The sequence below is a fragment of the Rhamphochromis longiceps genome, linkage group LG17 (assembly GCF_057381845.1).
Source record: "Rhamphochromis longiceps isolate RC_006_pf linkage group LG17, R_longiceps_female_GT1.1, whole genome shotgun sequence".
Taxonomy (NCBI): domain Eukaryota; kingdom Metazoa; phylum Chordata; class Actinopteri; order Cichliformes; family Cichlidae; genus Rhamphochromis; species Rhamphochromis longiceps.
In genome coordinates this window covers 40,385,916-40,674,273 of record NC_140573.1, presented here as the reverse complement: position 1 = coordinate 40,674,273, position 288,358 = coordinate 40,385,916, and the positions used below count along the sequence as shown (strand labels likewise).

At 41.6% G+C, this 288,358-nt stretch overlaps 11 protein-coding genes across 29 annotated transcripts in view; 4 read left to right on the top strand and 7 right to left on the bottom strand.

The window, feature by feature from the left end:
- pde4ba (phosphodiesterase 4B, cAMP-specific a) overlaps positions 1-83,980 on the top strand; it is a 182,940-nt gene extending 98,960 nt beyond the window's left edge. For 4 of the 6 annotated variants that reach the window (XM_085387601.1, XM_085387600.1, XM_085387603.1 and 1 more), the window contains 13 exons: positions 25,384-25,578; positions 27,842-27,878; positions 28,151-28,221; positions 30,542-30,594; positions 64,140-64,252; positions 75,273-75,366; positions 78,188-78,471; positions 78,555-78,719; positions 79,419-79,518; positions 79,616-79,770; positions 79,882-80,004; positions 80,132-80,314; positions 80,405-83,980. In XM_085387601.1, the coding sequence (XP_085243727.1) occupies positions 25,384-25,578; positions 27,842-27,878; positions 28,151-28,221; positions 30,542-30,594; positions 64,140-64,252; positions 75,273-75,366; positions 78,188-78,471; positions 78,555-78,719; positions 79,419-79,518; positions 79,616-79,770; positions 79,882-80,004; positions 80,132-80,314; positions 80,405-80,806 (1,975 nt within the window). In that variant the 3' untranslated portion in view covers positions 80,807-83,980. Of the gene's footprint in view, positions 1-8,502; positions 9,226-22,899; positions 23,025-25,383; positions 25,579-27,841; positions 27,879-28,150; positions 28,222-30,541; positions 30,595-64,139; positions 64,253-75,272; positions 75,367-78,187; positions 78,472-78,554; positions 78,720-79,418; positions 79,519-79,615; positions 79,771-79,881; positions 80,005-80,131; positions 80,315-80,404 lie in introns of those variants that run through there. The other 2 variants (XM_085387605.1, XM_085387606.1) reach the window with 2 other exon arrangements.
- Positions 83,981-96,672: 12,692 nt separating this feature from the next.
- Positions 96,673-180,373, top strand: sgip1a (SH3GL interacting endocytic adaptor 1a). 10 transcript variants are annotated; one of them, XM_085387592.1, is made up of 25 exons: positions 96,673-96,810; positions 109,139-109,214; positions 116,055-116,099; positions 151,254-151,317; positions 151,977-151,998; positions 152,617-152,673; positions 152,948-153,011; positions 153,524-153,699; positions 157,414-157,425; positions 158,876-158,897; positions 159,003-159,087; positions 159,996-160,081; positions 161,744-161,824; positions 162,358-162,432; positions 162,653-163,450; positions 164,356-164,477; positions 164,758-164,911; positions 168,432-168,491; positions 169,438-169,549; positions 173,673-173,828; positions 174,965-175,100; positions 175,229-175,431; positions 175,681-175,745; positions 176,308-176,472; positions 176,908-180,373. In XM_085387592.1, the coding sequence occupies exons 2-25, from the start codon at positions 109,172-109,174 to the stop codon at positions 176,928-176,930; spliced, it is 2,826 nt and encodes a 941-aa protein (XP_085243718.1). In that variant the 5' UTR covers positions 96,673-96,810; positions 109,139-109,171; the 3' UTR covers positions 176,931-180,373. The 10 variants fall into 10 exon arrangements, with proteins under 10 accessions (XP_085243718.1, XP_085243717.1, XP_085243716.1 ...); XM_085387591.1 differs by having other exon boundaries at positions 109,139-109,223; positions 152,620-152,673; XM_085387590.1 differs by having other exon boundaries at positions 109,139-109,223.
- Positions 180,374-184,803: 4,430 nt separating this feature from the next.
- insl5a (insulin-like 5a) lies at positions 184,804-186,444 on the bottom strand. The gene is made up of 2 exons (XM_085387063.1): positions 186,157-186,444; positions 184,804-185,234 (listed from the first exon to the last, which is right to left on the bottom strand). The coding sequence occupies exons 1-2, from the start codon at positions 186,326-186,328 to the stop codon at positions 185,104-185,106; spliced, it is 303 nt and encodes a 100-aa protein (XP_085243189.1). The 5' UTR covers positions 186,329-186,444; the 3' UTR covers positions 184,804-185,103.
- Positions 186,445-194,775: 8,331 nt separating this feature from the next.
- Positions 194,776-198,179, top strand: pars2 (prolyl-tRNA synthetase 2, mitochondrial). Of its 2 annotated transcripts, none has more exons than XM_085386338.1 (4): positions 194,776-194,917; positions 195,575-195,914; positions 196,581-196,826; positions 196,931-198,179. In XM_085386338.1, the coding sequence occupies exons 2-4, from the start codon at positions 195,591-195,593 to the stop codon at positions 197,810-197,812; spliced, it is 1,452 nt and encodes a 483-aa protein (XP_085242464.1). In that variant the 5' UTR covers positions 194,776-194,917; positions 195,575-195,590; the 3' UTR covers positions 197,813-198,179. The 2 variants fall into 2 exon arrangements, with proteins under 2 accessions (XP_085242464.1, XP_085242463.1); XM_085386337.1 differs by having other exon boundaries at positions 195,572-195,914; positions 196,931-198,170.
- A 398-nt stretch (positions 198,180-198,577) lies between these two features.
- Positions 198,578-230,237, top strand: ttc4 (tetratricopeptide repeat domain 4). Of its 3 annotated transcripts, XR_014908109.1 has the most exons (12): positions 198,578-198,826; positions 199,374-199,491; positions 199,581-199,742; positions 199,842-199,919; positions 200,072-200,196; positions 200,301-200,387; positions 200,798-201,039; positions 201,379-201,460; positions 201,676-201,758; positions 202,045-202,140; positions 203,762-203,871; positions 203,979-204,164. XR_014908109.1 is itself a non-coding variant. In XM_085386339.1 (11 exons), exons 1-11 carry the CDS (start codon positions 198,719-198,721, stop codon positions 230,196-230,198), a joined length of 1,206 nt encoding a protein of 401 aa, XP_085242465.1. In that variant the 5' UTR covers positions 198,578-198,718; the 3' UTR covers positions 230,199-230,237. The 3 variants fall into 3 exon arrangements, 2 of the variants coding, with proteins under 2 accessions (XP_085242465.1, XP_085242466.1); XM_085386339.1 differs by lacking the exons at positions 203,762-203,871; positions 203,979-204,164 and adding an exon at positions 230,174-230,237; XM_085386340.1 differs by lacking the exons at positions 203,762-203,871; positions 203,979-204,164 and having other exon boundaries at positions 198,579-198,826; positions 202,045-202,248.
- LOC146650222 (placenta-specific gene 8 protein-like) lies at positions 229,786-230,715 on the bottom strand. Its single transcript, XM_085386341.1, has 3 exons — positions 230,631-230,715; positions 230,349-230,536; positions 229,786-230,270 (listed from the first exon to the last, which is right to left on the bottom strand). The coding sequence occupies exons 1-3, from the start codon at positions 230,695-230,697 to the stop codon at positions 230,037-230,039; spliced, it is 489 nt and encodes a 162-aa protein (XP_085242467.1). The 5' UTR covers positions 230,698-230,715; the 3' UTR covers positions 229,786-230,036.
- Positions 230,716-235,924: 5,209 nt separating this feature from the next.
- Positions 235,925-237,021, bottom strand: LOC146650221 (cornifelin homolog A-like). Its single transcript, XM_085386141.1, has 3 exons — positions 236,961-237,021; positions 236,636-236,823; positions 235,925-236,357 (listed from the first exon to the last, which is right to left on the bottom strand). The coding sequence occupies exons 1-3, from the start codon at positions 237,019-237,021 to the stop codon at positions 236,127-236,129; spliced, it is 480 nt and encodes a 159-aa protein (XP_085242267.1). The 3' UTR covers positions 235,925-236,126.
- A 15,848-nt stretch (positions 237,022-252,869) lies between these two features.
- LOC146650220 (cornifelin-like) lies at positions 252,870-253,791 on the bottom strand. Its single transcript, XM_085386140.1, has 3 exons — positions 253,698-253,791; positions 253,379-253,566; positions 252,870-253,100 (listed from the first exon to the last, which is right to left on the bottom strand). Exons 1-3 carry the CDS (start codon positions 253,762-253,764, stop codon positions 252,870-252,872), a joined length of 486 nt encoding a protein of 161 aa, XP_085242266.1. The 5' UTR covers positions 253,765-253,791.
- Positions 253,792-260,508: 6,717 nt separating this feature from the next.
- Positions 260,509-262,242, bottom strand: LOC146650219 (placenta-specific gene 8 protein-like). The gene is made up of 3 exons (XM_085387520.1): positions 262,149-262,242; positions 261,827-262,014; positions 260,509-260,959 (listed from the first exon to the last, which is right to left on the bottom strand). Exons 1-3 carry the CDS (start codon positions 262,213-262,215, stop codon positions 260,723-260,725), a joined length of 492 nt encoding a protein of 163 aa, XP_085243646.1. The 5' UTR covers positions 262,216-262,242; the 3' UTR covers positions 260,509-260,722.
- A 10,420-nt stretch (positions 262,243-272,662) lies between these two features.
- On the bottom strand, positions 272,663-274,227 carry LOC146650218 (cornifelin-like). Of its 2 annotated transcripts, XM_085387619.1 has the most exons (4): positions 274,108-274,227; positions 273,295-273,388; positions 272,971-273,158; positions 272,663-272,888 (listed from the first exon to the last, which is right to left on the bottom strand). In XM_085387619.1, the coding sequence occupies exons 2-4, from the start codon at positions 273,359-273,361 to the stop codon at positions 272,679-272,681; spliced, it is 465 nt and encodes a 154-aa protein (XP_085243745.1). In that variant the 5' UTR covers positions 273,362-273,388; positions 274,108-274,227; the 3' UTR covers positions 272,663-272,678. The 2 variants fall into 2 exon arrangements, with proteins under 2 accessions (XP_085243745.1, XP_085243743.1); XM_085387617.1 differs by lacking the exon at positions 274,108-274,227 and having other exon boundaries at positions 273,295-273,452.
- Positions 274,228-278,247: 4,020 nt separating this feature from the next.
- LOC146650217 (cornifelin homolog B-like) lies at positions 278,248-281,645 on the bottom strand. The gene is made up of 4 exons (XM_085386663.1): positions 281,565-281,645; positions 279,147-279,223; positions 278,856-279,043; positions 278,248-278,719 (listed from the first exon to the last, which is right to left on the bottom strand). The coding sequence occupies exons 2-4, from the start codon at positions 279,199-279,201 to the stop codon at positions 278,582-278,584; spliced, it is 381 nt and encodes a 126-aa protein (XP_085242789.1). The 5' UTR covers positions 279,202-279,223; positions 281,565-281,645; the 3' UTR covers positions 278,248-278,581.
- Positions 281,646-288,358: the final 6,713 nt, after the last annotated feature.

Sequence of the window (288,358 nt, the reverse complement as noted above, 5' to 3'; positions counted from 1 at the left end):
AGAGATTTAGCGAACATTACCTCATTTATTCTCCTTGATCCGTGAACCTGAAGTGAATCATTGTTTTGAACCACTCTGTGGATCATCACTCCTACGGATTCGGTCGCCCGTAGACAGCTGGAGATGGACTGCATGAAAAGCAAAAAGCAAACGATAGAAGAAGTGACATGTGTGGGGTTTGTTACTGAAGTTCAAGCTCTCTAATCCCAAACACAAACCACCACGTCCTTAGCTTTAAATATTCTCACACACAGAGAAGCTTCTCAAACACGAGACTTCCAAGAAAAAAAGTCTACTACAATTAGACTGTAATTAATACGTTTCGTGTGTTTGAGAAATAGCTGCGATGTATGTGAAGGTTTCCTTTGCAGCTTTCTGAATAATTAAGTGTGAGCACTGAGGGAGGTGAACTCCTTTGTGTCTGCGAATCGTATTTTATTGTGATAAGCACGGCTGCCTGTCACATGCGTGACCTGATATCATCGTCCCCGAGGTAGCACGACCGTCAGATATCGACACAACAAAGCATGAAATATCACATGAAAACACACTCGCCACCGTTGAGCAAGTTTCTAGGAAGAAACGATCGATTTCTCATTAAAGTAATGAAATCATGCAGAAGTAGTAAACAAAGTTACGTTTCCACAAGCGACCTGCGTACAGAGGAGAAGAGAAAAAACCAGGTGAAGCAGTTCACCTCACAAACAATAGTTACAATGTTACTTTGTTACTAAATGTTACTTTACAGCAGGGGTGTCCAACTCCAGGCCTCGAGGGCCGGTGTCCTGCAGGTTTTAGATCTCACCCTGGGTCAGCACACCTGAATCACATGATTAGTTCATTACCAGGCCTCTGGAGAACTTCAGGACACGTTGAGGAGGTCAATTAGCATTTAAATCAGCTGTGTTGGATCAAGGACACATCTAAAACCTGCAGGACACCGGCCCTCGAGGCCTGGAGTTGGACACTCCTGCTTTACAGAGTGAAAAAGCGTAACTTGGGATTGATAGTGTTGATAAAAGTTAACATGTTTTTGGGGGTAATTACTTTGGACCACAAAGGTTCCTCATCAGCGAAAGGGAGATGGCCAAAGGGTGCTCTGATGGAGGTCTGGTGATTGGGAACACGCCAGTGAATGTGGTGAGCTCACCCTCATGTTCAGAAAACCAGTTTGAAATGATTTGAGCTTTCATACCTGCAGTGTTATCCTGCTGGGAGCAGCCGTTAGAAGACGGGAGCACTGTGTTCACAAAGGGATGAACAATCCTTAGGTATGATCAAAATGATGCTCATTGGGTAAAAATGGCAGACGGTGTGCCAAAAATCTACCCCCCACGCTATTACATCACCGGCAACAGCCTGAACCATTGCTGTTTACATCAAATTCTGACCCGACCATCCAAATGTCACGGCAGAGATCGAGACTCATCAGACCAGACGACGTTTTCCAATCTTGTAATGTCCAAGTTTGGTGACTATGTGAACTGTAGTCTCAGTTTCCTGTTCTTCGCTGACAGGAGCGGCACCCGGGGTGGTCTTCTGCTGAGAAATGCTTTCTGCATATCTTGTTTGTAGTGAGTGGTTGAGCTACTGTTGCCTTCCCGTCAGCTCAAAGCAGTCTGTCCGTTCTCCTCTGAACTCTGGCATCAGTGACGTTTGTTCTCCCTGAAACTGGGATAGGTTCTCCTTTTCTGAAGAAATGGTTGCGTGGGAAAATCCCAGCAGATCACGCTCCGCTTGAAATTTCCGTCTGATGGAAAATCAGATATTCGTGTTAACGAGCAGCTTAACAGATATACCTAATAAAGTGGCCAGAGAGTGTAGCTGAAAGCTCAAAAACAGCTCGCAGTGCTTTATAGTGAAGCTTTGCTACGCTGTAGGTCTCTGAGCTCCTTTCAGTGACATTTGTGCCCCGTGCTGCTTCAAATTCACACGTTTTCAGAGTACGCTCGCTGGTTATCGCGGCGTGAATGCAGTCTACGTCAAATACGTAATGGTGGTGTCACTGAGAGGACAACCACTCTGCCAACGGATTAGGTTAATCACAGGGGGAATGACTGCAGTGGCCTCTTTTCAGAGCAGGGAATTCGATTTATACAGAGAGCGAGGTGGGGGAGTGGACGGGGGTTCAGAACGCTATGTTGTGGTAAGGCGGCGGACACCAGGGCGGAGCTTTAAATTCTCCCTCTATCTGGCAATCGAACGTGTCAGCTTGTAGACTGGAAGGATTCATTATCTCCTGTCTGACCGTATCTGCCTCTTTGCTTCTCTGGTCTTTTTGGATGCTGCTGGAAGCTATAAGTGATGTGTCAGTAGATGAATGAAGCATTCAGAGTGACCTCAGAGCCGTGTGGTGGTGGGGCGGGTTTGCGCCCCCCTCTGTTCGCACATCAAGGCGAGCTTTCCGTGAAAAATCAATACCTGCCTTACCTGTGACGTAGGTGAGGAGCAGTAATACTAAAGTCCCACTACGCTGCTAAAGTGTCGTCTACGTGAGGTACATTTGAAAGGTCACATGTGTTTAAAAGCGGGCTGCCCGGCGACTCTTAACCAGACGCAGTTGTTATCAAACAGACTAATCTGTGCTGCTCAGTGCTGTTTTATTACTTAATGCACTTGATTGGCAGATGTTGACCTTTTAACTCAAGAAGCGACCAATTAAAGGACGACTGTTCAAAGCAGCGCACGCGCGATCCTACAGCGTGTTAAGCTTATAACCTCATTAACAATTTACAGTACTGATAGTTTATCACAGTTTCAAGGTCCACAGGTCTGAAAAAGAAATTCTTACAGGTGTTTTATTTATATAGCACCAAATCACAGCAGCAGCAGCTCGAGGCCCTGCAATAGTACAGAGAAAACCTCAACAATCAGATGACTCCCTGTGAGCAAGCACTTTGGCAACAGTGGGAAGGAAAAACTCTCTTTTAACAGGAAGAAACCTCCCGAAGAACCAGGCTCGGGGAGGGGCGGGGCCATCTGCTGCGACCGGTTGGTGGCGAGAGAGGAAGGCAGGACAAATGCACGCCGTGGAAGAGAGCCATGAATAATACTGATTAAATACAGAGTGTTAATTTTATGTATTTTACGTAAGTAAGATAAAATAAGGGGATAAATGACCTGTATCCTACTGGGCTTTTTCACTGTTTTAGAGTTTTGAATAAATACTTTAATACTCGATGCTGCTTGAAAAGAAGTGACACTCTGTTTTAATCCCTCAGTGAAATTAGTCAAATTTGGAATAAACACCAAGTGTGAATTTTTCTTAATGACCACCGTCCAAGAAATGTACCAACTCTCCCCGAGCTTGTTACCCATGTTTGCAGACAGAGGAGAGAACTAGACCTCCACATGCTGTGGATCGCTCGTGCTACGACGAGTCAGATCACAGGGAATTCACATGACAGAAATCAGAGTGCACTTTCCCCCACTTTTACTGAAACAGCGTACTCATTGAAGACGGTCGTAATATTGTCAGCGCACAAGAAGTCTCTTCTCGGACTCGGTGCAGAAACCTTGCGAGATAACATTTTATTCATTGCCCTGCAGATCAAATTTTTTTACCCTGGAAATGACTCCTGCTCTTTTCTTCGTCCGCCTTTGTCTTCATCTCAGTCCTATTAAGTCCTGAGTTTCTTCATCTTTTCTCAGAGTTTATTTTTAAAGTGCTTTCAGGGATCGTGTCTGTTCTCTGATCCTGATTTAATACGATTGGGAGTGTTTGTATTAGCACGATAGCTTTCATGTCAAAGGTGATGCTGTGCCTGTCAGATACGTCTGTGATTCTATTTGCAGCTTTTCTTTGTTGTTCCCAGAGATAAAAGACATTTTGTTAAAACTTTTTCTTTCTTTTTTTTCTACTTTTTTTTTTTTTTACAAGTTTCCTCATCTCCAAAGTGATATGGATTCAAAACATAAGGTGACGATTTGACAGGCTACTTTTTTTAAGCTGTCAAATAAGAGCCTGCTCAGTTTTAAATTATGGCTCTCTGCATTTGATGGGGAAAATGTGTTTTTTCATGGAACTTTTCCAAATTCCAAATGTGCACGATCTCTGCACCTTCATTAACAGATTTCTGTAAGGATTTGCACACGCGTATTGATTTCTCCCTTTGACATTCAGAGCACACCTCATTCATAATTATGGCTGAAGGTTGACTGTTAGTCACAGTATAGCCTGCTCAGAACCACAATGAGCGCTGTTTTTAAGTCAGTGTGAATTAATATTTTATGGAAGAGTCTTCACACGCTCTCCATAGGGCATCTGGTAGCACATGCCAAACCATGTAAAAATATGTTGCATGGCTTATCTAGAGCCATAATGCAGATATCGTACTGCCACCTCATGGATGTAAACGTGGCCACAGAAACCTGTTTCTGTGAAGCTAAATGGCGCCCTCTTGTGTTCACAGAAGGTTCCTGCATGTTGTTAGTTCTAGAAAACGAAATCATCTATTTTAAAATGTGATGAGAGTCACAGAACAGGTAAGAAAACATCTGGTATGCAGTTTATCAACAGGTTTTACAATACTGCTTGCTTCCTGATGCGCTATAATTAGACCTGTGGAAAAAGAATTAGTGGCGTGTGTTGTGTTGCCAAGACTTTGGTATGATAATGAGACTGTGGCCTAATGTTTTTTTTTCTGGCTCATTTTAAAGGATTGACAAAGGAAACAAAGCAGAGCCGTAGCTTCTGAACACAATCCCTGTTTTTGTTTTTGCCAAGACACTGAGCTGGTCTCTTGTGTTTTCACTACAGGAAGCTTCCTAACCAGGTGTAAACTCAGACATGCTGACTTGCTGGTGTTTATATGTTCAGTGTCTTCCACCAAAGCCCTGGATGTAGAAGTAAGCAGCAAACCTGCTCAGAGGTGCTCAGAAGCACTTGTGAGTCATGCACTTATGAATGATTTATTTATTTAATTTTTTTTAATTCGATTTTAGGTTCAGTCATAGTTGAGTTAACCAGCTGACGTCATAAGCTGAAGGCAGGGGAGTCTCTAATTTTAGAAGGATTTGACCGTGTGATGTCACTGAATTATGTAAGACCACTTAAATAGGGTGAGTTTCTCTCTGAACGAGCAATATTCAGGTCTTTGAGTGAGCACCAATGTAAGACACTTATATCTCAGTTTTCTTATATGAATAAAAAAATAAAAAACATACACGATCCACTTACAGCGGCTTGTTTTCGTGTCCGGCAGCTAACATTGACTCTGTGTGTTTTTCTCCCATAGTTACCTCCAGAGGAATGCTGTTGCTTTTGTTGTGCAGGATACATGCAGCCCGCTGGCTATGCACATGTCCCGCTTCTTCCGTCTTTGTGTTTATTGAGAAACGCTTGTGCGAGCTGCAGTGTGGGAACGTACTGTAGCACCAATTCAGTTTTGGTCTCTGCGATCCTGCTCCTCCCCTCGTGTGTTTTTCTAAGTGCCTCGATTATGTGTCATGGCCATGAATCATATTCAGCAAGATGACAAGCGAGCTTACGTGTCCCGTCATGACAAGGCTTATTAGAAACTCCTCCAGCTGTCATTCAGCGAGATTTTCCTGAGTTTCATAAGAAGAACCGAAACTCATAGTGTGTGTGTGTGTGTGTGTGTGTTGGTGTGTTGGGGGTTTTCGTGAAACTTCGTAAACCATAACAAGAGACATATATTTAAAAAGTAGCATTTGTTGGTTTTTTTCTTGTAATTTAAATTTTATTTAACCAGGAAGTCTCTTCACATTAAAAGTTTCTTTTTCACTCGCCAAGAAGTCGCATGATTATAAAGTTACAAAAACGGGAAACATGAAAATGTAACCTGAATGAACGTTGAAATAAAAAAGAGAAGGTCAGCCTTTGGGTAGCAGGACATATCCATGCAGTTTTAGCCTATATGAGAGCTTTTAACTCTCCCGGGGTGACAAATACATCCAGCTTTAATGCGCTCTGACCAATAGAAAGCCGTTTTACCAATTTTAGAAAAAAGTCGTGGGGAAGCCATCGAGAGGAGTGCAAATCATAGCAGTTCTTTGTAAGCGTTAAGATTGGACGCAGATAAGAAGAGTCTGGCTTTGTAAAATACACCAGTGATCCTTAGGCTTAACAAAGGCCAAGACACCAGATTATAGACATGTACGCCACAAAACATGTGATGCATCATCGTCTGTAGACAGGTCTGTAGACGACGCCATCAACATGGCCCTACACTTCATCCTGCAGCATCTGGACTCCCCAGGAACCTACGCCAGGATCCTGTTTGTGGACTTCAGCTCTGCCTTCAACACCATCCTTCCAGACCATCTCCGAGGCAAGCTTTCCCAGATGAATGTGCCTGATCCCATCTGCCGGTGGATCACTGACTTCCTGACGGACAGGAAGCAGCACGTGAGGCTGGGAAAGAATGTCTCGGACTCCCGGACCATCAGCACCGGCTCCCCTCAGGGCTGTGTTCTTTCTCCTCTGCTCTTCTCCCTGTACACCAACTGCTGCACCTCCACCCACCAGTCTGTCAAGCTAATCAAGTTTGCAGATGACACCACCGTTATTGGACTCATCTCGGACGGGGATGAGTCTGCCTACAGGAGGGAGGTTGAACGTCTGGTGTCCTGGTGCAGCCACAACAACCTGGTGCTGAATGCCCAGAAGACAGTGGAGATTATTGTGGACTTCAGGAAGCACACAGCCCCACTCCCCCCCATCATCCTGACTGACACCCCCATCACCTCTGTGGACTCATTCCGCTTCCTGGGTACCACCATCACCCAGGACCTGAAGTGGGAGCCCACCATCACCTCCGTCATCAAGAAAGCCCAGCAGAGGATGTACTTCCTGAGGCAGCTGAAGAAATTCAACCTGCCAACACGGACGATGATGCAGTTCTACACTGCAATAATCGAGTCCATCCTCACCTCCTCCATCACCGTGTGGTACGCTGGAGCCACTATCAGGGACAAACAGAGACTGCAGCGTGTTGTGCGCTCTGCTGAGAAGGTGATTGGCTGCAGACTCCCATCTTTGCAGGACCTGTACACCTCCAGGACATTGCGGCGTGCAGCCCGGATCTCAGCTGACCCTTCTCACCCTGGACACAGTCTGTTTGACCTGCTCCCCTCAGGCAGGAGGCTCCGGTCCATTCGCACCAGAACCTCTCGCCATAAGAACAGTTTCTTCCCCTCTGCTGTTGGACACATGAACAATAACCGTATGACTGTTCCCACCACTAACACATGACCCTACGCTGTGTCACTGCATCATTCCATGTTTGGCACTGATCACCACCTGCACTCATGTATATATCTTTCTACGTAGCACTCATAATTCTTATTCTCATGTATATATCTCATGTATAGCTCATGCACATATCTTTCTACGTAGCACTTTTAATTCTTATCCCTACTTTTATTTTTTCATGTCTATTTAAGTGCTATTTATGACACTATGTTTGCACTGAAGCACCGCAGCAATTTCCTAATGTTGTAAACCTGCTCAACATTTGGCAATAAAACCCTTTCTGATTCTGATTCTGATTCTGATGTGAAATGTAAACCTGTGTTACAGAGTCTACATGAACAAATGAGCTTTTTCTGCAGTTTCAAATGAAGCTCGTGGCTTAAATCTAAGACTGATACCCCCAAAATGAAGCTAAGTCTTCACGTTTATTCCCTTTCTACAAAACACACACACACACAAAACCAGTACTCACTGCTCTTTCTGATGACTTTGCACATTTTGTACGTGCTGCTATCCATCGCAAGCCTGTCATCAGTTGTCATGAAATGAGGGCTTAGCGATCAGTATAGCGCACAGTGTCAACGGGCACTGTGGCCCCCTGCAATGATGCCAGATGCCCCCTCTTTCTCACACAGAGATGCGCTGACAGTTAAGGTGGACCAGGTTTCAAATAGTGAATCGAAGCAGAAAAGAGCTTAAATATGTTGCTTAAAGGTCTTTATAATGTAGCCGCACAAGATCTTAGCATAGCTATACCTTACTCTATGACGCCATCACTGACTCGTCCTCAAAGATGTTCTCCAGTCTTTATATTTTGCTCGTAAATGCAGAAGAGACGTCGTTAAAGGGAAGTGTAATAATCTTTTATTGCGCTGTGCGTTCAAAAATGTGCAGCCGGTTCACAAGATACCATAAAAAGGAAAGAACGCTGAACCAATAAAATCTTTAAGCCTAAAACTTTTACCCAAATATGCAAACTTATTTCATATATTTTAAAATAAGTGAAACTAAAGCTCGAACCTTTGTGTACAGAGGGTTATTTCAGAGGCTTTTCAAGAAAAATGACATAAATCACAGTTTGTTTGCATGTAGTTATTTTTGAGTAGCTGAGTGTGTGAGTCCTCGTGCTTCTGGATGTTTTCTGTAGATACAAAAAGCTGGCAAAGGTTGTGAATAATTACTCCACTCCAGTTATTCCAGTCCGCAACTTTGATGTTCCTCCTTACTCTGCTGGGCTGCACCGAAGGGAACAGAGCTCCATACACACACATGTTAAACACACAGCCGCTCAGATTCGCACACACACACACACACAGCATGGGGAGGAAGTATAGTCTGTGACGAGGAGAAGAGTCCGGCAGAGAGGGGGCAGTGACAGAGTCAGACAGTGATCAGGGGCTGAAAGAGTTCAGTGATGTGACGTGCAGGCTGCTGCTTATACTGTTGTGACATGAGATCAAGTGTGGCGAGAGGGTGACTGGAGACGTGCTTGCTGCTTGTCTTGTACCTCGGAGAGAGTGGCTGATGGATAATGTGCTGAGTAACTTTTGTTTTAACAGAAGCTTTATAGGAAACAGTCGTTTCGATGTACTGTCATATATCGATATACAGGTTGGCTGGTTGTGTGTTGAAATGTGGTGAATGTGTGAGGAATGTCAGTTGTCAGTCTTTTGTAGTCGCATGCTTTTGTGACAAGGTGTGTGTGAGATTTGTTGTTGAATGCTGAGTGTCTGAGGTGTGTGTGCATGCTGCTTAGGTTTTAATAATGCTACAGTGTATGAGACATTTGTGCGCTTTGTGTGTGTGCGTGCTGAGTTTTTGAGGCTCTAACAGCAGGTTGTGCTTGTAGTTACATATGTGATAGTATGAGTCAGATAGCGTGTGCATGAGTTCATGTGTGTCGGGGAAATGTACCGGCGTTCACCCTGTGCCAGAGGAAGGGTTCATTTTGACTTCAGTGAGGAAGTCATCAGGAAGCTCCACGCTACAAACCACGGCCACACTCACAGGTTAGACGGTACACATACGGCCACACGCAATTCATGTTGTCATGCTGTGTTTTCACTCTGTCCAACTGTCAAACTAACTTTCCGATTTACTGTAACAAAGTCTCCTCTTGGGTGTTCACTCCTTCTAATCTCTGAGTGCCTCCCTTTGCTGTGTGTTTATCACTTTGCAGCACGAGCAGGCTCGCTTGCATTTTCTCATTCATTAGCCCCTCCCATGTGAGCACTCGTGTGTTTCTTATCATTACATGAATACTTAGCTTCGAAAGCGAATGCACTGTCACATGTTTGGGTGGAGAAAAAAAAAGAAATCTTTAAACACAGCTGCGTGCTGTGTTTAAAGATAGTCGAGTATTTTGCCATGCAAATCAGTCTGGAAGTGCTGCAATGAATTTGTTTATTATCCAGACTTTTTTCTGGGCTTTTTTTAAGCCACGGTGTAAATATAGTCCAGTTTTGACTATCAGGCATAATAATAAGCAGCTGAGCCCGGGGACGTAACCAAAGAATGAAAAATAAATAAAAAAATATTGTGACATTGAAGGGTCTGTGATCCTCGCAGCCTAGAGCAATGGTGGTAAATTTGACTTTGTCTGCCCGTATCAGCGTTTAGTTCCAGCCCTCATCAACAGACCTATCTATATCACCAGTCATTCATGGCAAGTGGTAAATATCTGCTACTTTAGAACAGAAAGTGTTAAAGGAAGGTGATTTTGTATCAATTTACTTTCTTGCAGCATATTTGTTACAAAGTTTTCATTTGATTCAAAATGTAACAAATATTTGAATATAGTACTTGCCCTACAAGTATTATATTTGTTTTATAGAACATGTCTATAAGCTTAAATTGGGTGTAATGAAGGATGGCTGCATTAGTATTTGCTCTATAAATGTAATCATTTATTACGATGTTATTACTATGTTAGGAATTTGCTTTGATGAACAGCAAAACCTTAAAGCATGTTAAGTATTCATCAGTCATGTAGGCTGTTTCAGGGAGAAACTACACCAGTGTAAAAACTAGGCTGGGTCTCGCCCCAAGAGGGCTGACGGTATTTTGGCTTAGCAGGAGACTGATCAGGCTGCCGGGTGGGACTTTTTCAGTGTTTAGAGAGCGTGCAGATAAAAGAGAAACAACTAAATACAACCAAATTAGGCCTAGATGGCCTTAATGAATTAAATAAAATATCCCGAATTACACGCGAGAAGTAATTTTCTCTTGTATGCATTAAAGAATCACAATCTGTTTATTTCTGTAGACATTTAAGCAAAAATAGAAGGGGAAATGGGAAATGTAGTGTGTAATTGTGGATGTCTGGAGACGTTGGGCATCAACCTCTCGTTGGTTGGGTGGGTTCCACCTCTGTGACTGAGGGTTTCCTGTGGAAAGTACTGGACTACAGTGAAGAAAGGAGAAGTACACAAATGGTGCACTGTACTGAATCATTAGACAGGTAGACATGTGAGCACTGGGGAGTAATTGCCTTATGACTGCTTCCTCACATTGCTCTGTGTGTTGTGAGTGTATGTGCTTTTGTTAGTAGATCGTTGGATTACATAGTTACAGGCATGCAGCTGCCCTGTGGTGGTGGGTGTGGATGAGTTAACCTATATACTGTATGTCCCAGGGACTGTGTGTAGCATAACCAGCTGGTGCAGAAGATGGGCTTAACCAAATATTTGGCCGGTGACCTGGATTTCTATGGCATAATAACAAAGAGCAAAGCTCCTTGTATCTATAACAGAATGTTTTCTTGGGTGCTGGATCCCTTTTTTAAAATTCTTTTTATTATTTTAAGCCTATACCGATACAGGCTGAAAATACATCAGACCATGGGAGTTTCAGTTTCAAGCTTTGACTGTTGTGGAACATGCTGTTTATGCAGTTACAATAAGATCTGACTTTTGAAACCACATTTAAGTTCTCAATGACAAAGCCTCATTTGTGTGACCGTGACAAGAGACAAAGATGTGTGATTGAACCATTTACCCTCATCTTCTATTTGCTGCGTGTTAAACAGCTGTAGGCATTTGAAGCCAGATTCCTTTTTTATTTTGCTGACCCATTTTTCTCTGCAGCAAAGGATTTTGAATTACAGTGTTTTGTGCTGCTTGTCCATGGGTGGAGTGCAGCTCTGTGTTGTAGAGTTTGTGGTTTCCCAGAGTTTTATTTGCAGTGCACTTCACGACTCCCAAGTCTGCCGTGGTCAAGAACTTTGATTTCTGAGTGACTTGTAAAAGCTAAAATTTAGCCGCTGCTGCAATAAAGTTTGTATGATGATGATGATGGTGACTAATGTCAGTTGAAGTAATCAAAGGGCTGATGACAATAAGGGCTGATGGCTGAGCAGATTAAGACAATGGTGTTGAGGTGTTTGCTTTGGTACGTGCCATTATTCTGATCTGTAGTTAAAGAAATTTACTCTAACTGGCTACTTAATTTGTTACAACTAGTACAGGGTTGGATCGTCTTTTGTCTTAATTCTTGCTGACATGGATTCAAGACTATATATCAAGTGGTTTCTAGAGATTTGTCAGCTGCACATCCCAAAGGTCCTCTATGGGATTGAGATCTGATGACGGGTGAGGCAGCGCAGCAAACTCACTGTCATGTTCAACAAACCATTTTAAGGTGACATGGTGCATTACAACAGCTAGAAGTAGTCATTAGAAAATGGGTACACTGTGGAGAAAGACAATTAATACACAGTTGGTACTCATAGGCCCAAAGTGTATGTGACGGCCACCAGCCTGAAACTTTGATACAAGGCAGGATGGAGCCACGCTTTCACGTTATGTACGCCAAATGTGAACCTACAGCATCCAGAAGTTGCCAGAAATCCAGACTCATCACACAGGGCAACGCTGTCCAATGTTCCGTTGTACAGTTTTGGTGAGTCCGTCCAAACTGTAGCCTCGGTTTCCTGTTCCTATTCAAAGTCATTTGAATAATTTGAAACACTTCTTGTTAAATTACTTTCACGTTAATCTACATGGGCTGAAATCTATCGTCGCACCAGTTAACAAAATTCATTTTAATCCACGATCCGCCCACACGCTGGCATAAATCCCTGTCCTAATAATGACACAGCCGAGGTCTATTTACATAAAATGCTGCAAGTCTGACTGCTCAGCGCTGTTTTTGTCACCTGCTAAAGATCAGGCTTTGTCTGCTCGGCTGGTATCGGCACAGTCAGCCTTGTTATCGTTCTCGGTTCACCTGCTTTGTGTTATCTTGTTGCCTTTGCATACAGTCAACGTTGTTGTTAGCAGTAGAGCAGGGGTGGCCAACTCCGGGCCTTGAGAGCCCGTGTCCTACAGGTTTTAGATGTGTCTTGATCCAACACAGCTGATTAAAACGGCTAAATGACCTCCTCAACATGTCTTGAAGTTCTCCAGAGGCCTGGTAATGAACTGATCATTTGATTCAGGTGTGTTGACCCAGGGTGAGATCTAAAACCTGCAGGACACCGGCCCTCGAGGCCTGGAGTTGGCCAAGCCTGCAGTAGAGGATAGTCGTTTCTGGACTGGTTGCACTTTACTATAAACCACTTGTCCTTTGGTGCAAGAAAAATAAAACTACGGACATATCAGAAGGTTGGTGGTTTGAAATCCCTCCAGCATCCTTGGGGAACATAGTTAAGCGATTAATCCCTTGATGCATCCATCAGCATGTGAGTCTGTGTGTGATGGGTAAAAAGCACTTAAAGTGCATAGAATACAGCATTGATGTGTGTTAAACTAAATGTGGTTTATAACAAATGGATTCAGCCTCAAGCCATCCTCAGTGCAATTTGAGAAAAATTGTAATGACAAATTTAAATACCAGCTGAGGTCTAAACACTGATCAACAACGAGGAGTCTTTGTTATATGACAGAAAGCATCTGCAAGTCATAACAAAACGAAAGGAATCGTGAAAAACAAGCAGAATAAGTCATCAATTGAAGCCAAGATATTAACAAAAAATGCAAAAGAAAAATAACAAATGCATTTACACAAAACTTTCAGCACAACGTGGCTGTAGCGTGAAGTGTTTCGACTGCCCGGTAGGAGCAGAAAAACACTATATTAATACCAGATCATTTACTATTATTTCTCTTTGTCTAGATTTTTAGTACAAATATATTTCTCTTTTAGTTCAGATGTGCCATTTCTTCAGTGGTTCTCTGCTCTAAATAACATCACAATTCAATTACACCACCTTTAGCTCCTGATTCTTTATCATCACCGCCATCATCACACCTTTGGCCTGTCTCACTGACACGAAGGCCAGCATATATAGGCTGCAAAATGACTTGGAACGAGAGCGTCTGCTGCACGACTCCGTGCCTAAATGAGCATGTATAATGACTTGGTGCAAATCACGATTATGTTACTGACCTCGTTTCTAATAATAAATCCTGTTTCTAGTTGGATTCTAGTATCTAGTTTCATTGTTGCTTTTCTACTTTTTTTTTTACAGTTTTTGAAAAAAAGCCACGTGATACTTTTTAATTCTCATCGTGGTTTTATATAGATTTATTTTTCTTCCATAAAGTGGTTTCATAGCTATAATTCTGGATGTGCTTGTTTTTTGTTTGGGTGCTTTGCAGGGAGACTAGATTGTTGATGTAATAAGGAGGGCTTTGACGAAATTTGACCTAAGTTAATTAATATAAATACTTTTGCTAATGCTTGTTTTGGGTCAGTGGGAAAAAATGCAATGTGGGCTGGTGCCAGCATAGTTTTACACAGAAGTGATATTAAAAAGCTCTATTTCTAGCTCCTAAAATGTAACTGTGCATGAGGGCTACAGGACACCACATGGGAATTTCAAGCACTGTGACTCCCGTGTTCCCTCCAAGAAGTTTGCAATGCCAGCAAACATTGCTGATAATGAAGAAAACATGAATTCAGTTTTATTTATACAGCGCCAAATCACAACAACATTCACCTCAAGGCACTTTATATTGTGAGGTAGATCCTACAATAATACATACAGAGAAAAACCCAACAGTCATATGACCCCCTATGAGCAAGCACTTTGGCAACAGTGGGAAGGAAAAACTCCCTTTTAACAGGAAGAAACCTTCGACAGAACCAGGCTCAGGGAGGGGTTCTGCTGCGATACCAGTCCAACTACATAAAAAATATAGACGTGTATAAGCCTTATCAATCTGTGGCTAGACAAATGTAGTCCAGTTTAGTGTCCTCCTTAAATAAACAGATGATTTAAACAAAAAAACTATAATTCTTATAATTCACATAGTGGGGTAGAGTAGGTCTGTGCTATTGTGACACTGTTGAAGACAGTTTGGAGCTAATATAAGTCAAACAAATAGAAGGACAATTGCAGTGTTTTGCATTTTAAATTGCTCTTTGAATGTTTTGCCAAATACTGACAGAGTATCATCTGACTGCTTCTTTTACTGAAAATGAGATGTGTATACATGTATATCGTAGGTGAAGGTGGCATATCAATAAAAGTCTAAGGTGCTCGGAAAGAAAAGCATCTGGACTAATTTAGGTTTCTTGAAGACGTTTCATCCGAGAAGCTTCTTCAGTTCAAAGAGCAATTGGTGGAGAGTTCCAGATTTAAGCCCTGTGGGAGTGTCCCCCCAAGAGGGTCATGGACCCCCTGTTGATCCTCTACCTAATCACACGAGCCAAGATGTGAAAACAGGTGTACTTCACAATCAGCCAAGGTTTCAGGTGACTCCATTGTGAAACCTAGCCCTACCTTATCATGTGATTTACTGAGGTGATAGGGGGTCCATGACCTCTTGGGGACACCCCCATAGGGCTTAAAATCTGGGACTCTCCACCAGTTGCTCTTAGAACTGAAGAAGCAGATGAAACGTCTTCAAGAAACCTAAAGAAGTCCAGATGGTTTTCTTTCCAAACTCCTTAGACTACCATGACCTGGATGACTGAGATCCTTCACAGACATATCAACAAACTTTAGCTGAGTGTCGAGTTCGCTCTTTGGTGGTCATGAGATAATGACCTTGCATAGTTTGTTTTCATGATCTCCAGATTGTTAAAGGCGAACACTTTGTGCCTGAGGAATTGTACAGTATAAGCTTATGGGTTGGGAACTGTCTGCTTTAGCATGTCCTGGCTAGCTCGGGTAATTAACCTATTTTTAGGTTTATCTGCTCGTGTAAGGAAATTTGTCTGAGATCGCTGGAACATGAAACTTAGCTGCTATTTTTGCTTGCTCTGATGGGATCATTCAATCAGCCCATCAGTTCTTCTGGGGTATTGCAAAACTCTGGCATATTACCCTGAGCCAGCTGGTTAGACAGAAAGGATTTTTTAGGATATGTTGCCTGGCCCACGCTTCTCTCCCCTCCTGTAGTCACAAACGTTTGCAAGGAGTGGAGAGATTTTTTTTTCTCCTTCTTTGGAGCTGACGACTGTTAACATTAGTAGTGCTGGTAATTTAATAACATAATAAAAGCCTTTTTCAGTGTGACTTGAAGAAAAATTATTTGAGCCATTGCCAACGGTGTGAGAAACAAGAGGTGTTGCCATAGCATGACTGTTTTCACAGCCCAACAAACACATGGTCACCGGTTTCCCCTTACCATAACACACAGGAAGGAAGTGATCACATTAACGTATAAGAATGCTTTTTTTCTTTCTGTCACACACTCTGGCTCTCTGTTATTTGCTGCTTTTCTATTTATAACAGAAAATTTCATGTACAGATGAAAGTGAAAAAGAAATTAGACTGAAGTCTGTGATCCTTGTTTCAATACTACTTTAATTATTATGCATGAACTTTTAGTTTTGATCCAAACATTTACTGTAAATCCAAAAGTCGATGCAAACTGGGCCTTGTTCGGAATCTTTTCTCCTGAGACTAACTGTGGTTTCTTTGTGGTTTTATTATAAATAATCTCTCTGTTCTGTCTTGAGATTGACACCCAAGTAACAAGTAAGTGCTAAACAACAATGTGAAAATAAGGTGAGATCGATGAGGCATTATAATCCAAAGCTTTATAGTCTGTTTCAGCTCTTTGTTCCATTCTGCAGCATTAATGTTTTAGTTCAACCTTGTTCACCTTTACAGCAGCAGCAGCAGGGTGCTCATGAAAAAAATGCTGCGCTTCACCTGCCCACCACTACGGGCATGCTGGAACATGCAAAAGTCTAACTGTGACCGACAGTGTTGCTGAAAGTGTAAATGAGAAGCTGCTGTGATAGTGAGTGTGCTACAACAACAAGTGAAATGTCTCATTACGTGCTTCTCACCTGGTAGAAAGTTTCTATCTGGCTATTCAGCAGTTTCATTACTAGTTTTGATTATTAAATCGTTGGTACAAATAGAGTATTACACTTGAAACTTTGACTCATATCAGAGGTACACACCTGAAAAACTTTGCCGAATTAGCAATACTTGGTTTGGGGAGAGCTACGAAGTACAGCTGTCTGTTCACAGCAAAGAAGTTGTGCCTGTGTGTGTCAGCCCGGTGCTTAAGCTTCCTCTTCCAGTCCAGAGACATCCATGTTGTTAACTGATGAGCCTAAACTGTCTGTAGGTGTGCATCTCTCTAGATCAGGCTTGGCCAACTCCAGGCCTCGAGGGCCGGTGTCCTGCAGGTTTAGATCTCACCCTGGGTCAGCACACCTGAATCAAATGATTAGCTCATTACTGGGCCTCTGGAGAACTTCAGGACATGTTGAGGAGGTCATTTAGCCGTTTAAATCTGCTGTGATGTATCAAGGACACATCTAAAACCTGCAGCACACCGGCCCTCGAGGCCTGGAGTTGGACACCCCTGCTCTAGATGAACCGGGCGCTTGTCATGTTCCATTAATACGTGAATTGACGTGAGCTCTAATTGAAAGCTGGACTGTTTTAGATCTTTGGCTGTGGATTGGTTTCTGTCAGTCCCCATGTGCCTTACCTCACCAGACAGGATACTGAGCAGTCCAGCTCTACCAGTAAATGCGAGTCAATCAAATTGTGAGTGTCTCTACTGTCAACCTGAAACAACACCATTGTTTCACAGCTGGGAAGTGGAGTCATTTCCTTGGAAAAAGACTTACAATTTTTGTCACAAATATTCCATTCGTCCTCACTATCTCCACTTTGTTTTGCTTCTGTTTACCACAGGGACTTGTTGTGACAACAGAATTTCAAATAAACACGTTCCACTTAAAGTGTTGGAGGGGTTTAGCTTCTCATGCTAAATTTGGGCCAAACGCAACAAGCTTTTTACTGCATGTCCCTGGTAATCATTGATGGGGTTTACATAAAGTGGACTTTGTTTGCTGCTCTAGTGAGACTTTATTTATATTTTGTTCAAATAAATTAATGGTTTGATTTCCCAGGATAGTCCTGAATCCAGTGGTAATGTTTTTTTATTTCTTTTTTGACTAAATGAAATGGCTCATTTGAGATATTATTCATATTGAGAGTTATGCATATTATTTGACTGAGTTGCGATGTGTTAGGATCAGCTCCAAGATAATCTGCTTTTGAATTTGAAGTTATTTCGATGTTTGTCTTCACTCTGTTTGATTGGAAAATTGCAGTCATTATTGCGACCATGTTTTATTTGGACATTTTTTTGTGTCTGGCTGCAGGAAGATTAGCATCAGAGGCCAAGGACGATCCAACAAAATGAAGCCACGATTAAATAAACATTGAGGAAATTTCTCTGCTTCTGTTATTATGTCAGCTTAGTCCATCACTCTGCTCATCACCCAGACAGATGCAGCTACATTATGGGAAAGGAATGTCGTCTTTATAGTAAATTACTTGGGGGTCAGAAGGGCCATTTCCTGATTGTGGTATAAAAGAAATACACCCTGAAACTTGAATGACTTACCCAGTATCTTAAACATCACAATTACTGGGAAAACCTATTTCTAGGGAACTGCTATTAGTCTGTGCCACCACCACAGTTCCCTGAAAGTTTACAGATAACATATCTAACCCTATCATACCCTAACCCACAGTTGTGCGTCATGGAACCTGGCGACACTTTGATTCATTTAGTTTCTGTTCACACATTGTCAGATTCAAAGACATGCTACTTTGCCTCTTTACCTTGAAAGATCATTATTAAAATGACAGGACTGTGGCTGTCCTTGCTCTCATCATGCCTAACCCACAGGCCTGCCTGTGGTTGATAGAGTAAGGACTGAAACGTGCTAATGTCGACCTTTCTCTATACATAAACTTCAAAGACAAACATGGGTGAATGATATGAGAGTGGATTCCCAGACCAGTTCACTAATCCACTAAATCACCAGGATGCCCCATTCAGTAGGAAATCGTCTTTGTTCCCAAGGTCTCCCTTTGTATTGTTTTTGAGGATAAATGATTGGATATCCCTTCTTTGTCCTGTTAACAAGACCGGTGGAAAACACAGCCATAAGAAAAATGGGGTTATTTTTCTTCACTAATTACTTGAGACAACAATCACAGAGAAGTTACAGACAGACCCCCAGAAAATAGTGGAAAATCTTGAACCATTCACCACAACATTGAGTTGATTGGTGGCTCTGTTGTGCTGGGCAAGGGCATTTTGTTGGCATGGGTCTACTTCCTCTAGATCAGTGGTTCTTAACCTTGTTGGAGGTACCGAGCCCCACCAGTTTCATATGTGCTTTCACTGAACCCCTCTTTAGTGAAAAATAAAATGTGATTTTTTCCAATTGAAGACATAGATATGTTTTTAACTGGTGCACAAAATGAGCCATGCATGTCACGGTGGAGGCTCTGCCGAACCCCTGAGACCGACTCACCGAACCCCTAAGGGTTCGATTGAACCCAGGTTAAGAACCACTGCTCTAGATGAAAGATCACTGAAGTTCAGTTTGAGAAATACGGGGAGCAAAAGGAGAGTTGGGATTTGGATCTGCCATTAACTATAATTCTGATTAGTTTGTAATAATAGGTCATTTAATATATCATCTAGGTTTAAAATGTTTGATATATGAGATTTCAAACTGCTACACAACAGCAAAACAGCTATGTGCTATGTACAGGTAGTGGGGCTATCCTTAGCATTAGCTGAAATTGAAGTTGCGCTATATCCTACTGTGTACTGCTGCTACATGTGCAGCAGTTAATTTCGTGTCAAGCTGTTGGCAGCCACCACATGAAAAAACAGATTAAACATGACCTTTGCACAAAGAGAACAAACTTTCACTTTATTTTTAAACATGCTAGTTAGCCTGCTAGCTAGTTAGCCTGCTAGCTTGACCACTTGATAGCTTGAAGTAGTTGACTTTCTAGACTGAAGAAATAAATAACAAGTTCTCACTAAGCTAACATTACCTACATAACTCCATAAACATAATAGCAAAGGTGGAAAACCTTTTCCTTCCACTATCACCTCACTTGACATATACTTCACATTTACCAAGGATAACTTCACTCCACTACTTATCTTGTGTATTCAGTGGCTGCTTTCTTTGTTTTATCCTCCCTGTGTAGATAACACTAAGGAAACAGGCTTTCAGCATTTCCATTCTGCAAGTGGAGTTGCACAAAGAGTGTAAAGAGATACACGTTAAGCTATTAGCCGGAGCTTCGAAAGGTTACCTCCATGTAGTAACTTTAACTTGGAATATATTTAACTTGGAGGAACTTATAAGTTCACTCTTAAGTTTTTCCAAGTTAAATATATTTGGCATTCCCTATATGGTCGTGTGGGTTGAAATAAGTGCTACCTAGGGACAAGAAAGCTATAAACACTCAGATAGCCACAAGAGAGTCATTAGTTTTTGATAATATGCAGTTTTTATGAGAAAATAAGGCTGAATGTTGGCATATGAAGGTCAGTTCAGGTTTGAATTGCTTTGTAGTCCGAATTAACTGACAGATTGGTTGCTGAAAATCTTATCTTTGTTTTCTTAGAAGAGATAATGATACAATAGTTTTAAAGTGTTTTTGTCGATATGTTATTGACTCCATTTACATATAGAGTATTTAAACATACTTCACTGAAGAGGTATGTGCCACCCTGCATGGACCTCTTGCTACTCCTTTGAAGCTGGGCAACATGTTGGCGTCACTGGACAAAATCCACAATAACCTTTCAGCACATTTTTAATCAAATAACCCGGGAGAGATCTACACTCCTGCACCTTCAGGCTTTAGAAATAAAGTTTTTGGGGATTCAGCTTGAGCCAATCACAGGTGTTTGACAGAGAAAGGCTTTCAGTTCGGGATGTACTGCAATCCACAGTGTTGGAAAGAGCTTTCATCCTGGAAAGTGGCCATAGACATTGGAAGCACCACTGCACTTTGGCCAGTTTGGGGGGTTAAATAGAAAGAAAAGAGCTGCAGGACGTGGTTTTTGTAAATTTAAATCACATTCTGGTGATTTTTCTTAACTGACTATTTTCCCTCTTATAGGTCTGTGAAGGTTCTCAGTCATCCAGCTCATCGTAGTCTAAGGAGCTTGGAAAGAAAAGCGTCTGCACTTCTTTATCAAAATTCTAATTCAAATTTTATTTGTCACGTACACAGTCATACACAGTACGATATGTAGTGAAATGCTTGGACAACTGCTCGTGACCTAAAGAAAACAAAAAAGGAAAAGGCTATGAATAAGATAGGAAATAAATATGAAAAATTAAAAAGGGTAAATTTAACTAGGAAGGAATAGAATATAAATTAAGGTTAAAAATGAAATAACTGTACAACACAAATTAGAATGAAGGGTAAATTTAACTGGGAGAATAAGATAAAATATATAAATTAAAGTTGAAAATAAAATAACTGTACAACAAAATACACAATATAGAACTATATAAGAATGTATGAAGAAATATAAATAAATATATACACAATAACAGCAGCGTGATTTAAGTAATGAAGTGAAAACAATGTCCAGAATGTCCAGTGTGTGTAAGAACTGTATGTGTGGGTCAGTACTGTGTGGTGGTGTGATTGAGAGACCGTATCGCCTGCGGGAAGAAGCTCCTCCTCAGTCTCTCTGTGTTGGTCTTCAGGGAGCGGAATCGCTTTCCTGACCTCAACAGAGAGAACAGTCTGTTGTTGGGATGGCTGAGGTCCTTCACCATCTTCCTGGCCTTGGTCCAGCACCGCCTGCTGTAGATTGAGTGCAGGTCAGGGAGCTCGGAGCGGATGGTGCGCTCAGCTGACCGCACAACCCTCTGTAGAGCTCGTCTGTCCTGCATGGTGCTGTTCCCGAACCAGGTTAAGATGTTTCCCGTCAGGATGCTCTCTATGGTGCACGAGTAAAAGTTCCTGAGCACCTTGGAGGGCAGTTGGAAGTCTCTCAAGCGTCTGAGGTGGTAGAGACGCTGTCGGGCCTTTTTCACCACGGTGTTGATGTGACAGGACCATGACAGGTCCTGCGTGATGTGAACTCCGAGGTATTTGAAGCTGTCCACTCTCTCCACTGGGCACTCGTTGATGACAGGGGTCTGGTAGTTCCTCTCCTGCTTAGTGCTGAAGTCCACTATCAGCTCCTTTGTCTTACTGACGTTTAGAAGGAGGTTGTTCCTCTGGCACCAGTTCTCCAGATTCCTAATCTCCTTCAGGTAGGCCGTCTCGTTGTTATCAGAGATCAGGCCCACCACGACGGTGTCGTCAGCAAACTTGATGATGGTGGTGGAGCTGGTAGTGGCCACACAGTCATATGTGTACAAAGAGTACAGCAGGGGGCTCAGAACACACCCCTGGGGGGCTCCAGTGCTGAGAGTGGTGGAGGCTGAGACATGTCCACCCATCCTTACTGCCTGTGGTCTGCCAGTTAGGAAGTTGGAGATCCACTGACACATAGATGAGCTGAGTCCCAGATGCTCCAGCTTGGTGGTGAGTGTGGAGGGAATTATGGTGTTAAATGCAGAGCTGTAGTCTATGAAGAGCATTTTAACATAATTCCACCTTCTAGTGTCCAAGTGAGTGAGTGATGTGTGGAGGAGATGAGAGATGGCATCGTCTGTGGAACGATTTGGATGGTAAGCAAACTGTAGTGGGTCCAGTGTGTCTGGTAGTGAAGAAATGATGAAGTCTCTGACCAGGCGTTCAAAGCACTTCATCACTACTGAGGTGAGGGCTACAGGGCGATAGTCATTGAGAGAAGCAGGGTGGGGTTTCTTCGGGACAGGAACAATGATGGACTCTTTGAAGCATGTGGGGATCACCGACTGAGATAAAGAGATGTTGAATATCTCAGTGAACACAGGAGCTAGCTGGTATGCGCAGTCTCTTAGGATACGACCTGGGATGCCGTCTGGTCCTGCTGCTTTCCTGGTGTTCACTCTCTTGAAGGCTCTCCTTACTTCATGCTCGGAGATGACGAGCACGTTTCCGGTGCTGGCAGTATCTTCCTGTCTGCAGCCGTTAGCGCCGCTAACACTAGCATTGTTGGAGACCTTAGCTGCAGCCTCGAAGCGAGCATAGAAAGTGTTCAGCTCGTCTGCCAGAGTCACGGCCGCGTTCGTCATACCGGTTGTTGGTGCTTTATAGTCCGTTATTGTCCTTTGTCCCCGCCACAGGCTCCTAGAGTCACTCTGTTGGAGTTGTGACTCTAGTTTCCTCCCGTAGCGCTGCTTCGCCTCTTTCACCGCCCTCCGCACGTTATATGACGCGGCTTTGTACGGGTCCATGTCCCCCGTCATGAGTCCCGTGTTGTAGGCAGCGGTGCGGGATCTCAGAGCGTCGCGGATGGTTTTATCCACCCACGGCTTCTGGTTGGGAAACGTTGTGATAGTCTTTGTCTCCACGGTAACACTTGAAGACGTTTCACCTCTCATCCTAGACCTGAAGAAGCTTCTCGGATGACAAAGACACTTTTCCTTCCAAGCTCCTTAGACTTTCCTGGTATGACTTTTCCACAGGTCTAAGCATACTATGCTGTCTATACACTTTAAATTGCTTTTAGGACATCCAATCGTGTGGTATTGCTAACAAAAGACAAAGGCTGTCATGACTGTGTGTTGACTGTTTGTGTTTTCCTGTTGTGTAACGGTACCACCACAACACCTTCTTCCATGACTCACATTAGCATAACATCCCTCTGATGGGATATGACTCAACGTGAGGTTTAAGTGTTCTCAAATTGAGTCCACGTTTTCCACTCTAGAGGTTTTGTGCCTCCACTCCAACTTTTGCTTTCGTTACATTTACCTGACAGCATGTGTTAACAGACAGATTTAGATGTTGTTGCCTACAACAAATGAGCTTATTAAATATTATGAGATAAATCCCGAACATCCACACCAAATGGGTGTGGATGCAGGTGCATGTCGCCATAAATAAGAAAACAGCTCACACCACAGAGTTACGTACTTTTTGGTGTTACTTGTGTATTTTTGTACCATTTCCCTTTCACCTCTCACATTATGCCACTATCTTCCCAGTACCAGTGGAATTATGGGATTTTATGTAAACTATTATTGCTCCTGTATCTCCGTAGCAGCTTGTTTTACACTCTGTCGTAGCTTTGAATGCCTTGAATTGAGCAGATGTGTTAAAGCTGTTTAATTTCCCCACATATGTGCTTTTAATCAGTCACATCCTTCTAATTATCATGAAATTGTCATTATTTTAATCTTACAGTCATTTTAAAATGAGTTTTTCTTTTTTCAATAACTTTAACATAAACACAGCTTACATTGATATGTAATTCTACATTTTGGCCTGCTGGCTGGCAGTAAGGATGCTATTGCACCCTCACAGCAGCTGCGTCTCTGCATGTCTGCGACTCCTTGAACCGCCCATGACATGAAGTCGACGGTCCATCGATGGGAGGAGCCGAGAAGCAGAAAGTGTATGCTGCGGCTTGTTTGTGTTTGCCCGTGATTGTGATGCAGTTAAACGGAGCTCGTGCTCGTTGAGGTTTTTATTGTCTCATTTACTTCCTGTTTTTCTTAATACTCTTATATGAGCTTGAAAAACTGCAACCATATAAACTTCCTCACGCTGCACCAAATTGCCGCTGCTTTTTATTTTCATCGCAGAGCTTTTTGCTCACGTCACATGTGTTCTCATTTTGGGTCTGGACCCAGATGGCCATTATTTGCCTTTTTGCATCTGACTTTCCCTGGGGATAGGAAGAGAAGGAAAGAAAGGGGGGAGAAAAACCCAGAACGCCTCCTCATTCATTCCCAAATGCTTTACAGATAGTCACAGGAGTATAAAGCCTGTTTCGGTGCCTTTTGTTCACTTAGTCACTTACCACTTTGAGCTTTTCTTATGATAAAAAGAAGAGTGGCCGCTTTGGAGAAGAGATACAGGGGAAAAATCACAATATAGGAAATCCAATAAACTAATTTTAGTTAATATTATTCTTTATGGCTTGTTTGTTTGTAGCGCAACCGTCGGCACACTTCCTGCAGGTGTGTGTTTACTATAAAGACGGAAAAGAAAAGAAGCTGACAAGCGTAAAGTACAGAGAAAAATACAAGAAAGTAAATGTCACATGCGGATTGTTTCTTTGGAAAAATGTCTGGGAGGATAAACCACAGCCAAAAAACCCCAAAAAAACCTACAGTCTCTAGAGTCTCAAGGTCCTCCTTCTCAGTGGGTGTCGTAAGGAGGTCAACCTCCCCTTCCTCCATTCCTCCACGTTCTTCTTTCCATGAATTTAGCAGCATCATTCTCACTAACTGTCATCAGTGAAGGAACACAGTGCGCCCCGGTGTGTGTCACTCTGCCCTTTCTTGTCCGGTTTATTCATGATTTATTTTGTGTGTGTGTGTAAGCGTGTATTCATATCTTTGTGGGGACCAACGGCCCTTATGGGGACCAAAATCCCCACAAGTTTGAACGGTGGGAACAGGGGTTACAATTAGGTTAAGGTTAGGAATTCATTTTTCATGGTTAGGTTTAGGGTGACGAGCTAGGGAAAGCATTATGTCAATTAGATGTCCCCACAAGATATGAATATACGTGTGTGTGTGGGAGCGCGATCTGTTCATAGGATGTTGACATGTGGAAGAATTCATCTTGCCCTTTTTTCACGCTCCACCATTAAAATTAGGTCAAGGTCAGGCTGCCTGATAGTGAAAACAAAAGGAAATCAAAGAGAGACGCGATGAAATTAGAGGAAAGCCAGAAGCAAAAGATGCTGGTGGAGTCTTTTGTTGCTTTGACCCTTAAAGCTAGCCCCTATATTCTCAGCAATGAAACAGTGAAACAGCGAAGAATTCGCTTTTTAACTGTGCGTTTATGTTTTCAGCTTCGATGTGGAGAATGGACCCTCTTCTAGCTGCAGCCCCTTGGACCCTCAGGCCTCCCCTGGCTCCGGTCTGGTCCTCCACACCAACTTCCCAGGTCACAACCAGCGCCGAGAGTCCTTCCTCTATCGCTCAGACAGCGACTATGAACTGTCCCCCAAGTCCATGTCACGAAACTCCTCCATCGCCTCTGAACTGTGAGTAGAAATAAATTGCATTTAGTTTGAAATTAGTTCAGTAAGTATGTTTTTTAGGGTCAGGTGTTGAGGTGCTCTCACCTCAAGTGAACTTGATTCTGCAGCTTTTTAACGGTGCAAAATGCCACAGGTTGTTAGACGCAGTCAGTCCTGGTTTGTGTTCATGCATTCCAGGTTTTGCATATGTGGCCTCCACCACAAACACTACTGCTCTCTTCTCGAAAATTATTCTCACTGTGCTGACTGCTTTGCATGTCATAGATCGGAGGAGTCAATTCAGCACAATCATCACTTTACATGTGAGGAAATGTTTTTCGTAATCTGCACTTCCAGTAAATGAAGATGTTTCACTATGCTTGACCTTAGTACATTAAAAGTATTATTTAACTAATACGTGCAGTATGTTGTCATACTGTGCACGTAGCTCAGTGGACATCAACTGACTGACTGAATACACTCCATAGTTACTTAATTAGGTACACTTTGCTATTACCAGGTTCTGTTACTCAGATTCAACAAGGTGCTGCAAACATTCCTCTGAGATTTTGGTCCATATGGACATGATAGCTTCACACACCTACTGCAGATCTGTCAGCTGCACATCCATGATGCGACTCTCCCGCTCCAGCATGTCCCAGAGGCGCTCTGTTGGATTGAAGTCTGGTGACTGTGAAGGCCATTTATGTGTCGTGATCAAGTAATCAGATAATTTGAGATGATCTGACCTATGATGGATGGTAAAGGGATGAACTTGGTCAGGAACAATACTCAAGTAGGATGTGGTGTTTAAATGATGCTCTATGCACCACACCCTTTCATCAGCAGCAGGAGAAAGGACAGATTCTCACCCTGCCACCTAAATGTGGCAGCAGAAATCAAGACTCATCAGATCAGGCACCATCCCATCGTCTGTTATCAGATTTTGGTGAGTTTGTTCAACCTGTTCTTGGCTGACAGGAGCGGCACCTGCTGTGGTCTTCTGCTTCTCATCTCCTTCAGCGTTCAGAGATGCTCTTCCTCATATTTTGGTTGCAGCGATTGGTTATTTGAGTTGCTGTTACCATCCTGTCTCTTCGACGCAGTCTATCCATTCTCCTCTGACCTCTGGCATCGACGGGGCATTTTTGCCCAGAGAACTGCCGCTCGCTGGATTTTTTCTGTTTATTCCAGAACATTCTCTGTAAACCCAAGAGATGTTTGTGTGGGAAAATTCCCAGCACATCAACAGCTTCTGAAATATTCAGACCAGCCAGTCTGGCACCAACATGATAGACAGGCTGGCTGGGTATTTTATGTTAATGAGCAGTTGAACAGGTGGCCACTGAGTGTTCACCGTAAGTAGTGACGATCACAATGAAATTACTGCAAGAATATTGACAACATTTCCTGAAAATAGTGTATTGTTAGTCTTGGCTTCATCAAGCCAAAGTGTTTTTTCTGGAAACATCTCTCTTAGATGTTCTCTTCCTGGTCTTGAATGTTATCTGTAGTTGGCACCTTCACTGTTTCTGTCCATGAAGGAGTCTCTCTCATCTGTAAACTTTGACCACTTCCTTGGGAGCGACTTCTTGACTTGGCTAGTTGTTGTGACATTGAACCTTTTAACTAAGGAAAGAATCCCTCATCCTCCTGGCCTACAGAGGAATATTTTGAGCTGCCTTCCTTATAAGAACAGACCAAATTGTTCATTTGGTCAGTCCTGGAATCTCTTTTCCTACAATGGGTTTATTCAGTTTTTTCGGCCTAACGATGGGCTCCTTCACTGCACTGATTTCATATTTTACCTCGTATCAAGGGTTTCAGTGAACAGCTGCCAAAAACAAATTCTAGAAACTTTTGTCCAGTTACTTCTGAGTCTGTAATTCCTAAGCAGTTCGTGCCATCTATTTGTTCACCTTCTTGTATTAAAGCTGAAAGGCTGCTGAAAGGTTTAACATTACAAAGGTTGTGCCTTTATCCAAAAAACATATGGACCTAACTATATAAGGATCTCCTCACTGACCACATTATCACAATATTTTTGGACCCACAGAAGAGTCACTTTCTGTCCCCACCTCAGCTAACAAAAATAGGTTAATCTCAATATCGAGGCCTCCTTGACCCAGGTACGCGTTCTCCCACGATACTTTCCTTCCCATTTATTAGGTTGTTGCACAAAGCTGCTTGGGTCATTTCTTTTTGCTCTTTTTCTTAACAGTTCTCTCATTTTCTTGATATATTTTGTATCCAAGCATTTTGCTGACGATGGTTTGTTTCTTTTTAGACATGGTGATGACCTGATCGTAACACCTTTTGCTCAGGTAAATATCCCGTTATCTAGTTGTATGTACACATTTATGTTTTTATCTTCAAACTAAGCCTATTTTAAGTAAATCTTTCAATAAATACCACGGTTATCAGCATACATGTAAGTAGTTGCAAAACTGAAATCTAAAATGCAGGCTTGAAATGTGCATGCGGTGCAAAAAGGGCTCAGTTTGAACAGGACTAGCAACATTCGTCCTAATGTTTAAATTGAAGTAAATAAGTAAAAGTGCGAAGAATGCTACTGATTCGCTCTCTGCTTGTTCAGGTTCTTGCAAGCCTTCGAAGTGTAAGGAATAACTTCACTGTACTGACCAATGTCCAGTGTGCCTCCAACAAGTAAGTACCTCTAGTGGCTTCTAGCATATTTTAAATAATGAGCTGGCATAATTCATGCATACACATCAATCAAGCTGAAATCTACATAACTTACCACATATTTTGTGGTAAGTGTAAATGCTTTTTTCCCAGAATAATATTAGATTTTAGAAAGTAATCAGAATAACGCTTGCCGTCTGCAGTTCCACCAGTTTGTCACAAGGGGGAGGCATTGTCTTGCAGTGGGACTGAAGTGGGATGCTTGACATCAGTGCAGCAGAACAGTTAAACCAGTCCAGTGAAGACCCTACATACTTCAGACAGACAAAAATGAGTACAAGCTAGATTTGAAAAGTTAACTCAACACGATGCTACAGCCGAAGGAATCTTTAATTCTTCTCCTCTCTGGTTTCCAGAGCAATAGGAATAGTTCTCTGCTGTGCACGGCACGGTTCAAATGCTCTATAAGGAATTCCTCTGTTGTCATGAAGCACATGAAGCACAAACAGAAAAACACTCCTGCAGCTACACACGCATGAAGTGACTCATTGGCATTCACCGTGCACCACTTCAGAGGCCGCTGCAGCATATATGCGTTTGGCATACGATAACGCAGGAGACTAGTTACAATCTCTCTTCAGATGCCAAAAAGAAGAAGAAAATGTGTCGTTATTTAGTTTTTCAATTTTTTCATGTCTCTCTCTTTCAAAAGGCTAGCTTTTTTTTTTTTCAACAATATACGTGTCGTTTATAGTTATAGTTAAGTAAGAGTGCTCCGTTTTTCAACAGTGTTGCTTTAAGCTGCAGCAGCACACTGAGCATCATCTCTCCCAGTGGAGTGCGACTGCAGATTTAGATGTACTAGAAATATGTATGTAGGCCACCTTTCTTTCTGTTCGTCACTGTGAAGGTTTAAGTATGAATATGTGTTTCTAAAGACACTAAAAGCTCTCTGCTCTGCCTCAGGCTGAATTAACGCTCAGTTTTCTGTATTGACTACCTGAAGCCCGTCTGACCTACATTTAGCTCTGATAGCTCCACACAGACAAGAGCAAAGACTGAGAAGCACACACGGCGCACAAACGTGGATCGTTCACGTATACTGAATTAAACACACACATAAGCTGGAGCTCGCCATTCCAGCACACATGCACAGTTTTCACTTAACCCGATTTCTTATTTGGGTTATTTTTATACTAATCAAGCTCAGTTAAACTTTTAAAAAAATAGGGACGGTGGGTTCATTGTACAGCATAAAACAAAACAAAAAAAGTGTAAAATATTTAGCTGAATAGAGAATAATGAGCAGAAAAGCCAAAATGCAACATCCCCATATGAGGACACGGGGCCTCAGGAGGTTAAAACTGATGTGTTTAGCAACATGTTGCAGAACACTGACCAGCTCCACCTAAAAGTATTCAGTCTATTTATACACTGCAACCCCTGCCTTGACTGTTCGAAACTTTTCACACAGTTCAACCAGGAAATGCAACATGTAAACACGCAACTAAATGCTTAAAAAACGTACACTTTTTCAGTTTGCTGCTCTAGAGCATTCAGGTGTGTGTTTCCCAGGTGTGGACGCACATGCAGCAACTTCAGCCCAAAGTCAGACTGTGCAATGTTCAGAGGAATTGCAGAAAACCCAAGAGCTAGCCACAGTTAGCATTTTAAATGTTTTAAGTTCACAAAAGTATAATTAGAAACAAATGTATGGCAACACAGCTTAAGTTTGCAAAGCTGCATCTGAGCAAACTGCACGACTTCTGGACAGACGAAACCAAAGTGAAGATGTTCAGCTGTCGTGCACAGCACCACTGTGGAGAAAACCAAACACAGCATATTAGCATCATACCTACTGTCAAGCAGGTCTATGGAGGGCTCTCTCAAGCATAGCAGCGATGGTCCAAGTCCAGACCTCGACCTGTTTGAAATGCTGTAGCAGGACCTTAACAGGCTGTGCATAAACCAACCCCACAAACATCAATGAGTTAAAGCAGCGTTGTAAAGAAGAGTAGGCCAAAATTCCCACACAATGTGTGAGACAGTCATACAGAAAACAGTTACTTTAAGTTATCGCAGCTAAAGGTGGGGTACAGCTGATGAATCATGGGGTACTTCGTTTTTCCACAGGACTGCCCGGAGTCCACGCAACGTCCACATATCTATATATTATTGCCAGAGCCTCTAAAATCTGTTTATTTTGTTTGTTTGTTTTGTGTTTGGTTTTTAAATTTTCAAGTAAGATTTGCTAGTGTTTCTATATAAATATATATCTGTGGTAGTCTTTGTTTTATAGCATCTTTCTTTCCCCCTTTCTGTGTTGTTTTCGTCCTTCCAGGCGCTCTCCTGCAGCAACAACTCAGCCTCCAGTCACCAGAGTTTGTCTCCCGGGTAAGCAGCTCAGAGAAATGTCCCCCTACATGTTTGACCTGTGCCAAGCTACCAGATACAAAGTTATCTTGTTTTATATCTGGTGCACACATTCAACCTCTCTATTCTCCTTGTTTTCATCATCATCTCCTCCTCCCTCCCTTCCTCGCTCTATCTCCTGTCTTCTCCTTGTCCCGTGAATTCGCCTACGTGACCACTTACATTTTCTTTTTTCTTTCTTTTTTCCCCCCCACCATCTGTCTCCATCTCCAGCGTTGTAACCCGGACTATTTTGTCATCAAGCTCATTAACTTTGTTCTATTGCAATTAGACTGGCGGTTGAGACTCACACTTGCACACACAGTTTTTCCTATTAAACCAGCTCGCTTTAAAGAAAACAGCAGACCTCCCTTTTCATCTTTCATCGCACTTGATTTTAAGCAGCCGTGTGACTTTCTGTACTGTACTCGTACATGTCCAGGCCAGTAAGAGGCAGTGTGTGAGTACATGTACGGGCGAAGATAACTTTATTTGTGTCTTTGGAAAGTGAAAAGTCCTTTCAGTCCTCTGTGTAGTGCTAAGATTTGTTCTTGTGCACTTGCTCAGCCGAGGTCATTCGTTTCACAGAGGCGCGAGCAGTAATTACGGTTAAAAGTGTACACATCGGACATGTGCGCAGGTCTCCTTCAAGTGTCGTTATAAAGCCGTCATGTCACGGCAACCAGCTAAACCAGACAGGAGCTGCACGAGATTAAAAGGAAATGCAGTCTTTGCACACAGTTATATGTCACGTTTGCCATAGGCGATAACTGAATGTGCACTAAAAATGATGTTTTCCCCAAAATATTCATTTTAAGATGCATCAACATTTGTCTTTCATTCTTTTATTAAAAGAGTGAACTATGAGACCTCGCATCTGTAGGCAGATGTTCCCACACTGTCTGCAAAGGGTATTAAAAACAGTCCCAGACAATGTGTTGTTGTATAAAGAGAGACCGAGATGAGCAACAGTGAAACTGAGAATGGCGAGGCAGTTAACCATCAAATAACCAAGATGTTTGACATGAAACCCATTCAGGCCAGATAAGGTATCACGGTTAACCCAGTGAAAATGAAGCCTCGCACAGTTTCTTTAGTCTCCTTTGTTTGGGGCAGCTTCCATATTGAGCTCTTCAGGAGGATCAGACAGCTTCTAATCTTCTTTCATTTTTGAGTCCAAATAAGTCATAATTCAGCACATTGTTGTTGAATTAGTCCTTACTGGTCTGTTTGTGTTATTGCTCAAATACATGACTTCATGTCGTTGAAAGGGAAGTAACGCATTATGCTGTTTATACAATGTCTGTGTGTGTGTGTGTGTGTGTGTGTGTGTGTGTGTGTGTGTGTGTGTGTGTGTGTGTGTGTGTGTGTGTGCGCGCGCGCGCTGCTGTGTGCACAGTTAACTCAGCGACATGTGTTAGTGAGCGTTTCGTGCAATTGTATCCAAACTCTGTACAATGTTGCAGTGGATGCGGATTGATAAGATGCTCACTTTATATCATATAATCATCAAGTATTGTGAGTAATGTTGGCATGTGTGTGTGTGTGTGTGTGTGTGTGTGAGTGTGTGTGTGTGTGTGTGTGTGTGTGTGTGTGTGTGAGTGTGTGTGTGTGTGTGTGTGTGTGTGTGTGTGTGTGTGTGTGTGTGTGTGTGTGTGTGTGTGTGTGCGCGCGCGCGCTGTAGGGAGGTGTTCCTGTGGCTCTGATTGACGTCAGCAAGCCTGTATGTGGCTTCTGTTGACTTCCTGTCAAAGCAGATGGACTGAGTTTTCACTTCCTTCTTCAGAACCGCAGTTCATCAGGTGCTCTAAGTTAGTGTGTGTGTGTGTGTGTGTGTGTGTGTCATAACCAAGCTGCATAACGTGCATTGTGACCTTTCTTTGTATGGGTGTCGCAAAATTACTGGTGCGTATTACGTTCAAGTTCAGTCGTTTGAGAGTCACAAAGTTTAAGAATTACTGAGTGGAGTTGACAGTTTAATCCTCCAATTCATGGAAACATTTATTTACACTTGCGGCCCACATGCATGTCTCAACAGCACTACGCTGGGCCACCTTAACAGGCTGCACAACAAATTCAAGCATAACCAACCTTCTTTAAATTGAATCATTAATCTGTTTACATATTTAGCACCACACGCAGATGCTCAGAGAAACAGTAAAAGTTATAAAAAAAAAGAGGAGAGGTGTTTTAGTGAGGAGCAGAAGTCTGAATGAACTTGACACAACAGCACCGCAGGCTTCTTCACATTTCCATTTGCTTTGTAATTTTTCATGTGAGATCATGCTTTTAAGCTAGCCTCACGAGCTGATGAATGACCTCGTTTTAGTTCCAAAGAGACCCATGAGGGGTATTTCCCAAAGTCTGACTTGACCCGTGCATTCTAAAGTCCTCCGCAGTCATGCCGCCAGCACTGCTGCAGATGCGCCGAGCTGCAATTGACCGAATACCTCACTGGAGTCTGCTTGTTACTGCAAAAGCTTGTCAGCAATGTCGATGGTTAGCCTTCTAATTACCAAACTACGTGACTTCATTTTGCTCATAGGTGTAAGAGTATGTCAGTAGTGTGGGAAACTTTCAAGCGATCATAAGATAAGTAAGGAAACCTTTAAAATGCATCAACGCACTTTAAAACTTTTAATCAAGTATTCCAGTGTCGTCACTTCGTGTAGTAAACTTGTTATAAGTCATCGCCTGCCCACCGCAGAATCACTTCTGAACTCAGTCCCACCTTTTTCTCATGACTCTCTTGGCCCCGTCCTCACTTCACACTACCTGTATTCACATATGCACATGCAACCGCATCTCTCTCTCCCACCATCGCCATCTTTTCGCTCTTTTATTCATTGCCATTATTTTGAGGAGGTGTGGGGGGTTGATGGGGCAGGAAACGTGAGGCAGGAAGCGAAGATCAGATTGTTCCTGTTTTGCTGTCTCTAAACTCTTGTAACTTGACGGAAGCCAGGAGGAACTGTGTGTGTGTGTGTGTGTGTGTGTGTGTGTGTGTGTGTGTGTGTGTGTGTGTGTGTGTGTGTGTGTGTGTGTGTGTGTGTGTGTGTGTCAGCCCACTGCAGAAAAATAGGATACGAAGAGACAAAGGCCTATTGTCTGTGCCCACACACTGCACAAACATGCACATGCTGACACAATGATATAATACGTAAATACCTACAGTAGTGCAAACCGCGTCGCTCTCAGGTGCCGAATCCATTTCACCTTCTCTAAGGACACGAGTTGAATCTCTTAAAGAGAAAAATAATATTAAAAATGGAAGAAGCGCCATGTTTTGAATAGAATTCCTGAAAGAAGTCAAACGGATGTTAACAGCTGCTCTCAATTTTAATAAAACGTGTTCTCTGCTAACAATAACACGAAAGGCAAATGAAAAAAATCTGAAAATCATCTTCAAAAAAGTAACAATAAACTCAATGACCTAGTAATTTTCTAATAGATTTCTAATCTACAAATATATAGAGATCATATTAGACTATGCATTAGGATAAAGTGGTTGTTAAATGAGAACCTCAACAATCATTGGCAGGTTTTGCTCTTTGCTTAAACTGGAGGAATTGAAGGTTTCGTATCATCAGTGCTGCCATAAATATCGTCACCGTAGAAATCCTATGAGAGCAGAGAGCTGAAAGAAATATCACTCTGGTTTTTGCCTCCAAAGCAACTTAGGCTACAGCATGTTGCTGAGGGAAACTTTGACACGGAGACATTTTGTTGCTGAAACTCTGCAGCCTGCATTGAAACGTAATGCCACAGACAGCTGCTGGATGATGCTCTTGGTTGTATTGTTTCTTTATTTGTATGTTTCAAATGTGAATCTGACAAAAGGTGGATGTGGGGAAAGTCTCTAGGTTCATTGGTACCAGTGTGTGGTGAGGGATTGTTATGCGTCCATCACTTCTACTCAGCAGTAAGTGGAAATGTCCACAGATTTCTGTTATCGTATTAATCCACACCCTGTGGTCTAAAGTGTTACAGTTCAAAAGCACACTTAGAAGTTGTACTTTTGAACACCTGACAACTTCTGAGTGTCAGGTGTGGTTAGTGCCTTTGTCATCACACGGTACCCAACAGTTAGGAAAAGTACGGTACGCTTTTTTTCTCACACAACAAAGATGAACATGCCGTAGATGAACTACTGGAGATAGATCAGATTGGTTTCTAGATAACTGTTAAGTGATTTATGCAATAAGTCGGACAACTAGGTGAAAAGAGTATGTGTTGGAATCATAAAGTAATGTGAATTTAACTCAAGGCAATGGTGGGACAATCAAGTCGAGACAATCAAAGGTAGTCTTTCACATGTGTACATATATCAGATTAGTGCAGATAGTCTGCTCAGATGTATTTTCACTTCTGGAAAGTGAAGATGCTGCCACGCAGGTAGAAGGACGCGTGACGTCAACTTGCAAATACCTGGGCTGTTCTCACACAGGAGCATCAGATATGTTACGCAGCTTACAGCAGGTAGCAGGTTAAAAATAATTTAATGTCCCCATTCTCACTTGAACAAGAAGATAAAGTGAGTACATTGAAAGATGTTGTAAATATATTGGGGTTTAAATCAGTTTTTATGCACACAGTGTTTAAAAGCTGTGCTACTGTCCACTCTTAAGGCTTCGGAGTCTTTTGGCGTTACAGTTATTGAGCTCAGTGACGAAAACGCATTGTTTTCACAGAGCCATTATCACGTCACAGTCACCAATGGGTTGTTTGAGATCCGCATTCACATGTGCTGAGAAATTCCAAATAATAGCGAGCCACTGACCCAAAGCAGCTGTCGTGTGTTATGGTGTCATAACAGAGTCAGGAAATATTATATCCCATTAGTAACGCACTTAGCTGGGAGAACCTCGCGGAGGTATGACCTGATTTCCTCGTCAAGCCGACCTCTGTGATGAAATGCTGTCATACAGGATATATGTGAGGCAAAGGGCTCGTGAACTCTCCAGACCTTAGTCGCATACACACCGCTTGTGTCTCAGTTTGGCCGATTAGCAGTGTGGAAAGGTGTCATTGAGATGACTTTTAAATCGTAATGTGCTTTTCCATTGTGTAAGTGCTTTCTTATAAAGCGGACAGGGGCCTCCCATGACTTTTCCCCAAAAGCAGCTGTTTGGTGAACTTTGTACACCAAGTATGAGTGACGATAGCGAACGCGCTTGCGTGGCCCGAATCAGGATGGGCGGAAAAAAGTAAACAACAATTTTGCAAATAGAAACCAGTGCGCAGATATTTGTTGTGTATGGCACTGTCCATATTTGGAGAACTTTCTCTTTGTTTATAACCAGGAAATTCTTAGCTGTGTCTTAAGGAAAAGCTTGTTATAAAAACACAATGGTGGATCAAGATAATGCTGCTGCTATATTTGGTCATCAAAGCTTTGTTTGTACGCAGGATTCATAATGGAGACAAGCACTCCTGAGAGGTTTACATAAATTCATTTGCTGCTCAGATTTAAAACCTTTAAATGTGCCAGATCGTACATGTTTGTAAATACAATCTGCCTCAACAAGCAGGATCAGCCGTAGAACGGATAATTATTGTGGATTTTTACAGTTGCAATCAGAAGTTTAAATACACCGTCATGGGCATGACTGGCATTGCTTTTAATGTTTCGTTGAACTGTTCTTTTTCCAGGCTGGAATGATTGTACAGCATACACCTTTAGCGACTTTAAAAACAGAGTTCACAAGTTGGTTTCACAAGTTTGAATTTATTTTGGATTGTGTTTAATCTGCACAGGTTCAAAATTATACAAACGTGGTCAAATGTACATAGAGCCCCACAAACATTTGGCAAAATGACCCTTAGCAAGAACTAGACACTTCTGATAACAGTCAACAAGTGTTTGGTATAATTCTGGCTGAGTATTTGATCACTCTTTTTGGCAGAATTGGTAGAGCTCCTGGCAAAGTCAACACATTTTCATTAGGGTTGAGGTTAGGGCTTTGGAAAGACAATTCCAAAATCGGAATGTTAACCTGCTTCCCTCCCAAAACCAGTTTTTATGTGTTTGGGATCACTCCCCTCTTGGAATACCCAGTTGTGTCCGATTTTCAACCATCTACCTGTTGATTTCAGAATCAGAATCAGAATCAGAAAGGGGTTTATTGCCAAATGTTGAGCAGGTTTACAACATTAGGAAATTGCTGCGGTGCTTCAGTGCAAACATAGTGTCATAAATAGCACTTAAATAGACATGAAAAAATAAAAGAATAAGAATTAAAAGTGCTACGTAGGTGTAATTGCAGGTGTAATTGCAGAATTTGGAGGTCAGCATCCTTCATTATTCCATCCAATTTGCATAATGTAGCAGTAACACTGGCAGCAAAGCAGACCAGGGCATGGTGCTGCCACCACCGTGCTTGTCTGTTTGTACACTGTTCTTAGATTTCAAAGCCCAGTTGTACTTACATTTCTCCAGGAGGCATTTGGCTCGTCCATGTGGGCAGCTGCAAATATCTGCCAAGCTTGAAAGTCCCAAAAGGTTGATTCTGTTCATCTGGACGTTTTCAGTGGGAGAAACAATTCGTCACTCATCCAAGTGACTTCTTCAGTCTCAGCTCGGGTTCAGCTGCCTAAGCGAAAACCTTGGTGATCCTGTACGTGTCAGGAGTATCGGAGCAGTTGAGACGCATTATTTCTAAACACCTGGTCTCTGTGGCTTTTAAACGCCAAAAACTGGTCCACCCTAAGGATTGGGTCCCCCGACACAAACAGAGTAACATAGTGTACGCTGTTAAGTGCCAGGATTTATACATCGGGGAAACCAAACAACCTCTAGCGAAGCGGATGGCACAACACAGAAGAGTCACCTCGTCAGGCCAGGACTCTGCAGTCTATCTACACCTACAGGCCAGTGGACACTCTTTCAGTGATGAGGATGTCCACATCCTGGACAGGGAGGAACGCTGGTTTGAGCGCAGAGTCAAGGAGGCCATTTACGTGAAAAGGGAAAGACCATCTCTGAATCGAGGAGGGGGCCTAAGGGTACATCTGTCACCATCTTACAATGCTGTGATTGCAGCCATTCCCCAACTCTCTGTGAATGGGACTCAGGGTTATTGATCAGTAGTTGTTGATCAATGGTCACGACAATATGCATATTAATGATGAAGGAACTGAGCTCACAGTCCCATTGTTCATTCAGTGGGTGGTTTCAGTCATTGTCCAAATGTCCTGTTTATAAGATTGGAGAAACCTGCAATCAGCTGAGACTGAAGACGTCACCTGATGATGAAAACGTCCCGATGAACAGAATCAACCTTTTGGGATTTACTTACCTGCATGATTGAGCATGCATCAAGACCAGCTTAAAGGAGCAGGGACTCCAACACCTTTAAGGTCAACACCCTCTCAGTCTATGGCAATGCCAAACAGTCAAACTGTGAACAGTGACGCTGGTGTTCTGAGTATTGGTCAATCCAAAAAGTGCTATCAAAGTCCTTTTTATACTGGCAAACAGAAACTACCAATCATGATGACTAACAGAACCATACATGAAATTATTTATTTAAGCCTCTCTGTGTGCAGCAGAAAGTAGAGCAAAGGGCCTTGAAGTAGGACTACCATATCAGTCTCTTTATAAATGTTATTTAATGCAGGCTTTCAACAACCATGCACTCCCTGATTCAGACAGTGGCCCGGTGTGTGTGGGAATGCACAGAGGAGGTCACAGAGAGGAGGACAGGAGAGACAGGACAGGAGGAGGAGTGATGAGGAGTGATGAGGACAGGAGAGATAAGGGTTGTCTTGAAAAGGGAGGAAGAATAAGCAAGAAGGACCCTGAGAAAATATGAGACAAGAAAGAAGAAACCCAACACAGAAACAACATGAATTCTTTCTGAGTCAAGCTGTCTTATTTATTACTTGTATTGACATCTATGTGAAAAGGAATCTAAAGGAATTTAAACTGGGCCACTGCAGCTATAGTAACAAACAGGAGTCGATGGAGCCATAGCAAACCAGACAGACACACCACTCGCTGAAAATCACACACAATTATCTATCAGACTTTAAGTAAAAGAATATTTTTATGTGTGGAATTGCTTTCTCAGCTAAAAATAAAAAGCATAGTCTATGTACTTAACTCATAAATGACAGTTTTGATTGATGATGGCAAAGGTAATTATGGTGCTAATGACTGTTTACATGGAAACATGCTTGGATGTCTCGTAGATGTTTCACTTCTTCCTCAGATATGTACAGACACTCGTGAGCATGGCACAAATAATCACACATACACATAAACCTCAGCTGATATTAATTTAGAGTGGTAGCATGTGACCAAAGACAGCCTAGACCCTGTCCAAACTTTAGACTAAAGAAGTATCCTGGTATAAGAGCCATTTATCAAGAAAACCTTTGAACTTGGTTCTGCAGTATGGGCAATTTTTGTGAAGAACTGCGTCAAAACTGCGTCAAAAACTGGTTAACAAAGATATACTTTACAAAAATATAGGTTTCATCTGGTCCCTCCTTCAGTAACTTCCATCAAAAGAGCAGTTTTCCTTGAGGGACTACATGCTGTCAGTTTGTTGTTGGTAGAAACATGCATGACATCATATGGTGATCACTTTTGTTTTGTGCATATATTTGCATCTTCTTGCAGCTGCTGTGTGTGCAGTAGTACTGTTTTGTGAGCACTTTTCATTTACTGTACACACAAACACACATAGGTCGTCATGTTAACAGGCCCAGTTAAAACTAGAGTCTCTAGTAGGAACGAGTGCAGCTGTCTTGACCTTCTCACCGATGCAGGCCTACAGCACAAATGAAGATCTGCTAGTGTGACAAGTGTGCTTATCTCACGAACCTACATGCGTACGCAAAAATGATACAAAACCCTGTGTTTACCAGAAAGATTAGCCAGATTAGGCCGTGTTGGGCTGCATTGCCTGCTGCTCTTCTAATACTGGGGCTTTTTTGAAATATATCAAAAAGTTGCTGGTTTCGGGCGATGAAATAAGTCTCTAAGACAGGGGTGGGGAACTCCAGGCATCAAGAGCCTACAGGTTTTAGATCTCACCCTGGGTCAACACACCTGAATTAAATGATGAGTTCATCATCAGGCCTCTGGAGAACTTCAAGACATGTTGACAAGGTCATTTAAATCAGCTGTGTTGGGTTAAGGACACATCTAAAACCTGCAGGACACCGGCCCTCGAGGCCTAGAGTTCCCCCACCCCTGCTCCAAGAACTACAAACCATCTTTTAGTTTGTGCAGTAATGCTGGAAAAGTGTCACGGTCCAGATATGTAGTTCACTGAGGGATATTATGGCTGAGCAAGCATGCCTAAGTGCTGCAGATACAGTATCCACCAGCCTATCAACTGTTTCTCAGCTCACACTCTGCTGCGCACGTCCACAACACCGACCGTTGCTGTGGTAGTGACGTCTTTTACAACCATGGCCTCTGCCTCACTCTTCCCTGCTTTCTCCAAGAAGTATCCAAGCATTGAGCAACACATACTCTCGGTCGCATTTCCCTGCTTGATAGAGGCTAATGGCTGTTTATACTTTTGCCCCTTGTTTCACCTGCCCTCTTTACTACTTCCCAACTGCTCCCAAAACAAATCATACCCAAACACTGTTATACAAGAGTCTGGCTGGTCTGCTGTGTGTCAAACTCTGAAGCAACAATATTGGAATTTTAATTGTTTAAGTGCTTCATGTGTCCAGGCAGAGTTGTTTCATTCCTAGGAAGGCTCTTCTGCAAAAGACCTATGCAGGCAGTGTGTGTATTTGCTGGTGTGTGTTGCGGCACATCTCCACCAGCATGCAGGCAACTGCCACTGACAATATCTGAACGAACTATTGCAACGGCTTTTAAAGTTCAACACAGATTATGTAAATCATGGCTCATATTCATTCTGCAAGTCCTGTGGTTCATGCAATAAAGATAGGGTGCTGTTTTTCAATTATATTCATAATCATATCGATTTCTTTTTAAGCCCTTCACATGACTCAGAAAACAGCAACAGCTTTCCAGCATAACAAAGTAATAATATAGTATTGATAAGTAGTTTCACTGTTAATAACAAGGGGAAACTGTAGCCAACAGTTGTATGGAAACCGTTTTAATACAGTTTTCACACCACTCATAACTTAGTCATAATTAAACTACTTTATATAAAGTTATCTTCAACTTCAATGTTCCCAAACTTCTTAGACACTCTGATAGTAAAAGCACACACACACACACACACACACACACACACACACACACACACACACACACACACACACACACACACACACACACACTGTGTTGGATGAGAGGCAGGGTAAGGACTTCAGTGGATGCATTTGAATTGCATCAAAGTTGGCAGGTGCAGACAGTCTGCTTGGATGTATGTGCACGGATGACATAATAGAAACTGTAAATGCATGCAAAACAAAGGTATGACTATTATATGAGTGACTGTGAATCAAGTGAGTGTGTCTGTGTGTGTTTGTCATGCAGACAACTTTCTATCCGTGGAAGGAAGTCTACACCCGTCAGGATTATGACATTAATGAGGAAACAGGCCCGTAGGACGACAGCAACTTCCTTAGACACACAGCAGGAAACAAACACACGCTCACCCCCAGGTGTTCAGACGCCACCCACAAGCTCTTTTTCTTTAACACTTCATTCATCTTTCTGCGGGGACAAATGAGTTCCTTTGGCGTGACAATGAGACAAAGAGCAGACAGGGCTTGACCTGCGTCACGGTCCTCAGGATGAAAACACTTATAACACATTGCCCCAGTCACAGCTCATTCAGGGCTTTACTAACTGGTTTCACAGGTGAGCCTTTAAGGCTGGGTCTCCACAACAGGTTTTGATATTGAAGAGAATCTTTTGAAATTAGGATTTTTATTGTTTGTTTGTTTCAGATTATCACCATTGCAATGCCCTAAATTGATATGCAAAACACAGTAAAAGCATTAGCATGTAGCACTTCTTTCAGGGATTTTTGACATGCATACTTTAGGGTTGGTGCTTCTAAGCAGCACTGAAAACTGCTGCTAGGGTTGAATGTTGCTTATTTAAATTCAGAAAAGACAATCTCACAACTCTTTTTATAAAGCCTGCTACCTAGCTAGCTGCTTAGATAGCTGCCAGCTAGTTAGCTTAGCGAGCTAGTCCCTAAAATCTGCTAAGTTACTAGTTTGAATAATGTTCACTATACTGGTAACTTTGACAAACAACAGTCTGAAGCAACGATTCATCTCCCTGAAAATGGTTTAGGAGAGAAAAAGGTCTGAGTACTGCATTAGCCTTACAGCGCAAGTAGCATCTTAAAAAAACTTTAAAAAAAAAAAAAAAAGTATTCTGATTATGTTACTCCGATCAAGTTACTTCTGTAGCACTTTAACAATTGTCCTGAGGGAAATTTATCTTATTTTAGTCAAAGGGGAAAACCACTGCTGTATTTTTTCTTTTGCTTTAGGCCTACTTAATTGCCACAAAGAAATCATTCTACTGTCTCTAGTGTTTCTTTTTGTGGACTTACTGTGTAGTTCTTAAGTTTACCTTTATACAATTCAGCGTTTGTCAAAAGTTTCTTGTGCAAGTTTCACCTCTCAAAGAAAAACATATTTAACTCTCAATAGGGTGTACATATTAGCACTTCTGCATAGTACGCATGCTCAAATATTGCTTCATTGTGTAGAGAGCAATTAACGTCACAAACGGCATAATGAGTGTTCAGATATGACATCACGTTAAATTACACTGAATAATGAATGAGGAAAAAAAGGTGCACTCTGGGTTCTCTTTTATGACTAACTGACCATCAGACGTACAAATCAGCACATGCAGTATTGTACAAAATGTGTACGATGTGGCCAAGCAAACATTAACAGTGATTTTTTTTTTTTGGTACCTGTGTAAACACTTAAGAGCCCCAGTTTAAACAGCTTAAATGTTAAGTGGGGCATGTTGTGTTGGGTTGTACAAGGTGTTCTGCTGGTCACAGAAACTGCTTTTTTATATTGAGAGAAGGAATTATAGAGAGAAGAGTCTGTTCTTAGCTATGGCAGATAACACTGTTTGCCCTCAGTCTCTCTCTCGCTCTGAGAAAAATACAGACATGCGATGTTTGCTTTACTCTGGAATGTGTATTTTACCCGTGAACTAGTTCTTAATGTCTGGCAGTATGTTTGTATGTGTGCGTGTACAATATGTGTCTCTATTGACACTTATCGTGTCTAATGCTCTTAATGCTAGCCATGGCTGAAATCAGGACTCAAAAATATTTATTGACTTAGATTTTCTTTGACGCCGTAACGGATCCGACTTTGCAAACAGTAAAATGAAAATGTCCCAGCAATGTCCGTTTGAAGAAGCAAGAAGTAACAATACAGTAAACTTATCTACTACCTCTTGCAAAAATGGTACCATCATTATATACCTGTTATATTGAGTTAAGGGTGTTATTGTAGAGCTTTTAATAACAGCTCAGTCTGATTATTACAATTGATGACCTGTGTCAGTGCCAGCTCCAGCAGTTAAGCAGGTTGTTTCCCCATCAATATTCCTCCTTATTCCACATCATTCCTTTTAAGGTTCATTTTGACCTTGGGTGCTAACAATCAAGGTCAAGGTCAAATACCTACCCAGCCTAGGTACTCATGTAACCGAGGTCTAGTATGTTGTGAAGTTTAAAGACAAACCATATACCGTATCTTTCGGACCATAAGGCGCATTAAGCAAAACAAGACAGATAAATCAAAACTTTACTCAACTCATTCTTCTTGCTTCCTCCACTTCCATACCATCGATTCATTAATGTTGAATTCTCTGGCAGCTGCTCTATTCCCATGTTGTTGCACTATATTAATGACTAACCTCGTATTGTGGATGGATTATCTCAGTTGTTCTCCTGACTGAAGTTTGGTCCGTTTACAGCATCCTGCCATGCGATTGCATTTGTCCCTAACCATCGGGAACCCTCATGTTAACTTTTATCAAGTGGAAAAAAGTTAGCGTTCATCCTCCAGCTTCACTGTGTTTATGCTATGCTAACATAGCTGTGTCGCTAGCAATCACGTAGCACATCATTATATAGCAGCTAGCCCAACTTCAGTAACCCTACAAATGTCACTGCTGTTTAGTTTTCTGTCTTCATTTATGTTGGAAGTGATAGCAGAGCTGTACGTTTGAATTTGTTAGAAATCTCTCAGTCAGAACATGCTATATCATGTTTAGGCGGAAACTAGCGAGCTAACTTCCTGCTAACTTCTAACTCCGTTAAATTTAATAAATTCTGTTTTCATGGATGCCTGGATATTAAACTTAATTGTTACACCTGGTAAAGCAGCCACGCTGATCATTTTATTAAAGATGAAAGAATTTAGACAGTTTTTAACTCTCAGTGATGCTGCAGTGTTCGTTTGACTTTGGGACCTGAAGCGGAGTTTGGACCCGGATTCCTCCACGAGGCTCTTGACTACGGCAGCGTAATGCTCCAACAATCCGGTGCGGCTTCGTAGCTACCAAAGTCGTACTAAAACATTTTTTGACAGATTTTTGAGCGTGTAGCACATAAAATCAGTTCGAGACAGGTAAGCACAACCAGAATTCATACATAAGGTGCACCGGATTATAACGCACACTGACGATTTTTGTGAACATTTAAAGATTTTAAGTGCTCCTTATAGTGCAGAAAATATGGTAAGCTTTTTTTGATTTTCACATTTGGTGTGACCTTGACCTGATTTTCACCTAAATGAAATCAGCTCTACCTATTATTGGCCTCTACCACTAAATTTGTGGTACTTTTTTGTGGTAATTTTTAGACTGCTAACAAAAACACAAGCTGAACTGATTTCCCTCCCTTTGGTGGGAGAAAAATAATAGTTTATATGGTTTGAAACACATATTGAAACACATATTATGTAAGAAGAAAAAATAAAGTTTCTTTATTTTGTAACTCTTTGCTGTTATTATTGTTCAACCCAGAACAAATAAAGTGGGAGGGTTAAATGTGACAAATAAGATTTCAATTACATTCCGTTCTGATGAAAATCAGACCACTTGAGTTTTGGGTTACATAACATAGTTTCCCTTTTAATATACTGTCAAAGTATATTGTGGATTCTGTAGTGATGACACTATACTAAAGATATTTTACTTGGCTTAAAGTCTATTTGATATTTATTTTTAGATGGCCCAAAAACAAACAAACAAACAAGCAAAATGAATATTCAGCTGCAACACACAGCAGGTAGGATCCCTGCAACAGCTTTACATTTTTCAAATTGCAAGTTTGATCATTTTGCAAAAGAATCACATACATTGTGCAAAATCAGTCTCTCAAATCCTAATAAAATATATAACATCTGCACAGACGTCATCCACTGATTCATGTTACTCAAGTTCATGTTACTCAAGAATTGCTACTTTGCTTTTCTAAGCCAGTAGTGACAGTGGCTCAAGTGGACACATTTCATTGGTTTTAGCACTCAGATTTACTTCGGCTCTTTTTACTTTATAACTTCACTCTTGTCTGCAGCTGGCTGATGGGCCAACAACAGCACAACGAAGAGTAACCCACAGACCGGCTGCACTGTGCTCTGCAGGTAGACAGGCTGTCCATGGACTGCCAACATGCTACCACCAGGGAACCATAATTTTCCCTTTAAACTGTTTTCATTGACAGTGGAGCATGCAGAGTAACCTGTGCAGACTTTGTGGAGAAAAAAAATGGTTGCTGTAGATTCAAATGAAATCTTTCATGTAATTTTTACAAACAGATGTCCCTGAGCAAGGGGCAAAATACCATCTAACTGCTACATGAGATGTCTTTTCTTGCATTTTAAATGTGTATGCGTGACACATGGCAGCGAGGCTTGCGTCATTTTTTGGATCTAACCAAAAAATTCTCCCAAACCGATGATGAATGCCTCCTCCAAACAGTCACGTTTATTTACCCCGAATATCATTCGATTAAAAGCAGGTGTGTTTATTGTGGTGAAAACTGCACCTCGTGTGGAAAGGGGACAGTGTGATGCTCATTAAGGGCTTTGTGTTTTCGGGGGCGCTTGACCCAGGGTCATGTATTATCCTCTTCAGCTGTCCATTAAATGAAGACACCCTTGTATGTTTATACCCAAATGGACGCTTGCGTGTGGTGTGTTCCCTCTCACGAATTAGAGTTTTAAATCAAGACAATGATCCACTCGCAGCTGTGTCCTCAGTTAACGTCTCCAAGGGACATTGCTGCAAAGAGCAGGACTAATGCGACTGCAGCAGATTGCACTAAACAGTGAGTAAGAGTAACAGCACATCCCATGCTTGAAGAACTGACCTCTGAAAATCAGTTTTTTAGTTCACTAAATGCATATGACTAACATAACTGATGCTTGACTTAATTCTGTTAACTTTATGCTTTAAAGGCAGATTTAAAAAGAGCAAAAGTTAAAGAGTGCAGGTCTTTGTAACGTCAATTATGCAAAGAAGGGATTTTACATTGCTGCTTTTAACTGTGGTTAATAAAACTGGACCATCTTGTGCCACAGCGTCATGGACACACTGTTCTTTTGTTGCAAGTTCCCGTCACTTCACTTTGAGATAAAAGCTGGCTGTTGTCATGCCAAATTCTGATGTGGTACACACCCGAGCAGTACTTGATGGATTTATTCCTCAGTAATATGAAATAGTCATTGCACTAAATTGCATGTCGCATTTTGGGATCTTCAATAAATCTGATTTGAATAATCCTGAAAAAAAAAAAAAGACTGACTTTGAGTATGTTTTCTGGTCAAAAAATTACTTTGGTGATGTCCAACTACTGTGTGCTAAAAGCAAAAGCTGAGCTGACATGTTCATACAGCTGCAAAAGTAAAATGGTGGTGTTTAAGGTGTCGACATAGATTGTATCTACAAGATAAAGCTACCATAATTCAGTTGAATTCAGTTTTATTTATATAACATCAAATACACCAAGGCCCTTTGTGTTGTAAGGTAAAGACCCTTCAATGTTTGATAGAAAACCCCAACAGTCAAACACTCCCCTATGAGCAATCACTCGGTGACTGTGGGAAGGAAAAACTCCCTTGTGACAGGAAGAAACCTCTGGCAGAACCAGGCTCAGTGAGGGGCGGGGCCATCTGCTGTGACCAGTTGTCAAACCAGTGTCAACCATTGTAGATTTTGAAGCCTTGAATTTCGCATTTAGCAATTTAGCTGTTAGCTTCTTTTGATCTTAGGCGCATCCTTAGTTCACTGTGATTACGTGGGATGCTAGTTTTAGCACTTTACTGAAAGATGAACAAGATGACTGAGTTTGCATTCAAAGTTTGGGAGGGTCTATACAAAGTATTCTAATGGCTGTAAAAGCACATGTTTAATGATGTAGACTGAGGTGTCAAAACTGTCATGACTCGTGTTGTTGGTCACTGAGTCCGCCGCGCAGGAGAACGAGATTAAAAAACTCTGTACAAAGATGAAGTGAAAACGAGTGCGACCACTTTCTGTGCTTTTCGTGATTTATTTCTTCGTCTATGAATTTTTTTGCGGTTCTCCCGTTCCCGGCGAACTCAGCTATCACTTTAGGCCCATTCATCTACCGATCAACCTTCGGCAGTCGCTTACATCATCCGCTTGCAGCGACGTGCGGTCAGGGCTGTAATTTTTTTTTAAACCCAAATGCAAAGATTGCATTTGGGTTTAGTTGTGGTCAAGAGAAGATTACTACAGTCTTTTATTTGATATTCAGAACTTCTGTGTAGCAGTAAATGGCAGACACAAATGTTCATGCAAACTTGGACTCTATGTAAAGCCTGTTTGTGCAAATATATGTTTGCATCTCTGCAGGTTTCAGAGTTGACTTTCTTTTCATGTAAGATTTGATTTTGACATTTCATAATGTTAATAAAGTTGTTTTTTTTTAATCCAAAAATGTACTTTACTAAGAAACTTCTGTACTTAAAACTAATAAAACTAAGTGCATTTGTCTGAGACTTTTGATGAAATTACAGCGTTATCTTGCCAATCAAGGCTGTTCCAGAAGGCAGTGAAAGACAGCCTTACAGTATTACATTGTTTTGCCTTTTAATAGGAGGATGTTTTTCATTAGTCTTGAACCGGCAAAATGAATGCGCAGTGGACTGCAGCGCATGCCGGAGAGAGAAAAAGAGATGGCAAGAGTCTTGGCGACTTTCCCTTTATTTCCATCTATCATAATCCTTCGGGTCAGCCACACAGCCTGTCCAAACATTTCTATCATCCTCTCCACTATGTGTCACACACAGACCCTGGAAACATGACTGGCATTCAGAAGAAGAGCGGGAACCCCAGCCCACTGTGAAACCACAACAGCCATCAAACTGTCCTCCTGATGCTGTTCTCTGCCAATAACACTGGCTCACTACTTTGAAATGTAATGTGTACACAAACCTTGGCTGCACTGAAAAAGGCACATCCCACCGTGTGTGTGTTTACTGTTGCACCTTGATCAATAGTTGGTTAACGACCCTCTTAAGGGACAAATACCTGGGACTCGGCAACATTTGGTCTTAGAACTGAAGAAGCTTCTTAGATAAGAGTTGAAACGTCTTTGGGAAACTTGAAGAAGTCCAGTCGCTCCTTAGTTTATCATAACCTGGATGACTGAGAACCCACACAGGCATATTACTGAACCCTTGTTTGCCTCACCAGGTGAATTTGTGTGTGTACCTGTGTTTATGCTTTAGATGAGCCTGCCAACGCTGTGTGTGTATGTGCGACTGTGTGCACACCTTGTGACTGATGTGGGTAGCTGTACGTTTACTCTCAGAGAGGAGATGCGGAATATCACGACCCTCCGCCAAACCGCCCGCTCTCCTGCTCAGCTCAGATCTTACCGTTGTTTATGCGATCTGACTCTTGGAGACAAGGTGACGTCATCAATAATATTTTCTGCCAGGGCCTCTCATGTATCGTGCAGGCTACAGTAAGCGTTTGTCTGTGAATGCGTAAGGTTGCTGTAATACGAGTCCTCTTACTCACAACTTAGACCGTATCACCAGTATGCCAGTCGAGATAAAAGAAACTTGTTTGTACTTGTTATGGAGACCAACCTGAAGTGGTGCTTTTTTCTTCTGAGGAGGTTTTTGTATGCGTGTCCACACCAGGTTTATTTCACTTTTTTGTGTAATTTCCCCGTACGTACTTGTAAGCACAGCAATAAAAGAAAAAAATTTATTTAAGAAAAACCAGAGGTGAATCCTTGAGGCGATAATCATAAAAGGTTTGTTGGCTGTGTTTCTGCATCGCATCTGTGTCAGTGTTTTCAAGAAAATGTTTGTTTAGGGAGGGATAATAATCCGCCCACCAGACTGGTTTAAAATCATTAACCAGCTCTGTAAATGGATTTAATCCATACTGTACTATTTTTTTTTTTAAACCAATGTACTACATGTAAACATCTCATAGAAATCTATAGTAAATAAAGAACCTGAAACACAGGCGCAAGATGTTTGTCAGCTCGATTTGTGTGGCCAGAAAAAAAACTGGTTTTGACAATACTGTGATTGGTCGATAGAACTCAAGAAGACTTCAACCAAATACCAGAAACTTGGCACCAAAAATGTCACTACTGCTTCATGGGCGATTGGTAGAGGTTGTTGGCTGGCTGTGAAATCAGTTTCCAAAGCTCCAGTCACCCAAGCCTAGAGACCAAAGATCAGGAACCCCCTAAAAAATAAAACTTTTGAAAGCTGTCCAACTCTCTGACCACTCTCTAAGTTTGTGTGAGTGAGGCCTAACTTGTTTAAATTACCAAAATCACTCATTAAAGCAAACAGACTAACTAAGACTGAGACATTTAACCTGCAGCACCCGTGCTCTGTTGGGTAAAGTTGCATTTTTGTCATTAGAGTCTGGTGGTTTTGTTAAAAGCAACATAATGGGAAAATGCTGCACAATGGCAGTTGTACACTTCAGGTGGCCTCTGATTAACACCAGAGGCCACCTCTCATTGTTTGTGCATCTGTTATGTCACCTTGCCTGCCTCTGCAGCAAACAGGAATCTGGATGTTTACATGCCGAGGTGCCCTTTGGGAATACTCGGGCTAATATGTAAGATGAACATGTTATTTTTCCCCTCGAGTCATAGAGTTGGAAGTTAACTACAGCTCGCCGTGCTTGATTGATTTTCTGTTTACATACTTACAAGCTTTCAGTTGTTATTAACAGTCAATTTCGATCACATTATGGTCTTAAAGTATAATTCCAATTATACTTTCAGCTGAGAGGAGTCTCCGCGCAGCTTTCCAGGAAACCACATTTCGATATTTTAGAATCTTCCCCAAAGTAAACAAATGATCTGCCTGAAACAGCTGTTTCACTAACTGCATTAGAGGTCTCCATCCAGACAGACTCTTCAGCTGATCTTATCGCCATGCTGACCCATTGCATGGTGATTCTTCACATCGAAGAGCTGGCAGTCACATTTTATTTGGATATTTTTCGCTGATTAACAAATGTCGTACTCGTCCAACCTCGATGCCCTACAGGAAATTGTCCGTTAAATTCCTTCCAAAAATAATTTGTGGACTGTAGCCTAACAGAAGATCTTCTGTTTGGTAGAAGGTGTGCCACTGCAAACACGAAGGAATGATAACCACTCCCAGACAGAAAAAGTAATTGAGGGAATTTTTAGTGTTTCTGTCTGCAGATGTACGTCGACTGAGATCACTCGTATACCGATTTCTTCCTTTGTAGTTGCAGGACAGTTGCATTAATTCTTCCGTATCCTGACAGCCCAGCTCTGATTTTCACCTTAAAATGAAGTGCTTTTCTGTCGTCTGCGCCCTTCCAGGAATTTGGTTCTCTGTGTTTTCTTTGTAGTGGGTGATTGATGGGTTGGCTGTTGCTGAGACTGTCAGAGATACGTAAATGGGGAAAGAGAAAGAAAGGTAGGGTGGGATGTTTTCTACACTGGAATTTTGTTGCATAACAGCTTAATTCGTTACCTCAGTTCGATGGAAAGAGTCTTTTATGACTCTGACGCTGCTGTACTTTGTGTGGCTTTGACCTCTAGGATGATGTTGCTGTTTGTCTGGGAGACTTTTATCAGTGGCGACAGACTTTTGCTGTCACTGTTTTTCCTGCATAGAGAAAATTTCTTTAACTTCTCAGTTAATTTTAAACCAACGCCAAAAGCCAATTTCAATCTTTTAATCACTGCCTTTTTTGTCCTTTTTAAACCAGTACCGCTAAGTGGGCCTTTATCGACTCAGTATGCATTTTTGTTGCTGAAATGGACATAAAACCCAAAGGTTTTTGAAAAATGGCTGGCTGACCCCTGAGGACCAGAGCTTGCCTCTCATTGTGAGATAAGGAAGTAAATAAAATGCTCTGTTGTGCTTTGTTCAGTGAGGTTGCTCCACTAAAACTGTCCTGGCGTGCAGCGACTTCCCCAGTGTGTAAATTGTTTACTAGGAAAAGCTTGTATTGTAGCACCATCCACTCTAAAGCATCCACTCTGAGCTAGCCAGTTTGTTTATGTCTGCACAAATAGAGAAGTGGGTTTTAGAGTTGTGTGGAGAACTAGTTCAAGTTACTGGTTTCAGTTTCTTCCAGGTGCGCTCAAACGATAAACTTTTGTTCTTTTTCTTTTTTGAAAGGAAAAGCCCTTCCATCCATCCATTTACGTCTTATCCAGTTCAGGGTAGTGGGAGCCTATCCCATGTCGTGGGGCGAGAGACGTGGTACTCTCTGAACAGGTCCCAGGTCGTATGGTAGGGTCAATTTAGGACTACCAGTTAACCTAACGTGCAAGACTTTGGAGTGTGGGAGGAAGCGGGAGTACCTGGAGAGAACCCACACAGCCACAGGGATCTTCCAGGTCCTTCCTACCGCGAGGCGACAGTGTTAGCCACTGCGCTGCCTCGGAACAGACAGCAACAGATGAATCAGTGCTCATGAATAAAACTGGTAACGGCTGAGATATGAAAGCAATTGCTGAAAGAAAATAATGCCATGTGCTATATGTGTGAGTTTATAAAACTAAAGTTTGGTGACTATTCTGTAGGGTTGTTTCATATCTTCTGAACAAAAGCAAATACAACACAAATCAAGTTAATCAACTCGTAAAGTACCAAATGTTTTCTTTAAAGCATCGTACGCGTCTATAAATGGACCTTGCTTGGGTTGTTTTTGTGTGTCAACAGTTATGTTATTGCATATAAGCTATGGAAAGGTACCCACTGATGCCTTTTCCAGCCTTAGGTCACATTTCACCATCCTCCAACTCACGGACTCTCGAGTATCAGTCAAGTGACCTAAGAGGGTTAAAGAGGTTTCCACACACAGTGACTGACACAGAATAAGTGGCACCGCTTTCTAGTTATTAATAGCTTACTGGACAGTTAAAAAAAAAAAAATTAAAACAAACACTAGTAATCACTTTGTATTCACTCTGTAGCTGCAAATACATTTTAAAAGCCTGACACAGGCTTCTGTTGTGGTGGTGAGCTCATGGTTTAATTGCAAGTAATCCCAGTGTTAAAATGTGGCCGGGCCTGGTCTCCACTTTACAAGTCTCCAGTGTCATAAACAAGCTGCTGTGCCAAGTATTTACCCTACTCAAAGCTCTCTATACACGCTGGCGCTGGGTTCGCGGGGCTCCCAGCCAAGGGAGATCCAGAGCTCAGTTTTAGGAAAAGACCCACTTGACTGTATGTTTATGAGTGTGTATTCTTCTACACGAGGCCTATTTTAGGTTTGATTCTCCTTCTTAGTGTGCGTAGTTTAATTCTTGATTTTGTTAATATTTCATTGCGGTGTTTTAACTTTCTTGGCTTAAAAACGGCAGATCTGCCAGGTTGCAGTTAGGTTGCAGTTTCCTAGTTGTAAACAGACGGATGATTTCCAGTCCTTGCAGTAAGACTGGATGAACAAACTCGACACCAACCAGAAAAGCAAAGGCCACAAATTGCTAACGCTAGAGTTTTATACATAGTAGAGATTAAAAAAGTCATTGATGTAACTCAACTTCCTGTCTACCTACGCTGCAAACCCCCCAAAAATATCCTTCCTGTCAGAGAAGTTGCATTGCTGCACAGGAAGCACCACATAATGAACTAGAAACCATGTAAAGTAATGTTATGTGCAGTTAGCTATTAGATTCAAGGGGATGGTCATTACTGGATTTTGGGATTAGCTTTGAGCTTCTATTTTAAAGCATGACGTTACATTGCTGTTAAATTCCCATTTTTATTCTTTTCCTTTTATTTTGATTAGAGAGGAAATTTGACTCACAGCAAAGATCCTGTGCTGGATTCAACTCGCGGGACTTTTGAGGAGGATTTCACATTTTGGATTGTTTTGTTTTGGGGGGTTTTCAGTCTGTCTGTGGTCATCATCCCGGCCCCCCGTTCAGTTATGTCATCCTCACTTATCTAACAATACAAGCCATGATGTCATTAAAACTCTGAAAAACAATCCTTAAACATCTGGTGGGAGCAAACAGTCTGAGTCTTCACAAGTGTCATTAAGTTAGTCAGGAGCCATAAATATTTCAACCTTTTTCCTCGTTTACACCTTAATTGGTTTGAATGCTACTCTTTTGTTTGTTTTTCTGTCCTTGTTTCATTACCTTATTTTACAGCGCGTATATAGTGGCTGTAGGCTTGCTGTACGTCACATACATACACCACTTCACACAAAAAGCGGTGTCACTTCCCTCTTTCGGTAAAAGACAAACATCCTTCATAGAAAGGGGTTTAATTGATTTCAGTTTTCTTTTCTTCTTCCTCTTTAACCTATAAAAACCGTACAAAAACACTTGCAGTTCTCCCTAATAGGATTTATTTTCCCCTCAAACCAATTAAAGTTTCAAAAGTCTCCTTTGAAGTAATATTACGCTCTCCGTGAAAAAATTTACATTTCATTTCCAAAGATGTATCAATCTGTCACTTTTGGCTTTGTGAGCATTGAAGGCCGAGTAAATGAACACCATGTGGTTTGATGCTGTTTGAGCGCAGCCGTGACTCCGCTCCAGTTGTTGTTTGGATGTTGTGTTTTACCGGAGTCCTGTTCCGCTTCGGGTTTTATCTGCAGCCCGCCACAGAGAGAGAGAGAGCAGGTTCAGAAAGCTGGAAGCATGCACTCTGCAAGTATTTGAATTATGCCATTGACGTCAGCACAGTCATAAAGTAGACGGGTGCCCTTCCCCTGAAGTATTCCCTTGCCAGCAGGCCTGTTCAGCTCTGTGCAGATGGATTCAAACGCTCTCTGCTTCACAGACAGAGCCTTTTGTTTGGGTATTTGGGAAGCTTTTTGCACTCCCCCCAACCTGACCTGCCAGAAAAACACCACAGCTACTGCGTCCTCTTTGTGGAGCAGCGCAGGAAGCCAGCTTTTTTTAAAAAAAGTCAATGATTAAACAGCCCGCTTTAATAAAAAGCCACCTGATTTTTACCAACAAAGAGAAAAAAACAAGAAAAGCATGCTTTTGCTTATCATTTCTCTGAAACGATTAACCTATTTTTTTTTTCTTCCCCCCAAATCCATGTATCTTTTTCGAAACTGCTCTTCAGTTGCACCGTGAATGCCGCGTGACTATTTCGCTGTTACTCGGGGAGGGAGTCGTATTTAATCTTGATTCAATCAGGAAGTCTTACTTAGCCAGTTTGGATGAACACAATCAATCTTGTCTTGCGTGCTCACCGCTGCCAACAGTCTTTATTGGTTCAATTTGATTTTGTAATGTGGTCTGGGAGGCGCACATAAACACACACGGGCTGGCCCGAAGTGACACACAAGGCATGCTTACCCATCATAAGTAGGCATGCTGTTTGAGGTTATTTGAGGTTTGCGTCAGCTGGTCTTCATATGTTTCTTGAGCCTTCGTTGCACGCAAAGCCCTTCATTGCAGAACCCTTCTGGTGCCTTTCCTGCCCCGCTCGTTAACTCGACTTTATCCCGACCCGGACCAGCCAGAATTGGCTCCGTTTCACGGCTTGCACGCTAAATACAGCCAAAATAATGTTAATGAGACAGTCATGTTTGTCTTGACAACAGTTCAACAACAGCTGGAAAAGTCTCCGGACTAAAATGATTTCTCGCTTGGCCTCAGTAGAATGTTTTTCAGGTCCTGACGCCAAGAAACAGAAGAAGCGTGACATGTGAAGAGAGCCTGTCTAGCTGCAGTGCACATCACCTTGGTGAGGCTGTTTACGGCCCCATTATTTGAAATAAGACCCTCAGGAGTGATATGAGGCCTGGGATGGAGCACATGGAAGCGGTCCGTATTTTCTGACATGTTCAAGCCGTCAAAATACAAATAACACTAATCGTTTATGACAAAACGAATTACTCCAATTTGTCACCTGAAATGTATTTTCACATGTAGCTCTTCTGACGTGACACTAAATCTAGCAGCAGTAAATGGTAAATGGCCTGTATTTATATAGCGCTTTACTAGTCCCTAAGGACCCCAAAGCGCTTTACATATCCAGTCATCCACCCATTCACACACTGGTGATGGCAGCTACATTGTAGCCACAGCCACCCTGGGGCGCACTGACAGAGGCGAGGCTGCCGGACACTGGCGCCACCGGGCCCTCTGACCACCACCAGTAGGCAACGGGTGAAGTGTCTTGCCCAAGGACGCAACGACCGAGACTGTCCAAGCCGGGGCTCGAACCGGCAACCTTCCGATTACAAGGCGAACTCCCAACTCTTGAGCCACGATCGCCCCACCAGTAATGCATCTCCTGGTAGAGTCTGAAGCTCCCCTCCTGGAAACCCTTTGATTTCTGACTTGCCTTCTTAAATTAGTAGTAAGTACTTTACAGTAGTAAAGCTGTCTATGAGCATTTATTTAAAAATAAAACAATAATTGTGATTACTGAGCATGCACTTTGTTGCTTTTGTGATTTGAAACCCACTCGAGGAACATGCCAGGTCACTGTATTAGCACAGAAAAAAAAACGCTCCCAGTTAACCATGGCTATTGTGTCCCAGTTTGTTTGGTTACTTGCCATTTAAAGCGATAGTCTAATATGCTAAAATAAGTTAATTGACTTTAGTACTAAATCCAAAAGAAAGAAGGGAGAGAAGGGCAAATATGATATCATTAAAAAGTAGCTGGTTAGCTTCCCTAGAAATTAACAGAAAGTAACAAAAAGGCAAATGAATGTGTGTATATTTATATGAATATGACTTTATATGACTTTTCTTTTATTGAAGCTTCAGCCTGTGACAAAAGCTAATGTGGAGCCCCTACCCCTGCAGTGTTTGCAAAAATAATATCGTGACTGATCTCATTTCTGAATCGCATGTTACAGCTATGAACACAACTTTAAATGCACCGCAGTTTAATCACACAAGTAACACTAAAGGAACCAAGCTGAGCAGGAACCACATCATAATGGGCACTGCAGTAACATAATAAATAATAAATAACACAGTAGGAGGTTTGGGGTGACAGGGTCTCATCGGAGACAATTCACTGAGTAATATATGAACGATGAGTGATGAAGGCTTCTTCCTGCAGCCTATACACACTATATTCTGCTTCTGTTTCCACTTTGAGTGGAAAAGTGGGGAGGGACAGCTACAGGCACCTGTTGAAAACTAGCAGAGATGTAGGATTCTTTCTTTTTTTGATGAAGTTTAACAAACTGATGGTATTTTTTATCTAAACCTGCACAAAAACAGCTCTTTAGTGGGAAGATGCTTCTCTATGCAATGCACACGCTTTACACTGAGTCAAAGAGGGGCTACTGGGTTGGACCCAAGATCACGTAAACAAGAATCAAGGAAAAAGAGTAGCTTTATCTCTACTGCAGTCAGATATTTGAAATAGGGAAAAAAAGCAGAACACTGTGATTGACCACGTGTCAGCCACGCCCTCAGGAAGTGAGAAGTGAGTAAATCTGTTGGTGTCAAATCAGTCTGGAGGTGTTTTAGAGAGCAGGGTCTTTCAGGACCACCAACAGCTGCTCTATACCCAACACTTCTCATAATCCCTGAATTCAGATGCACCACTTACACCTTTTAATTCTAAATCTGGAAGCTTCTCTGGAACTTAAAAAGGAGAATAAAGCAGCAGCAGCATCGACACTGACAGAAGTCTGGCTGAGCGGGGTCCCACGGCTCCTCTGATCCATGCAAATCAACCTGAGGGCCAAAGGCCAGTCAGCATGACAATGAGGCTCATTCAGTCTAGTCAGTGCTGTTGCTTTCAATGCAGGAGTTCACCCCAGGTAATACAGACAAAGCCCGGTCTGTGTGCATTTTTTTGGTGGGCATACCCAAGTTTTGGATATATAGAAATGTTAGAAACTGTTGTGAGATGAAGAGAGTGCGTGAGCATGCAGCTCAAGGACAAGACTGTTTACGCTCACAGGTCCTCAGAGCCGAGCTGACAATAAGGCCAAACACACAGCTTCAATGACGTCTGTCTTTTTATCAGCGGGAGAGATACAGATTCGAAACTGTGAAGGTTTTTACATCAGAAAGTGACGAGCGGTCAGATAAGAGGGATACTGTTTGTACGACAAGGCACCTCAGGTCTCAGCGAACCTTCAGACCGTGCCGTGTCAGACTGTCCCTGAGCTCGTTTCACTCCTCACCGTGTACTCCTCACATTCATCTCCTACGTGCGTAAATCACTCCGTGTCTCTGCGAACAATGTGCACGTGACGGAGGCAGAGAAACCTCAGACTTGTGGGTGATTCAGTTTGGAGCAAAGGCCTGTTTGGACTGGTTTCTGGGTTAATGTTACTGTAACTGAAGTTTTAGCCACATAAAATCTTAACACTTGCATGCAAAGATAAAACAAAGTTACTGTCTGGATTAGACTTCGCATAATGGAAGAATGAATTCACTGCAACAGAACTTCTGAAAGAGGCCCGGCCGTCTTCAAAACAATCTTTGAAATTAGGTCACATACCAGTAATACAAATAAATACATGAATGAATGTTCCAGTCACACAGTTCTCATTCCAGTCTTTGTTTTTAGACGGTAACAGCAGCGTAGACACAGAATTTGATTAGCTCTTTCTGCTGTCGTTCCTACGATTCAGCGTGGTCTCTGCTGTAACCGTCCAGCCTTTATGGGGCAGAGTCATCGTTTTGTGCGTTGCTTTTCTTTTCTATCCGGTCGTTCAGTCTGACGTCACTAGCCGTGTCTGGGTCTAAACTCCGCTGCAGGTCCATATATCAAACGATCACTGTGGCATTACTGAGAGTTGAAAAACTGTCTAAAGTCTTTCATCTTTAATAAAATGATCAGCGTTCTGCTCTACCAGGTGTAACAATTGAGTTTAACATCCAGGCATCCATGAAAACGGAATTTATGACATTTAACGGAGTTAGAAGTTAGCAGGGAGTTAGCTCGCTAGCTTCTATCTAAATACAATATAGCATGTCCTGACTGCGGGGTTTTGGAAACAAATTCAAACGTACAGCTCTGCTATCACTTCCAGCATAAATGAAGACAGAAAACTAAACAGCAGTGACGTTTGTAGGGTTACTGAAGTTGGGCTAGCTGGTATATAACGATGTGCTACATGACCACTAGCGACACAGCTATGTTAGCATAATATAAACAAGCTAACTTTTTTTCCACTCGATAAAAGTTAACGTGAGTGTTCTCGGTGGTCAGGAACAAATGTAATCGCATGGCAGGATGCTGTAAAAGGACCAAACTTCAGCCAGGAGAACAACTGAGATAATCCATCCACAATACGAGGTTAGTCATTCATATACTGCTGCACGGGCTGGGCTGTAGTTACATCCTAAGGTTTTAAAAACTGAGCTTAAATAAATGATTAGCGGTAATAAAAGCCGAGGGAGGTCAACAGGGATCACTGACTGTTTTAGGAGCTTTTTGAGATCAAATAGAAGAAAATACATAACATTAAACATGTTAACAACACAAAAGCCATATTAAACGCAGACTACTTTAGACCCGGAAGTAGGATTCGTCGCGTCATCACTTAACGACCGGATTGTAAATCTCACAGAAATGTGTATAATGTGGGGAGGAATGTATAAGCAGGGGGGATTAGAGCCAGCAAGCTACAAAAATGGGGCCTAGCACTCAAACACGTACACGCTGTGTGGCCCAGTCAAAGCACCTTTGTTATGTTTTGTGGTTGTAAATTACTTTCAGTTTAAATGCAGGTAGAAGAGCCACAAGTCACACTGTTGCACTGAGCTGTACTCACATGCTGTGAAACAATAGGACCCCCGACCCTGCAAAAAATGCAAATCTAATGTTTACTTCCAGTGTGTTGCTACTTCCAATAATGTCTCATTTCATAGATTATTCCAGACTGGATTTGAACCTTCGCCACACAAATTCTGTTTACTAAAGTGAGAAACATTAAACACAGATAAAGAGACGCGCTTGCTATTTTGTTAGCAAGTGTAACAGCTGCATTCTTCTTTCCACCGACAGCCGCGCACGCGAAAGCGCTGTTTCGCCATCTCCACCGCTGTGTTAGGGGAAGGCAGCAAATATAAAAGCTGGTAGCTTTGGCACGAGAGACATGGACGATTACAACACATCAGAATATTTAATCTGTGAATCAACATCCTAAATATGTCACAGTGCTGCTTCTGGAGGGTCACAACCACATAAAAAAGGAACCAGCACGTTTTACCAGCACTGCGTCCCTGAGCAATGAATTTACCAGCTTTGTCTCCAATATAACAGGATGGCTAGAGGTTTATTTTACCCTCCTATCCCTAATAACAAACAGCCGCAGGGTAAGGAAATGTCATCTACTGAAATATTACTCACATTCTGAGTCCCAGTAAATCAGATAAATGTTTGCTAATGAAATACATAGCCATGATGTCATTTTGTCACTTCTCAGAACCCAGCTTAGAGAAATGTTTTGATCAAGAAATGTATCGAGGTTATGCAAGAAGGCCCCGAAACCACAAACTCCACCACCGCTCTTCGTCCTCCCCTTGACTTTTCAGATTTCTTGTCAATGACATTTCTGTGAATGTCAAGCCAAACTTGAGTTTGTAAGACCTCCAAATGCAGCGCTACCCCCCCACCTCAATGTACCATCTCTGGTCTTTGTTAGGAAGTGTTGTGTAACCGCACGGAGGGTTTCAGATCAACTCACTTTCTGGTAAAGCAGGAGATGAAGAAAGAGAGTGCCTCAGTCTCTCTCTTGCTTTTTTTCAGCCATTTACAAATCCGGCGCTGCTGCCAGTTGACCAGCGTCAAAGTTTGGCTTCTCTTTAAGTGCGTGTGTGGTCTGTTTACGCTGGTTCACTAGAAATGTGGGACGTCACCCTTCGAAACCTGAATGTTTACACGGTGAATTCTTGGTCAACGAAAAGCAGAAATTAGGATGGACTGAGCAGGTGTGGGGAGGGCTGGTCCTCAACTGACCCCTTTAGTCAGAGTGGGTTTTGTGTCCCAGCGTGTGTCAGTGCTTGCTCACAATTAAGCTAACAGTCTTCCACATAGATGCTGGCTGCTGATAATGCGCTGCAGCTGACATGCCCTGCTGCATCTACCTTTGCATCACGGGCAAACTATCTCTATGCCCATGGGAGGATGACAGATGCAGCTGTCGCTCACACACAGGCACAAACACAAACAGCTTTAACAGCTCCTGTCTGATGTCCTGTGGGCACAATGGTCCTTAAATAACCTCATTTGAGTGTGTGTGTGTGTGTGTGTGTGTGTGTGTGTGTGTGTGTGTGTGTGTGTGTGTGTGTGTGTGTGTGTGTGTGTGTGTGTGTGTGTGTGTTTGTGAAGAAATCTCCCATAAAATGTGGAGTAAATAAACCAACAAAATGTTATTCTTGTGGAGGAGGTGAGTGAATTTAAATTGATTTTATGGGGAAATCTGAAAAATTATGCTCTGAAATGCTAATAATCAAATAAAAGACAGATCTAAGAATTATAAAACATTTTGGAACCGGCGCTAAAATGCACGTGAAACAGGGAAAGGAAAAACAATCATTGATTTATGGATTGACACAGTAAGAGGAATGCTGGTAACATTAAAAAACAGCCCATGTGTTCTTTATTTGGATTTTATTTTCTGTTCCTTTTATTTCTCTTTATTTCATTCACTCTTGCCCTTTTCCTGCATTTTCTCGATTTTAATGTTACCTCGGGCTGCTGATTTTGCTGGATTTAGTGAAAAACAACTAAAAACTTTTCAATATTAAATTGAAACCGAGACAGAGAGTGCTGACCTCAAACCCCCCCCCAACCTTTCCTGCCGGCTCCGCTTCTCTCAGATGGAAAGTACTTGTTTGTATGGCAGTGTGTGCGGTAACAAGACATCTTAGCCATCAAGTGTGCGTGTGTCACTGTGTTTGTGTGGCTGGACTGTACATATGTATTTTCCTGCCTGCCCCTGTGGGACAAACTGTAGGTCTGAGCACTGATCAGAAAGGTCCTTGTGTCGGGTGGAGGCGGTGGAAATCCCCTCTTGTATCGTTGTGTGTGTGTGTGTGTGTGTGTGTGTGTGTGTGTGTGTGTGTTTGGAGTGCTGTTTCCCTCAGTCCACCCAAGGCCATAACTGGAGTACTTACTAATATATAGTGAGTGCACATGCCTCTACTCTTAATGTGTTTTCATTATCACCAGTTTTTCTCACCAATACTTTTTACCCATTATGACAAATCATATTTTAACCTTATACCAACACGTTTGTGATTTACTGCTTGTGTCTCATCCATCTAATTAGACCTGACTATAGGTGTAGACCTAAGATCCAGGTTCAAACTGACCTTTTTTTTTCTTTCTCATTATATCCTATATACTTATATTTACAGTGTTTAATACGTCTATTAGACCACCAAAATTAAAAGCATTGGTAATTAACCAAATTATATTTAATGTTTGTCTAATGGTTAGTCCACCAATGTGTACAGGCTGTTTAATTGAAATGATATTTGAAATGTAAAAAAAGTTGAAGTTTACAAAAAACAACAAACAAACCCTGAAAAACATAATAAGGCTTATTATTATTTGTATGTTGCACTTAATTACTTCTTGATTAATTTCTGACTTTTTTTTCCTTCCATATGTTCAGGAGAGAGAAATAAGGAGATGGATGAATGGATGATGGAGCGGTAGATGGATAAATGGATGGATGGTTGGATGGATGGATGATGATGAATCAGTAGATGATGGATAGATGATGGCTGGGTAGACGGATGTATGTGTGGATGGATGGATAAATGATGGACGGATAGATGATGGATGGATGGGTAGAGGGATGGATGGATGATGGCTGGGTAGATGGATGGATAAATGGATGGATGGATGATGATGGCTGGGTAGATGATGGATGGATCGGTAGATGGATGAATGATGGAACTTTTCATATGAATTTAAAATAGGCAAAGCCAAATAGGAAGTGAAGTCATATTGCGGAAGCTGTGAACTTGTCTTGTTTTATGGTCGACTAGTCTTTTTTATTAGCTCGATTTCTATCTGAAGTAAAGTATTCTAAGCATCGGTGCTTATTTTTGATAGCTGTTGGAGCAATTTAAATATTTTTGACATAAAACTTAGAACCCGAGCCAAATATTTTAGTTCTTAGCAAATAAATCTTTAACAGGTGGTTAACTGGGTCCTTTGCTGGAGGAAAGACTGGTGATTTTGGCCTTGTTTTCCAGCAGGCCAGGGATCAAAGTAAAACCGTTATACAAGTGTTACAGTTCTGTGGCTCTGGCACCTGCCTCAAAACTTGGATTTAATACATGGAGACCTGCAGGTATTTGGCCTTATGGCTGGCTTTAGGGCCTGACTTGCTGAACTAGATCTTGAGACCCAGTTTTGTGTGTTTTGAAATCACGTCCTGAAAGTGATTTTTAGATCAATCCAGCCATGGCTGTTTCTCTCTGATGCAGCTTCATTTTCACTCATCATTACTGCTACGACTTTGGACAAATGTTGAAATACCAGTCGAAAAACTTCTACTGTGGTTCTTGCTTTCTGAGCAGAGTTTAAAAGGTCAAAAGAAAAGACCGTTCCAGGGAAAGGGACCTTTCTACGCTCTTCAAAAACACAAACCACCTCAAAGATGTTGGAAATACTGGAGAGCAACATCTCAAATAAGTGTAAACCGTTTCAAGATCAGGCAGTTGTGGCATTAAACTAAACACACACACACAAACACACACACTCCCTCTTTTTCTTTCACTGCCCTCATCAGAGTGAGGGAAGGCTGTGGGCAAAGTGCCAGGTGCCTCTCATGTTTGGGAGAGCAAACAGGCTCGTGTCTTTGATGGCGAGGAGATCAGAGCGGGGGACGCATTCTACGTGGCCGCGCTAAGGTCGCCGCAGTGCACACCCTGCTGCCATGTTGTGCTCCGCAGCTAGGCGACCCGGAGTATACACAGTGAGTGGGAGAAGAGTGTGTTTGTGTGTGTGTGTTGGTTCAACTCCACCAACCAACTCATCGCACACTCGCCTTTGCTTTCCAAGACACACTCACTCCAACTCTGACGTACAGTTTGCAGTTGTCTGAAAAATGGTTAAACCACAGGAACAGGGTCGGAGCAGTGACTCCCAGGCCAAGCAGGAATCTCTCAGCAGTGGTGACAGCACAAACCTTGCCTTGACTTTCTCTGTCTGTCATCATAATCCCTCTCTGGACCAACTTCATGTGTGCTTTGTAGATGTTTTTGTTCTTTACTCAAGATTTCTTTTATTATAATCCTTCTGCTTTATTTGACCAACATATTTAAAAAGAAAAGAAATAAAAACAACCTAAATGGTAACAGCACAACAGCATTAGAAATGTCACTGCATTTCTGGTAAACGTAACGCCAGTGCCAGTTCCTGTCATTTTATATCTAGGGCGCATTTTCTGACTGCTGTGGTTGGACCTTCAGCCTTCTTCTTACGTCCTAGAAAGCAACAGTGACACATGTTTTGCAGCAGTTGTTATCATTTTTTTTTATGACTAAATGAGTGATTAAAAACATCCTGCGTCAGAAATGATGGGCTCATCACGAAGACGTGTCCGATGCCACCGTCTGTTGTCGATGATCAAAAATAAAATAATTAGTGTGATTAAATATTTCTTAATCGGTGGCAACTTTACCAGTTAAGTCAATGCATGTTTTTAATGGTACAACATGTGCGCCTCTGCATGTGTGTTTAGGTTTCGAGGTGTCTGTTTCCTGTGAGATGGGGTAAAGTTTGTTTGTGAGGTGGGGGTATCTAGTTTCCTGTAATAGGGCGGTTGACTTTATGTAAATAAGCTGAGGGCCTCAGATTGGGAGATGACGTTTGGGGGGTTGGGGACTCACACAGACAAGTCGAGTGTGTGACAGAACGAGGTCAGGTCCTGGCTTTCTCTCGATTCCACTGACAGCTGCGAGTCCCAGCAGCTAAAAAACCTCCTCATGACGAAGGGGCGCTACAACCGTGTCCCACCTCTAGCAGTCCCCCCTCCTCAGCAGCAGGAACCCTGAGCGAGACCCGTGGGTGGACGGTCCCTGGGAGTGGCTGGGCAGCGTTCGGGCTCCATGTGCTCTGTCTGTTCTGACTGCGTGTCTCTGTGTGCCGGCTGTTTGTTGACAGATGACGCGTACCAGAAACTGGCCATGGAGACAATGGAGGAGTTGGAGTGGTGTTTGGACCAGCTGGAGACCATCCAGACCTACCGCTCTGTCAGCGACATGGCCTCCACCAAGGTATGAGAGGCTGCACCTTTCACTGTTTGCTGTTATTGTGTTTCATCATAATGGGGGCAGTTTTGTGCCATCACACTTGTATTTCGAGCAGATAAATCCAAGTCCATGTGTTGCAAGTGTTTATACAAAAAAAGGGCTCCGCTTTTTAGGGGAGCTCTCAAATCTGACTAGCAAGGGAATCTGCAGGAAGCATTAATCCTTCAGCATAATAAACACATGAAGGGCGGTATACAAAATCCAAAGATGCTACTGCTGAACTTAGCATGACCCATCAAAGTAAACAGCGTTAAAAGTTTGAACATAAACAGAACAGTAATGAGGAGGAGATTGGTTTGGCAGAGGGGGCTGAGATGAGTGCTGATTGGATTAAAAGGCCACCAGCTCACTTATATGTCCTATTTATCATCAGATTTGTTTTCCTGAGCAAACATAAAACTCTCCTTGTTGAAAAGATGGTCTAACAAGCAGGTGTGTGTTTTTTCTTGACCGGCTGTGGCTCTCTTTCCATCTTAGCTGACTAACTTTTCCACTGTCCGCTGATTATTCTGTTTCTTCTGTGTCACCGATTGCGTGTCATGTGCAGTGAAGTTCAATGCCTGGTTTTTATGTGAAGAGACAGGAAGTTGAAACAATGGTACTGAACCACATTCAGCTTAATAATCACTTGTTGTATTGCGCTTCCTGTGCTCGTGTCACTGGATTCTCGACATGATATCTAAGAATTATTAGGTGGCATCCATGACTGTGTGAGTCATGGTAAGTTTGCTCACTTACAAAGAAATGGCTGTATCATTTTCATGGAAAGAGACAGACATACAAGCAAAACATGACTTACTATTTGGTGGTGGACGAACCCTTGTTGGGGTAAGACGTTTCTTTTTGTTGGTCACCAAGTTTGCAAAGATTTCACGAGGGGTTTTGGCCCACTCCTCTTTACAGAAACTCTCTGAATCCTTTAGGTGTTGTGGCTGCCGTTTGGCAACTCGAAGCTTCAGCTTCCTCCACAGATTTTCTAAAAGACTGAGGTCTGAGGCTAGGCCACTCCATGACCTTAATGTGCTTCTTCCTTTCCACTCCTTTGTTAGCACACCCCGTGTGGCAAGATACTGAAAGGAGCTCCAGATTGAGCAGTTTGGTCATTTTATACTTCTTCCATTTCTGAATAATGAAAGCTCATCAAACGTTTTGTACCTCAGTTCCAGTCTTGAGCATATCTAAGGCTTTGCCTCTGACCATGTCCTTGGTGGTGGCGAGGTTCGAATGGAAGAAACTGGTTCTGGTTCTATAAACATGCGTTGAGATGAATGATTGATCCTAATCTGTACACATGGGCACGCAGCCAATCTGTGGGAGTCCGAATCCTAGCTGGGTGGTAGGGGATAAAATATTTATTTCACTCACTAACATGCAAATCAATTTAAAACTTTTATGTAATGTATTTTCTCTGGATTTTTGGTTGATATTTTTTGCTTCTCTCCATTAAAACGATACTACCATAAAAATTAGAGACTGTTCGTTTCTTTGGAAACTTACAAATTCAGCAGGGGATCAAAAAATTATTACTCGGTCTATAATTTATTTCTCTGTCATTAGAATCTCTGCTGCTATTACCTTAAGGGCTGTAATACAAAACACATGGTCTCATAATTGCCTCCTTTTGGCCTTTGCATTCAGATGATGTCATGGATATCAAAGCACGGTTTCTCCGTTACGACAAGGTTTTACATCTATTCAGTTTTGTACTTTAAGAATTCATCATTCAGAGAAAATGATCAGACCTCGCCTGCGGCTTGAAGTATCCAGTCAGTCCACAGATGTCTGTTTTTAAAATGGTTGTCGATAGAGATAATGTGGTTGGCCGCCGGACACCAAAGTAAATATGTCTGTGGGATTTAAAGGTAGGAAGAGTTCATGAGTCACTGGATATATGGCCATCACTGTTAGAGATCTAAACTGGGCAGTTTTATACCGTAGACTGCCACAGAGATCGGCCACTTGGAGGAAGCTAGATATTTACATTTTTTGGTCTTTTGTTTAAGTCCAAACCACAGAAAGCTGCTGTGTGTGCGATGAGTGTAACTTAGCCTGAAAAACCCTGTCATGTAAACATGTGAATCAAGAGGAAAGCTTATTATTTCTCATGAAAACTGGACAACAGGATGCGAGTGATCCAGCAGTGGGTCAAACACAATGAACTAGAGAGGAAGACAAAGAACGTGTGTGTGTGTGTGTGTGTGTGTGTGTGTGTGTGTGTGTGTGTGTGTGTGTGTGTGTGTGTGTGTGTGTGTTTAAGGGATCCTCGCAGACCCCTGGGCAGAGTTACTCTCTCTTCCTGTCTCCTTCCTGATCTCCTGCTGCTCTCTCTATATGACAATAGCCATCCCAACATACCCATTTGGACGGTTAATGGCCGTGTTTATTTATCCTATTGCTGCCGTCACACATCCAGCACTGACAGTAAGCAGGAGCGGTTTCACTTAGGTTGACAGAATCACTGCAGAACTACTGGAACAACTATTCAAACAGTCATTTAGACATGAAAGCAGGGGTGACAGACCAAACACAGAAGACAGGCAGAGTGCAGAGGAAGTCGGAGCATCCATGCTTGTACAAACGTTCTTTAAAGAAGCTGTTGGTTTGCATCACTCCTCAGCTGCGTTTCAGTTTAGCCTGAAATCAAGACTGTAACTGTAGGACTTTTGCAATCGTAGAAAACTTTTTTTGGATCGAGACGAACGTTATCTGTAGGTGATGATTGAATACAGGAACTTCACCAACTTGAAAGATTCCCAAATATCCCAATAAGGGAAAAACGAAGGAATGGTTTTGCGCTGCTTTTTCCAGAAAACATTACACCTACCCCTCGGTCTGCCAAGATCATCAGACTGTAACACAATGGAAAGCTGACAGCACTTCCACTTGAGCAGATGGATGTAAACTGACAGGTGTGGCCATTTATCGTTGGTCAAACGAAAGAAAAGTAGCTCTCTAAATTGTACTTTCTTATTTTTAATCAGTTCATACTGAACTGTATTTCTTCTTTAAATGTGGAGTCTCCGCTGCGGTCCACAGCGCAGCGTATCAAGTGGCACAATGTGCTTATTATGCATTATGACCCTCTCTCACAGATGTGACTTTGGCAAGTGGGTGAATGTGCCCCGACACGTAACCGTATGTGCACAAGATGCTGATAAGGAGTCGCCCATCGAACATGTGCCGCATGTATACATGCCTGTGTCTACGTGAGTGTGCGTGCAGCTGGGTGTCCGTACCCACAGTAGGCTAATCCCCTCATATCTCGGCAGTCTTGTTTTTACAGTAAACTAAAACATTGCACAACTGCAGACCCTTTGTCAACTTGGCCGTTACACCCAACGCGGCTTTGTTAGCAAGAACATACCGATCGGCTCATATGACCCCCGCAACTTCCTATTGTATTTAGGATGGTGGAAAAACTGTTATCCAAGCTGTGGCAGAGTATGAAACATGAGCACAGGGGAGGTGAAACGCAAGAAGATGCGATCGTACCTCCAAGGTGAAGTGCAGGCAGGGGCTGATGCTGAGCACTTACAGTACGTGACTGTCCCCTCTGTTATGTATGGTTGACATAGACGGGTCAAAGTCTGTTGTGAGTTGGAATATGCTCCTTCCAGCACTGCAGACTCTCTGTTGTGTGAAAATACAGCTTAAGCATCTAATGTCTGCTTGATTATAATCAGTTCTTTTTGTCAATATGGGGCTCAAGATCATTTAACAGAGTTACTCACAGATTTAAAAGAAAACTTAAAAAGAAAATCAGATTTAGTAAACTTGAAAAAAGATGAAACAACTGTTTTTTTTAATCATGCGGATTTCACTGAACTTTGGGAAGTGAAGAGAAGATAAAGATTTTATCCCAATTCTGCATGAGCCAAAATTATAATTGAAATGGAAGTTTATAATTGACTGCACTCATTTGCGAAACGTGATGAATTTGCTACCAAAAAAGAAACAACTGGTTCCTGCTTTGAAAAGGTGAAAAGCTGCTGCTTTTGTCCAGTTCATATACCGTATTTTCCGCACTATAAGGCGCACTTACAATCCTTTAATTTTCACAAAAATCAACAGTGCGCCTTATGTATGAATTCTGGTTGTGCTTACTGACCTCGAACTGATTTTATGTGCTACACGGTGCACAGAAATCTGTCAAAACATGTTTTACTACGACTTTGGTAGCTACGAAGCTGCACCAGATTGTCGGTGCATTACGGCTACCATAGCCAGGAGCCTCGCGGAGGAATCTGGGTCCTAAACTCCATCCGTTCAGGTCCCAAAGTCAAACGAACACTGCGACATCACTGAGAGTTAAAACTGTCTAAATTCTTTCATCTTTAATAAAATGATCAGCGTTGCTGTTTTACCAGGTGTAACAATTAAGTTTAACATCCAGGCATCCATGAAAACAGAATTTATTACATTCAACGGAGTTAGAAGTTAACAGGAAGTTAGCTCGCTAGCTTCCACCTAAACATGATATAGCATGTTCTGACTGAGAGATTTCTGAAAAAATCAAACGTACAGCTCTGTTATCACTTCCAACATAAATGAAGACAGAAAACTAAACAGCAGTGGCGTTTGTAGGGTTACTGAAGCTGGACTAGCTGGTATATAATGATGTGCTACGTGATCGCTAGTGACACAGCTATGTTAGCATAGCATAAACACAGTGAAGCTGGAGGATGAACGCTAACTTTTTTCCACTTGATAAAAGTTAACATGAGGGTTCCCGATGGTTAGGGACAAATGCAATCGCATGGCAGGATGCTGTAAACGGACCAAACTTCAGTCAGGAGAACAACTGAGATAATCCATCGACAATACGAGGTTAGTCATTAATATACTGCAACAACATGGGAATAGAGCAGCTGCAGAGAATTCAACATTAATGAATCAATGGTACAGAAGAGGAGGAAGCAAGAAGAATGAGCTGAGTAAAGTTTGACTTATCTGACTGTTTTGTTTCACTTAATGCGCCTTATGGTCTGAAAAATACGGTATGTGCATTAATTCATTAAGTGTTTTCTTGGTTATCAAAGAAAGCTCAAGGAAAAATGAATCCCTATCCCTGAGCCTGAGATGATGACATCATCATCCCCCCAATACAAAATCCACAAACACCAAGCAGCAAATTACTGCATCTTAGAATGAATAATGAAACCATGAAGAAATCTGATGGAGACGAGCACGTGTAAAGGGCTTTTTAAAGAGCCGGTCACCCGAGTAGATTTAACAGTGACAGCAAAGCTTCGGAGATGTGACTGCCAGCTGCAAGAGCGCTGAGCAGCAAGCAAGAGGAGCAGGGGGGGGAAAAGGCTAGAGGCGGGACTACCCCAAGAGGGAGTGTGTATGTAGCAGAGGTCTAACACAGTCATTGCTCCACAGACACAGGGTGTGAGGTAGAGCCTGATCAGACCTCGCAGTCCCGAGTGAGTCACTAGAGCTGTGGCGTTTCCCAGCGTCAGAGAGCAGAGGCTTGGTCCCTTTACTCATGCTGTAGTCAGACTGAGACTGAGACACTTTAACGGACGGCAGCCCCACTCTACCCTGCACTTTACACACAGCAACATGGGCGCCTGTTGCTTTGACAAGAAAGAGAGGAAATTAGGGAAGCTGAACGGTTGGAGGAAGGTGAGTTTTGTTATTTTTATAATTTTATGCTGGTAGACACAGTTTGTAATCATTCGCCATTCGGTGAGATTTCCTGCCTTGCTTGGACTTAAAAGAACAGATGTTTTGTGGCTTGCTCAAGCTTTTTCTTGCACTGAATGCTATTGGATATATATATATATTTTAATATATTACATACACATTGCTTTTTCATACACATTGTGTACTTATATGCCCTTTGATCCTGGTGGAGTTTGGAGCGAATTTTAGCAGCATTTTATTTCAAGTCTGCACATGATTTCACTTTGGAAGCATGTTGGGAGTATTTATTGCCGCTTCAATTTACTGAAAAGTTTGTCCTTTGAATATTAATTTTCAACTCATGGTGGTCAAACCTGCCTTCTGCATTTGCCTCGGGGGTCTTTTATGCTTCCTTTGCTGCGTATTCCCAAATTGTTTCTGTCTGTGGAACTAGATAACCTTTACTCCCAGAGAATCAAACTCATGAGAGATTTATGGTGCTTCCAGATAATTAAGCGCAGATGTCGTTTTGTTCTTCCTGGCCAAATGCCAAAGCGATTTCTTTAGTTTGTAAGTGACCTATAAGTGACAATAACCAGTATTCACTGTAACTGCATAGTTACTGCTTATAAAAAGTTCAGCTTTGTCTGCTTTTAATGTCTCCAACTGCCTAAAATGAGGGAAGGAGCCACAGATTTAAATCACAGGAGGTCCAGCGGATGGAAAGGAGTGTATCTTAGCTGGGTACCAAAGACTTTTTTTTGACATAGGCCAAAACACTCAGGTTGTCTGACGAGAGAAGTAGTGGTGAAGTGCTCGTAGCTTGGGTGCACAGTGTCGAGAACACATTTCTGCAATTCTTTATTTTGCCAGAAGTTAGGAGGAGAATTTAGAACAGACGATTTGAGCATTTCCTGTTGTTTTTTTTTTGCAGCGTGGTCTTTAACAGAGGGTTGCTTTCTGCTTTCGAAGCAGCCCCGACTCGAGCTGAGCATTGCAGCCTCGAGCCTAAAAATAGTGAAGCAAACTACATCTGAGGCTGTGATCACCAGGAGCGATTAGAATCAATCAGTCGGCTTAAAAGCGATTCTCCTTCCCATCCTTTTTTGCTCTCGAAACCTTCATTTTTTCCCCCCTCTATATTTTACTGTACGGGACCACAGATGCATGAATACACTCCATCTCTCACACACACACACGCACACACAAGCATAAGCGAGTGAGTCAGAGGAAGTGAGAGGTAGTCAGGCCGTCTCTCAGAATTGTCTGTATCTCTAACCAACATACGCACAGTTCATACGTAGGTAAGTTTCCTGATCTTCTCCGAGTTATGTCACTACCCCTCCGCGCCGCTGTGCTGATTTTACAATCTGGCGTCACACGTTTGCTAAACCGAGGAGGTGATTAACCGCAAACGCTGCACGTTTGCTGGTAAAGGAGATGGTTGCACGAGTTATAATCAGCAACGCTGCATGCATGCTGTGAATATGAGACTGTGTTGAGAAGCATAAAAATCACGATAATAAATAAAACTTGCAGCTCCTTGCAAATCCTGAGTGACTTAAATCAAGAAATTGATTACTTTTAAAGTGTGTTTCGCACCTTCACAGAGGTGCAAAGATATTTACAGATTTAGCCATAAGTTGTAAATACCAGTACAGACTGGGAGCCCAGTACTAAGTCAAGACTGACCAGAATGGGTGTAGTGCACCCACTAGTGGCTCAGAGACACAACTTCAGTCTGAACCACTTCAGGCGCAAATGGGTAACGAGACAAACTGGAAAATTTCAGCTGATTTCAGCAACACCAGAGAGTTCCAGTTCAGTCATCCTCTAAGCTGTGGTGCAAAAAGATCAGAACGATGAGGAGAAACAGTCAGAGAGTAACAGACACGATACCCTGAGGCTGCAGCGCCAGCTCAGATAATGGAAGCACGCTGATGTTGCGTAAGATCAGTCTCGTGTCAGAGGGAGACTCCGTGTCTGCCTTCCGGTCCACCTGTCCGCCTCGCCGCCCTGCACGGCGAGCTGTCCGATGGGATCACGTCTGAACGGAGGGGGCTCTGCACGAATGCCCCTCCCTCCACCTCTCATTGATGTACCACGGGCTCCATTCACCTTCCTTCCCTCTGTCAGAGCACCTCTCTGCTGAATCAACCCACCCACCGAAAGCAGGGAGAGAAGGGGAGGAGTAAGAGGTTAGAAGACAGAGATATGGAGCTTAAAGCGAGAGGAAGACGAGATAAAAGCAAAAATAATGGAAAATTTGTTGAAAAAACTGATTTAGATTATAATAAATGAAAGGAGCTAACTGGTGAAACAAATATGATAAAGATTCCAGTGACGGAGAGATGTATCCACACATCTTTGGATGGGTTAATCTCCCTCCAGTGTCATGATGTCAGTGGGAGATAAGGAGGCTTCCCTCATGAAAGAGCCAACTCCAAACACACACTGGCAGCGACACATTGAAACACACACACTTATAAAACATGTCAGCACTGACTGGGTTTAAATGCAGGTGACGGCGCTCGCAGGCTGCTGCGGAGCGTGTGCGCACTTTTCTCGCAGCTTCTGGGGGAAGCACGGCACTTCGACACTGCATCCTGTTATTTCTGGTTTCTTTATATATTATGCAGTGAGCTATTATATAAAGAGCTGCCTCCTCCTTTTCTGTGTTTTTTCTTCTCCTTCTCCGGAAGGAATTCTCTCGGGAAAGCTTTCATCTCCCCCTCATCTTCCCGCACACACACATTAGGGCCGAGAGATTCTCTGGGAACCTCTGTTTACAGTTTCCTGTGGATATGTTCTGAAGCGTGAGGGAGGCGTCGCAGCTGTCCTCAAGGTTTTCACACATAAGAGCCCAGTCGTGATTGACACGTCTGGTGCTGCTGGTGTTACGCTCCGGTCAGGTGGGCCTGGCCTTGTACACCGCAGCCAGTATCAACACCTGCTCTGAGGACAGCCCATCGATTCTGCCAGCGAAGCAGACAGACAGAGATTGATGACTGTGTTGGCTAGTGGAAGCCGAGAGAGAAATTGACATGTAAGCGGTGGAGAGTGAGGGATAGATGAAGCAGAGCGAGGGAATGGTGGTGGAGGCGAGGAGGAGGAGGCGATTTTCAGCCTGTGCATCAGTGGATGCGAGCAGGGGCGATGTGTGTGGTGAGTCCTCGTGACAGCTCAGCAGCTACTGCACATGTCTGCCTGGGAAGCAATAGGGGAAGCCTCTCTCCTTCGCCTCCCCTCTCCTCATTTAGAAAAAAAAACAGCCTGACACTGGCTACCTAGTGCTGTTGCCATGGCGTTGGGGTGTTCTGGTAATTGGCGCACACGCAGTTACAGGCAGCGAGAGAAACCGTGGGCTTCGTGTCACCTAACTTGGGGAAGGAAGGACACAATTATCTTCCTTCTTCTCTAACCGTCTCGCCTCCTGTGTCTTGGCTGTTAAAAATAGCCGTCCACAAACACCCTGTCAGCATCTAATATTATTATGGGGTGCGGATAATGAACAGGCTTATGAGTTCTCCACAATGGCTGCCGTGGCTGCACGTCAGGAGACAACAGAAGACACAAAAGAGGGGGCGGGAGGGGATAATAGAGATAATGGTGATTAGAAATACCATCGCTGTACGTTCATATTCTTCAAAACGTGCTGCAGCATCCCTCTCGCTCTTCCCATTGTTTCACTCGTAGATGGGAGGCGCAGTTTCACAGCTTCATGACATTACAGGGCCTGGGAATGAAGGAGGACGGACATTACTTGCAGTGGTTTTGTAGTTGAGAGAAAAAAGAGAGCGAAAGAGTTCATATTAAATGGATATTAAATATCAATCACTCACACACCCCTTTATAACTTTACATATACACCAATGCCAAGCTGTAGTTTGGGCTACCCCCTTTCCCCCCCACTTTCTGTCAAATCATGTGTTCTGACTGGAGTGTGTTGCTGGGGCTGGCAGACTACAGCGAGGGCGAGAGGAGGGAGGGAGGGAGGGAGGGAGGGAGGGAGTGCTACAGCAGCGAGAGCAGCAAAGCGAGACAAATCCAGTAGAGGAACCCCCCCTCTAGTCAGATGAACATCACTGCCTCACTCCCGCCTCCTCCTCCTCCCCTCTCCATCGCCGTTTTTCCCCTCCTCCCTTCCTCGCTTCTTCTCCATTATTCATCAGTGCGCAGACAGTCCCCAGCTCACGGCTCCAGCTGCTGCTCCAGCCGATCCATCGAGCCCGCTGGGTCTCCTCGCTTACAGCTCCTTCTTTCACGCACATCCGTCCATCCTCCCAGATTTCCATTCCCAAGCATGGAAACTCAGAGCTGGCCCTTTTCTGCTGCTGAGAGAGAGAGTGAGCCACCATCGAGCTGCTCTCTTAGCTGCTGAGAAGAAGAGAAACCCGAGAGGAGAGAAGAGAGGATTTTTTTTTTTCCCCCCTGTTTTTGGGTGCTGGAGGAATCCTGATCATCTGCCTCTAATTTGCCCCCATCCTCCCTTTTTGGATTACAGTTCTGGCTTTGTGTAGGAACGAGAAAACGGGGTCCAAAATGCCTGAAGCCAATTACCTGCTGTCGGTGTCTTGGGGTTACATTAAGGTGTGTGGCGCTTATCTACGTAGCTTGTGGGGATACCGCGTTGGCCTCATTATAGCTCTCTGTGCTGTTCTGTCATTAGAAGCTAAAGATCGGTTTGGAACCGATCGGCTGCTTTTGTGGGCACGACGCGTGCACCCAAAGATATTTCCATCATTATTAGAGGGTTGTTGTCGATGGTGGTGGGGGATCCGACGGCTCGGGCTCCATCTTGAGCCCTCTGCAGAGCTGTGTGTCTGTGTGTGCACGCGCATGCAACAGCCTGTCATAAACAGCTGCTGCTGCAGTGTCTGGGTCTCTGTGTACTCTGTGCCTGTTTATCACAAGTGTTTTTTTAAATGTTTGAATTACGTGAAATGTTGGCAACAAGAGGAACGTCTCGAGCTGCGTGCAGATTTTCCTCTTGCATCATTGAAATTTTTGCACACTGATGCAGGGAAAATGGTTAAATGCCCCAAATATGCGACCCAGCGTAATAAAACTGTGAAGTGTTTGCTGCGGGTAATTTGAGGCTTATTAAAAAGTGGCAGCCTACTCACTGTTAACGCTAATAATTATCTGCATCTTAATTCATTTCAGGGAAAACTGTGGAAAAGCACAAATATCAAGTGACATTCTTGACCTGGCAGAATAAAACTGGGCACTTGTAAATTTTCCATGTAACCGTATATATCCTAATGTTTCCCAGATTTCCTCTCCAGTGGAAACTGACGACATTTCTCTCTCTCTCTCTCTTCCCCCTCCTCCTCCTCTTTCTCTCTTGCAGTTCAAGAGAATGTTGAATCGGGAGTTGACGCACCTATCCGAGATGAGTCGGTCTGGGAACCAGGTTTCCGAATTCATCTCCAACACCTTCCTAGGTAAATGGAAGTCTTGTGTACACAAACTCAAAATCACGACCATGTTCATAAGTTAAACAAAAACAGCTACTGGATGTTTATGATCCATCTGAAGCCTCCACAAATCACGTTTATGACTTGTGTGTTTGGTCAGATATGCAACATTACAGCTCACAGAGCTCAATTTCTTTTCTTTCTTTGTGGAGGTTCGGTCTTTTGCATGATGTCGAGCTGTGCAAGTTGCTCTGGCTGGTTTCCTGTGGGGGCGTACCATAAAAAAACTGCGCCATTAAGCTTTGTGTCGACGTTTATGACATCTGACCGTTGAAACAGAACTGAAAAAAGTATTAATATTTAATTTCTCAAAATATTACGAGAATAAAAAAGGGTATCGACTGTAAAGAAGGCTTCGGAGTCTGAACTGGAACTGGATGCTGTCGGCGTGGGCTGCACGTCTGAGAATAGATGCGGACATCTAATTATGAATATTCAGCTTTAAAACCTTTCTGGTTTTGTTCTTGGCACCAAAGCACAAAAAGAAACCGTAATGCAACAAACGGCTCTAGAAACATCAATCAACAACCGATGAAACAAAACAGATTCAAAGTTGATTTTCAGGAAACCTGATAAGTCTACGGAAGAGTGCTCGATGCAGGATGCACAAAGCCAGAGAAATAAAGTAGAAGTAAATGATCTCATCCCAGATATACAGAGGGAGAAAGAAATAGGCTGATATATTTCAGAGATAATGCTCATAAAGGTAGCCGAGATTATTCAGACACTCTGTTTCCGATCGTTTGCCGTCCCCCGCTGGTATAGCGCTGTCAGTGGATCCCTCGCCCCCGTTTAGAGCGAGACGGGCTTTGAGAAGAAGCAAACGAGCGAGGGAGGGAGAGACCTCACTGCACTGAAGGGAAAAAAATGGAGGTATAGAGGAACCCCCTTTGCTGGCAGGGAGATGAGCTCGGCAGATTGGGTGACTCATCCCCATCTTAATGCATCTTTGTCAGCAGGGACACCTTGTTGTCCCTCTCTCTCTCTGCCGATCCGAGAATCCACTCACCAACGACTTCGATAAGGAAATGAGGATTACCCTGCTGAAGGGGGCTGAAGAAGCAAAGGAGGAAAGAGAAAATATTAATCAGAAGAAAAGGAGTCAGCACAGCAGACCTGGCACGGTCCATAGCTCACCAAAAGGACTGTTTTAATCCTTCCATCCACTAAGATTAACATCGCATCAGTAATGCACTTATTTCTGCTTTATCCTATTTTTGTTACTAAAAAAAAAAGAGCATCATTCAGTCTCAGGGAAATTAAATTTTGATGCCATAGGCCTGGTAGATCCATCACAAGTCCCATCGTTTTGTGACAGACGACCTCATGCTTGGTAAAACGGTGCTCGTGGAGCACGATTCATCCCCCAGATAAATAAACATCTCAGACTTTTAGCGGGGACTATTTTAATCAAGGATTTCCAATTACGATTGCTTTCGACACAGCAGCTCACGTGTGCCTTTAATTTATTTTTTGGGACCTTTTCCCAGCTGTCCTTGCATCATAAATCTGTCATAACTCCCTTTGGATCAGCCAGCACACCCAACTTTGGGAAAATAGTCGTCTCCCAGGCTCCTCTTCCATCTTCCCCACCGAATCTCTCAGGGAAGAGCTTGTGGAGGAGGAAATCTAAGTGAACGTGGGAGGTGACAGAGGATTGGAAAGTGAGAGCGGAAGAAAAACAAGAGACAAAATAGCCGATTAGGATATTTATTTCATCTGCTGATTTGTTTGCATGTTTCGTACCAGCTAAGTTGAGAGAAAAGAGTGAGCTCAGTTTATCCATATTTCAGCTAACAGACACACATATATGTTATATACAGGCAACACGCAAACACTGCACAGCAGTGGTGACAATGACTTGTAATAAATTAGAGAGCAATACATTGCTCCTCCTTTTGTTTCCACGCAGCACATGTCTGAGTGTGCTTAATTGCCCGTTCTCAATTACCAGGCGAGAACTGAAGAGCGATCGAGGCGCGGGGAGAAGAAGGCAGAGAAATGTGAGGGAGAGCATGAGAGTGAAAGTGATTATTTGAATTACGCCTGGTAATTGAATAACCCTCCGCAGGGGAAGGCTGATAGGCCAGCAATGAGCCGAGTCGAGGCTTGATAGACGAGCGCGCGGCGCGCACGCGTGCAGAATAGCCGGTCCCTGCAGGGTCTTATTCGGTTCCTCTGCGACTGCAGTAAACACGGCGGTGTAAGCTCATTACAGGAAAAAATCACTTCTATCATGTTTATTTTTAGCACAGAGACTGGCGTGATGTCAGTGTTTATTTTAATTTTTTTGCCTTCCGATTCGTTTTATTTAGCCGCACAGGCTCGCTGATGTCATCAACTATTGAATCTGATAGAGCTGCAAAAAAACTCCAACAGTTTTGCCCGTGGCGAAGCCTCAGCTTTGAGTGTGTCAACGGGCTGACCTCCGAGAGTCACAGAGCGGGAGATGAGATGTGAGCCACCTGCTGTGAGGCTGGGATGGGGGGGCGGAGGCGCTGCAAGGGGGGTTGAGGGATGTGGATGAATGAGCAGTGGGAGCTCTGAGAGAGAGACATGGATGACAGCGAGCATAAATAAGCAAACGACTGGAGGGACAGATGAATGAATGAGTGAGCGAATCAATAAACCCCCCGAGGAATTAACCTGCCACAGGTGCGTCTATATAGCACACCTGGGTTCTCACATCCCAACCATCATACAAGACATCTTCACTGAACTGCTGAATAAGCCTCTTACCTTCTACTTGACCAAAATCCATCTTTTTTTTTAATCCCCACTCACGTAGACAAACAAAATGAGGTGGAGATCCCATCGCCAACATCCAAGACACGGGAGAAGAAGAAGCAGCAGAAGCAGCAGCTGATGACACAGATTAGCGGGGTCAAGAAGGTCTCCCACGGGCCCTCGCTCTCGAGCAGCAGCATCGCACGCTTCGGGGTCAAGACTGATAAGGAGGAGCTGCTGTCCAAGGAGCTGGAGGACCTCAACAAATGGGGCCTGAACATCTTCTCGGTTTCAGAGTTCTCCAACAACCGACCTCTCACCTGCATCATGTACGCCATCTTCCAGGTAAGGACTCCTCTACTACTTCCTACTACTTAAACGTTACCTGGGTTTCCTTCCTCATGTTTATCCCTGTATCCTTCTCCTAGGAGCGAGACCTTCTAAAGACATTTAAGATCCCGGCAGATACATTTGTGGCCTACATGATGACATTAGAAGATCACTACCATTCAGATGTGGCCTACCACAACAGCCTGCACGCTGCTGACGTAGCACAGTCCACACACATCCTCCTCTCAACTCCAGCCCTGGATGTAAGTCTTTCTGAAAGCGATGTCTTAAAGTCCGACTTGAACTCGAGGTTTGGTAATGCCAATCATTAGCTGGCCTTACAGTAGCTCTCCACTTTGGTTGAGTTCGTCCGTTTTTGAATCAGGAGCCAGAATCTGCTGAAATAAGGGAAAACTAAATTAGGAGGGTGAGCTCTTACATCACCTCGTGTGTCACTTTCCTGGATGGCTAAAGAGCTCCACGTCCTTCCGATGAATCATCTATATTTTCCCTTCTCCTCTTCTGAGAGAATCCCCCCTCTCACACACCTTATTTGTTCAGATTTTCCGGTGAACACTTTCTAAAAGCTCTATTCAAGCTCGAGTAGCTGGTGAGATGCAGCCATGTCAACATGACCCAATCTGAAGATCCTGATTTACACTTCTAGGCTCTCCCCATCTGTCGTCATAGCAGCCAGCTGGCGGCGTATTATACTGTCACAATGTATCTTCACAAAAAAGGCAGACAGCCTATTAGCTAGCTTGTTGAGGAAATACTAATTCTCCGTCCTCGTGTGACCTTGGCAGTGTGCCGTTTTTCTTTGAAGGCAGAGTGTGACAGAAACAACTGGATTTCTCCCACATTGCCACTCAGCTGTCAGTGTCAAAGATTATCTGCTCTTTGCTTTCAGCTTCAATCTCAGGACATTGTTTAACACTGTTCCTTTCTGATTACTTTTACAGGCGGTCTTCACAGATCTCGAGATCCTGGCAGCCATCTTTGCTGCGGCTATCCATGACGTTGATCATCCCGGAGTATCCAACCAGTTTTTAATCAATACCAGTAAGTCTGAAACGCTTAAACAAAAAGTGTCCACTCATATGAGACGAAACAAAGCCATCGGAGCATGTTTAACCATCGGTTTTTAACCACTACGCAGACTCTGAGCTGGCTCTAATGTACAACGACGAGTCTGTGCTGGAGAACCATCATCTGGCTGTGGGATTCAAGCTGCTACAGGAAGACAACTGTGATATCTTCCAGAACCTCACAAAGAAGCAGCGTCAGTCCCTGCGCAAGATGGTTATCGACATGGTAGGAATTCCAGATTCTTGTTTCTTTACAATTATTTCATAGTAAAACTAAAAAAAACAGAAACTTTCCAAAGCCAGATGCTGATCAAGTGTTTTTTCTTCTTTTGTTCAGGTTTTGGCCACTGACATGTCCAAACACATGAGTCTGCTGGCCGATCTGAAGACTATGGTAGAAACGAAAAAGGTGACGAGCTCCGGAGTGCTGCTGCTAGACAATTACACCGACAGGATACAGGTATGTGTGACGTCTGCCTGAGCAGTAATAATGGCACAAGTTTGTGCACGAGGGGCTCAGTCACGTCATCCATCTCTTTTTTGTAGTCTGTGTAGTGACACAGTCTTCAACTCTGTATGACTTCCAGGTGCTGCGTAACATGGTGCACTGTGCCGACTTGAGTAACCCCACTAAGTCCCTGGAGTTGTATCGTCAGTGGACTGATCGGATAATGGAGGAGTTCTTTCACCAAGGAGACAGAGAGAGGGAGCGGGGCATGGAGATCAGTCCGATGTGCGATAAACACACAGCCTCAGTGGAAAAGAGCCAGGTATGCAGAAACTGTATTAGCTATGATGGAGAGAATTCCCAGGAAAGCTTTAAAAGACACTGACTCCTAACACTCGTTTGTTTCTTTCAGGTGGGCTTCATAGACTACATCGTACACCCTCTGTGGGAGACCTGGGCCGACCTGGTCCACCCCGATGCTCAGGACATTCTGGACACGCTGGAGGACAACAGGAACTGGTACCAGAGCATGATTCCCCAAAGTCCCTCTCCGCCCTTCTACGACCAGAGCACACACGGACACAGCGGAGGCACCGGAGGGCCGGGGGGCGGGGAGAAATTTCAATTTGAGCTGACCTTAGAGGAGGAGGACTTGGACGGAATGGAAAAAGACGGCGACGCGGAGGAAGACGAAGAGGAGGAAGAGCTGGATGAGGAGGAGGAGGAGGAGGAGGAGAATGACGAGGAAGGCATGATCGAGCCCACGACAGCTATAGAGATCGTGACGCACGAGGCTTCGCCCACAGACACATAGGGCTTCCAGCATCAGGTTCACTCGGTGATTTGAAAGGCGGGTGTTTTTTTTGGAAAAAGAGGGGAAATCCTCTTGCTGTCCTTTTTAAAAAGCCCACAGAGGCAAGGGCTTAGTTTTGCCCCGCGCAGTGGCATGTTGCACTTGGGTGTTTGAAGCCAGGCACGGACGGACGGTTTCAGCGAAGCGGCTTCAGAGTTCTCAGGAAATAATTCACGCGAACAATTGAGTCTTGATGGGAAAGCAAGACTGATGGTGGAACTTGAAGGATTTCAGCCAGTTTGGAAAATGGTTACTTTTCTTTTCTGGACTGGCATTAAATGGACATTGACACTACTGAGAGAAGTTTTGTACCTTGAGACTTTTTTTACCGATACACGATATGATCTAGAAGTAGCATAGAGTGAGATCTACTGATGGAGACACATTTGTATAGCAAGAGGAAGTGTTTACTTTTTTCCTGTACCATTTGTCAAAGGACTTGTGTGCCTTTTTTACTATTGTCTTTATAATAGTTTTTTATTTATTGAACACTCTAGTATGTCTGTGAAATGTTTTTTTGTTTGTTTGTTTTGTTTTTCTTAACTGAATAGAGCAAATTTTTTTTTGTATATTGAAAAAAGTCTTCCATGTATTGGGCAATAGAGATATCCAAACAAATGTCGACAAATTCATCTAAACGAGAAAACATTTCAGCACAAGTTCCTTCTTTACACGTGGAATTCAAATCCATGGTTCACGCCGCACGTTTAGCTTCTTGCTTTCTGTATCACATGTCAGTCAATGAATGTCACAGTTGCACACAAATACAACACCTCTCGTTCTTGTTAAACAGCTTTTCTTTTAGTTTTTAATGGCCTGCAGACCATTGCACTTCCTGCTGTTTCAAACCAACACTCGACTTTTCATGCAAAATGCTAAATTCCTGCATGATTCCTGCTGATCTTTCAGTGTAAACTGTTTGAGCTAGACACTTTTGTCTGTTCATTTTTGCAGTTATGTTGCTGTGAAACAGGCGTTACCCACGTTCAAGCCCTCATTGCCAGATAAAATGCGCAGAAACCCGAGCAAACAGGCCCTTACGTCAAGCTGCTAAGATCTGCGATGAAAAGAAATCTGCTCAGGATAAAATGCGCAACAGCGATGAGTCTATTTTTAGCCCACAGGTATGCTACAGTGGTAATAATCCTGTTAGTTGAAATGGGTTCTGACCACAGACCCGTCTGATGTAACACCCCCCCCCCCACCCCGGCCTCTTTGCAATCAGGCCCAGACCAGATGATTAAAGGCGCTCTTGCAGCTGCCTGTCTGAAAGGCACTCTTCGACCCTCATCAGCGTCAGTATTCACATGGTTTACAAACCCCTCTAGGCTCCGCGGACACGACCTCAAAACAATCAGGCCAGCTATTTCTTCCTCACGCTAAAAAATCCCTGATGTTCTGCTCCTGCTCATTGACGTCAGTTGAATATTGTCCCTCCCTCTCTGCTGTATCAGGTTTCCAGGACAGTCAGGTTATGAGGATTTGGCACAGCTGGAACTGCTGGATTCAGCATGTAAGGCTATGCCTGTTTCCACAGAAAAAAGAAATTAAAAAAAAATAATAATAGGAATAATTAGGCGCTCTAGTTTAAAACAACCCCCAAAAATGTCTGATGGTTTGAAATGGTTTGCAGGCCATTAGACTTTGGCTCTCGTGGCTTCTGTAATCACGTCTTTTTCTCTTTTTTTTAATTAGTTTACTGATACTCAAAGGTACTTCAGCTGATTTCACATAAGCATGCTTAGTTTTGTGTATGGAGTATGTGAGTAAGTTTCATATGTATGCACAAGCGTTGATGTATGTATGTGTCTGGATGAGGTCTTAGCCTCATAAGGCCTTACCCCCATCACTCCAAACCTTTGTCTCTACTGTTTGTCGCTAGAAGCTCAAGTTGGTCCTTTTGCTGTTTATAACAGTGTATTTATTCTATACTTTAAGCCTGTAAATAAGAAATACTGGTTCAGTGTAAAATCTATTTTAATTTATATGCACTTGCATTACCTGGAAGTGGTGGTGTCTAATGTGTAGAAGACTCTTAATTAGAGCCTTTTTATATATGTATCATATATTGTTTTTATATATATAAATATATATAAATATATCTAAGTATATATTCGCACAATGTTTTGAGTGCCCAACAGAGCAGCAGCTAAAGAGACATATTGTTGTTGTTAGATGGAAACCTTGTATCTACGAAACAGCTTCTTTTTTTAATTTTCACATACAAGTTTAGATACATTTAAATATCATGTCACAGACAAGAACATGGAAATTATTAATATTATGCATGAATATTAAACCAAAAATGTTGTCACTTTGTTTTTCTGTCTTGAATTTCATCTAAATCTGTTTTCCAAATATCAGAGTTCTGCTGAAATAGTCTGAATCCAAGAAAATACAACACATTAAACACATTTTTGACCAACCGCATTTCACTACAAGGTTTTCATCTGACATCAGCAATTTGGTAACCCAGAGGCAACATAGAGGACACGTTAAACTGCGTAGGCTTGGATGTAGGAGTTAGGAACATCTTAGCTTAGTCGGTGCTCGGTTTTAAAGTATGCTAATAGCTTAGCATATTAGCTTAGCTCCCCTCAGTGGCTCGTTACAACCTAAGCTTCTCCATCTGGCGTTTGAATGAAGATTGCTGATATACGAGGCCAGATACAGGTTCGACTGACAAACACAAAGCGATTGTCTCCTTTTACACTTAATGCACTTCATGTAAAAGTAGATCTCATGGGGACGGTATTGTTAGCATGCTACAACACGCCCCGCACTAACATGAAACATTCTGGATTACCAACAAAAATGATCTTATGTAACTGATTGTGCTAAAGTGTTTCTGACCAAACTTGTTAGCAGTTTTGAAATTCAAATTGTCAGTATCAACATTAACTATGTTCAAGCTTCTTCTTTTTTTGGTCCTAGTTGTGTCCAAATGGTTCGCCAGATTTAGCACTATCTGCATGAGAGATGGGTTTGTTTCTTTTATTGTCAATAATATGTTCAAGTCTGCCAGTTGTTGCAGGTGGGTTATTAAATGTTTCACACAATGTATGGTATTATATTGTATATTGTGTTCAAAAATAAATCTGAAATACTTTTTCTATGAAGTGATTAAAAGCAAAGCATGAATATATTCCTACTGTGTCTGCCGTTCTTCTCCCTTTGTGGCCTTGTTATTTTCACCATGGGTGTGAGCAACAAATTGGGTCACAGTCATGCTTCTGGTGGGTTTTCACGTGTTTGTCATGTTTCATTAGTCTGCCTCACAATAGAAGACTGTATTTACAGAGCACCTGGGTCCTGTTCTGTAAAAATAGCCTGTGTATGAAAGTGTACTAAGAATGGCCTAAAATCCCTGCTAGTGGCACCTGGAGGCCTGCGCTGCTCCTGACATTCAAGCTAACTAACAAGGTATGAATTTACACAATAGTGTCCTGTTCTCAATGTCTCACTTGCCTAAAAAAAAAAAAAATCAAAGTCAACATCAGTGACAACTTTCTGATGCCAGGTAGTCAGAATAGGTGATCTGGAAGTCTTGGCAATCAAGGAGCAAAGAAACAATCATTCTAACTGGAACACAACTGTGAAGATTTCCTACAAAAATTTTATGATAATCAGACAGCAGATGGTTAAAAAAACAACTACTGCTGCCAATGAGACTGTTTCCAGTGAATGTGCGTAACTCTGTTAACATCCAAAATCTGAATCTATCTAGGATATGATATAATCGTCAGTTGGTGTGACGTCAGTGACTCTGCATTGAGTCCAACAGCTCGTGTGAGGCTAACTTATGTTTGATGAGCCTGAGCAGCTATTCAAGTCCAACAAGAGACATAAAGACAAAGGGGTGAATTAAAAGAGTGCTCCTGTGTACTGGTGTCTGCCCCCAATTAACAGACTTCAACACTTGGTTGTAACTCTATATTTCAAACACATGATGTTGGCATGATTCTTTTCCGTGTTCCCTTTTTCTGATTGCCAAGTGTGGAGTGGCGACACTGCTGAACTTCCAAAGTTAATTCATTTCAGCAGTTTGTCACATGTTTGTGTCACGTGATGTCATCAGCGCTTCATTAAATGGAATGAGATGCAGCTGCTTGCTGTGGATTTACGCACCTTCAAATTCTTGCTGCCTAGAGTTAGAGGCCGATGTGGGGTCAGAGGCAGGTTAAGGGATGTTGCCATAATCAATTTTGACCTTTGACTTGAAGTCACACAAGAGAAACAAAAAATAGAGCCAGAGAGGACATTTCCTTATTTAGTCCAGCAGACTCAAAACTCAATTTACAACATGAAACCAGAGAATAAGAGCAGAGTATTGTAACACTCAGCACTACTACATAAATGTTTCTCTTAAAGCCTTCTAATATGCAATAAAAATATGGAAACCTATCAAGAAATTTAAAAAAAATCCAGACATGTAATTTTCCTTAATTAGTTGACCACAACCGAGTGCCTAAATAAATAAATAATCTGGGACTCTGGCCCGTCCAGACAGAAATAAACCATTAAATATAGAAATAATTCTCAGGTCAGGAAAGTGACGTGGAATTAAAATTGGTCCTCGTATCTGTACTATGTTCCTCCTCATTCTCTTTGATGTCCCCGTGTACGCTGCATCATCACAAAGGTTTGGCTCTAATGTGCTGAGATGGGACACAGTGTGACACAGACTCAGCGCCGCAGCCTACACGCAATCTGACAGGGCTGTCCTCATGCGACATAAGGCCTTCGCATATGAACAGAAACGCACACGTAAATACGCTGCCCGTTTTGTGCCCCAGTTAAAATGTTACACACAAACGAACACCTTTCAGACGTGCGCAAGGGTGCTTTCCAACACACACGGGAGAGATGTGAAGTGATTATTAAAAACAGATGGTACAAATGTCAAACAGAATCAATTTCTGCAGTAGCTGAAGTTTTATTTTAGATGTCAAATAACAGCTGCAGTATTGCAAAGTTTCAGCTGACTGCAAAAGACTGAAGTGTTCTGGTCTCGATGCAGTTTTTATTGCAATAAATGATTTTAAAGGTAGCTGCATTGACCTGCATTGCTATGCAAAATAAATGCAAAGTATTTCAAAACTAGAAAGTCTCGACTCGTTATCTTTATTTAGCCATCTCTCTGGGCCAAGCTGTGAGTGTTGAGCAGCAGGTGTTAGGTGAGGCCTAACTTCAGGCTCCATATGTAAATACCTGTGATCAACATAACTAGATTTTAAAAAGTGCACGCAAACTCTTCTGAGATAATATTTCCATATCAGATTCATCAGCGCTATTCCAAATTAAGGCTGAAAAAAGACAAAAACCTTCTCTTTAAACGAGGACCCGAGTGGTGGTGCACGCTCTCTGAATGCTTGCAAGCTCCATCTCTACTCAATTTGGTTCTTGGTTTATTGCAGCACCTCCTGCAGTGACTCCCTACTGATATTTACTGGAAAGGATGCAGACAGTTAAGCTGTTTTATTGCTACATTATTAAGCCGCTTTGTATAACATGTGAGACTTTGTATGTAGCCGGGAAGAGGAGGCAAATATGCTTGATTAAGCAATATTTCCAGGAATGCTCTATTGGCCTATTATTTTAACTGGAGGGTTTACAGGCTCCAGAACCCTTTGGGAGCATCCCACAGTACATAACACTGTGCCATTAGTAATTGACTTTTTTGTCTATTTACCACAACTTCCGTCTTTAAAAACATAATAAGGGCAGTTTTGCAAAGTGGACGCAGGTGTTGCAGCATGAAGCTGCCTCCTTTTTTGCAAATGACTGCAGAGTTGCTGCTCAAACCACCAAACACAGTGATGGAATTTCATTTTATAGAAAGTTTATCGTTTTTTATTTATGTAGCACAGCGGTCCCCAACCCCCGGGCCAGTACCGGTCCATGAGTCGTTTGGTACCGGGCCGCGAGAGTTGAGGCTCGGGTGTGAAATTTATGGTTTACAGTGTTTTTTATCGTTACGATCCCAAACCCTCGATCGCCTCTGTGAACCAGCCTCGAGCTTGGTACAGCTAAAAGATCATTTGATCTAAGAGATCTAGAGGGCGCATAAGGCTGCAATAGGTCCGACAAATACCCGGGAGCCTGTCCATTCAGGGCTTTGTAAGTCAACAATAACATTTTTAAATCAATTCTGAAGTGAACAGGGAGCCAGCAAAGAGAGCCAAGCACTGGAGAAATATGTTCACGTCTTTTAGTTCGTGTCAGAAGACGAGCTGCAGCCTTTGGACCAACTGCAGTCCTGCAAGGCAGGTCCGACTAACTCCAAGAGTTAGAATAGTCCAACAAGGATCGCCTGTTCAAAGTTTTTAAAAGATACTCTGTAATCTGTTTTTGAAAGGTGATATTGCTGTCAAATATAACCCCCAAATTTTTGGCGTGTGACTTAATAAGAGGCTGAAGACTGTGCAGGTTAAAATGAGACGTGCTGGGATCGTCCAAACATTTGTTCTCATTAAAGTTAAGGAAGTTAGAGGCCATCCAGGGGAAGGGTTCTAGTGGAGAAGAAGAGCTTCTCTTCAGTTGAACATAGATCTGAGTGTCATTGGCGAATAAATAGAAACAAATGTTATATTTTCTGAAAGAAAGACAGAGCTGGAGGCAGCAACTGATCTGCGGCATGTGGCCACACGGAGGCTTCTGAGTGAGGAGAAATTCTTCTTACCTAAAGACTTGAAGCATGACATGGGTAAGAGGCTTGAGTAATTCTCATGTATGACCCTTCATATGCAACATCCCAGTGACAACAAGAGCTCTGAGGCTGTCTGCGTTTGCACCCACTATAACCTTGCTTTAAAGGACAATTATGAGTGAGTTATATCACCTTAGTCTCTTTTATTCCCTCTCCGATCCTCTCATTTCCATCTGTAAGTGCTTATTGTTAAATTAAGTTTAAATTTTATACTCTATATCTGTCAGTAGCTCTATATCCCCTCCAACTCCCCTTCCTCCTCTCCAATTTCCCTCTGGAAATCTCTTGCTTCAGACATAACCCAGTAAAAGGAAGGGATTTGATTTGATGGAACCGCTTACGTGCATATGACTGGCACTCCATTTCGAAGGCATGCAGTTCCACGGGGATGGGAGAGTCATCTAACGAAGCTAAAAACAGAGCAACGCATTTCCCACCAGTTGAGGTAAATGACACCACTTAACTTCTCCCCTGTGTGGCACAAAGAAAAAGATGAGGGATGTTTTCAGGCCAGAAAAGGAAATTGTAGGCTTATAGGAAATAATAGGGAATTGGCTGGAGGCTGGGAAAATCCCAAGCGTATCCTAGATGTGGATGAATGAGACAGAATAGAGAAAAGGAAGGAGGAGGAAAGAGCAGGGGGAGCATGTTGGCGTGCTTTAAAGGACATAAAAATATATCCAAAAACCAACAACAAAAAAAGTGTCGATGAATTATTGTTACATTTTTAAATCAGTGCAATAATCAGCTTTCAGCGTATAGATGCTGCCAGTAAGAGAAACTTTTAATATGCATGACCTCAGCTGGAGGAACAGTGAAAAGCTCTGCTTTAAAAGAGTACATATGTAAACATATGGGTTTGATATGTAAAGAAAATCCTCACATGTATTTACATTTTGCACAGACAACAATCACAGTTTCACAACTGGAGAAAACAAACAATCTCTGCTCACCACCTGTCCTGTGCTCCGCTTCCTTTGGACTTCCTCTTCACTGCTCAAAACAAAAATCAAGATGAATGGGTGTTTGGATGTACTGGAGGAAATCCACAGAGGAAGGGGGCTTCCACAGGGCGGTTTATATACACAGCAGGTGCACAAGCAGGTAACTGTAAAGATGAATCCCAAAAGGTTGATTCTGTTCATCTGGACGTAACGTTTTCAGCGGGAGAAACGTTTCTTCTTTAGTCTCAGCTGACTGCCATCAACCTTATAAACAGTACATTTGCACAATAACTGAACGATGGGCTGTGAGGATGAAAAATGGATGAGTGGAAATCTTCACTGAATTTTCCGTAAAGTCCGGGTCTAGGCTCAAACGATGTCTGGAAACCTGGCTGATTTTTATAATGCTCAGAACTCTTTTAACTTCAGCCTCGTGCACACAAACACACGGACAGCTGAAGGAAGACGGGCGTTTTTAAAGGTTGATGCTTCAATCCTCCACTCTGCAAGACCAAAGTGTCTTTGGGCAAGATTATGAAGTGACAGCAGAGAGCTGATTTGAGTGCTAATGCTCAATATTCACTTTTCCAAACTTTCCCGACTGCGCTTCGGTCTTCACTGGATCCTAAAAGACATCTTCACCTTAAAAAGGGAGGTTTCTGTTTTCATTTGACAGGAAAGCAAAGTATTTGAAAATCTGCAGTTTTAAAAAAAGTGCATTTCATTTCTGGAAACTTCACAAACTTCCTAGATGTTGACCGTTCTCTGCAGCTTTCTTGATGACAGCTAAACATATAACCACCATCTGTGTGAGAGAATGCAGACTGCATGCGAGCATGAGCCTGCAGATAACATTTAAGTTCTCTGGCGATCAAAGTTTTATTTATGTAAATAAGGAATTAACACCTTGCACAGATTATTTTCTCTGCTTGGTATGGAGTGTCTAAGTTTAGGATTCTGAGAGATTCAAGTGGGAGATCACACATACAGGATACGTTCAGTACCCAGGCTTTTTTAGGGCTGGCTGTGTAACAGGACACAGTTGTGGTGACCACACAGGGTTAAATATCTTCTCTTTTAATGCAAATTATGTGGCCTCTGCGTTTGCGTCATTGTGGTTTTATAGCTGGCTGTAGGGCCAGCTGGGTCAAACACTGCTGCTGCTCTCAGAGAAATATACTGGAGAAAATGACAAGCTTGGGAATTGATTTGAATTTGCATGAAGAATTACTGAGCTCCTTTACATCCACGAGGAGATCGTTTAGTGAAGAAGAAAATATTGATTTGATAACTGACGATTTCCTTTCAACTCGCTGTTGATGCATTTTCTGAATTAAATCATTTCTGTAATTAAGACCCTCCTTTTGTAATGAGAAAATAATAACAATACGTTTATAAAAACACATTCGTACAAGACAAAAAAAGAAAAGTAAAACAAGCAGTTACACTTTACAGTTTCACTGCAGTTACACTGGCTTTCAGGAAAGCAAGTAAATCAGTCTTGTGATGGATACATGCGGCTATTTTTATCCCCAGAGCCAATTAGAGTAAAGATGATGAAGTGGATGAGGGTGCACAGAATCACCACAGACAGCCTGTTTAAAGAACCTCAACAAGTCCTTATTGCAAGGCTCCAGACTGCAACTGATTACTTGCTTTCTGAACCAATGTCATTTAAGAAGCAAGCAATTTTTTATGAGGATGGAAGGCGAACAGGTTGTAGAGAAAAGAAAAAACAATAACCTGGTGTCATTTTTAGGGATGTTAGTCAGAAGTATAGCCACACACATGCAGACAACTATGGGAAAAATCTTCAGTGTTGTCATAGCAACATTTGCGCAGGCGCATTAATATTAGCGGCAAGCACTGGAAACATACTGGCAACAATTGTTAATGTGGGTAGTGGTGAAAAGCATTATCTAATCTTACTCTGCTCCCACCACACCCAACGTTGCCACACCTGCAGCCGAGAATATGATGCTGAGAAGGCAAAGCAGGTGAAACAGGAAGTGCAGCTTTAAAAGAAAGAAAGAAAAAAGTCAGGTTTAAGCACTGTTTCCCAGACTACATACAATGCAACAAAGAGGAAACAAAATGCAGTGTGCACAGTGCACAGTGTGGTGTTGGCGAGGTTTACAACAGCTTCAACACAACTTGCCACACCCAGATACTGTGAGATCCTTTGTGCACACTTGATCAGAATTAGGACTCCAATAGTGGAGCTTTGAAAGCGAACAGGTAACAAATATTAAATGACTTGCACCTCACAGAGCGACCGTATTGTTGCTCCTCTCGCTAGAATCATCCAAGAAGATTTATTCTCTCGATTGTCTTTCTTCATTTCTTTATGTACTGGACTGCTTCATGTTAGTGTTTATTAACCACATGGTTTTCAAAGGCTGTCAGGTCTGGAGTGTACTGCTGCAGAGCAGGGATTTGTATATCGGTTAAATTAAAATATAAAAACATTTTTATTTCAGCTGTTAAACTGTATCTCACATACTGTAAATCTCCGTTTCTCCTACTTTCAGTTTCAGTTTCAACCAGAACACATATTTATTCTTTAATTTCACAAGACAAAGTCGGAGATGGCGCTAAATATCTGATGGATCTGATGACGCCACTGGCGTCATAGCGAAATTTGACTGACAGCTATCTTTCTCTGCATTGACTTTAATGATGAACAGGTGGAAAGTGTCGTGTTTATTGTGACATTTAACGGCGCTCACAACAATTTGAAAGATAAAAAGCATAAGACATAAACAGACTCTGCCTAGCTTGGCACTAACCATCTTAAAGGCTGTGATGTTCACCAACCAAAGTACCCCTGTATTCAACATCTTTTCCTTTGACTCACCAACATGAGAAACAATTTAAAAAATAAGCTCTCATTTCTTCATTCCACTGACTAAAGGAGGGGAATTCCTGAGAATCAGAGTTTCTTTTCCTGAAGAACTATCAATTTCACTGCATCGCACTTCCTTGTTCTTTCGTTTCTTCGCAGCTGCGTCACCGAGCCCTCTGGTACTAAAGTTTATAAACCATTTGTTTCCCTCGCACAGCCAAACCAGAGGTTTGCAGCACATGTTAACAATCCCTTTGGCTTGCGTGAGACGTTGTGATGACAAACGTGTGTTTTCCCCTCACTGCTGTTGTGTAATGTCATTCCTTACAGTAATCGCCTGCACTTCAGAGCATTTATAGTTAATGGCAGGCACACTCAGCTTAGCCGCAAGGCTCGATCTGGGGTCATCGTGCCGGAGAATGCTTCCTGTGACCACAGTGAAATATTTAATGGCTTTTAAAAAGTACGTAAAATTGTACCGAAGCCCTAGATTTGTTCCAGAAAATGTTACAATCAATTTGTACAGCAAAAACCTCAACTTAGAAAATTTAAGTTGGAGAAATATAAGAAAGTAAGGCCTGTCTTTATACATGTATTTATATAGCACATAAGTAGTCTGTCATACATTTAGCAGCTCCGACTCTGTTTATAAGCACAAACGGTGCGTGTAGCAGAGTATACATCAGAATATCGGCCAGAATTTTATTTCACCTGGAAAACTGGAATTATATCTAAAATGCAATATAATACCAAATAAAATATATGTTAATATAAAAAGATTTACAATACAAAATTAAAAAAAACTATGCGTTAAACAAAGAGAGAAAACTAAATATATAAAAGCAGGTTGTGGTCAATTAAACAGCACACCTAATAATCAACCTCTAACAATGTGACTGTGATATGACACTTTTTCTTCTTACTTGTTATTTTATCTTATATAAAGAGAGGATGGGAAACACAGTACTTACAAGTGAGGTTACAGGACATTTTGACATTAGATGTTCTTGTACCTGTTGTACACTGAACTTGGAAAAATAGGAACAAGCTACAAAAAAACCCCCAAAAAACTATGAAGCTGCATACTCTGATTCCACGTTTAAAAAGCCTGTTTTCACATATCTACTCTTGCACGTGTTCTTCTTAATTTGTGAATGTGTATAATGTGTCTTTTTTGTTATGTAGCTGTGTCAGGGAGACCTTTGTACAACACGTTTTGTAAAAGGTCTCTCTTGAAAAAGAGATCTTTCAATTAAAATGAGGGTCACTTGATAAACTTGCGTGCAACCTATCAGTGGCTACACTGATTCTAAGACTGAGATAGAAAGTGAGAGGCAGTTCATAAGTAATAACGCAGTAATACAAATACCGTAGGTCTACATAACCAGCTGGCAACAAAGTCATGATGATGTTCACAACTTGTCTCCGCTGCCCCCAAGTGGCCGGAAAAAAAATCTGTTAATTCAGGCTCAAAGTCAAACAGAAAGAAATGTGTGTGTTTGTGTTGGCTAACAAGCCTGAACATAGACAAACATGACACAGATCTGTCGTGATGTTTGCCACACAGGGTTTTATGGTTGTCTCCTTGTCAATTTGGATAAAATGGAGAAAGAAAAATAAGAATAAACTGAATTAAATAGGGACTGTGCTACTTCTTTCCTTAATTCTAACTTAATGTAGAGCTACTTCTCCTTTATTATCCCACTTCTCTCTACACACTCTTCCCAGAGCGCTGATCTATTCCAGCTAGTTGAACCAAACGTGTCCTGGTCTTGGTCATCCCGGCGGAGCGGAACAAACCTGGGTAAAAATTGTGGTTGAAGATAATGTGAGTTCTGAACACTTATGTGCTCAGTCCTTACAGGAAAAAGAATTTGTGGTGGACAGGAAATGAAGATTGGTGTGTATTCTTCAGAAGGGTGAGTCTCAGCTTCGGGGATTCTGAGTAAAACAAAGAAAAGATGAACTCAAACCCAAAAGAACACTTAAAGAAAGAAAAAAAGAGGCTTGAACCACGATTTAACCACATGAATTAGACAATTCAAAACATGGTAGTCTCCCTCTTTCACTTACATGTATTTTTTCACTGCGTTTGAGCTACTTTGCTGTGATTAAACTGTCCTTTTGCATCCTTCACTAAGTGATTATGGTGAGTGCTGCACAAGTGTGCGCACGTGAATGAGCAGAGTGAGGATAAGGCAGGAAGCGTGCGAGAGAAAGCCATCCAGACAGGAGACGCACTGAACTGGGACTTTGACACGGGTTTTTTCTCTTGTATTATATCGCAGGGTACACCAAGCCATTGTGTCGATCAGGTTGCCACGGCAACTGCACTGGAGTTGAATAAGGAGACACGTTCTCCAGACATTCCTCTGTTGGATAACATCAGCACCGTCAAATGCAGGCAACGCGTCAGACAGCAGATACAAACACTTGGATGCATAACTCCTATTCACAACTGAAGAGCGTCATTCAAACGGACCCTTTCTTCTTCACCAGACGGTGGTCTCCCATCAGATCACGGCAAAGGAGAACTTTGTCATTCATCTCATATTTGGGAGTTTCGTTTGTTCTAGCAGTTGAAATGATTATATTATCATTAGTATCATCATTACTATTATTTTGCTTCTCTATCAGCTATATTGTAGTATTGAGGTTGTGATGTGATAAGTGCCGATATCTGTCCTTGTGGCAGTGCAGCTAAATCAGTCTGTGAGAGAAGTTCTTCCAGTTTCCCTTATTTGAGAATAGCTGCTTGACTGCCACTCTTCCACTGAGACACTTTCTGATAAGACTTTGGTCCAGCTGAAGGGTCAGATGCATCCCTCGGGTCCTGTGTCAGGGCGTTGCTGGATTTGTTTTCTGTTTCTTAAGGGCATGACTTTCACATGCTATTCATCTGCTGTAGATAGTGTTTCTCATTTGTTTTGTTTTTTCTTAGGCCTGCCTGTTTCCTCATTTTTTAAGACACGCTGCACAACTGGGGATAACTATCATGGAGCAAAAATACTATTTTATGCCTGTCAGACCTGCTGGTGACAAACTAAAAATACTATTTAAAATTGGTCCTTTGCCAAGTTGTCTGTTATGTGTAGACAAAGCACTGGCTCATCCCTTGAGTTATAGGGACCTTTGTATGCTTGACTTAATCATAGGTTTGTGTTTGTGTTAAGTGGCTTAAAAATGGTTTGGTAACAAGAACCGGACTGAAAATGAGTGAAAAGTCAGCCAAATAACTTTGAAAGGCCTGGAGAACTACTGGAGTGGCTGAAGACTTTTGTATAGTACTCTATAATATTTAGCATTTGTTTAACTGAGTAAATCCTAGTAAAGTTAGTAACCTCTTGTTTATTTTTAGTTTTTTTTTCTTTTCTTTAAGAAAGTTGTTTAAGATGACTGACGGTTTATTTGGGAACAACAATTCTAATAATCAGCTGTTTATTTTTTTAGAGGGAAAAAAGGTCTTAGCCTCAAGCTCCTCGTGTTCAAAAATGACTTAATCTTCTTAGTCTAAGTCTTTGAATACTGAGGGTTTTTTTATATAATTTATTTTATGTTTAATAAAAAATAAATAGATAATTAACTGAAGGATGTATTGCAGAACTAGTGTATCAAACTAAGTTTCAGGTCAGGTCTAATTGTGCACACATTTTAAAGCGACTGAATGACTACAATCTAAATGTACATGTTATGTTTGCTACACTGAATAATGCCACATTTAGTCTAGCTGTGACCAAGAACTGCAGATGGAACACACACACACACACACACACACACACACACACACACACACACACACACACACACACACACACACACACACACACACACACACACAAAGCCATTGCCTTTAGGCTCAAATGTTCATCTAAAAGATAAGTTAAACCTGTAGCGACAAAGGCACTGTTACCAGAATGCTATATTAATGCTTTGAAAAATAACAGGCTTTTCTGTATACGACTAAAGAAGAGGCTCAACGATCAGGTGTGGTTTGCATGCTCGGGCCAAACTAGACTCGGTGTTGTTAAATAATAAAAAAATGTGACCGAACAGGGAAAAGACTTTCTTGTTATGCAACACCATCAGACTGCGTGACAAAATATTGTGATTTGTTGGAGGAAATTACTTTCCTGGACGGGTTTGATTAAATATTAACCAATAGTTTGGGTGTGTGGGGAGGCTGCTGCAGCAGCTGATGGACAGATATGGATTAGACGACCGAGTGAAACAGGACCTCGAGGTGTTTCACGCGTGGTATCTGAATACAAATTCTGAGAAATGATGGGTGTGAAAAATGAAAATAAACAGAAAAACGTGTTACTCGCATATGTAATATCTGAATACACTTTATTTATCTCATGAGTGTACATTGCTGAAGTCCGTAAGCGGACACCAAGACCAGTCATCTCTTTTAGAAGATTGGCAGACTACATCCGAGGCTGCTTAGCATAATCCTCTTTTCAGCGTTTGAGAGGTTAAATATCGATTACACAGCATTTTTTAAATATGGAACCCATAACTCCCATAGAGTAGGTCATTTGACACTTACTGCTGTTTTGAAGACAGTAATAACAACATGTAAAATGTATTAACTACAAAAAAAAAAAAAAAAAAAAATTCGCTTCTTCTTGTACGTTAGCCAGACTTCTAACCGGAAGTGACAACCATTTGGGGGTACAAATATATGAAAATATTTCTACCTGCTAATATTTTATAAATGTTTACAGTTCAGTATGTATGTATGACTTCACCCACGTAATTGCGTCTCGATTAGCTATAATAATAAATAATACAAATTCCAAATTGCATAAAGCACCTAACAGGTGGAAACAAGCACACCGGTTGAATGGAAGAGTCTGGTAGCGGTAGGTAGAAAAAGAAAGAAAAAAAGAAGAAAGAAAAGAAGAGAGAAGGGAAAGAAAAAGAAAAAAAAATAAAAAGAAAGAGAGAAGAAAAGAAGAAAAAGAGAAGAGAAAAAAGAAAAAGAAGAAAAGAGAAAAGAAAGAGAGAAAAAAACAGAAAAGAAAGGAAAAAGAAAGAAAAAAGAAGAAGAAAAAAAGAGAAAAGAAAGAGAGAAAAAAACAGAAAAGAAAGGAAAAAGAAGAGAAAAAAGAAAAGAAAAGTAGCGGTAGGTCATTTAGCGACTTTGCTTGTTATCGCCTGTCACGTGCATTACGAACGTTACTCCAATTTTATTATATTTTATTCCACTTATTTATTTGTTCATTATTTTTATTTATTTATTTATTTTAAACTATATTTATTTATTCCATTGGTTCCAGTAACAAGCAAGGTAATATGTCACTTCCGGCAGCCATGTCTTACCTGACGGTAATTAACAACGTTTGAGTGTTTGAGTGGCTAACCCGCCTTAGTTTCCCCTGTTGAACAGGAGAAAGAGTTTGTTTGGTTTTACCCCATCAGAAAAGCTTTAAGAAGAACAATCTCCAAAACTTTCCAAACTGCCGTAAGTATTGTAATTTTAAGGGGAAAAAAGGGTAAAAGTTAACAAGCGAGTCAAAAGTAAAGCTTACTGGGATGCTTCTAACTGTCAGCTACAGGTGAAGCAATAGTACTAAACGCAAACTCATTAGTTTAATGTGTGTGTCGCGCTTTTCAAGTGGTGTGCAGGGCTTTACCTACTGTTGCTCGCTAAAACGATATAGTAAAGCTAAATGAATCATGACATATACTAAGCTAGCTTAGTCCAAAAACATGTAGCACTACTTTAAAGGTGGGCTGGTGCTCGGCACTTATACAGAGCCATTTCCACCGTTATGTATAACTCAGTAGCCATGCCTTTGACGTAGCACAGGTCCGTACTCAAATTGACTTTAGATTGTTAAGAACATTAAAACATGGCAATGTTACTTGACTTGGGAAAGTAGGAGACTCCAGCAACAGGCCAGAAGTAACATAACTGAACTGGTTTTACATAGAATACCATAGGGTTTAAAATAAAGTAACTATGACTCAGGTACTATTTACCAACACTTATTAATATTATTGATCCACTTGTATTCATTGAGGTCCTGTAAAGAACATCTTGCGTACTAGAAATGTAACTGAAACCTTTTTTGTTTTTTTAGTAACAGGAACCACATCAGGGAATTGGAAAAAACTCCCAAATCTCAGGGACAGAAACTAATCTCGTGAGTTATAGCTGTGCAAGTTCACATGAATGATGCGTGCACATTAAATCAGCATTGCGGTGCATTTTACCATTCTTTTTTTTTACCTATAAAGTGTTGTACCAGAGTATGTTTTTGCCCAAGGCCTTTACATTTTAAAACTCAGCTGATTAACTGTGGTCCTTAAAGATTCTTGTTTTATTTGAGTATGAATGTTTGCCGTTGACCTCTTTGACCCATCTTAGTTGTGAAACCAGAAAGATAGAAGTGTATTTGTCGGTGATTAAAACACTTGGGACCTTCTTTCCAGCAGTAAATTTCAAATACACAGTCTTTTGTCCCTGATATTCACCAATGCTTTTATGAAAAGAGTGCCTTTGGGTATGCAAGCCTCTGTAGTCTGGACTGGCTCAGTTGCAGACATTAGTCACCAAGGGTCTTGAGTTCAGCGCTCCCCTGTCAGCGTTTTGGAGCAGCACAATGGAGACAATAGCAGCTAGTTCACGTTCATTACACAATGTTCCAATCCAGCTCATGCTGTGGGAGAGCCGTAGAAGGGAAATGGTGACTTTTGATTAAATGGTTGAGTAATTGTGTTTTGCCATTAGCGTACTGCAGTCGATTCATTCATGTCGATGTTGACTGAGCTCAATGCATCGTGAGGTTTGGCTCAGCATTTGTTAGGGAAATTTACAGGAAAATCTGATGGAGTATGTTTTGTAAGAACTGCGGTGTTTATGCCTACGGAGGGGGGCGGGTAGTTGAATCAAAATACAAAAGGCCAGCCTGTACGTCATAAACATGTGATGGAATCCGTGTCCGTTCAACGTGCATTTTTTCAGTTTGTCATTTAAAACTGGTGTTGCTGCATGTGATGATTCTCACACAGCTACCTGAGGCGGAGGGCTGGCTCATATTCTGTCACTTCCGTCCTGTATCAGCGGTGGCACCAGCGTAAACACGTGTGAGAAAGTAGCAGTTAAGTCAGATCCTCTGAGAGAAAGTGTTGAAGCATATTTATTCAAATTAAGACTTGGCCTTGAAACAAAAACGTGTAGACCTCACAGGAGGGGACACGAGGCACTTCAAAAATCCTGAATAGAAACCTGTTACAGAATTTTGTTATAGCAAAGAAAAAAGTTGTCCCTTCCCCCAAATGAGCCAGTGAAACAGTTGAACTGGCAACTGTGTTGTTACTTTGACACATGTGAAAATAGGTCATGACTGCTTCAGATGTGTAGTGGCATGCATCTCTGTAGTGTCTCGGTGATGGTAATGAAGTCGGTATGTTGTGTAGCCCGACACATTTGTCATAACTAGGCCGTAATTTAGATCAGGATGGGTAACAAACATGAACTCTTTGAAACGGCTTGTATGCTGCTTCTTTACATGCAGTTTTTATTTCTTATTCACCGTTGACATTAAACTTATGTTTGTGTGTATAGTCATCAAAAGAACTGCCCAGAGGCATGACCATGGTGGCTGCCAAGCGGCGAGACCTGATAGTGAAGGGGCTTTGTTGTAGGTACAGCTCCAAGTTTGGGGGTATCATGTTGAGACAGCCAGAGCCCTGCTGCACATGTGAGTGTTGGAAGTCGAGTGAGTTCACGTAGAGGTTATTGATATGTGGGAAACACTGTGGGGGAGAGAAGGGGTTGCCAAGTTTGAGGATAATGAATGAGGTTTTGGGTTTTGGGTGTTCTTTGCCTGGGAAATTCAGACTGGGAAACTTTCTGATCCCCGTTTCCTGTGTTGTTCTGTGGAAACCCTTAAATGCACAAATATTATTAGACAGTGGAATCTGGGCTCTGACCACGAAGGCAATACTGTGTCCATGTTTCACAATATAGGGGATGGACACACGCAGCATTACAAACTGATAATCTTTATTTGTTCTGTCAGAAACTAGTTTTCCAGGGGCTTCTTGTCATGTGCAAAATTCAGTAAATGTATTCATTTTATTTTCCCTCTCAAAAATTAATTAAAGGAATCATTAAAAAAGGCGTGTGCAGATAAATTGGTAGCACCTGCATAAGACGACGACCTTTGAGTGACGTTGAACTAGTAACTAAATCTGTTTTTGTGTATTATTCCCTCTGAAACATTGCTGAGGATACATTAAAATATATCCTGAGCTTGACGCTTGCATGATTAAATGCAGAGAGTGGTGGTGGTGTTACTGCTAGAGGAGGAGTGAGTCATTCATGCTGTCTTAGCCATAGGGGGAAGCCTTATGTTGTACTGTAGAGTCTTCTTTCACTCAGTTTGGCTGTCGGTATGTTTTCTGCATGGCTTGCCCACCATCCCTTCAGTTGCATTATTATTTATCTGTACATTTGTTTCTGGCTGGAGTTATTTAGGGGGTTTTCCGAATGGGATGAGGGAGCCAGTCAGTCAGTGTTTATGAGCAGTGATCCCTCATCCTGCTCGATTGTTTTTCTTTAGCCTGATGAGTGGAAATGTTCTGTGTTGCAGAGTTTTGGACTCTCCTGTCCAGCTGAAACTTGTTAGAAAAAAACTGAAGGAAAAGGGGAGACTGTCTTGGGATTGCATATCACGGGCGATCGTGGCTCAAGAGTTGGCAGTTCGTCTTGTAATCGGAAGGTTGCCAGGTCGAGCCCCGGCTCGGACAGTCTCGGTCGTTGTGTCCTTGGGCAAGACGCTTCACCTACCGCCTACTGGTGTTGGCCAGAGGGGCCGATGGCGCGATATGGCAGCCTCGCCTCTGTCAGTCTGCCCCAGGGCAGCTGTGGCTACAACTGTAGCTGCCTCCACCAGTGTGTGAATGTGAGAGTGAATGAATAGTGGAATTGTAAAGCGCTTTGAGGGCCCCGAAAAGCGCTATATAAATGCAATCCATTATTACATTATTATCTATTTTGGGACCTAAGCTGATACCAGAGTTTATTTATCGTCATCGATATATACACATGGTTTAAGTACAGACTTATTTTTCCTGTGTGAAATTGAAGGTGTTATATATATATAGTGGTAGTTGTTCTGTGAGCACCACTGATGCTGCTCAGTTAACCATTAGATGATCCTTAAAATCCTGACTCTTTTTACCGAAGGACAAAAAATGCCACCTTGCCAACAAATGCGGTAAAAATATTATATAGCAACTTTTTTTTTAACTTTAAAATACTCAATGTTTTAAAACTACTTCAGCCTGAAAAATAATTTCAAATATTAAGTATAATTTTTGCGATTTCACCCTTTAAAGCCACGTATGTTTACATAATTCCACTGTTTTCTATTGAAAAAGCAAAAACAATTTCCATAAAATACATTTCGAGGAATATTTGATTGTTTTTATTGGGCCTTAGATGAGTCAATGATTGGCAGCAACATGTGTTTTTATTTTTTTTGTAATGTCAGATTAAAAGAAAACAAAACCTGACACTCGTGATCCCAAGGACAAAAAATGGCAGCTTCGCAAAAACTGCTGTAAAAATACTATGATGTAATATTTTTTCCCATTTTAAATGACTGTCTTTTAAAACTACTTCAGAGTAAATGCAACTATTAAATATCTTTAATCATATTTTAACCATATAAAGGCCTGTATGTTTATGTAGCTCTATGTGGAGCAAATGGACAGACTGCTGTCTTTGCAATCAAGGTTTCCCATATGGTGCTGCCAGCTCGTCTCTTTCTGTCTGTGCAAAAGTCACACTGCCCTTAAGTTTGATGATGAGGCTTGAAGGTGGTATTTTGGTCCCCGCAGAGATATGAATACACGCTCAAACACACACACCATTATCTAACATCAATAATGGCACACTTATCATTTCCCTTGCAGAAAACAGAAAAAGTGTGACATTTTGCTGCTTGCTTTGAATGGTAAAAAGTAGCGCCACCTGGTGGACAGTAATCCAAAATAAAATTTTAACATAAAGGAATGCATTAGTTGATGTCAACATAAATGTGGTCATTTTTGGCCTGAAATGTGGCGGTTTTGCGTAGCTTAGCCATTTTTAGATATTCTAAGGAGCTGAGACAAATAAAAATTTTTTTTAAATCTTCTAGTAAATATGAGCTATTCATTCAGCACAGCCAAAATAGGATGAAAATTAAAAAAGGAATGGCACAAAATGTCCCCAGGATCCTCTGAGAGTTTAAAGGTAGAGAATTTACTGGAAGTGAGGAGTTTGGGTGAGCTGTGTGTGCGTGGGTGAGCTGTGGCTTTCTGTGAGGAAGAAGAGTGTGCTTTATTTTTTTATGACACACAGGAGCTTCTGTGAAACAAGTCGGAGATAAGTAACACAGAGCTATGTATGCGCCTTTGTATGCCAGTGTAACGGCAGACGCAAGTATGTGATGTGTATTTATATATAGATAAGTAGACTCGCCTCCCTTGTGGTGTGTCACTTTCAGTCGTGGAAAGGAGTCGAGATATTGGAGCAACTTTTGCTGCGCTTGAACACAGGATGACACATTGCAGGCTGGCACAGCGCTGCTGTCAAATGTCACAGAAGGAATCTTGTAAAAATGCTTTGACAGCAAGCATCTGCATCCATCGTCTTCAAAGGCAACGTGATAGCAAACGTTAAGATCACCAAGAGTGTCCCGGGTCTTTGCCCTGTCGAGCAGGCACAGCCGTACGAGACTGCGCTCGGCGTTCGTGGTTCAACATTTTCAGCTTGCTGTTGTGGCGAATTCTGTAGCCATGGCAACCAAAGGGAGGCAAAGACTACAGGGGCTGATATTATTATGTCTGAGTTTCTTTTTGCCTCCTCAGGAGCACAGAATAGACGGATCAATAAAAAGAAAGTGTCTGTCAGCAACATCAGGACGTTCAGAACCAACCAGCAGCATCAGGACACGAAGCTGAGGCAGCAGCTCTGGTGCAGCATGTATACCACGAGCTGCTGCAATCCACTATCAGCGTACATTTATTAAAACCTATAGTGGGAATTGGTATAACAGCCAGTTCAGCGTGAACTGGGAATAGCCAAGCTCAATAACTGCTGTCCCATAGTTGTATTTGGTACAGATAAAGTAAACAGTAAATTATTTATCCTCAGCAGAGTAGAAGGAGCTAGGAAATGCTAGTGTTGGCTAGAGTACTAGCTTTCTTGCCATCAGACTGGGGGTGGGTTTTGATTCTAGCTTGAATAACGTGATATCGATTCATTAAAATCCTGAATCGATTTTTTTTTTTAAAAATTGGGTAAAGATCGTGGCTCAAGAGTCGGGAGTTCGCCTTGTAATCGGAAGGTTGCCGGTTCGAGCCCCGGCTCGGACAGGCTTGGTCGTTGTGTCCTTGGGCAAGACACTTCACCCGGTGCCTGCTGGTGGTGGTCAGAGGGCCCGGTGGCGCCCCTGTCCGGCAGCCTCGCCTCTGTCAGTGCGCCCCAGGGCGGCTGTGGCTACAATGTAGCTGCCATCACCAGTGTGTGAATGGGTGGATGACTGAATGTGTAAAGCGCTTTGGGGTCCATAGGGACTAGTAAAGCGCTATACAAATACAGGCCATTTACCATTTAATATAAATTTATTTTGCCCGAATCGCCAGAATCTCAGGTTAAAGCTCACAAAATTTCAACAACCACCAAACAGCTAAAACAGTAAATGAGAACAGGAACACGGATTCTGCACAAAGACGTAAACACAAAGCGCGGACCCGCCGACGCATCAGAATCAGTGAGATGTCGCCTTCCTCACCCGACGCCACGGACACGGTCGGGGCTGAAAGCCGACAGCTCGCTGATTTTGAGGCGTCGGTGGGCGCTTTGTGTTTACGCCCTTTTTGTGCTGATTCTGAAGCTGCAGGTTTGATCTCTCCAAACAATATTGACTGAACCAGCAGCAAAAGAAGATCCAAACTACGCTTCACATAAACCTCGTCATGAATTCCCTCTGACCTTTGCTGTTTCGCTTCTACCATGATAACACATGATCACGCTTCATGCACAGCTCTCTCTCTCTCTCTCTCTACTTCAAGAACAGTTTACTGTCTAAAAATCGTTTACTGTCGAAATCGAATCGATTCTAGAAATCAGTGACGATACCCAGCCCTACATCAGACTTTTTGACATGTGGAGTTGTTTGGCATGTGTTATCTTTGGTTTTTGACCAGTTGTCATGTGTTTGGAAGCTTTTATAGCAGGTACAGCAGTTATCACCAACTCTCCTTTGTTGCTCTTCTCTGTATTTATTTCCGGCCCTCCTCTCGGTCCATGACAGTAGATGAAATGGTTATTAATGACTGCAACATACAGTAAGCTCTCTCTCTGTGCACATACATTTTGTAAATATTGTCTTAAGTTTCCCGAGTGAGTCTTGGATTAGTGAGGTACCCTAGTATTGTTCATCTAATGAAACTACTGTAAAATGTTGCTGAGAATGACTAAATGGGATTACCCAGCCACCCACAGGCAGACTCCACCTTACAAGTATTTAGTTGATGACTCATACGGTGATATCGATCACCTTTTTTTCCAGGGACTAGAGAACTGAAGTGACTGTGGAGAACCTGGTTTGTGCTTTGTTGAGCAGGAATGTTACTTTGATTACTGGGTTTGTGAGTTTGTGACTTTGTCGTTGTCCTAAGTCAGGAAGTAAGTTAATTCTTCTCCCTCTGAAGCGTTGTAAGATCCAGAAGTTCTTTTTTTAACTACTATTTTAAGATGCTTCATAAATTATAGCTCCAGTTAAATGCGTCATTGGGAGGCCCATCCTGGCTCCTATCAGCACATCACAGATTCTACACACACACACACAGAAAAACACACAAAACCTATATTCGACACATCCTTGTGGGTGTCACACCAAAATAGAGCGAGCCAGTAAGCAAGCGTAGGCAAATTCTGTCTTTTTCCCCAACTGTAAGTATGTATTAAACTGTGGATTTCATTCGTGTGAGTTTTTAGCTCAAAGTCTCCTTTATGAAGGATGCGGATCTCTTGCGTAGAGCCAAAGCCTCCAAATAAATGTAATGCAAGTTAAAGATGTAGTCTGTTTAAATTATCCAAAGAGTCGGACAGTATAGAAGTCGCATCTGTGCTATTTCTGCCGTTGTGTGAAATAGTCCTTTGAAACTCCCTTCAGTGAGTTCATCTGGCTCCATTCTGTCATCTCAGCCTGGCTGTCCAAGCAAAGTACGGTACTCTTGGGAGTGGCCTAATTTAAACCGCTCCACTGTTTATAGATATAAGCTGATCGTACAGCAAGTTTGCTCTGTGTTTATTTAGGTCTGGGGCCTCTGTGAAGATGATCATTGGTGTGAATAAGAAGGACACACCAGTGTTGACATCCTGGAGACCATTAGGTAGACGGCACAGCTGACCAGTTCAGGATCAGAGACATGAGCTCATCTCTTCCATCCCCTGTTCTCAGGCTGAAGAGAGAACTGGGTTTTAATGGGGGCCTCTAGCAGGGGGTTGACTCGGGAAGGGGTTTCGGGTTAGCAGGAATGCAGCGAGAAGACAACTGCGTAGATTTTCAGGCTAAACTATGAAGTGAATTTGAGTTTTGGCTTGCACATAAAGTATGCACACATGCCAGTCTAACAATCGAACAGATATTTATTCCACTGACCCGACACCAAAAATGATGTAGCATACAGAAGAGAAATACTGGAATACATGTGTTTTATTCTAACTTGGCTTTAGATAATAGCCCCAGTGGCATCAGACTAAACAAGACAGATTCACCCATGAGCTGTTAGTCAGCCTCCCCAGTGTAATCAAGTAATCAGGAAGTGTCTGCTAATCACACAATCTTTCATCATCTAATGTGTATGTGTGACTGCAACCCTGGGCAGGGACGCAAGTGGGGTAATGACAAAACACAGCGTGTCTGGCTGGTGGTACTAACAGACTGAGAGCATTGTGAGTGGCTGAATGGCACGTAGGCACACAACATGGCACACTGTCCTCGCCACACCTTATCGCCCTTCCCGCCTCTCCCTCTCACCGAGTGGAATGTTGTTTTGATTCGGCTGCACTCACTGCTGGCTGTTTGTTTACATTTAATGAGTGCAGGCTAATCACCGTCCCTCATCAGAGCACTTTGGAGTGGAGGGTGGAGGTTTGCAGGGATGTTTCTTCAGCAGTGTGCGGGGAAATGGCACGAGGCCTTGGGCCGTGAAACGTGACTGTTGCAGCATGAGCAAAGGGAATTCCCACTATAGATGTTTTTAACCGAGAGCCATCATATCTGTGATACTCCCGCTCTGTGTTGACATGCCTCAGGTGCAGCAAATGCTGTTCCAGGTAGGTAAAAGGTGACGAGGGACTAGAGCAGGGCGATATGGCCAAAAATATTTATCACGATATATATTTGAAAATTTGCGATAACGATATAACTGACGATATAATTGATGCGAGACAAAATACAACTCCACAACATTACTAGCGCAAAAAGACAACCTTCCATTTATTTTCACTTAAATAAGAAGCTGGTTTTTATGTACATTAAAGCTTTATAAAAATGTAACAGTGCAAATGCAAATTCCTTGCTGAAAGTTTTCCAGTAGAAATGGGCTGACATATCCTGAACATAACCATGTATAATATCCACTGACGTTAAAAAGAGGTGCTTTGCAACATTAAACTGCAGTGTGCAGTACGTATTTTTCAGACCATAAGGTGCACGGGATTATAAGGCACATTAAGCGAAACAAAGCAGTCAGATAAATCAAACTTTATTAAACTCATTCTTCTTGCTTCCTCCACTTCTGTACCATTGATTCATTAATGTTGAATTCTCTGGCAGCTGCTCTATTCCCATGTTGTTGCAGTATATTAATGACTAACCTCGTATTGTGGATGGATTATCTCAGTTGTTCTCCTGACTGAAGTTTGGTCCGTTTACAGCATCCTGCCATGCGATTGCATTTGTCTCTAACCATGAAGAACCTTCACGTTAACTTTTATAAGTGGAAAACTGTTAGTGTTCGTCCTCCAGCTTCACTGTTTATGTTATGCTAACATAGCTGTGTCGCTAGCGATTACGTAGCACATCATTATATACCTGCTAGCCCAACTTCAGTAACCCTACAAACGTCACTGCTGTTTAGTTTCCTGTCTTCATTTATGTTGGAAGTGATAGCAGAGCTGTACGTTTGATTTTTTTCAGAAATCTCTCAGTCAGAACATGCTATATCATGTTTAGGTAACTAGCGAAACTAGCGAGCTAACTTCCGCTAGCTTCCTGCTAACTTCTAACTCCGTTAAATGTAATAAATTTTGTTTTAATGGATGCCTGGAAGTTAAACTTCATAGTTACACCTGGTAAAGCAGCAATGCTGATCGTTTTATTAAAGATGAAAGAATTTAGACAGTTTTTAACGCTCAGTGATGCTGCAGTGTTCGTTTGAACTGAAGCATACGGAGTTTAGGACCCAGATTACTCCCAGATTTAAGGGCATCTTAGTCCGACAAATACGACAATAACGACGGCCGCTTGCATGTTCTGCAAAAAAATGTGCTTTGTCGTGTATCTGACGGACAAACACCAAACCAGTTCCACATCACTGAAGTTGCACCATTTTTACAAACCAATTCTGGTTCATCTGTTTCACTCAACAATCGGCCATGTGCGTATGAAAACAAAGGCACTGCGCACGCGCGTTTTACTCATATTCTATCGCGATATTTCATTTTCCTATCGTTGCCTAACATTATACCGGTATTACCGTGAACGGTATAATATGGCCCAGCCCTACGAGGGACTCATGTAGAATGGTGCCGATGAAATCCATAGGCAATATTGTGTTAGGCAGAAAATGAGAGAGTCTCCATGAACAGCTGTTATTTTTACAAGAGTCTGGTGCGATGTTTGGAATTCAGCCTACACTTAAAAAAAATATATATAAGATGATTTAAAAAAATGTTTCCCCAGTATGGCCACGTGCATGCTTTTTCATGGAAATAGTGTATACTACTGGATTATACTAATGTCCCACATTCCAGTGGAGTAGTGATGCATTTTAGATTTTTGAAAATAATATGTAAAGTATCATAAATGCAGTCAATATTACTGACTGTCTAATCAACAGAATGGTCTGCAACCAGCTGCTGCTGATGCAGAGAAAAGAACAACATGTGCAGGATTGATATTTTTGTTTACTGGGGACACTGACGATAGAACTAGAACGTATTTGATGTATGATAAGCAGTTCAGCCTCACCGTCCCAGCGGTTTCTTGCTTGACTAAAAGAACAGCAGTTTTCTACTAAATGTAGCCTCTATGCTCTATCCGTATAGTAACAGCGATGACCTATTTGCATTTTTCTTGTGGCTTTTTGCTGGTGGCGTGGACAGTTTTGGACCTGCAGGCAGATGCAGAGACATTTTTGAAAAATACCCAGATTTAGAGCAATACTGCACCCAGCAGGCGAAAGGCATGAGCAAAGGTGGCGAGAAAGTAGGTCAGAGGGAGGGAAGCGATGGGTGTTTGTTAGTGGGTAGGGGTAGATGCACATACAGAGCAGAAACGGTGCAGACGGTGGTGGGAAGGATAGATGGGGTGAAGAGGGTTGAGGAAGAATTATTTTCTCTATCTTCTGCAGCTTGCTGCCATCTGGAACGTAAACCAAATGTGCCAGAAAGAGCTTTCTTGCTCATAGTCTATATTTGAGTAGTTAGCACTGTTTATCCAAACTCTTAACAGACTGCTCTGCTCTAAGAAGAGACATTTACAAGGCTCAGGACTTTGCAGCACTGTGTCAGTGCTGTCACCTCCGTTTTAATCATAACGTTTAAAATGAAATAGATGTTCGTGTGATCAGCTGTTGTTACTGGAACTATTACTGTAGGTGTGAGCCTACATGTGATCATGTCTGCATCCCTTTTGTCGATCTATTGTTTTATAATTGTGTCTTACTTTGTTACCTTGTTACTGCTCATATTTTATGACTAATCACACACCACGCAGGTGCAAGTCTATGTGGAACAGAGGGGTCGAGAGGTATTTTATGGAGAATAAAGTACTGTGTTTAAGTGACCAGTAGGTGGCACCACTAGCATGTGCACTTTTGGAGTTTGAAGCAAGTTCAACCTGTCAGTTCACCTGAGATTGCCACATGCCAATTAGGATCCACTTAAACTGGAAGAGAGAAAAAATGTAGCTAATCAAGCTTGGGGGCCATGTTTTAGAATGATGGACAAATTTACTCTGCACATCTTTTATATCTATATATGTTTGTACTTTATAGTTTAACTTGAAACTGTAGTTTATTAGTTTTGGTTAGTCTGTGAATCTGTCAAAGCGTTCAGTATCTCAAATCTAAACAGGCTAATTTAGACATTTTTGAAATGCTGAATCTTTCCCCTGTTGGAAATCACAATAATAAATTGCAGATGAAACAGTTGCATGATTAAGATGCATATGCTGTCTTCTGCACTGCAGAACTTAGGCAGAATTCGATGAAACCATTCCCATAGGACACGTTGACCTTCAGTGCTTGACAAATCTGTACTCGCAGGCTGAGGCTACCGTGCCCCATTACTATTCTCCACAGGTTGCGTGCATTGCTTCGCGAGTACACTTGCAGTTGTCAGCATCAGTGTACATTTGTGTTCTCCAAAGACCTTTGTTTATTAGTTATACGGTAGCCTTTGGTAAATATTCATCCTCATCTCCCTCTTCTCTTTCCGGTGAACTGTCGTTGTCCATGTTCGTTGTCTTCCTTCTCATCCCTCTGCCTGGCTGGAGTGAGAGCAGCGGGGTCCATGGAGAGAGCTACTGATGGCTGAGGAGCTGTGCACCGGCTGGTTTCGTATCATTGCAGGTACAGTAGGTAAAACACCTTTATTTTTGCAGCAGCACATCACCTCAGCAGTTTGAGCATGGATCGACAACTTACCCTTAGAATAAGGCATGAAGGTCACCCACCACTTTCTGCATTTTTAGAATCTCAAGCGGTTTACTCACCGGTCCTGCAGTGAAGTGGACTTTATACTGCATTAGCTAATGCATGCTTGTATTGATGCATGACAACATATGAATGCTTTTGTCTATGTATCCACTGTGGCTACATGTTCACTGTGCTGTGTGGTGTGCCCTTTTTAAAAGTGTGTGTGTGTGTGTGTGTGTGTGTGTGTGTGTCAGAAAATAATAATAATGGATTGGATTTATATAGCGCTTTTCTAGGCACCCAAAGCGCTTGACGGGAAAGCTAGAAAATAGAGCAGCATAAGTTCTTCCTATCCAGACACATGGAACTCATTTCTCATAAGCAACATTCTCTTCTACTTCCTGTATGTTCATACATCATCTGCCTTTTGGTTACATTTGAAACCAAATGTAATAGAATCAGATATTACAGAATTAAAGACAGTCTCCTTAGATTACCTGCTGATAATCTGCCTTTACTGTAACATAGTCTACTGGTTTGTTAATTTAACAATACAATTAAAAAGTTAAATAACGTTATGTGATGTGTACATCATGTGCACAAAGGCAATAGCATTGGTTGTGTTTGCACTGATTTGAGGCTAGGTATAGAACAGGGCTAGGCAACTCCAGGCCTCGAGGGCCGGTGTCCTGCAGGGTTTAGATGTGTCCTTGATCCAACACAGCTGAGTTAAATGGCCAAATGACCTCCTCAACGTGTCGTAAAGTTCTCCAGAGGCCCAGTAATGAACACCCCTGGTATAGAAGAACTGTAGGAGACCGATGCAGTACCATGAAAAAGTGTTTTAATATTAGACCAATATAATCTGAGTAAATAAAGAAAAAAATGCACTTTTTAAATTGTAATTTCATTTATTAAGTGGGGGAAAAGCTCTCCAAACCTACCTGGCCCTATGTTCAGTTTCACTAGCCACACCCAGACCTGATCACTAAAATCTCCAACAGTGCATTGACTCATCCAAGAGGTCACAAAAGAACCCAGGATAACATCTGAAGGACTGCAGGACTCACTTGCTTCAGTTGAGGTAGTTCAGGTGTAGTTTAGGTGTTCACGATTCAACAATAAGAAAAAGACTGGGCAAAAATGGTATCATCATTAACTGCTGTGGCAGCGCTAATTAGCTGCATAATCATCATACATGGCTCTCTTGTATTAGAAATAAGAAATATTGTTTGAATTGCCAACTTGCTCGTGGAAACAAATGAACTATATGTTAATGGTACTACACTACAGTGAGTTAATGGTGCCATATTTCTGATTCAGAAGCATCGAAGTTCCAGCACCAGCACAAACTGTTAAATATCTGTCATGATGCTCTGTCGGCACTAGATGACAGTGTAGGAGAAGATGTTTGTCTTGAGGCAAACATAACCGAGCATGGCTGATACTAGAAGAACAATGGGGAAGGAAATTAGCAAGGGATGGTGTAAGTGATAAGAAAGATGAATGGATAAAGGCAGGGAGGAGAAAAAATTACAAAGGTCATAGAGATTACTTAGCAAAGCTTTAGAGCTAGTGGGACCGGGGGTAAGATGAGGGTGTCGACCCTCTCCTTGGGGGCATCAGTGGTGGTTGATACGGAAGAGCTGGCCCTGTAGCAAGAAAAGGATGAAAGGAAGGAGAAGGCAGGTGACATAATGAATAACATAGAAGCAACTTGACAGACAGTAATGCAGTGAAAATAAGAAAGAAGCGTGAAATTATAAATGTGAGAGGAAGCTTTGGAGAGAGTAGTTTTATATCACAGCAGTGTAAGAATGACCTCAGGAAGAATAGCTGCTGAAGTGCTTCAGCTAATGCTGATTCTAATGAACTGAAGTTGCCCAGCTGGCTCTGCTCAAACAAGAATAACAACACGTATTTTGTCTCTTGGATTATTCTATAGTTCCATACATGCACATGTATGTATAGAACTATAGAATAGAATGCACAGGGTACACAGTTCTGCAGCACTATATACATATGAACACTATATAAAATGAACAAATATGCAAATAAATAGTGTTACGTGTGGTTATTGAATGAAGTATTGCACAGTGGTGATGGTAGTTGTGTAGTCTGTGTAAAGAGGGAAGTCCTTGGATTTGGGGGGTAGAACTTTTTTGGGAAGAAACCATTCGTGAGTCTGTCAGTGTTTGGGCTGATGCACCTATAGCGCCTCCCTGAGGAAGCAGGTTGAACAGGTCAAAATCAGTAGGCCTATATATGTGTATAGCATGTACTATTAATATGGGTTTGGTTTCTTACCATATGAGCTAGCCATGTTTTATTAATAAGTGTGTGAACGGGGCGTGTAGTGTAAAATGCTTTGAGTGCTCAAGCGAGGTAAAAAAGCACTATAATAGAACCAGTCCTGTTACCATTTACTGATACACCACTACTACTGTTGCTACCTCTTCAGCTGCTCCTGACACTGCCAGCAGTAGAAATTAAACATGAGTAAACATTAGGGCTGCCACGATTAGTCGACTAGTCACGATTACGTCGACTATCAAAATCGTCGACGACTGATTTAATAGTCGACGCGTCGTTTGAAGCTTTGTAAGATCACAAAAGACGCAGGAATAAGTAGCAGGATTTAAGAGTGTAATAACGGACTGAAACAGAAGATGGCAGCACTGCATGTACAAGGATGCCAGCTGCTGTTAAACCCCGAAGAAGAAGCTGTGTCCCAGAATTCATAGCGCAGCCCAGCTTAGTTTCCAACAATGGCGGCAGCTAGTTAGCTTTAATATTACTCTTATTATTCTTTCTGGGTCACAAAATAAACGATTAACATATTTTCAGGCGAGAATGTAGCTGTGTAAACCTCAAATATCTGCTCAGTTTATCAAGACACCACATACTTTTGTGACCGAGTGGTCGGCGGGGTTAGGAACAAAATAAATAAACTTGACAACGCCACCTAGGGGAATTACACCCCCAGGAAATATATTTAAGAAAAATAAAGAAAAGGAATAAAAGAAGACCGCACAGATTCAAGGATGCACACTGAGGCAGGTTGGCTTCCAATATTAAAACAGTTTTATTTATAGAAATGAATAAAATATTATAAATAATATTTTATAAATAAAATATTAAAAGTCAAGATGTAGCGTCATTATTGACAGTGTCCTACAGTAAAAATAAACAATCGTGGAACTTGGACTTACCAGCAGCCGTGGAACCAAAAGAAAATCACACCACAAGAATCACTGCAGACCACCCAGTGCTGTACAAAAGAAAGTGTGAAGACGACCCACCACCTGAGGTCCCAGGGCCACTGGCTCGTCCTCCTTCACTGAAATAAAACACAGAAAAGTATGTTAAAAGAATAAAAGGACACGGAGCGTCAGGCTCGCTACAAATCATAAAAAGACTAAAACACACTTTAATAACTTTAATAAAAGAAATCACACGCACACCCACACATACACACGGGAAAGGCTTATTCCCCACGGGTCAAACTACCACTCGTGCTGGTAATAATTATTCTCAGGCGTAGGCCGGTCTGGCTCCCCACCGGCTGAGACCGGCCACCCAGGCGATTTAGAGTCCCAGCACGACACTCGGGCAGAGGATCACTTCAGCCCGATCACAGAAGTGTGGGTACGAACAACAGTCCAGGGTAAAATAAAACACCAGGCGAACCCAAAAAAGGTAAGCCTACTTAATAAAAACAAGATAAGACAAAACAAGACAAGACAGCAGACTCCACCAAGGAGGAGTTCACAACAGCAGCTGAGAAGGCAGTCCACTCTTCCAATTTAGGTTGGACAATTTACCATGGAGAGGTGAGTACAGCAGTGAACCCTGAAACAGATAAGTGTAACCTTAAACTCTTATAGCTATGAATGCTAATAAAAGTAGTTCTAACGGCTTACCCCAGGACCGGAGGCACTATACTCTCATTGGTGGAGATACCACGAACACCTCTCTCCGCAATGGCAGAATTAAACAGACTGCTGCGCTACAACAGGCCGGAAAAGGATATTAACACCAATTCCAGTATTCGGAGGGAATCCAAGGTTAAGCGAGAGCATACCTGTAGCTGTCATATAATCAGCTCTTGCTGATCAGTCCGTCGCAGTACGCCAGCATTTACTGCTGTATCGTACCAGAAGCTCGGGAGGAATTAATCCAACAAGACATCGGCTTAGCTTTATACAGGCTAGCGCCACCCTGCAATCAATGTGCAGGTGGGTTCCCAATTAACCCGATGACCTGATACAAGGAGCGAGTGCAGTGGAAAGAGAGCGAGGGTGGTAGAGCGAGCGAGAGAGAGAAAGAATGAGAGAAGAAAAACAACGGAAGGCGAGTAGCCCATCTGGCTACATCTACCCCCCCTTTTTTGTATTGGCGCCCCGACAATAATTCAAGGAACCTAACACCATGGCCTGAATATGGCAAGCTGAGCATTAGCAACTGACGCAGATTATCACTTGCCACGTCCTGTTGAAACATTTGAGTGCTGACCAGCTGTTGAACGTGCTGTTCTCCGCAAATGTGGCCCACTCACCTCAGACTGTTCAACAGAGCCCAAGGAAGAGCCTGGGGGAGCAGAGGTCGAGGGTGCTACAATCACACTGGGAGTAGACCTGAGCTCCACCGATGGAACTCTAGAGGCATCGGGAAGTGACACCACAGGTGCTACAGGGTGTGAGGGTACCTCAGGGACAAGGAGCCACAACTCGTCGTCACTCAGAGAGGTCCGCTCTGAGTCAGTGGGTACAGGTGGCGTTGTCAAGTTTATTTATTTTGTTCCTAACCCCGCCGACCACTCGGTCACATATTCAAAAGCGCTCCGACGTTTTCGGAGACGTCTGTTACCCACTAGCTCGATAGTTAGCCGGGGGCTAGGCTCGCTAGAGCCGTGAGAACACCGGACTCCCGGCAAATGTTTTCAAACCCACCGCCGTCTTTCGCTACTCAGGTTAAACATGATATATGAGTCACTTAGATAACTTAAAAATGTTATTGTTTGGCTTTTTTCAGTATTTTATTTGTTCCTGAGTAAATCGGTTTGGCTGAGATTAAAGTTATAGTTTTTACACAGCTGAATAAACGTCAAGCAGACAGCTGATTATCAGAAGTGTGAGATGCTCCAGAATTTACTCCGGTGTCCTGTTATATTTTAGATAGCAAGGAGTTTATTAAACTTCACCGAAACAATCTGCAAATTTCATTAAAATTTAATAAACTATCATCTTGTCTTTATTTTTAGTTAGCACAGACCTTAAACACTTAAAGCTGTAAGCTAATGATAGTTATATAAGAGCAGATGCTGCTGATGCAATAAGCTGTACTTTTTACGTCCAGTGGATGCATGATCTGATTAGTTGACTAATCGCAAAAATAATCAGTGACTAGTCGACTATCAAAATAATCGTTTGTGGCAGCCCTAGTAAACACGTCTTTTCCAGACTTAAAGACCAATGGGTACAAATTACCCAGTGTCTGCATTTGTGGCTCATTGTTATTCTTTTCTTCCTTTTTCGCCCAGTAAAATCTCACTTTGCTGTTTGATTTGCCACATTTGCCCCCACCCCCCTTCACTCTCCACCCTCTCATAGAAAATTAATCAGCGCACACACACAAACACCAGCACACACCCCTCTCCGGAGGCTGGTCTGTCATCGGCTCTTCCTGTTTGTTGGCTGCAGCTGTAGCCTGCGTTGCCGTGACGTCGCACCGGTCGATTCTCATCCCAGTGCGGTGGGAAAGCACAGAGACAGAAAAAGGCAGCCAAATGAGACAGACTAGCAGAGAGACGGTAAGGTGGGAGGGAGCGGGGAGAGGAGCAGAGTGAAACTGCACCGATATTCCAAAGAGGCAGTTACTAGAGAATTAGGCGCTGTGCAGGACGGTGCAGGGCAAGGATTTTGCGCAGTAGTGACTTAATATAGAGCACGTTTTTATTTTTGTATCAACATGGGTTGTCACTTTACTCATACCCTCATTATTCTCTGTGTGACCAAAAAATAGATTCATGCCTGGGTACCTCAGCACACTGCACTGACATAAGGTAGGGTGAAGGGTAGCTGTGTAAGCATGTGTGTGTATGGTTACTCTGTTTGTGTGGCTTCTATATTTAAACCTCACATATCTGTTTGCTTCCTCGGATGCTCTACATGTAAACATGTAAATGCGCACAGTTATTTGTCAAGTAAGAGAGGTTACTAATGTAGCCTTCTCTCTTTGGGGACAGTGTCAGGAGATTCAAGCTGTAAGCCATGTGACTGCACAAAGAGCTGCAGGGATTGGCTAAGGTCATCTGTGACCTCAGCATACTGCCTCAGCCACCCCCCCTCCCCCCCTCCTCCAAACACACACACACACACACAACCCTCCCTCTAAATCTCTCCACCTCCTTCTCCCTTCCCTGCCTCTTTCATTTTTTTCCTCCAGTTTGCTTTTTCCCTACCTCTCAGCATCCTCGGCTGTGAAGGTTTGAGCCGCAGCAGCAATAGCAGCAGCAGCAGCATCCATGGCTCCAGCTCTGATCGACACCTAAGCCGTCCCCCACCCCTCCTCTCTCTCGCTCTATCTATCTCTCTGTCTCTCTCCCTCCTGAGCTAGTTGACAGGCGACGTCTGGGGGTGTTGGAGGTTCACAGTTAGCCAGGGCGTTAGCCACAAGCACACAGCTGTTCTGCTGCCATCAGTTCTACTGTGTTTTAGTAGCCAGGAGCTTCTTCTCTTCCCCCTCCCCTCACGACACCACCTTTCATTTCAGGCTCTTTGGAGATTGAGGAATGCAAATCTGCAACCATGATGGAAGGTAAGATCATTTTATTCTGTCTTTTTTATGCCACCCCATTTTTCTTTTGTAATTCAGGATAATCCTTAATGGCCTTGTTCTCGTGTGCTTCATCTCGTAGCAAGTGTATGAGGTATTTGAGGTTGAGATGTCAGAAGCTGTCCTTCTGTTTCGAGCACACGCATTTTGTTGACTTGCTTGTTATTCTTGGGAAAAGGGCACAGCCACTGAATATCTACAACAGAGGCACAATGGCGAAGCTAATTGAAGCGTGTGTACCTTTTTGTGTGTGTGTGTGTGTGCGCACGCATATGTCTGAGAACCCCCAGCCCCCCTTTTTCCCGCTTCCCATCGTAAAGGATTATTTGGATTTATTGTGCAGGAGGGCTTATGTACCCAGCTGGCTCACTTGTATAAATTTTCTTTGTATGGTGTGCTCTGAAACGGATGCACACGCTCACTGCACTGTATGACTTTGCCGTGCGTTCACACTACATGGCTGTTTAACCCAGCACTTGTATGTTTGCACGGGCAAGTGCACGCGTACATTCGAGCCTGCCGATGGCTGGACTGAGCCGTCTCTGTGGGATTAAGCATAGTGATGAAAAAGAGAATTCATCATTGTTTTAATGTCATGTCCCTTTAATTGGTGACATCATTAGGGGCAGGCCGGTGATGTAGGAATGAATCTCTGTAGCTCTGCAGCTGGCACGCGAAACCTTCTGTTTCATATGTCTTTGATTTCCTGGATTTGGTTTGGAAGTACAGTATATAATATATTCAGTGACCAGTTGTATGTTCTAATGATCAAAAATGCAAAAGATTTGAAGTGTGTACATTTTAATTGTCTTAAGGTAGAAATTTTCCAAAAATTGTGGATAAATGCACGAGGAAAACCAGTTATTTTGGCTCTTTTGTTTTAATGTCGGATGACCTTAGGACAAGATGGAATTACCTCAGTGGCTGATGAGGACGAATCTTAGCATGCTGTCTGGTTTTATGTGTTTCTCTCTGTGTTTAAAAATAAGTGACAGCTATTGAGTCCTTTACGTTTGCTTTGTAGGCAGGTAATCCACACACGTTTACAGTAATTTGGACATTGGGATATGCTGTTCACCACGCCAGTCCCCTGATTTCTGATGGATTTGTAAGCTTGAGAGAAAATTTCAGTGTTTAAAGGTGTTGTTCTGAGTAAGTAATGGCTATTTGACCAAATGGCTTATCGCTTGACCTTAACTGTGTATTATCATGCTACTGTGTCATGAATAGGCTTACTGTCACTTACTGTCTCATGTGTCATTATACGATGAACTGTGTTGTAGGTTATGATTTATATAATGGCCATATGGCTCCACCCTTTCTGCCAGACCCTGCAATTCACTTGTAACACTGAGGCCTCTAACAATGATATCTAATAAGCTCATGCTGCTCATGCAGACGCAAATAACTCGTTTGTTTTTGAAACAAAAAAGGTAACCCTGGGTAACCTTTTCCTTCCTGTAGGCCGCAGCAGTATAATATGATTCCATGTTCAGTGTTGTACTAAGATACAGACTCGCAGTGACAGCACTGGGCAGTTGGACACTAATGGACTAAACTAGAATATGATGAGCTAATTTTTTAGTGTATTGTCCTGTCATAGATCACATAACTCTCTTGGGCCAAGTTATTGGGTAACCAAAAACTACAGACCATCTATAAACCACTTACCTTCCATCAGCATGGCTAGCACAGGCTTACCATGGACTAGTGAGAGCAGGATTACAGTCAGGTGTTAAAATTGGATGCTAATCCTTGTTAGCTCTGCTTTTTAAGGCCTGCATGCTTGGCCCTGAGTAACATACAGGGTAGAAGATGAGTAGTTACTTAAATGTAACCTAGAGAGAGAGGTACAGGCATTTGCTAACGTGTTGCTAATAGCAGCTAAAGTTAGCTCCTCGTAGCTGTTCTGAGAGATGGCTACTGTCTCAATCTAAAATACACATACATTGGTCTCATTAAACTGCTTACTTTTGTTTCATTTGCTAAGATAGGTAGTCACGCTGCACCTTTTAGAGAATGTTGTGCGTTTCCTTAGCTAGTTTCCTTTGTTTGTATTTTGTCTTTTTAATCTGTTATATCTTGTAAAGCACTTTGTGATCTCTATCTAGAAATGTGCTATATAAATAAAATTTTACTTACTTACTTACTTACTTGGTGGTCTGTTCATTGTTGGATGTTGTAGAATCAGGCCAGTTCTGAAGTGTTGTTTTGTCATCATCAGCTGCAGCAGCCATTATTCAGCTTGGCTGGAAAAGCTCAAACATAGACCAAACCGTTTCTCACTAGTGTTGTTTAAGAGACATCACAAGATGCATGTATCTCAGTTTTATTAATAAGATCCTCTGTTCGATCGTGGGAAGAGATCCTTCTGCGTGCATGGAGAGTTATCTGCTGTGGTGACCCATAAGGGAGCAGCTGAAAGTAGCTTTAGTTCTGCATGTACCGTACATTACCCGGGTCAGTCTTAACTTTCAGTTTTTAACAGTCGTTTGCAGTAAATGTCATTTGCTTTGCTGCTGTATGTTTTTGGATTAAGTTTCTGCTACAATAATTTTTATGTTCTATTTTGCTTCTGTGGACGTTTCATTTTATCCAGTTTTAAACTTTGCTGTTTTATGCTTGTAGTGTTACGGTCCAATAAAAAAAAAAAAACTACTTTGATAAGTAGCCCTATTTTCAGATTTATGACACCACATTTCAGAGCTAATCCACCAGGTGTTTATTTTAAGAACAAGGAGAATGCTCTTGACTGATACAGGAACATTGAACAGAAACATTCAGTGTCACCATATTTGGATTTATATGGTTTTCACAGGAGATTAAAGGTACATCCACACAGGAAGCGGTCTGTGGTGATTAGTGAAGTGAACTGTTCCCGAGTCAATTGGAATTATAGTAATATAATTTATTTATATATATGTGTGTGTGTGTATGTATGTGTGTGTGTGTGTATATATATATATATATATATATATATATATATATATATATATATATATATATATATATATATATATATATAAATAAATAAAAAAACTGTACTCCAGCTTCACTGTGTTTATGTCATGCTAACAGGAAGTGACAGCAGAGCTGTACATTTTAGTTTTTCAGAAATCTCTCAGTCAGAACATGCTATATCATGTTTAGGTGGGAACTAGCGATCTAACTTCCTGCTTTCTTCTAACTCTGTTGAATTTAATAAATTCTGTTTTCATGGATGCCTGGATTTTAAACTTCATTGTTACACCTGGTAAAGCAGCAACGCTGATGATTTTATTAAAGATGAAAGAATTTAGACAGTTTGCGGCATCTCTGAGAGTTATAGTGTTCGCTTGACTTTGGGACCTGAATCGGAGTTTGGACCCGGAAACGGCTAATGACATTAGACTTAAAGACCGGATTATGCTTAGTGTTTTTAACCTTGCTGCTAACAACAGATCTAAAAACTGAGATACTTCGTATGGCAAGACTTTGAGGTAAATATAGGCCCACTGGATTTCCTTTGAAGTATTTTTCATATTTCTTATTTGAATTAGTAATACTCAAATATTACTAATTCAGGTGCTGTGGTAGCACACCAACAGTGAGAGGGCAAACACCCCCCAGGGAAGAAATGGGAGAGAGAAGAGGACGTCCAGTGAGAGCAGTGGGTTGTGAGGAATATGTAGTGGTTGATAAAGATCATCAGACGGGGAGAGCTGGAGATGAGGCAGATAACTTTATAAGCAATTAATAAAGGAAGTTCAGATTTGGATTATCTTGATGGTTATATGTATATACGTACACTTAACTTCTGTAGCCTTGGAGACGAGCTACAAATCAGACATGTATGTGCATCCGTGTCCGTGTTTGGTGCTCTGTGCATTACAACAGGGATCAGCTCCTATCTGTTGTTCTCTCTGATCAGTTGCATATTATGTTAAAAACCAAAGGGCTGATTAGAAGTGTCCGACCTTTCCTCTAGCGGTACTCTGGAGTCAAAACTTCCTTTATAAGGCAAACAGCACCAACATTTTTCCTCATCTACCCTAGAGCCAAAACATTTTGTGTTTCAGGCACTTACTCTTGTTTCACCTCTGCCCTAATTGTAAACTCTGTGCAGACTCTTGTGATATTTTCATGACAATGTTCAGAATGGAAAAACACTTATTTTTCATGACTGCGTGGTATTTCCTGTGGCACCACCATAAGGGATAAGTTCATGTTGCAGTCCGAGGACTGATAAGGATCGAAGATTAGCAAAATCAGTATGTTTTTGGTATTCTGTCAGAATCTTTACTACACTTAGCTGCAGTAATCATTTACTACCCTTAATACACGAAACTTGTACTGAACAATTTAGTCAGTCATAGACAGTAGGAAGCTTTAACCCTGGTTACCAGCATTTGGAATTAGACTGTCACAGGGAGGCATAGTATTTAGAGCTTGTGTGGCTGAAAGTTGGATAAACCCTTGATTTGAATGCAGGACAGCAGAGGACGGAGAGGAGCTCAAGACATATGGTGGCTTCCACTTCTTTATTGCTCTGTTTGTTATTTAAGGTTACAAGCAGCAAAATTTAAGAAACATTATTATTATTATTATTTGCTTAATTCATCATTTATTTGCAGTGTCACTTGTGCTTTTGGCATCTGCATTTTGTATTTTTAGGCTTTTGTGACATAAAATATATTTATTTATATTTAAAATGTTGCCTTTAAAGTTGCATAATAAAGATCGGATTCTGCTGTGCAAGCTCAGTTAAACTGATGCTGTTGAATTCAGGATTTTCTGTCATTTTCTCGGCCGAGGTGAAATGGTGAGGGGTTTTGCTCCTGGCTTGGCTGGAACAGTCTGTGATATAAATGTCATAAATACTTTATCGGTATGTAAAAAAAAATATTTCATACACTATCATCTTACCGGGAGAAAGTTCAAACTGTTTAAAAATGAATATTGCTGATACGAAATAAAGAACACGTCAGTCACTCTGCCCATCTCTGTAGTCGCTCTTTTTCTGAGGATTCCCTGCCTGCAGGTACGATCGCTAGGAGGCAACGAGCAGCTCTCAGCCCGTGGTCAGGTTTAGGAGGATCTTTAAGGTTTAAAAAACCTGACAAATTAGAGAAGAGTTCAGTACCTGAGTTTCCTGTTTCTATGGGTGCACAATGCTGCGCATTCATTTGATAGTGGAAACTGCCAGTACAGGTCAGCGCTACTAATGATTGTGTTACTAGGAAAAAAAAGACAGTATAGATGTACAGTATTCGAGTGTCTGAACTCTCAGGGCATAAGCTCTGCAGTGACTCAAAAGAGCTAACATTCATCGCATACATGTTACTTTTTGCCAAAGAATGAGTGAATATCAGAATCAGAAACTTTATTAATCCCAGAAGGAAATTGAGTTGTCATAGCAGCAGATATACAACAAACATCACACACTCATATAAAGTGAGTGCAGAAACAGAGATATTGATAGATAAATATTAAGATAAACAGATAAATATCGAGAGAGGTATAAATATAAAAGTGTGTGTGTGTGTGTGTGTGTGTCATGGTGTACAACAGTGACATTGAGGTGTGACCAGCTCTGTTCCACATGTGTGGATCTGACCCAAGTGGATGAATCAAAGAGTCTGATGGCAGCAGAAGGAACGAGCTCCTGTAAGGTTCCCTCAGACGGTGAGGTTGAAGGAACCTGTTGCTCTTCAGATTGTCAGTGTGTCATGGAGGGTGGGAGTCATTGTCCATGGTTGCCAGCAGTCTGTCACTGATCTGGGGTCTCTTATGTCATAATTGCGCAAATTATCAGGTTCTGCAGTGAATATGTGAATAACTGAGTGGTTTGTAACAAGCAAAACACTGAGCACGTCTCCAAAATATTCCTGTGACTCACATATTTTAACAATTAGAGATAAAACTGCATGTAGCTTCAAAATGCATTTTTTTAATAACTATGTGCTTGTTATTTATATTGTTACAGAACCATGAAGGACATTGTGATAAAACTAGTAGCTGCATGTTTGCTCTAGAAGACTTTTGTCCTACACTGGGTCCTACTCGAGACCCAAAGGAGTAATCTGGTGTCATTTGCCCAAACCATTAACCCATGTGGAACGATGCATTGGAACCAATGCAGAATTGTATCTTCCTTCTTCTTCTTGCAGCCAACTGACACATAAAGCTGCATGAACAGCTGCATAAAGGTAAACGGGAGAAACTTACTGTCATCCATGTTTGGCAGGAGAGTGAGGCACAAAATCTAGTGTAGCGCTCTTGACAGGTTGTCAATGTAGATTGTTCGATCTACTGCGCTATATAAATACAATTGAAGAAGAAGATGCATTTTAGTATTAAATAGTCCACAATGAGACAAAATCAGACAGAGACGAGAATGGGTCTGTGGTAATTTCCAACATGTTTCTCTAAAGAACGTATGGAGGTGATCGACTACTTCTGACGTTGGTTTGTACACTGGAGAAGTGACAAGTCTGAGTCACTGGCTTCTCCTAATAATAACAAAAGTGTGTGTGCATGTAGCACAGCATTAGATAACGCTGATATGAAAAACAAATGTTTGTGCATGTGTGGTCAGGTCATCACAATGTTTGTTTGCGTGCGTCTTCCTCAAAGTGTGGCAGACACAGAGGAAAGCTCTTTGTTGAATGTGTCACAGCAGAATGGGTCTATTGTGGCCGTGCTTTACAAGTCTGACAAAGACCCAAATGAACTTTCCCACAACAAAGACACACAGAGGCAGAAATTCAGGAGGGAAGGAGATGAAGTGCCAGCAGTTGAATTCATTTGCTTGTTCTTCTTCACACTTTTCGTATCACCATATTCATCGTAGACAAGAGCCCGTCCAAATTCTGTCTTGTTTTTGTTTGTTTTTTGTTTGCGCAGACACACCCTATCGCGTGCACACACGCATAGATGAGCTAATGTAATGATAACTGAGATTCAGAGCAAGGTAAACAGACGTGTTTGTCGTGGAGCGGCGGCTGGGGGAAGGCGAGGTTCTCATGTGACGTAATGAAGCAGTTTCTTTGAATGACGTGTTAAAGTCGGCTTGAGAAACGTCTTTTTCAGAAAGACTGTTGAGACTACATGATGTGTGTTTGCTAGCTAAAAAGGAAAGGCACTGCATGTAATTCAGCTGGTAATTTTTCAGAAATATTAATATTTAATGTTTTCCGGCTATAATTACATCTTATGTCCCAGTCGGCAGCGTAGTGGTTCTTTTAAACTGAGATGCTGCGCATTAAAAAACAAGCGTGGAGTATCACAGACTGTTACCGACTGACTGGTTTCAGCCTGACAGGCCCCACGCAGGGATCAGAGGAACCTTCTGTCAAAGCAGTAGGTGATTTGCTGTCAGAGACGTGTGGTCTAATTTAATCAGGGACTCTAGTTTCATCATAAAAAAAACAGCCTGGTCTTGTGATAACGCAACTGGCGTGTTTGTGTTGTGGTTTTGAATTTAGGTGAGAGCCGGTTGAATGTAGCTCAGAGGCCTGTGCTGGGTTTTCATGCGGCTGTGATGTTACTGAGCGAAGGTTTGAAGGTGAGTCAGAGGCTGTGCTCGTTTCAAAAGTGCTTTATCTTTATCGATGATCTAGAATCATTTATTAGCTACAAACGATGAATGCTAAAGTTACAAAGTAGCTCAAATCGGATGCCTTGCTGGATATTAAATGTGAAATATTTCATGTTAAAACTTTAGTAAGTTTACAAACTGGAGTTGTGATCAGTAGCAGAAGGCTGCTTGTTGTTTCATGTGATTGACATCAATTGCTGTGACACGCTAAATTAACTGAAATCTACAGACAGGATTTTTGCATCGACCCAGTGGACAACTTATGACTCAAAGCAACGAGGTTAACGAGCTCAGGGCAGAATAAAACGTTTTCAGTGAGACTGTATTGAACGTGCTCTGCTGTTGAGCCAAATACAAATGACAACAAGGTCTTTCATGTTTAATCCACAATAAATGAGGGAAAACTCTGTTTACATTAGCATATTTCATGCAGAGTAAAATGGATCAGCTCACGGAGCAATCCCAAGTAAGCAATCTGAGAAGACACATTAACATAGAGATGCACGGACAGAAGCTCTGCAAAAGCAAAAGGAGAATGAAGACGATGCTCTACAGCCATTTCAAGGAGGGAGCAGGCGAGCAAAATGAGCGGTGTAGATAGGAAAGATGATGTGAGTTAAAAATTCCAGGTAGGATGGTGTGAGAGGTGGAAAAAGGTGCGTTTAGTTGAGTCACTTTGTTTGCTTTTGTGTGACATTTGTGGCATTTCTGGAATTTGACCAGATTATATGATAAAGATGAACATAAGCACTTCATTTATTTATTTTCTTTAAATCTTCCGCTTTGGTTTGAAATCGCAGCTTCAGACATCCTCATTTCTGTCACGACTGTCTGGCTGTGAACAAATCCCCAGGGTTGCAGGAAACCCCTCCAGGAAGTTGGATGTATTTTGCTATATAATATTCATGTGTGTCTCTGTTCATCTCCCAGGTTGACTCTTACTGCGTGGCCCAATCTCCTTTTACTCTGCTTAATTAATAAATCAGCGTGACATAACGGTGCAGTTAAACGGATGCATTTGCGTATTCTTTGTTCGTGATTACCCGCTTACCCTGAGCATCTGTATCTACTTCAGTTAGTCATTTTCTGGGTTTCCCAGAATACCTTTCACCAGCCCCTAGAAAACCTCTATGTAGCAGTTTAATAAAGGTGGAAGTATTTTAGTGTGATCTCATAGTTTCAGATCCAGCCACCCATGTTATTGATGGCTGCAAAGAAGAACTGAAATATGCTGCTTTTATACGTGTGTTAATTAGAAAAAGTGTTTTTGTTTTCATCCTTGTATCCATGGCGAATCCCCCCTTTCACCATGTCTGTTCTGTCTGGTTGCAGCGTTTCACGTGTTCCTATTGTGCGGCTACAAGCCAACGCAGTGTAAACAGATGTCTTTTTCAATCAGCAGAGGCTTGCACTAACACAGTAATGCAGAGACGCAGCTACAGGAAGAGATTAGCTTGATGCTGGCTTTGTTGAGAAATGTAGTGATGAGGGAAGGGTTGAAGGGTTTGGCTGTTGGAGAGCAACAGAGGGATTGAGGGCGATGGAAATGTGCAGCAGTGTCTCGTCAGCTGTGCGTGATATGTGCGACTTGTGAGCTGAGTGTGAGTCATTACATATTTGTAGTGCATTTACAGTTTATTGGGCTATAGGCCTGATTCATGTCCAGGCTTATACTAAAGATCTGGGGGGGGGGGGGGGGGGGGGAATCCTTGATGTCCTCACTCGACCTGTCAAAAAGTTATTTTTATTCCCATGTATGGACTCTAAACTAAACTAACTCTAAGAACAAACTCCAAGTGTAAGAGGTAGATTACCCAAAACACACACAAACATACTGCAGGCAGTGAGATTTTCAGCAGCAGCAGGAGTAAAAACAAAAGCAGCTCCTGCAGGTGACTTAAACGTATAAACCTCGTATCTGTACGCAGGCAACATGGCAAAAAGTTGTTACTGCAGCCTGTGAAGCATTAGGACAATCCTTTACCGCATGACTTTTGGTACAGACTGTCCAAAAGATATTTCGTAGTGCTTGTAGAAAAACTCGGTGCTTCATTTTTTGTCGTCTTTATTCTTTATTTCTAATGTTAATTTGTTTGTTGAGACATTACACTCTGTAAATGTCAGTAACTTGTGAAAAATGTAATTATTCCTTTGACCAAACTGTACATGCAAACTGTATTTATTACTTATGATGTAAGTAAGGTGGCACAGAAAGCACACAATTAAAACTAGTGGTTTTGTTTGTTTGTTTTTATAGCTGAGGTACAAAAAGTAATGTAACCTGGAATAACATGTTTGAATTATTCATCAATCCCAGTAATCCCACAGTGCAAGTGAACTTCAAGCAGAAACAAAGCGACCTTTGCATCCATCTTTGTCTTTTAACTCTGAGGCCTCTGTGATGTCAACACAGCTCTTTGACCTCGCTGACCCCGGCTCTTCTGTTGTTGTTTTGTTTGTTTTTTAAATTTTTTATTAGGCATCACCTTTTAGCCAGCACTTTTCAGTACAAATATGTTGTGGAGTTCAGGAGACGAGCATTTCCTGTCCTCTGCTTTTTCTGTGCAGCACAGGTATGTGCGACTCTCATTTGCCACCTTTTCAAATCATCATTCAAACCCCTTGTTTTAACTCCATCGTGCATCTACTTTTATAGTTTATATTGTAAACAGGATCACTAAAGCTTAGCTGATATATCGAGGATGCACCCTGGACAGCTGACACGCACAGACTGAACCAGATACTCTCACTTTCATACCTGCTGATTTAGTTGAGTTAACCTTGGATGGAGCACCTGGAGCAAACCTGAACAAAAAGCTAGCTTGGATGTTTGAACACAAGCATGTGGCTGAGAGGTGGTTGCGCCCAATCATAGTTTATGCTATAAATGAAATGGGGGAAGAGAGTGAGTTAAAGCACTTGAATGTATGTAGGCTGTGGTTTGGGGATGAAATGTAATGAAAAGCTTGAATGATAACACTGAGTTTATATTAAACATGCTTGGTAAATCTCCACAGCCAGTTTTTATTCGTCAGTTGCTGAACAGGATTGTAGCTTTACGGGAAATTTGGATTTGTTTTTACTTAATTATTGTCATCGTATCTTAATCTTGAAATGCTCTTATTCCCACGAACCACACTACTCCAAATAAAGCAATGGTTTTATTTTCTACAATTTAAAAAGAAATATTTATAATTACTACAAAAATGTAATTTTTCATTATATCGCTGACAATAAATGTGACTTTGTCAGAAACACAGAAAGCCATCTCTATTTTCAGAGGCGATTGTGATCATTTGCCATACTCTATTCTGTGCTGTGCTCCCGGTATCTGCAAGTCCAGCGACGTTGTGGGTACGGAGCTTGACGGCAGAAGTAGAAAGGTGGGATCAGTAAAGTATTCTGATCTGAAACTACTTTTTAATTTAGCCATATCAAGCTCATAGGTTTATCAAAGTGTACACAATCTGCTTGTTGACATATCAACTAGGGCTGCCACGATTAGTCGACTAGTCACGATTATGTCGACTATTAAAATCGTCGACGACTAATTTAATAGTCGACGCATCGTTTGAAGCTTTGTAAGATCACAAAGGACGCAGGAATGAGTAGTAGGATTTAAGAGTGTAATAACGGACTGAAACAGAAGATGGCAGCACTGCATGTCCAAGGATGCCAGCTGCCGTTAAACCCCGAAGAAGAAGAAGCTGTGTCCCAGAATTCATAGCGCAGCCCAGCGCAGTTGTCGACAATGGCGGCAGCTAGTTAGTTTTAACTTTACTCTTATTATTCTTTCTGGGGCACAAAATAAACATTTAACATATTTTCAGGCGAGAATGTAGCTGTGTAAACCTCAAATATCTGCTCAGTTTATCAAGACACCACATATTTTCAAAAGCGCTCCGACGTTTTCGGAGACGTCTGTTACCCACTAGCTCGTTAGCTACGCGGGGGCAAGGCTCACTAGAGCCGTGAGAACACCGGACTCCCGGCAAATCGTTTTCAAACCCACCGCCATCTTTCGCTAGTCAGGTTAAACATATATGAGTCACTTAGATAACTTAAAAATGTTAGTTTGGCTTTCTTTAGTATTTTATTTGTTCCTGAGTAAATCGGTTTGGCTGAGATTAAAGTTATAGTTTTTACACAGCTGAATAAACATCAAGCAGACAGCTGATTATCAGAAGTGTGAGATGCTCCAGAATTTACTCCGGTGTCCTGTTATAGTTTAGATAGCAAGGAGTTTATTAAACTTCACCGAAACAATCTGCAAATTTCATTAAAATTAATAAACTACCATCTTGTCTTTATTTTTAGTTAGCACAAACACTTCAAGCTGTAAGCTAATGATAGTTATATAAGACCAGATGCTGCTGGTGCAATAAGCTGTACGCTGTACGTCCAATGGATGATGATCTGATTAGTCGACTAATCGCAAAAATAATCGGTGACTAGTCGACTATCAAAATAATCGTTTGTGGCAGCCCTAATATCAACCCTGCTTCCTGGTCCAAGCTCTTACTGCTTTTAAAACGTGTTGCAATGCTTTAGGTCATCTTTTATTAATGATAAACAAGCCCCGACAAACAATTGGTCATCGTCAGCCTTGCTGGCTTTTTATTTGGACTATTTAAGTACAGCATGTGTTTAAGCTCATTTTTAAAACCTCACAGTGTAAGTACAGCCCATGGGCTCACAGTCTGGCAGAAATCTGAGGTCACCATCCTCCATCTTCACTGGGTTTAAGTGTTTCTATTATGTGAACCAACATTGCTGCTGTTTAGTTTTGTGCTAATGGTCGGTAATACTGAAAAATGGCAGGATTACATTCTTCTTATTAGGCTTTTTGTGTCACTGTTTAAGGTTTGGTCAGTTGTCCGAAAATGTGAATGACAACTTCTTTGTTGGGAATTTTATTTTTATTGAAACGTAGTATATTTGATTACAAGGTGGATGTAGAGAAGCCAGCAGATCTCACTGGCAGTAACTTTACACTGTGGTAGCACAAACCATAGAGAAATGTTCCTTTTGTTGTGAGGACCTTCCATCAAAAATAAAGGTAACCCATCAGGTCTTCAATTTCTGAGATGCTGGCGCCGCACAATAGGGCTGAACGATATATCGCATTTGCGATAATATCGCGACATGATCAAGTGCAATTTTCTAACCGCAAAGGCTGCGATTATACTGCGATTATATTATACAATTCATGGGCTGCATCCTCCTGAGGCCGCATTTGTAGACCGATTACGTCACAGCGACGCGCCGAAGGCTGTCCAAATTACTACCATATCCCAGAATTCATAGCGCGGCCCAGCCAAACTCCAGTTTCCAGCAATGGCGGCCGCTACTAAGTTTTAAAATTACTCATACTAATCTTTCTGGGTCACAAAATAAACTTTTAACATATTTTCAGGCGAGAAAGTAGTTGTGTAAACATCAAATATCTGCTCGGTTTATCAAGATATCCCATATTTGCAAAAGTGCTTCGACGTTTTCAGAGGCGTCTGCTACCCACCAGCTCGACAGCTAGCCGGGAGCTCGAGGGTTACTGATGCGGCCGAGAACGGCACAACTCCCGGCACATCATTTTCAGATCACCGCGGAGTTTCGCTGCTCGGGTTAAACGTAATATATAAGTCACTTAGACAACCTAAAAATGTTATTGTTGGGCTTTTTTCAGTGTTTTGTTTGTTCGTGAGTAAATCGGTTTGGCTGAGATTAAAGTTATTAGATTAGATAAAATAAAACTTTATTAATCCCCCGGGTGGGTTCCTCCTTGGTTTTCACACAGCTGACTAAACGTCAAACAGAAAACTTATTAAACAGAAGTATGAGACAGTCGAGAATTTACACCAGTGTCTGGTTATATTTTAGATAGCAAGAAGCAGACGGCCGAGTTTATTAAACTCCACCGAGACAGCGGTGACGCTAATCAGAACTAGACCGTCCAATTTCACGCCTTTAAACTTTAAAGGCGTGTTTGTGTGTGTGTTTATACAATTGCTATTATGTTTGCACTTTATGTGTAATGTTACTGACTGCAGAGATCAGTAAGATGTGTGTATTTTTTATTTATTAGTTTTATTTATTTAATATTATTTTTTAATTGAATGACTGTCTAGTAGTTCACAGATGTCGAAAAACTGAGTGTGGTAAAGCCACTGATTTTTTTTTATGTATATTTCTGCAATCTGCACATTGTACTGACTTTCATTTTAATGTTTACACCAGGGTTCCTTGCCAGCACTTTATGCTCAGATGTTTGTAAGCTAAAAATAAACTATTGTGTATGTTCAAATATACTGTTGTGATTGAAGAAGTTAAATAAAAATGTCAGTCATCAATTCATGCATCACCTCATGTCATCATAACAGAGGTCTGTCTTCCAGGAAAGAACAGTTTAAAATTAATGTAATATAGTATTGGCCATACTATATGATGTATTGCTTGTCTTTGTTTAATAATACAGAAGACAAAGACCTTAAAAAATAATCGCATATCGCATCGCAATCGCAATATTGGGGCAAAAAATCGCAATTAGATTATTTTCCATAATCGTTCAGCCCTACCGCACAAAGACTCTGATTTTCTACACTTAGCTGAGAGTTTTAAAACTGAGCATTAGCAGCTAACACAGAGCTCTGCCCTACACTGATTGTTCTTTCCTTGTATCTGGCTGAGGCATTAGCTCATTGTGTGTTTGACGGCATGTCATGCTAATCAAACAAGGCAGCAGGAGTCCTTATGTGTTACACAGTAATGTAGAGAAGTAACAGGGGGGAGGAAAATATGGTCAGGCTAATATAAACTGGGACATCAGTTATTGTTCACTTGTGCAAATGACACACTTTAGTTTGTGTAAGTGAATGTTCCCGGTGTGTTTGTGAGATAGAGATGATAAATGATGTTGATGAGATGGTCCATCTGCCAGTCATAGCCCAGGAGCTCAGATGGATGACTCATAGCAGATAGGATTTCATTAGCAGACGTCAGGCCAGTCTGCAGAATAGAGGAGTCATTGATTTTCACCGTATCAGCAGAGAGAGGGACAGAAGGGGAGAAAAGGAGACTTTGGGTTTGGAGGACTGCAGCTGAGAGAAAACTCAGTGAAAGTGAATCACACAAAGCACCTGTCATCTGCAGTGCCGCTGTAAGATGCTGCTGAAAGAAGGGTTGTTTGTGTCTATAATGAAAGATGGGCGCAATGGACTTTTTATATTGTGTTTTTCTCTGGGCCATTTTTATGCAAATATCATTGAGACTCATCAGTGGAGGAAGAAGAGGGACTGAGAACGACGTTCGCGTGGAGGATGCACTCTGTAAGTCCAGCAAATGTAGATCTTAAATGCAAATGTGGCAAAGCTTTCACCCTCGTGGCAGTCCGTCACAGTTTCCTACAATCAGGGATTTTGCGTAGCGCCGACGTTACATTCTTGTTTTTCGTTCTTGATTGCGAGGCATCGAGTTCAGTTTTATTTCATTCATCAGACCCTCATTCGATTTTGTTCTAAAAGTCAAATTTTATATGTGACAAACTGATAAAAGGGAAAAACAGAGAGCGATAGAACAAAAAACAAAGTATTCTCTCTGGTTTGTGCCGCTAAAGAAGGGTGGATAAACCAAAGTCAGGATGTGCAGTCCTTTTCATTATACCAGACTAGTCTCTCCAACATTCATTTCTTTAACAACTTCATTGTTGAAAGACTCGGATCCATATATAACAAATGGCCGAGGCAGATCCACTCTGGTGGAACAAATTAAAGGGTTGGCAAAGGAAGTGACTCCTTCACTGTTTGCCTCGTGTTAACCTCTGTCTATAATTTCTGACAGCTATGCAGTGACAGGGAAACGTCTTGGTCCCGTTTCCTGTGATCAAAGATCGGGCTGCCCAACTCAGTTTTTGAATTTGAGCAGAATATGTCATCTTTAAACGTCAGTAAATGCAAACACAGCATGTACCAAGTGCTTCCTCCCAGAATCACAAGGTTTTCTTTGCTGTTTTTCTCCTCCTGCAAGTCACGAGGCTCTGAGCAAATACTTTGTTACTATTTGAGAACATCAGCATCACTTTTAGTGCCTTATGTCTGCGATAGAAGTGTTTTATATTATTATGATAAGATTAATTTGATGTAAAATATACTTTTCTGTATTTTTATAATTAAAAAAATAATTCGTCTTCGTCTTCTTCGTCTTCCAGTATAGTGCAATCCCAAGTTACTTTCTAAATGTAATCGTGCAACGTGTTAATTTAGTCACTCAGCTTCTCAGCGCCCGCAGGCCATCTCATAATCATCTCTGAGATTGCCTTCCTCAGTAAAATATTTAGTCGTTGTGTCTTTATTTCATTTCATTGACCTAAAATTGAAACTCTTACAGAACACGTGCATTAAAAACATTGTATATGTTCTTTTTAATCACAGGAGAGGGGATAATCCATCTCTGCCCAGCACTTTTTAAACTCTCTGAGAGCACATCAGTGCAAACTGTTCTGCATCTGTGTATGATCCATCTGCACATTCAGCAGGTCGAATGCATTCGATGTTAACTTGGCCTCTTTCTATCTCCATTACTTAAGTGCTGCAGTTATCGCAGGATTCTCTCCTGAAATGGCCCTTTGTTGGTTTAGAAGTAGCAGCTGGTTACATAACATGGAATCACTGCTTTTTGGAAAACCTGTTTACAGCATCGTGTGCTCGATGTTTGCAGCACATATTGACGAATAAAAACACAAAATGATTGAGGAATATCACAGAAAAGGTCCCAAATCTTTAGGATTATGAAAGAAATGAGAATTGTTCTACGTTTTGCCTGTTTTCTTCAATCATTATTATTATTTGTGCATTTCTTTTTTTTGCTGGGTATTTACAAAGTAGGTGCAGTGTGTATGTGTAGCTTGAGTCAACTTGTGGGTTATATAAGCTTTTCCATAACTCCGGGTTGCTGGGCGTTAGTGACGCTGGGAATGATGGTCTGTTCCCTCAAAGTGTTTCCAGATCTTGTGGTTCATACTGGTTTCTCTCCTCTTGTTTTTTTCTTTCTCTCCTTACGTTACGGTTTCTTCCTCTGCCCAGCTTTTCTTTTTCGATACTCGTTTGTGTTTTCATGATTTTAATTTGAGGACCGTCACTGTGAAAACATGCTGTCAGAGGCTTTCCATCATTTTTTTTTTTCTTTGTGAAACATAGACAGTCAGAAATTCTTTCGCCAACCAAAATCTGGCCAAACCTGTAATCTGGGTGTGAATAAGGGAGGGGTGGAAGCAGTGGTCTGCTGTAACCAGAGAGAACTGAGATTGGTGGAGGAACTAAGGCAAATGTAATCCGCAGGAATTTGGGCCGGCTTTTTAGGATCATGTCACAATAAGACGCACGAGAAGTAAAAGACAACACGGTGTGGCGCATTGACTCGACTCCTCTCGCCTGCGTTCTTTCTTCTCTCAGCCCCGCCCCCTTATTGTCCTCATTTTCATAATTGTGAATCAACAAACAAAGTAATTTCCGGTTCTTCCCTCTGGGCACGCGGGAGGAGGACGTGACCAGGTTGCATCTGAGCCGCTGATATGTATCGACATTTTTTTGTTATCGAGCCTCATCTGGGTGAGACCACACACATGCAGCCTGGCAGTGAGCTGTGTGTGCAGAGCTGCTTGTGTGGAAAGCTTCTGATTGTGCGCAGATTTATAACCTGACCTGGGATCAGCTGCTCGTCGCTCTGATCGTTCCCGTCTTTCAGATGTTCCGACACCCTCGTGTCTTTCGCACCACCTCCTCCTCCATGGCTGGAAAATAGCTGAACTAACAGCAAATACTCAACATATCTAAACTTTAAACACAATATAAGAAAAAACAGACAAACAACAAAATAAAACATTCATAAAGTGGTAATCAGATTTATTTTTTTATTTTCCCTGAATTTTTCTTGGTCCAAGACTTTTTAACTTGGGTTTTTCATTTTTGCATGATTTCATAAGCTTCATTAAAACGCTCAGCTTCAGTTGTTACAAGCATCCAAGGCATAGACAGCATCACAGTTATTTATCTACTTGGTTATTTGATGATGTAGTAAAACACAGTACAATGGTAAGAAAAATGGGATTATGTCTCCTAACAAACGCTTACTTTGTGGCACCTGAATGTGAAACTGTGCTGAGGATCATAAAGGACTTTCAGAGGACTTTGTGTAGCATGACAGGCTTTTTAACTGTCGTTAAATATGCACTTGATTTAATTTGCTCAAGTTTGGCAGTTTTACCATCAAAGCAATTAAGGTGGGCAAATAAACTTAATGTTCCAAGATCCTTATTTTTGCTTGGATGGTTTTCTTGGACTGAAGCCGAGCTCACGGACTGTCGACGTGCCAAAAACTGCACCGCAGCGCCGTGTATTTCCCCTGAACTCAGTTTGTTCTGCTACTCCGTTTTCTCTATAATGTGAAAAATATGAACACTCCTGTGCCAACCGACACGATGACACATTGTGAAGGATTTACTGTGAATTAGCTTCACAAAGGAAACGATGGTAATGCAGCCATGTCAGATTGCACTACACAGCACAGGGGTAAGCCTTTACATGTGCTTATCATTGAAGTGCTTCAGTACATGGGATGCACCGCTTAAGCTTGAAAAAACAAGAACAAACGAGCGAAAGATCACAGGTTGTGTTTGAGCCAAGTGTCTAATTTGTCAGTTTCCAGTGTTGCTCCCTTAACATCTAAACAAATACTGATTGACCTGTCATTGATGACCAGACTTGCTCCTGTTAGTTTGCTAGTATTACTTTCCTACTTTCCCCATATAAAAAGATTAACTGTGTGTGTGTGTGTGTGTGTGTGTGTGTGTGTGTGTCAGCGTGTAATAGAATACATAAGGAAGATTTTAGCTATATTTCCACGACTAACTTCACAGTATTTTTGTAATGAGCATGTGTGTTGATTCTCAATTACATTTTTTTATTCTTAATCATTATTAGCAGAATCACGATGGCCTCCTAGGCCTGTTTTATCTCGATAAAGGCTGTGGGTGCATCGCAAACGTTTTCTCACCACAGTCTCGATCCTTTCTCCTCCCTCGTCCTCCTGCTCTTCATCCTCCTCCTTAATACTGCCGAGTTCAAACTCTGTGCAAACACCGATCTCGTGGTTTTGAGAAGAAAAAATAACATCCTCTCATCAGTGAATCACGCTTCATTGTACACCCACACTGTCTTGTGCCTCATGGCTCAGCTGCTTTGAGTCACTGTATTTGATATTAAAATGAAGCCAAGACAAGAATCTCTGGATAGTTGGGCCCAGAGAGCACTTTATGTATTTATCACAATCTCAGAACAGATTCTGTGAATCAAGGTAGCTCACAGTGAGCAACAGCTGTCTTTGTAATAAGACGGGAGGTTGAATCGTGCGCTGAGAGCTTGTTTAAATAAAAAAAAAAGAAAAGAAAATGCTCGAGCAGCTATAAAGCAAAGTTGGTTCTTTTGTTTGTTTTTTATTTTGCTCCTTCTTTTCTTATCTTCTTACGACAAAGATGGTGGCACTTAGTGGCACACAAGATTAGTTTCCTCTAAATATTTTTTTCCTGAACGACTTTCAGCTTTGCTTAGAGTTACTGTCACCTTGAAGTGAGGTGCTTGCACGTGCTGGTTTTTTGCAAATTGTGCAAAATAATATTTTTTTTCCTTTTTCCTGCAGTTTGTAAAAATGAGTGCATCTCAAAAATGAAACTATGAAGACACTCGAAATAAATTTCCTGTGGTTGGAAACTATTTTATCTAACGTCAAAGGAGCTTGCAAAGAAAAGTGTCTGGACTTCTTTAAGTTGCTTGAAGACGTTTCACCTCTCATCCGAGAAGCTTCTTCAGTTCTGGATTTAAATCCAGTGGGAGTTTCCCCCCACAGAGGGACAAAAGGACCCCTGATGATCCTCTAATCGCCTGAGCCAAGGTGTGAAACTGGGTGTGGGTCAAAGTCAGCCAGGGTTTCGGATGAGCTCGTTGTGAAACCTGGCCCCACCTTATCCTGCGAATTCCTGAGGTCAGATGGCCCAGGATGTGAATGGGCGTTAAGTCGTCTGGGGAGGGAACTCAAAGTCTTCAAGCAACTTAAAGAAGTCCAGACGCTTTTCTTTGCAAGCTCCTTTGACTTCGATGACCTGGATGACTGAGAACCTTCAGACACATTTTATCGAACCTTTTTACATTTGCCGTTTTGAGGGATATACATGTGAAATTTCTGTAACTACAAGTAGGGCTGGGCCATATCATACCGTTCACGTTAATACCGGTGTAATGTCGGGCAACGATAAGAAAATGAAATATCACGATAGAATATGGGTAAAACGCGCATACGCGGTGCCTTTCTTTTCATACGCACATGGCGGGAAAAGCACTGACGAAGAATGAGATGTTACACCCCGGCCTAGGCAACCGGCGTAGAATAGAAAAAAAGGGAAAAAAGGGCCCCCAAGCTCACTGCTCTTAAGGAGGGCGAACTCATAAAAAAAACTAATACGGGCTTCCACAAAAATAATCCCAAAACGAAAGTATCGACCACTATTTTCTTTAAAGCAAAATATGATATTTATTTACATCACAACACAAGGCGCCAAACTATTTACAACGAGGGGGAAGATCGCGACCATGACATACAGAAACACAGGGCTTAAATACATAGAAGGAGCAATTAGGGAATGGATCACAGGAGGGAAACACAGCTGGGGCAAATTAGACCTGACGAGACAAGGAAACGTAAACACACTAAGATAACACAGACTTTCAAAGTAAAACAGGAAACACATAACAGTCACGCCAAAACCAAAACGCCTAAAACAATACACTACCAACGCCGAACTGTAACAGAGAAGAGCGAAAGCGGATCGTTGAATGAAACAGATGAATCTGAACTGGTTTGTAAAGATGCTGCAGCTTCACTGGTGTGGAACTGGTTTAGCTTTCGTCCGTCAGATACACAACAAAGCACTATTTTTGGTAGCGCATGCTAGCGAGCCGTCGTTATTACCGTGTTTGATTTTAAGTGTGCCGTATTTTCCAATCCTTTGATTTTTCTGAAAATCGACAGAGCCCCTTATAATCCCGTGTGCCTTATGTATGAACTCTGGTTGTGTTTACTGACCTCGAAATGATTTTATGTACACAGCGCTCGAAAATCTGTCAAATGCTTCAGTACGACTTTGCTAAGCTACGAAGCCGCACCGCTTGATGGATTGTCGGAGCATTACGGCTATCGTAGGCGGAGCCTCGCGGAGTGATACGTACTGTGCTTCAACATAATATTACTGTATTGTGTGTGTATAACCTCTTTAAGTTTTGTGGATATTATACATGGTTATGCTGAGGATATGTCGGCCAGTTTCCACTGGAAATGCCTTTTGGTTAAACTGTCAGCGAGGAATTTGCATTTGCACTGTTAAATTTTTATATTTATTTTAATGCAGATAAAAAACAGCTGCTTGTTTAAGTGAAAATACATTGATGTGTTTTTTTTTTGCACTAATAAAGTTGTGGAGTTGTAAAGTATTTTGTCTAGTGTCAATTATTTCGTCAGTTATATCGTTATCGCAGATTTTCGTGATAAATATTTTTGATCATATCGCCCTGCTCTAACTACAAATATGTGTGTTTAAAAAAATATATATATTTTCAATTTTTCTGTAGTTTATTGCACTTTTTTGCAATTTATCTCGTTACTATGGACCTAATGCATGCATATTATTGAAATTTGGGATATGTCAGTTGTATTGATGCATATTAACTTGAAATGCTACAGCAGGTCAAAATATAAAGACTTGGTTCTGTGGTGGGGTTTAAAGGGTTATTAAAATGAATCACATTTGTTTTGTGTTGATGCTGCTGGGCTGTGTCAGAGAGATTATCCTGACCATCTTACTTATGGGATTGAAAACACTGACCACAAGTCAATAAATACATGTAGAGCAGTGTTCAGGCAGTGCTGCAGGAAATTACTTGTTTTCACTCATATTTATATTTTACTCAATGTTCTTTGATAATGACACAGAGCTTCATGAGCCTCTAAATGTCGCTTGTTAGTGTGTGTGTGTAAACTGTTAAACTTCAAAATCATCTTCTTTGCTCACACTGTAGCGTATTGTATTTTTATGTAGCAGGCCCTTTCATTTCTGTTAATTAAAAACTACAGTCAATTCAATTCAACTTTATTTATACAGCGCCAAATCACAACAACAGTCACCTCAAGGCGCTTTATATTGTAAGGCAGACCCTACAATAATACATGCAGAGAAAAAGCCCAACAATTAAAACTGTCTTGATCAATACGTCCAGACGCACTGGATGAACTCATCATGTCTTGAAGCCAACATAATAAGGGACTGGCCTTGCTATTTTAATCTCCAATCACAAGTGAGCGTCTGTTGTAGACAACTTATCAGAATCAGAATACTTTATTGAGCCCTAGGGAAAATTATTTTTTCGTTACAGTGCTCCATTATAAACAAACATTAACAGAGACAGACAATACACTAACTAAGAATAGCACAATATATACAGGAATATATATACATAAAAGTCACTTGTTAATAAATAGCTGAAAAAGGAAGAACATGTGCAAGAAGGGTGTAGCCGTTGCAGTAAACAGCGTGTTAAGTGGATGCGTTGTACAGGGAGCCAGAGGCAGGAATGATTTCCTGTGTCGTTCAGTGGTGCTTTTTGGTGATCTCAGTCTCTCACTGAACGTGCTCCTGTGACTGACCAGTAGGGATGGGTATCGTTTAGGTTTTATCCGATACCAGTACCAAACCGGTACTTTTGAAACGGTGCCGGTGCTTAAAGAATGAAGAACACACACTTTGTCCAAAAACCTCTCATGTTTAACTGTTTTCCACTTTTTCTTTGGTCATTTTAGCTTTTTTGGCCAGGGTGAAGGGAGTATCTGCCATCAAACAAGAAGACAGCCGCATGTAGCTATGATGATGTTTGCTAGTTCACCTTACCTGCATTAATGTAATAACGTGGTTAGCCTACTCAACGTAAATTACACACTAACAACATTAAGCTACTCACGCAGAGAAGAACGGCTGCTGCTGCATCATCATCCTCATCATCATTTCTGCTACACTGGCAGGGCTAGGGGCCAGGACTCTCCTCTTCGGGTTTTTGGGGGATGTTGCTAACTCCGGGTCCGATAACAGGCACCACACCCGCAGTAAATGTGCTCGATGTGAGGTCTCGCAGCAAGCTATCAAATATGGCACATTTCTCGGCTTTTAAAAAAAACGCTATGCGTCGCCAGGTGTTTCATCGGATTTGAGGAGTTGCCTCCTTTGACAGCATCACAGTATCAGCTTAAAGCACTTGTTGCTGCTGAGTTTGCATCTTTTGCTGTGAAGTACAGCCAGACTTTGACCGCTTCGCCTTGGACATTTTTAATCTGTAGCTCTGCTCTAAAAGAACGTACGTACCTGGCCCCACCTACTACGCTTGCAAAGGTAAAATGATTGGCTAGAATCCAGAGTGTGTGACATCTCAGGGAAATAAAGCACCGAAATGTGCGCTGCTTTTAGGTCTGGTTACTACCGTTTATGTCAGAACCGGTGCCATCATGGCACCTGATACCCATCCCTACTGACCAGCATGTCATGGAGTGGGTGGGAGGTGTTATCCAACATTGTCTTTATCTTGGACAACATCCGCCTCTCCGACACCACCTTGAGGGAGTCCAGCTCCATCCACAAAACATTGCTGGCCTTACGAATCAGTTTATCGAGTCTGTTGGCATCTGCGACCCTCAGCCTGCTCCCCCAGCATGCAACAGCATAGAGGATCGCACTGGCCACAACAGACTCATAGAAGATCCTGAGCATTTTCTTGCAGATGCTGAAGGACCTCAGTCGCCTCAAAAAATAGAGACGACTCTGGCCCTTTCTATAAAGTGCTGTGGTGTTTTTAGCCCAGTCCAGTTTATTGTCAATGTGTACTCCAAGGTATTTATAGTCCTCCACAATGTCAACACTGACCCCCTGGATTGAAACAGGGGTCAAGTGTTTCCTGGTCTTCCTGAAGTCCACGATCAGTTCCTTGGTCTTTGCCACGTTGAGCTGCAGATGATTCTGCTCACACCACGTGACAAAGGAGTCGACCACAGCCCGGTACTCTGTCTCATCATCCCTGCTGATGCATCCAACCACCGCAGAGTCATCAGAAAACTTCTGAAGATGGCAGGTCTCTGTGCAGTGGCTGAAGTCTGTGGTGTAGAGACAGTCCCCTATGCTGCTGATTATTATTATTATTATTATTATTATTATTATAATTCTCATCATCTTGAGCAGAAATGTGGTACCACCTAAACACCTTTAAAGCTATTTATCTGAAAGGAATTTCATAATGCAGAATCTTTTTTTCTTTCATGAAAGCCTGTATGTGATGTGAGTTATTATCAGGAAAAAGACTGAGGGGAGATGGCGTTCTTACAAGTTCTTACAGCTCTGAAATGCCACATGCTTATACAGGGAAGGGAGATATCCTCCTTTGGGTGGAGATTCAACTATGCTGCTATATTTCAGGGCACTGTCAGACTAATGTGGCCAAAAGAAGCTCTACTGTCCCCCCTCCCCTCCCCAGTGGCAGCGGCGCTGATGTGTTTTGATAGGAGGGCATGACTGAAATAGCCACGGACTTGTCTTGAGGGAGAAGTCTGAGGCCTGGCAGTGGTTAGGACAACTGTATGCTGGCATTAGTCATATTTAGGGGTGTGTGTGTGTGTGTGTGTGTGTGTGTGTGTGTGTGTGTGTGTGTGTGTGTGTGTGTGTGTGTGTGAGAAAACATTTGAAAAGCTCTTGTAAGAAATCATTGCCTTTTGTCTTATTAAAGTTTCAAATATACATATGTTTATGTACCGAAATCATTACCTAACTTGGGGTTTGCTGATGCTTTAACAATTATGCTTTGAAAAACAAAAACAGCTTTATCTTTATCATTTTATCAGAAATATACATTTGGTAACTATATGAAGGAGGCCGAAGTCAGAAGGTCACGCTGTGGCACGAGCAGGATCACTTTAAGGGGTGTCCTCGATTCTCATGTCAGCATCTCATATGTGTAAAGATTTTTTGTCAGCAAATTAGACATTTCCCCCCGTGTCCTTACACCAATGATCTATGTTAATAGCTACTTTGTTGGCTCTGCAGCAGGGTCATTTGTAGCGCAGTCCTTGGTGGATGCTATTTGGAGCCTGGGGATGAGAAGCTTGAGTGCAGGCTGTTTATAGTGAAGCAGGGGATGAGCAATAATGGGACGCAGGAAGAGATGGACACAGACAGGTAATAAATAGCAACTCTGGTTCTAGCTAATGTTTCATTTTTTAACATTTAATATGTTGTAATTCTTCTTATCTCTGATGTTTAAGGAAACTTGAATAAATAAGGAAGGTTTTAATTAAGGATGAAATGCTGTGATGGCAGCAGTGTGAAAGAAATTTGTCTGTACCTATGACAGCATCATAAACCTAAAAGAATAAATACAACACTAAATATCGAGTAATAAAGAGAGTGCAGACATATAAGGCTGCATCACCACCATCCTCACATTCAGTTTTTGTTCGTCTCTGCACCAACCGCTCGCACGCCGCTGTTTGGTTTCTGGCTCTGACCCACTTTATTTAGAGGTGTGTGACGTCACTCAGTGTGTGCGTGCATCAAAACTATCCACTTCCTAATATGCGTACGTGTGGAGTTGTGTGTTCATTGTGGATACATTGTTACTGCGAGCGTTGCACACGATGGCTGACAGCGCAGCCACCTGGCCTGTACAGTCAAGTTCTAATTTTAGCATTCACAAACTGGCACTGTCTCTTTGTCTTACACACACACACACACACACACACACACACACACACACACACACACACACACACACAGAAGAGAAGAGATTTACTCCTGGTGGTGATATCTGGAGGTTTTCATAGGCTGTGCCCCCACATGGCAGTTTCCTGTTTGTTCTCCAAGGTAATGAGACTGGGGGGGGGGACACTTCCACTGACACGATGTCGTCTCCCCTTCCCCTCTGACTTCTATCTCCATTTCGGAGGTAGTTGAGATGAAGATCAGAGAACTGGAAGATTAAATCCAGAGACTAGCAGAGAAGAAAGTAGATGGAGAATATAGAATAAATTGCTTCCTTCCTTCCTCTGCAAGCAGAGATAAAATGGTTGTAAACAGGGAAGGCTGAATGATTTGAGAGCTTCCTCGTTTGTGCAAATATTTGTCTTTGGAATGAGCTGACATACTTTGTCATTAAATCCATTTGGCTTCATTTTTGAAGGTTAATTCTTAGTTTGTAACTACTGAATAGGAGCATGTGGTTTTCATTAGCACGTCTTTAGTTAACAGATATCTTTTCAGTCTGCAAGGCTGCAAAAACAGTACTTGAAATAAAATAGAAGCTGCATTCAGCTACATGTCTGCTTGAGATAATAGAGGTCTTTCTTTTTTGCCTGGGTATCATTGCTGGTACACTGGGAGGTCAGAGAAGGGTTTCTTTCTCTCACATGTCTTCTCTTCCTTCTCCCTCTCAGAGCCAGTAAGATGAATGAGTCACTCCAACAAAAGAGCCCTTTAAACCGCTTGTTTGCATTGCGCCGGTCGATCTCTGTTTCTTTACTGTACGTCAGTCTGTCTGCATCCCATCGCCCTGCTCGCTGCTGTTTGTCTGCAGTTGTTTATTTTTCTGTGTGCTCGTTTCTGTGCCTGCCTGCCTGTCAGTGGATCCACATGCTTTTCCTCGTGCTTAGTCAACAGCATGACTCAATACCCACTAGGGCTGAACGATTATGGAAAATAATCTAATTGCGATTTTTTTTTCCCCCAATATTGCGATTGCGATGCGATATGCGATTATTTTTTAAGGTCTTTGTCTTCTGTATTATTAAACAAAGACAAGCAATACATCATATAGTATGGCCAATACTATATTACATTAATTTTAAACTGTTCTTTCCTGGAAGACAGACCTCTGTTATGATGACATGAGGTGATGCATGAATTGATGACTGACATTTTTATTTAACTTCTTCAATCACAACAGTATATTTGAACATACACAATAGTTTATTTTTAGCTTACAAACATCTGAGCATAAAGTGCTGACAAGGAACCCTGGTGTAAACATTAAAATGAAAGTCAGTACAATGTGCAGATTGCAGAAATATACATAAACAAAATCAGTGGCTTTACCACACTCAGTTTTTCGACATCTGTGAACTACTAGACAGTCATTCAATTAAAAAATAATATTAAATAAATAAAACTAATAAATAAAAAATACACACATCTTACTGATCTCTGCAGTCAGTAACATTACACATAAAGTGCAAACATAATAGCAATTGTATAAACACACACACAAACACGCCTTTAAAGTTTAAAGGCGTGAAATTGGACGGTCTAGCCTTCTGATTAGCTAATCAGAAGGCTAGTTCTGATTAGCGTCACCGCTGTCTCGGTGGAGTTTAATAAACTCGGCCGTCTGCTTCTTGCTATCTAAAATATAACCAGACACTGGCGTAAATTCTCGACTGTCTCATATTTCTGTTTAATAAGTTTTCTGTTTGACGTTTAGTCAGCTGTGTGAAAACCAAGGAGGAACCCACCCGGGGGATTAATAAAGTTTTATTTTATCTAATCTAATAACTTTAATCTCAGCCAAACCGATTTACTCACGAACAAACAAAACACTGAAAAAAGCCCAACAATAAAATTTTTAGGTTGTCTAAGTGACTTATATATTACGTTTAACCCGAGCAGCGAAACTCCGCGGTGATCTGAAAATGATGTGCCGGGAGTTGTGCCGTTCTCGGCCGCATCAGTAACCCTCGAGCTCCCGGCTAGCTGTCGAGCTGGTGGGTAGCAGACGCCTCTGAAAACGTCGAAGCACTTTTGCAAATATGGGATATCTTGATAAACCGAGCAGATATTTGATGTTTACACAACTACTTTCTCGCCTGAAAATATGTTAAAAGTTTATTTTGTGACCCAGAAAGATTAGTATGAGTAATTTTAAAACTTAGTAGCGGCCGCCATTGTTGGAAACTGGAGTTTGGCTGGGCCGCGCTATGAATTCTGGGATATGGTAGTAATTTGGACAGCCTTCGGCGCGTCGCTGTGACGTAATCGGTCTACAAATGCGGCCTCAGGAGGATGCAGCCCATGAATTTGGACATGTCCAGAGTATAATCGCAGCCTTTGCGGTTAGAAAATTGCACTTGATCATGTCGCGATATTATCGCAAATGCGATATATCGTTCAGCCCTAATACCCACAACAACTCAACACACCATCTTCCCGTCGCAGTTGTCCCCTGCCACTCTCCCACCTGAGCGCGCTCCGACATGCACGGCACACACCAGCTTATCATTTCCAAACATGTTGTTTTATCCAAGCAAAAGACGTCGAACACGTTTTAAAAATGAGTTTAAGATATTTATTCCATGTCTAAATGAAATGAGCTCCCATTTTTTTCCTTCTTTTTCATTCAACACCTCTGCTGTTAAATCTCAGTGGTGTATTATCTTCCTTTCTGATTACTATGCACAGCAGCACAGGTCTCGCATTCAGAGTCTGGAGTGGCCTGGCATGGTCTCTACTGCTGTAGCTGGCAGCATTAGCTGTGTATGTGTGTGTGTTTTTCTGGTTGGCGAGCAGATTGAGCCTCTTTGTCTCTTCCCCATTTGGAGCAGCTTGTTAACGGCCTCTGAGCTGCTGCTGCAGAAGCAGAGCTGTTCTCCACATGTATGTTGGCCCATGGCTACATGCAGGAGTTTTATTTTTATCCATGTGCGATTTGGAGTTTGTTTCCAGAGCATTGTTTAATGTTTTGGTTCCTTTGTTTCTTATATAGCTAGGGCTAATGCAATAGATCCCAGATGTGTAAGGCGTCAGGAAATAACGCAGTAGGTGCTGTACACGGACTTGGTTTGCTTTAGTTTCCTGCTGACAGTAGTCGATGAAATTGTAGTGAAATAAAAAAGCAGAATAGCACACATTTTTTTAAAAACGGGTGGAATATCCACCAAACATGGATCATAAAGATGGATCGGTGCATCTTGCACCCCTCTGCATCTGTTTTTTTTGTATTCTTGAGGCTCCGTAATTGCACAACTGCAGCTGTGCCCCTCATTTCCTAATTTGCCTTTTCTACCTGACAACACATCAGGTATACAAGACGGGTATTTTTCTCAGAGGTGTTTTGGTTTGTGTCGATGTGCTCTGTTTGTCTACCTGCAAAAATTGCACATGAGCACTGAGCAAGTAATATACAATCTTCAGGTTAATCGTCATGGCAACAGCATGTAATGAGCTCTTTTGCACATGTGCTCAGTTTAATAATTGCAGTTGTTCAAGGTGATGGTTTGTTTTTATGGAAGACTGTTAGTGACAAACACTCGATTGAGGCTGCAGGGTAGATCTCACAGAGATGTGATAACACCATCTCTTGTTCAGCTTCCTCCTCCTCCAAGGTTGGCCTGAGCCACACATTTTTAACAAATCAACATTATTTGAATTCCATAGAAATTAGTACAGAGACCCACAGTCTTCTAGGGAAAAAAATGTGGTGTGCTGTTGCTCTTCAAGTGCCTTGTAGTTTTTTAGATTTGGCAGTGTCCTGTCCTGTTTGGCTTCATGTCCTTTGGCTTTTCCTGAAATTGCATTACTGTGTCTTGAGAAGAGACCACTAATTACGTTAGCACATCCTTCTGAACGGAAGCCATCAAGTCATTAAATAGTATGCACCACAAACCCTGTTATTTCCCTCTCTGTTAATGAACTCCTGCCACACACATTCATGCATTCATGTCATGGTGCAGGTCCTGCACTGGTCCTAACAAGGAATAATCATTTATTGGGTTATTTAAAAATACAAACGTTTGGTGGAGTCGTGTGTGAATACAAATATCTGTTCTGATGTATTTTTATGTGTGCGTATTTCAATGCTAAACATTGTAATGACCTCCAATAAAACGACATTTTCCTTGTTCATTATACTGTGTTATTGTCCTTTTCTTGCACTCTTTAATTATTGGGAGTGCTGTTTTATAGTAGATGGACATGAAATAAAAATAAGCTTCATAAAAGCAATAAGAGGTAATTCCCATAAAACAAAATAGTCCTGCAGGGTTGAACTCATTTAAGGTAATGTGCGCTGAAAGAGCCAAACAACACACATACATGTGCATTTTCTTAGTACAGCTGTGAATATGTCAGCTGCTGCTTCAGGGAAGTAGTAGAAACAAACCCCAAAATAGAAGTAAAGGGGTATTTATTTAAGCTGTCAAATCTGAAACAAGTAAGATGTCAAGAAAGAACTGGATTTCTGACATTTTGGTTCACTTTGAAAACCATCACGGCCCAGAATCTTCGTGCTGGCCTTAACTGAGCCTCACGAGAGGAAACATATAAAAGTAAACGACTTTTATGCTTCCAACTGGATTTTTGTATTTTTAGTCAAAGCAACTCTTTAGCTAATGCTACAGCGACACTAGGAAAACACCGACCGGAGACTGTGCGATGAACAAAATTGTGACACGAACGATCGTGTTGCCTTTGAAAATGAGATCGGGTTCATCGCTCTTTGAAGCAGCTTTGGTGCATTCAGATTGTGATTTAACCCTTTCATGCATGGATTTTTACAACCTCAATCAGGATTTTTATTCATCTTTAGGCATAAAAAAAGATTTTTGAACTTCATTCTTTTTAAAACATGTACTTTTCAAAGAGTTTTTTTTACATGTCCACTTAGTCAGTCCACTGGCTGACCAGTGGGTGGCAGGTATGGAGTGGTTTGAGCAAGTATACCATCAAGACTGACACAAATAAAAGAAAACAGCCTTTGAATAGCTGTCCACTGTGGTGACCGCTGCGCGTGAAGGGGTTAAACATTTAGTCTGCTGTCGATCTGTTAGTTTGGGATCGAATGGGGTCAAGTTGATAATAATAACATGTGTGATGGGACGGCGATTAACTGGTAAACTGGCAGTCGCAAATTTGTTGCCATCTATGTTCTCAGAAAAATTCACGTTTACCTCAGATTTCAAACAGCAGTTTGTCTATAAAGATTCATGTAGTTGCTGCAGGTTGGTGATTTAACTGAATGATGATAAAGGTGCTCGACAATCTTATTATTATTTTTTTTTAAAATAACCACAACACAAACATTTAGCACCCAGCTGTCACGTCCCCCATCAAAAACGCAAAGATGAGTCATGCTCGTTGCTGCAGACTGACTCAGGTTACATGAGTCTGCAGTCATTTGCAAACCGGTCTAGGGCTGAACGATATATCGCATTTGCGATAATATCGCGACATGATCAAGTGCAATTTTCTAACCGCAAAGGCTGCGATTATACTCTGGACATGTCCAAATTCATGGGCTGCATCCTCCTGAGGCCGCATTTGTAGACCGATTACGTCACAGCGACGCGCCGAAGGCTGTCCAAATTACTACCATATCCCAGAATTCATAGCGCGGCCCAGCCAAACTCCAGTTTCCAACAATGGCGGCCGCTACTAAGTTTTAAAATTACTCATACTAATCTTTCTGGGTCACAAAATAAACTTTTAACATATTTTCAGGCGAGAAAGTAGTTGTGTAAACATCAAATATCTGCTCGGTTTATCAAGATATCCCATATTTGCAAAAGTGCTTCGACGTTTTCAGAGGCGTCTGCTACCCACCAGCTCGACAGCTAGCCGGGAGCTCGAGGGTTACTGATGCGGCCGAGAACGGCACAACTCCCGGCACATCATTTTCAGATCACCGCGGAGTTTCGCTGCTCGGGTTAAACGTAATATATAAGTCACTTAGACAACCTAAAAATGTTATTGTTGGGCTTTTTTCAGTGTTTTGTTTGTTCGTGAGTAAATCGGTTTGGCTGAGATTAAAGTTATTAGATTAGATAAAATAAAACTTTATTAATCCCCCGGGTGGGTTCCTCCTTGGTTTTCACACAGCTGACTAAACGTCAAACAGAAAACTTATTAAACAGAAATATGAGACAGTCGAGAATTTACGCCAGTGTCTGGTTATATTTTAGATAGCAAGAAGCAGACGGCCGAGTTTATTAAACTCCACCGAGACAGCGGTGACGCTAATCAGAACTAGCCTTCTGATTAGCTAATCAGAAGGCTAGACCGTCCAATTTCACGCCTTTAAACTTTAAAGGCGTGTTTGTGTGTGTGTTTATACAATTGCTATTATGTTTGCACTTTATGTGTAATGTTACTGACTGCAGAGATCAGTAAGATGTGTGTATTTTTTATTTATTAGTTTTATTTATTTAATATTATTTTTTAATTGAATGACTGTCTAGTAGTTCACAGATGTCGAAAAACTGAGTGTGGTAAAGCCACTGATTTTGTTTATGTATATTTCTGCAATCTGCACATTGTACTGACTTTCATTTTAATGTTTACACCAGGGTTCCTTGTCAGCACTTTATGCTCAGATGTTTGTAAGCTAAAAATAAACTATTGTGTATGTTCAAATATACTGTTGTGATTGAAGAAGTTAAATAAAAATGTCAGTCATCAATTCATGCATCACCTCATGTCATCATAACAGAGGTCTGTCTTCCAGGAAAGAACAGTTTAAAATTAATGTAATATAGTATTGGCCATACTATATGATGTATTGCTTGTCTTTGTTTAATAATACAGAAGACAAAGACCTTAAAAAATAATCGCATATCGCATCGCAATCGCAATATTGGGGCAAAAAATCGCAATTAGATTATTTTCCATAATCGTTCAGCCCTAAACCGGTCTGTCTGCAAGCATTTGCAGTCAGTTCACATCAGGCCGTGATCGTTTGGAGACAGGTTGCCTCCCACCTGGTGACCTGTGCAGTTACTGTGGGATCAGGTTGGTTGGTTGTGTTGCATGATCAGTCTGTTGGAGACCAGTTGGTTGTTGCAACTATTTGCAGTACTTTAAGGTTTGGCACCAAAAAAACTTTCTGCGTCAGTGGGTCCACTGATTATTATTTATTTATTCATTTTATTCCCATTTATGTTTGTTTACTTGCTTACTTATTCATTGGTTTCCTAGTTGCAACCTCATTAAAACTAGGAAAACTCCACCCCAGTGTGAACGAGCCATAAGTCAAACTGTTCAAAGATTAATCGGACAGGACGATATCAGACTAAAATAAATGTCTGTGCCTTGGTAGCCCAGCTGTTGAAGGAACAATTTAAGCTCCTTCCATCCGTTATACTAAAGGCTGAGAGAGAGCACGCTGTGTCCTCATCTGGAAGCCTCCCACAGATGGTTCACTGAGATCAGGAGGGGAAACTGGTCTGGGAAAGCCAGAGATTGAAAGAAGAGATTGCAGTTTGGCATCGCGAAATGAAGTCGTCTGTACTTTGAAAGGGAAAGGGGTAAAGCTCGACATCAGTTGAGGGGAGGAGCTGTCTGTGTATGTGTGCAAACGACACATACGTATGTACTCACAGGGACACACAAACAGCATGATGGCTTCCACAGTCGCCCTGCTGAAGTACATGAAAGTAATAATACTTGTTGTGTTTTGGTACTTTGTCGCTTCGCTGAAGGCCATCGATGGCTGTTTGTTTAAGGTCTGTAACGTGTTAGACGGGTGATGCATTACCATAAGATGAAAGGATAAGAAAGCGTTAAAAGAAAAACGGAAACCTTCCTGCTCTTCATCCACGACCTCAGTGACCTCACTGATTCAAAGCCGATGTTTTCATATGAAAGAGTACTCATCGTGTGCCTCATGTAGCCACGCAAAGTGGAAATAAGATTTCTGACCTTACCTAAACTCTTATTTTTGACCTTGCCTTTATAGAAACGAGCACTTCTTTCCAACACCTGATCTACTCGTGTCCGTCAGAATTCATGACGCTCTTGGCATCATGAATATTCTGCAGTGGCGTGCGTGTGTGTGTGTGTGTGTGTGTGTGTGTGTGTGTGTGTGTGTGTGTGTGTGTCTGTCTACCTTTTCGTATATAAAGACAGATCATGTCCTTACGTGCAACATATGAAACTGCCTTTAGTCTTTCTGTATGTGTGCTGGTGCTGATTATAAGCAGCGGGATATTTATTTGAACCTTGACAGTCACCATTAATAGGATGCAAGGCTGAATATGTTGGCAGAATCAATGGGAGAGTATTTCTGGGCGAGAGCGTCTGTGTCCTGGAGGCCTTCTCGGATTGATTTCTCGTTCTGAAGCAAAATTAGTCGAGTGGAGAAATGAAATAAAAACATGGAAAAAATGTAAACAAGCTGCAGGTACTCTCCTTTTTTCCCTGTGGGTCTGCTGTAGTAGTCTGCTGAGCTTCGGTGTGGTTTCCTGTTATCCAGCTTATGACACTTCTTAGGTGAGCAGAGGACTGTAGACGCTCTTAATTTTTAGCAGGAGACTACAATGATGATATTTGTCTTTTATTCATGAGTAGGGTCACTGGTGTTGAATTTGAGTACCAGAACACATCAAGGACGGGAGCATGATACCGTTTTGTGTGTGTGTGAAGTAGCATCAAGTTTCTGGTTGGAGACTTGTGTGTAACTGCATGTGGTATGAGGAGAAAAAATAGGTTGGTCCTTAGATTATGTGATGAGATCGCAACCACACAAAGAGGAGGAAGTATGAGAGTAAGGGAAACATTGGAGAAGAAATGGAGGACAACTGGGCCTTCATTTGGGGTAAGAAAGAGGTGCGAGCATTTGAGTTTGTTTAGCCTAATGTAACTAAACATGACTCATTTCATAGACAGGAGGACTAAGCTGGGACTAGGAGAAGATTACATATTTAATTTTTAGAACTTGAAGCTGGACTAATGTGCTGGTCAACTGGCAGAGTCGTTTTTGTAGAGTAATTCCTGAACAAACAGGATACTTTGTGCTTAAATTGGTAAAACAGGAGAAAGTCCAGAAGTTTCATGTGAACAATGTCTGCATTTCTTGTTTTTCACCTTTTGTCCCGCAGCTGTACCAAGTCCACGGAGTAAATGCGTTTTGTTTTAAGGCATGAACTCGCCCGAGCTTCCTCGAGGCCTAAACACACCAGCGCTGTAATCATTTGTGTTGTGTTTCAATGAGCGGCTCCAGTAGAGCTTCAGGAGATGTGAGGTGATGTGTAGGTGAGATTATGACTGTAGAAGGCTGGTTTGGTATGACCCTTGAATTACTGAGTAATTACCAACTCCAGTAACTTTATGGCTGATTTTGTTCTCACCTTGTGAGTTTGTCTGCTTGATTTGATGTTTATTTGTCTGCGAGCATTTTGAGCTAGTAATCACATTCCTGTTCGGTGCATTAAAAGTCAGCAGTTTCTCAGCGGCTGCTTTCTTGATGTTCGCTGTGCTCAGAAAACTTTGTTTTCATCCTTTTTTTTGACCTCGCATTGATGCAACTAGTCACTAAATAACACATAAAACATTTTCTTTAATTTCCTGGGTGATGGATGAGTCGTTCACTGAGCCTTTAACCCACGAAACCGTCAACTTCTAGTCACGTCTTTGTGTCTGCATAGAATAATTCACCTTTTTCTCTTTTCAGGATTGAAAAAACGTACCAGGAAGGCCTTTGGGATACGGAAGAAAGAGAAGGACAATGATTCCGCGTAAGTCCTCTGTTGTGTTGTTTGATCCACGCACAGAGCTTATTAGTGCTTCACTATGATGCTGTGAAGTGGAGCTACAGGCTGACTGAACACTCGGGGGGGGGGGGGGGGGGGATGATATGTGACAGTAGGTTATGCATATTTATGGCAGAAGAATGAAGGGATTGTGGTCAGGAAGAACAATTACAGGATTAATATTAAGTGTGGTTCATGTCAAATATATGAAATGCTAGACAGCAGCTTCCTGTAATCATCTACGGCTCATGGGTCTTCCAGCCAATTACGAGTCACTGCTGAATACTGTATAGACTTTATAGACCACTTTATTGTATGTCATGTGTTATTTAGGATCTCTAAAATAATACACCAGCTTACAATACTTGTTGCTTGTTTTTTGTGTAAGATAAAGGGAAGAAATGTTCTGCATTTATGTAACTACGACAATCATAATACAGGAAACTGCTGCCTTTGGCGTTTGTTTAGTCAATCTTTGAATTTTTGTAGCCATGTTCTAATCCTACACAAAACAGTTGAAGTGTTATGAACCTGCGTGTCTGTGGAAGTGTGATCATGTGAAAACTGGATTAATCAGAAAAAGACTCACTTAAATGAAGAAGTTGTGTCTTAAGTAACATTTTCCTTTCTTTTGGTTTGCACAGGGGGTCTCCAGACAGAGATGGTGTAAGTAACAGAAACGATCTAGTACATAAACAGTTTTATGTATTTATTAATTGGGGTTTATGTAAGCCTGTGTCATCAGAGAAATTTGTGAGGCACATTGTTTTTGTGTTTTTTCTTTTTCTGTTCTTTTCACCTGACAGGAACCTCGAGAGGTTGAATCGGTACTGAGCTCAGCTTTTTAGACTAGACCACACTCTAGAGAAGTGTAGTGTGTAGAGCTTAGACTGGTCATAGACGTCGCAGTATGTTCTTTAACTCATCAGCCTGATGCAAGTGCAGCTGTTTCAGCTATCTGTTCTTTAGCGCACTCTCTGAGGAAGCTTTGTGGGGGTGTGGGGGGGCGTTAGGGGAACAACACCAAGTCATGTTCAGCTCCATCAACTAACATTAAAAAAACCCCAAAAAACAGCCAATTTGATGACTTGAAGAGCCGCTAACGTAACAGAGTAGCCTCAGAGTAAAAGCTTTGTGACTTAAATCTGGAGGTTCAAGGTGTTTGGGGGAGATTAGCTGAGACGTAGTTCCTCTGTGTAGGTGTGTAATGCAGTTGCAGGTATGTTGTATCGTGTTTTGTTAGGTGAGATTTTAGTCAAACTGTTTCTGTCTTCTCGCTCTCAGAAGAAGACGAACGGGGCCCCGAATGGCTTCTATGGAGATATCGACTGGGACAGATACGTAAGTAAAAACGCTGCTTTGTAGGTCCAAGCTGACTTTCAAGACTGTTTGTTGGTTTCACTTTCATGTCGTGACTCTTCTGTGTTGATCTGTGGTTTTATAAAACAGATCAACAGCTTCACAGATATGTTAATTGTTTGTAGATGGTCCCGTCAGGTCAGCGGGTTTACGTGTGTAGCTTACACGGTGGGTGTGGGTTGCATGTGTGGAGTTTTTTACTTTGCAGGAACAGCTGCTGTTTGTCACTATCATTCAGACTCATTGTGTCTTTCAGAACTCTCCTGAGGTGGATGATGAAGGCTACAGTATCAGACCTGAAGATGAATTAGAAGAGGAAGATATCCTCAGCACAGTTTTTAATACGTGGCAGTTTCTGTCAAGTTACTTGGCAAGAACTGGATTGCTTCATTGTTTGTGTCGCATTTGCTGCACACTGTTGGGTCAGTTTTTGTCGTGCATGTGATGGAAGACAAACGTGACGTGGCTCACAGAACAGATCAATATGATTAGTGTTTTACTGAGAAATGGCATACAGATAATAAAATGGCTCAAGTTCTTTAAAAAGGTGTTTAGGCCCCAGATTTAAGATACAGAAAAGTCTTCATTTTTATTATGTGGCTAATAAAAAAGTAATTAAAAACAAATTTATAAAGTGGGTCAGAAAAGAACATTTCTAAGTGTCTGTGAATGTGTCTTAAACAGGACGATGTCACAGAAAACAGACTTTTGTAAAGAAGAAACGATTTAAGTACCGACACGCAAAGTTTCACTGAGGAATGTGGTTCCCGGGTTTCTCATCAACCTTAAGATGAAATGTAAACGTTTGTTTTCCTTGACATTTTTCCTTCACTTGCCCCCAAAAAGTCTCACTTCTTCTCCTCCGACGAGTCCGAGGAAGAAGAGGACCACAGGAAAAAATTCAAGATCAAGATCAAGCCTCTGCCGCCTGATCGTGTTGTGGAGGCACCCTCAGTCGATGAGCTCAAAGCCTCCATAGGCAACATAGCTCTGTCCCCATCTCCCATGGTGAGTAGATCTGGTTTCCCTGGTCCGTCTCTGCTAGCTTTAAGTTAGCCGTGCATGCATGCATGCATCATTTCTGTTGCTCTTCTTTTTTGTGGTTTTAACTGTGCATAAATGTAGCCGTTGCTCACGTATCGTCTTTTCTACTGTGTGTGGTACTATATGTTGAGCTGCTACGGTTTCTCTACAATATAAAGCTGCTTTAACCAGTATTGCTCAAAAGGGACATAAGGACACCACGAGGAGGACTGAAATCACAATTCATTCCTCTGTTATGATTGATAAAAGACCTCTAATTTCATATAATTGATTTCAAGTGTTGGCGATATAGTCTTGGTCAGACTTGGTCATAGTCGCTGACTTCAGTGTTTGAGTAACTCGAGGCAGATGTCCTACCGCAACAGAAACCATCTAAGCACCGCTGCAAAATAGGGTGTGAAGCTCTTATTTGAAGCGATGCAGCTCAGTTGACGAGTCCAAATTCTAACCAGTGTCCTCTTCAGACAGCCCATAATTAGCGACATCCCTGCCTCTCTAGCTGGGACCCATAACTTGAGTGTTTTCCAGTGAGGAGAGCTGGCTTAAGTATCTATCTTGAATTATTCAGGTAGGAAAGTGGGCACCTGTGTGTCAGTCTGCTGTGGTCATTTGAGCCTCTGGGCCTTAATAATTGAGTCCAACTTCAGTGTGCTCACCCACTGACTGTTAACCTGATCACGTGTGAATGATTTTTCACGCTGGTCACGTCTGTGTGAACGTGTATGAAGAGCTAATGCATGAGGAGGCCTGTGTTTTTGGAAGGTTGCACACCTACATTTCTTACCCTTTCTCAGTTTTTGATCATTTTCAAAGGACTATTATTTCAGTGTGACAAGCTCGATTTATAAGGCTTTGAACACTAATACTTGACATCTTATTGTGTGTTGTTTATCTTCTACTCCTAAATAAGATAAATGTTAAGTGTAGGGCTGCCACAAACGATTATTTTGATAGTCGACTAGTCACCGATTATTTTTGCGATTAGTCGACTAATCAGATCATCATCCACTGGACGTAAAAAGTACAGCTTATTGCACCAGCAGCATCTGCTCTTATATAACTATCATTAGCTTACAGCTTTAAGTGTTTAAGGTCTGTGCTAACTAAAAATAAAGACAAGATGATAGTTTATTAAATTTTAATGAAATTTGCAGATTGTTTCGGTGAAGTTTAATAAACTCCTTGCTATCTAAAATATAACAGGACACCGGAGTAAATTCTGGAGCATCTCACACTTCTGATAATCAGCTGTCTGCTTGACGTTTATTCAGCTGTGTAAAAACTATAACTTTAATCTCAGCCAAACCGATTTACTCAGGAACAAATAAAATACAAAAAAAGCCAAACAATAACATTTTTAAGTTATCTAAGTGACTCATATATCATGTTTAACCTGAGTAGCGAAAGACGGCGGGAGTCCGGTGTTCTCACGGCTCTAGTGAGCCTTGCCCCCGGCTAACTATCGAGCTAGTGGGTAACAGACGTCTCCGAAAACGTCGGAGCGCTTTTGAAAACATGTGGTGTCTTGATAAACTGAGCAGATATTTGAGGTTTACACAGCTACATTCTCGCCTGAAAATATGTTAAATGTTTATTTTGTGACCCAGAAAGAATAATAAGAGTAATATTAAAACTAACTAGCTGCCGCCATTGTTATAAACTGAGCTGGGCCGCGCTATGAATTCTGGGACAGAGCTTCTTCTTCTTCGGGGGTTTAACGGCAGCTGGCATCCTTGTACATGCAGTGCTGCCATCTTCTGTTTCAGTCCGTTATTACACTCTTAAATCCTGCTACTGATTCCTGCGTCTTTTGTGATCTTACAAAGCTTCAAACGACGCGTCGACTATTAAATCAGTCGTCGACGATTTTGATAGTCGACGTAATCGTGACTAGTCGACTAATCGTGGCAGCCCTAGTTAAGTGCGGCCCTAACTGTATGACATATTTGAGAGTGTTGGATGTTGAGGTGTTGCTCTTCATTTTGGTTCAAATCTGCATGACGTTTAACTGCCCAGCGCTTTTTCTTCATACATGCACACAGTTATTTTATGGCTATGGGTAAAATAATTTTTTTAAAAATGAATATAGGCCACATGCTAACTGAAAGACTAAACCCTGACTGTTGCATGTATGTGTTTGTTGTTTCTGTAACCTCATTTGGTTGATGTATAAATGGGACTGAATCCAGGGAAAACCGCTAACACCATCCCGGCTGCATGTGCCCGTGTCTGTGGGTTTAGATGACTGCCTGCGTTGTAAAAGAGACTCTGCTATGCCAGTGTTGATGTACCATTCCTCCTTTTTAATTTTTCTAATTCTCTCCCTGTGCTGTCTTGATTTTGCTTTCTCTCTCATCTCATTGTTCTTTGCTGCCTCAAATGATGCTAAACTCTGTAGAAGAGTCCGGTAAGCCTTTGCTTTGTACCCCTCCACCCCCTTAACCTTTTCATCTGTCTTGGCATTTACTACCTGCTGAAAATAGGCTAGCTACATTTAAAGCGAAATATTTATAGGGCCGGTGGCTGTTTTGTGATTTCTCTGTGGCTGTAGCCACTCGTCATCGCGGTGCCAGGTTATTCTCAGCGTTTTCACGCCTCATGCACAATGATGTGGCTGCCAAAGTATTTGGACTATGTGAGCCCTCGTCTTTCAGGGTGTTTCTGCTGGCTAAGATTTCTTAAATCTGGTTTTAATGAGTTTTTGAGTGTTAAGCGCCCTCAGTCCAAACAACTAGGTTGAAAACAGTAGAGGCCAGCAAAAGGTCAAGGATGGAGTGAAAATGTTTGAGCTTAAATAAGAGATCTCACATGACATTTGATATCTTTGACATCTTACTTTTTAATATTTTGGGCAGAAACAAAGAATGTGTCCTACTCGAGCACCAAAAGCAAAGAAGCAATGTTTTCTTTTTGATTCTTTTCGTATTTCAAATAGAAAACGACATCGTATCTTTAAAGGCTAAAAGGTCATAACGTGAGAGTCGAAGAGCTTCCTGCTGTGCTTCCTGTTTACATACAGCAAAGCAGCAGTGATTGGTTATGACAAGCAATACAGAGCTTTGTCCTTCACCGGTGTATCCAATCAGAGGTCTCCTTTCTAGGAGCATTTCCCACCCACTGTTGCATCACTTTAATCACTCACGGCTCACTGCACAACTGGATCAGGCACAAGAGTGAGCGATGGAGGGAGAGATGGCTGATGCGAGGTGGACATGACACAGACAGATGGAGAGATTTCAGTTCAAATTAAAGATGCCAAGGGGGCAGATGGAGTCTACAAGGGAGAATAAAAGGAAACTCTAAAGGATTAGTTGGCAAAAGGGTGGTGTTTGCAGGAAAGTGATTAGAATAAAGATGGATGAAAAGTGAGCCCATTTGAGATTCTAGAGCGACTACATTTTGTTCTTGAACACTAACCTAGAGTTGGGGGAAAAAAGTGAGAATGACTTATTTAAACTCTTATCTGTTTGACATCACACACACAGCTGTTCGAGCTTATTTAAAATAAAAATCTGAGACAGATGAGCTCGTTTTTTTATGACTGGGTAACAACCACATCCTCAAATTCAGCCAACCAGGCCAAAAATACTTCTCATCCTGATGCATATGATGTCTCCTTTACTGATTTGTCACTCTCTGATCAGGTATCTCTTCTCTCTTCCTTTTTGCTGGTCACAGAGACGTAGCCCGGTAAGTGGCTTCTTCTTCCTTTTCCCTGGGGTTAGACTCAATGTACCATAGCATGTGCCACATGTCCACTTATTCCTTTTCTCCTTGTCCTTGGGGTCAGTTGAATAAGGGAAAATATGTAAGGGTCAGCAGTTAAAACAGTCAATCAATATGTTTAAAAATTTCATTAACATTAAAAATATTTTTAGCTTTTTAAGATCAGCGATATACTTGTGTACTTCTTTTGGGTATTTCTTTGCCTTGAATGGCTTCATGCTTGGTCTCTACTGGGGACACAATTTACACTTTGGACAGCTTGGACCCTTTGATGTCTTACTTCAGTCACTCCCCATCGTGTCTTCTCATCTGCTCTCCTCCCTGCCGCCTTCTCTCTCCTTATCTGCCTTTTGTTGGCCTCTCACATCCTGCTTGTGGTGAATTCATACATATGCTCTCTTAGACTTTGGTGTTTGGGATCACAGCCGAGAAGGCAGTAATGTTTGTGCTGTTGCCTCCCCATCATCAACACTGGTCTCTTTTTTTTGTACGCCTATCGCATTTTATCACGTGGCTTCTTACAGCTTCAAAGGACGTTTGGAAAACCTTTAAAGACGCCATAAACCACTGCAAGCAGATTTAGATTACCAGTATCCCACTTTCTGACAGATTTGATGTTCACAGCATGATTGTTGTAGCAGCTTTGCATCCCTTCATTTTTTCTGTCTCGCTTAAGGCAGTTTTCTCTACCTATTACCGTTGGGCGATTGGACGAATTTATCGACCACAGCGATAGGCTGAGCGTTTTACAAGAGCGATTTATTTATGTATTTGCCCATGAGTAAGTTAGTTTCAACCAACAAAGTCATGTTTGAGTCTTTGCTGGCGCAGTACGTCTGCACGAGCGGCACACCTCTTTGGTTATATCCTCAGGTTTACCTCTTTCACCCGGTTTAAAGCCAAAGAAATCCCAAATTGGTGACTTTGTATTTTACTTTTTGGCAACTAGTTCCTCCATGTTTGGACTTACTGTGTTCTAAGCACGCAAATCAGTCCGTGCATGATTACATTGCTCCGCCCATCAAAAAGTCACCTGCCCGAATATATCGGCCATCGTCATTTATTGGACTGATGAATGTCGGTTAGAAAAATGTGACAAATCGCCCAAAGTGGGGAATGCGTGCAAGTCATGCCCGCAAGTCATGCCCGCTCATGTGAAGTGTAACTGAGTGCAGTCTGATCAGATTTAGTCGCAGTTCAGCCTCCGACCTTCAACAGCCGTTGTCTTTGCTCTGTCCAAACACACTGGGAAGTTTCAGAAAGAAAAGAATAAAAGAGCTAAGATCATCTTTTTTGGTTTTATTAGAAATCCTCACACATGGATGGAAGAATGTTGGATCCAAATATGAGAACAATTTGAGGTTTCCTGTCTTTGACTTTTTACATTTCCATGTTGTTTCTTTCCACGTTACAGGGTTTGAAAAGGAACACGTCCAGTAAGTATCAGCTTCATCACCTCAGGCCAAGCTCGCTTTTTACAAGTGACAAATTAGGAGGATGTGATGTAAGATTAACGTAAATCCATTTCATTTTGGGCGCAGGTGAAGAGATTGCCAGACCGAGACGCGTCGTCCCTCCTGCACCCGCCGTGGCCCCCACACCAGCTCCAGCACCACAGCCCCCCAGGTGTGTATCTCGGTGTCGCTGCTCGTCCTTTCTCCTGCCTTTGGATCACACTTCAGTCCCGAAAAGTTTTGTGCAGTTGGTCTCTATTTTAGCTTTTTGCTCGTTCCACGACACTGACGCGTTCATTTTAATTATACTTTTCTTGATGTTTTAGTCAGCGGTGTCAGTAACAAGAGGCACAATCGCTGTATCATCATGCATAAAATGTCGACATTTGGAAACTGCACCATACGTTGGCGAGGTTTTTGTTATCTTCAATATTTTCTTTGCTTATTAACTGCAGGCTTAAACTGTGGCATGCCACATGAAAAATAGTGTAGTAAGAGGAAATGTCTTTGGGTTGCTTTTGATCTTTTTGCCATCTCGTTAAATAATTCCAGACAAAAACTGTCCTCTAAAGCCAGACAGTCCTTTGCAGACCTGCCACTGTATCTACACAAAAACTCCACGCTGTGCAAACCTGGTTTTCATATCTATTGCGCTGAAGACGAGGTCTTTTTATGTTTAAGTGTGCGTTTGTTGGTTGTTGTTTGGCTGCGGTGTTTGGTGTGTTGGTTGCAGCCTCGGTACAGTGAATATGAGGTATTTGTATTTTCTGCAGATGCGATTGAGCCACAGTCACTTTCTCTTTCTGTAATGCCAAAAGACAAATGTTAAAAGTCAGTTGTTTTTATTCTGCCCCCAAAACCATCCCATTAGCTTTTCCCGTCATTCTTCCTGTCGTTGTTTATGCTCCTGCCACACTTTGAAAATGACACATTTGTAATATTGTTGGGAAGATTTGAGCGGAAAGGGGAGCTGCAGCCTGATCAGACGACATGCAACGAGACGCTGCACTCTGACTGTTGTAGCTGTAACTGTTTGCTGCTAACAGTTTCTTCTGTATTGTCCTGTTTTTTCTGTCGCAGCAATCAGCAAACACCAGTCTCTGAAGACACCACAGGCTTATTTGGGCCTCCTTTAGAAACAGCCTTTGGAGAACAGAAAACTGAAGGTAACCCTCTGTGTCTTTGTCTGTATCGGCTCTTTGAATATGTTTCTGTTGATGCTTTGCTGTCAAAGTATGTTAGCAGTATGATGAAAAACACACAAACACACACTTGTTGTCTGTGTAAGGCTTCCAGCTAGTTTTGGATGTCTTTGTTGAGGGTGTGGTTGACGGCAGTCCTCCGAGGTCGTGCTCTTTTGCACAGTGAAACTCGTTCATATGCAGATTCTGCCGTCACCTGCTCACATCCAGCCCTGCAGGATTTTATGATGCAGACTGTGGATGAGCTCTTAGCTCTTACGCAACTGCCGTGTCAGGCATAAGTAACATCAGCTTGACACAAATTCCCTTCGCATTAATTCAGACAAGTAGAAAAGCTCTGCCTCTGGCACTTTGAACTGGTAATGTTTCACTTTTTTTCCAGTAAATACTAGTTTCATTAAGATCCTCTTAAGGTCAGTTAGAGATTCTCTGTGTAATTTGACGCAATTCAGTAGCGTCAGATGTGCCGTTAAGTTGAATCGTTGTCTTTGTGAAGCTGCTGGAGTGTAGACGGGATGTGTTGCAGGTTTGTTGCATCACACTGCATTCATCCTTTTTTAGCTTATTAGCTGGTGTATTTTTTTCAGATGTCTTTTTTTTATATGCAATTATAAAAGCGAATATTATATAGTAGCACTGAACCGAGTGCGTGTTCTTGTGTTGACACATTGTGATTGCAGTTTTTACTGACGTTCTCATCTGTAGCCGTGTCCCAAAACGTCGGCTGCATCCTCCGGAGGCCGCATTTGAAGGCCGATTACGTCACAGCCAGGCGACGAAGGCTGTCCCAATTCGTCGACTCCTTCAAACGCGGCCGACAAATGCGTCCTTCATTTCCCCAAATTTGAAGGATGGGTCGGGTGTGTCCTTCGTGGCCCACCATATCCCAGAAATCATAGCGCGGCCCAGCCAAATTTCAGCTGCCAACAATGGCGGCTGCTACTAAGTTTTAAAATTACTCTTATTAATCTTTCTGGGCCACAAAATAAACTTTTAACATATTTTCAGGCGAGAAAGTAGCTGCGTAAATTACACTCCAGCCGGCGAGAGCAGCGGACTCCCGGCGTCATCGTTTTCAGACCCCCGCTCTTTCGCTACTCAGGTTAAACATCATATATAAGTCACTCGGATAACTTAAAAATGTAATTGTTTGCCTTTTTTTCGGTGTTTTATTTGTTCCGGAGTAAACCGGTTTGGCTGAGATCAAAGTTATTAGATTAAATAAAACTTTATTAATCCATCGGGAGGGTTCCTCCGGGATTTTCACACAGCTGAATAAACATCAAACTGATTAAACAGAAGTGTGAGACGGTCGAGAATTTACGCCAGTGTCTTGTTATACTTTAGATAGCAAGGAGCAGACGGCCGAGTTTATTAAACTCCACCGAGACAGCGGTGACGCAAATCTGAAGGCTAGACCGTCCCATTTCACAGCCTCGCACTTCCGGCCTTCTCGGTCTTTGAAGGACCCGGCCCACGTAGACCGCGAAGGCCGGGTCCTCCGAAGGATGCAGCCGACGTTTTGGGACACAGCTTCACGCAAACATCCCCAAAGGATCACGAGCCCGAAGTGTTTCGCTGCTAACGCCCTTCACGATGGCCTTTTCTGTCCCCTCCTGAACTTAGCGGTTCTATCTGAGTGTGACGTGTGGGGGACTCCTCTATCAGAGCCTGAATCCTCTTTGACAAGATCCTTTCCCACAGGAAGTAAGTTGCGCCATTCCCTCCACATTACGCCGCACTTCCCCGTCCCTGTGAAATTAACACACAGATGGATCAGCTCAGCTCATCATCCTGAGAAATCTGCAAACTGACCTGATCAAACAGCTGTGTGCCAATAATGCTCCCTTCCCCGTTCTAAACAGCCATCGTTTCATTTCATCAGTCATTTCACGAGCACGTGATTCAGCGTCGGTTGTAACACCAGAGACGTTCAATAAGTTTCCGTCATTGGGCACCAACCCTTGCCTGCATGCATTTGGGCTGATGGGGGCTGAATGTTCTGTGTTGCATGGTGGGTAATTTGGGACGATCCCCCCTCGTGTTGTATCTGGAATACAATGGTGCCTGTCGTTGATAGATCCAAACGTTCATCTTGTGTTGGCTTATTTTCTTCATTCATTTTTTTCCTTTGTTGTCGTTTGCGCCTTGAGTCAGACTGTATGCAGCCCATCACCAGGTGCAGTGATGTGAAACAGGTAATTATTGCATTCATTGTTAAACTTGTGATATACTTGCAGCTCCACCTCCACTTCCACCCAAGAATGTCCCAGCTTCTCCACCAAATACTAGCCCTCCGCCTGCAGATGATGCTGGTAAGAATCTGCTCATCTGTTTCTGCCTCCCGTTAAATCGCCTCAAACTGAAACAAGCTTTTAAATTTGACCTCAGTCGTCTGTTTATCTTGATGTTCCGGTGCTAACTTTGTCAGTCTGTTTGTCTCCCTGTGATGTTTTATCTCCTTGCTGAGCACATCTGCAAACACCCCCCCCCCCTTTTCTTTTTTAAATTGCTCCTTCCTTATCTCTGTTTCAGAAGTGTCTGCAGGAGCAGACAGCTCAGCCAGGAAGCCTTCAATAGCCGACTTGGACAACATTTTTGGACCGGAGCAGGCTGCCTCTGCCTGCGAGGATACGGGTGACTCGTGGGTCTGCTTCAGCGAAGAAGCTCCTGACCAGCCGCCTCCACCAAAGGACCCTGCACCTCCCCTCCCCTCCTCCCCACCTCCTCCAGAAGAACCAGCACCTCCATTACCAGCCTCCTCTCCTCCACCTGTGCTTCATGCCCCACCCTTACCTACATCACCACCTCCTTCAGAAGACTTTGCACCACCTCTGCCTACTTCACCTCCCCCAGAAGATGATTTTGTTCCCCCTCTACCAACTTCCCCACCTCCCTCAGAGGAACAAGTCGTACCTTCAGTCCGTTCGGGTCCTCCCACTCCCAAAGACCAAAACCCTCCCACGCTCGCCACCTCTCCGTCTCCTGCAACAAAGGAGCTTTCATCTCCTCCTGTTTCCTCCCCTCCTCCTCTTAGTTCACCTCCAAGTGTCCCACCTGCACCCACCCCCAAAATAAGCACTCCAGCACTGACGCCTCCTTCCGAGGAGCCTGCGGCTCGCTCCGTCCCGCCGCCTCTTGTCCTCTGTCAAGAAGAGAAGCCCAACAATACAAGCACCACCCATCCCAAAGAGGATGGAGGTGAAACTGTCACTTCGCCCAAAGATGCAATCCAAGGCAGTAGAAGTACACCTCCGCCACCACCTCCTCCAACGTACCGCGCAGTGGTTTCATCACCAGGTCCCACATCTGGGGCCGGCGGCACGAATAGCGGTGAGCGCTTCAAGATCCTCACTTAAATATATTTGTTGGGTTAAAACTTAATTTAGAGGATGGTTTACAAGAAATATTCTCACTACAATGAAAAGAAAAAACCCACACGTCACCTGATCACTTAACTGCTAATTTTAATGGTGTCATTGCAAACAGACAGTGACAGTGTTGTGAGCTGAGGCATCATGTCAGCAGTGCACCCTGCTCAGATTTTCTTTCAGCTGATTGCACCACTTTTGTTGGAACTTGCATCACAGGAACAGTTATCCTGCATGTTCTTCCTGGAAAAGAGGTCATGTTTTGGCCCAGATTTATGTACAATAGCATTTTGCCTCAGAGCGTATTATGTTACCAGGGCCTTTTTCTTTCACGTTTTATTAAAAACTTGACTTGCTTAGAATTTCTATGCTTTTTGTTGCATTTTTAGTGCCTTTTTTTCTTTGTTTGTTTTTTAGCTTTTTGCTTTTTGACCCGTCCTTGAGCTGCCCAATATGTGGGAAACGTGGACAAAGACAGCAGTGTGGGCGGGTTTGTTTTGTTAGGTTAATTGTACTGAGCCAGTGTCCAAAAGAAGTGGATGTAACGATGTGGCGAAAAAGGAGCTCTTCGAACGAGGAATAAAACTGATCAAATTTCCTCTCGAGTTTTCAAAATGAAATGTTTGAACATCTGAGCGGAATCATTTTTCCAGTTTCGTCAATGGTAAAGCACGTAGAGGGATGTGTGCTCTTAATGCTGTATGGAGGATATGAGGTGTGTAGTAGATCACGACAGCGATCCTGTGAAGTGAAAAATGAAACAACACTTCTTACTGAGTGCTGATGGTACTCTGTCCTTTTGTTTAGTCGTTTTCCAAACTGAATAATTAAATTAATCCCTTTTGTGTTTTTTGCGCGCCTCTTCAGGTTCCTCTTCACCCGTACGACCTGCCACACCGTCGTCAGTCAACCCCACCCCACCTCCCCCTCCACCTCGTCCCCCTTCACGACCCAAACTTCCTCCAGGGAAACCTAGTGTAGGCGATGCGGTAAGACCTTTTTTTGTTGTTGTTGTTGTTTTCATTTTGTCACTCTTATATCTTTCAGTTCTTTGGCTCTGATTCGGGGATTTAGGCATTATTTACATGGCCTTTGAGTCTAGGAAGAACTGGCAAAAGAATAATCATTAAGTCGACTATCTTAATCAGGGTTTAACTTGATAATCCCAAAGAGTTTATAGCGGCTGTGTACATAGTATTTAAAATGCCGCATGCTAAACCGCTTCTTGTTTCCTTCCCGTCTCTCGTCTCGTCTCCTTTCTCTGTTCAGAATCGCCCATTCAGCCCACCGATTCACTCGGCCAGCCCTCCTCCCATTGCTCCGTTGGCGAGGGCTGAGAGCACCTCCTCCATCTCCTCCACCAACTCGATGAGTGCCGCCACCACTCCTACCGTGGGCAAGGAGCTCTCTGTGTCTGTAACAGGTGTGTGGACCATCCGCTCAACACTGCAGCACGTCTCCTGATGGATGTGGAGGTCACAGAGGCTAGCAGGGGCATCTTCTGTCATTATATTAAAAGTTTTACATGCATTTTACGAACTTTGCATGTAGCGTTTGTGCGCATGAGTCATGCACCTGTGCATTTACTCATTTTATTTGTTTTGGTTCTTTTTTTTCTGGAAATGGCAGCAGTTTCACCTTTGATGTTGTTTTACAGCATCTAAGTATCACAGAGCGAAACCTTCTACAAACATGCAAATGATCGTTTTCTGTTTACATTTCTATTTATTGATAAAGAATTAATTACACCTAAAGATAAGAGTCCTGAACTACACACACACACACACACACACACACACACACACACACACACACACACACACACACACACACATATATCTATATATATATCTATATATCTATAGATATATCTATATATCGATAGATATATCTATATATCGATAGATATATCTATATATATCGATAGATATATATATATATATCGATAGATATATATATAGATAGATATATCTATAGATATAGATAGATATATCTATAGATATATCTATCTATAGATATATCTATAGATAGATATATCTATAGATATCTCTCAACATATATATTAGTATCTGATTCACGTTAACACGCAAACACAGGGAAATTCTGCAGGGTGTGAGTAGGAGGTGAGAATATGAAAATTTTAAAGTGCAAACCATCCTTTAATGAATTAGTGACACAACAATTTCTACTCCTTGATAACTGTAGAGTCGGTTTTAAAGGAGCCTGCAGTGCAGCTTTTAGTGGATAATGGCAAATCTCAGTAGACTGTAACATAGCTGAGTCATAATACTAAAAAAAATAATAAATACACATTCTGGAGGCAGCAGTTATGTAAAAGCAGAATCTAGTCCCTGATTGGAGGGTGCTTTCTTCCTCTTTTAAACAAATTGCAGGGACCGACTGAATAAATGACATTTTTACTGAGGTCTCTGTTACAGCCGCTTAATTTAATCTGTATTCTTTGTGCATGAAAACAGTCTCAGAAACTGCTTATTATGAAATATTCTAAATTGCTCCTTTAAAGTTTCACCACTTTTTAAAATTTTGTATTTTCATCAGCATATTTATTATAATTGAATATATTTGTTTTTCTCCCATTTGAATTTAATGTGCATCACAGTTCTGATCATTTTTCGTTGTCTTTCATGGTTTGATTTCTTTTTGCTTGTTTTTTTGCTGTTTGTCTCTTTGGCTCGTCAGAGGATGATGTATATGTAGACAAACTTCCCACCTTTGAGAGACACTTTGATTCGTTTGCAGGTAGGGTAAAGCACCCCCCCTCCTCCTCCACATGGGGACGGGGGGCGGGTTAGGTAAGGGTTTGGTGAGTGCTTGTTTTGAGAGTTTTTGGATTTGGATGCTCTTTACCCGGAGCGCAGTGCACAAAGAAGGGTAAAGGCCATCAGTGAGTGTTTTGTGCCTTTTTTAGATGGAGGTCAACAGGTTTTGTAGCCTCATGTCAGGCTTTAGAAGCACAGTGCATACCAAATCATTTTTCTTACTCCTCCTTTTTTCACTCATCTGCTTTGATTCGTGCACAGATGTAAGGACGCACCAGACATTATTTCTTTTCCTTTTGAATATGGCATCATTTTTCAGTGAAACCACCAATCTTCTACATTGTTTTACTCCTCATACCTTCCCACGCATTTCTCAGCCATCGAATGCATATAACAGTCTCTTTTTATCTGCATATCTTTGTCATTTCTTCCTTGTCTTTCTCGCTCATTCTCTTGGATGTCACAGTGAAATCTGCCAGGAAACAAATGAAAGCTGTGGTGACACAAAAAGCTGAATCTACTGCATAGTACTCCAAAAAAAGTGCCCCCCACCCCCCGGCCCATCTGCCCGCTTCTAAGACTTTTCTCTCTGTTTTATGACTGTGCACCAGTGACTGTCTCGCCATGTTCCCATGGCAACCTCCTGTCTCGTCTCTCGGCGACACACATTGTGCGTGCAGTGCGGTTGCTCCCAGATACCTCTGCTCTCAGTTTGCAGCACAAGAGTGTGTTTGAGTGTTTGTGTGCTGTTAGCATGTCTGAGGAGCTCTTTATCTTGTCGGACCTCGAGATCCACATTGTCTGTCTTTTCCCTCTCACGTGCACTCAAACTCACCAGCTCACTTGTACCGTCAGATCAGTGCTTCTGCTTAGAGTCATTTGAAGCCTGGCGTGAGATTTAGGCTGAATTAGACAGGCAGCAGCTGCTTGGTATTCATGCCATCCTCAGTCTACAACAGGAGTGCACGACACGGCCTCGAGTTCAACCAATCTCTCAACCAGGCTGTAAAGCATCGGTCTGCTCCCACGCTTGACCTCTGACGCTCACCTTTCACACCTGTCGCCCACGCTCTCTTCAACATAGAGCCCGACATATTACCGGACCCCCGCCTTCCCCATCTGAACACCCGCCCTTTTGTTCTTTCTCTGAAGCAGTCTGCCGCTCTCATCGTTCCATCACCCGACACTCTTAGTCCTCCCAGACCTTTAGCCACAGGAGCCTACGGCCATAGCATGGAGAGGAACAGGCCTCCCCTGTTTTTGTGGAGCATTTGCAAAGTTTACAGTGTCAGCGTGACAAAAAAGTACACAATTTTTCATCCGTCAGACCTGTTGGAGTCACATTAGAGCTGGAGTGCAGATCATTAGAAAAATGCTACTGCTCCAGTTTAACGTTTCTTATTCTTTTAAATGCATTTGGGGGAAACAGGATCCACCAGTGTTCAGGTTCATTACCATGTTATTATTATATTATTTAAAAAAGTCAGAAAATGAGCTGAAATATGGTTTAATTTGGTTTAAGCTGTTTATCTAGTTTTTTTTCTGTTGCTTACTAATTGGGACTTTCTGAGTCGTCCTCTTTTTTTTCCCTGGTGTCCGTGAGGGCGGTTCAGGTGTCTTTGTAAAAGCATATGGCACCTGAAACGTGGGGTGCAGCGAACCACAGTCTCGCCGCCTCCCTGCTATCGTCTGATCTCAGTCTCATGGCTTCCCTCTGCACACCATCCTCATGCATAGCGGCCAGCGTCAATGTGTTTCATAACTGAAGGCCTGTTGTGAGACCTGATCACAGTTTTAACACTCGGGTATCTGTTGATGAAAGTTAGGGTCACTGAATTGGAAAGTCAGCTTGTTTCTAATGCTTTGCTTTGGAGAAAACGTTGGCTCCCCCAACACAAACAAAAAAAGACCACTGTGTATCACCCATCTTGTCACATGCTCCTCGACCCTTTGTCCTCTTTCGCCCCCAGCCTCCACCTCCACGTTTCACCTCACTGTGACGTGTAATAGACCTGCCATGTGAGACTCACGCTACTGTCCTTCTCTCCTTGCCCCTCTCACCCCTCTTCACCCACTTCCCCGCCTTTCATCCCTGTACCTCCTCCCTCCTCCTCGTCCTCCTTTCCCGACCCCCTCCCTCCCTCTACCCTCGAACCCTCACAGAGAATGACCAGCCATCCCTTGTATGGTTTGACAGAGGGAAGTTTTATTTAACCTTCGAAGGTAAGTTTTCTCTGCAACAGGGTAGCGCGCACACACGTTATTACGAGGCTCATTCGTGCAAGCTTTGGCCTTCTTCTCTCCTCCCCCTTTCCTCCTTCCCCTCTTGGCTCCTCCATCATCATCATCCCTTCATTACCCTAACCCTGGCCATGCTATCGCCCTGACTGAGCCCCCTCACCTAGAGCCAGATATGCGGTGCAATATCTCCCTCTAACTTCTTCTGATGATGATGTTCATTTTCATCATGTCTGCACTGATTCATTCCCTAAAGACTCATCAGTCTTTGTCTACTTTACTAATCACTTTTCTCTGTACTGTCATCATTTTACCTGTTGGGTGTTTGATCTTGGGCTCTCTGATGATCTTTGATCTTGTCCAAAAAATACAAAAATTGTCAGCATGTCTGGAGTACGCATGCACATCTGCCTTGCTCTATGTCTGCCTCTGTCTCTTTTTAAAAACATCCAGCTGTGCTTATTCAGTTAAAAACAGACATGTATAACCCACTGTGTAGAAATGCATTAATCTGAGGGAGACATTGGAAGCAGTTCACAGTCAAAGAGCAGAGAGAAATGGGTATCATCCGTACATATAATGTGCTGTTTTCGTGCCTCTTTACTAACACCAGTATTTGTTTCATTTCATTTCATCACTCTTAATTTGTTCATGTTTCGTTCCTTATTTTCTCCACACACAGTTTGACACAGAGAGCGTAGTTTAAGATTTGGAGCATCTATTTTTCATGTAGTAATTTCTGCTGAAGTGTTTGTATTCAGGGCTGAAGTTTGGATATATTAATATCAAATTTAGGCTTAAGAATTAAAAAATGGTTATAATTTGAATGTAATTCTGTCTCTGACAGCAACCTCAACAAATCAAACAGCAACAGTGGAGCACAGCATTTATTTTAATTACAAATGTGTACGTGTGGGTTGGTTACTCGTAGGCTGCTCTCGAGGGCCCAGTCCTCTCACCATGGGAGCTCAGGACACGCTTCCTGTGGCGGCTGCGTTCACGGAAACAGTCAACACCTTCTTTAAAGGAGCCGATCCCAACAAGTAGGTCTTCTTTACCTGTCACAGTAGAAAACCCTGACTAGGCTATTTCAATATTTATTTATTTTTGTGTGGATGATGAGTAAAAAAAGTTTGTTTGACTACGTTTTACCACAATATTTAAGGGATAATGGTCGACGGGGTTTATTAAGTTTGTCCCAGTTTACCATCTAAAGCGGCTGTAATGTTTGTTTGATGCTTTTGTCCATCCATCCATCCATCCTCATCCGCTTTGTCCGGGGCCAGGTCGCGGGGGCAGCAGCCTAAGCAAAGAGGCCCAGACCTCCCTCTCCCCAGCCACCTCCTCCAGCTTATCCGGGGGAATACCAAGGCGTTCCCAGGCCAGCCGAGAGATATAATCTCTCCAGCGTGTCCTGGGTCTGCCCCGGGGCCTCCTCCCGGTGGGCCATGCCTGGAACACCTCACCCAGGAGGCGCCCAGGGGGCATCCTTGTCAGATGCCCGAACCACCTCAGCTGGCTCCTTTCGATGTGGAGCAGCAGCTGCTCTACTCTGAGCCCCTCCCGGATGGCCGAACTTCTCACCCTATCTCTAAGGGAGAGGCCAGCCACCCTTCGGAGGAAGCTCATTTCTGCCGCTTGTATCCGCGATCTCGTTCTTTCGGTCACTACCCACAGCTCGTGGCCATAGGTGAGGATAGGGACGTAGATCGACCGGTAAATTGAGAGCCTCGCTTTTACACTCAGCTCCCTCTTCACCACGACGGACCGGTGCAGCGTCCGCATTACTGCAGCTGCAGCCCCAATCCGTCTGTCGATCTCCGGCTCCCTTCTCCCATCACTCGCAAACAAGACCCCGAGATACTTGAACTCCTCCACTTGGGGCAGGAACTCATCCCCGACCCGGAGTGGGCACTCCACCCTTTTCCGGCTGAGAACCATGGCCTCAGATTTGGAGGTGCTGATCCTCATTCCCGCTGCTTCACACTCGGCTGTGAACCGTTCCAGTGCGAGCTGGAGGCCCTCACCCGATGAAGCCAACAGAACCACATCATCTGCAAAAATCAGAGATGAGATTCTGAGGCCACCAAACCGAAAGCCCTCCGCCACTTGGCTGCGCCTAGAAATCCTGTCCATAAAAATTATGAACAGAACCGGAGACAAAGGGCAGCCCTGGCGGAGCCCATCACCCACCGGGAACGAGTCCGACTTATTGCCGGCAATGCGAACCAAGCTCTTGCAACGGTTGTATAGGGATCGAATGGCCCGTAGCAATGGGCCAGACACCCCATATTCCCGCAACACCTCCCACAGGACACCCCGAGGGACACGGTCGAATGCCTTCTCCAAGTCCACAAAACACATGTAGACTGGTTGGGCAAACTCCCATGCACCCTCAAGTATCCTGGAGAGGATAAAGAGCTGGTCCAGTGTTCCGCGACCAGGACGAAAACCGCATTGTTCCTCCTGTATCCGAGGTTCGACTAACGGACGAACTCTCCTTTCCAGCACCCTGGCATAGACTTTCCCAGGGAGGCTGAGGAGTGTGATCCCCCTGTAGTTGGAACACGCCCTCCGGTCCCCTTTCTTAAAGATGGGGACCACCACCCCGGTCTGCCAGTCCACAGGTACTGCCCCTGATCTCCACGCAACATTGCAGAGGCGTGTCAACCAGGACAGCCCTACAACGTCCAGAGCCTTCAGGAACTCGGGGCGGATCTCATCAACACCAGGGGCTCTGCCACCAAGGAGTTGTTTAACTGCCTCAGTGACCTCGCCCCTGGAAATTGGCGGGTCATTCCCCTCATCCCCAGACTCTGCTTCCTCCTCGGAAGACGTGTCAGTGGGATTAAGGAGGTCCTCGAAGTATTCCTTCCACCGCCTGACAATTTTCTCAGTCGACATCAGCAGCGCTCCGCCAGCACTATACACAGTGCAGGTAGAGCACCGCTTTCCCCTCCTGAGACGTCTGACGGTTTGCCAGAATCTCTTCGAGGCAGTCCGAAAGTCTTTTTCCATGGCCTCTCCGAACTCCTCCCACACCCGAGTTTTTGCTTCAGCCACTGCCCGAGCCGCATTCCACTTAGCCTGTCGATACCTGTCGGCTGCCTCCGGAGTCCCACAGGCTAACCAAGCCCGATAGGACTCCTTCTTCAGCCTAGTGGCTCCCTTCACCTCTGGTGTCCACCATTTGGTTCGGGGATTACCACCACGGCAGGCACCAACCACCTTGCGGCCGCAGCTCAATGCAGCAGCTTCGGCAATGGAGACGCTGAACATGGTCCATTCGGACTCAATGTCCCCAGTCTCCCTCGGAATGCTGTTGAAGCTCTGCCGGAGGTGTGCGTTGAAGATCTCGCGGACTGGGGCCTCTGCTAGACGTTCCCAGCACACCCTCACTACGCGTTTAGGTGCACCAGGTCTGTCCAGCGTCTTCCCCCGCCACCTGATCCAACTCACCACCAGGTGGTGATCAGTTGACAGCTCAGCCCCTCTCTTTACCCGAGTGTCCAGAACATATGGTCGCAGGTCTGCTGATACGATTACAAAATCGATCATCGACCTACGGCCTAGAGCGTCCTGGTGCCACGTGCACTTATGGACACTCTTATGTTCGAACAGGGTGTTCGTTATGGCCAAACTGTGATTAGCACAGAAGTCCAATAACAGAGCACCGCTCGGGTTCAGATCAGGGAGGCCGTTCCTCCCAATCACGCCCCTCCAGGTCTCGCTGTCGTTACCCACGTGAGCATTGAAGTCTCCCAGCAGGACAACAGAGTCTCCAGGTGGAGCACCCTCCAGCACCCCCCCCCCCAGGGACTCTAAGAAGGCTGGGTACTCTGAACTGCCACTCGGCGCATAAGCGCAGATGACAGTCAGGACCCGTTCCCCGACCCTAAGGCGCAGGGAACAAACCCTCTCGTCCACCGGGAAAAACCCCAACGTACCGGCAGCAAGCCGAGGGGATATTAGGATACCCACCCCAGCCCGCCGCCTCTCACCAAGGGCAACTCCAGACTGAGACAGAGTCCAGCCCCTCTCCAGGAGACTGGTTCCAGAGCCCAAGCCATGTGTAGAGGTGAGCCCGACTATATCTAGCCGGTACCTCTCAACCTCACGCACTAACTCAGGCTCCTTCCCCACCAGAGAGGTGACATTCCATGTCCCTATTGCCAGTCTTGGCAGCCGGGGGTCAGTCCGCCAGGGCCTCCGCTCCTGGCCGCCACCCGGCACACAATGCACCCGACCCCTATGGCACCTCCTGCGGGTGGTGGGCCTGCGGGAGGATGGGCCCATGTCTCCTCTTCGGGCTGTGCCCGGCCGGGCCCCATGGACTAAGGCCCGGCCACCAGACGCTCGCCCTCGGGCACCCTCCCCGGGCCTGGCTCCAGGGCGAGGCCCCGGTAACCCTATCCCGGGCAGGGTAAACTGTTCCCTCGGTTTCCTTTTCATAAGGGTCTTATGAATCGCTCTTTGTCTGGTCCCTCACCCAGGGCCAATTTGCCATGGGAGACCCTACCAGGGGGCAAAAGCCCCCAGACAACATAGCCCCTGGGATCCCTGTGACACACAAACCCCTCCACCACGATAAGGTAGCGATTCAAGGAGGAGTGATTTGTCAGAAATGACAGTTTGATTTATGAAGCATCTGATGAGCTCTGGACACACACATGTGTTTACAGCATTATGTGTTTGTAGTTAATATGGTCAAACATCCACAATCCTGTCACACAGTGTTTATAGTGAATATGTGAGGAAGTATACAGGTCCACTAACAAACACTTGGTTGAACTATAGACTATAAACACATAAGAACAGTGTTGGTGGATTTTGTTACAATGAATCCAGTTTTGTATGTTTTGTACTTGAATTTCCTCCTGCAGAGTCATGTAAACAGGTAAAGTTTGCTTTTGTTGCTCTGAGTTGTGGATTAGGATGAACTAATGTGTTATTGATTTTGCTTCTGATCGGGGCTTTACTGCTGTAATAGTGTGTGAGCTGTGATTGGCAGAGCTTTTAATGTAGTGATTCAGTCAATAGCAGAAACGCATTAAGACTGTGTGTTTAGTTTTATTATCAAAAGGAAATGAAGTCATGTGTGATTTGAGCATTTGTGTGTCTCTCTGCAGTCTTTCATGCAGTGTTACTCTCTCTTCTCTTTCTCAGGTGTGTTGTGAAGATCATAGGTGAGATGGTTTTGTCGTTTCCGGCGGGAATCACGCGGCACTTTGCCAATAACCCGTCCCCCGCCGTGCTAACCTTCAGCATAACCAACTACAGTCGACTGGAGCATGTGCTGCCTAACCCCCAGCTCCTCTGCTGGTAATGACACCACCGTAAACTCAACATTTCAGTTAAAAAAATAAAAATAAAAACTCAGCTTTTGCTGGAAGATGTGAAAAGATCGAGCCAACCTTTCTGGGAATACATAACTAAATCTAAATACATTATTGTCTAACTTTAGCGTCACCCAGTAATACCTAACATGTTATATGTGGTCCCGTGTAACCAAACGTGATTAAAACCAAATCAATGTACCTGTTGCAAATTATGCATCATTTTAATTTCACTTACAGAGCATGTGCGATACTTATTTTTAATAAGCATGCCACACTTGACATTAAATTTTAATGACTTTTGTTATGCAAGTCACCTTATTATCTATGGTGACACAGCAAGTTTGATGTCACACAGACTGTAAAACATCAGGAGAGCAACATGTGACCAACAAAAAGGAGTAAAGGGGTTTTGGGGAGGTCGAGGTGATGGCGTGAATGTTTCCATGTTTGCAGCGCTGACATGTGCTAGTGAACTGACTCATCAAACATCTACAACCCCCTGTGGTTTATTCGGGGTCTTTTGACCACTTCAGATGAGTAAATTTTGTGAGCTTGTTTCCAAAATGAGCGCTGAGTAAGTGTGGAGTCATCATGAGGTCGTCTGAGTGTGCAGGCAGATAACCGTGTTGCACTTGTTGTGAAACGCCTGATAAACCGCCTGATGTGATCTTTAAAATTAAATATTAAATTATGCAAAATATCACACATCATTATAGCATGAAGTCATGTGACCTCACAGTAGAATAAACATTGTTTTTAATTATGATTCATTTGTTTATTACAGCTGTCAAATGTTGATGTTTTCCAGCCTCCTGCGCGTTTCTTGTTTTTAGAAAAGCAACTTAAAAATAGTTTTTACTTTATTCTCAGCACCTGTAAAGTCTGTGTGATCTAACGACCACCAACCACATCTGGATCATCGTTGGGTCACACTGACTCTGTGAGGAAAAAGTCACATTTTCCTCCCAAAAAACTTGTTTTTTGTGGTTGAACAGTCGTTTCGTACCAGCACACCGCTGAAGTCTAATGGCTGTGTTTAGTCACTTCAATAGAAAATCACCACAGTCCTGTGAAACGTCTGAATTGTGATCGGGCTCTTTACTGCGATTCCTCCACCAGCGACACCACCACGCAAGCCAAGGCTGACAGCAAGGACTTCTGGGTGAATATGCCAAACCTGATATCGCATTTAAAGAAGGTGGCAGAGCAGAAACCACAAGCGACGTACTACAACGTGGACATGCTCAAGTATCAGGTAACCTTGGATTTGGGATTTTGAGAGTAGCTTAAATCCCAAACACTCAACTCCTTCAGTCGAAGCATGTTCAGCTGTTTAGGGTGTTTCAGTGTGAACAGGCTTTTATCAAACCACGTGTTTGCCAGGTGTCAACACAGGGCCTCCAGTCGACTCCTCTGAACCTGGCAGTGAGCTGGAGGTGTGAGCCCACCAGCACTGACTTGAGGATAGACTACAAATACAACGGGGAGGCCATGTCGACGCCGATGGCCCTCAACAACGTTCAGTTCCTCGTCCCCGTTGATGGAGGCGTTTCAAAGCTACAGGCTGTCCTACCTCCTGCTGCATGGTACGGTCTTTCTAGACTTGTTGTTACACAGTATTAAGCTACACAGCTGAACAGATTAAGGGGGTAAAGGAGGCAGTTTGATGCATTTATTGCTCCAAATGTTATTTAGACAAGAGATAAAATCCTGTGCCATATCTGGGAGTGCCGTGCATTTATTTGCTGTCAGGTTTTGAGGTTAACCTTCAATGACCTGTTCACCTGTTTATGTTGTATCCTTTAATGGTTTTCTCTTATTCCTAATCCTGGTAGGAATGCAGACCAGCAACGAATCCTGTGGAAGATCCCCGATATCTCCCACAAATCTGAAAATGGAGGTATTTCTTTTGAATGATGATTTAACCTGTTTCTTTAAATAACATAAATGTTGGGAGGACACGTGGTGCGTGTGTGTGGCTGGTGTACAAATGCTGAAAATGGAACAACCGCAGATGAGGACGACAAGATGGAGAGGAAGTCTGGTGCATCATGCCCACAGTAAACACTGCCCCCTGTTGGACAGCAGTGATACAGTTACTTCATCAAAGCTGATGTTTACAATGAGCTTTTATTTTTTAATGGGATAAAGTAAACGAGTGCCCACGGTAGCAGCTGTGGAGTATTTACACAGTTTCTTCTGACCAAGTTGAGTTTGATTTGTGCTCCAGATCGCAACCTGCCATCATTAGACCCACACTGTCATTTACATGGCAAGGACACCCATCAGTGACCTGACCTCCAGGATGAAGACACGAAACTAGATTATGAATTCTCTTTAAGATGAGATCTGCAGTTGTAGAGATGTTGCCCATTTTTCATGTTGTTACATATTTGCTTTTGTGGTTTCTAAATATTAAACATTTTGGGGCTTGGTCTCATCCTCTCATTCTGATCCCTCAGGTGTGGGCTCGTTGTTAGCACGCTTTCAGCTAACAGAAGGTCCGAGTAAACCGGCTCCACTGGCGGTGCAGTTTACCAGCGAAGGCAGCACCCTGTCAGGCTGTGACATCGAGCTGGCTGGGCCAGGGTACCGCTTCTCGCTCATCAAGAAGAGGTTTGCTGCAGGTCTGTCAGATGGGGTTTTCAAAATAAAATATTCATTACTGCTACACGAAAGCTTAGCCAGCCAATTCCCGAATGTTAACAAGTTTATAAACTGGTTATTGAACATATAAAATCCATGTTTTATCTCTTTAAACTTTTTTAAATACTGATTGTAGTTCCTGGAAATACAACTCCCACCAGTTACACTGTAAACATTTTCCTTTATGTATGTTTAGGTTAAGATAATGTGCATATAGTAGGACTTGAAAAGACTTAGATGAATCCACACAGTAATAAAAGTCAGTTTTAGGATTATTTTAGTAACTTGGTAAAGCTTACCTGAGTAGAATAAGTTTGAATCCTTTCATTGCAGCTACTTAATAAAACATAAAACTAATGAAATATCACATCTCATTTATACAGATAAGCACTTAGTTTCTAATTGACGTCTTTCAGGAAAATACCTGGCTGATAACTGACCCATCGCTGAACAAAGTGAATGCAGTGGACTGAGGTCGACGCCGAGGACAGAGGACAGACGGACACCAGACAGACTCTGTGATCCTTTTCTGAACCCACACAACAGGTCTGCAGCCCGCCCAGCAGTATTGTATAACTTGCATATAACATTGTGGAACTGTTATAGGTCATGTAATTATTGTATTTGTATTCATTTCATAACATCTGTATTGCTGCACTTAGACACAAATGGGTTCTTTCCTCCTCTGTAGTCTGTGCCTCTGTCTCCGTCCTCCTCTGGTCAACGTGTGGTGGTGTTTTTAAAGTTTTTCACTGCAGCTGCCTGACCAAACAAGGAAGGAACAGATTTTTAATTCTTGTTAATGTGAAAATTTGGGCCATTTAAAAAAAAAAATCCTCGTTGTGGTCAGACGTGCATCAAATCTGAACACATCCAGAGTTGGATGGGATGAAGTTAGTAAACAGCCCGGTCCTCAACCTCTGGGATAAGAATACGAGAGGTGTACTCACTGTTTTGCACTGATCCATGTAGCTGCTTCACATGACACACCATCAGCTGTCACAGGTAAAAGTGGGTCCTTCTTCTTGGTGCTTGTGTACGACCTGTATGAAACTAGATTTCCAAGCATCGCCTGCTGGTATTACATGACACATCCTGCTAAAGACACCAGTTAGCCAGTCAAGCCACTATTCTATTTCTCTGTTATATACACTCGCATGCAGGTTGTAAGGATGTTAGGCAGCTGCAATGACTAGTCAGTTTCACTGGTAAAATAAGGAACTATGTTTTCGTGTCAGAACAAAAGAAGTGTACAAAGTGTCATTTAAGTCGAAAATGTATATCTTAAAGGGCGTTTGGTGTTTTCCTCGTATCGTCAGATAGCCTTCCTGTTGTTCACAGGACAGCAGTGTTAGACTGCAGAGTACATGACAGCATTCTATTTTTATTTATTGATGACAATGACTCGTTGTATAAAACGTGATTCTGTATATGAATAGAGTTTGAATGGTATCACATGACTCGAACCCTTAAAGGTATAAATATTTAAATTCCTTCTCATTTTTTGTTATCTGTGTAGTTGGGTAACCTGTGTACAGTATAAGGTCTAATTTTTTGAATTTATTTCAGATATAATTTTTTAACTCAAGTGCAACAGAAGAATTGACCTATATATGGGTGGGGGAGGGGTAATTTAAAGACAAAAGATAAATATCTTTCTGGATTCTGTGTAATGCTTTGTGAAAGCAGTGTTAATGTAGAGTTAGCTATTACATGGCCAAGATTCACGCTTTGAGGAATAAGTTTGACATTTTTGGATGATGCGTGTGACATCCGCCAGGAAACTGCTAGCATGCTAAAAAGGCCGGGAAAGGCTTGCCAGTCTGTGTCTGTCAGCACCTAGAAAGCTGATTAATACACAGTGTCATGTTTCTTCTTTAATACAAGGGTGTAAAAACACCCTGTTGTATTCGTCATTAACAAGTTTATTTAGCTTGAGAGTACTGCATGGGTCCGAAAATGCTAATGGCGTTCATCCACGCTAGACGTTAATGTCTCTGTCAGGATAAAAGGCAGCATTTTAGTAACACCCTGTCATTTTCTCTTGCGCCATCACCAGGTCAGACTTTTCATTAGTTCATGACTTTGGTTTATTAAATAAATATTCCCCTAGCCTTATTTATGCTCGTTCTGGTGAGCTAATTTTAGCATGCTAATATGCTAAATCACCAGGGATACTGCAGTGAACGTGCACGCATCCCATTAGCATGCCAGTAAATCACATTGCTGTGCTGCAGTGCGCACTCTCAAGAGAAGCAAGCATCAAACTCTGTAGATGTTTTAGCCTCTTATATTTTAGCAACGCTAGCTTAGCCGTTTCCCTCCCGTTTCAGTTTTTCTGCTAAGCTAACCAATATGGCTCCTGGCCAAGGTTAGTTTTTCCCCCCAAAATGTCAAACTCATCCTTCAAGGAAGACAAAAACAATAAAAACGGCTGCAGAGATGAAGTTTAGTGACCATGGTACTAGTATTGGAACAGGAACTGTTTACTGGGACCAGCTCATTTCCTTACTTCAAACTTAGCTGTAATAAAACAATAAGGAAACCCTGATCATCTAGTGTTCTCAGTTCTTTCCTCTACCTTCAGTTTGACGGCGGATCACAAGAAAACCTTCCTTCCTGTTTCCATTTACCTCACTGGTACCTAAACTCCCTCATATCATACCCTCATATCGTGAGCAAATCCCAGTCATCCAGCCAGTGCTTGAATCCATGGCTTTATTTTGCATAATTGTAACGGTCTCTGTGAGATGACATGATTTAAATGAGGTTGTGGAGCGAGGTTAAGTCGACCAAAATGCTTTCTTTTTCTTTTTTTGTTTTACGTTTTGTTTTTTCGTATTTTATGTGTGTGTACCCCAGACAGTCAGTCCCTTGCTAAGGAGAATAAGCTGAATATTTTTTAAATGGATAAAAAAAAAATGTGTTGTTTAATGTGAAAAACACTGTGCTGATGATGCTGAACTTCCTGAATGCTCCGACACTCAACGTGAAGAACAAAAAGTGTGCGTGAAGTGTAATCGAAAAACCTCTGTACTGTACTCTGTGTTGGCAATCAACTAAATGTAACCAATCACGGTCGTCTAAGAGCTCTCAAGCATTTCGAGCGGATTTAGGACGGTATCCTGATGTCAGTACACCAATTCAGCGATGCAGTACATCTGATTGGATAGTTTTTGGGCCCTGCAGTTCAAATGAGTCTGTTCATTTGTACTTTGATCTTGTGCAGACCCAGGCTGAGAGAACGGCAAAGTTGCATTTTGTTGGTGTGAGGAACGATGGATGATTGGTGCCGTTTAGTTCTTGATAATACTTTTGTTTGGTGACGCATTTTTTCAGTCATGTCAGTCTTTCATCGAGCTAAATGGAAGACCACATGCCCGAGACAATGCTGCTACCTTCTTTAAGCTAAACAGTGCAACAGTCACTACAGCATTATCTACAGAAGCCCACCACACATGCCACCCACGGTGCATCAGTGTAGAATTACTCCTACACTTATGGTTACACGTCTGTTTGATCACAAACCTTTTTCACTGTATTTCTGGAAACAGCGTTTAAAATTTTCAGTGCATCAAAACACAAAAGCTTCATCTTCATGGCGAATTCATCCTGCAGTATTATTGGATGCAAAGCATGCGGTCAAACGGTGGGGCTTTGTGACAATAGTGCTGAAATGACGTGTTGTGCTGAGTGTCAGTTACCTTGTGTTAATGTTGAGACGAGAGCAACGAGTGTGTTTGTGTGCTATAAGCAAGAATGCTTTTTGGTTCTTTACCATTAACCTCAAACACATGTGAAAGCTGTTTGTACAGTACATAACAACGCTAAGATGATCTGAGAAATTTAGTTTGCTTCTTTCCAAAACCAATAAAAGTTATAACTGGATGTTTGTGTTTGCTGTTTTCCTTCTATGAAGTAATATTGTGAGGTTTTATTTGTTCCCATTCAGCAGGTTGCTTTAGCGATGTTAGTCCAAACTTTTGACCTTGGCTGAAATATCCCCCAAAAAATATGGGACGGATTTTGTTTAATTAATTTTGCCCTTAGAACTGCCGCCATTCTTCACTGCACAGCTTCAACAGGTTGCTGAAAATATTCCTCAGATTTGGATCTGTGTTGACGTGATAGCATCACACGGTCATATTTGTCGGCTGCACGTCCATGATGTAAATCTTCTGGTCCACCAAACCAAAGTGTGCTGGCTTGAGATCTGGAGGCTCTGCAGCCCATTTGAGTACAGTGAGGTTACGACATGTTCAAGACATCAGTTTGAGATGATTTGAGCTTTGTGACATTGTGGCACTAAACAGCTGGCAACTACTGTGTTATTCTGCTACTACATCATGGTTCACAGATGCTCTTCTGTGTTCCTTCATTGTAACAAGTGGTTAAAACCAAGGTATGTAAACCTGTATCCAGTGGTAAACTGCTGGTCATGGCTAGAACTGAAGGCCATAATTTGATTATGTTTGCATTTGTACAAGTGGCTGGTTAGTGTGATTTGCACATGATGGCAGCAGGATTACAATCTTCTGAATTTTCCTGTCGGGGGAATCCTGACAGCTACAGGATGGATTCCCATCCAATTTGGTCCAAACACACATACACCTCTGAGGATGAACCACAGTAGCTTTGATGTTCCCTTAATCCTGTCTGCTCTGCCACCATCTCATTAAATTAGCTGAATTTTAAAGCTTTAATGATTTCCACGTGTAAAATCAGTTTCATTCTTCCCGTCAGTCTAAGCTAGTTTGTGTGCCACGTACGCTAGGACAGCTAACACTGTAAATATGGATTCTATGGTCATTTTGAGCCCAAAGCCTGACAGGAGCTAGCCAGGCCAAAGATGCTATTGTTTCATAGAAAATAATAGAAAATGATATAGTGGAATCAACTTGAATTAATAAAATTCACCCAGGGAAAATAAACCACAGGTTATTGATGCTATTGCGCTTTCCTTTACTTCATAAAATGCTAATTGACTGAAGCTGGATTTGGAATAAGAGCATAGAGGAGTTGGTGGATTTGTAGCTGGTTAAGAGTGTAGTTTATTTTCTTGTTGCGTGCTTACGTGAGAGGTGAAACCTGCTCTAAGTACCGCCCCTTGTAGGCGGGGCCGGGTTGTTGCCTAAGGGTCATGTGTAAGTGGTGTGTGGGCGTTTGTGCACACCTGGGCCCTGTTTCAGGAAGCCGGTTTAGTGGAAAAACTGAGTAAGTATACCCTGAGTTAACGAAAACTCTGGGTTTTCGGTTTCACAAAGCGAGTTCAGCTGAAGCCTGAGTGAGTCACTATGACGACACACGCCGTGAAGCTAACCTGCCCCCTAGCAGGTTTACTACAACTAACCCTGACTGTCTCCGCCCCTTTGTCGGAAACCTGACAGTAGGAAGTGTCAGACATGGCGTGCTCCTTCCTTGAAGAGCCAGTAGATCGTGAAGCCCAAATTCTCCGCAGAGCTCTCCGCCGGGAGAGAGTGATCAGAGCGCGTTTGGACATTTTATCATTTCCTGATGATTTTCTGTGCGAACGTTACAGTTTTTCAGCACAATCTATAATTTATTTGAATAACATCCTCAGGCCATATATTGCTCATGTGACACATCGCGGACATCCTCTCAGTTCTGTACATATTATTTGTATTGCACTTCGGTTTTTTGCAAACGGCAGCTTTCTGTATAATATTGGTGACGCTGAGCACGTTTCCAAGGCTACCGTCTGTCGGGCAGTCAGGAATGTTACAGTTGCACTGAAACGTCTCCTGTACTCGTCTGTGGTGTTCCCCGGTCACAGACCCACAAGATTCATCAAAGAGGGATGCCACAAAATTGCAGGTATCAGGGTGACCAAAACGTAATGTATGATGTGGTGATACTTGAACTACTACTTAAATTTTACATTTATTCTCACGGTTCCCAGGCGTGATTGGCTGTATAGATGGCACTCACATTCCAATCATTGCTCCTTCAGTAAATGAAGGAGACTATGTGAACAGGAAGTCTTTCCACAGCATTAATGTACAGGTACATAGTTCCCTGTAGCATTTCAAACTAACAAATTATTTCATTATAGTAATGGATGCTAATTCGTGTTCTCTGCACTGTGAAGATCATATGTGATGCTGCCAACATTATCACAAATGTGGAAGCCAAGTGGCCAGGCTCTGTCCATGACTCACAAATATTCCGTGAATGTACACTGAGCACAAAATTTGGACATGGTGAGTTGAGAATACTTTAAAATATATAAAGACCAATTGCTTCAGGGACATTTGAACTGAAGTGTATCCTTCTGTCTTAGGAGAGTTCACTGGCTACTTGCTTGGTGATAGGGGGTATCCATGTTTACCCTATTTGCTCACCCCTTACCCTGACCCTGAACCGGGCCCACAGCAGCGATATAATCTGGCTAATTGCAGGACAAGAGCCAGAATTGAAATGACTATCGGAATGCTTAAGGCCCGGTTCCAGTGCCTGCAAAGACTCAGGGTCACCCCAGAAAGGGCATGTGACATTATTGTGGCATGTGTGATTCTTCACAACATTGCCACAATTAGAGGAGAACACTGTCCTTCTGAACCAAACATCAGCAGTGATCCAAACCATGAACATCCTGACCCTCCCACGGACATACAAGATGGAAGCGCAGTCAGAGACACCATATGTCACAATCATTTCTTTTGACCCATCACCTCAACATGTTGAAAGAAGAATAAACAGATTTTTTGTTCAACTGGCTTTATTGGTCGCCTGTGTTTCCTGTACACAAAGTATTAAAAGATGTAAACCTCATAAAGTGTCTCTGTTGCTTCCTCCTCTGTAACAGCTGTCAATGTTTCTTCATTATTTTCCTGTAGTAAAGAAGTTAACAACATTGCTGTTCTACTGTAACCTCATATAATCTGTGGAGTATTACTCACAACTGCATGTTGGTCTGGCTCAACAGGAGGCTGCACCAGATGCAGTACACCACCACCATCAACTGATAGAATATGAGGTTTATACAGGTCACTTATAACTTACAAGGGACCAAATGGCAATTAACAAACATACCAATCACCTTACACTTCATTGTCATTATGCTCTCAAAGACAACCAAGGCTGAGGGAAGGCAAAATCAGTAGGAAAATAACTTCACTACAAAATAATCCATTATGGTAAAGAGTTTATCAAATGAATGAGCAGCACTGCGAAGGTGACTGTGAAGAAAGGATGTATGCACATCATGTATTATTTTGAATTTACCCCCTATGTAGGCACTTGTGTCTTGCGGGGTTATTGACTCAGAGGATGTCCCCGCAGAGATGCCTTCGGCCACAGGGCGCCCACTGTTTTGGCTGAGGGCCAACTGCTCAGCCTCTGTGAGTGGTGGTGGTGGAGGACCCCCACCTGTTTTTCAGGCCTCCGCTTTTTTTCTGTTGGCTATAACGGGTCACATTTGAGTAAGCAAATATGTACTTGTAATGTGCTCAGATAATTTCAATAAGTGCTTACAGAAAGAAAATTAATGTAGCCTCTAACTGCAATTGATTTACATGGGACAAACAGACCAAGCACTATGGCTCATAATACAATTACACCTCACCTGTTTGGACTATATTTTTATATTTCATTTTTACTTGCTGCCAGGAACGTTTGGGGCCTGTTGGGTTGCACCTGCGCTCACATCACATCACAAAATAAAATGTATAAAATAACAAATAAAATATAATAAAATAACGTGTTAAATGGGTGGAAATCCCTAGATCAATGTTTAAATTAACACTCACGCATTGACTCTGTCGGCTATGTTTTGCCATGCATGCTCCCTTTCTTTTGCAGCTGAGGCTGTGTTACTTTTTTTCCGCAAAATTTGCATGTTATCGGCATATGCTGCCATCAGAATTTCGGCCTCAAGCGCTGTAAAATACATTGACCGCGCCTTCTTTCCCTCCGTCTCCATGGTGACTCGCTTAATCTGTGCTCCACTAATCAGGGCTTTATGTATCCTCGTGCGCGCGCTTAACTTGGGGTTAAAGCAACTCCGCGTTGACTGAACTAATTGTTATCAGCCTTTCTGAAACCGAATATTCCGAGTTGGACAGTTCGGGGTTACTCAACCCTGAGTGTCGTTTTTCACTCTGAGTTTTCTAAACCGGCTTCCTGAAATAGGGCCCTGGTCTGCCAGCTGGTTTAGTTACTTATTCATGTACTTGTGTACATACTTGCTTACTTTTGCGTGGGGGGGTCTTAGTGATCCAGTTTGATACGTTCACACGTTGTCCAGTATTTGGAGTAAAAAACAAACAAACCTTTGCAGAATTGAATCCCGGTGTTATAATAGAATATTTATTTGACAAAAGCAGCAAAAAAATGACCAAACACAGGTGAAAGTTGCAAGAAAGACAACTGATTTTAAAACATTTATTTATGGTCGCACATGTACAGCTCGGGTTCAGGAACATGTTCAGAGATGCTCATCCAGATTCACTTCCACAAAGTTTAACAGTTGCACAGAGATCATAACAGTTCGCCACGTGAGTCAGATTTGGTTCTTAGCAAGGTACACAGTCATTATAGTCACTTTAACAACAACAACAACAACAACAACAACAAAAGTGAGAGGATTGTCCTCAGCAGAAGTGGGCGAGGTCGGTCTTCCTGCAGCCCACCTGACAGCACATGTTGGCCAGGAAGATGTTATTATCCCGTTTGGTCATCTCTGAGGCCAAACTGCTGAACTTCTCCAAGCTGCTCTGCTCCCCTGTAGGCAGAACAAAACATCAATGAACACTGAGTGGAGGTTTTAGAATCTAAGCCTTTAACTTGGTCCTCTGCAAGCGCATTAATAGTGTAACTTTAACCTTACAATCTGAATGTAACTGTGCGGGAAACTCTGTTCACCTTACTTTAAACATGACTTCCAGTAAATGCTTTCTATAGCAGTTCATTTTAGCCGACAGTGTTTCTCAACAAGTGCAGCTGATGAAGCACTGCTTTCAGACGCATCCTGTGTAATTCGTCCATGTTCCCTTTAAATAAGGAAGCGCTAAATGACTGCACGGATGAGCTCGGTCTTATTTGTCTTCTTCAGTGTCACTTTACGCTTTCCGATCAGCACGGCTGACACGCTAACTGGGTTTATTTGTGTGGTGTATTAGAGAAGACGCCCGGGGAGCCGCCAGCTACAGCATTTAATCATTGAGCTGCTGACTCCTCTGGCAGACTGTGCGTCGCTGTGCTGGGAAACACCTGTTTGGAGAAGCCCTGCGCGTCAGCCGGTGAATTAATAACATAACACATGAGGTGTAGCAAAAACTGGCAGCCTGGTTAGAAAGCACAAACTTTAGCTTGTGTTGGGTTTCATTTAAGCCACAGAATCAGATACAGAAGAAGTACTGTGTGGGCAAACTGCACTGAGATGGTAACTCGAAAACATGCCATTTTTTAAAAGTGATATAAATGATATTTCTATTTTTTTCTTGAACGCGGTTACACCCTCACTGCAATTTAAATAATATAAATTAAAGGGTAAATACACAGTTTGTTACTGACTTTTTCTGCATCGTTCTTTCTTGAAGTCTGAACCACTAAACTTGTAGCAAATGAAACTATAGAAAGAAACTCAGCTACTAACAGCGCGTCCCTGCTGTTGTGCGAAATGAGTAAAAGCAGAGTTTTCTCACCATCCACGTCTGGCTCGCTGAAGAACCTCCTCCAGCGGGACGCTCCACAGGTGTAGGAGATGGCGTTGATTAACTGCTTACCGCACAGCTTCATTGCCGTCACTTGCGCTCTCACCTGATCCACACACACCACTGCGCACAAGAGCAGAGGCAAAACCACCAGAGCACGCATGCTGGATATCTGACTGTTGCTCTTCCAAGCCCACCACAGCTGTTCTCTGATTCTGTCTGTTATCCTGCCGCTCTCTCGGTTATTGATCCGCCGCTCGCATCCTCCTTATATTAGATTCAATCCACCTTTGACTTCATTGATGCAGAGTGTCTTTCCACCTCCCTCTAACCAGCCCTTAGCCCATCCCAGTCACACACACACACACACACACACAAAACTTGTTGTGCTTGCGGTTATCTCCACCATCACCATTTTCAGCCATCTAAATAAGAGTTACGAGCATGAGCCTTTTACAACTCGGCCGGCAATCACATTAGCAATGGTGCAGCCCCCCCTTAGCACCCCCCCCCCATTACCCATGATTGCACTGACCTTCACTACTCTGCAAGGCTAATTAAGGGATGCAAAGTGATTCCCCCTCGAATCAAACAGATGTTTCTTCTGTTTACGACGCTCTGATGGCCCGTCTGTCTTTGACTTTACAGCAGTTTGGGTCATACAAGAGGAAACAAGTCAATGTTGACAGTCCATCATGCGGTCATTACGGCGCTGCTGATGGTGCGATGTGACATTTCAGCTCGGTCATTAACAGCGGAGGATATGAAATTATGTTAGATGGGCATGATGCGTAGTTATAGCAGCAGAAAACAACAAAAAATATACAGACACATAAAAATATTTTTCAAATAGTAGAATCAAGCAGTATTTTCTAACTCTTAATCTTTCATCCAAACCAAACCAATGGTTCTGTCTGATGAGCAATTCCATACTAGCAAACTCTACCCTTTATTCTTTTGCAGGACACACGGAGATACAGTAACTATAACAGTTTATACATGAAGTCGGTGTTTTGACCTTGTTCAAGAAATAATAACCTTTCATTTTCCAACTCATTAGGCTGGTAGCATCTTAGAGAGGCAGCGTTTCACCAATCTGCAACAATGTGTGTCTACAAATTGCCGAACACTTAAAACTGTGAAAACATTGAACACCTCATCTGTCTACAGTACAAAAGATAATTTAAAAAAAAATGAGAGAATCTGAACCTGATTCTGTCATGGGAGATGAAGCCATGTGTGAAGATGATGCATAAACCTCGCCACCTTTGCTGGGTGAGACAAATAGACTGTGGTAAAGTGAAAAACTGTTCTGTGGTCAGGTCAATTGAAATTTGAAATTCTTTTTAGAAAACATGGACGACACGTCCTCTGCGCCAAAGAGGGGAGGGACCCTCTGACTTTTCATCAGCACTCAGTTCAAAGTCAAAGGTGCGCATGAAACAGTCAACCTGAACATCTGGAAAAGCAACATCAGTGCTAAAAGCTATGTACAGGTTTTAGAGCAACATGTGCTGCCATCCTTCAGGGGAGGCCTTGAATATTTCAGCAAGTCGATGCATTCTTCAGATACTGCAACAGCAGCAGGATTCAATTCATTCCCGTTTTATTTGTATGGCACCAACAAATTGATGCGTCTTGATATGTTTTAGATTTGCACATCGCTGCATTCTGTTGATTTTCACATTTTACACATTTTGTAATTATGGTTGTACAAAAATTCTGAAACTGGAGGTTTACTGTCCCTGACATGTAAATCGGGATATTATTAAGAAACAAATGGCAACGTCATTTGCGTGCACGCATCGTCACACTGATTACACAAGCTGGATTCTGTCTGTCACGCAGCGCTGAGATTAACTGCAAATCTTAAAGGTCACCAGCAGAGATGGGCAGTAACGCGTAATCCGATTACTTTTTTCAGGTAACGAGTAAAGTAAGGGATTACTATTGCAAAAACGGTAATTAGATTACCGTTACTTTCCCGTAGGAACGCTGCGTTACTGCGTTACTAAAACAGTGATTTTTTTGCGAGAATGTCTCATGACAGTGACGTAAGCGAGTGCGACATTTGTGACAACAGCTGTGTGCAGATCAACAGTGGATCATATGTCGAGTGCAGAGAGAGTATGAGCGTGCAGCGTTTAAAGCGTGGAAGTACTGACCTTACTTTGAGTTTGATTCCATACAAAGTGACAAAAACATTAGCGTCCATCGTGCGTGGGAAGAAAACTTCTTTTTACAGCGAAAAAACCCCTAAACTTCCAACAAGCACCAAGTAGCTACGACGTAATGGGAAACACACAGAGAAACTTGCAGATTCTTCCACTGACCGCGGCACACCTGCACCAGGGTAAACCTCCGCCTACCCCACTCCTGCTTTACAGGTGAAAATAGAGCAACAGGACCGCTGAGTCTTTGACTTTATTTATTTTCTGCTGTGTTTTACTTGCATCTATTTGAAAGACTGAATGTAAACACAATATATATATATATTTTATGTGCTGGAATGTGCAGAAAATAGGTTTAAATATTAAACAAATTTCTTCCAGTCAGAGAATGTTGCAGATAATTAAATGTTTGCTTGATGCATAAAGTTAAAAGATTTAAAAACTAATAAAACAAGTTTTAAAAAGAGACTTTTCCATCTGATTACATTTTGTATGATGGATTATGCAGAAAAAGTAGAATTGGGCTGAAAGATCTATCGCTTTATCACCTCTTCAGGTTGTAAATCGTATTTTTAAAAAGTAACTAAGTAATTAATTACTTTTGAAAATAAGTAATCAGTAAAGTAACGGGATTACTTTTTGGGGGAAGTAATCAGTAATTAGTTACTGATTACTTTTTTCAAGTAACTTGACCAACACTGGTCACCAGTGTATGTTGCACGTTCGGGGTCAGGCAGCTTGCTTTGCTTTCTTATTTATGAGGCTATTTATTTATCTTCTCCGTTTTACCTAGAATATGTTATCATCGATAACTGCACTACTGTCTGTCTTATAAAAGGGATAGAGTCACATTTTTCTGGTTGAATAAAGGCTTAAAAGAAAAACCAACTCTACGTGCTCAAAACTTCGTGGACACAGCCTAGCTAAACTTTAAGACTGGGCTGTTTTATATCACAATATATGATAATATTTTACACAGTTCTGAGTTTGTGGCAGCAGTTTTGGAGAAGTCATTTCCTGTTGAGCCTCGAGAGATACTCGTGCCTGTAACATCCAACATCAGCTGCTGATATAAGTGAAACTGTGACGATTGAGATCAAATCTCTGTCATCATTGGAGATATTAAAACATATATATGTCATAAAATTTTAAAATCTACATTTTTAATTAATAGAATGAAATAACAACTATTGCTATATGCAATGTATTTTGAAGGCTAATATATCTGCCTCTACATTTAACTCACAGCCGTAGTTGTAGGTGTGCAACTAACATTACCTTGGTATCACTGCACACATGTGAAGGACAGCTTTGAACGTCCGTGCCTTTCTCTCCATCCAACCAATCAGAAGTTACATCCCCAGTAACACATGATCATCCGAAACTTTTCTGCTGTGCAACATTTTATTTTATACTATTTTAACTTTTTTGAACTTTTACTTTACTAATTGATCATTAAATTGTTTCTAACGCAGCATTTCGTCTGACGTTTTTGGACATTTGTGTTTTTTTACTTGTTCTCAGAAACGTTGCGCAGAATCTTTGTGACAATAAAAACATGACTTCTATGTTTACTTTAATGCCCGAAAGGAAAATGTGATGTTTTCAGATTACATCTGTTTTAATGGGATTGTTCATATCTCACGGAGACATTCAGTCGCCCTTTTCTCTGGGAACTACATTTTACAAAGGGAGCCACAAGATAAGCGGATGAAACAGACATAAACCTAATTGGCTCAGGGAGACTGCATCTTTGGTCTATATGAACCTGTCAGACAAAAAGCTGACCTCAGCAGCGTCCTGCTGAAGGTAAAGCGCCCGGAGGGTGAATTCTAGTGTATTTGCAATGTTAGCCAACCATCAGTCGCCTGTGTCTGACTACAAAGGTTTAAAACTGCTGAACTTTTTTATAAGACCAGCACAAGTGCATTAACATACACCCCGGGAGGCTGAGAGAGCTGTTAGTTTAAAAACTTTGTTTTCAATGCTTGTTCCTGAAAAGAAATATAGATAAAAACACATAAAGATTAATAATAAGGGCAAGCACAAACAAATACTTGTTGTATTTCTGCACTCATAATGTTTTCCAGTTTTCTGTTAAATTATCACAGAAGGATCCTGGAAAACCTCCCTCCTCTCTGAGCTGAACCATCATCTGTCCATGTTTGAACCTGTGCCCAGAGGACTGAGTCTCACAACTTTCATTTTTTACATTTCCTTTTTTTTAGAAACAAATTAAACATTAACTTTTAACTTCAGATTCATGTTCTCGTGGTTTTTTTACACAATTTTTTTAAACAAAGTGTACATTTGCGCTTTTCTGGAGCAGACTGGAGCGCTTCAGCGAGTGCTGCCTTCAGTTATCACTGATATGAAAAGGCCCACGTGGTTTATTATATGTCTACATGTCATACAAATTATCAACGTCATATAAAAAAACTGCAGTTTTACTTCTACAACCAAAAACCTGCTGATTTGGAGGAAGAGAAGAAGAAAAGATGAAAGTCACTGTGCTTCTGTGGAGAAGCACCGTTACAGTCTTCTCTCTCATACAGGCTCCTCTTGGCTGTCCTGTACTGAAGCTTTAAAACTAGACTGGAAAAGTGTGTTTTCTCATTGTTTTTTTGTTTGTAATATGTTTTTATTGGTAAAATTTTATGTAACAGGTGTGTAAATATATAGCATGACTCAGTGAGGAAGAGAAGTAATGTCAATATGAAATGGCTCATTAAAAATGTTATTTCCGGCCATTGAACCTTCACTCGTTTCCACTCTGGTGCCTCGGCCTTTTCATTTTACAGGAAAGATTTCCTGTTTTCAGCTCAGTAAAGTCTAAACTCAGAACTTACACAACATTTTCTGATTTGAGGTAAAAATGTCTGAATGTAATGCAGAATTTAGCAGCAGAGTGTATGTAGGACTATTGACTGTTTCAGCTGTTTCTGTTGATTTTAGTTTTTAAAAAAAGGAATGGATGACTTTTAGTTTAGGGTGAGGTCTGCAATAAACACCTGGATGCTCTCATGACCCAACGTGTCTTGTCTTTCTCAAATAGAAAAATTTGATTTGGACACAGAAAAAGCTCAAAATGGATTTTAGATTTTATGTAAAATCACCACAAACCTGTGATTTGGGCTCAGTGGGAATAAATCAAATATACTTTAGCTTTTGTCTACTGCGAGGTGAGAACACACTTGCTTTAAGTTGACATATTTTCTTTCAAACTTATTTTTGCTTTAAATGTCTTGTAGCATTCTTCTTAAAAATGGCATTTGCACATGAATAAAATCTCTCATATGTACTTCTTCCTGTTTGTCTCTACGTGAGGGATGTGGAGGAACCCTGCAGCCAAAGCCAGCTCATATCGGTTCATTTGTTCTTGGAGTTTCTTCTGTTTTTCCAGGTTTTATGAACGAACAGAGAACATCTACCAAACCTTCTGACTCAGTCTGACTTATTTCTGCCAGAAATCTGATAATAACAGAAATAAATACATTTTTACATAAAAAATAGTGAATTGTCCTTCCTGTAGACAGCTGCCAAAGGGAACATACGAAACAAACAAAGAACAAAAAAGTAAAAACAACAAGTTAAATACAACTATTATCATCATCATCATTTATTTATTTATATAGCACTTTAAAAACACACCTGTACAAGTGCTGTACAATACTAATATGCACATAAAACCAGACATAGCAATAAAAAAAAAATCTGTTACCCACAGAGTTAAAAGCCAGAGAATAAAAATAGGTTTTTAATAAAGACTTAAAAACTAAGCTTGGGTAGATAAGCCTATTTCCAATAATGTCTGGCGATCATAAAACAATGCAGGGCTGACATGTTGCACAAAATTGACTAAAAACAGTAAAATAAAACAAATAGAAGAGAGCGACAGACGGCATGCCAAACACACAGGCGCCATCTTCCTTTCTCTGTTCATGACAAAATGCATTAGCAAAAAGGAACAAAGGTATTATTATTATTTATATATTAGTTTATTATTTATTAGTTTTTAATCACAAATAGTCACAGAATTGTATATTTTGATGATGTTGTATACGGATTAGTTAATTTTCTTTGCATTAATAATGGCTCTGTTATTTTACCCTCATTAATGTGTGCTTCATACAGAATTTCAGTTATGAGGATAAAAATTAAACATGTGTTGTATGTGTAAAAGCTGGACAAAGGTGAGCAGTTATAATCATAAGACTGATTTTCAAGAACAAGGGTGACGTGCAGAGTTTTAGTAACTACAGAAAGGTAAAGCTGATGAGTCATCGTGAGTTGCTGAAACTAGAAGCTAAGGAGAGATGTGATGTTCAGTGAGCAGCAGAGCAGCTTCATGCTGAGAAAGAGCACTTACAGACGGGATGTTTGCTTTGAGAGGTCAGAAGGAGCTGCACTGTAAGTTTGTGGAGCTTGAGAAAGCAAATGATAAGGTGCCAAGAGAGGAACTGTGTCTGCGAGGGTGCTGCAGGACACGTATGAGGACTGTGAGACAGTGGTGAGGTGTGCAGTAGTTGGGTTTAAGGTGGGGGCGGGATTACATCAGGGAGAAGATCTGAGTCTTTCTTGTTTTCTGTGGTGATGGACAGATGAAATCAGATGAAATCAGGCAGGAGTCTCTGTGGACTGTGATGTTTCCGCACAGCATTGTGATCTGCAGTGAGACTGAAGGCAGGTGGAAGGGAGTCTGGAGAGGACCTCAGAGGAAGTTCACGACTGTAGTGAAGAATAACATGTAGAGGGTTGGTGCAGTTCTAAGGATAGATGACAGCCTCACCTCTCAGACGTTTACACCAGCAGATGTAAGGAAAGAACAACCTGCATCATGACAGACTCCACCCACCTTATACACGGCCCTCCCCTCGGGCCGGAGGCTGTGCAGTATCTGGTCCAGCAGGCTGAAGAATAGCTCTCAATACTCACAATTAGCGTTATGCACTTTTAATGGACTTATTGATTAAGCCATTATTATTATTATAGTTATTATAATTGTTACTATTATTTGAATTAGGTCATTACTTATTTCTAACATTCTAACCTATGAGAACTCAGACCTGAGTAATTCTCTGTCATGTTTCTTCATTATGAGTGACAATAAAGAACTTTGAACCGTGAAACTATATTGTTCAGTTTTATTTTAATACTCTTCAAAGTATTCTCCGTTTGTCTGCTACGTCAGATTTATTCTTGTGTCTGTGTTCCCTTTATTGAAATTCATAAGAAGATGAAAGTGATAAGATACTGTGACGATCACAAACATTTTGTCCCCAGAGCCTCATAGGTAGTTAGGATGGTTTTAAACTGACAGAAGGTCTAAGGAGCTTGGAAAGAAAAGCGTCTTCTTTAAGTTGCTTGAAGACATTTCACCTCTCATCCGAGAAGCTTCTAGGGTCAAATGGTGGAGAGTCCCACATTTAAACCCTGTGGGGGTGTCTCCCCCCAAGAGGGACATGGACCCCCTAATGATCATCTACCTAACCACATGAGCCAAGGTGTGAACACGGGTGTGGGTCACAGTCAGCCAAGGTTTCGGGTGAGCTCATTGTGAAACCTAGCTCCATCCTATCATGTGATTTCCTGAGGTTAGATGGCCCAGGATGTGAGTGGGCGTTAAGGCGTCTGGGAAGGGAACTCAAAACTGGATTATAGATGGCAGACCGTTGGTGTCGTAAGCCCCGCCTCTGTTCAAAGATGGCCTCTTTTATTCCTCTTTCAAACCATCTGTCCTCTCTGTCCAAAATGTGAACATTGGCATCCTCGAAAGAGTGACCTTTGACCTTTAGATACAGATGGACTGCTGAGTCTTGTCCCGTGGAGGTGAGAATTATACTTGGAAAAATTTGGTGAATTTTAACTATATAAAATTGATTCAGTCCTTGTGAGTACAGCCATAAGGCAGAAATATGTCGACATACATTAATTACTATTTTCTGTTCCTTTTTTTCTATGCACGGATAATATTTACACTAAAAGATTAAAAAAATCGAAAATATCCACAGAATATGTGACATATTAGGTCCACATGAAAAAATATTTACAGCCCGTCTTTTTAGAAGTATTATGCAATTATTGAATAATTATTATCTACATATCCATGCTTGAAAAATATTAAACACATGTCAGTGTGCTACATACTGAACCTACATGACAGAAACAGAGTATCGATATTATCACTCGTCTCGATACTATTGATATTTGGATAGACCCGCCCACCTCTACTCATTTAATCAAGTAACATTGTTATGTTGTTTGGATTTCATTCACGGCGATCGTTTTTAAAAGGCCAGCTTTGAGACAAATCTCATCCATAATCTCTCTGAGTCAGAGTATAAACCCGGTACGGTACAGCCAGAGCTAAAACTGCCCCTGCTGCTGCAGAGCCCCTCCGGGCCTGTAGGGGGCATTTTCAGAAGACTAGCCTGTCGACATGTAGCTGAGGAAGAAAGGCAGCATGTAGTAGTGCAGCAGGACCTTCAGTGTTTTTACGAACTTAGTAAAAAATGTCGCTCTTCTTTCATTTAGTTATATAATTTACACAGGACAGTCAGACACTCGTTATCGGTCTCAAGGTGAGTCTTTCTTGCTGCATACGTGATATCGCGTGCAAACTGAAGAAGGTCATTTTCACATTAGCTCCCAAGCTAACCTGCTAGCATCCATGTATCTGTCAGGGACATCAGCACTGTGAAACAGCTATCAGTCCTCTGTATTTGTGTAATAACCCGTGGCTGTTCCGGCTGGATAAACCCTACAACCTGTATATAATTACTGAGGTTAAACAACTTGTTCTCGGATATGAAACAACCTGCTACCTAAAAAGCATCTGTGCTGATGGTTCACCCCCTTCACTCAGGTTTAATAAGCAGCATAGCATGGAGGAAGCGCATTATAAGTGCGTGTAAATGTGCTGAAGTGTTACCACAGAAAATATCAAAGAGTAAAAACTACAGTGTTGCGTGAACATACTTTCTTTTCTGTGAAAAGTATCATATAATTGAAAAAACTGGGAAATGTATTAAAAATATCTCCATGTAAACACACAGATTTTTCCTACAGTGGCCAGTAAAGAAGAACGAGTACTCTGTGATGAGGATGTTTCTTCAGTGCTCGTTTTGTTTAACTAGCAGTCAAAAACTCCAAACTTAGCTGTCTGTGTGCTAAATAGCGAGGTGAGGTAACTTATCCAGCTTCAACTGATTGTGCTATCATTTCTGTTTGAATAGCAGCACATCTGTATGCACCATGGAGCCTGTAATGCTTCAGGTTTGGCAGAGAGCCTTTCGCCGCCTGCACAGGACCCTGATCCTTCCGAAGAGGTTCGACTCAGGCTGTGCTGAGCAGGCAGCCGTCCCTGCTTCTGCGCCCTCCTATGGTAGCAAGCCCGTACTCCTGGTGTCTCGTCTCTACCAGCCTTCGAACTTACGTGATGTGGCGCTGGACAGCCGGCTGCCAGGGGAGATGAGCTGCAAGAGCCAGAGGCTCATGCAGCAGGCTGGGCTTATTCATCCATCCAGCCCAGGGTGCTACTACTACCTTCCTGCCACCGTCCGCTCCATGGAGAAGCTGGTGAGATGAGGCCTTATCTTCTTATAGGAGTGATAATAATAATAAAGTAATATTCATGGTTGGTTTTGTCCTGCCAACTAACAGAACTGATACTATTTTCTTTGTTTAGATTTTTTTTATACCATGTATACATTTTTATTTTGTTCATTTATCCTGAGGTGTGCAAATGTTCCTTTAGGTCTTATTATATATATATATATATATATATATATATATATATATATATATATATATATATATATATATATATATATATATATATATATATAACATAATAACACGCTCAATATTTTGCTCTACGACAGCTTCAGAATGACAGACATCCTCTTACATGACATCTATCAAAGCAGTAGTATATTTGCCACAGGCTCTAAATATGTTTAGGCTGTGAACGTTGTCCAGACAGTCTCTTTTCCCTCTTAGATTATTGTGGATTATACGATTATAAAACCTAATTAATCTAATCACATAGATTATGTGATTATGTAATCGAATATATTAGATTAGATGTTTATTGGGCTAAAATGATAAAGTTAAACAGTAGCTCTTGACTAAAGGGAAAAGAGTACAGAAATGCCTTTTTTTCTAGTTTCCTATAAATTTTTGCGTGACTGCTGATGTTTATCGTCCAACCTCCTGATTTGCACTGCTGTCTTTGATCAACAGGTGAGAGTGATCGACCAGGAGATGCAGGGGATTGGTGGGCAGAAGCTGGACATGCCCAGTTTGTGCTCGGCCGACCTCTGGAAAACCAGTGAGCGCTGGGATTTGATGGGAAAGGAGCTGTTCCGCCTGAAAGACCGGCACGGCGCTGACTACTGCCTGGGTCCCACTCACGAGGAGGCAGTGACGACTCTCGTCGCTCACCAGGCGACTCTCTCCTACAGACAGCTCCCACTGCTTCTTTACCAAGTAAGCATTCAGCCTGTTCTTACTGCCACTGTTTTTCCTGTAACAAGCTGCAGTTTGTTTGTTTTTTCTGACATGATTTATTTTGAAAAACCCCCAAAAAACAGATCACTCGCAAATTCAGAGACGAGCCAAAGCCGAAGTTTGGCCTTCTCCGAGGGAGGGAGTTTTACATGAAGGACATGTACTCCTTTGACGTGAGCGAAGAAGCCGCTCATCAGACGTACGAGTCTGTGTGCCAAGCGTATACTCGGCTCTTCGCCAGGTTGGGTCTGCGTTGCGTTCAGGTGCAGGCGGACACTGGAAACATCGGCGGTAAACTGTCCCATGAGTTCCAGCTGCCGGCGGACATCGGCGAGGATCGGCTTCTGGTCTGTGGGAGCTGCTCCTTCTCCGCCAATGTGGAGACCATGTCATCAGACCAGTCCAACTGTCCACAGTGTGAAACTGGGAAACTGGTAGAGTCAAAGGGTATAGAAGTAGGCCACACGTTTTACTTGGGTAAGAAGTACTCTCACATATTCAAAGCCACCTTCAGCAATGCCCAGAACAAGCCGGCTGTCGCTGACATGGGCTGCTACGGCCTCGGGGTTACGCGAATTCTGGCGGCAGCAGTCGAGGTGATGTCAACAGAAGAGGGGATCCGCTGGCCGGGGCTTATTGCTCCTTATCAGGTTTGCGTTTTACCCCCTAAGAAGGGCAGTAAGGTGGATGAGGCAACACTCCTAGCTGAGGAACTGGTCCAAGCTTTGGGAGAAATTCTGCCTCACCTGAGAGGTGAAGTTGTTTTGGATGACCGCACACAGATGACAATCGGAAAGAGGCTGAAGGATGCCAGCAAACTGGGTTATCCATATGTTATTGTAGTAGGACAGGGAGCTCTGGAGGAAACACCCAGGTTTGAGGTGATCTGTCAGCAGACAGGTGAGACTGTCTTCCTCAGTAGAGATGGACTGTTAGATCTACTGGGAAGAGTGGAAACTATATAAGTAACAAGTATGAATGTTAGAATAAATGTTTCAGTTTGTGTGAGGTGGTGGGCATAGATTATTCCATGTTTTCCAAAGCCTGTAATTTACACATTCAATAAACGTTTTTTAAACAATAGCTCTGTGATGTACCTGACCTGCATTGTACACTACAATGTAATGGAGTCCACAGCTTTGTTTTTTACAGTAAGTCGTGTAATAATCCTAATAAAAACTTAATCTGTACCTGGACAAATCAGTGCTGGTTACAACCAAATTATGAATGTCGCAAAAAAGTGAGACAGCAAAGAAAAGCAAAGTTGGTAGAAATATTCCCACTGTTTAGTAGTATTTATAGTGGTATCCTACAATGCAGATATCCTTTGTAAGTAGGCCAGTATACAGCATGAAGTACATGAGAATTTGTCACAACATGAATGTAATATAACACTGATCTCACACCAGATTGGGAGTGAGTCCTTGAAAAATTAAAATAAATGCAAGTTTATTTTTTTTAGCACAAAAATAGTTATCCCAGTGCATGTTGTAAAGCAAGGACCTCAAAATGTGGACAAAAAGCCAAGAGTTAGGCTACAGTGCCCCCACTGTGTTAGGGTTGCTTTCCATGGTGCACACAAGTAAGGCTGAAATAATTAACGGGATAATTAGAAAAGAAACTGCCACCTATTTTAATAATACGTGGCAGTGCTTTGAGAGCCTTACTTCTGCCGTCGGAGCTTCGTACCGCGAGGAGTGGAACGCTCTGCCGGAAGTGAATTTCCACACGGATTCTTTCGCATGTGGCACCGCTGTTACACATGTGTAAACAAGGCAACTTGAGGAACGGTTAGCTGGACAGACTGCTGTCAGCATTAATATAAGATTTAAAAACAAGAACAAGCTCTTTAGAGTACATTTTGATCCAAAATGGCGTCCACAGTACACAGTGACAGCGACGATGGCATGGACGCGTTCATGGACAAATTCAAGACCCAGCGGTATAAAAATGCCTTCAGTGAAAACGACTGGGAGGAGGTAAGGTTGGCTTGCGGAGACTATGTGCACTAGATAGAAAGCCACTTGAACCTGAATAAAATGTGTTAGCACGTCTTTGTTCTTATGTTGGTGGTTAGCAACAAGATGCTAACATGCTCAGTATCTCGTGAAGATATCGAAAAATAGCATCAGTACCAGTGCTGGTATCGGATCGATACTAGCGCGATAGAATCGATACTTTGCTTCTGTTTTCCACCTTCAGTTTGTAGCCCAATGAATTGTGTCTGAACCTTTCTGTGTTGACTGTCACATCTATTTTATTTATAGCCCACAGACACATTTAGATTCCAGCCCCCCCCCCCCGAAAAGAAAAAAATCAGTTTCAAAATACATGAAGCTGAAAGGTAAAAATCACAGTGATTATTAAAACGTGTTCAGAGCTTACAAATTAATAATGGTTAATCTCCGACTCTGTATGCTGCCCTCAGAGGTTAAAAGTATTAAAGTGTCCATATTGGTATCGGCATTACCGGCCTTGGCTTTACTTGTATCAGGTAATACCAAAATGTACTGCTGTCTCACGCAGGAGTTTAATAAAATACCCATGTTCATGAAAAACGCCCCCGAAGAGATCGACCCACAGAAATACCCAGAACTAGCCTGCCTCCAGTCCATTATCCACGACGAAGACCGGCCTCCTGAAGGTGTGCGAACCACAGCTTTCTCTCCTCCAAGGCTTTGAATGTATTCGTGAAAACAGCTGAACAAATGTGAGAAACGTGTTCTTTTCCAGAACAAGCAAAAAGCCTGAAAGATGAAGGCAATGCCTATTTCAAAGAGAAGAACTACCAAAAGGCGGTGGTGGCCTACACAGCGGGTTTGAAGAAGAAATGTGCAGACCAGGACCTCAATGCTGTCCTCCTCACCAACCGTGCAGCATCACACTTTTACCTTGGTAAAAAAAAAAAAAGCATCCAAATGTCCTTTTGCTCTCACAAAAGATGACATTGTTTAAAAAAGATATGTCTGGGTTTTTCTTTTTTCCGTGACTCAGGAAATATGCGCTCTGCTTTGAATGATGCTGCAGCTGCAAAGAAGCTCAAGCCAGACCACCTGAAAGCCTTGATCAGAGGTGGGTACTGTTTTTAACATGTACTGCTATGATATGATGACATTGTGTTACTAGGCATGGAAATCTAGTGCTGGTTTCAGTTTAGATGCTCCAGATTTCTGTCGGTTATAGCTCTTAGAAAGCAAATGAATCCCATGTTTGTGCTTCTGCAGGCGCTCAGTGTTGTATAGAGCTGCGCCACTTTTCAGAGGCCATCCAGTGGTGTGAGGACGGGCTCAAGGTTCATCCTACTGACAAAAAGCTGCGGGAGCTGAGAGCAGCGGCAGATAAGCACAAAGTAACTACACTTCAGATGATCCTTGTTTTTTTATATATTATTTTTAGAAGTGGTGAAATCTTTAAAGCGCTGAAATAAACCTTGATTTGTTTTTGGTATCGAAGAGAGCAGCAGAGAGAGATGCCAGGAAGGCCAAGGCTAAAGAAAAGAAGTTGCATGGTGAGAAAGAAGCTCTTCTGAATGCCATAAAGGTAAGCATTAGAGATGGAGCATCTAACGTCGCTCACACGTCACACACATATTTGTATTTGACACTAATTGGCAGCTACCTGCCCCGGCTGCTGCTGCAGATTTATAGTTAGAAACCAGAAGTCCAGATGCTGCCACAGCCCTGCTGGAGGCGCCTAGCTATCAAGTCCAAGCCCAGCCACAGGCTCGTAGTTAATGGGCCCATCACTGGATGATGCGTTACCAGCGCAGGTCTCGTCTTCACCCTGGGCCAGGGCAACCGCCACAAACCATCCGATTCTACAAGGAGCTTAAGTCAAGAGGCTGACCCTACATATTAGAAGATGCATCTTAAACTGCCTTCACTATCTAAGTGAAAAATGAACGCAGAGAACGAAATTATATCAGTTATGATTTTGGCGTCTATACACAGGATCGAGGCATCAAACTCGTGCAGCCTGCGAGGGCTCAGCGGAGCGGTTCCGACAGTGAAGATGAGGACGAACGCTCTCCTGCGGTGATAGCGGAGCTCAGCCTGGATGGCCTCAGCTCTCAGGAGGTCACCGGGGCTCAGGTCTTCGTAGATGAGCAGGGCTCTCTGCAGTGGCCCGTTCTCTTTCTCTACCCCGAACATCAGCAGAGTGACTTCATCTCGGCTTTCTGTGAAAACAGCTGGTAAACGACTCCTGCCCTCAGTGACCAAGATTGTGCTAAATTTATATACAAATATCACTGATGATCGTTTTGATTATACATTCCTCCACTCTTTGATCTGTGACCTGTTTCAGATATCGTTTGACTAAAGTAAGACACGAGATGTAACTTTTATTAGAGCAGCATAAACGACAATAGCCAGTTTGTGTAATGTAAATGCCAACTGTGACCACTGGGAGTCACTGTTGAGCAAAAGGGACACAAAATGTTTTTAAAAGGTTTTTAAAGAATGACTCTTTTATGTAGGACAGTAAATTGAAGCAGTAAAGTGTGGAGAATAGTCACTCTTGCATCTCTCAGCTTCACAGACCACCTGGGAGTCATGTTTGAAGAACTTCCACCCTGGGACGCGGACAGAAAATACCTCCCACAAAATCTGCAGGTCTGTATGCTGGGCTTACAGGTGGGGAGGTGGGGGTGTTATTTTATGAGAACAGAGATCAATTAAAGTAATGATCAAACTTGTATAAAGCCTTTTAGTGGCTCCAGGTGGAGCCGAGTGAAGACTGGTTGGCTGTTTCAGATTGAAAATGGGGAAATGTGTTTGGCTTCAGTCATCAAACTTTTCCCACAAATAACTGATGTTGTCTTTCACAGCTTTACTTTGAGGACGAGGAGAAGGAGACACTTTACCGAGTCGACCCAGAGATGTCACTTTTGAAAATACTGCAACACAAAAGGTAGATTTAATAATTTATTCTGCTGATGAGTGGTTTCAGTTTCATTTACACGATGGTCACTAAGAGCACTCCTCAAGACAAGTTCTCTTTATAATGCTCCTTTTATTAGGTGCTGCTGTGAGTTCCTTGTTATAGATGACTTCCTTCCTTATGTCAGATTTAAATGTATACCTGAGGGGTTATTAACTGTTAGAGAATTTACTTGTACCATTGTTTTCCAGCGTTGCTTGTTGTAACTTTCCTTCATGCTGGTTTCCTGATTGAATCTCTTCTGTTTTGCCAACAGGTATTTTGTGAAGGCGGGCACGCCCAGCTTCATCGTTTTAGTAAAAGGCTCTTCATACTGCAAGCAGTTTTTATCAGGAAGGAAAATACACGGACTGTAAGGAAAGGCAGAGCTTCAATTCACGCACATGAAAACCTCTGACATTCTCAATAACTGACTCATCAAACGTCACTGAAAATAAAACATGAGGTTTTGTAACATGAACTGTTTACACTCTTTATTTCTTTCTGTGAAAAACGGGTGAGTGTTGAAGTGTGTGAATTATTGCGCAACAGTCATCTCATCTATATATTCTAAGGTAAGACCCTTCATAGTATTAGAGAGAAAACAATCAGAAGATCCCCTTTGAGTAATCACTGCTGTTAGTCCAATAGTCACACAACTGGCATAGTAACTCCAACTTTAATGGTCGCCTTCTTTCGTACAACCACAGAAAAAAACTGACCCTCCAAAACTCTTTTACTGCCCCTTTCCCGCCTGCACGTAGCCATGCCCCCCCCCCCCTCTCACTAGACATTTGCACAGTAGGACACATCTTATATGATATATAATATGATCTCTCTGCTCCCTGTCAGCACTCTCACTGCAGCAGTTTGCTTTTCCTGATTTTCGTTTCAAATCCTTCAGATTTCATTTTTGAGTCTGAATGTTTTCTTTCTTCTACATCAGGCCAACATTTTTGCAGCACTCCTTCCAAAATCAGTAAGATTTTGATCAAAGAATTCAACTTCTTGGTGTCTTTGAGTTTTCATTTTTTGACATTTGTGAAAAAGGTTTAGATTAATAATAATGATAATAATAATAATATAGTTTAGTAATAATAGTTTATAGTTTAGATTTTGCTCCCAGCTGTATAACCCTATTGTTGCAGCCCTACCCGCCACAGCGCCGCCTCAGACCCTCAGGCAGGCTCTTTTAGCTTTACATGTTTTACTTATGTGAAGCATTCACTTAAGTGTTTTTCACAATGGCTAAAATAATAAACTGGTGTTAAACAATTTTTTCCAGCTTGGAAGCCACGCCTCCTGTGACACTGCTGTGTTACAGTGGATAAGTCGGCCATGTGTGAGATCTCTGAAGCTGTTTGCATTGTTAGTGTGATTTGATAAGCTCTTTATCTGCACACAGTTTCCAGGTCAAATTAAGCCCATGCTTTCTGTTTTGTAGGACATCACGTTCAAGCTGACAGAGATTCATTCATTCATTCATTCATTCATTCATTCATTCATTCATTCATTCATAAATGAGATCATAAATGTCTTGGATTTCATATTTTTATTGATGAAAAAACACTTTACATCAGTTTTAGCATCAGAGCAGATCTAACACCACGTTTAGCTCTCTACATGCAAGTATGTTTTTCTCATTAGCAGAAAAATTAATAGACTAAAATTCAATCCTCTGTATTATTACTGAAGCTATGCAGTGACTAATCTAAAAAGGCGACTCATACATTTAAACTAAATGTAATTTTTATGATTATTAGGAAGCTGATAGAAATATTTAACGATAATCTCAATTCAAAATGACTTCATTGTCTCGTATCACTGATAGAAACATCAACACAAACTCTGATTTCGTCACTGTGTGATCACAGTGACTGCTGGTTGAGCCATATAAGCAGCTGGCATTGGTTGTACAGGCATCATCATGGGTGCCTGCATGACTGGAAAAGGCTGCATGTTCACAATGTTGTTATTCTGTATGTTGATGACAGTGGGGGCTTGCTTACGATGCTTTAACTCACGATGCATCTGACACCAGGAGCACGTGGCGCAGCAACTGGAAATTACAATATCGTTAAGGAGAGAGCCCTGCAGAGAGACGGTAAAACCATTATTTCTTTCTTTCTCCTTTTCTGCTTCATGATATTGTCTCACTGTCACTGCTTCATACCTTGATGCCATATCTGTTTCGCATGGCAACCCTTACAGATAAAACTGCAGGAGGTGGACAAGTAGGGATCCCATAGAATGAAGGAGCAAACATTAAATCACATAAAGGGAGAAGATTGTTCTCTCCAAACCTTCCTGCGACAGTTTGGGTGAGGCAGGGGCCGCACCAAAAACCATAGCAGCCTGAAAAACAGAAATACATCACCAAAGTGGTAACATGTCTGAAGTGCCTACGACCCCAGAAATGACAAGAGAAAGATCTTAGACTTCTTCTTACAAGTACTCGCATCCTCAAAGCAATCCAAGAGACCACTGTCCCAGTCTGTCAAGGGTTTTTCTGCCATTGTGTGTTGAAGTTCAGCCACAGATATTAAATAATTACTCTGTAAAAGTAGAATGAAGTAGAGAAAACCCAAATACAACAATTGCAATGAAAGTCAGCTTTATACATCTTTGTCTTCTTTTAGCTGAGACGGAAAGCTAAAGAAAGATTCCTTGCATTTGACTTTGTTGATGTTTTTAACATTGTACTGTTAAATGTTTGGTCACGATTATAAGTATACTGTTTTATCAAGATTACAGAATTGAATCTGTTTCCAGGAAATGGAGTAACATATAGGATGGAGGGAAACATGCAAACAACTTGCAAATGATATAAAAAGAGAGCACATGAAAACATGAAATGTGGACAAAGAAGTTGCTAGTTTTCCATGAATACTGTTGTAAAAAAATAGGAACATGTTACACATGTTGTTGTTTAGGGTACATCACTTGTGAATCGGGACATTGTTATATATAGCTACTTTGACATAGTCCGATTGATTGCAAGGCTAATTTATGACGTTTTTATATTTCTATTTAACCCTTTCAGGCACAGTGTCACTACAGTGGTCAGCTATTGATGGTACACTTCAACATAAACTACATTGGACACTGATGTGTAACTCCGTACCCTGCCGCACACTGGTCAACCAGTTGTCCACCTAAGTGGAGATGTTAAACTCTTCTGAAAAGTACATGTTTTAAAAAAGCGAAGATCAAAAATCTTTTTTTTCATGTCTAAAGATGAATAAAAATACTTAAGAAAAGAAATCCAGATTGACACTGTCACTATTCATGCATGAAAGGGTTAAGTTTCTATTGTATATTCACCCTCCATCCATAATAAAGAAAACTGAACAAGTGAAATATCAGAATCTCTGATAAATGAAATAACTGAACTGACAGCATCATTAACATCAAGCACTAAAGAAAAAAAAAAAAGATGACACAACAAACTCTTCACTTACTTCTTATTCTGCACTCTGATGTCTCTCCTCTCCAGCACTCAGTCACACTCTGTTCTTCTTTATCAAAGGAGGTCATGACACACAGTCCCAGTGAAACCATTGGACATGTGAGCATGACTGGTACTGAATGTATTTGAATATTCAAACAAGTATTTTAAATTGGCTGCACAGAAGTTAAGTGACTGAGAGTGAACTACTGAAACCAGTGGTTTGATGTAAACAGAGCAGAGCAATGCTCTAATACATATAAATAAAGACTGAACGAATAACTGAATAAACGTATAACTGACTGCTGGATTGTAGCCTTTTAGTAAAACTTTGTAACCACCGAGAGAACTCTGGGTTCAGGATGAAGGCTACGAGGTCAAGCCTGTCATCATCACTAAAAGCAGCTTGTTAAAAACACTTTTAAATTGAGAGTTTCAGCATGAAAACTACTGCAATTTGTAACTCTTGTGCTTATTTGTGGTCATAGATCAACAAAGTCAGGAAAGTGAAAGTGATGGAGGAAGAGAGCCAAGAGCTGTGGCTATGAAGAGTTTGCTGAGTATTCTTGGAAAAACAGAGATGGGAAAGTTGACCTGTGGTTATGCTTGTTCCTAGTAGAGGTGTTAGGGTTTAGTTTACATCAGTGTGCTTACCATCTTTCTCTCTTTTAACCGCGGTCAATAAAGTGTCTTTTGTTGTGTGTGGAGAATGCCCACAAACACCCAATATAATACATTTAGAGACTGTAGTAGTTTGTGGGGCAGAGCTTCACTTTCATGCAGTGTTTGGGTGAATCTGATATTTAAAATGAACAGAGCCTTTGTCTACATAGCAACGATGTTTGCATGTTTGAAAGAAGGTGTGCCAAACTATGAGTAGGTGTCTGTTGCATGGATTCTTTTTCCTTGTTTCTCCAGATATCAATTCCTTGTTGAGCTAAAATGATAACACTGTAAACTAGTACATTTGAAGGATTACATTTAGATTCCCAAAGCTTCATTATTTTATTTGAAGTTATACTATATCCATTCTGAGATATGCACACAAGTATGGTTTTAAGACAAATGCAGCAGTATGAGTGTGCTGGTTTGGGACAAAAATGTCATCTACCTACCAACAAGCAGAGGGTAAATAGAAATCCTGTCCATAGGCTTGATTTTTTGCATTTGCTCAATATCTCTGTTTTAGAAATCACATGACTGTCCAGCATTGCAACCAGGAAAGAGTTGCAGTCTTACACACCTCGTACTGATTTTATATAGTGGAGAGTACAGGGTGGGCCATTTATATGAATACACCGTAATAACATGGGAATGGTTGGTGATATTAAAGTCCTGTTTGTGGCACATTAGTATATGTGAGGGGGCAAACTCCTCAAGATGGGTGGTGACCATGGTGGCCATTCAGAAGTCGGCCATCTTGGATACAACTTTTGTTTTTTCATTAGGAAGAGGGCCATGTGACACATCAAACTTATTGGTAATGTCACAAGAAAAACAATGGTGTGCTTGGTTTCAACGTAACTTTATTCTTTCATGAGTTATTTACAAGTTTCTCTTTGTTCACAGCCATTGACATGTCGAAGAGGTTAACATGTGAGGAGAGGATCAAAATTATGTTGATATCTGGTGAACGCAGTAACCGTTTCATTGCAGCAGATTTCAATGCAAGACACCCTACGAGACCACCCGTCTCCCATGCTACAGTTAGCAAACTGCTTGCTAAGTTTCGTGAAACTGGTTCAGTGTTGGATTTGCCAAAATGTGGACGCAAGAAAACTGTCACTAATGAAGAAACATCAGTGGCTGTCCTAGCTTCATTCAGCAAGAGCCCACAGCGTAGCACTCGCCGCATGTCACTGGAGACTGGCATTAGTCGAACATCCCTTCGGCGGATATTAGCTACTCACAAATGGCACCCTTACAAACTCCAGCTACTGCAGCATCTCAACGAGGATGACCCAGATCGGTGCACAGAATTTGCAGAATGGGCAAAACAAAAATTGGAACAGGACCCTCAGTTCACGCAGAAGGTTTTGTTCAGTGATGAGGCAAACTTTTATGTGAATGGTGAAGTTAACAAACAAAACCACCGCTATTGGTCTGACACTAACCCACATTGGATGGATCCCTCCAAGACTGTTGGACCAACAAAAGTGATGGTTTGGTGTGGTATATGGGGTACAACGATAGTGGGTCCATTCTTCATCAATGGAAACCTCAAGGCCACTGGATATTTGAAATTGCTACATGATGATGTGTTTCCCTCTTTATGCACTGAAGCTGGCACGTTCCCTGAGTTTTTCCAGCAGGATGGTGCACCACCACATTATGGGTGCCAGGTCCGAGCATTCCTAGATGAACAGTTTCCTGGAAAGTGGATTGGTCGTCGTGGGCCAGTTGAATGGCCCCCAAGGTCTCCCGATCTGACCCCCTTAGACTTTTATCTTTGGGGTCATCTGACGGCAATTGTCTATGGTGTGAAGATACGAGATGTGCAGCACCTGAAACTACGGATACTGGATGCCTGTGCTGGCATTTCTCCTGCGGTGTTGCTATCAGTGTGTGAAGAGTGGGAGAAGAGGGTTGCATTGACAATCCAACACAATGGGCAGCACATTGAACACATTTTATAAGTGGTCAGAAACTTGTAAATAACTCATGAAAGAATAAAGTTACGTTGAAACCAAGCACACCATTGTTTTTCTTGTGACATTACCAGTAAGTTTGATGTGTCACATGGCCCTCTTCCTATTGAATAAACAAAAGTTGTATCCAAGATGGCCGACTTCTAAATGGCCACCATGGTCACCACCCATCTTGAGGAGTTTGCCCCCTCACATATACTAATGTGCCACAACAGGACTTTAATGTCACCAACCATTCCCATGTTATTACGGTGTATTCATATAAATGCCCCCCCCTGTACAATGTGGAATTAAAGGAGCAAATAGTACAGAAGTGCATCTCATGTGTTTATTGTTGCATGTCATCTGTGTCCTCATGTTTCGCCTGCCGCGGCTGTTGGTTGGAGGAGTTGCAACATCTTGTCAACAGAAGACTTTTTAGGTTTTATTGGATTTTTTATATATAGATGAGTTTTATTGGTGGGAGTTTTATGGTTTGCTGTTGCTGTTGTCCACGCAGCCTTTAGAGTAAGCCTGTGGCTTCACACAACAGATTTCCTTCAGTTTTATTCCCTTGTTAGGTTTCAGCGGTACAGCTGCATTAGGCATTGTACTGATTTGCTTTCTAGTTATTGTGCATCAGGCGGCTGAAGCCATTGGCTCGGGAGTACCGCCGCAGTTTGTTTAAGACAGTTTGCCTTCCTCACAGCTGACAGTATGGTACATAAATATCCACTGCTAGTATGCACAGAAGACTAGGCTGAGTGAGTTAGTTTTAATAGGCAGATTAGTGGGGGATATTGCTCCTGTTAATTGTGTGTCCAAGATTTATTGCCTGACCAACGTGTTTCGGCTTGTGGCCTTCATCAGGGTCATCCTGGGTGACCCTGATGAAGGTCACAAGCCGAAACGCAGCTTTATTGGCTGAGCAACATTCTCTGTTTTTGCTACCAAGGCGTGACATTCAGTTTTTTGATGGTGATTCGTTGCAATACCAAACCTTTATGAGAGCTTTTGAAGACATGGTGGAGAGTCAAGCTCACAGTGCTAAGTATTGTTTATATTTTCTCAAGCAATACACCAGAGGCCATCCAAGAGAAATGGTGAGAAGCTGTCAGTATATGCCTGCTGAGTATGGATATGCTAAAGCTAAATCTTTGCTCCTGGAAAACTTTGGCAATTCGATGAAAATTGCTGCTGCCTATGAAAGGGTCAGTAAATGACCTCCTTTAAAATCTGAGGATGTGAAGGCTTTGCCGGAATATGGGTTTTTATTAAGGCAATGTTGTAATGCAATGGGAGATGTTGAGTCCTTGCATGAGTTTAATGTCTCTGCTAACATGCAAGCAGTTATGAAAAGCTTGCTTTATAAAATCAGGGATAATCAGGAAATGTTGCGTCCGATCTGTTGAAGAGGGTTCACTCTAAAGTGGTTTTTAGTGATGTTGTTGAGTTTGTCAAAAGGCAAGTGAAGATTGCAAGTGACTGCGGCCGGTGGGCAAAATAGTGCTCTGTCCATAATACCAGTTACAGTGAAGTCCAAGAAAGGATAATCAGTCACTGATAACCTACGCTTTTCTAGATCCTGGGAGTTCAGCTTCATTTTGTACTGAAGGGTTCATGAATTGGCTGAAACTTTCAGGAAGGAAAACTGGCATTCTTTTACGTACAATGGGTCAGGAGAAGATGGTCAGTAGTTATCTTGTTTCAGATATGGAAGTAGTGGGCTTGGATTTAGATCACTACTGTGACTTGCTTGAATTATTTACACAGAAAAGCATGAATGTTCATCAATGCAATATTGCCCGATGGCCACATTTGGATGAGCTGTGGGAACGTCAAATGAAGGCTGATTTTCCAGAATGCATTCAGAATGAGCAGTTTGCTTTGTCTAGAGATCAGCAGTTTATGAAGTCAGTGATCGACACTGTTAAGTTGGTTGATGGTCATTATACCATTGGTTTACCTTTCAGGTGCAATCAGGTAAAAATGCCAAATAATAAGAAGGCTGTAGAACAGCGAGCTATGAGCCTTAAACTGAAGTTTATCACGGATGGCTTATTTCATGTCAGTTACACCACTGTTATGACTGGTATTATTTCCAAAGGGTATGCAGAGAAGGTGCCTACTGAAGAATTGGATCGCGGTGATGGAGGGTTGTGGTATATTCCACATCATGAGGTGCATCACCCACAGAAGAAGTAGTTGCGGGTTGTCTTTGATTATGGTGCTTCATTTCATGGAGTGTATCTGAATGGACAGCTTCTGTAAGGCCCAGTTCTTACTAGATTGCTAGTTGGGGTAATAAGTGCGTTCCGTAAAGAGCCTGTTGTGCTAATGGCAGATATTGAATCTATGTTTTATCAGGTCAGAGTACAAAGAGAAGACGCAGATCTGTTAAGGTTTCTGTGGAGGCCAGACGGAGATCATAGTCAGGATCTGGTGAAATACAGAATGAAAGTACACCTGAGGAGCCACCTCACCTCAAAGTTGTGCGAGTTTTGCCTTGAGGAAATGTGCAGAGGATAACAGAGATCAGTTCAGACTTGAAGTTGTCAATAATGTTCTACATAATTTTTATGTGGATGATTGCCTTACCTCTGTTGGGTCTGAAGCAGAGGCAGTGTTGCTCCATCAAGAACTTGTTGCTGTTTGTGCTAAAGGAGGCTTTAAGCTCACCAAATGGATTAGCAACAGAAGAGCAGTACTCGCTGGCATACCTCAGCAGGAACACTTAAAAACAAACCTCTCACAAGGAGAGGGATATTGTCCCTTGTGAGCTCGATCTATGACCCTTTGGGGTTTTTGGCACCTGTTGTGTTGCCTGCTGAGTTAATCTTTCAGAAACTGTGCAGAAATCGTTGTGGCTGGGATGATGTGTTGCCAGTTACTGTTGGACAAGAATGGACAGTTTGGCTGAATGATCTTTGCCTTCTTGCAGATTTTAATGTTGACCTTTTTTTTTAAACCTAACTTTGGAGATGTTGCTTCTGCTCAGTTACATCACTTTGCAGATGCAAGCGAGGAGGGTTATGGCACAGTCAGTTACTTTTTGCTTTTTGCAATATATTAGAAATGAAATTTCAAGGTTTAAAGTATTTGTAGCAAACCGGGTGACAGAGATACTTAGTGTCCGAACCTTCTCAGTGGAGATATGTTAATACATCATGTAATCCTGCTGATTTGACTCCTAACCATCTGTTGCTGCTTAAGACCAAGCCATTGATGCCACCAGGAGTGTTTTAGGAGGATTTATATGGACAACGTCGATGGAGACAAGTACAGTACATGTCTGACCTGTTCTGGAAGCGCTGGGTTAAAGAGTCCCTGCCCCAGGTTCAAGAGCGTCAGAAAAGGCAGAGAATTGGACGGAACGTCATTCCTGAACTTCTCAGGGTGAGAGGTTCAGGCATCCGGGAGGGGCTCAGAGTAGAGGCGCTGCTCCTCCACATCGAAAGGAGTCAGATGAGGTGGTTCGGGTATCTGACAAGGATGCCTCCGGAGCGAGGCGTACCGGGCATGTCCCACCGAGAGGAGGCCCCGGGGCAAACCCAGGACACGCTCGAGAGATTATTTCTCTCGGCTGGCCTTGGTGTTCCCCCGGAAAAGCTAGAGGAGGTGGCTGGGGAGAGGGAGGTCTGGGCTTCTCTGCTTAGGCTGCTGCCCCCGCGACCCGGCCCTGGATAAAGCGGAAGAAGATGGATGGATGGTCATTTCGGGGATGTGGTTATCGTTGTCGATGATTCTGCGCCTCGTAACTCTTGGGTGCCTGGAAGCGTTGTGGAAGCAATTTCTGATGGTAAAGGACTGTATGTCAGCTTCGTATTAAAACAAAGACTGGTTGTTTGGACGGGCCGATCATTAAAGTGTCTCTTTTAGAGGAAGCAGAAGAGTCATGAGGATTATGTGACTTTATCAAATGGCTACTTGAATGAATGTGGATGTGTTTATTTTTGAATAAACTTTTATCCTTAAATGTTTGATAAAGCATTGATTATGTCTATCAATGTCTCCTACATGGTAAGTATGACGTAATTATTGATCTGAAATATTTAGGGGCCGGTATTTAGGAGCCATATGAGTTGAGTCGTTCCTTTTTTGGATTAAGAGGGTTGGTTTAAATGCAAACACTGTATTGGTGCACGGGTGTGGGGCGTGACTCATTGGTGTGTTAGGTGATAAAGGTGGTTGCACTCACCTGTTCACCACACATGATGTTGATGACACAAAGGTAGGCTGAGCATGAGGGGAAACTTTCTGTTGACCACAGCTTGAGTCATTTTGATGCATTTTTGTATGCAGCCTGAGTTTGGTTTAGTGCACTAATTGATGCCATAGGCCGATGTTGTAGTTTGACATAGCAATTGGTGTAATGTTTGTGAGTTGTGTTCATGTTTGTGCAGTCTGTGCATTTGTATCCTGTTTGATCCCATGTGCTGGTTTTGTATAGTGGACATTACAACGTGGATTTAAATGAGCAAATAGTACAGAAGTGGATCTCAAGTGTTTATTGTTGCGCAACATCTGTGTCCTCATGTTTTGCCTGCCGCGACCGTTGGTTGGAGGAGACGCAACAAGGGATCTTGGTTCAAGCCCTGGCTGGATCCCTTCATAGTAGAGTTTGGTTGGTCTCCCTGTGGTTGTGTGGGTTTCCTCTGAATACCTCGTCTTCCTCCCGCACTCAGCTGCGTAACACCCAGGGTTACTGTTCAGAAGACGTTTTTGAGATTTAACTCATTTAAAGGAGTTTAGATTTTGCACCCAGCTGTATAACCCTATTGTTACAGCCCTACCACCCACATTATTTAATCTTTAATCTTTAAAAGTCAGACAACTTAACTAAGCATAGACCTGCTGTTGGTCATTGTTTCTTTGTCATTTAAGTGACGCAAATATTCAATTCCTAATTTGATGACGTGACAACAGGTTATTGTTCCTTGTTGTTAGTTTTCAGTTTTTAGAGCTGTTGGACTCGACTTGAAACAGTGATTTAAACTGTGATTTACTCTCGATACTGAAGACTGTTTTTCTTGTAATGCTTTAACTCCAGTTTTAATACATCTGAATCCAGGAGCAGCACTCCGCTTTGCAGTGACACTAGTCACATTTAGAGTTTGTGTTATGTAATTGCCAATTGTGACCACAGGGAGGCACTGTGTGACAAAACTGCTTTGAAAAAATGACAAAGCAGTAAACTTCTCTGATTCTTCTCTCTTCTTGTTTTATGAGAAAGCAGATCTGTTTCTGACTCCAGTCTAAAAATAGTCAGGTCACCCAAGAAGTCTACTTTTAATTCTTTTCCTGATCTTACTTGTTAGGCAAGTCACAGCAAAGAACTCCTGATGTTTCACCTTGTTGGCTGTTTGTCTGCGGTGAGCTGTATTCCTATATGCCCTCCTTCCTTACCACAGATTTAATGTAAACCCAGAGAGTTATCAGCTGTTTAAGAATCAAATTGTTTGTATTTGTATCATTGTTTCGGTATTCCTTATAGACCTTCTTTACTGTCCTTCCTCTGTGCTGTGTAATCACTGAATCTTGTCAGATTTGTTTTTGACACCAAGCATCATTGTAAGTACATATAAAACGTGAGTTTTTAATTTACTCCATTTGGATTCTGTGTTGCTATTTATAAAAGACATTTTGTCACAAAGACCCAGTATTTGTGTTTCAGTCTTTGTAATTATGTTCTTTGATTATTCTTGTTCATGTTGTTGGGTTTCTTTAGCTCAGTGATCTTAGTCGCGTCACCTCAGCCTGTGTTTGAGTCTCTGTGTTGTTGTCCTGTCACTGTTAGTTACTGTTGTCTCTGTGCTCCATGTTCTGTTTCTGTGCCTGTCATGTGCTTCCTGTTTTATTTTGATAGTCCATGTCCTGTGTGCAGTGTGTCTGATTTTGCTTCCTCGTCATCTCATTATTTGTCCCGGCTGTGTCACCACCTGTTCCCCATTCTCTCGCTGTCCTGCTTGAGTATTTAAGTGTTTCTCTCTGTTAGTTGTTGTATCGTACCCTCACCGTGTTGTGTTTTCGCCTCTGTGCTTGTGGTAACATCTTAGTTCTCTGTTACCGGTTTTCCAGTTAGAGCTTCGTGCTTTGAGTTTAATTTTTCCTACTGATAGTCCTGCATTTGGGTCCTTCCTCCTGCCACACAGCACACACAATGACACATTTTAAGAAAGACAAATTAATGAGGAGTGAAATAAAAAATGAAAAAAGCCACTGCAGGACTCCTGTTTGATCTTTGTGTCATGAAAGCTGTGAAGAGCACATCAGGTCTTCATCAATCTCAGTAAACTGTAAACTGATCTGAGGCAGAGTTTGGTGAATCTAAAGTAGGATTGCAAAATGATCATAAATGTCTTGGATTTCATATTTTTATTGATGAAAAAACACTTTACATCAGTTTTAACATCAGAGCAGATCTAACACCACGTTTAGCTCTCTACATGCAACTATGTTTTTCTCATTAGCAGAAAAATTAAGACTAAAATTCAATCCTCTGTATTATTACTGAAGCTATGCAGTGACTAATCTAAAAAGGCGACTCATGCATCTAAGCTGATAGAAATATTTAACCATACTCTCAATTCAAAATGACTTCATTGCCTCATTTCACTGATAGAAACATCAACACAAACTCGGATTGCGTCACTGTGTGACCACAGTGACTGCTGGTTGAGCAGCTGGCACTGATTGTACAGGCATCATCATGGGTGCCTGCATGACTGGAACAGGCTGCATGTTCACAATGTTGTTATTCTGTATGTTGACCACAGTGGGGGCTTGCTTACGATGCTTTAACTCACGATGCATCTGACACCAGGAGCACGTGCAGCAGCAACAGGAAATTGCAATATCCTTACAGAGAGAGCCCTGCAGAGAGACGGTAAAACCATTATTTCTTTCTTTCTCCTTTTCTGCTTCATGACATTGTCTCACTGTCACTGCTTCATACCTTGATGCCATATCTGTTTCGCATGGCAGCCCTTAAAGACAAGACTGCAGGAGGTGGAAAAATTGGAAGGCCAAAGACTCTCGACACAACACAACAGCATATATCACACAAAGGGAGACAGTTGTTCTCTCCAAACCTTCCAGCAACGGTGCAGGCGAGGCAGGGGCCACACCAGAAACCATAGCAGCCTGAAAAACAGAAATACATCACCAAAGTGTTAACATGTCTGAAGTGCCTAAGACCCCAGAAATGACAAGAAAAAGATCTTAGAGTTCATCTTACAAGTACTCGCATCCTCAAAGCAATCCAAGAGACCACTGTCCCAGTCTATCAAGGGTTTTTCTGCCATTGTGTGTTGAAGTTCAGCCACAGACACTAAATAATTACTCTGTAAAAGCAGAATGAAGTAGAGAAAACCCAAATACAACAATTGCAATTAAAGTCAGCTTTATACACCTTTGTCTTCTTTCAGCTGAGACAGAAAGCCAAAGAAACAGTAAAGTGTTTAAATGGTCTTCCCCGACCTTCCCTCTCTGAGCTGCACTTGCTTTTCCGCTCACATCAACTAACCGACTGCTCCTGGATGTGTCGAGGACACAGCGGAGGCTCAGACGGACTTTTGCCGTAGCGGGTCCCAAGTTTTGAAATTTGTTCCCATTTCACATTAGAGAGGTCTCTTCACTGCCAATTCTTAAACCCAGTCTAAAGATCCACGTCTTCTGCTTGGTGTTTGACCCAGTTTGAGATATTTATCATTCATTTAAAATTCTTTTACTCATGTTTATCTTGTATTGATTGTGTTGATAGAAGTTATGTGGGTAGTTCAGCTTCACCACTAGGGGGCTGTCTAACCAAATTGTGATATATACTGTGTCGTAGAAGCAGCGGCAGGTTATGTTTACGTACATGGATGTGAGCCACGTTAAAATAAAGAAGCTTGCTAACTACTACGGATGTTTTATTGAAAACACGACATGGTACCAGGAGTGAACCAGTAAAGCAGGTCATCATGGACAGTGTTAAGCCACCAGATGCCGTCAACTGGAACGGAAATGTGGACTGTGAGTGGGGAACTTTTAAACAGCGGTTTATGCTATACCTGCAAGCTGTCGGCCTAGATAGTAAGCCTGATACACGGAAGATTGCACTGCTTCTTACCGTAGCAGGTCCACAAGCGGTGGAAGTATATAACACGTTTGTGTTCGCAACTGCAGAAGACAAAGAAAAGTTTGGCGAAGTAGTGAGAAAGTTTGATGAACACTGTTCGCCCAAAAAGAATGAAACATTTGAGAGGTACGTCTTTCGGTCACGTATACAACAACCTTCAGAGAGTTTTGATACGTTTCTGACTGACCTCAAGTTAAAGGCAAGAACATGCAATTTTGGACAGCTGCAAGAATCTATGATAAAAGATATAAAGATAAGAGAGAGGCTTCAGAGAGAGGCGGATCTGACTTTAGCAAGTGCTGTGAAAGTATGTCATGCCAGCGAGCTCGCCATACAACATGCAAAAACCTTCAGCAGGTCGCCGAGGGAAACAGACACGGAAAGCACAGCTGTAGCTGCAGTTAATACACGGCAGGCAGGGCGCACGTACAAAAAAGAACAGAAAGAATCAAAAGACACTTTCTTGTGCAAAAGATGTGGCACAAAACATGGAAGGAAACAATGCCCAGCTTATGGTAAAATATGCAAAAAATGCAATGGACAAAACCATTTTGCCAAGCAATGTTTTTCAAAGAATAAACAAAAAGAAAGAGTACACACAGTAGAAGAAACTGCTCTCAGTGACACGTTTTTTGTGGGAATGGTAATGCAGCAAGATACACCCATGGACCAACCTGCAGTCAGTACAGTGAAGCAGGACAAATGGACAGAGATGTTACCAGTGAACGGAGCCCTGGTAACTTTCAAACTGGACACAGGAGCCAAGGCTAATCTGGTGAATGAGCTGGATGTGAAAACGATGAAAACGAAACCACACATATTCCAAAATAACAGTTTACTCCAAGCATATAATGGAGAACCAATCAAAACCAAAGGTAAATGCAGGCTCCGGGTACAAGTAAAAGGAAAATATCACAGTCTGATGTTTATCATTGTGCCAGAGGGACATGAATCTCTGTTGGGAGATAAAGCATGTGAGAGACTCGGCCTAGTCAGACGGGTATACAGTATAAACAGCTCTGAGCCCAAAAGTGTGAAAGAAATCGTGGATCTGTACCCAGACATATTCAAGGGGTTTGGAGTCTTACCCTTCACCTACAAGATAAAGCTGAAAGAAGGAGCTCAGCCTGTGGTTCATGCACCTCGACGTGTTCCAGCTGCTCTTAAAGACAAGCTTAAAGAGGAACTAGAGCGGATGGAGGCACTGGAAGTCATAAGAAAAGTTGAAGAACCTACTGAATGGGTTAACTCCATGGTGTGCATTAAAAAACCAACCGGCGCTCTTAGAGTCTGCATGGATCCGAAAGACTTAAATGCTAACATACAAAGAGAGCATTACCAGATACCTACAAGAGAAGAAATAACAAGTGAAATGGCTGGTGCAAAATTTTTTAGCAAACTAGATGCGTCCCAAGGATTTTGGCAACTCAAGCTTCATGAGGACAGTACAAAATACTGCACGTTCAACACGCCATTTGGGCGTTACTGCTTCTTGAGAATGCCTTTTGGAATTTCTTCAGCTCCTGAGATATTCCACAGGACCATGGAGCATATGATCGAAGGAATCGAGGGAGTCAGAGTTTATATGGACGACATCATTTTGTGGGGATCCACACTACAGCAGCACAATGAGAGACTAGTAAAGGTTTTGGAAAGGGTGAAACGTTATGGACTTAAACTGTACCAGAGTAAAATGTCAGTTTGGCGTGGGTGACATTACCTTTCTCGGTGACAAGCTGACAGCTGAAGGCATCGAGCCGGACAAGGAAAAGCTACGAGCTATACTGGAAATGCCACGTCCTGAAGATAAAAAAGGTGTGTTGAGAATCCTGGGAATGGTTAACTTTATTGGAAAATTCATCCCAAGCCTGGCGGCCAAAACAGTGCACCTGAGACAGCTTCTACACAATAGCTGCGAGTTCAGATGGAATGAAGAACTGGAAAACGAGTGGCAACAACTGAAAAAGACACTTACAACAGAGCCAGTTTTGGCGTATTTTGATCCAAAAAGAAAAACAAAAGTGTCAACAGATGCATCGAAGGCCGGGATCGGCGCAGTGTTGTTGCAGGCTTATGGAGACCACTGGAGGCCAGTGGCATATGCCTCAAGAGCAATGACAGAGACAGAATCTCGCTACGCCCAAATAGAAAAAGAGACATTGGGGCTTGTTTTTGGATTTGAAAAGTTCCACACCTATGTCTATGGTTTGCCAACATTTGTGGCAGAGACTGACCACAAGCCATTGATAGCCATAATCAAGAAAAACTTAAGTGAAATGTCTCCACGCATTCAAAGATTGATGATGAAACTACAGCGCTATGATTTCAACTTGATCTACACACCAGGTAAACACATTGTGTTAGCAGATGCACTCTCTAGGGCCACAACCCCAAACAAAGAGCAAAGCTCCACAGAGATGGATGTAAATATACATGTAAACCTGGTAGCAGAGTCACTTCCTGTGTCAGACAGAAAATCACATCAGATCAAGGCTGAAACACAAAAGGACTCTAGTCTGCAAAGAGTTATAACACTGTTGAATGGGAAATGGCCAAGAGGTGAATGCAAAACATACTACAACATAAGAGCAGAACTAAGTGTTGTGAATGGACTTCTGCTAAGACAAAACAGAGTAGTAATTCCACACTCACTGAGAGGAGACATCCTGAAAAGACTGCATGAGGGACATCTAGGCATAGAGAAATGCAAACGGAGAGCCAGAACAGCAGTCTATTGGCCAGGTATAAATGCAGACATTGAGCAAATGGTTTCCACTTGTGATACGTGTATCAAACACCAGGCCAAACAACCAAAAGAGCCTCTGACCATAACAGACATACCGGAGGAACCATGGCAGAAAGTCGGAACAGACATTTTCCACCTAGGAGGAAAAAACTACCTGCTGGTTATTGATTACTTGTCAAACTATCCAGAGATGGCATTATTGTCCAACATGTCAGCTACTTGTGTCATAATGCACATGAAATCAATATTTGCTAGACATGGGATACCACAGATTGTTCATAGTGACAATGGACCTTGCTATAGTTGTAGAGAATTCCAACTATTTGCTCAGGAATATGACTTTAAACATGTGACCTCAAGCCCCCTGCATCCACAGTCCAATGGGAAAGCAGAGAAAGGTGTGCACATTGTGAAACAGTTACTAAAGAAAGCACAAGATGGTAAGGCAGATCCTTATTTGGCACTACTGAGCTACAGAGCATCACCACTGGAGCATGGCAAGTCACCAGCAGAAATATTAATGGGAAGAAAACTACGGACCACTCTTCCTTACACAACAACCAGGAAACATAAACAAGTGAGAGACAAAATGAAACAGTTGCAGAAGAGACAAAAGGTCAACTTTGACAAGTCCTCAAAAAGTCTAAAACCACTCGCACCCAATGAAGCAGTCAGAGTGGAAGATGCAAACATCTGGGAAAAGAGAGCAACTGTACTGGAGGAGGTAAACCCAAGATCGTACAATGTGAAAACTGAAGATGGACTGATATTAAGGAGAAATCGGAGGAGTTTACTGTACACTCAAAAGACAATGGGACCATTGGAAGGACAGTGTGATGACAACAACACACTACCTGAACCAACAACACCCGTGAAGGACAGTGTGGAGCAAAGAGACCAGTCACCCATTGTCAGAAGATCAGCACGCTCTATCAAGCCACCTGATAGACTAAACCTTTAAGCATATATATATATGTATATGTTGGTGTATACATATATAGCTAGATATATATGCATATATCAAAAAGGAACTTTCTGCATTATTGTGTGTTCCGTAGTTTACACTGTCACAAGTGTTTGTGATGTTATTCAAGCTATGCAATGTTAGGTATGTTTCCATAGTGTTGTTCAGCAGATAACATCTAAAGAAAAGGGGATGTGTTGATAGGAGTTATGTGGGTAGTTCAGCTTCACCACTAGGGGGCTGTCTAACCAAATTGTGATATATACTGTGTCGTAGAAGCAGCGGCAGGTTATGTTTACGTACATGGATGTGAGCCACGTTAAAATAAAGAAGCTTGCTAACTACTACGGATGTTTTATTGAAAACACGACATTGATGTTTTTAAAAAATGTTTGAATTCTATTTTATATTTAATGTATTTATTAATAAGAATATCTCTAGAATATCCCAAAATCTGACATGTTTGTGAACCAGGACACGGACCCCATTAAGCCAGGTGACGTCTGGTCCCATTTGGCTTTAGTTACGCGTCTCTCCTTCATGCTCCATTGCAGGCTTGGGTATCAGTGCAGATCTACGTACATGGATTCCTTGCATTTGACTTTGTTGATGTTTTTAACATTGTACTGTTAAATGTTTGGTCACGATTATAAGTATACTGTTTTAAAAAAAAAAAAAATTTAATTTTGATTTTTATTGATTAGCATTCAAATATCTCAGTGAAAACAGAACATAGATCTACCACAAAGCAAGAAAGCACGAGACAAGGCTAATCAAAAGGTACTGGCTGAAGCATTTGCTTATTACGCCAACCCTTTTCACAAAATATCTTTTTGCATGCAGCTCCTGTACACAGGGCTCGAAGCAAATAATAAAACAAAGCAAAAACCAACCAAACAAACAAACAAACAAAAAAAACTTTCCACCTTAGATAAGTAACTACATCAAAGCAAAAGAATCAAGAGGTTTGTTTTTTTTTTTTGTTTTTTTTTTGCTCTTTTCATTCTTGATTTATATATTTTTCTAATACTCTATTTTTAAACATATTTTTAAACAAGGAAAATGAACTACACCTTTTTAAATCACTGTCATAACTATTCCACAGGTTAACTCCTCTAACAGAAACACATCTCTGCTTTATATTTGTCCTCATCTTGTTTTTTTTTTTTAAAGAAATCTGTTCCCCTTAAGTCATATTGACTCTCTCTGACTTTGAACAGCTTCTGAGTACTGGGGCAAAGCAAGTTATTTTGTGCTTTATACATTATCTGTGCCATTTTATATTCAACTAAATCATAAAATTTCAGGGTATTCAGATTAATAAACAAATGTTAGTTGGTTCTATATAGTTTGATTGGTTTATAATTCTTATAGCTCTTTTTTGTAACTTGAAAATATGAAGAGTGTTCGTTTTATATGCATTACCCCATATCTCCAGACAGTAAGTCATATATGGAAGCAACAGAGTACAATAAAGTGTGTATAATGATTTTTTGTTCAGGACATGCTTTGTTTTATAGAGAATAGCAATGGTTTTTGACATTTTTGTTTTCACATAGTTTATATGAGACTTCCAACTCAGCTTATCATCAATTATCACTCCAAGAAATTTATTTTCGTACACTCTTTCAATTTCAATTCCATTAACCCTTATTTTAGATACATTTTTCATTTGTCTAGTGCCAAAAATAATCAATATTACAATATTACAATATTACTTTATCAAGATTACAGAATTGAATCTGTTTCCAGGAAATGGAGTAACATATAGGATGGAGGGAAACATGCAAACAACTTGCAAACGATATAAAAAGAGAGCACATGAAAACATGAAATGTGGAGGTTTTGAGTTTTCCATGAATACTCTTGCAAATAAATAGTTACACGTTACAAGTTTTGAGGTTTTTTTTTTAGGGTACATCACTTGTGAATCGGGACATGTTATATGCTACTTTAACATAGTCCGATTGATTGCAAGGCTAATTTATGACGTTTTTATATTTCTATTTAACCCTTTAAGGCACAGTGTCACTACAGTGGTCAGCTATTGATGGTACACTTCAACATAAACTACATTGGACACTGATGTGTAACCCCGTACCCTGCCGCACACTGGTCAACCAGTTGTCCACCTAAGTGGAGATGTTAAACTCTTCTGAAAAGTACATGTTTTAAAAAAGCGAAGATCAAAAATCTTTTTTTTCATGTCTAAAGATGAATAAAAATACTTAAGAAAAGAAATCCAGATTGACACTGTCACTATTCATGCATGAAAGGGTTAAGTTTCTATTGTATATTCACCCTCCATCCATAATAAAGAAAACTAAACAAGTGAAATATCAGAATCTCTGATAAATGAAATAACTGAACTGGCAGCATCATTAACATCAAGCACTAAAGAAAAAAAAAAAAGATGACACAACAAACTCTTCACTTACTTCTTATTCTGCACTCTGATGTCTCTCCTCTCCAGCACTCAGTCACACTCTGTTCTTCTTTATCAAAGGAGGTCATGACACACAGTCCAGTGAAACCATTGGACATGTGAGCATGACTGGTACTGAATGTATTTGAATATTCAAACAAGTATTTTAAATTGGCTGCACAGAGGTGAAGTGACTAAGAGTGAACTACTAAAACCAGTGGTTTGATGTAAATATTGGCTACTACTAACACAAATAAGACTTAAAGAGCAACGCTCTAATACATGTGAGTGAAAAGAGCAAGGGACTGAATGAATAACTGAATAAACGTATAACTGACTGCTGGATTGTAGCCTTTTAGTAAAACTTTGTAACCACTGAGAGAACTCTGGGTTCAGGATGAAGGCTACGAGATCAAGCCTGTCATCATCACTAAAAGCAGCTTGTTAAAAACACTTTTAAATTGAGAGTTTCAGCATGAAAACTACTGCAATTTGTAACTCTTGTGCTTATTTGTGGTCATAGATCAACAAAGTCAGGAAAGTGAAAGTGATGGAGGAAGAGAGCCAAGAGCTGTGGCTATGGAGAGTTTGCTGAGTTTTCTTGGAAAAACAGAGATGGGAAAGTTGACCTGTGGTTATGCTTGTTCCTAGTAGAGGTGTTAGGGTTTAGTTTACATCAGTGTGCTTACCATCTTTCTCTCTTTTAACCGCGGTCAAAGTGTTTTTTGTTGTGTGTGGAGAATGCCCACAAACACCCAATATAATACATTTAGAGACTGTAGTATTTTGTGGGGCAGAGCTTCACTTTCATGCAGTCTTTGGGTGAATCTGATATTTAAAATGAACAGAGCCTTTGTCTACATAGCAACGATGTTTGCATGTTTGAAATGTGCCAAACTATGAGTAGGTGTCTGTTGCATGGATTCTTTTTCCTTGTTTCTCCAGATATCACTTCCTTGTTGAGCTAAAATGATAACACTGTAAACTAGTACATTTGAAGGATTACATTTAGATTCTCAAAGTTTCATTATTTTATTTGAACTTATACTATATCCATTTGCAGATGCACACAAGTATGGTTTTAAGACAAATGCAGCAGTACGAGTGTGCTGGTTTGGGACAAAAATGTCATCTACCTACCAACAAGCAGAGGGTAAGTAGAAATCCTGTCCATAGGCTTGATTTTTTGCATTTGTGCAATATCTCTGTTTTAGAAATCACATGACTGTCCAGCGTTGCAACCAGGAAAGAGTTGCAGTCTTACACACCTCCCTGCAGCTTCTCTCCCCCTGCTGTGACCCCAAACCCCATCACCATAGCAACTGTATCTGCTCACAGACCGACAAACCAACCAAAACTGACTTAAGCATAAAACAATCACAAAGAAAGAACAACATAGTTTCCTCAGCTCCATCAGTGTGTCTGTTATACCCCATTCCTAAAAGGATCCTTAAAGACGTTCTACCATTGGTTAAATGATTCAATATAAAAAGTTGTGGAGGTGAACACAGGAGAGCTCTCGATTAACAAACCTGGTTTATTACTTTATTACTCATCACCACACAACTTAATACTTTTGTATTCTGAATACTTTTGTATTCAGTTGTGTGTGGAGCCCTCTAGTGGTCCACCACAATGTCATCATTTATCTCTGTTAATGGGGTACGTACAAAGGGCCTTCAAGCTGGGAGTGATTAAACCACTATTTAAAAAACATCACTTTGTTTTCTCTGTATTAGTATCTCTGCCTTATAATATAAAGCACCTTGATGTGACCACTGTTGTGATTTGGCACAATATAAATAAAATTGAACTGAATTGAGTGTCTCTGCAGGTCAGTGTATGCCAATGAGGCCATGCAAAACTGTCAATGAAATGATCAGAGCCTTTATCATCCTTTAATGAAGTTGGTTGCACCTTAAGTGTGTTTATTTAGCAATTGGAAGAGAAAAAGAGTCACTCATTTTCTTCTAAAAATCTTTGTCAGAGGAGACGACCAACAAGCAACTACAAAGTTTAATGAAATCACTAGTTTTATTACATATAGTTCAATTCTACCCAGTGTAAGGTGGATTTCTTACAGCTCAGAAGAGAGCTGCTAAACCAAGGTATTTACAAAATGTAGCGTATCCTCACGCCACATCGCGGTTCACTTACTAAGGGTGTAGAAATTATTTATAAGGGTGTGGGGAAGGTTTTTTATGGCTTAAAATATATAAAAATAATATAATAAACACGTGGTTTCTACTTGGTGGATTCTCATCGATCACGAGGGGTGTCGCAATGTAACCCCTACGATGATCAGGGATGTAGGACCCATATGAGTCGTTCCTTTTTTGGATTAAGAGGGTTGGTTTAAATGCAAACACTGTATTGGTGCACGGGTGTGGGGCGTGACTCATGGGTGTGTTAGGTGATAAAGGTGGTTGCACTCACCTGTTCACCACACATGATGTTGATGACACAAAGGTAGGCTGAACATGAGGGGAAACTTTCTGTTGACCACAGCTTGAGTCATTTTGATGCATTTTTGTATGCAGCCTGAGTTTGGTTTAGTGCACTAATTGATGCCATAGGCCGATGTTGTAGTTTGACATAGCAATTGGTGTAATGTTTGTGAGTTGTGTTCATGTTTGTGCAGTCTGTGCATTTGTATCCTGTTTGATCCCATGTACTGGTTTTGTATAGTGGACAGTACAACGTGGAATTAAAGGAGAAAATAGTACAGAAGTGCATCTCATGTGTTTATTGTTGCGCAACATCTGTGTCCTCATGTTTTGCCTGCCGCGGCCGTTGGTTGGAGGAGTTGCAACAAGGGATCTTGGTTCAAGCCCTGGCTGGATCCCTTCATAGTAGAGTTTGGTTGGTCTCCCTGTGGTTGTGAAGGTTTCCTCTGAATACCTCGTCTTCCTCCTGCACTCAGCTGAGTAACACTCAGGGTTACTGTTCAGAAGACGTGTTTGAGATTTAACTCATTTAAAGGAGTTTAGATTTTGCTCCCAGCTGTATAACCCTATTGTTGCAGCCCTACCAGCCACAGCGCCGCCTCAGACCCTCAGGCAGGCTCTTTTAGCTTTACACGTTTTACTTATGTGAAGCATTCACTTAACAGTGTTTTTCACAATGGCTAAAATAATAAACTGGTGTTAAACAATCTTTTCCAGCTTGGAAGCCACGCCTCCTGTGACACTGCTGTGTTACAGTGGATAAGTCGGCCATGTGTGAGATCTCTGAAGCTGTTTGCATTGATAGTGTGATTTGATAAGCTCTTTATCTGCACACAGTTTCCAGGTCAAATTAAGCCCATGCTTTCTGTTTTGTACGACATCATGTTCAAACTGACAGAGATTCATTCATTCAAGAGGATCTTTGCATGCTTTGGATTTTGTGTTTGGCATAGATGAAGTTCACAAGCGGTCGAACTGATTTACCACTGAGGAAATGATAGGTAATAGTTAAACCTTAAAACTGATTTCTTTTATTCAATCTTTAAGCTATTAAAAGAGTCAGATGACTTAACTAAGCATAGACCTGCTGCTGGTCATTGTTTCTTTGTCATTTAAGTGACGCAGATATTCAATTCCTAATTTGATGACGTGACAACAGGTTAGTTCCTTGTTAGTTTTCAGTTTCAGAGCTGTTGGACTCGACCTGAAACAGTGATTTAAATAAAACAAAACAAACAGCAACAGCACAAAAGCTTCTCAGAGGATGTAAGATAAAACTGAAAATGGGGCCTGAACTCTTTATTGATTCAGTTCAACATTCTTAAACTCGTTTTGCTATCAGAACAGGAATAAAACCAAAAACAACTGACTACACAGCTGAGAAAGGCCACATGTTAACTGGGTTACTCTATACTGATGACGGTTTTTCTTGTAATGCTTTAACTCACTTTTTAATTTATCCAGTCGCAGTACACCACTTTGCAGTGACACAAGTCACATTTAGAGTTTGTGTTATGTAATTGCCAATTGTGACCACAGGGAGGCACTGTGTGACAAAACTGCTTTGAAAAAATGACAAAGCAGTAAACTTCTCTGATTCTTCTCTCTTCTTGTTTTATGAGAAAGTACATCCGTTTCTGACTCCAGTCTAAAAATAGTCAGGTCACCCAAGAAGTTTACTTTTAATTCTTTTCCTGGTTTTACTTGTTAGGCAAGTCACAGCAAAGAACTCCTGATGTTTCACCTTGTTGGCTGTTTGTCTGCGGTGAGCTGTATTCCTATATGCCCTCCTTCCTTACCACAGATTTAATGTAAACCCAGAGAGTTATCAGCTGTTTAAGAATCAAATTGTTTGTATTTGTATCATTGTTTCGGTATTCCTTATAGACCTTCTTTACTGTCCTTCCTCTGTGCTGTGTAATCACTGAATCTTGTCAGATTTGTTTTTGACACCAAGCATCATTGTAAGTACATATAAAACGTGAGTTTTTAATTTACTCCACTTGGATTCTGTGTTGCTATTTATAAAAGACATTTTGTCACAAAGACCCAGTATTTGTATTTCAGTCTTTGTAATTATGTTCTTTGATTATTCTTGTTCATGTTGTTGGGTTTCTTTAGCTCAGTGATCTTAGTCGCGTCACCTCAGCCTGTGTTTGAGTCTGTGTGTTGTTCACCTCCTGTCACTGTTAGTTACTGTTGTCTCTGTGCTCCATGTTCTGTTTCTGTGCCTCCCCTGTGTTCCTGGTGTGTTGTCTCTAGTGAACATTTATTTCTGCTTTCTTATTCTCTTCATTTAGTCTCCATGTGCTTGGTTCTGTGCCTGTTGTGTTTCCTGTTTTATTTTGATGTGTTAGTGTCTGCGTCGTACCCTCAGGGTGCTGTGTTTATGGTAACATCTTAGTTCCCTGTTTCCAGTTTTCCCCTTAGAGCTTTGTGCTTTGAGTTTCTAGTTTGGGTTATCGTGAGTTTTCTCAGCAAATAAAGCTGTGCTTTGAGTTAACAGATCATCTGCAGGGGAATGGCTTATTTGAAGAGTTTCAGTCAGGTTTCAGAGCTCATCACAGCACAGAAACAGCTTTAGTGAAGGTTACAAATGATCTTCTTATGGCCTCTGACAGTGAACTCATTTCTGTGCTTGTCCTGCTAGACCTCAGTGCAGCGTTCGATACTGTTGACCATAATATCCTATTAGAGTGATTAGAACATGCTGTAGGTATTACAGGTACTGCACTGCAGTGGTTTGTATCATACCTATCTAATAGACTCCAGTTTGTTCATGTAAATGGAGAGTCCTCTTCACACACTGAGGTTAATTATGGAGTTCCACAGGGTTCAGTGCTAGGACCAATTCTGTTTACATTATACATGCTTCCCTTAGGCAGCATCATTAGAAGACATAGCATACATTTTAACTGCTATGCAGATGACACCCAGCTCTATCTGTCCATGAAGCCAGATAACACACACCAATTAGTTAAACTGCAGGAATGTCTTAAAGACATAAAGACCTGGATGGCCGCTAACTTTCTGCTTCTTAATTCAGATCAAACTGAGGTTATTGTACTCGGCCCTGAAAATCTTAGAAATATGGTATCTAAGCAGATTCTTACTCTGGATGGCATTACCTTGGCCTCCAGTAACACTGTGAGGAATAGGGATGGGTACCGGAATCCGGTGCCATGATGGCACCGGTTCTGACATAAACGGTAGTAACCAGACCGAAAAGCAGCGCACATTTCGCTGCTTTATTTCGGTGCTTTTTTTTCCTGAGCTGTGATACACTTTAGATTCTAGCCAATCATTTTACGTTTCCGAGGATAGTAGGCAAAAGAGGCAAACTCAGCAGCCTGCAACAAGTGCTTTAAGCTGATACTGTGATACTGTCAAAGGAGGTAACACCTCGAATCCGATGAAACACCTGGCGACGCATAGCGTTTTTTTAAAAGCCGAGAAATGCACTGAATTTGATAGCTTGCTGCGAGACCTCACACCGAGCACATCTACTGCGGGTGGGTTGCCTGTTATCGGACCCTGAGTTAGCAACATCCCCCAAAAACCCGAAGAGGAGAGTCCTGGCCCCTAGCCCTGCCAGTGTAGCAGAAATGATGAGGATGATGATGCAGCAGCAGCCGTTCTTCTCTGCGTGAGTAGCTTAATGTTGTTCGTGTGTAATTTACGTTGAGTAGGCTAACCACGTTATTACATTAATGCATGTAAGGTGAACTAGCAAACACCGTCGTAGTTACATGCAGCTGTCTTCTTGTTTGATGGCAGATGCTCCCTTCACCCTGGCCAAAAAGGCTAAAATGACCAAAGAAAAAGAGGAAAACAGCTAAACATGAGAGGTTTTTGGACAAAGTGTGTGTTTTTTTTTTTTTTTTTTTTTCATTGTTTAAGCACTGCTTCCAGCCAAGAGTGATACCATATATGCCCCATAGCTGCAGAAAAGGCTAACATTGTTATCTTTTTACAAAAAAACAGCTAAACATGAGAGGTTTTTGGACCAATTTTGTGTTCTCCATTCTTTAAACACCGGTTTGAGCACCGTTTAAGCACTGTTACAGTTTCAAAAGTACCGGTTTGGCACCGGTATCGGATAAAACCTAAACGATACCCATCGAGGAACCTTTTCTAGTCCTGACAGGGACTAGAAAGAGAGAGCAGATTTCTCCTGTTTTGGCTTCCCTTCATTGGCTTCCTGTTAAATCCAGAATTCAAAATCCTGCTCCTCACATACAAGGTCTTAAATAATCAGGCCCCATCTCATCTTAATGACCTTGTAGTACCATATCACCCTATTAGAGCACTTCGCTCTCGCTCTGCAGGCCTACTTGTTGTTCCTAGAGTATTTAAAAGTAGAATGGGAGGGAGAGCCTTCAGTTTTCAGGCCCCTCTTCTGTGGAACCAGCTTCCAGTTTGGATTCAGGAGACAGACACTATCTCTACTTTTAAGATTAGGCTTAAAACTTTCCTTTTTGCTAAAGCATATAGTTAGGGCTGGACCAGGTGACCCTGAATCCTCCCTTAGACGTAGGCTGCCGGGGGATTCCCATGATGCATTGAGTTTTTCCATTCCAGTCACCTTTCTCACCTTTGTGTTAATAGACCTCTCTGCATTGAATCATATCTGTTATTAACCTCTGTCTCTCTTCCACAGCATGTCTTTATCCTGTCTTCCTTCTCTCACCCCAACCGGTCGCAGCAGATGGCCCCGCCCCTCCCTGGGCCTGGTTCTGCTGGAGGTTTCTTCCTGTTAAAAAGGAGTTTTTCCTTCCCACTGTCGCCAAAGTGCTTGCTCATAGGGGGTCATATGATTGTTGGGTTTTTCTCTGTACCTATGAAGCACCTTGAGGTGACTTTTGTTGTGATTTGGCGCTATATAAATAAAATTGAATTGAGTTTAATTTTTCCGTCTGATAGTCCTGCATTTGGGTCCTTCCTCCTGCCACACAGCACACACTTAGACACATTTTAAGAAAGACAAATTAATGAGGAGTGAAATTAAAAAAACAAAAAAAGCCACTGCAGGACTCCTGTTTGATCTTTATGGTGTCATGAAAGCTGTGCCGAGCACATCAGGTCTTCATCAATCTCAGTAAACTGTAAACTGATCTGAGGCAGAGTTTGGTGAATCTAAAGTAGGATTGCAAAATGATCATAAATGTCTTGGATTTCATATTTTTATTGATGAAAAAACACTTTACATCAGTTTTAACATCAGAGCAGATCTAACACCACGTTTAGCTCTCTACATGCAAGTATGTTTTTCTCATTAGCAGAAAAATTAATAGACTAAAATTCAATCCTCTGTATTATTACTGAAGCTATGCAGTGACTAATCTAAAAAGGCGACTCATGCATTTAAACTAAATGTAATTTTTATGATTATTAGGAAGCTGATAGAAATATTTAACGATACTCTCAATTCAAAATGACTTCATTGTCTCATTTCACTGATAGAAACATCAACACAAACTCGGATTTCTGTCACTGTGAGACCACAGTGAATCTTGGTTGAGCCATATAAGCAGCTGGCACTGGTTGTGAAGGCATCATCATGGGTGCCTGCATGACTGGAACAGGCTGCATGTTCACAATGTTGTTATTCTGTATGTTGACCACAGTGGGGCCTTGCTTACGATGCTTTAACTCACGATGCATCTGACACCAGGAGCACGTGGCGCAGCAATAGGAAATTGCAATATCCTTACAGAGAGAGCCCTGCAGAGAGACGGTACAACCATTATTTCTTTCTCCATTTCTGCTTCATGACATTGTCTCATTGTCACTGCTTTATACCTTGATGCCATATCTGTTTCGCATGGCAACCCTTAAAGACAAGACTGCAGGAGGAACACAAACAGGTATCCCACAGGCTGTTAATCCACCAGAGCAACATGTATCACACAAAGGGAGACAGCTATTCTCTCCAAACCTTCCTGCAACGGTGCTGGCGAGGCAGGAGCCACACCAGAAACCATAGCAGCCTGAAAAACAGAAATACATCACCAAAGTGGTAACATGTCTGAAGTGCCTAAGACCCCAGAAATGACAAGAAAAAGATCTTAAACTTCTTCTTACAAGTACTCGCATCCTCAAAGCAATCCAAGAGACCACTGTCCCAGTCTGTCAAGGGTTTTTCTGCCATTGTGTGTTGAGGTTCAGCCACAGACACTAAATAATTACTCTGTAAAAGTAGAATGAAGTAGAGAAAACCCAAATACAACAATTGCAATTAAAGTCAGCTTTGTCTTCACCTTTGTCTTCTTTCAGCTGAGACAGAAAGCCAAAGAAACAGTAATCCGTGCCCTTTTTACAACTTGGTTGTATTACTGTAAAGCTTTATATACTGGTGTTACCATTTTGCCCTGTGTCGTCTTCAGCTGCTGCAAAATGTTGGATCACAGCTTTTAACTGGCTGCACAGTTAAAGTGCTTAAATGGTCTTCCCCGACCTTCCCTCTCTGAGCTGCACTTGCTTTTCCACTCACATCAACTAACCGACTGCTCCTGGATGTGTCGAGGACACAGCGGAGGCTCAGACGGACTTTTGCCGTAGCGGGTCCCAAGTTTGGAAATTTGTTCCCATTTCACATTAGAGAGGTCTCTTCACCGCCAATTCTTAAATCCAGTCTAAAGATCCACGTCTTCTGCTTGGTGTTTGACCCAGTTTGAGATATTTATCATTCATTTAAAATTCTTTTACTCGTGTTTATCTTGTATTGATGTTTTTAAAAAATGTTTGAATTCTATTTTATATTTAATGTATTTATTAATAAGAATATCTCTAGAATATCCCAAAATCTGACATGTTTGTGAACCAGGACACGGACCCCATTAAGCCAGGTGACGTCTGGTCCCATTTGGCTTTAGTTACGTAGTTAGGAACATGTTACAAGTTTTGAGGGTTTTTTCAGGGTACATTACTTGTGAATCGGGACATTGTTATATATAGCTACTTTGACATAGTCCGATTGATTGCAAGGCTAATTTATGACGTTTTTATATTTCTATTTAACCCTTTCAGGCACAGTGTCACTACAGTGGTCAGCTATTGATGGTACACTCAAAAAAATGAAATTGGGTCGTTGTTACATGTACAAGATTCAAACTTGTAATTTGAACTAAATAATTTCATGTTTCTATGGTGAACGTATTTAAATCATGTACCATTTGCATGAAATTCAACTTAATTTGTTCTTGTTGAAATGATACAATCTAGTAAGAGTGGTTAGTTGCCCTGACTTGCCTGGACTGGTTCGTTGCCTCTATGAAATCATCAACACTCATATTGGTTCATTACGCAAGCCTAGCAGTATTTGCCTTGATTAACAAAGTATTTGTTCAAACAACAAGATTTCATTGTGTTTTCCTAAAGTTTTTAACTTATGCAGAATGAATTAAAACAAATTTCACTTTACATACTTCAATAAATCACTTCAAGTAAATGCAAGTATACTACGGTGATGATGATAAAATTGAAGATCAAAAATCTTTTTTTTCATGTCTAAAGATGAATAAAAATACTTAAGAAAAGAAATCCAGATTGACACTGTCACTATTCATGCATGAAAGGGTTAAGTTTCTATTGTATATTCACCCTCCATCCATAATAAAGAAAACTAAACAAGTGAAATATCAGAATCTCTGATAAATGAAATAACTGAACTGGCAGCATCATTAACATCAAGCACTAAAGAAAAAAAAGAGATGACACAACAAACTCTTCACTTACTTCTTATTCTGCACTCTGATGTCTCTCCTCTCCAGCACTCAGTCACACTCTGTTCTTCTTTATCAAAGGAGGTCATGACACACAGTCCAGTGAAACCATTGGACATGTGAGCATGACTGGTACTGAATGTATTTGAATATTCAATTGGCTTCACAGAGGTTAAGTGTGAGTGAACTACTAAAACCAGTGGTTTGATGTAAATATTGGCTACTACTAACACAAATAAGACTTAAAGAGCAATGCTCTAATACATGTGAGTGAAAAGCGCAAGGGACTGAATGAATAACTGAATAAACGTATAACTGACTGCTGGATTGTAGCCTTTTAGTAAAACTTTGTAACCACCGAGAGAACTGTGGGTTCAGGATGAAGGCTACGAGATCAAGCCTGTCATCATCACTAAAAGCAGCTTGTTAAAAACACTTTTAAATTGAGAGTTTCAGCATGAAAACTACTGCAATTTGTAACTCTTGTGCTTATTTGTGGTCATAGATCAACAAAGTCAGGAAAGTGAAAGTGATGGAGGAAGAGAGCCAAGAGCTGTGGCTATGAAGAGTTTGCTGAGTTTTCTTGGGAAAACAGAGATGGGAAAGTTGACCTGTGGTTATGCTTGTTCCTAGTAGAGGTGTTAGGGTTTAGTTTACATCAGTGTGCTTACCATCTTTCTCTCTTTTAACCGCGGTCAATAAAATGTCTTTGGTTGTGTGTGGAGAATGCCCACAAACACCCAATATAATACATTTAGAGACTGTAGTAGTTTGTGGGGCAGAGCTTCACTTTCATGCAGTCTTTGGGTGAATCTGATATTTAAAATGAACAGAACCTTTGTCTACATAAAAACAATGTTTGCATGTTTGAAATGTGCCAAACTATGAGTAGGTGTCTGTTGCATGGATTCTTTTTCCTTGTTTCTCCAGATATCACTTCCTTGTTGAGCTAAAATGATAACACTGTAAACTAGTACACTTGAAGGATTACATTTAGATTCCCAAATTTTCATTATTTTATTTGAACTTATACTATATCCATTTGCAGATGCACACAAGTATGGTTTTAAGACAATGCAGCAGTACGAGTGTGCTGGTTTGGGACAAAAATGTCATCTACCTACCAACAAGCAGAGGGTAAATAGAAATCCTGTCCATAGGCTTGATTTTTTGCATTTGCGCAATATCTCTGTTTTAGAAATCACATGACTATCCAGCGTTGCAACCAGGAAAGAGTTGCAGTCTTACACACCTCCCTGCAGCTTCTCTCCCCCTGCTGTGACCCCAAACCCCATCACCATAGCAACTGTATCTGCTCACAGACCGACAAACCAACCAAAACTGACTTAAGCATAAAACAATCACAAAGAAAGAACAACATAGTTTCCTCAGCTCCATCAGTGTGTCCGTTATACCCCATTCCTAAAAGAATGCTTAAAGACATCGTACCATTAGGTAATGATTCACACAAATTACCATCATTTATCTCTGTTAATGGGGTACGTACAAAGGGCCTTCAAGCTGGGAGTGATTAAACCACTATTTAAAAAACATCACTTTGTTTTCTCTGTATTAGTATCTCTGCCTTATAATATAAAGCACCTTGATGTGACCACTGTTGTGATTTGGCACAATATAAATAAAATTGAACTGAATTGAGTGTCTCTGCAGGTCAGTGTATGCCAATGAGGCCATGCAAAACTGTCAATGAAATGATAAGAGCGTTTATCATCCTTTAATCAAGTTGGTTGAACCTTAAGTGTATTTATGTAGCAATTGGAAGAGAAAGAGTATTTACGAAATGTAGCGTATCCTCACGACACATTATAAGAGTATGGGGAGGGTTTTTATGGCTTAAAATATATAAAAATAATATAATAAACATGTGGTTTCTACTTGGTGGATTCTCACCGATCACGAGGGGTGTCGGAACGTAACCTCTGGGATAATCAGGGACCTTGGTTCAAGCCCTGACTGGAGTCTTTCAAAGTAGAGTTTGGTTGGTCTCCCTGTGTCTGCGTGGGTTTCCTCTGAATACTTCAGTTTCCTCCCACACTCATCTGACATGCATGTCAGGTTATCTGGCTAAGTGGAAAAACTTGCTGTAGGTGGCAGGTAGACAAAGTCCTCAAAGAATACAAAATTAGTCCAAGTTTATCAAAAATTAAATTTGACTCCAGCCTTTAATATGCTCTGAGGAAGTTCATTGACAGTAAAAGTGTGCTTATGTAATAAAAAGCAGAGATTATGCAATTCTGCCTGATCTGTTAAGGCTAATGCTGAATGTTCAGTTTCATTTCTGCTTAATCGTAACTTAACATTTCTGTGTCACACGGAAGCAAATACAAGATGTACATTCTTGATGTCACATTTTTGGTTTTCTTACTTTCTTACTAACTGCTAATGACAGTTCAGTTTCTGTTCTGCTTAAACCAACTTTATAGTATAAAATATAAACTTCTAATCAGAGCAGTTTTTCCAGCTTGCATGGCAGCCAGGTGCAGTCGTCTCTTTGTCAGTGTGATTCATCGAACGCATTATTAGGATGCACTTGCCAGGTCATATTAAGTCTTAAACCCTGAGCGTCACATGTCCGTAGAGATTCATTTGTTCAAGAGGCTTTTTTCATGTTTGGATGTTCTCTTTGATGTTGACAGAAGTCACAGGTTTCCTACAGAGGTAAAGTTAGTTAATTTCTAAAACAAATTATATGAATACATAATTTTTAAAACCCTTTCCTGCTGTTGGCTGTCAAGCAGGAGACTGTTTTTCCTTTGCCAGTCTGTTGCTACTCATGGTGATAACTTGGTCATCAGTTCCTTATGATTCTCTCGTTGTTCAGCTGTGTACTTACTTCGTTTCCTTGAGCCTACAGCTTGCATAGTTTCAACTTTCAATTCAATTCAATTCAATAAAACTTTATTGATCCTGAAGGTTGACCCCAAAGGAAATTGGGACAGTTGGCAGTCTTGTGTCGGGTTCTCATCCGCCTTCACCCTGTTTCACCGCTTCACCTTCAGAAGTTAGATCTTCCCCATCTGCCGCTCACTCGGCCTCCTGCCCACTCTGAGGTTTAAATCAGCGCACACCTCACTCAGTCTCTTTCTTTCAGACGCTCAGTTCCCCTCTCTCTCACTGAACCAGCTTCTCCTGTGTTTTGCAGCCTTACAACTCAGTGAACCCCGTTTGGAAACCCTGTGTCATTATGGCTAAGTTGACTGTGTTTTGCCTTAAGAACGTGATTGTGATCACTGTTTGAGTTTGGGGTTTGTTCATCTCCTGCATCGGCCTCTGGGCCTTGTTACACTTGTGTAATTTTCTGAGTCTTTCCTTGTATGCTAACATTTTTTTCTCCCTTTGTCAAGGAGGGATACCCAGCATCATAGTTATAATAAATGGCTCTTTATATTGAAAACACCAGACAAACATACTGCATGACACAAAGCATCAGTGTAAAGTCTGAAACAAATGCTTCATGGTGGATTTTTTCAGTTGAAACACTCATTCAATAAACTCTCAAAAAGTAGGATAAGACTATAAAAATGGGGTCCAGATTGTAGATTGAATGTTTTTATTCAGTCAGTAAAATATTATTAAATATTTTTATTACTATATTATATTATTACTTATATAATCCTTACATTTCTGCACTTGCAACTAAGATTCGCATGGGTGAATCATCATTCCCTTCATTTATGTTAACTCTTAACACAGATAATTTTCTTGATAACTAGGAAATCATGAAAATTAATTTAACATAGTTTAATTTCAAAATGATTATATAACACTCTTTCACTGATAAATATGTCAGAACACACTCTGACATTCGGCATTATAAGATCTCTCAGTTTCACTTTTAGTGAATGACAACTCCTGGTTGAGTCATGAAACCAGTTGCAACTGGTTGCGCAGGCATCATCATCACTCCTGGCTGGACAGTTGGAATAGGCTGCATGTTGATGACCGTGTTATTGTGTAAGTTGATGACAGTTGGCGCTTTCTTGCGATGCTTTAACTCACGATGCATCTGACACCAGGAGCACCACTCACAGAAGCAGGAAATTGCAATGTCCTTACAGAGAGAGCCCTGCAGAAAGAGAGTACAAGCATTACAGATGTGGTGTAATTCAGGTGGAGGAGCAGGTCATCTACCAACCAGAGGTTTGGTAGATCAATCCCTGGCTCTTCTGGTCCACATGTCACAATATCCTTGCAGCAGATACTGAGTATGTGTGTGAATGTTTGACAAAAAACATTTAGGCATAGTTGAAATCAAATATGGATGTTTTTGATTCAGTGAGTGAGACTTGTAATTCCCACTAAAGTCCAGCTTTGAGTTCAGTGTCATCATCTCACGGTTCATACCTTGATGCCATATCTGTTTCGCATGGCAGCTCTTACAGACAAAACTGCAGGAGGAACACAAACAGGTATCCCAAAGGCTGCTAATACACCAGAGCCACATATATCACATAAAGGGAGACAGTTGTTCTCTCCAAATCTTCCTGAAACAGTGCAGGCGAGACAGGGGCAGCACCAGAATCCATAGCAGCCTGAAAAACACAGAAACGCATCAACAAAGTTGTAAGAAGTCTGAAAAGATGAAGGCAACACAAATGAGAAAAAAACTGTAGTCCTGAAAACACAAATGCAATTTATGAGACAAATTTAACTGGCTTCTTACAAGTACTTGCATCCTCAAAGCAGTCAAGGAGACCACTGTCCCAGTCTGTCAAGGGTTTTTCTGCCATTGTATGTTGAACTTCACCCACAGACACTGAACGATCACTCTGTGAAAGTTGAGAAGCAGGAAAAAACAAAATAAAATGAAAATTAAAAGTACAAATTAAATGAAAGTTAACATTTTGGAGCACTTTCTATCAAACTACAGCAAAAAACTATATGCCGTCGATCTCTTTTGTTTGAAAAAAGAGATCACTTTTATCATTATTAGAGCATTTTCCTTCAGATTAATGAAAAATTTATTCTTTTCACGGTCAAATAAACACTATACTGAAGAAACCAAAGTCTGTCTTAAGGATTTTGTGGTCATTTTTTAATTCTCCAACTAAGCTTTATTAATATAGCCATAATTTACATGACATTTTATGTAAAAAGGTAAATATACTACAGCATTACAGAGAGAAACACCTAAACATCCACCATGAACAAGCATTTGGGGAAGTTGGAAAAAAAAGCTTTCTATAAACATCCAAGTGACTTAAAAACAAACAGCAATACATGGTTGATATATCTCAAAAAGATGGCTTGTGTCATTTGAAACACGAGTACAGTAACGCATGGGTAAACAACTCTCTCATGAACAGGATATGAAGACTGGTTTGGAAGTGAAAATCTATTACGCTTACAGTTCAGACAGTTTAATAACTGTAACACAGTGTAAAAACGGGAATAAAAGCATAAATATTGATACTATTTTGATTAAAATACGCATTTCACAATGGGAATAAACATTGGTAAAAAGCAATTAAATATAATAAATCCTCATAAAAAGCATGTAAACATAAGTTTAATTAATATGTGGATAAATGTTGTGGAGGCAAGACTTTGTCAGATACACTGAGCAACCAATAGTTGACTGGTCTGACCCTCCCCCTGTGTGCGCTCCTCACACACCTGTGTGTGTGCTCCTTGTGTACCAGTCAGCTAAGAAGGAGATACAGGCAGAGAGAGATCAGTCACTCCTGTTGTGGAGAAGCTAACTGGATGTAAAAGCTTTTACGGCGAAAACACTCGGTGACAGTGAATTCCGAAGGCCGTGAGCCCACGCGAGCACTGTGAAGCCCTGCATAGCATTTGCTACTTCACATGGTAAGCCCCAGTCAGTGCATGTGCGCTAGCATAGCATACTACTTGCCGCTAGCTCTGATGCTAATTTCCGCTAGCCATTTTGCAATGAAAGTGCCCTTTCCGAGGCTAAAGAAATTGACTATGTGCACGTTAGCATATGCTACTTCCGGTGCGGAAACTCCTGTGGGGAGCTTTGTTTCCGGTGTCCTATTCACGCCCTGTTTACGGTCCAAAACAAGTCAAGAAAATGAATGAATCAAGCGGCGATTTACATTTCTATTGATGTCTTGGGCATTTACACAAAATATCTGTAAATGATGTTCATCAACTTGTCGATATTTTTCCCCCGCGCCTCAGGGCAAAAGAGAAAAGGGATTCAAATGTTATATTTCTCAGCGGTCCCTCGTTTATCATGGGTGTTATGTTCTAAAAATAACGAGCGATAGGTGAAATCAAGCAGCCAATTTTATTTTTTGATGGTGCAAAACGTTTGGTGGACATACTGTACTGCACTTCAGAGTAGGGCTGGGTCATATTATACCGTTCACGGTAATACCGGTATAATGTTAAGCAACGATAGGAAAATGAAATATCGCGATAGAATGGGAGTAAAACGCGCATGCGCAGGGCCTTTGTTTTCATGCGCACATGGCCGATTGTTGAGTGAAACAGATGAACCAGAATTGGTTTGTAAAAATGGTGCAACTTCAGTGATGTGGAACTGGTTTGGTGTTTGTCCGTCAGATACACAACAAAGCACATTTCTTTGCAGAACATGCAAGCGGCCGTCGTTATTGTCGTATTTGTCGTATTTGTCGGACTAAGATGCTCTTAAATCTGGGAGTAATCTGGGTCCTAAACTCCGTATGCTTCAGGTCAAACAACACTGCAGCATCACTGAGAGTTAAAAACTGTCTAAATTCTTTCATCTTTAATAAAACGATCAGCATTGCTGCTTTACCAGGTGTAATTATAAAGTTTAACTTCCAGGCATCCATGAAAACAAAAGTTATTACATTTAATGGAGTTAGAAGTTAGCAGGAAGCTAGCGGAAGTTAGCTCGCTAGTTTAGCTAGTTACCTAAGCATGATATAGCATGTTCTGACTGAGAGATTTCTGAAAAAATTCAAACGTACAGCTCTGCTATCACTTCCAACATAAATGAAGACAGGAAACTAAACAGCAGTGACGTTTGTAGGGTTACTGAAGTTGGGCTAGCTGGTATATAATGATGTGCTACGTGATCGCTAGCGACACAGCTATGTTAGCATAACATAAACAGTGAAGCTGGAGGACGAACACTAACACTTTTCCACTTATAAAAGTTAACGTGAAGGTTCTTCATGGTTAGAGACAAATGCAATCGCATGGCAGGATGCTGTAAACGGACCAAACTTCAGTCAGGAGAAAAACTGAGATAATCCATCCACAATACGAGGTTAGTTATTAATATACTGCAACAACATGGGAATAGAGCAGCTGCCAGAGAATTCAACATTAATGAATCAATGGTACAGAAGTGGAGGAAGCAAGAAGAATGAGTTTAATAAAGTTTGATTTATCTGACTGCTTTGTTTCGCTTAATGTGCCTTATAATCCCGTGCACCTTATGGTCCGAAAAATACGCACTGCACACTGCAGTTTAATGTTGCAAAGCACCTCTTTTTAACTTCAGTGGATATTATATATGGTTATGCTCAGGATATGTCAGCCCATTTCTACTGGAAATGCCTTTTGGTTAAACTTTCAGCAAGGAATTTGCATTTGCACTGTTAAATTTTTATAAAGCTTTAATGTACATAAAAACCAGCTTCTTGTTTAAGTGAAAATAAATGGAAGATTGTCTTTTTGCGCTAGTAATGTTGTGGAGTTGTATTTTGTCTCGCATCAATTATATCGTCGGTTATATCGTTATCGCAAATTTTCAAATATATATCGTGATAAATATTTTTGGCCATATCGCCCTGCTCTACTTCAGAGTCACACTGCCAGCGATCGATGCAGTGATTCTGTACTGTACAGGAGAGACGTCACGGAGGAGATCGTCTGCAGCGATCAGGACGCAGGACACAATGTGATGTAAAAAAAGCATGCAAACTTGCAATAAAAAAATCTGTGAAACAGCGAGGTGAAAGGTGAACCGCGTTATAGCGAGGGACCACTGTAATTTTGAAGGTAAGTCACAACATACCCTTCGTAAATACTAATGTATAGAAACCGTTACCAGCAATCATTCATTTTTTGTGTGGCTTTTTTCACGGTTTGTTAACATGCTGTGTAGGTGTGTACTTGACTAGCTGATATCGACATAACGGGGGAAACATCTGGTTTGACTGTTCTTCACCTGTAGTTTGAATGCTGAACATTTGCCTGTTTAAATCATAAGACCAGTCACTATACAGAGATGTGCTTCTGAATGTGGACGATGTGTCTTCTGCTTGTGTTGAGTGATGTAAACAACTGATTGATCTAAACTCGATTGATCATTAGATTTTTTTATGACACAACAGTGGTGAGTGTTCCCACCTTCTGCTCTTTGTAACTTAACGCAATCTTTCCGTTTTCGAGTTTTGGACATGATTTTGGAGGATATCTTCGCAGTAGCGATTGACAGCAAAGTAAAGCTACCGGAAATATACAACCCCACATCCGATCTCAAACCAGGAAGTTAGCATTTTCTCGTGCACAGGGTCAATTAGCACTGAGTCTGTTGCATTTTCATATTACCATGGTATTGATGTAAAATGTGTGGTTTTTTGCAAAGTTGTTATGTTAGTACATGTTCACTTTTCTCATGGTCCTAGTTATGGTTCTGCACACTAAGTATTAGCAGTGTGAAATTAAGTGCCTTCACACACACTTTGCTTAGCTGGAACTTTATAAATCTTAAGCCAATGTGTATTTCTAATGCACTGCTGAGCTATTTTGTATTGTTCTAAATGTGTGTTTCCTGTGCACTTTTTTCCTTTGGAAATTAGAATAAACTTGCTGTACAACATAGAATAATTTGAAAGAAATTTAGAACCACTAAAAGCAGTTAGTAGTAATAATAAGTTATAGACCTTATCGCTTAAATGTTGAACTACTGTGTTCTGACCTGTCCCCAGGTCATTTTTTTTCCTTTGCTTATTTTGAATGGATTGGTTTTGAGGACCTGAGAAGAATCGAGGATCCCTTTTCCAGTACTGGATGGCGAGCCCCAGTCCAATTAGACGGATGAACTGGTAGATTGTAACCCAACTGGAGTGACTATTGAACATTGACGGACTGAAATTGACTTAAAAAAAAGGACACAAAAGACAATACAAGCTTGGGTCTTATTTTGTTTTCAAGAAGCGTGTTCTACTTTTGTTGAGTGTGCACGACCTGCTAAACTTTAATAATTGTTAATAAATGTAATTTTGTTTTCTACACCTACTGTGTAAAAGTCCTCTGTTGTCAGACACCCTTGGCTCCTATGTCTGATCTGGCCCATATTTCCCGTCTGTCCTCGTTTTGTACTTCTACACTGTTAAATACATTTGAGTCTCTTTTTGTTTCATTTAAATAAACCTTGACGTTTTACAGCCACACCCTCATGATGGCCTCTGCTTCTCCAAAGAGGGTTAACAAACAAAACACACTGCGTGTACACCCATGTAATCCAATAAATTATAACGTCAAAGCTTTCTCTTTGTAAACTGCCTCTAGTATCAGGTACAAACAACAAAGTACTAATCACTAAGTTTGTGTGAAAGGACTTGTAGAAAACTGGAAGGTCTTACCTGCCCCTCTGTGCACCTCTTAATGACTGAACGGAGGCTCTTTGGACGGAGTTTATTTCAGTTGGGTCAACACAAATAACACTGCAAAGCTTGAAACTCTGGAAACGGAAAAATGAAACTCAAATCCATTCAGCAATGCCCTTCATGGCCATTGTGTTTTAACCTGTCAATACAAGCGCGCACACCCACACAGCTGTACAAGCAGGTACTCGCAGACTCACGCTGTGTCAGGGTCCCTGTGCCTACCCGGTCGGCTCAGTACGGCTACATATGTTTTGTATTCCTTTTTTTTATTTTTTTCCTGCTCTCTCCTTTCCCCTCTTTCCCTCCTCCCTCTGCCTGGGCGGAGCTCACCTGCGGGCTCCTGCCCTTGGCCCACGCACCTGTGGCTCATCACGAGTGATCCAGCTCCTTTATAAGACGGCAGCCCTGTGTTTCTCGTCGCTGGACCGTTGCCGACCCTCGTCAGTGTAACCCCAGCTCAATGACTTCAGAAGTGTTTCATAGCGATTTACCTAACTACCCATTCGTGTCTCTGTGTACAGATTCCCTGGACCTACCCCTGTGTTACCCGAGTGAGTGGAGTGTGAGGAGGAGTGGACGGAGAGTGTGCGTGTCTTTCCCGTTCGTGTGTGGACCCCCGGAGCCCGGCTTTCCCCTCACTTTTGTAAATAATCACCTGGTGCATCATAATAAAGACTCTTGTGCTTTCAAGACCTAGAGCCTGCGCGTGAGTCCGTTCAGTCCCGTTGTGACACGCTGTCTCGGTTAGCTACTGCCTCTAGATGTATGTGGTATTGTTAGTACTGTGTGCTGTTCATTAACATGTATTAATTATTATTATTTACTGCTTCTTTTCATATGTTGGTTGTAGATTTGATTTTTCTGCTGTTTTTTTTTTTCTTAAATTTTTTCAGCAGTTTTTGAAGCAGAGTCTCAGTGTTTTTTCTCTCTCACTCCCTTTTCTTCTGCTCTACATTTCTTTCCCTCTTCTTCTGTTAGCTTTAACCACAATTTCTATTTATTCATTTTCTTTTCTGCTCCCAGGTCTTGTCCAGTTGGACCAATATAGCAAATGCCATAATGGTCCACTCTGAAGTAAATCTGTTGGGCAGTTTTTGGCCTTCCTACAAATATTCTGATTTCTAGATAAGATAGATAAAGAACTTTATTGTCATTGTAGTTATACAACAAAATTTGTTTGGTAGCTCACAGAGGCCAGCAGCAATAAAACCAGAAGCAGCATAGTAACATAATAACCAAGTAAACGTAGTAAAATATAAAGTAAAAAGAAGGCACTTAGCACAGTAAATAAAACAAAAAAGAAATGCTAGTATTTAGAATATGGTAGTTTGAGCGCAAACAGTATAATATAATATAATATAACAGTATCTACAATGTGGTAATTTTAGTGCAAACATTAATGCCCAGTAAATGACTTTGTACATTAGCAGCAGACATGACATGGGGTAAAGTAGAGAGAGGGAGAGTTAGCTATTGTGTGCTGGGGGAGGGGTGACACAGGCTACAGCTCTGGGGAAAAAGCTGTTGTTTAGTCTGTTTGTGCGGGTTCTGATTGCCCTTATATCTCTTCCCTGATGGAAAAGTCTGTGACCTGGATGGGTTGGGCCCTTGATTATGCGGCTAGCTTGCTTCTGTAAACGACTAGCATAGACCGTGTCGAGATTCGGGAGTTTGATTCCAACTAGGGCTGCCACAAACGATTATTTTGATTGTCGACTAGTCACTGATTATTTTTGCGATTAGTCGACTAATCAGATCATCATCCATTGGACGGAAAACGTACAGCTTATTGCACCAGCAGCATCTGCTCTTATATAACTATCATTAGCTTACAGCTTTAAGTGTTTAAGGTATGTGCTAACTAAAAATAAAGACAAGATGATAGTTTATTAAATTTTAATGAAATTTGCAGATTGTTTCGGTGAAGTTTAATAAACTCCTTGCTATCTAAAATATAACAGGACACCGGAGTAAATTCTTGAGCATCTCACACTTCTGATAATCAGTTGTCTGCTTGACGTCTATTTCTTGGCTCTTCTGTAGTCTACAACAATCTCCTTGGCAGTGTTCAGAACCAAGTCGTTGTTTCCACACAATTTGGTTAAATGTTGGACGTCCTCTCTGTAGTCAGTTGTCTGATAATCAGCTGTCTGCTTGACGTTTATTCAGCTGTGTAAAAACTATAACTTTAATCTCAACCAAACCGATTTACTCAGGAACAAATAAAATACTGGAAAAAAGCCAAACAGTAACATTATTAAGTTATCTAAGTGACTTATATATAATGTTTAACCTGAGTAGTGAAAGACGGCGGTGGGTTTGAAAATGATTTGCCGGGAGTCCGGTGTTCTCACCAGCTCTAGTGAGCCTAGCCCCCGGCTAGCTATCGAACTGGTGGGTAACAGACGTCTCCGAAAACGTCAGAGCGCTTTTGAAAATATGCGGTGTCTTGATAAACTGAGCAGATATTTGCTTGTAGCCTAGCCCGTATGCCGGCTCTCTTTCCCCGCTTTTGCTTCCAGTCTCTTCGCCATCTTCAGTGTCTCAAGGGCGGTATAATGAGTGTTCAGCTGAGCTCCGCAGAGCGCAGGATCTCCAGTGGGATGGAATTTAGGTTTCCAGGTGAATAATATTGATGCCGATTTCAGATTTCAAGCAGTTTGGCTTATAATTGTTGAGTTAGTGCATGATAGAGTAAACTCAATACACTTACAGTAGCGTTTTTGGTTTTTTTTATGTTTGGGAGCTCCAAGCCGCTGTGTCTGCATGCGTCGCCAACGAACAGGGCGAAAAGAAGCAACAAAAAACTCCCAACTAAACCTCAACAAGTGCGGAAACAATCAAATAATTGGGCAACTATGGGTTAAGAAAAGTCCAACCAGGAGAAGCACAGAAGAAGAGTCAAAGTAATTTGTTAACTGGAATGTTACGCTGACCAAGATCTGAGCTCGCTCCTGCCAGAAATGGAGGCTGTCAGTCTCTTAAAGAAAATACAGAAGATATTAGCTAATTCAAATTTACAGCTACACAAAACCTCAAATCGGAAGCAAGGTGATGGCTGAATTCCAGCTGATGACCTGGGAAAGGACTTAGACATAGAGACAGACTCTTCACCTCTTCAACATTGCATTGGACTAAGCTGGATCCTTGAATATGATGCCAACATCTTCCAGGCTTCTAAGCAAGAAGGATCCTTCACTTAGTGAGGCATACCCAGACCTTATGTCTCATTGCCTCTGTTCTCAATGCAGCACCAAAAGCATTGTTTCTTCTCAGATCAGTCGTTGATTGAAACTACAGCTGTCGTTAACACTGTCCTTACTCTTTGATGAAGGTGAAAGCCGAACTAGTGCCATGATGAGGGTTGAGTTGAATGCTTTACAGCAGTGATTCCCAAACTTTTTTGCTGCCCCCACCCTTTGTTTTACAAGAAGATCTTAAAGGTTTATTGCAAAAAAACCCCAAACACATTTAATCCTCACATCTTTTCAGTGACTGGTGTGAGCCTGCCTGTTGGTGTAGAGCTTCTCAAACCTGAGTTGCAGTTTTGAGACCACCACTCTGAGTTCATTTTCAAGTCCATCTTTGATCTGTACTTTGTCTTGATTGAAGCCACAGCAGAAAAGCCTACCTCACATAAATAGGATGTGGCAAAAGGAAGAAGTATGGCCAGGGCTCTCTTATCCAGCAGTTGGTAATCTTTGTCCACTACAATCCAAAATTCAACCAGGGTCTGTGACTTAAACTGCAGCCTCTTAGTTGAATCAGAGGTAAGATCAATGAACCGTTCCTCCTCGGATTTGCTGAAGTCAGCAGGGGGTGTTGCACTGAAGGGGTCACAGATCCAATTCTTCTTTGGAATCTTGCACCAGGAAATATCTCTGGAAATGTTTCTGAAGGGCAGACATGTGTTCTCTGATGCATGGGATCACTGTATTCCGCAGCCTGCGGTCTCCAATGAATGATTTTGAATTCTCAAATTAGTCCACGTTTCCATCTTTCACTCGCTGCTTCCACATTTGCATCTGCAAATTTAGTTCATTGAGTTTCAGGAACATGTCACTGAGGTATGCCAGTTTCATGAGAAAGTTGTTGCAGTTAAATTTGTTGGTAAGATCACTGCCCTCTTCCCTCAAAAAGATGCGGATCTCATCTCGCAGTTCAGAGACCCTGGATAGCACCTTCCCACGTGACAGCTATCGGGACTCGCTGTGATACAAAACGGCTGTGTGGTCGGAGCCCATTTCTTCACACAGTGCTGAAAAAATCCGGGCTTTCACAGGTCGTGTTTTGATGTAGTTGACTGTGGCGATGACATCAGTCATTACTTTACTGAGCTCAGGACTCAGCTGTTTAGACACCAGTGCTTCGCGGTGTATCATATAGTGCGTCCTCTGCACATTGGGGTAGACGCGCTTGATGAGCGCTTGCTGCCCTCCTGGTTTCCCAGCCATAGCCTGCGCCCCATCTGTGCAAATCCCGACACAGTCCTCCCATTTCAGCTCGACCTCTTTCAAGTAAGAATCCATGATTTTAAACAGTTCTTCTGCAGTTGCTCTGGCAGGAACTTGTTTGCAGAAAAGTAATTCCTCCCTCATCTCCATCAAGGAATCTGACATACGTTATCAATAAGCAGTCTTTTTTAATATCAGTGGCTTCATCCATCTACAGAGAAAAGCAGCTGTCACGCACCTTATCCTCTGTCCTTTGACATATCATAAATGCGCCTGCCGATGGTATTATTGGACGAGGAATATCCCGTTATACCCTGTTTGCTGGCTGCTGCGTCGTCAGTCATAGTTGAAACCATATCCATAGCACAGGGAAGTATTAATTCCTCTGCAATCGTGTGCGGCTTTTTACACTGAGCCACTCGGTAGGCAACTTTATAGGAGCTGAGGAGAGCATTTGCTGAAACAGAGGCAGCTTTAGTAAAGAGACACTGTTGACCACAACAATTTAGAAGTTTTTGTCTGAAAAAGTCCACTGATTTGTCTTTGTGCTCTGGATGTTTTGTCTCTAAGTGGCGTCTTAGCTTGTTGGGCTTTAAACTGTCTCAAGCTAGCACTTTAAGACAGACAACACACTGCGGCCTCTCCTCATTACCCACCGCTGTGCAGGTGAAGCCAAGCGCAAGATATGCTTCATCATATTTTCTGCTTTTTGCTTTGGAAGGAAGTGGGTTTGTACGCATATTTGGTGATGCTTCATCTTCTGCTTTTTGTTTGTGTCAAAAACCTGTCCATTATGCTAGCAGGTTCTGTTAGTTCAACATCAGTCATTTCCCATCTTTGTTTGTATGTCACCAACTGTAGATAAACGTTCCCTGTCAGTAAATTCGGTCCTTTCTCTCATCACTCCACACGTCTGCCGTTGCAGCCCTGACAGAAATAGTCACGTCACTTTGGGCATGTCTTTTTTTCAACAGGAACCTCAGAAATAAAAAGTGCAATATTGTAACTGCTTTTTAAAAATCTGTTCCTAATTTGGAAATATATTTAATTTACAAGTTTTAGAGGGTTCTTTCAACAGTATATATCCAAGATAAATGATCACAATTATAATATTTCTTACTGCCTCAAAATCAAATTGAATCAAATCAAATCAGGACCTTGTGAATCAGAATTGAACGAGTTGTAGAAATCTGTGACAATACCAGCCCTAATTAGAAAGTCCACTACACAGACTCGGTGGCACAATGCTGCAAAGGAATGCAATCTAGCTAACAGTGGGACATGGAGAATGACAGCAGGTTTTCTAGACCAAGACAACTTTGTTCACCCATCCTTGGTTCCTGAAGTGGTTCCAACAACAGTTATTTACATCTACATCTATGTTATCACCATATTAAAATAATAAGATAAACATGTGATTTCTTGTTCATGGATTTTCACCTGTCAGGGTCAAGGAATGTAGCCTCTGCTATATTCGAGGGAGTACTGTAGTTACTTTCAGGTGGACTCTTGCCCCAAGGGTTCACCAGATCAGGTAGCTGTGCATGTTTTATTTGGCAGAGTTTATGCTGGACAGAGATGGGCAGTAACGCGTTACTTGTAACGCGTTACTGTAATCCGATTGCTTTTTTCAAGTAACAAGTAAAGTAAGGGATTACTATTGCAAAAACGGTAATTAGATTACCGTTACTTTCCCGTAGGAACGCTGCGTTACTGCGTTACTAAAACCGTGATTTTTTTTTTTTTGCAAGAATGTCTCATGACAGTGACGTAAGCAAGTGCAACGTTTGTGGCAACAGCTGTGTGCAGATCAACAGTGGATCATATATCGAGTGCGGGAGTATGAGCGTGCAGCGTTAAAAGCGTGGAAGTACTGACCTTATTTTGAGTTTGATTCCATAAAAAGTGACAAAAACATTAGTGTCCGTTGTGCGTGGGAAGAAAACTTCTTTTTACAGCGAAAAAACCCCTAAACTTCCAAGCAAACACCGAGTAGCAACGACGTAATGGGAAACTCACAGAGAAACTCGCGGATTTTTCCACTGACCGCTGCGGCACACCTGCACCAGGGTAAACCTCCGCCTACCCCACTCCTGCTTTACAGGTGAAAATAGAGCAACAGGACCGCTGAGTCTTTGACTTTATTTATTTTCTGCTGTGTTTTACTTGCATCTATTTGAAAGACTGAATGTAAACACAAAATATATATATATTTTATGTGCTGGAATGTGCAGAAAATAGGTTTAAATATTAAACTAATTTCTTCCAGTCAGAGAATGTTGCATGTAATTTAATTTTTGCTTGATGCATAAAGTTAAAAGATTAAAACTAATAAACAAGTTTTAAAAGGAGACTTTTCCATTTGATTATATTTTGTATGATGGATTATGCAGAAAAAGTAGAATTGGGCTGAAAGATCTATCGCTTTATCACCTCTTCAGGTTGTAAATCGTGTTTTTAAAAAGTAACTAAGTAATTAATTACTTTTGAAAATAAGTAATCAGTAAAGTAACGGGATTACTTTTTGGGGGAAGTAATCAGTAATTAGTTACTGATTACTTTTTTCAAGTAACTTGACCAACACTGATGCTGGATGCTCTTCTGAAGTCCAAAAATAGAATTTGTGTCGCCGTCTAGAATCACACCAGCAGCCTTTCACTTGTCAAGTACAAGTTCAAAAAACTAAATTATACAGCCCACAAAATAAAAAAGAATTAGTTGATAATTAAAAGTATATCTTTAGCTTAAGTCAGCTTCCTCAGCATGTTATTTTCAGGGTCAGGAATCTATATATCCCTGATCAAAGGAGGTTGGTTCAAGCCCTGACTGGGGCCTTTGAAAGTAGAGTTTCCCGTTCTCCCTGTGCCATGGGTTTCCTCTGAATACTTCAGCTTCCTCCCACACTCAGCTGACATGCAGGTTAGGTTATCTGGTTATATGGAAAAACTTGCTGTAGGTGACAGGTAGACAAAGTCCTCAAAGCGTATAAAATAAGTCCTAGTTCATCAAAAATTAAATCTGACACCAGCCTTTAATATGCTGAGGAAGTTAGTTGGACCTTAAAAGTGTGCTTATGTAATAAAAAGCAGAGATTCCGCAATTCCGCCTGATCCGTTGAGGCTAATGCTGAATGTAAAGTTTAAATTCTGTGTAACCTTAACTTAGCATTTTTATGTCACACGGCTTTACAAAAAACCCCACAAACTACTGTGTGTCTCTGAATCTGTGAAAGCCTGTGAAAAATCTCAATCACTATTTTCCTTCAAGGAAATAAGAAAGCCTTCTGACACAAGAGAACTATGATTTATATGTTTTATAGATGAGTAAAATTTGCAGCAATTACAGGACATTCTTGATGTCACGTTTTCGGTCTGTTGCTCATTAAATGCTAGTGGGACTAATGCAGCGTTTCATACTGATCTATTATTAACTGCTAAAGATGGTTCAGTCTTTGTTCTGCTTGAATTAATCTTATAGTGTTTGTCAGAATCACTTACTACTTCCATTACCTCGCTTTGCAAAGTGCTCAGCCTCAGAGAAACCGGTTTAGACTGCTTTAGATCGTACTTGTTAAACAGAAAACCTCCAATGCTTCGTCATCATGAGCCTCTGTGGGCTCTATGCATGGTGCCATATTCCTGATTTACATGCCTTAATCAAGACTGACATGCAGATGACACCTCGATTTATTTCCCTTTAAACAGACAGAAAAAAAAAAAAAACCTCTCTTGCTCTAGTTAGAAGAGAATAAAAATTGAATATAATTTGGTTTGTCTTTCTAAAATTCACAATAAAGAATAGCCTTGTTTCTCTATCCAAAAATCTAAGTATGCTGTGTGACCTAAGTGCTGTTTAGACAAACAAGTATTTAATTACTGGATTACTACAAGCCAGAGTGCTGTAATATGAACTTCTAATCAAACCAGTTTTTCCAGCTTGCAAGGCACGTTTCTTTTAATGCTGCTATGCTAAAGGATAGTGTGGTGACCCACTAGAGGGCTACCATCACACCCAAGCTTGGAGGAGGGCGTCAGGTTTATATTGTTGGATTATATATTTCTGAGCATAAATGACAACCATATATGCTTAGAGGTATATAATTGATTGCATATTGATAGGATGTTTGATCCTTAATAGTCTGCAAAGACTCTGTGTGCATTCCAGAGCACTCTGACACACACACACTCCCTGAAGCTATGTTTGTCTTAAGCTCTTTGTCAATGCGATTCATCAAACTCATTATCAGGATGCACTTGCCCGGTCAATTTGTTCAAGAGCCTCTTTTCATAGTTTGGAAATTCACAAATATACAGGTTTCCTACAGCGGTAAAGTTAGTTAATTTCCAAAATAAAGCATATGAATACATCTGGCTCCCATTTATTTGATAATCTTGAAGCTAAACAAACTAACCAAAGAAATTTATTTTTAAAATCCTTTCCTGCTACTGGCTGTGAAGCAGGAGACAACAAACCACTAAAGTTTTATATCCAGACAATGCTAGTACAGTGGGGCAAAAAAGTATTTAGTCAGCCACCGATTGTGCAAGTTCCCCCACTTAAAATGATGACAGAGGTCAGTAATTTGCACCAGAGGTACACTTCAACTTTGAGAGACAGAATATGAAAAAAAAAATCCATGAATTCACATGGTAGGATTTGTAAAGAATTTATTCGTAAATTAGGGTGGAAAATAAGTATTTGGTCACCTCAAACAAGGAAAATCTCTGGCTCTCACAGACCTGTAACGTCTTCTGTAAGAAGTTTTTCTGTCCCCCACTCGTTACCTGTATGAATGGCACCTGTTTGAACTCATCATCTGTATAAAAGACACCTGTCCACAGCCTCAAACAGTCAGACTCCAAACTCCGCCATGGCCAAGACCAAAGAGCTTTCGAAGGACACCAGGAAAAGTATTGTAGACCTGCACCAGACTGGGAAGAGTGAATCTACAATAGGCAAGCAGCTTGGTGTGAAAAAATCAACTGTGGGAGCAATCATCAGAAAATGGAAGACATACAAGACCACTGATAATCTCCCTCGATCTGGGGCTCCACGCAAGATCTCATCCCGTGGGGTCAAAATGATCATGAGAACGGTGAGCAAAGATCCCAGAACCACACGGGGGGACCTGGTGAATGACCTGCAGAGAGCTGGGACCAAAGTAACAAAGGTCACCATCAGTAACACACTACAACGGCAGGGAATCAAATCCCGCAGTGCCAGACGTGTTCCGCTGCTGAAGCCAGTGCATGTCCAGGCCCGTCTGAAGTTTGCCAGAGAGCACACGGATGATACAGCAGAGGATTGGGAGAATGTCATGTGGTCAGATGAAACCAAAGTAGAACTTTTTGGTATAAACTCAACTCGTCGTGTTTGGAGGAAGAAGAATACTGAGTTGCATCCCAAGAACACCATACCTACTGTGAAGCATGGGGGTGGAAACATCATGCTATGGGGCTGTTTTTCTGCCAAGGGGACAGGACGACTGATCCGTGTTAAGGACAGAATGAATGCGGCCATGTATCGTGAGATTTTGAGCCAAAACCTTCCATCAGTGAGAACTTTGAAGATGAAACGAGGCTGGGTCTTCCAACATGACAATGATCCAAAACACACCGCCCGGGCAACAAAGGAGTGGCTCCGTAAGAAGCATTTGAAAGTCCTGGAGTGGCCTAGCCAGTCTCCAGACCTCAACCCCATAGAAAATCTGTGGCGGGAGTTGAAAGTCCGCGTTGCTCGGCGACAGCCCCAAAACATCACTGCTCTCGAGAAGATCTGCATGGAGGAATGGGCCAAAATACCAGCTACTGTGTGTGCAAACCTGGTAAAGACCTATAGTAAACGTTTGACCTCTGTTATTGCCAACAAAGGTTATGTTACAAAGTATTGAGTTGTATTTTTGTTATTGACCAAATACTTATTTTCCACCCTGATTTACGAATAAATTCTTTACAAATCCTACCATGTGGATTCATGGATTTTTTTTTTCACATTCTGTCTCTCACAGTTGAAGTGTACCTCTGGTGCAAATTACTGACCTCTGTCATCATTTTAGGTGGGGGAACTTGCACAATCGGTGGCTGACTAAATACTTTTTTGCCCCACTGTATGTGTTGGCAGGTTACGGAGAGCTCAACATCTCAACTATTGTTCCTTGTTATTGTTAGTTTGTCAGTCTGGACTGTATATCCATGGTGTTCAAATGTACCATTTGCATTCCCTTCTGAAGTTTTCGTGTAAAAGTCTTTGCAGCTTTTAGAATTGAATCACTCATTTGAGAAGAAAATTCTCAGAAAAGTAGGATAAGACTAGATCTCTGAAAGTTTTTAGTCAGTAAAATATTGTTATTGCATAAACAATAAAGTACATTTACATTTGTAACCAAACTTCAAATGGGCAAATCATCATTCCCATCATTTATGTTAACTCTCTTAATTTTCTTGATAACTAGGAAGTCATTAGTAAGGATTTACCATACTAAATGATTACATTCTCTGCTTTCACAAGTTAATACCCTGAGTAACATCAGATCTCTCAGTTTCACTTTTAGTGAATGACAACTGCTGGTTGAGTCATGAAAGCAGTTGCAACTGGTTGCGCAGGCATCATCATCACTCCTGGCTGGACAGTTGGAATAGGCTGCATGTTGATGACCGTGTTATTGTGTAAGTTGATGACAGTTGGCGCTTTCTTGCGATGCTTTAACTCACGATGCATCTGACACCAGGAGCACCACTCACAGAAGCAGGAAATTGCAATGTCCTTACAGAGAGAGCCCTGCAGAAAGAGAGTACAAGCATTACAGATGTGGTGTAATTCAGGTGGAGGAGCAGGTCATCTACCAACCAGAGGTTTGGTAGATCAGTCCGTGGCTCTTCTGGTCCACATGTCACAATATCCTTGCAGCAGATACTGAGTATGTGTGTGAATGTTTGACAAAAAACATTTAGGCATAGTTGAAATCAACTATGGATGTTTTTGTTTCAGTGAGTGAGACTTGTAATTCCCACTAAAGTCCAGCTTTGAGTTCAGTGTCATCATCTCACGGTTCATACCTTGATGCCATATCTGTTTCGCATGGCAGCTCTTACAGACAAAACTGCAGGAGGAACACAAACAGGTATCCCAAAGACTGCTAATACACCAGAGCCACATATATCACATAAAGGGAGACAGTTGTTCTCTCCAAATCTTCCTGAAACAGTGCAGGCGAGACAGGGGCAGCACCAGAATCCATAGCAGCCTGAAAAACACAGAAACGCATCAACAAAGTTGTAAGAAGTCTGAAAAGATGAAGGCAACACAAATGAGAAAAAAACTGTAGTCCTGAAAACACAAATGCAATTTATGAGACAAATTTAACTGGCTTCTTACAAGTATTTACATCCTCAAAGCAGTCAAGGAGACCACTGTCCCAGTCTGTCAAGGGTTTTTCTGCCATTGTATGTTGAACTTCACCCACAGACACTGAACGATCACTCTGTGAAAGTCGAGAAGCAGAAAAAACAAAATAAAATGAAAATTAAAAGTACAAATTAAATGAAAGTTAAAATTTTGGAGCACTTTCTTTCAAACTACAGCCAAAAGGCATATGCCGTCGATCTCTTTAGTAATCTTTTAATTCTCCAATTAAGCTTTATTAATATATCCATAATTTACAGGACATTTTATATAACAAGGTAAATATACTAGAGCATTACAGAGAGAAACACCTAAACATCCACCATGAACAAGCATTTGGGGATGTTGGAAAAACAAGCTTTCTATAAACATCCAAGTGACTTAAAAGCAAACAGCAATACATGGTTGACATATCTCAGAAAGATGGCTTGTGTAATTTGAAACACGAGTACAGTAACGCAACTCTCTCCTGAACAGGATATGTAGACTGGTTTGGAAGTGAAAGTCTATTACGCTTACAGTTCAGACAGTTTAATGTACTTTAACTGTCTCTGTGACCGTTCTCAGTCATCCAGGTCATCGTAGAAGCTTCTTCAGTTCAGTTCAGAACTGAAGCTTCTCAAATGAAATGTGAAACATCTTCAAGAAACTTAAAGAACTCCAGACGCTTTTCTTTTCAAGCTCACTAATCTACTTTAACTGTCCTCTACAACACACAGCTTAGAATCTGGAGTTCGGTATGTGGTTTGCCTTTGGGAATAATAATTTAAAAAACAACACTAGAAACACAGGCTATTAAAAAGTATACCTCTCTCTTTCTAAGAACTTCGATACTGTTATACACATTTGAGTCTTTTTTTTTTGTTTGTTTCAGTTCATATAAACCTTAACGTTTTACAGCCACACCCTCATGATGGCCTCTGCTTCTCCAAAGAGGGCTAACAAACAAAACACACTGCGTGTACACCCATGTAATCCAATAAATTATAAAGTCAAAGCTTTCTCTTTGCAAACCGCCTCTAGTATCAGGTACAAAAAGTACTAATCACTAAGTTTATGTGAAAAGACTTGTAGAAAACTGGAAGGTCTTACCTGCCCCTCTGCGCACCTCTTAATGACTGAACGGAGGCTCTTTGGACTGAGTTTATTTCAGTTGGGTCAACACAAATAACACTGCAAAGCTTGAAACTCTGGAAACGGAAAAATGAAACTCAAAGTCCATTCAACAATGTCCTTCATGGCCATTGTGTTTTAACCTTTGAATACAAGCGCAGTCACCCACACAGCTGTACAAGCAGGTACTCACAGACTCACGCTGTCTCGGTTGGCTACTGCCTCTAAATGTATCTGGTATTGTTAGTACTGTGTGCTGTTCATTAACATATATTATTTACTGCTGTTTATGCTTATGTTGGTTGTTGCTTTGTTTTCTCTGATTTTTTTTATTTATTTATTTTCAGTAGGTGTTGAAGCAGATTCTAAGTGTTTTTTCCTTCCATCTCCTTCTTTTAAGTTTCTCCACAGCTTTATTCTTTCTTTTCTTGCCCCGAGTCTGTTACATTGTGATTGTAATAATTAAATATAAAAGAAATCCTAAAAATATTTCTTTAAAATATGGCTATCAAGTGGACCAATATAGCAAATGCATTTTTGTCCTTCAGACACAAATTCTGATTGCTACACTGGCGGACAGGACAGGGGAAAAAGAAAGAGGAAAAAACCTCAACTAAATCCTTAACAAGGGTGAAAATGATCAAATAATCGGGCAACTATGGGTGAAGAAAATTCAGGAGAAGCAGAAAAACCAAAGGAATTTGTTATCTTGAGTGTCTATGCTAACGATTATCTGACCTCACTTCTGACAGAAATTGAGGCTGTCAGTCTTCCAAAGAAAATACAGAAGATATTAGCTAAGTCAAATTTACAGCTACCGTACACAAAACTGCCTCAAACAGTAGCAAAGTGATGGATGCATTCCAGCTGATGACCTGGAAAAGGACTTAGATATAGGGACAGACTCTTCACCTCTTCAGCGTGGTCTTGGACTAAGCTGGATCCTTGAATATGATGCCTTCATCTTCCAGGCTCCTAAGCAAGAATGATCCTTCACTTAGTCAGGCACATCCTCTATAGCTGTACATTGCTGTACATCACTGTATCGTGCAAGGCCCTCATCGGAGACCATACCACTGCTAAAGAAAAGAAATGGAATGCACAGAAAAACGGTGGGGTCGAACTCCGGTACATACCCAAATCGTATGTCTCTCTGTTGTCAATGCAGCACCAAAAACATTGTTTCTTCTCAGATGAGTCGTTTATTGAAACTACAGCTGTCATTGGCAAGTTTGTAACTATTATAACTAACTAACTATTCACAAAGGTTTTACACGTACGTATCCAAAAAATGACTCAAGAATTAGAAATAGGGTGGGTTTAAAAACTTGATTTCCCATTTCAAATCGATTTTCATTTGAAGAATATCGATTCATTAAGTCCTGAAATACATTTTTAAATATAAATGAATTTTGCCAGAAATGCCAGAATCTCAGCTAAAAGCTCACAAAAGTATTTCAACACCCACTAAACTGCTAAAACAGCAAACGATTGAAGAGCAGGTAAATGGTTTCCACATAAATATCTGAACACAAATTGCGGTTAGTCTGGAAACAATGGACACGCCTTTGGGTGCTGAAAGCTGACAGATTTGCAATCTCACAGACTGCACAGCTGCAGGCTTTGTCACTCTGTCCAAAATTCACTGATCCAACAGCAAAGGAAGATCAAAACTACACTTGAAAAACATTGTCATGAATTCCATCTTACTTTGGTTGTCTTGCTTCCACCACGAGAAAACCCATTAAAAATCCATTAAAAATCTCTATTTTTCTGCGTGATTCTCTTTGTTATTACCCACCAGTCTACCGTTGTGTAGAGCACTGTCGGCCGCTGGTTTTTTTTAAATTTTTATTTATTTTCCCAAAATTAGCTCTAACAGGAAAACCTAATTTCTGCTTTTCAATAACAAAGAAATTTCAACTTTTACAACTTATGCTAAATTGCAAAACGCTTATCTGTGTCTCTAACAAACTTCTAACTTTGCTCTGCTTCGCTTCAGCAGCATCAGATAATCGTCAAATGTTGATTCATGGTTTCCTTCAGTTTTTGATCTCCTGCAGATCGTTTTCAAGGGGGTCATAATGCTGTAAAAGACCAGGCCAAAAAGAATCTTGATATTTTTCAGTTTTATTCTCAGTTACTTTGACACGAAGGCATCTGCTGTGATCCTTGAACCTCTGATTAAGTCTCACAACTGTCAGCTTTGCTTTTAATCCTAGATAGTTTACACTGAGTGTGTAATTGCAGAGAAATTGTCACGGTCCTGGATCGGTGACCCAGTGTTTTATACCTGTTTAATTTGTTTCTTGATTATTTGTTTTTCATGGTTATCAATGTTAGTGTTTTGGTTTCTGTTCAAGTATTTCTAGCTCTATTCCTGTTCCGTTTTGTGTCTGCTCTGTGCCTTCCTGTCCCATGTTTCAGGCCTCTGTCTCCCCGGTGACTACTCTCTTTTGCTTCCTCCCAGTCTTGTCTCATCTGATTAGTGTCAGCTGGTTTTCCCTGCCTAACTGCCATTTCTTTGTTTCCTTGTCTGTGTGTGTGTATATAGTGTATACGAGGATGTTGGTCCGTCTGTCTGTCATGCCCTGCTCTCTGTCTCCTCACGCTTCGAGGTTGTGAGATTGTTACATCTTATTATATCTTATGCTACCTTATACTTCTAATCAAAGAATTGTTGAATCATTATACAGTACATATACAAGATAAATGATCACAATGATAATATAATAATATATTTATAATATTTCAAAATCAAATTGAGGCAAATCAAATCATGACCTTGCGAATCAGAATTGAACGAGTTGTAGAAATCAGTGACAATATCAGCCCTAATTAGAAAGTCCACTACACAGACTCGGTGGCACAATGCTGCAAAGCAAAATGCAATCTAGCTAACAGTGGGACATGGAGAATTTATAAACGACTTTATAAACTTTATAAAATGGGTGAAGAACCTTTCAGACCGGAATCTCACTGAACCTGAAAAGAAAGTATTAGCTAAAGGTCTCAATTTTGCCATTTCTCCGCAACATTCGTTCGCGAACGAAATGGCTCTTAGAGCCGACTCTTTGACGTGAACGACGCGAGCCGGCTCCTTATCGCGAGCTGTCTCCTTATCGCGAGCCGTCACGTGGTTTTTTTTGTTTTGTTTTTTTCTTTCTCTCACTCTCTCTCTCTCGCACTTTTTTCCCGTTTCACTCTGCACGCGAGCCTTGTGCTTTACGCTGGGCAGAGGGGGGAGGGGCGGTAGTTACACTCAGTAGCACAGGAACAGAGCCAGAGAGAGAGAAAGAGAGGCAGGGACAACAACATTAGAAAGGTATAGTAATCATCCACAACTATTTTCGGTTGCAGATGATAAAGGATTGAGAAAGTTTATTCATGCAGGTCCATATGACAGAGAATATGCATGTTCTTTTAGTTTTCATATTATAATTTATATTTAATTGTGTTGTGGTTTGCAGTGTTTTGTGTTCTTTTCACTTTAAATTTGTGAAAGAAAAAACCGGAAATTTTAAATAGTTAAAACTTGAAATGTGAATAGTTGATTTTTGTATTAGATGATTTATTTATTACATTTTATGTGGAGTGAATAAATAAAAGTATATTTACGGTGGCCCCTAGAGACAAAGCACACACAAACTTCAAATCACGTACGAACTCTGAAGCATGTACAAACTCCAAAACACGTAAAAACACGTACAAACTCCAAAACACGTAAAAACTCCAAAACACGTAAAAACACGTACAAACTCCGAAGCACGTAAAAACTCAGAAGCATATAAAAACTCAGAAGCACATAAAAACTCAAAACACGTACAAAAGAACAACAGAAGTGCTCCAGGATGCTGGGCGCAGTGTTGAGCCTTTGTTATCTTGTGGCTACACAAGCCAGCAAGTACCAATGACCGGATTTGGTGTGTGGTAATAACAGGTAAATGAACTTCTTTTAAAATTATTTGAATATATATATGAGTGCCTGTGTATAAATACACAAACAATACACACATGCTTTCAATTGTGTAATTTAAGTGATCTAGTAGCTCTGCTTTGGAAGTTCAGTTCATGCTAGAAATGTGTTTTGGAGTTTGTACGTGTTTTGTCTCTAGGGGCCACCGCATATATTTATATATAAACATATATAAATAAAACCACTTGTTTTTACGTTAGTAATTCCTTTTGTGCATAATTTTATATTATTGTTAATAATAAATTAATTAAAGCAACAAAACAACCTGAAGAGCCGGTTCGGAGCCGAAAGAGCTCTTTTTAGTGAGCCGAACCGAAAGAGCCGGATCTCTAAAAAGAGCCGGAAATCCCATCACTAATTCGCCCATAGTGGACCTCATCACAGCCACAGAAACCGCCATATGGATTAATAAATCATCACAGACAGAAGCAGAGCAAATCAGGATGAAAGTCTCAGCCACCCTCTCCAGTGCCAAAGTCCCGCCGTCTAACCTCACATTACAAGAAAAGAAGGCCGTCGCTTCCCTGAGCAAAGACCACAACATCACTATATTACCAGCTGATAAGGGAAGATGCACCGTGGTCATAAACACAACGGATTACCAGACAAAGATCACTACTCTCCTCAGTGACACCAGACACCAGCGATGGAGGATAAGAAAGACAGATGCAACAACATTGTCATCCCCTATGTAGCCGGTGTATCAGAGAAACTCAGGAGAGTTTTCTCCAAGCATGACATCCTGGTGCATTTCAGACCCAGCAACACGCTCAGACAGACACTGGTTCATCCCAAAGACAAAACTCCAAAACACAAACTTAACAATGTGGTGTATGCTGTGCAGTGCAGCGAGGAATGCCCAGACCTCTACATTGGAGAGACCAAACAGCCACTTCACAAGCGCATGGCACAACATAGAAGAGCCACCTCCACAGGACAAGACTCAGCAGTTCATCTGCATCTAGAAGACAAAGGTCACTCTTTCGAGGATGCCAACGTTCACATTTTGGACAGAGAGGACAGATGGTTTGAAAGAGGAGTGAAAGAAGCCATCTATGTCCACTGTGAGCGACCATCTTTGAACAGAGGCGGTGGTTTACAACACCAACTGTCTGCCATTTATAATCCAGTTTTGAGAACCCTCCCCAGACGCCTTAACGCCCACTCACATCCTGGGCCAGCTGACCTCAGGAAATCACATGATAGGGTGGGGCCAGGTTTCACAATGAGCTCACCCAAAACCCTGGCTGATTGTGACCCACACCCATTTTCACGCCTCGGCTCATGTGATTAGGTAGAGGATCATCAGGGGGGTCCTTTGTCCCTCTTTGGGGGGAAACTCCCACTAGGTTTAAATCTGGGACTCTCCACCATTTGACCCTAGAACTGAGGAAGCTTCTCGGATGAGAGGTGAAACGTCTTCAAGCAACTTAAACAAGTCCAGACGCTTTTCTTTCCAAGCTCCTTAGACTATGATGACCTGGATGACTGAGAATCTTCATATTGAAAACACCACAAGGACACAACCACACAGTGCATGACACAAAGCATCAGTGTAAAATCTGAAACAAATGCTTCATGGTGGATCTTTGCAGATTTTAAAACTGAATCACTCATTTGACCAGAAAAGTCTCAGAAAAGTAGGATAAGACAACAAAAATGGGGTGCAGATTTGTTTTTATTGAGCCTGTAAAACATCGCTATTACTTCAACAATAAAGTACATTTACATTTGTAACTAAACTTCAAATGGGCGAATCATCATTCCCATCATTTATGTTAACTCTCTTAATTTTCTTGAAAACTAGGAAATCAACAGTAAGAATTTAACATACTAAATGATTACATTCTTGCTTTTACAAGTAAATACATGAGAACACACTCTGAGCAGCATCAGATTTCTACGAGTGTTACTTTGTTTGAACGACCACTGTTGGTTGAGACATGAAACCAGTTGCAACTGGTTGTGCAGGCAGCATCATCACTCCTGGCTGAAAAGTTGGAATAGGCTGCATGTTGACAACAGTGTTATTCTGTATGTTGATGACAGTCGGGGTTTTCTTGCGATGCCTTAACTCACGATGCATCTGACACCAGGAGCACCACTCACAGAAACAGGAAATTGCAATGTCCTTACAGAGAGAGCCCTGCAGAAAGAGAGTACAAGCATTACAGATGTGGTGTAATTCAGGTGGAGGAGCAGGTCATCTACCAACCAGAAGTTTGGTAGATCAATCCCTGGCTCTTCTGGTCCACATGTCACAATATCCTTGCAGCAGATACTGAGTATGTGTGTGAATGTTTGACAAAAAAACATTTAGGCATAGTTGAAATCAAATATGGATGTTTTTGATTCAGTGAGTGAGACTTGTAATTCCCACTAAGGCTACGTTCACACTGCAGGTCTTGATGCTCAATTCAGATTTTTTGATCAAATCCGATTTTTTTGTCTGCTCATTCACACTACAAATAAAATGTGACAGCAAACGTGCTCCAGTGTGAACGCTCAAAGCGGCCCGCATGCGCAAAAGAAGACGTCACACATAACACGCTCTGTTTAGACCCAGAGCAAAAAAATATTGTTTGACTGATGGCCCTTAATATAAAGACTTCGGATTGTACATTTCCCAATTTTTGCTTTAAGTTATTGTGTTATTTACATAATAATGTAAATAACCTAATAATTATCCTTATTGCTGTTTTAGAGAGGAGCGGTGCTTCAAAGGATAGTTGCAGATTTCTGTCAGAATCTGCAGATTATACAGTACAAATAAAATGTTCACGTTGTCTTCCCAAGAGTTTCGCTGGATGGCCAGGCAGCGTTCACGATGTCTTCTCCGGCGGTGATAATTGGCGTCTGTCTTGTGTCAGTGACGTAAAAGACGGATTTAATGCGACATGACCGTTCAAACAGCAGTCGCTTTCTAAAACATCAGATATGTATCGGATTCAGTACCGCATACGAAAGTGACCCAGGTCGAATTTGTTCAGTGTCATCATCTCACAGTTCATACCTTGATGCCATATCTGTTTCGCATGGCAGCTCTTACAGACAAAACTGCAGGAGGAACACAAACAGGTATCCCAAAGGCTGCTAATACACCAGAGCCACATATATCACATAAAGGGAGACAGTTGTTCTCTCCAAATCTTCCTGAAACAGTGCAGGCAAGACAGGGGCAGCACCAGAATCCATAGCAGCCTGAAAAACACAGAAACGCATCAACAAAGTTGTAACAAGTCTCAAAAGATGAAGGCAACACAAATCAGAACAACTTGTAGTCCTGAAAATACAAATATAATTTATGAGTCAATCATATTTAAATGGCTTCTTACAAGTACGTGCATCCTCAAAGCAGTCACAAAGACCACTGTCCCAGTCTGTCAAAAGTTTTTCTGCCATTGTATATTGAACTTCACCCACAGACACTGAACGATCACTCTGTGAAAGTCGAGAAGCAGAAAAAGCCAAATTAAATGAAATTCAAAATGTTAATTTTGAAGTTCTTTCTATCAAACTTGTTCACGAGACCTGAGACATTCAAATATTTGTAGCAATGGGAAAGTTTAAGTAGAGAAAAAAAGTATATGTTGTGGACACATGCACATAGATATGAAACCAAAGTGCATGTTAAGGATATTGTGGTCATTTTGTAAGTCGTCAGTTAAGCTTGATTAATATATCCATAATTCACAAGACATTTTATATATCAAGGTAAAAATTCTACAGCATTACAGAAAGACACCCCCAAACATCGATAATGAACAAGCATTTGGGGATGAAGGAAGAACAAGCTTTCTATACACATCCAAGTGACTTTAAAACAAACAGCAATACGTGGTTGACATATCTCAAAAGTAAACATCTGAACAGGATATGTAGACTGGTTTGGAAGTGAAAGTATATTACGCTTACAGTTCAGACAGTGTAATCTACTTTAACTGTCCACTACACCAGACAGCTTAGAATTTGGATGTGGTTTGCCTTCGGGAATACTAATAACACACATAACAGTTTACATAAACCTTAGATTTTTACAGTCACACCGTAATGATGACCTCTGTTTCTCCGACCACTAAGTTGATGTAAAATGAATTGAATGAAAACTGGAACATCTTACCTGCTATTGCTGGACACCCTTTGCGCACCTCTGAAACTTAATGAATAAAAGGATCCTTGGCTCTTTGGATAAGGAGTGTCAGTGGCATTTGGGCCAACACAAACAATGCTGCCAAGCCTGAAACTCTGGAAATGGAAACATGAAACTAAAAGTGACTTTCCATTATGTGGTAATTGCGGGGGCGATCGTGGCTCAAAGAGTTGGCAGTTCGTCTTGTAACCGGAAGGTTGCCGGTTTGAGCCCTGGCTCGGACAGTCTCGGTCGTTGTGTCCTTGGGCAAGACACTTCACCTACCGCCTACTGGTGTTGGCCAGAGGGGCCGATGGCGCGATATGGCAGCCTCGCTTCTGTCAGTCTGCCCCAGGGCAGCTGTGGCTACAACTGTAGCCTCCACCAGTGTATGAATGTGAGAGTGAATGAATAGTGGAATTGTAAAGTGCTATATAAATGCAATCCATTATTATTAATAACTGCATTCCAGGTGGTTTTTAAAGGAAAAGCAAAAACAACTGAAAAGGGTGCTTATTATAAAAGAGAGTCCTAAGTGCTAAAAGAAAAATAAACAGTTAAGTGTTTTTCAGTTGCTTTTTGGAACAGGAACTAATAATTATAATTATCATGTTTTTCTTCTTATCTTAAGAATCCTCAAAATACCGATCTGTAACTTTGATACATATGTGACCACACCATGCCAGTGTTACACACGTAGGGAATTGATAAGAATTTAGCGATTCTTATCCCAACATTGATATCCCTCATTGATTAAAATCCTTATTGATTCTTGTCAATGGAAAATTGTATTTAGTAGTCAGTATAATCTTTTAATGATATAAGTTTGCATATGGTAGAATACTACATGTAATCATTTGTGTTTAGAAGTATATAGTTGGTGGCATATTGAAAGAATGTCTCATTCTAGGAGGTCTGTAACATTCCAGGGTGTTCTGGCGTTCACCCCCACATCCTAGGAGCATGGGAGAGGTCGTACCTTGTTTTATTGTTTTACGGTAGGATTAACGTAGCTATGTCAGTTTTAGTCTAAGTGCCTTCTTTACATATAGATGAACTGTTGGATTTTCCAGACCAGCAGGTTAAGGGAAGTCGTTTATGGGGTCTCACACACGCACACACACACACTCGTACACCTCCACATTCCAATGTAAGAAACAAACGCTCACTGAAGTATAAATAAAGACCGGGGCAGTTTCTCAGCACGAGTCTCAGTGCTGGAGGCTCGCCCTTGCTAGCAAGAAGTTCTGTGTGTTTCTCTTCTCTGAGTCTCTACTGAAGAAGTGTTTTAGAGTATACCTCTTAACAATTCTCATTTGCTCCAGTTTGAGAGTCACCACCATCTCTAAGTAGCATATCAACGACATTACATTCATGCAAACTAATTACACGGTGCGTGGTCAAATGTTTGTGAATGTTGTTTTCCCTCTTTGTTGTGATCAGTGTTGGGGTCATAACTCCAAAATAGAAAAGTAAAAAAGTTGTTACACATATTACACAGAACACTTTTCTTAAAAGTAGTGCAGTATGTTACTTATTACACCCATGAGAAAGCCATGTTGTACTACTCGTTGTTACTTTCCTGTTACTATGTAAAATGATTTGAAACACAGTGTCTCATAATTGTGTGGATGCCGTAGGCAAAAGTGGTAAGACTTTTGGTGCTCATAACTTCTATACTTTTTGAGATATTGAATTTTTTTTGCAATGTTTTTTGCCTATTTCTGCATATTATCAGTGGCCTCACTGATTTTCCTTGCCGGGTTGACCTGTGTTTTAACTCAGTGAGATGAGCATCCGTTCTCGGAGTGGGAGGCCTGGGTTCAAATCCCGCTTATGGCAACATTTCTTTCAGTCAACAGTTAAACTTTTTTTAACTCTTTTCAACACAAATTTAAGCTTTTTCACCCCTTTTCAGCACAATTTTCAGTTTTTTCACTACTTTTCAGCACAAATACCAGCTTTTTCAGCTGTTTTCAGCACAAACCTCTTTTCAGCAGAATTCTGCTCATTCAACTCTTTTCAGCAGAATTCTGCTCATTCAACTCTTTTCAGCAGAAATTTTGCTGATTGAACTCTTTTCAGCAAAATTTTCAGTTTTTTCTGCTGTTTTCAGAAAAAACCTCTTTTCAGCAGAAATTCTGCTGATTCACCTCTTTTCTGCAAAGTTTTCAGCCTTTTCACCTCTTATCAGCACAATTCTCAGCCGCTTCTGCTCATTTCAGCACAATTGTCAGTCTCTCCACCACTTCTTTGTGAGAAAGAGTTTGGCGCAGTGAGATGAATAGCCGCCTACAGACCAGAAGGGCCAGGTTTGAATCCTGCTCAGGGCAACATTTTTTTTTTAACGTAGTATCTCTGCCAAGTCATAGAATTACTGCAATTTCATAGTTTTTTTTTTTAGGAAATCTGTTATGTTATAGTATTACTACTAAGTCATAGTATTTCTGCCAAATCATAGTCACTAGGGGGCTGACTGTTTACTAAGTGCATCAGTGTAAATAGGTCATCTCTTGTGTTGGAGTGCAGTGGCGTGTCTAGAAAATTTTTGTTGGGGGGGCCAGGTAGGGGCACAGATTTGGAGAAGGGTGGCAGATTTAATTGGCAGATAATGTTTAAAAAAAAATTCTACCAACCCTTAACCATAATTCAATAATCCTATAAACCTAATAACCAAATGCACTTTTAACTCTTATTAGAATGAGATTTTAACCACTACGGTGCAAAGTTTTTAGATACTGCGTTGATAAAGTACAAGAGATACAATCAGTGCTTTGTCAGTGTTTACTCAGCATTCAAGGACAGCAATATTTGCATAGTATTTTTACTGACATATAGTGCACATATGTTTTGGGCAAAAACATTTTTGAATATTAAAATACGAACATTTGTAACAAACAATTGACAAATTAGCCAATGCCAATGCAAAACTTTATCTGCCTGTTTAAAAAAGAAGATAATCTTCTCACAAACTGGTGTTTGATTTTGAAACAGGAAAAAAGTGGGGAAACAAATGAAAAGACTAACATTTGAATAAAACCTGAAAGCAAGTAAATACTTTCTATGCTGCCTTATCGTAAACTTTGGTAATATTGATAAAGAACAACACTGGCTGATGATAAAATACAGTCAGCTGGCATGGTGACACTGCCAGTATTAACCTGCAGGGCTGGACTGGGACAAAAAAATTGGGCATTTTTACTACAGACCGACCCACCAGGTAGTAAAGCCATAAAGACTTTGACTGAAAACAAACCCTGTTGTGACAGTGATGTACAGTCTTGTTGGTATATGTATGATTTCTATACATTTTACGTCAGATAAAAACTTTGGTTGTAAGATTTAGATAATTATTTAATAAAAACTAGGTATTTTAAATGAGAATGAGAAAGAAAAGTATTTCTTTGTGCCCACCTTTCCCTGTTAATGCCCTACCTGGCCCCCTGGCAAAACTTTGCTAGACCCGCCCCTGCACAGTTACCAGCTGTCAGCTACATAAAAAAGGATCCTGGTGTTATTTGTCTCTCAGAAACAGTTCATAACTTCCCTTCAACTCATTCATGTCACCTAAAAGGTAATGTTTATCCATCACCTGTTCAGCTCTGATGGTTCAGTAAGGACATCTCCTGGTTTCATCTTCATGTTTCCCTCTCACCACATATCTAAACAGACATCATGACCAGCAGCTTTACAGCTGTGGCTCCAGCAAACATCAGCTGATACTAGAAATTAATATTAAATACATTCTAACAACAGCCGATCAAGCTTAAACGTGCTGCTGTTGTTTAGCGCAATATCTGCTGGTTTCCTCTTTCTGGCGCAAAGTGGGCGATAAATAAACAAGAGAGAAAAGCTGATCAGCTGATCATTGATCAGTTTCATGATTGAAGTAGCAACAGGAGAGGGAGGGGGAGAGAATGAGAGAAGAGGCAGCTGTGCAGCATAAAGACAGAATAAATCCAGCTTTGTGTCTTTTTTCCATTCTAGCTAAAGTCCGGGACAAACCGCGTCTCTTCTCAGCTCAATACGAAACGTGTAATATTTTCTCTGAATGAGGGACCATTCCATTTTTTTAAGGAGCCGTTGGCAACTCTACTAACTAATCTTATGAATAAAATAAAGTTCACTATCAGTAACATCATAGCACCCACCCAGCTGTATAAAAACTCCGTCAAACTGGCTAGAACGCAGTATGAGTTATTGCAACTGACAGTAAAAAGTCAGCAACATGAAAATAAACTCCACCTAAACTTGGTTTATATCTGACCCAGATAGACTGCAGGTCATAACTTCTTACCTGAAGTTCAGTTCACCTGACACTCGGACTGGCGGCTGCCTCGGGGCTCTCCTCCTGCCTCCCCTTCCCTCATCCACCTGTTGCCTCTGTGGAAGCCCCGTCATAGCCACCACCAAACAACGGAGTTATTTCTACACATCGACCTGCATCTGGCCAATCCACCACCTGTCATTGTTCATGCCATTACAAAAAAAAATAAAAAATAAGTCACTGGGGATATGCCCGGTATGCCCGATGGCCAGTCCAGCTATGTTAACCTGCAACCAAATCTGCAGCTCCATACAGCAATGTTACGACTTAGATTATATCTTATAACTCATAACTCTTATGTTAGCTGCCCTCAGTAGCATACTGTCTGAAATATTCCACAGCTGCAATAATTCTTTAAGTGTTATTTTTTTTCTTGGTATTTCACCGAAGTTTACTAAACTCAACAAACTTAATATTACTTACCGGGACATTTATTCTGTCCTCATTTTCTTTCACCGAAAAATTGTTTCCTGCAGTGCCATCTTTCGCGCTTGGCTCTCCTACCTTTGCTAACGTGATGCGCATAGCGCAGAAGCCGATGCTGCATTCACTTACACTCGGATATCTGAGCGTCACCGTGAAAACATAATCGGACATTTGATATTTGATTGAATTTTATTGTTTTGCCTTTGGGGTGGCACCTGGGGTGGCCAGTCTGGTTTGGGGGGTGGCCTGTGCCCCCCCAGGCCACCCCGCTGGACACGCCATTGTTGGAGTGCCCTCTTGTGGCGCCTTTTGGGTAGTGCCTTAGTAAACGTGAACCAAGCAAAAGCCTCTTTTCAGCAGAATTCTGCTCATTCACCTCTTTTCAGCAGAAATTCTGCTGATGGAACTCTTTTCAGCAGACTTTTCAGAATTTTCACCTCTTTTCTGCCCAAATTCTGCTTATTCACCTCTTCAGAAAAAATTTCAGCCTTTTCACCTCTTATCAGCACAATTCTCAGCAGCTTCTGCTCATCATTCAGCACAATTGTCAGTCTCTCCACCTCCGCTTTGTGAGAATGACTTTGGCTCAGTGAGATGAGTAGCTACCTTGAGACCAGAAGGGCCAGGTTTGAATCCTGCTCAGGGCAACATTTTTTTTCAACTTTTTCAGCTTTTTTCAGCAGACATCTTCAGCGTTAAGGAATCCACACAGCATTTTCGCAGGAAATGCAAATTTTTCTAGTTGCCAATTAACATTATAAACCTGTGGCTACAGCCCCACACACCAACACTAGTCCCTGTCCTAATGAGGACACACATGTTCTTTCTCTTAGTATTTAAGTATGAACGCAAAGCCGACAACACAAAGCAAAGATAAAAACCACCACGGAGAGACTTCAAAGCAATGATTCTACTTTATAACCATGATGATGAACGTTAGATAGAAAGCATTTACGTAGAAAGAGCTTAGAAAGAAAGTGCTTGTGTGAATGGGTGAATGAGGCAAACTGCGTAAAGCGCTTTGGAGAGCTCAGATGCAGTAGAAAAACGATATATAAGAACCAGTCCATTTACCATAATCGTCCCACAACCTGGTCAAGGAATGGGCTCAGCCTCGACAAAGAACTTATTTTCAAAACTAGTTCCCCTCTTCCAGCTGTTTAACTTTATCCTTGAATGCTAACTGTTAAACATCAAGGATCACCTGAAAATTTGCAGTATTTAGGGGTTTTAAGGGTTTTCCCTCGAAACCTTAGACTTCCTTGCCACACTGATGAGCTTTGTCATTCCTCATATCAGGGTCTTTCATAAGGAGAACTATTCTAGTCAATGAGGAAACAGAAGTCTGTCAACAGTTTTAGTTGTGAAAACACTGATCAATGGGCAGATCTCTGCATCATGTTCTGGTTTGACCAGATCAAACATACTTCATGTCTCAGATGTAAATAGCTGCTGTTAGAACTTCAGGAACCAAGGATGAGTGAAAAAACTTGTCTTGGTGTACTTGCTGGTGTACTTCTCATGTATTTACTTGCAGACTTGCTGTTATTTGCCCTGTCGCAATGTTAGCTAAGTTGTGATCCTTTGAAACATGGTGCCACTGAGTCTGTGTAGTGGAAGTACTAATTCTTGAGACTTTTTTGGGTACATACATTTAAAACCTTCGTGAAGAGTCATTGGTGTAATATAAAGCGTGCAACTCAAGCCTCATCAAGGCACCAGCTTGGTTTTTACCATGATGAATCCAATGTAGCGCTGTCCGTCTCCATTAAGAGCAAGGGCAGCGTTGATGAAATCTGTAATTTCAATCAACAACTCATCTGAGAAGAAACAGTGCTATTGTTGCTGCATTGAGAACAGAGGCAATGAGACATAAGGTCTGGGTATGTACAGGAGTTCGACCTCTAAAAGGGAGTCTTTCTGTGCATTCCATTTCTTTTCTTTGGCAGTCACATGGATCAGTGGTAAGGTCTTGGATGTTAGCCTTGCACTGTACAGTGATGTACAGCTATAGAGGATGCGCCTGATAAATGAAGGACCATTCTTGCTTAGAAGCCTGGAAGATTAAGGTCTCATATTCAAGGATCCAGCTTAGTCCAAGGCCACATTGAAGAGGTGAAGAATATGTCCCTATGTCTGTGTCTGAAGACCTTTGCCAGGTCATCAGCTGGCAGTTTTGTGTAGCTGTAAATCTGACTTAGCTAATGTCTTCTGTATTTTCTTTAAAAGCCTGACAGCCTCAATTTCTGTCAGGAGTGAGGTCTGATCATCATCAGCGTAAGCATTCCAGATAACAAATTCCTTTGGTTCTGCTACTCTGGTTCTCCTGCTCGAACTTTTCTTAACCCATAGTTGACTGATTATTTGATCGTTTTGTTCAGGGTTTAGTTCTTTACATCAGTATTTATTGTAGCTTGAAGAGTTTCTCGTGTGCAGAGGTGTTAAAGAACTATATTCCTGGTGCACAGACGGTAACTGAAATGTTGACTATTGAAAACTGCCTGTTTCATTACTTGTGTTGGTCCACCATCTTGTGGTGTATTTAAGAACTGTTTTTAATATATTTTTGCATTCTTAGCACAATAAGGAGAATGCATTTCCTTAACAGGACTGTAGTGTGAATGTAGGGGTAGCTGCAGCTGTAGCTCAGGTAAGCAGTTCGATCTCCGTGTCCTCCAGTCTGCATGCCAAGTGTCCTTGACGAGATACTAATCCCAAGTTGCTCTCCGGTGCGTCCATTGGAATATGAATGCATGTGAATGTTAGATAGAAAGCATTTACATAGAAAGAGCATTTAAAAAGATTACTGGTGTGAATGGATGAATGAGGCAAGCTGTGTAAAGTGCTTTGAGTGCTCAGAGTAGAAAAGCATTATATAAGAACAAGTCCATGTGTGGGGCCTCTTGCTCTGACCTATGCAATACAAATATTTCTTATTTGCATTGTAATATCTTGTTGTTGTTTTTTTTGTTCCTGTTCTCAGAAATCACACCATGTCAAACCCTTGTACACAGTCACAGTGAAAATACAACTCGGAATAGCTTACATCAACAGTGAATTAGCATTACTTCCATAACAAGTTAGGACACACTCATATCCATACCAACATAGCATATTCAGCATAGAACAGACAAGTGTTTTATAGACCTGCAGGACATTTCCTAAAGGGTTGTTTATTGATAAAAATAAATTTAGAGTAATTTCAGACTAGGGATCAATATTGCTACTCTTCAACCAGCAGCATTCACAGACCGGGGTGAGGTGACTGACAGTTAACATCTTTTTAATATTTAATAGATACTAAGAATCATCACGAAAACACGCACGCACACACACGTTGGGTATTCATATCTTGTGGGGACATATAATTGACATAATGCTTTCCCTACCCCCTTACCCTAACCCTAACCATGAAAAATGAATGCCTAACCCTAACCCTTACCCAGTGGCGGTCCTAGCCTGTTTGGTGCCCTGGGCGAACACCCCCTCTGGCAACGACACAGGAAATCATTCCTGCCTGTGGCCATCTCACTCTACAACTCCTCCATCTAGTGGAGATATCATCTGAATTTCAGGAGCGGGACCACTTCACGCCCCCTCCGGCCTCAGGCCCCCTCCGGCCTCAGGCTATAAACCCCCCCTTCTCCAATACCTTCTGTTTTCATTTTCATGCCCCACCCTGCCCCCCCCCTTTTCTTTCCTCTATTTATTTCTCGTTAGTACATGGGGATCTGCCCGGCCCGAGAGCCGTTGCCAGTCCCCTTCAAGGCCTTCCCCAAACCGCAGCACTATTCACACTTCCTCATCCCCATTGTTACCAAGGATGTGGTCCCTGCTAGTGAAATACACTGTAAACACTGCAATAGTTACAGCCATTTCACACACACTCTTTTCTACTCTGTAATGTTCTTGTCAATTTTCTTGATATTTATTTATAATCACTTCTGTTCATTCTTGATATTTATAATTGAGTGATCTGTATATATTAGTGCTATTTCCTAAACGTGTAAAATCTGTAAGACAATGTATTGTTTGGAGTTGGTCTGTTACTGTTACTATTTTTAGTTCTATTTTTCTTCTTGGATCAAATGTAACCCTCATAATTTCCTTAGGGATTAATAAAGTATTCTGATTCTGATTGTTTCAGGATGAGCTGCCGTTATCCAATGACACACCTGCTTACCTGCATCTTTTGCTCATTTCTCCTCCTCTTCTTTTCTCTTTTTTCTAAACTGAGGACCTGATGGCTTTGAACTTTTCTTGTCCATCTTCCATTGGTTTTAATTTTGCACTCCAGTATGAACACCCATCCCTCAACCCGAGGATCACCACAACATAACCTAATAGACCTACACCTTAGTTCACAGATTCACTTTGTCTAAGGTTTATTTCTGGGATTTCGCATAACCCAGGATTCAAATCATGAATACATAATGGGCTTGGATTTACAACATTATGAATGAAATGTGCTCTATTTTGTAGCAGGGTTAGTTTGATGCTTTTTCGTTCTTTTTCCAGATTCAGTCTTTTGTGTTCTGCTAACCTGTATTTATTTATTTATTTATTGTTGTAGCAGGAACTCTGAGCTCTTGTCTTTGTTTAAATGGAAATAATTTGGACAGACTGCATGACATCAAACATCAGTATAAAGTCTGAAAGAAAAGTTTTATGATGGACTTTTGCCATAGTTGGCTACAAAAATGAGCCCTGAAACTTTGGTTTCATCTTTGTATCTGATTTCGTCATTTTACTATTTTTTACCAAATGAATCTCAGAACTATAGTGAATCACCAACTCTCACTATCATCATCATTTCTCAAAATATAACTGTTAAAGGAAAAAATATTGAGGATTATTAGGAAAATAATACAAATAATTGATCATACAATTCAATTAAAAATTATTAGAGGCTCTGATTTCACTGATAAATACATTAAAGCTAACTCAGAGCAGTGCCACTGTGAGTACATAACACCTCCTGGGTTAAGCAACAAAACCAGCTGTGGGTGGTTGTGCAGACACCATCACCGCTGGTAGCTGGGCAACTGGAACAGGCTGCATGTTGTAAACAGTGTTGTTCTTTATAGTGATTACAGTCGGGGTTTTCTTGCGATGCTTTAACTCACGATGCATCTGACACCAGGAGCATAAGGCACAGAAACAGGAAACTGCAATGTCCTTACAGAGAGAGCCCTGCAGAAAGAGAATACAAGCATTACTTTGCTTTTTCTTTCCACTTTTAGTTCAGAGTATGTCATCGTCTTGCGCTTTATACCTTGATGCCATATCTGTTTCGCATGGCAGCCCTTACAGACAAAACTGCTGGTGGAACACAGAGGGGTATCCCACAGGCTGCTAATGCAGCAGAACCAAGTATGTCACATAAAGGGAGACAGTAGTTCTCTCCAAATCTTCCTGAAACGGTGCAGGCGAGGCAGGGGCCGCACCAGAATCCATAGCAACCTGAAAAACACAGAAACACGTCAATAAAGTGGTAACAAGTCTCAAAAGATGAAGACGATACAAATGAGAAAAAAACCTGTAGTCCTGAAAACACAAATACAATTTATGAGTCAATCAACTTTAACTGGCTTCTTACAAGTATGTGCATCCTCAAAGCAGTCACAAAGACCACTGTCCCAGTCTGTCAAGGGTTTCTCTGCCATTGTGTGCCAAGATGCTATAGGATTGCTCTGTGAAAGTAGAGGAGCGGGTAAACCAAAGTTAAAGAAATGCATCTGCAGAAAGAACCGTCTGTTGTGTAGGACATCTAGGCAGTAGATGATCAGATTAGATTCTGGAGCACCTTGTAGCGAAGCTTGTTCATCAGAAACCTTAAATTCTTAAAATATTTGTTCCAGCGATCGCTAAGATTAACTACGAAAAATAGAAAGAAGAACACTGTACTGTATGTTGGCTACAATTCAAATATATATACATGTAAAAAAAAAAAAGCTTTCTACCTCAGAAAATTACATAGTTCCTTCGATTAGAAGCAGCATCTTTTTATGGTTGAATAAACACAAACAAACTGAAACTATAGGCTCGGAGAAATGAAATGAAAAGTGCATTGTCTGTAATTCTTCAGTTAAATCTGATTTATACATCCTTGATTCCAAAGACTAAGATTGAGCTTTAAAAACGCAACAGCGTCAGACAGAAAAACACCAGAAACACCACGAGGTAAAACACTGACTTTCCTAAAACATCCAAGTTCATTTTAAACAGTCACGAGGTTGAGAGTACAGTTCAATATAACCTGACCTCTACACAAGACAGCTTACAGTCTGCAGCCCTGCATATAATTCACCTTTGCAGATAAACAGTTACCAATACAGAGAGTCAATAATAAACAGGAAAAAAAACACTCATCTCTTTCTAAGAATGTATCAATTTACATAAATTTACTTACATTTTATTCCCTCTGTCATCACATCTCCTACAGCGTTATACATCCAGTATTACACCGTGAACCATAAAGGAATCACACTAAACGATAGATGATGTAAAATTCATTGTAGAAAAGTGGAAGGTCTTACCTGGTCTTGCTGGACTCCCTGTGTGCACCTGTGATAAGGAATATAGGAAAGGATGTACCTTGTAATGGGAGTGGCTTAGAGTTGCCATTGGCTTGACACAAAAATGCTGCAAAACCTGAAACTATAGAAACAGAGAAAGGAAATCAAAAGATCATGCCCAGAAGTTCCTCTATATTTTTAATGAACTTTTCTCTTTGTGTTTTAAGTGCGTTCAAGTTCATTTTAAACATACAAACAAATGCAACATCTATATGTCTGTTGAAGATAAATGTCAAAAAACATACACATATAAATTTACTTTAAAACAAAGTTTCCTTTTATTGTTGTTGTGTTTCTTAAAAAAACAAACGGAAACTGCTGATAATAGTCATGATCATGTTCTAGTCTCAGGTGACTTAGATGTGACTGTTAACGTACACAGGTACGTTAAATTTTTCCAGATTTTTTTAGGGGTCTGATAGTTTGAATAAAGACATTTAGCTGTCATATCAAAAGCAGCGTCAGCTTTGTAATTCAAGTAGAGAATCAACAGTTTCTTTATTCATTCATGTATTTATGTCATGGTCCTGCGGCCATGACTCAGTGACTTTGTGTTTGTGTTCCTTATTGTTATTATTCTCTTTATTATTCTTGGGCTGTTTTGGGATGGTTTGTGTTTTGGGATTTTAGATACTGGGTTTTGGGTTTGTGCTCCCTCTATTGGTCCCTGGTGTTAGTGTTCCCCTGTCTCGTCAGGTTAATCAGGTCCAGCTGTGTCTCCCACCTGTGTGTGATTTCCCAGTGTCTCTTTGTGTACTTATAGTGTGTGTTTTCCTCTGCTCCTCGTCGCGTCGTCTGTGTTCATCCTCTGTGTTACCCTGCGTACTCTGCATTTCTCCGTGAATCCCCTGCGTGCTCTCCCTACTGTTCTCCCTTCATGTTCAGGTTTGCCACTCCCTTTGTGTAGTTTCTCCCAGTTTAGTTCATCCTTAGTTCTGTTTGCCATCTCCACTTTATGTTCAGTATTGTCAATAAATCACCTTCACATCTGAGTAAGTGCTGCATCTGAGTCCTCCTTTCCACTCTTCACACGGCCGCTACCCCGGACCGTGACAATTTATTTATTTTGAAATTTAGTGTTCCTTGATCTGGGACAAAGGAACACACACACACACACACACACACACACACACACACACACACACACACACATATATATATATATATATATATATATATATATATATATATTAGGGGTGCAACGATATTCGTATCGATATTGAACCGTTCGATACAGTGCTTTCGGTTCGGTACGCATATGTATCGAACAATACAACATTTGTAATTTATTTTATCAACTTTCCTTCTGACGATGCTGTCTGTGTTGAGCGCTCAGTGAATCTGCGTTCGACTGCTCCGCCTAGGGTCGACAGTGCAGCCTAGGCAGAGTAGTCGAACGCAGATTCACTGAGCGCTCAACACAGCATCGTCGGAAGGAAGAGCGCAGGGCAAGCTAGCGAGACAGAAGTTAAGCTCTCCTTGCAACATGGACCTCCCCCACCCTCATTCAGATCTGGCGTTTGGAATTATTTTGGTTTTCATGTGACGTATGACGCTGAAGGTAAGCGAGTCATGGACTAAAGTAAAACAGTATGTTGGATGTGCCATGCAATGCTCAATTACATGGGTGGGAGCTAGTGTGTTAGCGCAGTTAGCTCGTTAACGTGTTGGCCGCTTAGCCCCATGCACGGGGCGATCGGCGGTAGCTCGTTAACGGAGATTTGCCGTGTTGTGGCGTTAACGTCATTTCAACAAGATTAACCTGAAAGCACTAGTGGGAACACAACGAATATGACTGCACATTTACGCCGACATCATCCTAGTGCAAAGACAAAAACAACAAGCATGCTACTAACTTTAGCCGAGTCATTTAGACAGCTGTTTAATATGCTGCTGAGAATATAGCCCAGAAGAAGCGGATAGTATAGCTTTTATTTTGGAAAGAGACATTTCTCTGTAATAAACTCTCTTTTCCAAAGATGAGTGATTCCTCAATCAGATACAGGGCTCGCAATATCGCTAGCCCGACGTCCCGTTATATTTAAACATAACAAACCAAAAAAAGTTTGGGAACCACTGCATCAATTAATTATAATGTTTGTGTTTTTAAAATGTTATTTTATTGTCACAAAATAATGTGCGCTCTCCAATGAGATATAGTACTGTAAGTACTCTTCTAAGGACTTTTTACGACACTGTGGTGGAATGGCAGAGAGGGATGGGGAAACTCAACAAACTGGTCAGGAGGACCAGATCTGTCCTGGACTGTCCGCTGAAGTCCATCGAGCAGGTTGGAGTGGAGAGGATGTTGTCTAAGCTGACATCCATCGTGGACAATACCTCCCATCCCCTGCATGAGCACTGAGCTGCTCGTCCAGCAGTAGACTTTCACTCCCACAGTGTAGGAAGGAGCGCTAGCAGCTGTCAGACAACCAGCTTTTGGTTACTTACTCATCAGCTTGTTTGCCCCCCACACACACACACTCGTGTACATATCTCCGTACAATGTTTATACATATTTCTGTACATTGTTACCTGTATAACTTCAGTTGCTTATGTTTAATATGGACCACTTTTTTTCTTTCTTCTATATTTTATATTCCCCTTGCTGTAAGAGCAGTGTAACACCCAAACTTCTCATTCGCGGGACAATAAAGGTTTATTCTCTTCTATTGAGAGCGGCTATGCCTACATTACACCACAAGAGGGAGTATATCCTAAATGATCAGATCAAGTTGGAGTAAAGAGGCCAGGCCATTCACTGTTATACAAAAGTCTAGAGATTGTGTACAGAATGTGTAACAATGCGCGATTTCTGTACGTTTGCAGGTGGGCGACCGTGGCTCAGGGGGTTGGGAATCGCATCTGTAACCGGAAGGGCGCCGGTTCGATCCCTGGGCTCTCTGTCCTGGTCGTTGTGTCCCTGGGCAAGACACTTTACCCTACTTGCCTACTGGTGTTGGCCAGAGGGGCCGATGGCGCGATATGGCAGCCTCGCTTCTGTCAGTCTGCCCCAGGGCAGCTGTGGCTACAACTGTAGCTGCCTCCACCAGTGTGTGAATGTGAGAGTGAATGAATAGTGGTATTGTAAAGCGCTTTGGGTGCCTTGAAAAGCGCTATATAAATCCAATCCATTATAAGCAAGCATAAAATAGTCCAGTTGACCTTGGTGTAAGGTTACGTCCATAGGGTGTTTATAGTGCATTTATGGGGGGCATCAGTGTAGATTAGCAATGGTAATAATTATCAGCAGGTAAAGCTAATTCACCAGTCATTTTACCTACCTTGTGGCTGTGGCAGTTTTATTTGTGTACCTAGGTGTAATCACAGTGACACAAGACTCTGAATCACAGTAATCTAGTGGTTATCAGTTTATTTTTGTTCTGCTGTAAGTGTTTGTTGTTCTGAGTTTGAAACCGGTCAGGCCACTCACTGTCACACAATGTATACAACAACACTCTAGAGACTGTGTACAAAATGTGTAATGATGCATTATGTCTGTATATTTGCAGATCATACTGTAATTGTGGACTCATTTTAATCCAACATTGCCGTTGTTCTCCTCTGAAGATCTGCTCTCAGCTGGAAGCCCACCAAGCCAACCATGTTCATGGGTGCATCCGTGACTTTTTACAGAAAGACAAGCATTGCTTCCTTGCTTGTCATGACATCATAGATTCATATGGTGGGATTAAACAGATCTCAAGTAATCATGAAAATCATAGCATCACGGACAAATTGATATTCATGATCTCTTAGACAAGTATTGAAATAGAACATTTCCATTTAGGTATTTTTCACATTTGCATAACATTATAACAACATTACCCGTGACTGTGGGCTGATCTTGTTTACAGCATGTTTTGTTTTTCATGTAACAGGACTTTTGGGTTAGATGGATTTAGTTTGAGATACTTTTACATATACAAAGTTAGTATGTCTAAAAAAGTTACAGATTCACACAGAGATTTAAGAACTTAGTAGAGTTCACTTTTATTTTTGTAGATGTGTTTGAGGGTCATTGATCTCAGTTTCTCAATTGTCATGATCATCATTATTGTAGCATTAAAATAATTAACTTACATGTCACGAGCTAGCTCAGAGAGGCAATGAAAACCATGCATATATAAAACATACGATGCTTGTCTTGAGTGTATCACAGCAGAAATCCTTAGAGGGAAAAGAAAGGTCAAAAGCAAGACCATCATAACCAAATATCAATTAGTTTGGTGAGACCAAACATAACAGATCTTAGAGGACAGATCACACCAACGAGGAGCAACCTCAGCACGAAGCCATAACAAACTCTCAATTTTTCCCAGTGGGTGTAGGCTGCATGTTGACGACATGGGTGCCGTGTTTGCGAATTTTTAACTCGCGATGCAACTGGCACCAGGTGCACCACACACAGACACAGGAAGTGGCGATGTCCTTACAGATAGAGCCCTGTAGAGAAATATTCTGTAACTATACTCATTTTACTACTTGTACCATTTCTTAGTTAGTAATTTACCAGTGGGAGCCTAAAAAATATCTGATTGTCAGAATAATATTTTTATTAATAAGTGTTATAGGGTTTTACCTGGATGCCATATTTGTGTCGAACGCCAACCCTCAGACCCAAGGCAGCAGGAGGCACAAACAGTGGTATCCCAAAGGCTGATAACACAGCGGGGCTGCAGATGTCACATAATGGGAGACAGCGGTTCTCTTCAAACATTCCTGCAACGGTACAGGCGAGGCAAGGGCAACACCAGAAACCATAGCAGCCTGGAAACAATATTTATGTTTATTTATGTTTTAGTACATTATCTAAATGCAGCATATGATGATAAAAGGGAAATATAAATAAAAAAATTCTTTGGTTGCTTACAAGATTTTATGTCGTCACAACAGCCAAAGAGGTCAGTATTCCAGTTGGCTGTCATTGTTGTTGACTGGTTACTGTACCTGTTAATACATGGAAATCAGTACCAAGCAAGAACACCTAATGCAAAACCTTCACGTTTAGCACATATTCCTCATTAAGAGGCTGATTTAACAAGACAAAGAACAAGTTTTGTTTTCTAAATGTCATGTGACTTCCCTCACACCCAGGTAGCTGCCCCTCTCTGAGCCCAGCTCTGCTGGAGGTTTCTTGGTAAAAGGGAGTTTTTCTCCCCCTATGCTTGCTCACAGGGGGTGATCTGATTGTTGGGGTTTTCTCTCTATTATTCTAGGGTCGTTTGCTTTACAGTACAAAACACTTTGAAGCAAATGCTCTTGCTATATAAATAAAATTGAATTGAACTGAATTGAACATCAAAAGGTATCTAATGTACACTAAGTGAATATGTTTGCAAGTTAAAAAGGAGTAGGAAGAATAGAAAGATTACTGGGATGGCACTGGACCATAGGCAAATCCCTATAAAAAAAAACTTTAAATCCCAGCTTGACAGCTATTTCATTTGTATGAAGACCAAATATTTATGACCTCATGGTATTGCATACAATAAATGCAACTTTGACTGTGTTGTTTTGATGAGTGATATCTAAGTGTTGCACACTCAGAGAGACATGACTTCACTCTCTTTATTCTCCTCACTTCAGGTTTGGAGTTTACAGGCAGCATAGCATATCATCACCAAACAATGCTCTCAAACACTGTTTTTTCTTCTTCTGCGCTTACTGATGACATCACAACTCTGAACTCTGACCTCCTAGAATTAGTGAACTAAAATAATTCAGCCCTCCATCCATCCATCCATCCATCCATCCATTTTCTTCCATTTATCCGAGGCCGGATCGTGGGGGCAGCAGCCCAAGCAGAGAAGCCCAGACCTCCCTCTCCCCAGCCACCTCCTCCAGCTGTCCAGGGGAACACCAATGCGTTCCCAGGCCAGCCGAGAGATATAATCTCTCCAGCATGTCCTGGGTCTGCCCCGGGGCCTCCTCCCAGTGGGACATGCTCAGAACACCTCACCCAGGAGGCGCCCAGGAGGCATCCTTGTCAGATGCCCGAACCACCTCAACTAGTTCCTTTCGATGTGGAGGAGTAGCGGCTCTACTCTGAGCCCCTCCCGGATGGCCAAACTTCTCACCCTATCTCTAAGGGAATCGCTACCTTATCGTGGTGGAGGGGTTTGTGTGTCTCAGGGGTCCCAGGGGCTATGTTGTCTGGGGGCTTCTGCCCCCCTGATAGGGTCTCCCATGGCAAATTGGTCCTGGGTGAGGGACCAGACAAAGAGCGATTCAGAAGACCCCTATGACAAGACCATCGAGGGAACAGTTCACCCTGCCTGGGATAGGGTTACTGGGGCCCCACCCTGGAGCCAGGCCTGGGGACGGTGCCCGAGGGTGAGCATCAGGTGGCCAGGCATTAGTCCATGGAGCCGGCTGGGCACAGCCAGAAAAGGGGACATGGGCCCATCCTCCTGCAGGCCCACCACCCACAGGAGGTGCCATAGGGGTCGGGTGCACTGTGAGCCGGGCGGCAAGCCAGGAGCGGAGGTCCTGGTGGACCGATCCTGGCTACCAAGACTAAAATAATTCCCTGAAACTTTTTTCCAAAAATAAAACACAATTAAATCAGCGTATTTAGAGATTTCCCCAAAGATTACGAAAATGTCTGTTTTATAACCACTCTTAAAACGCAACAAAGGCAGTGCAATCAGTAAATGGATTTGTTAACAGCAACATTGGGTAGTGTTAAGCTGTGTGTATGAAATTTGTTACCATGTTGTTAACCACACCTAAGCACCTGGAAGCCACTACCACACAGTTGTATCAAGAACAAGGGCGAGGTAGCTCAGTGTGGGAAAAGTAAATTACACGATTGTGCAATCCCACTTGGAGGAAAAACACAACACTAGTTGTTTGACTGATGAATGATTTACAGAGCTGAGTTAGAATTGTATGCACTTTAAAAAGATAACTTTTACAGAAGGAGAAAAAAAGACACAAACTCGACACAGTGCCACGTGCATCAGTTACAAAACATTAGTTAGAAATAATAAACATGTTTTTAAAATACTCAGTGACCATAAATGTTTGTTAAAAGACCAGAATGATTACATTAGTTTACATCTTTCAGGTGAAAGCCAGAACAGATCAGTTTTATGTTAGATCTGCAAGCTTTTGTAGACGTTTACAAGTCATCTTCCAAATGTAGCTTTTTACACCTCAGAAAATATATATTTTTAAAATACGATAAAAATGATTTCTTCTCTGTTCTAGCTGTTTGATATAATCTCACACCTCTCACTGTTTTGATTATAAATTTCCATTTTTACTAGCAACCAAAAAATCTTACCTGTTAAAGCTGGAAGTCTTGTTGTGAAGTCAGGAAGCTTTGAGAGAACATGCTGCATGTGCACCGTGCATTACTCAGATACCTCGGAAAAAAATGCAGCCGAACCAGAACTATTACACATAAAAAAAGGTTAAAACAACAACGTGCACTGAGGTGTGGCAAACCTGTTGACCACATCGCTGTAAACACAGTCAGTGTGCTTCTTTTGGATGGCCAAACCTCAATTTCCATTTTTTTTTTTTTAATTTAACAACAGGCGTGTTGTTAAAGAAATCACAATAATGTGATTGATATTGTCATGCTGATGTTTTTTCATTGTCATCATTTGGTTAATGGTACGTGATGTGCAAAGTGGTCATCAGTCAGTTGGATGATTGAAACCAAAATGTAATTTAACAAATGTATTAGCCTTAAAAAAATTTAAAAAATAATCTGCCAAAATTATTTAAACGTCTGATCTCTCTTTTAAAGATTTCTTTTAGGTTTTTTAGCCTTTATTGTAGCCTTTATTCTGCTTAGTTTGACTGCCAAACACTGACTGACGTTTATGTGCAATTTTTCAAACTGCACACATGTCTTTGCAGTTTTCTTGTTTTCTTTAAGATCGTTATTTGATATGTTTTTCCACAAAAATGACTCACATTTTCCTCACACTCAACCTTAATCCAGTTTTGCAAACTGAGGTCATCTGATGATGTAAGTACATTTTGAGTTTCACCAGCAGATGTTAAAAATTAATGTCTGGAAATGGGTAAAAGTTCAGTCGAAAAAGATTTAAGAATTGTGAATTTTCCCTTTTCTAAATATTTTTAATAATATTATTTAAATTCAATAAGAAATTCAATAAGGTTTTATTTATATAGCACCACATTAAAGTTTTCCTTTGGCTTTTTATATTGTAAAGACCTTACAATATGAAATAGACGAGCCACATGATCAAACGAACCTTTAAGCACAGCACTTGGTGGGAAGGAGGAACTCGATTTTAACAGGAAGGACCTTTAGCTGTCCTATAGGCTCAGGGTGGGGCAGCTAGCATCCAGCTTGACCAGTATAGAGGTGAGAGACGAGAGAAAAGGACCGCTTAGAGAGATCTTGGATAAAACGCAGACTGTGGCAGCAGACAAACATTGCCATGCAGCGGTGGTGTGAATAAACGCACTGGGAGAGAAAAGAGGGGAAGACATTTTCAGTGCATCATGGGAAGTCAACCAGCAGCGCGAACCTACAGCAGAACAACTAAAGGATGGTTCAGGGTTATCTGATTCAGCCCAACAACTATAAGTTTTATAAAAAAGAAAAGGTTGGGATGTTTGTCCTGGACATTTGTTTAATGTGACAGATGGCAAAAGTGTTGCCCAGAGGTGCAGCTCGTTGTAAATGTTGAGCACACCCTCTGAATGCTCTAAAGAGAGCTCCACAGTCTCTAAATATGATGAAAATGAGTGCTTGAATGATTAAAGGCAAGTAAAACTCTTTTCTCCCCCTGAAGGGAGTGAGTATGTAATTGGTTTCATTTGTTTAGTTTTTTTTGTCTGTCTGTCCATCTGTCGAGTCACCACAGTTTTCAAAGTATGTTCAAATTTTATGTGAGGGTAGATACTAAGAACAGCACAGGCAATTTCTTTTTGCCCAAAATCAGTGAAAACTTTATATTACTCACAATTTTTTGTGAAGCATTTTCAAACTTCAAAGTATACTAGGCCTTGGGGGACACAAGTACCTAGTGTGGCTAAGCATCTGACCTTGAGCTTCAAATTTCAAGAGAATCTCAAAGTTTCCTTTTAGCTCATATAAGCCAAAATCTGCTCCATACAAATGGTTAAAGATTATAAACTACACCTTATGTATAGGTACAAGGTCAGGGTCATAAAATTTAGGATAAAGCTTTAGTTTCCAAAGGATCATATCCAAACTTTTAAATGATATATTAGTTATTAGGGGTTATAAGAACTTTCTTTGAGCTCTTTGAAACATTTTTTTTCAACACACATTAAATGAGTTCACAATGACACAAAAAGATGAATACACTACACCAGATTTCCATCTCAGTATAAACGTCAGTGTTTTTGTGTAGCCCTTGCCCTTCGGGGCTCTCTAAGGGCTCCTGTTGTTTTTTGCAGTTACTCTTCTTTAAATGTAAATTCTGAGTTTGTCATGTTTGTCATGTATAATTAGAATCTTATAAGAATCTTAAAATCAGTACGATAATGTACAGTGTAAAGCCTGAGTGATGTGTTCATACATACTAACACCTGTTAAAAGACAAGTGTTAGACTAACTGCAAACGCTGGAGAGAAGGCTGTTTAAATAGAGAGACGTGCAGTAGTCCAGGCTAGAGGTGATGGACGCATGAATGAGTTTTTCTAGGTCTTTAGGAGGAAAATAAGGCTTCATTTTGGCAATTTCATGTAACTGATAAAAACTTTGGACACTTGCTTCTCACTTGCAGTATACCTTACTCCTTTACTAGATTTAAAAAGCAAGTTTATTTATTTAGTCAATTTAATTTTGGTGATAATAACTTTCACAGGATTTTATACAAAATGGTATCTTAAACAGAATTTTGAGAAATACAGAACTAATATTTTTGAGTCTTGGTTCCTGTTTTGATTTAATGATTGTGTTTCTTGTGTTTTCGTTTTTCTGTTTTCGTTTTTTTTTTTTTTTTGCCTGTCCCGTTTGGATCTTTAGCCATCAGAATTGTTGTCTGAAGGCCAAGAAAGATGCCAAGTGGATTTACTTTACCAAGTGGATCATCATGGCCTTGCCATATTGGTCCATTTGACCTTTATTATAATTATGTATTTATTTTATTTTCGTTTTTTAAAGATAAGACAGACATGACTGGGGGATTGGACAGGGAGAAAGAATGACAGAAAGAGAGGGAGAGAAAGAAAAATAGAGGGGAGAAGAGAAGGTGAGAAAGGGGGGAAGGGAAAAAAAAGAAAAACAAACAAAACAACTGGATCACCTGTATGGAGATAAAAAACCAGAAGAGAAAACAAACAACAAAGAGCAACATAATAAAAACAACACCATCACAAGAAACTAGCTAACAATAGATAACAGTAGATACTTTTTTAATTTCACCTGTTAAGAATGAAAAAAGAAAACAAGCAGAAGAAAACGAGAGCTATAGAATAAACAACATCACGATGATATATGGGAATATAACTGTAAATACTAAATATTAAACATTATTGTGCAGCACGTAAGATCGAGAGCGCACAGTGTGCTTTGAGGTAGGAGCCAAAAAGGGTGTAGTTTGTGTGTGTGATCACCCGTGTGTACACCTGTGAGCATGGACGTGTTTGTTTTTAAAAGGTTCCTTCATGTAATGATCTGCTAGAGGGTGTGGGGGGGGGGGGGGGGGGGGCACAGCCCTGTCTGTTTTCCTAGTGGTGGCTATAGCTGACCTGTGTGTGGACCTCACCTCAGCTCACAGAACCTGAGACTGTTCACTATGTTTAGCTCGCTGAATGATACAGATGATCCAAAAAGTTTTTTCTTGAGATTTGGTGGCTCATACTGTATTTTATTGTCTGTTTCCGATGCACTTGTACAGATAGTGGATGTAGCTTCATAATAACAAAGCATTAGCTGATAGCTTAGCACTCTACCCTCAACAAATGCAGTACTCTATGGCTCCAGCAAAACCAGCATGGTGGTAGTCAAAACACTTAAAAAGCGTTGGGGCTTGAAAATGTGCACTCCACAGAAGGACGGTGGAGACAGTGGTACTGACAGAAAGACAGGAGCCAAACCTGAAGGAGGCAGAGCTCAAGATGTTGAGATGTTTGCTGAGAGTGACCAGAAATGACAGGATTAGGAAGAAGTATATCAGAGGAACAGTCGGGCTGAGCAGTTTGGATTGAGGAGCAGTAGAGCGTCTGTTTGGCCTCTTGTCTCTTCTGCTTACATGACATTATGTAAATTAGATGTTGAAGGATGTAATGGAATTCAGACTTATTTTTTAATATTCAAATGCAGATTACAGTCCTCCTGTTCCAGCAGTAAATTCTTCCTTAGCCCACAAAGGGGAGACAATCAAAGACGAATGAAGACCAATGTCCAGGTCTGAATGTTTTTACCATTTTCTTTTATAAAAATATTTATTTGAAGTCTTTTTTATTTGTTTGTTTGTTTGTTTTTTTACAGTGAATGGAGGCAGATATTCCTAAAACTTGAAGTAACAATAGTAAAGTCTGTACATTTCCATGCTTTCTTTACTGTTCTTCCTCGAAATAGACTATATTTTATAAACCAGAGAAAGTGGTGCCAGTAGTGCTAACATGAAATTGTCATGGTCCGGGTGAGTGCTTGGGTTTTTCCACCGAGTCGTCATTTCCACCCCTGGGTGGAGTCACTGCATTCCTGCGTGTCTCCACACCTGCTGGCAACTGAGCTGCCAGTACTGATGAGCAGTGCTCACCACGACTCTTTGCCAAGTCTTCAGCTAACCACAGTTAGTGCTGGCCACCACAGAGTTTCACAGAAAGAGGGTTTTGTTCATAGAAACATTTATTCAGCCTTTGTTTTCCTTCCCTCAGCCGTCCTGTTGTCTGCCACCTCCATCCTCTGGCAATGCACTCCTTCATCCTGAAGCTGGTTTTTACTCGGCAGCTCTTTGCATCACAGCACCCCTTGGATCAGATTGGTGATCAATTAGATCACCAATCTGATCTAATCTGACCACTTACCCCGCCCTTGCCGTTCCAGCTCCCAGTTTGGAGAGCTGCTTCCAGCTACACTGCAACAGGTTTAAGCTGCTGAGGGTTTTACTTGAGTATTTTCTCTTCACTCACCATTTTCACTCTCTTAGTTTTGATATAACTTTTTACTTATTAGTTATCATTCAAAAACACCCAGAGGCGGTCAAGTGGGAGTGACTGTTCTTACAGACACTGGGAAAGTGTGCACGAGTTGAAGAAGAGCTGTCTAAAACTGACAGTGGCACTACGAAATGTGCAATGACTGCATTAAACAAAGAAGGAAAATGGAGCGCTGATGATTGTAACAACACAAAACCTTTCTTTTGCTATGATGGTGAGATTTCTAAATAAGGTCTTTGTCAGCATTCTTACTTGATTAATTTTAGAATTTTAAGTAAGATGCCATATTGAAATGAAGAAAGCAAAGCAATGAAGTAAAGTAAGAAAAGTAAAGATGATACGGGGAAAATGTTAAAGTCAAAACGTAAAGCCTAACTCGTACTTTTTCTTCTGTTTGTTTTTTTGTGCCCTGTTTTGTTTCGCCTCACATTTTAATGTCGTTCTTACTGAAGCCCGATGTCCTCAGATTCAACCAAACATCTGTGTTTACTCATGGCAGAAATGTTGATCCCGATCAAAGAAAGCAAATAACGGGATGAGGCCTGAAATTACTGCAGAGTGCACCTTTGACCTGGTCTCCATCATGAACATGGAACAGCAGGAACTGGTGAAGGAGGCAGCCAAGAACACCAACACATCTGGCTGGGACTGTGCTACAGCTGTGCTCTTGATCTCTGGTTCTGGGTCAGTGATCAGCTTCTCTGCTATGATAACTGGACCAATGAGACAGAGACTGGACAGTTTGACATGTCTGTAGAAGCAAGTAGGAGAAGACGAGTGGTCCAAGAAAACAGATGAAGAGTTAAACTTCATCTATTCTTTCTGACAGGCTTACCGGTGATAGACCTTATATTTCTAGCAAGTCTGGAAAAATACAATATTGTTGCATCGTCCAGGCTACAAACAATAATAACTTTTCACACTTTTTACAGGATGACCACACTAGTATAAAACACCTCACTACACATAAGATGTGTATTATTGGGAAATTATACTTAAATATTGATCTATATAACATTGATAAGAATGAGTGTTTTTCCTTGTGACACTTTGTGTTTGCAGACCAACATGAAAAACTGCAGCGACCCAACCAGTCACTACGAGATTTTAATCTTCTTTGCATCCAGTTTCATCCAGCGAGAACCAACAAAGTCTAATAACAATATGTGCATGATGAAGTTACAAACCTTAATATAATTCTGTTCGTATGTTTTTAATGACTATTCGGTGTGGACCACATTTTTCTACAGTCATGTTTCAGTGTTTTTCTCTGAGCGGTGTGACATTCAGTGTTGTCTCCATCGATGTGGGATGTGCCAGCCTTTGTGGCTGGTCTCCTGTCCCTCTTATTCAAGGTAAGTGATGGAACAAACACTTGGTTTCTTTTTCATTTGCTATAAAAATGATTTGTAAACAACTGTAAAGGAGCCAGCACCCCGTGTTCACCTTTATGGGTTTATTAATCGTTCAGGGACACTTTCACTCTCAGCACCCACGGCAGCCAGTTCTGCAGTCAGCTGCACCCTCCCCCTCCATCTCCGGTCTGTGACATCACTGAAAAGGGGGAAAACCTCATCATAAATCATCCCCACCTGACCCACCAACCTCCCTGGCACCACCCGTCCCCTGCAGTTGATCCAGGGACCACACCTCCACCACAATTAGATTTACTGATCACTGCAAACTTTGATATAAATCTACTAGAATTTGACACATCACAGATAGTCACACACTTGAGTATTATCACTGGCTCACGTGGCTGACATCCACCAGCTGTGTGTGCTTTTTAAATAGGAAAAAAGGGATTCGTGGGAGTAAAAGTTTCAGTTCATCTTCATAAAGTACACTGATAGAAAGCAGATGTCAAATGCTGCATCTTTAGAGTAGCTATAAATAACCATATGATATGAATCTCACCTTCAAAGTGGATGAAAGGCATTATGGTGACAGATAATTTGA

Excerpts from the sequence above, each read along its gene's own strand:
- sgip1a (XM_085387590.1), top strand. The coding sequence starts at position 109,172 with ATGGCTGAGGAGCTGTGCACCGGCTGGTTTCGTATCATTGCAGGTACA. Across the intron at positions 153,012-153,523 it reads AGATGAATTAGAAGAGGAAG|TTGCCCCCAAAAAGTCTCAC; the intron begins ATATCCTCAGCA and ends TTTTTCCTTCAC. Across the intron at positions 173,829-174,964 it reads AACCCCCAGCTCCTCTGCTG|CGACACCACCACGCAAGCCA; the intron begins GTAATGACACCA and ends TTCCTCCACCAG.
- insl5a (XM_085387063.1), bottom strand. The coding sequence starts at position 186,328 with ATGCGTGCTCTGGTGGTTTTGCCTCTGCTCTTGTGCGCAGTGGTGTGT. Across the intron at positions 185,235-186,156 it reads CAGCGAGCCAGACGTGGATG|GGGAGCAGAGCAGCTTGGAG; the intron begins GTGAGAAAACTC and ends TTCTGCCTACAG.
- pars2 (XM_085386338.1), top strand. The coding sequence starts at position 195,591 with ATGGAGCCTGTAATGCTTCAGGTTTGGCAGAGAGCCTTTCGCCGCCTG. Across the intron at positions 195,915-196,580 it reads TCCGCTCCATGGAGAAGCTG|GTGAGAGTGATCGACCAGGA; the intron begins GTGAGATGAGGC and ends TTTGATCAACAG. Across the intron at positions 196,827-196,930 it reads TCCCACTGCTTCTTTACCAA|ATCACTCGCAAATTCAGAGA; the intron begins GTAAGCATTCAG and ends CCCAAAAAACAG.
- ttc4 (XM_085386339.1), top strand. The coding sequence starts at position 198,719 with ATGGCGTCCACAGTACACAGTGACAGCGACGATGGCATGGACGCGTTC. Across the intron at positions 201,461-201,675 it reads ACCTCCCACAAAATCTGCAG|CTTTACTTTGAGGACGAGGA; the intron begins GTCTGTATGCTG and ends TGTCTTTCACAG. Across the intron at positions 202,141-230,173 it reads GGAAGGAAAATACACGGACT|TGGGGCCTTGCTTACGATGC; the intron begins GTAAGGAAAGGC and ends TGTTGACCACAG.
- LOC146650222 (XM_085386341.1), bottom strand. The coding sequence starts at position 230,697 with ATGGCAGAAAAACCCTTGACAGACTGGGACAGTGGTCTCTTGGATTGC. Across the intron at positions 230,537-230,630 it reads CTTTGAGGATGCGAGTACTT|GCTGCTATGGTTTCTGGTGT; the intron begins GTAAGAAGAAGT and ends TCTGTTTTTCAG. Across the intron at positions 230,271-230,348 it reads GAAACAGATATGGCATCAAG|GGCTCTCTCTGTAAGGATAT; the intron begins GTATAAAGCAGT and ends GTCTCTCTGCAG.
- LOC146650221 (XM_085386141.1), bottom strand. The coding sequence starts at position 237,021 with ATGGCAGAAAAACCCTTGACAGACTGGGACAGTGGTCTCCTTGACTGC. Across the intron at positions 236,824-236,960 it reads TGACTGCTTTGAGGATGCAA|GCTGCTATGGATTCTGGTGC; the intron begins GTACTTGTAAGA and ends TGTGTTTTTCAG. Across the intron at positions 236,358-236,635 it reads GAAACAGATATGGCATCAAG|GGCTCTCTCTGTAAGGACAT; the intron begins GTATGAACCGTG and ends CTCTTTCTGCAG.
- LOC146650220 (XM_085386140.1), bottom strand. The coding sequence starts at position 253,764 with ATGGCAGAAAAACCCTTGACAGACTGGGACAGTGGTCTCCTTGACTGC. Across the intron at positions 253,567-253,697 it reads CTTTGAGGATGTAAATACTT|GCTGCTATGGATTCTGGTGC; the intron begins GTAAGAAGCCAG and ends TGTGTTTTTCAG. Across the intron at positions 253,101-253,378 it reads GAAACAGATATGGCATCAAG|GGCTCTCTCTGTAAGGACAT; the intron begins GTATGAACCGTG and ends CTCTTTCTGCAG.
- LOC146650219 (XM_085387520.1), bottom strand. The coding sequence starts at position 262,215 with ATGGCAGAAAAACTTTTGACAGACTGGGACAGTGGTCTTTGTGACTGC. Across the intron at positions 262,015-262,148 it reads CTTTGAGGATGCACGTACTT|GCTGCTATGGATTCTGGTGC; the intron begins GTAAGAAGCCAT and ends TGTGTTTTTCAG. Across the intron at positions 260,960-261,826 it reads GAAACAGATATGGCATCAAG|GGCTCTCTCTGTAAGGACAT; the intron begins GTATGAACTGTG and ends CTCTTTCTGCAG.
- LOC146650218 (XM_085387617.1), bottom strand. The coding sequence starts at position 273,433 with ATGCATTTCTTTAACTTTGGTTTACCCGCTCCTCTACTTTCACAGAGC. Across the intron at positions 273,159-273,294 it reads CTTTGAGGATGCACATACTT|GTTGCTATGGATTCTGGTGC; the intron begins GTAAGAAGCCAG and ends TGTGTTTTTCAG. Across the intron at positions 272,889-272,970 it reads GAAACAGATATGGCATCAAG|GGCTCTCTCTGTAAGGACAT; the intron begins GTATAAAGCGCA and ends CTCTTTCTGCAG.
- LOC146650217 (XM_085386663.1), bottom strand. The coding sequence starts at position 279,201 with ATGACAGCCAACTGGAATACTGACCTCTTTGGCTGTTGTGACGACATA. Across the intron at positions 279,044-279,146 it reads TTGTGACGACATAAAATCTT|GCTGCTATGGTTTCTGGTGT; the intron begins GTAAGCAACCAA and ends TATTGTTTCCAG. Across the intron at positions 278,720-278,855 it reads GACACAAATATGGCATCCAG|GGCTCTATCTGTAAGGACAT; the intron begins GTAAAACCCTAT and ends ATTTCTCTACAG.